The sequence below is a fragment of the Equus asinus genome, chromosome 20 (genome assembly GCF_041296235.1).
Source record: "Equus asinus isolate D_3611 breed Donkey chromosome 20, EquAss-T2T_v2, whole genome shotgun sequence".
NCBI lineage: Eukaryota > Metazoa > Chordata > Mammalia > Perissodactyla > Equidae > Equus > Equus asinus.
In genome coordinates this window covers 24,069,480-24,357,837 of record NC_091809.1, presented here as the reverse complement: position 1 = coordinate 24,357,837, position 288,358 = coordinate 24,069,480, and the positions used below count along the sequence as shown (strand labels likewise).

General features: G+C 42.2%; 5 protein-coding genes and 1 pseudogene across 15 annotated transcripts; 5 read left to right on the top strand and 1 right to left on the bottom strand.

The window, feature by feature from the left end:
* Positions 1-3,457: 3,457 nt before the first annotated feature.
* LOC106829560 (zinc finger protein 442-like) lies at positions 3,458-42,887 on the top strand. Of its 8 annotated transcripts, XM_070492123.1 has the most exons (7): positions 3,458-3,631; positions 8,869-8,912; positions 12,437-12,474; positions 36,518-36,582; positions 38,230-38,356; positions 38,562-38,622; positions 39,018-42,886. In XM_070492123.1, the coding sequence occupies exons 1-6, from the start codon at positions 3,602-3,604 to the stop codon at positions 38,606-38,608; spliced, it is 351 nt and encodes a 116-aa protein (XP_070348224.1). In that variant the 5' UTR covers positions 3,458-3,601; the 3' UTR covers positions 38,609-38,622; positions 39,018-42,886. The 8 variants fall into 8 exon arrangements, 2 of the variants coding, with proteins under 2 accessions (XP_070348224.1, XP_070348225.1); XM_070492124.1 differs by lacking the exon at positions 38,562-38,622 and having other exon boundaries at positions 39,018-42,887; XR_011496185.1 differs by lacking the exon at positions 12,437-12,474 and having other exon boundaries at positions 3,460-3,631.
* Positions 42,888-71,858: 28,971 nt separating this feature from the next.
* On the bottom strand, positions 71,859-106,504 carry LOC106829569 (zinc finger protein 709-like). Its single transcript, XM_044751815.2, has 4 exons — positions 106,378-106,504; positions 79,657-79,783; positions 79,392-79,452; positions 71,859-78,998 (listed from the first exon to the last, which is right to left on the bottom strand). Exons 1-4 carry the CDS (start codon positions 106,378-106,380, stop codon positions 77,603-77,605), a joined length of 1,587 nt encoding a protein of 528 aa, XP_044607750.1. The 5' UTR covers positions 106,381-106,504; the 3' UTR covers positions 71,859-77,602.
* A 12,619-nt stretch (positions 106,505-119,123) lies between these two features.
* Positions 119,124-227,122, top strand: LOC106846417 (zinc finger protein 709-like). Of its 3 annotated transcripts, XR_011496172.1 has the most exons (5): positions 166,181-166,353; positions 214,931-215,057; positions 215,263-215,323; positions 215,711-217,778; positions 218,690-227,122. XR_011496172.1 is itself a non-coding variant. In XM_070492105.1 (4 exons), exons 1-4 carry the CDS (start codon positions 119,432-119,434, stop codon positions 217,524-217,526), a joined length of 2,007 nt encoding a protein of 668 aa, XP_070348206.1. In that variant the 5' UTR covers positions 119,124-119,431; the 3' UTR covers positions 217,527-227,106. The 3 variants fall into 3 exon arrangements, 2 of the variants coding, with proteins under 2 accessions (XP_070348206.1, XP_044607742.2); XM_070492105.1 differs by lacking the exon at positions 166,181-166,353 and adding an exon at positions 119,124-119,434 and having other exon boundaries at positions 215,711-227,106; XM_044751807.2 differs by having other exon boundaries at positions 215,711-227,095.
* LOC106829553 (zinc finger protein 709-like) lies at positions 138,605-142,533 on the top strand (annotated as a pseudogene).
* Positions 227,123-234,635: 7,513 nt separating the features above from the next.
* Positions 234,636-260,820, top strand: LOC106828662 (zinc finger protein 709-like). 2 transcript variants are annotated; one of them, XR_011496167.1, is made up of 5 exons: positions 234,636-234,787; positions 247,371-247,497; positions 247,703-247,763; positions 248,155-249,801; positions 251,964-260,820. XR_011496167.1 is itself a non-coding variant. In XM_070492099.1 (4 exons), exons 1-4 carry the CDS (start codon positions 234,785-234,787, stop codon positions 249,605-249,607), a joined length of 1,644 nt encoding a protein of 547 aa, XP_070348200.1. In that variant the 5' UTR covers positions 234,636-234,784; the 3' UTR covers positions 249,608-251,957. The 2 variants fall into 2 exon arrangements, 1 of the variants encoding a protein (XP_070348200.1); XM_070492099.1 differs by lacking the exon at positions 251,964-260,820 and having other exon boundaries at positions 248,155-251,957.
* An 8,787-nt stretch (positions 260,821-269,607) lies between these two features.
* On the top strand, positions 269,608-285,687 carry LOC106846403 (zinc finger protein 709-like). Its single transcript, XM_044753402.2, has 4 exons — positions 269,608-269,770; positions 281,312-281,438; positions 281,643-281,703; positions 282,094-285,687. The coding sequence occupies exons 1-4, from the start codon at positions 269,768-269,770 to the stop codon at positions 283,907-283,909; spliced, it is 2,007 nt and encodes a 668-aa protein (XP_044609337.2). The 5' UTR covers positions 269,608-269,767; the 3' UTR covers positions 283,910-285,687.
* The last annotated feature ends 2,671 nt before the right edge of the window (positions 285,688-288,358 follow it).

Sequence of the window (288,358 nt, the reverse complement as noted above, 5' to 3'; positions counted from 1 at the left end):
CTCACCACTCCAAGTTAACCCTGTACTGGAATTCTTAGCTAATGCAACTAGACACACAAAAATAAGAGATACACAGACTGGGAAGCAAGAGATACAAATGTCTTTGTGGCATATAAAAATGTTCTCTGTGGAGAAAATATTGAAGAATTCCAAATGGGAAAGAAAACCCGTTGGACTAATAAGAGAGTAGAGGATGTTTGAAGCATAAAAAGTTAATATACAAAAGTCAATTGTTTCCTATAGAGCCACACAAATATAGTGAACTCATCTTTGACAAAGGAGCAAAGGCAATTCAATGGGGGAAATATAGTTTTTCAACAAATAATGCCAGAAAAACTGGACATCCACATGCCAACAACAAAAAAAAGAATCTAGATACAGACTTCATACTTTCCATAAAAAATTAACTCTAAGTGAATCATAGATCTTAGTGTAAAATGTAAGACTGCAACACTCCTAAAAAATAACACAGGAGAAAAAAATACTAATATTGTATTCTGTGTATATACCACATTTTGTTGATCCAGTCTTCTGTTGATGGACACTTGGGTTGCTTCCACCTTTTGGCTCCTGTGAATACCACTTCTGTGAACACAGGTGTACAACTGTCTGTTTGAGTCCATTTTTTTTTTAAGATTTTATTTTTTTCCTTTTTCTCCCCAAAGCCGTCCAGTATGTAGTTGTATATTCTTTGTTGTGGGTCCTTCTAGTTGTGGCATGTGGGACGCCGCCTCAGCGTGGTTTGATGAACAGTGCCATGTCCGCACCCAGGATTTGAACCAACGAAACACTGGGCCGCCTGCAGCGGAGCGCGCAAACTTAACCACTTGGCCATGGGGCCAGCCCCCTGTTTGAGTCCATTTTTTAACTTTTTTGGGGTAAATATTCAGAAATGGAACTGTTGGATCATGTGGTAGCATTCTCTGTAATTTTTGAAAAATCACGATATTGCTTTCCACAATGGAGACATGGTTTTACATTCCCATCAGAAGTGCACAAGGGTTCCAATGGGTGTTTTCATTATCTTGATGGTGTCCTCTGAAGCACAAAAGTGATTACTTTCAATGAAGTTCAAATTATCTGGGTTTTTTTTTCTACTGGTTTTGCTTTTGGTATCATATTTAATAATTCTTTGCCAAATCCAAGGTCATATTTTCTCCTATGTTTTTTCTAAAAGTATAGTTTTACCTCAGATTTAGGTCTTCAATTCATTTTGGTAAATTATTTTATGTGGCATAATGTAAGGGTCCAACTTCCCTCTTCTGTGTGTTGCTGTTCAGTTGTCCCAGTACTAATTTTTTTTTTTTTGAGGAAGCTTAGCGCTGAGCTAACATCCACCACCAATCCTCTTCTTTTTCGCTGAGGAAGATTGGCCCTGAGCCAACATCTGTGCCCATCTTCCTCTATTTTATATGTGGGACACCTGCCACAGCATGGGTTGATAAGCTCTGTATAGGTCCATGACCAGGATTCGAACTGGTGAACCCTAGGCTGCTAAAGTGGAGCACATGAAGTTAACCACTATGCCACTGGGCAAGCACTGTCCCAGCACTAATTTTTTTTTTGGGGGGGAAGATTAGCCCTGAGCTAACTACTGCCAGTCCTCCTCTTTTTCGCTGAGGAAGCCTGGCCCTGAGCTAACATCCGTGCACATCTTCCTCTACTTTATATGTGGGACGCCTACCACAGCATGGTGTGCCAAGCAGTGCCATGTCTGCACCTGATCTGAACCAGTGAACCCTGGGCCACCAAGAAGCGGAGTGTGCAAACTTAACCACTGCGCCACAAGGACGGCCCTCCCAGTACTAATTTTTGAAAGGAATATTCTTTCTTCATTCTTGGTACCTTTTTAAAAACTCAGTCGACCTTAGATGAATGGGTTTATATCTGGCATCTCAATCAAATCCACTGGTCTGTGTGTCTGTCCTTGTGTCATTACCACATACCTTGATTACCATGCTGACTAGTCAGGTTGGAAATCAGAAAATTTTAATCCTATTAATTTGTTTTACTTTTGAAGATTGGTTTGGCTGTCCTGGTTCCCCTGCAATTCCATGTAATTTATGAAAAAACTTGCTAATTTCTACTGTCAACTTAAAAAGCAAATTTGCCTGTTATTTTATCTCAAAATGAGTTTGTTCAAGAATAGCCAAGAGCCAGTCCTGATGACCTAATGGTTAAAGTTCAGTGTGCTTGACTTCGGTGGCCCAGGTATGGTTCCTAGGGGTAGAACCAAATCACTTGTCTGTCAGTAGCCATGCTGTGGTGGTGGCTTACATAGGAGAACTAGAAGAAGTTACAACTATCATACATAATCATGGGGAAAAGGAGAAGAAAAAAGAGGAAGATTGGCAACAGCTGTTAGCTCAAGATGACTCTAAAAAAAAAAAAAATCCATCCTTTAAAAATAAAGAATAGCCCAAAGAATTGCAATTTGGGATGGCATGCTATGGCAAACCATGGGCAAATCCAGAAAACTAAGAAAAGGAGCTGCTTTTATAGAGAACAATGGGGTGTAGGGATTGGTGTTCTAAATGAAAATCTATCGGGGGTGTTACGGCACATTGGGTTGTTATTCTCCCCCAGGATAGAAATGAAGAGAGACAACAAACGGGAGTAGAATAGTAAAAGTCTATTAGCTTATGCACAGGAGAGGCACAAGTGAGCTGGCGCAGAAAGGAAAGGGGCAGGTGACTGGCTTGTTAGGGAGCGGGATTATGGGGTTTTTATTAGGCAAAGGCTGGGGAGGAGGGCCATGTCACAGCATATAGAGGTGGGATTGTGCTTGTGCTTACACTGTTGTTCAACATACCACTTCATGTGACACATGCATCATTAGCATGCTAACTCTCCACCCTTGGGTGTGATTTTTACAATGCTAGTGGGGCTAGGGTCACCTTCAGTGCACTCCTGGGTGCTAGGGCACATGTGTAAGCCCAGGAAAGCGCAGAGGCTGGGGAATGTGGATCTTGGTCGTCTCTATCTGATTTTCCTAGCTTACTGATTGGTTAGGGCCAATCTTGTTAGGGCTTTATCTTGTTAGGCCCAGGGCCTTGCAGATGGCCCTGTGTCTTTAGGATGGTTCCTGTCTCACTTGCACCCAGATAGGGCTGTGGGTTCCAACTTCGCACCAGAGCTAAGGGCTTGGGAGGCCATAGGGTTCATTAAAGTATGCTATCAGTGGAGGTGGGGAAGCGCTGGGTGGGAGATCAACACTGTCAACACAGATCAAAGAGAAGCCAGGCTAATTACTACATGTGGCGAGGTGACTTTTAAGTCTGTGTTTGCAAAGAAGGGTCACAGTTCCTCGAGTGGCATCATAGCACCGCGTTTCAATGAAAAAGTCCCCGGAGAGGACAACGTCCAACTCCAACCCAACTCAGACGTGTTATCTCCATCCCGCTGTCACTCAGGACGGGCAGTTCGAACTGTCCAATCAGAGTCGGCTCCGGGGCAGGTGGGCGGGCAGACGCTCCGCAACCACCTCCAACTTTCTGTCGCTCCACACTCCTTCCGATCACGGGACGCTTGCCCTTGAAGGCCCCACATTGTTCTGCCGCTGAGTCTGTCGCCCTGTGACCTGATCCGAAGCGTAGGAAGGATGCTGGGGGACTCAGGGAACTCAGCAATGGTGAGAGTTAGGCCCAAGGGATCCAGAGACGGGGAGAAGGGGCTGGTGGGAAGCGGCGGGGCGGGCCCGGCCTCCCGCGGTCCCCTCCGGGGTCTGCGGCCCAGAGTCCGCGGTGGCGCCGCTCGGCCCTCAGGCCCCTCCGGCCGCAGCGTGGGGGCGGGGCCGGCAGCCTGGCCCCGGGCGTCCTGTGGTCCCTGCGCGCGGCGACTGGGGCCGGAGAGTCTCTGGGCCGCTGTGCGCCCGCAGCCCCGCGTGTCCCAGACGGTGCGGGGCCCGCGGGAGGGTCCGCAGGACAGTCGGGCCTCCGGCTCCGGGGTCCGTGCGCGGAGGGACTGTGGTCTGTAGGTCCCCAGGGCCTCCTTCTCCTCAGAGGGGACTTATTTTCTCCCGAGTTTTCTGAATGTTTGGGGAGCAGGGTCTCAAATCCACGACCCTGGCCCCCCAGCTCTTCCAGGACCGACAATAAATCCCTAAATTTCCAGATCCCTCTTCACGTTCCCGAACGCCAACTTCCCGTCTCCGATTCCCAGCATCATTATCAACTACAAACAGACCCAATAATTTAATCATCGTTTTTCTATAGGCAATGAGTGGCCTTTTTAGAAGAGTTTCTTTCTTGTTTGTGGATGTTTTACTTGAGAGAAAGCGCATCCCCCTGGAGGCGCGTGGTGCGAGCTCCTCCCGCCTCTCCTCCAGGCTGCGTACTGGGCGCGGACGCGCAGCTGGCAGTCCTTTGCTGCAGGTTCCTCTTGAGACTTTCCTGGGCGATCTGTCCTGTCAGCACTGCCCCTCCCTGGGGTTGTCACCTTGGAAAGATAGATTCACTTAAATTTAGTCTCAGTTTTTCAATGAATAAAAATTTGTGTAATCAATACTGCTTGAAAGAGAATATAAAATATCTCCAAAGAGGAAAGGAAGACGTGAATTTAAGAAAAAATAAAATACTCCAGTTTTACATTGCTTGATTTACAAATCGTTTTCCTTTTTTCCTCTGTTGAGAATGATAGTAACATTCTCATATCTGTTATTTTGGGTGAGTTCAAATGGATTTCTGGGACTTAGACTTGCAGACCTGAAGTGTTCATTCAGGATTAATACTTTAAATTTTCTGATCATGGAAATAATACTATATTAGCATCTTTTTTTTTTCCAGAATGTAATGCATTCTTATGAAATTTCTTGTTGAGCCGGCAAATTGCCATACAATTTTCTTCCCTCGTCTTTCTTCCACATCAAGACTGGTTTGAGTGTGTTGGCTGGATTGTTCAAACACTGGGTTTGTGTATTTAAAATATCAGTGATGGTCCAAAAAACTCCAGTGGGGGCAGAGGCCTGAGGGCAGTGAGTCTAAGCTAAGGCCCCCTTGAGCCTGCAGAGGGAAGGCCTTGAAGGCCCAGTTGTCCTTCCTGGGGAGCCTCCCCCTGCAGGTGTCTTACTGCTCACATCCCCATGGAAGGAGTCGTTATCCTGAGAGGAGCTGCAGAGCCCTGGAAAGCTGGGGGTGCACGTGCTCATGGGGTGGGGAGTGACGCCCTTTCTGAGGTTGTCGCTGTGGATTCCTTGGGCCTGTTTCTAGACATAATTGGAGTTTTGCATCCACAGTGTAGGTGCACTCAGAGTAATTTGTTTACACTGAGAAAGTCTGTGAGAGTCAGGACCTCTGTGTCCTGGATTAGGGCCCATTAATCTTGGGTCCATCTGGGTCAGAACCTTAAACTGGATCCAGCTGAGTTTCCTCACTGTGAGAATGGGAGCCTGAGCCTTATAACGTGCTGCTTATTCCTGAAAATACCCCAGTGTGAGATAGAGGGGAAGGACAAACTAGGATGCTGCAGATTGTTTTAGTTAGAAAGAGATTTAAAAATTTTCATTTTGAATGGTGTACACTTTTGTAACTGATAGTGTAAATGAATTAAATCTTAGAATGGTTTCCTATGTGCGAAAGTTAAAATTAAGTAAAAGATTGTTAAATAGTAAAATATAGTATAAATTTCTGTTTACTTGAAGTAAATCTGTAAGATAACAAAGTCTAACTTAAGACTCAGTGGGGCATATCCTGGTCCCCTCCAGCGCTGTTACTCCAGCCACCCTCGAATACAGTTTTGATCGTTTTTGAGCCTCCTGTTAGTGTTTGTTTATATAAGTCAATTGAGAATGCATATTTTTCTTACCCACTTTGTCCTTGTAGTGAGAAGTCAGACTCCACTTTTGGGTGACTGCTCACAGCTTAAGCCCCACCCACCCTCCTCCCCTCATGCCCCCACCTGGACAAGCTGAGGAGGAAGCCTGGGTATTCTCTCCTCTAGAGCAGGCAGGAGATTCCCACCACCCCAGCCCCTGCCTGTGTGCAGAGCTCTTGCCCCAGCCCCACCCCCAGGCCCAGTGAAGCCCCAGGCCAGGCTCCATTCCTTGCTTTCTGAGCCCTGTCAGAGCTGCTTGAGAGGCCGGCCCTGCCCTCCCCTCAGACCTCTATTATGTGAGTCCTAAGCCTTTTCCTCCCCTCTGTGTTTGTGTGCGCGCCACCCTGGCATCAGTGTCAACAGGGGAACCAGCCCTCTGCAGGGGACCTTAACAGTTGGCGCCCTGAGCAGCATGTCCAGACGTGACCCCACCCGTGGGTCTGTCTTCTCTTGCTCTGCCTTGCTCCCCTGCTCTGCTGCCTGGTGGCGGCATGCGCTGTGGGCTGCTGCTCACTGGGGAGCTCGTGCTGTGAGCTGTGCTGCCCCGTGTTGCGTTGTTGACCCACCAACCTCATTTCTAGGTTCAGCTGAGCAGGTTAGCAGTTTGAAGAATTTATAGGCATCTGGGAGCAGGACTGTGGGATTGGGGCCTTCTGAAATGAGTCCTGGGTCAGTGTCTTTGTCAGGATTTATCTGTGTTAGAGTAAAGCTGTGACAGAGACTGGGTGGGCTCTGACATACTCCAGGGATGGGGGTAGACAGGAAATATACCCTGTGGAACTGGTGGGTCCATCAGATGGTCACTCTTGAAAGAGCAGTCATTTAAAAGAAAAAGAGAAGTGAGGGGAAAGGCAGACAGTAGGTGGCAGGCTGAGTCCACGCCGCTAATACCAGAAGGCTCCCCAGGCCCCTTCAGTACCTCTGCTGCTGCTGCCCCTGCCTCTACTGCCACAAAGACCCTGACCTTCAGGGTTGCAGGGGACAACACCATGGCACCCCTCTGGCACAAGGGATTAGTGAAAACTTGGCTTGAGACCAGGATTTAAAACTTATAAAGAAACCAGTTGTCATGGGGGAGGCTCCTAACCCTGAAGGCACTGTTTTGAGGGTCTTGGGTGGAAAAAAATTATAAATAGCAGAGTAGAGAGGCACTCCCTCCCCTGAAGTGTATCCCATGATGAAGAAAACAAAACAGGAAAGATCAGGAGGAAGGAAACAGTAGATAAAGCACTGATACAAAGGTACCACTTGGAAACCACTTGGAAAACCCGCTTGGAAATCCAGAATATACTTAAAGAATTTATGTAACAAACAGTTAAAGGTACACCACTTGGCTTATGGGCCCCTACCCCATAGGGTCTGAATTACTTTTGCTCTCTGATGTAATGCACCAATTCAGAAACCTTCAAGCAGTTAATCAGTACTAGGTGTCAAGTTACAGTTATACCTGGGATCCCACTAAATTTAAGGAAGGTGCCCCTGATGATACTTCAAAATGGTTTACATCAACCTTGAGGCTGTGGTTTCACCACGGAGCCCTCTATACTCAGTCTCCGACATGGAAATTACTCACTACAACCAATCAGCAATTGATAGGTATCCTGCTCTCACAGGTTTGACTAAGTCTGTTCTGTGCAGTCCTGTGTCCACAGCCTCTCAGCTGCACTTGGCCTTCCTCTCTGAGGGGACGTGATGCCCCTTTACTGGGTTATCCTCATGGATCTTCCACAGCTGTCCCCTCCCACAGTCATTGCAGGTGGGGTCTGAACTGCATCCCTGTTCCTCCAAGACCACAGGTACGATGTTATATTAATGACATCCTTTGAGGACATTCAGGACATACAAATATTGAAAAACAGCTCACAAAAAGTGATGGGACATTGCCATACATATAATGTGAAGCCCTCACAACTTTGTGAAATTACTGGAAATTATTTGATAATCGGAGACCCACTGCTTCCCTGACACCGTGAGGAATTAGATATTGTTCCTCTCAGCACCCACCACATCTGCTAGGTTTTCTTGATGTTTGGGAGGCAATATATTCCTTGTTTACAAGTTTAATGGAGCCCAATTGTGCTGCTACTTGCAACTTGGCCAACTTGAGTGGGAACACCTACCATGATTGTCTGGAGATTGTCTTCAAATTGTCATACAGCCAACAGTCCTGTTAGTGCTGTCAGAGACTCCTTCACTATAGAGGCCTCACTGGTTTTCTGTCATGTCTCCTGGGGTACCCATGATGGCTTGTCATGCAAGAGCCTACCGTAGACCGTGCACTATAAGCTGTTTGAGCTACAATTCCTCCTATTTCTGTGGTTATCCTGAAAGTAGGTGGCCCTGAGCATGGGGCCACCTATCCTGCAGTCCATTTTTATTTAGGACCTGGAAACAGCACCCCGTGAGCTCAGCATGGCTACCAAGAGCCCCTGGAGACTTGGAGTCAAACCTGGGCTCTCAGGGATATCCTACCTGCAGGATGGGGTGGCCTTCCATGTCCTCAGTTTCCTGCCAGGTGCCATGGTGTTGAAGGAGGTCACCCCTTTCCCAGACCCCCAGGCTCCCTGGGGAGCTCCTTAGGATTCTCTGAGTGAAAAGCAATAAGAGTTCATAGACTTTAGGGATGACATCACCACATTCGTACATGGTGGAGCTCGGGCAGGGTTGTTGCTTTTTATGTCTTAATTGTGACATCTCTGATGAAGGACTGGACCTGAGGGTCATCACACTGACCATCCATCAAGTGGTCCTCTTATCACTGACCAACAGTTGCCTCCAGCTGCAGACATTAGACTACAGGTGATTCTCTGAGAGTTGCCCCTTTGTGGTAAAAGACTCCGGGAATCTCTTGCCTCATAGTTACCTCCAATACAAATCAAAGTAACACTTGTCTCCACATATACGAAGGCCACACACAAAGCCTTGGAGGGCAATCTTTAACCATGTCAGAGTTCCAGACACTACTGATAGTAACAAAGGAATTTATTTCACTTCTAAGAATATACAATGCTGTGCTCTTAACAACACGTTTGATGGAAATTTCTCCTCTCTTCCAAGTCTCAGGATGCAGGCCTCATAGAGCACCATCATGGATTATTGAAGTAAGTTCAAATTAGTGGCATGAAAAATGGTCTGTTTATGTCATCAGCCAGTCTTTATGGGTGAAAATTAATGCATCTGTCCTTATCTTTTTTTCTATTAGAATTTCCCTTTTTTTAAGAACAGTTTTAAGTTTACAGAAAACTTGATCAGAAAGTACAGAGATTCCCACATAACATCTGTCTCCACTCAGTTTGCCCTATATTTTATATTTGTATTACTGTAATAGATTTGTTACATTTGAAGAGCCAATTTCATGCATGAAAGTTCATAGTTTACATTAGCGTTGACTGTGTTTGGTTAATATCAAATGACATGTCTCCATCATTTCTGTATCATATGGAACACTTGCACTGTCCTAAAAATCTCCTGTGCTCCATCTATTCATTCATCCCTCCCTCCCACCCCAAATCCCTGGTAACCAGTGATCTTTCAGTGTCTTACATTTGATCTTTTCTAGAATGTCACATGCTTGGAATCATAGAGTATGTAGCCTTGTCATATTGGCTTCTTTCACTTAGCAATATGATTTTAAAGTTTTTCCATGTCTTTTTGGCTTGATAACCTCATTTCTATTGATCACTAAAAAATATTTTATCATATGGATGTACCAGCAATTGTTTGTTTATTCACCAATTGAAATTATCTTGCTTACATCTCAGTCTTGACAATTATGCATAAAGCTCCTATAAACATTGCTCTGCAGGGTTTTTGTGAACATCTGTTTTCAACTCATTTGGGTAAATTTGAAAAACTGTGATTGCTGCATTGTGTCATATGAGTAGGCTTAGTTTTAAGAAACTGCCTTTCTTCCAAAGTGGGAATATCATTCCTTCCAACCAGCAGTGAATGTGAGGGTTCCTGTTGCTCTCCATCTTCACCATTATCCGGTGTTGTCAGTGCTTTTAATTTCAACCTTTGTAATAGGTGTCCGGTGATATCCCGTTCTTTTTGCAATTTCCTAGTGACATATAATTTTGAGCATCTTTTCATGTGCTTAGTTACCATCTGTCAATCATTGTTGAAGTGTGTGTTCAGTTCTTTTGCCTATTTTTAACTGAGTTGAGTGTCTTCCATTTGTTGAGTTCTAAGAGTTCTTTGGGTGTTTTGGGCACCAGTCCTTTATCAGATCAGTGATTTTCAAAGATTTTCTGCCAGTTTGTGGTTTGTGTTTTCACTCTTAACACTGTGCTTCACTGAGCAGAAGTTTTTAATTTTAATGAAGTCAAACTTATTTTTTTCTATTTTGGATCTTACTTTTAGTATTGTATATAAAAATTAATGACCAAACCCAAGGTCACCTAGATTTTCTCCTGTTTTATATCAGTGTTTTAGTCTTACATTTTACACTAAAGATCTATGGTTTATTTTGAACTGAGTTTTGTAAAGTGTAAAATCTGTGTCTAGAGTCTTTTTTTTTTTTTCATGTTTTTGCTGATTTTTTCTGGTATTTGTTGAAAAGACTGTTTTCCCATTGAATTGCCTTTGGTCCTTTGTCAAAGATGAGTTCACTATATGTGCGTGTATCTGTAGTAAACAATCGACTTTTGTATACTAACATTTTATCTTTCAGCCTTTCTCTACTCTCATCTTAGTTCAAGGGGTTTCTTTGGTATTGGAGATTCTCTGAGATTTTCTCCATAGACAATCTTGTGCCACAAGGACAGTTTAATTTCCTGCTTCCCAATCTATCACCAAGAATTTCATTACAGGGTTGACTAGCGGTAGTAAGAGGGGCATCCTTGCCTTCTTCCAGATGTTACTGGAAGCATCTAGTTCCTTCAGTGTAGTCCACTAATACTGAACAAGAGTCTAGTTGATGTAGGGGTAGGTGTGGGCAGAGGGGAAACATTCTTTAGTGCAGTGATTGGGTCTGAATCTTTTAGTGAGCCTGTGTCCCTGGGCTTGATCTTCTGTGGTATCATAAGGGAGATATTTGGTCTTTGTCCTCAGTTCCTAGCAAAAACCTCTTGATACTCTTGAAATTACTTGAGTGATAAGGGTGATAGAGTGTCTTTTGTTTTAATGAGGCAACTCTTGGCCAGCTCCTAGGTGGCTTGAGGATGGGGTTTGGACACCAGAAACACCAAAGCCTTGATTAGAGGCTTGAAACATTCAGTGCCAGCTCCAAGCCCCTGTGGAGAGGAGAGGGGCTGGAGACTGAGTTAATCACCAATGGCCAGTGATTGAATAAATTGTGCCCATGTAATGAAACCTCCATCAGAACCCTTACAGAACTGAGAGGGTTTCTGGGTTGGTGAACACATCAGGTGCTGGGAGGATGGAGTGTCCAGAGAGGATGTGGAATCTCTGCCGCCGCCTCCACCTCCACTCCCCTCACCCATACCACCACCTTCCTTTGCTCTATGCATCTCTGCCTTTTTATTTCTTCCTGAGTTGTGTCCTTTATCCTAAACAATAATATTATGGAAAGCATTTTGCTGAGGTCTCAGAATCATTTCAGTAAATTAATAAATGTAGTGAGGTATTGAGAGAATCTATGAATTTGTAAATGGCCAAGTAGAAGGGGCAGTTTGTGGGACTGAGCTCGTAACCTGTGGAGTCTGATGTGACCTCTGGGCAGGTAGGTAGAGTTAGAATTGAATCAAACTGTTGGACATCTCTTTGGTGATGTGGAGTTGCAGAAGTGACATTGGAATAGACACCAAATATTTAGTGTCGGGGGGTGTATAAAATCCTATCATCCTCACAATTGCCCCACCTTTGAGAGCAGAAAAGGCTAGAAGTGGTTCAAGTTGCCTATTTCACTGCCCTCTTGTCAGTTAGGCTTTGGGAAAATCCCAGTCAGTTATGCTTTTGTGAAATAGGTTGTTTTTGGACACTTCTTGTTAAGAAAAATTTACTATTTTGGGCATTTTTAAAAATTACTATCTTTTTGTCTCTCTTGCCAGTTGTGGAGACAATGCTTTACCCTATGACCTCAGTTCTCTGATGGAAGAGTTGTTGATTTCAAGTTTCTTGGCTTTTATTTTTCAGAACTTGAATCCAGCTTCTGAGCTCCTTGTATAACAGTCCAGAGACCAGCAGTCTCTGGCTCCTTTTTTTTTTTTCAATTTTATTGAGAAAAATTGGCCTACATGACTGAATAAATTCAAGGATACAACATGATAGTTTGATTTGCACATATTGTGGAATGATTACCAAAGAGCTCAGTTAACATCCATCTTCTGATATAGATAGAATAAAAAGGAAAGAAAGAAGAAAAGAAGAAAAAAGAATTTTCTCTCTATGTGATTAGAACTCTTAGGATTTACTCTCTTAATAGCTTTCCTAATATCACACTGCAGTCTTCGCTATAATCATGTTGTACATTACATCCCTAGCAAGTATTTATCTTATAACTGGACGTTTGTACCATCTGACCACATTCCTCCAGTTGCCCCTACCCCACTTTAACTCTGGTAACAAGAAGTCTGAGTTCTTTTTCTATGAGTTTTTTTTTTAGGTTATACATATAAGTGACATCCTAAAGTATTTGTCTTTATGTCTGACTTATTTCACTTAGCATAATACCATCAAGTTTCATCCGTGTTTTCACAAAAGGTAAGATTTCCTTGTTTTTTATGGTTAAATAATGCTCCATTGTGTATATATATATATATATGTATATATATGCCACAACTTCTATGTCCATTCGTCCATAGGTGGATGTCTATCTTCTCTGTGGTATGTAGGAGCCTCAGTGAGTGAGGATGTCATCATTGATCATTGTTTTCCTGCCATTTAATACATTTTTAAGCACTGTTGGAGGAGCTGCTTGGGTGTGGGTGTAAAACATGGACAGCAATACCGAAAGTCTGGCATTCTTAGGGTCAACAGCAGTGGTTCCCCGTAGAGATAAAGGCATAGACAGAGTTCATCTTCATGTTAGCCATGGCCAAACTTTTTACCACATGTGCTATTTGAGCACGATCCAGATACACGATTATCTGAAACTCGAGACTTCCATTGCTTTGGACCATGGGTATTTGTTGTATTTATGCTCCTGTTTAACATCAGTTGAAAGGATTTGAAATTGCCTTTTGATTGAGCATATCATTGTACCTGCTATTCAGACTGACTGGCACAATTCGTTGCCCATGAAACCTTCGAGTTTCTCCCAGTTTGAGGAAGGGTTCTGGTCATCTGCACAGTTGTAGCCCATCATGGGTTTTCCTATGAATAGAAAGATACCTGTGCAAGTTCAGCATGATTTCCTGGTTAAAACACTAAAAAGAGCTGTGAATGTTTAGAGGGTAATTAATCCAAGCAATGCCTGAGGTGAGCTGTGGACAGACACAGTATCATTTTGAGTAATATCCCATGTGATAGGAAAGGAGGTAAATTTGACATCCTCTAACTGGGAACTTTTCTCTGTCTTTTTGGAAGAGGAGTAGCTGGGAGGTTTTGTTTCCATGAACAAAACCCCCAAAGCCCGTTTTTACTGTTTTCTAGGATCATTTCCATATGTTGACATTTCCAAGAGATGTTATGTAAGACGGGGTAAAACCTGACAGCTTTTTTTTCATTAAGCAACAATGGAAATCCAAACTTGTTCCCTTTTTATTCAGTGCTAATTTATGTTTTCTTAGCAGTGTAGCGGTTAGGTGAGTTTGTAATTATTAGTATCTCATGTGATCCCCTGCCCCCATCCCTCCTCCCATGATGCAAATATAGAAAGTTAAGCACAGGCTCTTAGCCAAATTCACAGAGCTCATAACAGTGGAAACTCTTAGTTTTTTGTTTGTTTGTTTTGTGTTTTTTCTGAGGAATATTGGTCCTGAGCTAACAGCCATGCCAGTCTTCCTCTGCTTTGTGTATGGGATGCCACCAGAGCATGACTTGATGAGCAGTGTGTAGGTTCACGCCCAGGACCCAAACCTGTGAACCCCAGCTTGCTGAAGTGGAACATGCAAACTTAACCACTGTGCGACTGGGCTGGCCCCAGAAACTCTTAGTTTTCAAGGCATAATGGGCAGTGTCAAAAATTTTAAACTCAGAACACTGCAAGGTTTGTATAATTATGAACTTTTACCAATATGGCGTCAAAGCTTCCAAACAGGACTTATAAGGCAACGTGGTGTTTTACTTGTATGACATTCTGGAAAAGGCAAAGGTATAGGAACCTAAAACAGATCAGTTCTTAAGAGTGGGAGGGTTCAGTACAAATGTCCACCATGAGAGTGTTCCTTTGGGGTGATGGATTTTTTTCCATCCTGATGGTGGTGTAACTATACATTTGTGAAAACTCAGCTATTCTTAAAATAGTATGTGAATAAACTAAAAACAATTAACAGAAAACAACAAAAATGTGCTCACATGCTAGGAGAATGTGAAACTCTCCTGAACTTTGCTACGTGTGCCACACTTCCTTCCACCACCTTGGGTTCCTTCTTAGGAAGAAGTGCAAGGACTGGGAAGAAGGACATAGGCCACTATAGACTGTTCCTGGTACCCAGTCTGAATAGAAAACTCCTTCTGGGACTACACCTGCCCTCATGTCATTCACATAACTGCAGAGAAAGTGATGTGGCTCCCAGCATCCATCTTTGAGTTGACAGCAGGTTTCCTGGGTCATATCCTGGGAATGTGGTGGTCTGAAACATAAAGGTGCATGTAACACCTCTCCAGGAACGTCCTCATCTAACCCTTGGGCATCAATATCACATCTTCCCAGAGCAGGTCTTGAGGCCATTTGGAGCTCTTAAGTTTCCCATCTCAAGCCTACTCTGTGCCTCCTTGCTAGGAAACATGTTTAAATGCAACACTTGTCCCCTGTGGAAATTTGCTGCTATATTGATCTTAAAATAAAAAAAGTCAGTAAAATGAGTTTATTTGGGAATAGCAGAGGAATTACAATGCAGGACATGGAAACTATGGTGAACCATAGACAGGTGGGGAGAACAGAACAGAAGGACTTGCTTTTATAGTGGAAAGGAGAAAACGGAGGGGCTGTGTCAACAGAAGTCTATTGAAGGAGGAGAGTTCAGGATGGTGACTTTTGGTGAATGTGGTGGTTTCTTATTGGCTGAATATGGTGGTTTCTCATTGGCTGGGCTGTTGCTGGGCAAGGAGAAATTCTTCTTCCCTCCTGCTGGGATCTGTAGAATAAGCTTCCTCCTGTTGCAAAATGGGAGGGACACTTCTTCCTGTTTGGGGTGTGCAAGGTAGGCTGAATAGTAGTGTGTGAGAGCTCCCCCTTCAGGGCTTCCTGACTCCATTTTAAATGAGATTTCCTGTATTTTCACATTTGCAGCCCCAGGTGACTGTGAGGTGAGGCAGTGGCAGAACCCAGACCCCATGTCATGAGGCACAGGCCACTGAAACACAGTACTCCCCGCTGTTGCATAAATATCAGCTCTGTACCAACAGGCACAGTTTGACAATAGTTGCAATATCACCAATAATGTCAAGAAGAGATGTCCTGCCTTGTCCTAGCTCTGGGAGTCCCTCAGGTGCCTGGCTGTACCTAAATCACTCTCCTCAGATCTCTGGCATGTTCCACCCTATGGTTTCAGTGGCTCATGCACTGACCACCCCAGCTCCCTCACCTCAGAACCCGCCTCCAGAGTGAATTTGGAGCCCATCCACCAAGGCCTGTGCTTGCTTTTTCTGGATCAGGACTCACCCTGTAGAGTTCCAGCCCTTAGACCTGCATGAAACAGTGGTTTCAGCCAGACCCTCCATTGTCACAGTGTCCCCTCCCTTCACAAGGCTCCCAGAATGCAACGGGTACCAAGCCAAAGGATGTAGTGAGAAAAGCGGGGATTTCCACCTTCCTGAAGTGCGCAGGCGCAGGAGGTGATGCGCGCCTCCTTTGTCAGAGGCAGCGCCGAATGTTTCTAGAAGGGAAGAAGCAGAAATGAGGCAAGCCATCTCACAACATGCTCTCGCAACAACTTGCAGTGCTTTCCTGGGTCCCCAAGTGATTCTCTGTGGCTGGGAGACCTGGGGGCTGAGGTCCCGAGGCCTCCACCCATCATTGAAGCCTCCAGGGAGGGCAGTGATCACGGCCTCAGTGAGGATGGCCCACGGGGCTGACATGCACGAGGTCTGCATGCAGGTGAGACCTCAGGGGGTGATGGATCCCAGACTGGGGAGACCCCAGCCGGGGACATGGCAGCTGGGTGAGGACACACAGACCTTTGTTGTCAGCCCTGAGCTTCCAATGGGAAAGCAAAATGAGGAAGGGGCACGTGGTGAGGGGCGTGTTTCTGGAAGTGATCATAGCAACGTGAGGGGCTGGAACACGGTGATCACTGCAGCCATCGTGGGCCCCGACTCTCCCTCTTCGGGGCCTGGGCGGTGTGTCTCTGGGCTGTTATCTCTGAGGGTCTGTGACTTTGGGTGTCTGTGTGTGGATGTGAGCACATGTGTGTCCAGTGAGAAAGCGTGTGTGATTTTGTCTGTCTGTCTGTCTGGGGGGCTATATATTTATGTCCTTAAAATCTGGAATGCTGTTATGTCATTTGGTGCCTAACTGCCCTGCTAGCACGTCCCTCACTCTGTTGAATTGAGCTGACGTGAGCAGACGAATCCTTGTCTTCTTTCTGATTGTATTAGTCATGTGTTTTGTTTTCTGTCTCTTCAAATGTTTTGACATCTTGGGGGGCCTCTCAGACATAGGGAGACCCTGCCCCTCCCAGGGGCACCTCATTCCACGTTGGCGATGGACAGCTTATGTGGAGCAGGCCTCTCATGTGCATCCTGTCTGATCCAGTGCCCTGTCCCTACAGACCTCCTTATCTGCCTCTCAAACGCCAGACGGTATTCCCTGCTCTAAACCCACCCCAGGGCCAGGAACCAGATGACAGGACCGTCCCTAGGCCCCAGAGGCTGCTGGGATTGTTCAAAGCAGCCAGTCCTGAGCTGCTCACTCTGCCCTGACTCACATTTCCTGTGGGACCCAAATGAAGGCTGTGGCCTAGGTTTTGCGTCCCACTCCTGATTCTGCCTCCTGAGCAACCCTGATGCAGCCCCTGTGACCCTGCCTGGCATGGTGTGCGCCTTGGGAAATGTAAGTGAAAAACTTCTTTCAGTGACATTGGCCTGTCCATGTTGTCACTTAGTCACCTCTGTAAATTAAAATCTCAAGGGTACAAATTGGACTCTGGTCCTGAGGAGAAAGTGTTCAGTGAAGATGGTGGAGCCACCGTGGGAGGACGGAGTGAGGTCTGTGGGAATGTGAGTCCACAGCACAGCTGATGTTTCCCAAGGGGCCTGCAGCAGGGGACATGGGTGCTGAGTGAGGAGATGCTCACCTTTGGTCCCCTCACTGAGCTCACAAAAGAAAAGCAAAGTGACAAAGGGACAGTTCATGATGGGGTTTCTGGATGCATTTATAGCAGTGAGAGGGGCTGGCACGTCATGACTCCAGCCATTTTGGGCCCTGACTGCCATCCAGTCTCCCATTTTGTGATTTTCGTAGAGATGTCCTGTTTGTACTGTGTGGTGTCAGGAAGGGTGAAATCCCTTCCCCATCTGGAAGGGCTGAGACCCCCTCTTTGGGGATTGGTTTGGGAGCCAGGAGACACCCCTCTACCAGGAGGGGTGGGAGTGAGAACAACGCATTTTGTGAAGATCTGGGCCTGTGATGAGGCTTGTATAAGGCTTCCATGTGAGTGTGCGTCTGAGCCCCGAATGGAAGAACATTGGTGTGAGCCGTTCTGGTAGGTGCTTTGGTGAACAAAGCAGAACAAATGTCAGTTTGCTTTTTCTGCTTTTTGGGGTAAAGAAAGGAAATTATATAAATAAAATTATACCATGTGTCTGATGATTGGCCCTAAAGAGTAAAGAAAAGCACTGAGGAGTGCAGAGGGCCTGGGCTTGTGTCTGTGGTAACATCTGTGTGTCTCTGAGCCATTAACTCTTAGGGTTTGAGAGTTTGTGTGTCTGTGCCTGTGTTTGTCCTCCTATGTGTGCCATGCCAAAGTCTGTGTGATTTTGCTTGTCTGTCTATGGAGCTTTGTGTGTCTGTCCTTTGAATTCTGGAGTGGTTGATTTTTCCCATGTTCTTGCCTAACTGCCCTGGTAGCGCCTTTCTCACCACGGTGGGTGGAGCTGGTGAGAGCAGACATCTGTGTCTTCTCTCTGATCTGAGAGAGAAAGCCTGCAGTCCTTCACCATCAAGAGTGACGTCAGCTGTGGGTTCTTCACTGATGCTTTATTTCAGGGTGAGGGAGTTTCTCCTAGTTTCTTGAGTGTTTTCCTTGTGAAGGGGTCTTGAACTTGGTCTAATGCTTGTTTGTATCTACTGAGATGATCCTGTAGTTTTTGACACTTATTCTATTAATGGTTCCTTATGTTTATTCATTTTTAGATGAAAAGCAACATTTCTTTCCTGTGTTAAGTCCCATGTGGTCCTCTTGTTTAGGTTATTTTTTATTTTGCTGAATTCCCTGTACAAGTATTTTGTGGAGGCTTTTTTCATCTATGTTAAAAATAGATATGGACAGCCCCAATGGCTGAGTGGTTAAAGTTCTGAACGCTCCACTTTGGTGGCTCAGGGTTCAAAGGTTTGGATCTCAGGTGTGGACCTACTTCATTCATCAGCTCTGCTGTGGAGGCATCCCATGTACTCAGTGGAGGAGGATTGGCAACAGATTTTAGCTTAGGACAAATCTTCCTCACCAAAAGAAGATATTTGTGTACTGTATTATAATGGAGTATACAGTTTAAAATTATCTAATACTGCATATAGTGTGTATCTTTGTGTGTATGTGTGTATACATATGGAGAGAGAATGTAGAATACAGTATATATATATTTATATATGGTATACGTGGTATATTACCTGTATATAGAATGGGTAGTATATAGTATAATATACATAATTAGTATATATTATATATAAGTAGAAGATATTATATGCAATTAACATGTATAATTAGTTTTGTAGTTTACAGTATAGTTATATTTTACAGAATAGTATTACAATCTTATCAGTCTGTAGCATAGTGGGTCTCATTACCGTATCTGTCCACAGAATTATCCAAATAAGCCATTCCCATCCTCCCTTGGGAACATAGGGGCCCCTTACTGTCCTGATACCCCAAAGCCCGCCTCCCCAGCCCCTGTTTGTTTTCTCTGCTTCTGAGTGCGGCTGAGGTGTCAGTGTGTGTCTCGGAAACTGTAACTAGTTTATCAGCCTGAGGGTTGAGGTGAGGCTCTGCGGTTTGATGTCAGTACATGTAGAGACGTGTGTGACCTTATGTAGTTGAGTGACTGTGAGCAAGATTCTCCCAGAGTGCTTTCTCCCAAAGGGTGACCTTGGATAAGGAGCTGATGTTGTTGCCAGGCAGCTCGACCCTTGGCACTGGGCTAGAAGTCTGTAAAACTGTGAGGATGGGGTGGACCGTTGGCCAGGGCATCCTCTAGTATGACTGCCTGGAGTTTGACTGACCCTGCTGACCACTGGGTCCCATTGTAGGGGAGGAGGACATTTCCTCTCCCCAAATGTGGGTTCGTCTGGCTGGAGAACGAATTAAATTCACATGAGACAGAATAGCAAGAGAAAATTAAACAAAGCTTTATGAGGAACCATGGCCCGGGGCCTTTCTTCCCGAAGGAAGAAAGGGCACCGAAGACGTGGGGTGCACACAGTTGTTATATACCCCCCAAACAGGGTGTTTCACATGTTATTGAAATGTCCCTTTTACAACAGTCATGAGGCCGCTCTGTCAGCACAGCACTTGATGGAGGCAGATAGGTCTGCTGTCTCAGAGGGCGTAGCCGGAGGCAAGTCGGTTGTCTGGAGCTGGGGGGTCACAGGTGAGCTCAGCAATTAGTTCCTAGCCTAAAGAAAGATGCTTAATCCTTAAAGGAGACGCCAACGTTGGGAGGGGGAGGGAAGTCAGTTACAGGAGGTTACCAGAGAAGCACAATAAAATGCAGATTTAAGTCCTTGCCTTTGGTATTGATTAAGAGTTTTTAGAGAGAAGGTCATCGCCTTTCTTCCTGGTACAGAGAGGGAGGCACCTTTACAGATATTTACCTTACAAATGTAAATGTGTCCTAACGAAGGGCAAGTTCCATTCCTCCTTCCCTGTCCCAGTTTATCAAAAGCAATCAGCCTCAAATAATCCTGATGCCAAAGAGACATATCTTGGGGTGGCCAATTCCAGGTCCCCACACATCTTTGATCAGGGATGGCCTGGTTAGGGACAGCAGCAGCAGCCCTCCAGTGTGCTCCATCACACATGCTGGTGGCACACCACCATTGATGTGACATAGGTGCAGGATTTATTTTACATGAACAAGAAGTCAAAGCATATTTCACAGTGTAAACCTCTTGATCTTTGCCTATGAGGGGAAAAACAGTATATGCTTTAAATTGCTTCTTTGTACATGAATGCTGAAAAGACTGACAAAAAATGAATTACACTGTTATCTGCATGAGCATGGGGAATCTAGATGCCAATGCTAGGATTCATGCTAGGAGCAGCCTTCAGACATGCTTTTAAATCTCAGGCTGAGTTTTTGAAACTTGATATTCACAATAAACAATTCATGATAAACAACGGAAAAAATGTGAATGAACCGTATTTTATTTATTTTTAAAGATTTTATTTTTCCCTTTTTCTCCCCAAAGCATAGTTTTAGTTGTGGGTCCTTCTGGTTGTGGCATGTGGGATGCCACCTCAGCATGGCTTGATGAGCGGTGCCATGTCCGCACCCAGGATCTGAACCGGCATCCCATGGCCATGGGGCCAGCCCCAACCATATATATTTTTTTTAATTTTTTTTTTCCTTTGTCTCCCCAAAGCCCCCTGGTACGTAGTTGTATATTCTTCGTTGTGGGTCCTTCTAGTTGTGGCATGTGGGACGCTGCCTCAGCGTGGTTTGATGAGCAGTGCCATGTCCACGCCCAGGATTTGAACCAATGAAACACTGGGCTGCCTGCAGCGGAGCGCACGAACTTAACCACTCGGCCACAGGGCCAGCCCCCCAACCATATTTTTAATAGTGTTGAATAACAAAAATTCAACCAAGTAAATTTAAAGATCTAATTGGCTTTATTGAGCAATTCTTCCATTGGAAAGCGTCCCTTCTAATAAGTAGAGAGGAGCTCCATGTGACTCCAGAAAGGGAAAAGTTTTAATGGCAGGACAAGGAAGTCATACGTAGGAAAAAGGATTATTTTATGCAAGGTTCGCTCCCTCTGGGGACACAAGGATCTTATTAGGTGGATGACCTCATCTTCCTTTGGGGGATGGAGAGGCCCGTGTGGCAGATTGCCTCATTGGTGCTGAACAGAGAATCCTAGACTGATGGGTTAGACTACATTCCTGGGGAAGGCTGAAGCTGCCCATAGGTTAGGTATCAAGCCCTTTGTTTGGTGATGTAGGCCTAGCAAAAGTGACTCAATTTGGGAGCTGTGGTTTTCTTTCTCACAACTTCCCCCCTTTTATTTTATTTTTTTAGAAAGGATGTAGCTGTTTGTTTTCTTCCTTGTTTTTTTTTGTGAGGAATATTGGCCCTGAGCTAACATGTGTTGCCAATCTTCCTCTTTTTGATGAGGAGTATTGTCACTGAGCTCACATCTGTGCCAATCTTCCTCTGTTTTATGTGGGATGCCACCACAGCATGGCTTGATGAGTGGTGCTGGGTCTGTGCCTGGGATCTGAACGTGCCAAGCCTGGGCTGCCAGACCCGAGCACGTGAACTTAACCACTATGCCCCTGGGCCAGCCTCTACAGTTTCTCCTTTTTGATGAGAATCTTGGCTTAACTGAGAGATGTGATTGACATTTCAGGCATTAGTGCCACTCTCAGCTACCACTGTGAAATCCTCTCAGATTTTGTTGTTCCTTTGGGTGGCATCCAGAGATCATGACATTTTTCCTTAACCCCTGTGACATTCACAGGTCAAGGCTTCAGGTTTACAGTCTTTAAGTCGGTCATCTCTTCCTTCCTGTCTGAGGTTCCAGTCTTAGGGAGATCATTTGATTGGTAGTTAATGGCTGCAAACCTGCATTTAAAGCTTTTGAGAGAACACAGTGCACCAGGGAGTTTATTTTGATTATAATAAACAGGATAGTTCTGAATATCTGGGGTGCACTTTGGAGCCATTGTCCCCAAGACCCAAACCAATCAAATCAAATTAGTGAAAGAAATACCACATTGAAGGAGTCACCTTCAAAAAAAGACAGGTGGCTTGCTCTGTGATATTCCGTAATTGAGTTTCAGCTTCCCCAGGAGTGTTCATTCAGGAGCAGCAGGTGGTGGTGGCCACAGCACAGACACCTCCCTGCTCAGCTAAGAGAGAATCAAGGGCTGTCCTGGTGCCAAGGACAACTGTGGCCAGAGAGTCTAAGGATCTTTGTTGGGCAGCTCTTGTCTTAGCAATGGGTTTGCAATGTCTTCAAGAGCTAAGGAGAGGTTTTCAGATTATATTCTCGTTTACCTTTACTCCTAACCAGGTTAGTGTGGCCCTGTCAAAGGAAGTGAATCCTGAGTCCTGAATGCCTCCTGGTAGGTCCTTTCGAACTCAGTGATGTAAATTCAGGAGAGTCAACCAGTGAGATGTCTGAGTTCACCTGTGAAAAGTTAGGGGAACAGTCAGATAACCTCAGAGGTCTTGCCCAGTTATGCTGCAGCCGTCCGGGCATTCATAGGCCCAAGGAGAAAGATAACCACTACAGACAAAGATAAATCCTGTAAGGGCAGATACCACTCTCACTAAGGTGGCCTTGCTAGTGGATTCATTCACAGGGATTGTTGCATTTGCCATTCAAGCCAGGCATCAGATTTTCTACTAGCCTGAAATAAAAAGTTGGTGTAAATTCCAGAGATGACCCTTCTTAGCAATGGCCTGGGACATACAGATGATGGTGTTACCTTTCCAGGCCCATGCCAGACTAAAGGAAAGGGAAAGGGGCCGGCCCGGTGGCGCAGCAGTTAAATTCGCACGTTCCACTTCTCAGCGGCCCAGGGTTCGCTGGTTCGGCTGGTTCAGATCCCAGGTGCGGACATGGCACCACTTGACAGGCCTTACTGTGGTAGGTGTCCCATATATAAAGTAGAGGAAGGCGGGCACGGATGTTAGCTCAGGGCCAGGCTTACTCAGCAAAAAGAGGAGGATTGGCAGTAGTTAGCTCAGGGCTAATCTTCCTCAAAAAAAAGGAAAGGGAGAAAGAAGGAAGGGTTTTGTGTTTAGCTAAAGTAGGAAATCTTGATCTGACATCTTAGGGTGAAGCAGTCTACATCTGTCAGCTGTTTCTCTCCCTTGTCAATCTTACGTGGAGGTCTCCGACATCTGCACAGGCCCAGATGTCAGGAGGAGCCTTCTTCAGCTGTGAGGGGTATATCTAAGGTTCAAGTCCCTGAAGTTTGGCTGTCATCTGTGTAGTGAGGAGGACCTGATGGAGTATCTTCCAAGGAGATTTCAGAGCAATTCGTATTCTTATCAGTTCATTTTTACAGTCTTAAAGTCATCAGAAAGTTACACTTGTCGAAGAGTTCTTTCTTTGAATCTCCTTGAAGATAAAGCACTTTTTCAGGAACACTTGTGAAAACATCAGTGTAAAACAATAACTGTAAGTGACAAAAGACTTAAAAATGCCCATGGTTAAAGATCTGATGAGAGTTCCTTATAATTGACAAGGAAAATTTGTTATTTTGGTAACATATAACATTTTAAGATAATAACTGGAACTTTGTTGACATTGTCCCAGAACAGATCAGATTTCCAGGAATTACACACAACTTCTGGAACACTTAGAACAGATACCTACACAGACACAACATAAAGGTTTAGTGTTACCTCCTATTTGACGATGCCTCCCACGTACTTTGACATATGAAATAAGCCTAATTAGTTTAACATCTCCCTTTCTATAAGGAGAGAGAACAAATACTTTGAAATATTCCAGGGGCCTTCTGGAAAAGTCAGAGTTAATTCAAAGTCAAAAAGGCTTCATTTAGAATTGGATTTTTGGGAAATTTGTCAGAAATATCAAAAGGTTTTAGATACTTGCCTAAGTAGGATCACAGATCATTATGAAACGAAGTATTTAATTATCTATTTGACCAACGTGACATGAAAGATTTCAAAGGCAAATACAGAAGTTTACATACTTGTGAGCAAAATGTAGCTCTTTTAATATCCAGTACTGGGTTTAAGTAAACAAAGACCTGATGAAGACCACATGGAACACAGGTGATTGTTTTGACAATATGCAAGATTTGTTTTTCTTCTAGGTAGGCAGTTTAATTAGTAAGGAAAGCAACAAACCTTTTCTAATTTCTGATTATCAAGATGAGACCAACAGTTCAAGAAAACATTGTCCTTTTAACGGCGAGAAAACCAAATACTAATTTTGCAGCATCTTACTTTTGATATTAAAACTCAGCTACTTAATTAAATTTATTCCAATCTTAGCCAACCCTGACCACACAAAAAATTCCTTTTCCTTGTTATTTTTAGTAGTTTTAATTAGATATATTAGAACTTTTAGCCCTTAGAAATTTTTAATTTCTAGTGAAGACTAAGAAGCAAGCAATTATGAACTATCTTTTACATTAGCATTCTGTGGCTTAGCAGACTTGTAAATACTTTTTATAATATCTAGAAACATGTGCTTCCTCAGTAGACTTTTCAGCATGGCACAAGACGTGTGTTCTGACAGACCCAAATATCTTTAATTCGTCTGTAGAAGGAAGCAAAAAGTGGATAAATCTATATTCAGTAATTAATATTTCAGTATTTTTCTTATTTGGAAATGATCTGGATATTCAGTGAATTTAACTGAACTCCTCATTTAACTGAACTCAGCAAAACTTTAAGGTTATAGGCTACCAAAATGATTTCAGGAGACTATTAAAAAAGTACACTTGGGACATTTTATCTTACATCTCTTTAATTTGCCTGTTATTAACAACTGTGTTTGGATGACCCAGAAAACTTCATTAGACATTAGAAAAAGACATCATCCTAAACTAATTCTTCTTGCTGACAAATTTCGTGAGAGATAACATGACGTCATTTGATTAATAAACTCAGGTGGAAGAATAGTTGGATGTTTGCATTATATTCAGTGTTGCTAACTCTAAAGACTTGTCTATTTTAATTAAATCAACTAACTGAAAACCAGTTTTAATACTGAGTATTTTCCCAGATCATGTGAACCTGAAAAACATTTGGGTTAGTTTATATTATATTTTTGAGAATTTTGTGAATACTAAGCTCTTTGTTTAAGTCAGTTAAGTAGAACTACTTACAAATTAACTTTGCTGATACCACCCACGGGTGGAAAAATACCACATATCTACAAAACATACCAACAAAGATAAACAGAGACCTTACAGTTCTCATTTTAAAATTTTACCCTTGAGACTGGTGTGATAATTTAAAATTCACTGGTTATTAAGAAGTTGGGTCTAAGTTGTTCTCCTGGTAGATGGAATAGGTTCAGATTCCCTGCTCAGATGGCTAAAGCCTTTCACTAATATCTGTGGAGAAACACTAAAAAGATTTTATTTGTCCAAGTTTCAAATGAGCTTTCCCCCTTTCATTTTTCTTCTGGTAAGAATGACCTCCCTGAGTTCATACTTTCACATTTACGTCTCAGAGGCATGGGGAACGGATGCCAGTTTGTCCAAGAAGGACTTTGATCTCCTAAGGCCAATCATTTATAAGCCTTGAGTTGGAAAGGAGAGGTTTTGGGATTGCTAAAGGAATTTGACTGCCTCTAGAGCTGCATTTCTAGTTCTGTAAGGATTGGGGAGGCCAGGACACTTGCTCTCTGTTCCTCAAAGAATTGGGTTGTAGCCTGGATGCTAAAGGACTGACACTCATCCACCAATGTTGGAATGTTTTTCTCTCCTCTGGGTACATTTAGCTTAGGGGAGAAGGAAAAAAAAAATTCAATCAGGCTCTGCATATCAGCTTGCAGTTTGGCCACATTTCTGGTTATAAAGTTATTAAGTCCATTAGAATATCTTGCCAGGTTTCATTCAGGACAAGCAGCAACAAGCAGTGAATACTTCTGGCAATACTGAAAAAGCTCAAACTCAAGAAGTGTCCCCAAGGACCATGCAAAGACATTATCTTCAAAAGATCTAGACTCACTCCCAAAGATAGCCCCAAGAAAGAAGTGACAACTTGGTGTCTCCAGCAGGCAGAAACCCAAACCAGGTTTTAGGACATAAAACAAGAACAGCAAGAAGGCACTACCTGTTCTTGTGAGAGAAAGGATCAATAACCAGTTGGTTTGGATGTGGAAAGGAAGGGACTGTGAAATCTTATTTCCCTCTCTTGACTGGGCCCTGCAGACAGTGGTCCAGGAGAGCTGGCTCTGTAAGAATTCTCACCCAAAGCCGGCTGTTGCCAATTCTCCCAGGATCCCAGCTGCAGGCTCCAAGTAGGGTTTAGAGTAGAGTATGTAGGTCTGGTATTTACCAAAATTTGGGAAATTTTCCCACTAATTTTAATTGTAGTTTCTATTGGCTGTTTAAGGGAATTCCATAGTCATTTGCTAAAAATCCCTCAGAGTCCCATCAACATTAAAAAGGGCCCATAGGGGCCGGCCCCATGGCTGAGTGGTTAAGTTCGCGCGCTCCGCTGCAGGTGGCCCAGTGTTTTGTCGGTTTGGATCCTGGGTGCGGACATGGCACTGCTCACCGAGCCACGCTGAGGCGGCATCCCACATGCCACAACTAGAAGGACCCACAACTGAGAATATACAACTACGTACCAGGGGGCTTTGGGGAGAAAAAGGAAAAAAAATACATTAAAAAAAAATAAGAAAAGGGCCTGTGTGGGGGCCTTCCTTTGACGGTAGATATGGGGGTGTCTGTCAGGCCATTAACTTGGTGAACTTTAGTTTATGGTCATGTAGTCTTGTTTTAGGTACATCTTATATCTTTAATTTTTCATTAAGTTTTTGCAATGAAACATTCAGTGATCTATTTTTGGAACTTTGAAGCTTTGTTTTTAAGTGCATTTCTTAAATGATCTTGTCTAATGGAACATTCCTCATAGTAGCCATTGTTATTTCCTGAGAGCTGACAGCAGTTTGATGGGACCCTTAGCTGTAAATGGAGCATCACCCACGTTTCTGTACAGCCTGATCTAGCTGCACATGGGGTGCAACCCACACTTCTACCCAGCCTTGTGTTGGGGCCCCCAACCTAATGGTTACCAAACCGAGCTCTCAGGACACGTCCTATCTTATTATGACTTTGCCATTTTTGTGGAGATTTATAGGTCTGACCATAGTTCTTAGATATAAACTAAGCAGGTGTGCCCGAAGGTGGCGCACTTAACTCTCGATTTTAAGGATTCTATTTCTTTCAGCTAAGCCCTCGGGCCTCTCAGAGACAACCAAATGCTCAAAAGGGATGTGCCGCTGGGTTGGAGATTGTGTGATGTTTCACAATGACCTCATTACGTGGAAATCTTCTTGAGGTTTTTGGTGACTTAGTTTCAATCTAACCCTTCCTTGACCGACTTATCCTGACATGGGAGCCTTTGACTTTTGTGGGCAGCCCTCTAACAGCCTTCAAATGCCCCACCCATGCTGACCAATTGTTTTGGCTTTTTGGTCTCTGAGATTCTCTTTAATACTAGCCTTTATTTACATAAAAGAAGACAAACAAACGTGTACCGTAACACACCAGCAGTAACCAAAATATATTACTGTGGATTGGCCCAGAAAAAGGCCCAATGTGCACCATTCATTCCCAACATGGCTCCTGGGACTAGGGGATGTATTGAACCAATGGACCTCAACACATAGGGACTGTGGACTGATGCCGAACAGAAGAGAAGCTGTAGCTGCCACTGGCAGTTGCCAACATGGAATCTGGGGAAGGATTCCCAACAAGTGGGAATTGCAGACTAAACTGCCAGCAGTTCCCAATATGAAATCTAGGGGCAGAACCAAGAGCTGGGGCTTCCAGTGAAACAAGGAATTGTGGTCTGAACTATCAGCAGTTCCCAATGTGCAACTAGTGATTCCAGAAAAATGGAGAATAGACTGGAAAGCCAATGAGATTGGAAGCTTTAAGCAGACAGTGGAGTTCAGAACCAAGAGGGAACTTATCCATGGCCCTAAGCAGTGGTGAGACAGAGTACTCACAAGGGGTTTATGGGTCCCACTCTTATGTTTATCGTTGTCCCAAATGCTGTCAGAAGTTTGCTTTGGATCCTGTTGCTGCCATCAAACCTGTGAAATAACAAGAAATTCAGCCGAGTAAATTTTAAAGATCTAATTGGCTTTGTTGAGTGATTCATGAATCAGGCAGCATGCCATCTAGCAAGTAGAGAGGAGCTCCAGGGGTACAGAAAGGGAAAGTTATTAAAGGCAGCTCAAGGAAGTCATAAACAGAAAAGAGGGATTATTTTAGACAAGGTTACCTCCCTTTGGGAACAAAAACTTCTTATTAGGTAGATTGTTTAACCTTCCTTTGGGGGATGGAGAGGGTCCATGTGGCAGATTACCTCAGGGAAGGGCTCCGGGGGACCCAGGAGACCTAGAAATGGTGAGTGTGCTCCCCCAGGATGAGGAGACAGGGAGGAGGGTCTGGTTGAAGTCGACAGGGGTGGGACCCAGTCTCCCCATGGTCAACTCCAGAGTCTGCAGACCTGAGACAACAGGTGGGGCCACTCAGACATTAGTCCCCTCCAGCCCACAGCATGGGGGTGGGGCAGCCAGGATTCTGGTTGTCCGTCCATCACTGTGCGCATTGACATCAGCCCTGGAGCCACTCTGCACCTGCAGCCCAGCCTCTGCCCAGATTGGTCACCATGGGGAGGGTCATCAGGGACAATCATGACTCGGTTTCCAGGGTTGTGTGTAGGAAGTGCTGTACTCTGTGGGGTCCCCAGGGCCTCCTTTCTGCCTAGGGGGCACCCGTTTTCTCCTGAGTTTTCCAAGTGTTTGGGGAGCAGCGTCTCAAATCCATGACCCTATCCCTCTAGCCTAGCTGTTCCTAGGACTGCCAGGAAGTCTCTACATTTTCAGGTCCCTCCCAGCGTTCCCAAAGCCAGTTCCCCTCCTGATTCACAGCATCATTATCAGCTATTTGTCCTCTCTGGTGCATTTCAACAAACCCAATATTTTAACAGTTTGACTTTATTCCCCAGAGCCAAGGATGGCTCTTTTTAAAGGATTTTATTTGTGTGTGGATGTTTTACATGAAAGGAAAGCAGAGAAAAAACACATGCAACTACATTGCAGGAAATCCTTGTGCTTCTTTCCCCAGGATCTTTCTGGGCACATACTATGGGAAGTCATATTGGCGGAGGTTCCTCTGGAGAAACATTCCTGCGTGATCTGCCCTATTGGCACTATCCCTCCCTAGGTTTGTGACCTAGAAAAAGTTTATTCCCTTAAGTCTCCATTTTTCATTAAGAGTGAATGTATTTAGTCAGTTGAGCTTGGAAGATGCTATAAATAGTTCCAAACCAGCAACAAAGGTGAATTTCAGAAAAAAATATAATATTCCTGTGTTACATTCTATTTGTTAATACTTGTTTCCCTCTTTCTGACCCTGAGTGTGTGTAGTAAGTTTCTGAGGTCTGTTCCTTACTTTTGGGTGCTTTCAAAGGAAATTCCAGGGCTGAGACACACAAACCATGAGTGTTCAGATGTGTTTTCTTGCCGTGGAAATAATGTCACCACAGGACCAGGAACAGAATTTCTCAGCCCAAAATAGCATAAGGATGATTTTGAGGTGATGATATTTGAAAAACAGCAGACACAGGTAAAGCTCTGGAAAACCTAGAAGAAGTTACCCTTTTGTAAGGGAAATTTACATTCTAAGAGAAACGTCCCTTTGTAAGGGTGCCTCCCTCTCTGTGCCAGGAAGGGCAGGATGACTCTAGATCTCTAGAAACTCTATCAGTGGAGAAGGCAATGAGTTAAATCTGCAGGACAACTTGACCCTTGTTTACATGCTTTTCCTGCTGGCCTCCCGTCGCTAACCCCATCTTAACAGCAGGACGTTAAAGCTCTTTGTCACAGGAGGCGGCCGGCCAGGAGCCTGTGCGGAAGAGAAAGTTTTGATCTGCCAGTCAGACCTCACCCTGCCACGTGTTTGCATCCCAGCCGGCCCTCCCTGCTCCCTTAAGCCTCAGCCCATGCTCTGGATGAAGGAGAAGGTGTTGTCCTCCTGTCCTCCTATCTCCTTGCCAATCGATGGCACAATCAACTGTTTCTTCTTTCAAAGACTGATGTGCCATGGTATCAGCTTTTGCGCACATCAGATGGCGACCCCTTGCTCAGTAATGCTAATAATTTACTGACTTTTTCCCTGAAAGTAATAGATATTTGGGGGTTTCTAGTTGAACTATTAAAAGTACTTTATCATTTTCTTCCCTGTTTTCCATGGAAAAGCAAAGTTTAAGTGACTTTGTTAGATTATTCAAACACTGGGTTTATGTCGCTTAAAATGACAGATTCCAAAGCAGCTCCAGTGTTGAGCAGAGCAACACAGTCAGAGACCCAAGCTAAGGCCCCCCTGGGCCTGCAGAGGGAAGGTCTTGAAGGCCCAGTTGTCCTTCCTGGGGAGCCACCCCCTGCAGGTGTCCTACTGCTCACACCCCCATGGAAGGAGCCTTTGTCCTGAGAGGAGCTGCAGAGCCCTGGAAAGCTAGGGATGGACGTGCTCATGGGGTGAGGAGTGATGCCCTTTCTGAGGTTGTGGTTGTGGTTCTTAGGCCTGGACATTTTAGACATTGTTTGAGTTTTGCACCCACACTGTAGGTGCACTGAGAGTGTAATCTGTGCACAGTGAGAAAGTCTGAAGATCAGGTGTTCCGTCCGTGGACAAAGGGTTCATGAATTTGGAGTTCATGTGGGTCAGAAGCTTAAACTGAATCTGACTGAGAGTTTCCTCCCATGTGAGAATGGGAGCCTGGGGGAGGCAGTGCTTCCATGCTCACAGGAGAGGGAGGGTGTGTGGGGCTCCCAGAGTGCATTTCTGTGGCTGCTCTGGGGTCCCCACCCTCCTTCACCAGGGACTGACCCACTCCAGGGGTTACATCTCAACCAGGAGAGTCTAGACCCCAAGTTTGGGAATATGGTCAACTTTCTGAATGTGAGTTTTCCTTCTGAACGATAGGCAAGCAGGCTGCTTCTATGAGCTGATTTGAATAAATATTCTGTCCTTGGATTCCTTTATGAATTAAAGATTGCTGCCCTTTGATTCTAGTTTCCATTAGCACTTGGGGTTTTAAAATGTAAGTTGAGGGCCTGGCCTGGTGGTGCAGCCGTTAAGTGTGCACGTTCCGCTTCTCGGCGGCCCGGGGTTCACCGGTTTGGATCCCGGGTGCGGACATGGCACTGCTTGGCAAGCCATGCTGTGGCAGGCATCCCACATGTAAAGCAGAGGAAGATGGGCACGGATGTTAGCTCAGGGCCAGCCTTCCTCAGCAAAAAGAGGAGGATTGGCAGCAGTTAGCTCAGGGCTAATCTTCCTCTAAAAAAATAAAAGTTAAAAAAATAATAAAATAAAATAAAGTTGATTGAGAGATATGATGTAAGACAAGAAAATTGTTGAACCTAATAGAAGTTTGGGTCCATTTAGGCAAGAGAGCCTCATGATGTGAGACGGGTGTACCTAAGTTGTCATGTGCGTTTTCCAATTTTAGGTCAGTTTTTGTGTCCATGTTCCTACAAAGCTTTGACATTTAAAAGGCTATATTATTCCTAAGGCAAACGAATTCCTATTTTAATGGATGCGAGGAAGAAGCACTTGAATTTCTATTTTCAGTGATATGAGGAACCAGGTCAAAGCTTATGTAAATCCTGGGAGTTCCTAGTTTATCACAGGGCTTAATTGCAAACGCCTTATGCATTACAATCTGCTACTCCTTCCTAAAAATATTCCCAGTGTGACTATAGTGGAGGGACAGGCTATAATGCCCCTTGTCCTTTTTGCTAGAAAAACATTGGTAAATTTTGTATCGTCTGCTGTTTTATATCCATTAGTGTTTAAAGGATTATATCGGAGTGGTTTCCTATGTAGAGATGTTAAAATTAAGTTAATTTTATAAAGCAGAAGTTAGTTAAAAATAAAGACCAAGCATAAGAAAATATAGTGTATATGAATTTCTCTTATTTTAAATAGATAGTGCATGCAAAGGTCTAAAAATTTCCTAACAGAGGAAACTCACTTAAGGAGACTCCCCGCCTGCTCGTCCTGCCCCGCTCCTCTGCTCTGACTCCAGCCTCCCTCACATGACCAGTGTTGCTCACTGCTTCACCATCCTGTTAGTGCTTCTTTATGTAAAAACAAGCCAGTGTGAATGCCTATTTTCTTCCCTGTTTGTTCTTGTAATGAGTGGCCAGGGTCCACATATTTGCTGTTTGACTTCTGAACACTTAAGCCTCGCCCTCCCTTTTCCCCTGGGCCTTCTTACCTGGACAGGCTGATGAGAAAGCCTGGAGGCTCCTGCACTGTGGGCTGCTGCATGCTGGGCAGCTCCTCCTGTGCGCCGTGCTGCCCTGTGTTGCACTGTTGACCCCACCAAGCCTGGGTTGTAATTGCAGAGGACTCTGAGTTCACAGTTTTGATAATTCTTTGTCCTTGGGAAGCAGGAGTGTGATAATGGCACCATCCTTATTGTAGGCCATGTGCTATGTCTGGGGCAGAATCTGGGTGTTTACAGTGATGGTGAAACTGAGGCTGGGGTTGCCTTGACATTAGGGGATGTGTAGGGTTATGAGGATGATTATGTTCTGTGAATGAGGTAAACCCATTAGATAGCCACTCCTTAAAGAGCAATTATTTCAGAGAGAAAGAAGAGACAGGAAAAAGCAGCCAGTAGGTGTTGAGATTCCATAGGGCTCACCAGGACCCTTAAGTCACTTTGCTGCTGCTGCCACCCCTGCATGCGTTGCAACAAAGATCCTGACCCTCTGGGTTGTAGTGGACAACACCACAGTCTGAGTTTGGACCATTAAAGGGATTATTTCAAACCAGACTTAAGCCCAGGTCCGTTAAACTCTAGAAAGCAACCAGTTGTCATGGAGGCCTCTGACCCTGATGGCAGTGATGTGAGGCTCCCAGAGGAGGACCTTAAGTTGTCCATAGGCTTCTGATGCAAGAAACTGCCCCATGTCCCACATTGTCTGCCATTAGAGCTGCTGTCATCCTCTCATACTGAGATCTGTTAAAAATAGAGGCTCTGAGAAGCGCTCAGCATGTGACCCTCGACAAGGCACCTGTTATGCCTTTGGTGCTGGAAACAGTCCCCTGCCAGCTCAGCCTGGCTACTGACACCTACGTGTGATGTGAAGGAGCCCAGCCCTGGCCGTGCAGCGTATGCCACCTGCTGAGGGGCATCGCCTTTCTTCAGTTCATTGAACAATGCTAGGGTGGTGGAGGAGGCCACCCCTCTCCCAGACACCTTGGTTCCCTGGGTAGTTCCTGGGGATTAATTGAACGCACAGCACTGGGGAGTGCATAGACTTTGATGACAATACACATTTGTACATGATGGAGCTCAGTGGAGAGTTGCTGCTCTTCATTCCTTAATTGGGACATCCCTGATGAAGAACCAAACTTGTGTCACCAGAGGCAACCAAAGAGCAGGCAGTCATCGTACTACTGGCAAAAAGTTGGGATCATCTGCGTATGTTCACAAACACTTGGATGATTGTCTAGGAGATGACCCTTTATGGTAAGGGAACTCTGGGAATCTCTTGACTCAGAGATAATGAAAAGAGAAATCAACATAACCCTTGTGTGTACATTACTAGGTCTACAATACAAGAACCCACTAGGATACTTGTTATCCACCTTGGAGTTCTGCCTCTACTGGTAGTGACCATGGCGCTTTTCAGAGGATACAGTGCTCTGCTCTCCTACAAGGAATTTGATGGAAGTTTCACCTCCCTTATGGGTCTCAGGCTCATAGAGCACCTTTCTGTCCTATTGAAATCAGTTGAATGAAAAATGTCTTGTTTCACTCATCAGGGGTGAATTAGAAAGAGTCTGTCTTCATCTTGTTTTTGAAAGACTCCAGTTTTTTTTAGAACAGTTTGTTTACAGAAAAAGTGATCAAAATTCACAGTTTCCACGTAACCCTTTTCTCTGCTCCTGCAGTTTGCACTGTTTTTTCACTTTCTGTATTACTGTGTGTTACAATTTCTGACCCATATTGATGCATTGCCATGCACAGTGTATATTAGCATTAACTCTTTATGCTATTCAATGTATGAGTTTTGATAAATGTGTAATGACAGATCTATCATTTCTGTATCATGGAGTGTAGTTTCACTTGCCTGAAAATCCTCAGTGCCCAGTCTACTTACTGATTCATCTCTCCTTCCATCCCCCAAGCTCTTCCCAACCAGTAGAGAGCTACTGGCTCATGCTTTTGTCTTTTCCAGAATGTCATGTAGTTGGAATCATACACTACATGCACTACATAGTCTTGCCACGTTGGCTTCTTTACTTGACAATAGGCTTTTAAGGTTCCTCCATGTGTTTTCATGGCTTGATACCTCATTTATTTTTATCACTGCACAGCATTTCATTGTACGGATGCACCAATGATTATTTTTGTGTATTTGACTCTTGAAGGACATCTTGCTTAAAACTCTCTCTTGCCAATTACAAATTAGGTGCCTGTAAACATTCCTGTGTAGGTTTTGTGTGGACATAAGGTTCCAACTCATTTGGAAAAAATCCCCGAGAGCCTTATTTTGGTATCTTACTCTAGGTAGCAACAGTGTATTTTGTTTTTAAAGAAACTTCCTGTCTTCTGCTGTACGTGGACCAAATTCCGTGTCCACCAGCAAAGAGTGAGGATACCTGGAGCTTTGCATCTTTACCGGTATTTGATGCTCTGAGGGTTTTGCACTTCACCCATTTAATAAGTGTTGAATGATACCTCATTGTTGTCCTGTTTGTAATTTCCTAATGACATTTGATGTGAAGCATGTTTTTATATTGCTCTTTTGCTGTCTATATATCTTCTTCAGTGAGCTGTCTGTTAGATCTTTTGCCCGATTTTCTAATTGGGTTGTTATTCTTTGGCTGTTGAGTTTTAAGAGTTCTTTGGATATTTCTGATACCATTCATTTATCTGATGAGCGTTTTACAAAGAATATCTCTTACTCTGTAAATTATGTTTTTATTCTCTTAACGCTGTCTTTCTGAGAGCAGGAGGTTTTAATTTTAATGAAGTAAAATTTTTGTTTTGGTTTTTTTTTTTGGTAGACCCTGGGTTTCGGTTTTGTATCTACAAATTCATCTTGCAACCTGAAGTCATCTAGATTTTCTCTGTTATCTTCTAGGAGTTTATTCCTTTGGCATTTTCCATTTAGATCTGTGACATGTTTTGACTTAGTTTTTGTGAAAGGTGTATGGCCTATGTCTACACGCATTGTGTGTGTGTTTGCATGTGGATATCCATTTTCCCACTTCTTTTTTTTTTTTTTTTTTTAAGATTTTATTTTTTCCTTTTTCTCCCCAAAGCCCCCCGGTACATAGTTGTGTATTCTTCACTGTGGGTTCCTCTAGTTGTGGCATGTGGGACGCTGCCTCAGCGTGGTCTGACGAGCAGTGCCATGTCCGCGCCCAGGATTCGAACCGACAAAACACTGGGCCGCCTGCAGCGGAGCGCGCGAACTTAACCACTCGGCCACGGGGCCAGCCCCCATTTTCCCACTTCTATTTGTTTAAAAAATTTCTTTTTAATCTGCTTTGCTTTTCCTTCTTTATCAAAGATCACTTGAGTATATTTGTGTGGGTCTGTAAGGAAAGCATTGACTCACATATCCTTCAGCCTTGCTGTACTTTTTTATTAATTCTAGGAGTTGTTTCTCTTGTTGTGAATTCTTTTAGATGTTTCACCAAGACAATCATCCCATATGGAAAAAAATGATATGAATTTAGCAACGGATTCATAAAGGTCTTCCATCTCAAGAAGTGGAAGTTCTGCTCTATTACTAGTTTGTCATAAATGAATGTTGGATTTTATCAAATCCTTTTTGATTTTCATTTCCCCCTCCTTTCCTTTTTTGTAGTAGTAATATCTGTCCTCCCTCTTTTCTTTGTTATCTTGACTAGATGTTTATCAGTTTTATTAGTCTTGTCTAAGAACCAGGTTTATTTGTTTTAATTTGCTCCATTGATTTCCCACAATGACATTGATTCCTTTTTAATTTTGGTTATTTCATTTATTGTGCTTACTTTGGACTTTGCTTGCTCTTTCTTGTATTGCTTCTTAAGGTAGATGCTTATATCAATGACTGTAGATCTCTGGTTTTTCCAGTATATTTGTTCACTGGCATAAATTTCCCTCTAGGCACTGCTTTTCCTGCATCCAAGCATCTTTTGTATGTTGTAATTTCATTTCATTTCATTAAGTTCAAAATAAGTTTTCAATTTTCTTGAGACTTCTTTCATCTTACATATTACTTAGAAATGTATTGTTGAATCTCCACATACTTGCGGGTTTCCAACTATCTTGTTATTGACCTCCATATGAATGCCTAGGTGGCGTGAGAGCATATTTTCTATGATTTCTGTTCTTTGAAATTTGTTAAGATGTCCCTTTTTTCCCCAGAGGTTGTTGAATTCTCCAGCTGTTGAACTAGATTCATCTATTTCTGCTTGCATTCTGTCAGCTCCTGTCTTATGTATTTTAGCCCTCTGTCATACACATACACATGAAGGATGGCTGTGCCTGCTTGGAGAACAGACTTCTTCATCAGTATGTAATACCCCTTGTATCTCTGCATTGTCTATAATTCATATACCTATGCCAGCTCTCTTTTGACCTGTGTTGGCATGAGATATTTCTCTCCATCCCTTTACACTACGTCAGTCTGTGTCTTTATATTGAAAATGGGTGTCTTGTAGACAGTATATAATTGTTTGTTTTTTAAAATCTGATATTATGATATCCTTCAATTTTATTGAGAACATTGTTGATTAAAGTTTTTTTGTGTTTTTTTTTTTTGAGGAAGATTAGCCCTGAGCTAACATCCATGCCTATCTTCCTCTACTTTATATGTGGGATGCGTACCACAGCATGGCTTGCCAAACAGTGCCATGTCCGCACCTAGGATCTGAACTGGCGAACCCCGGGCAGCTGAAGCGGAATGTGCAAACTTAACCGCTGCACCACCAGGCCAGCCCCTAAAGTGGTTTTTGATACAGCTGGATTAATATTTAGCACCTCTGTTACTGTTTTTTAATCACTCTTGTTTTTTTTTTTTGTCTTCCACATTTTTCCCATATTCTCTGCCTGAAATAGAGCATTTTATCTGATTCTTTTGTTTCCCTTCTCTTAGCATATCAATTACACATTTTTTAAAAAGCTCTTTTAGTGGTTGCCTTTGAGGTTTCAGTACACATTTGTAACTAACCCACATTTTCTGCCAGATAACTTTATACAACTTCATTGTATGCAAGTACTTCATAACAAACTGTTCACAATTTCCCCTTCCCTGTTCCTTGTGACATTGCTGTCATTTATTTCACTTGTCTTAAGCTTCTGATTACCAAATAAATTTTTGCTAAAATTATTTTAAACAAAGTTATCTGTTCTATTAATTATAAATATATAAAAAATATTTTACCTTCATTTTTTCTTTTTTAATCCTCTACATTTATCATTTACATTCTTTCTGATAAATTTTTGAACATTTCATTCAAAGTGGGTGCACTCATGACAAATTTGCTCAAATTTTGTCTCAGAAAGTCTTAATTTTTACCTTACTTTTGATGGATAATTTTGCTTGACAGAGAATGTATTCAGAAATGTCTTCTTTGTCATTTTCAATATATGCTCTGTCTTTTATTTCTCTGTGGTTTGAATGTGATATTCTTTGGTGTGCCCTTGAGTTTATCATGTTTACTGTTCTCTGAGTTTCTGGAATGTGCAGTTTGCTGGCTATGATTAACTTTAGGCTATTTTGTTGATTATTACTTCTTGTTTCCTCCCTTACTTTCTGTCTTTGTTTTCCTTCAGATATTTCCGTTATGTGTATTTTAATCCTTGTTAAAAGAGTGTTGTCCTAGGCTTCACAGATATTGTTTTCTTTCTTTTTTGTTTCATAATTTTAATATTTTTTTCATTGCATGGCATCTCTGTCATTTTCAAACATGCTTCCGACCCTCCCATTACAGAGAAATATGAAATGTGATCACAGTAAAAATGTGTAAATAATTTCCAAGTGTTCATGATGCTGTTAAATTGATGAGGAAGTGTGTACAGAAAAACAGTTTTCGATGATCACATCATGGAATGTTTGGAGATGACAGAGTCACACATAACCTTCCTAGAATTGGCGTATAGCTCCCCAGTACTTTCAGTCTTATGCATCCTGCTCTACACACATTTGTGATGTTTTAGGACTCAGTGGTCATTGAGGACGTGGCTGTGAACTTCACCCCAGAGGAGTGGCCTTTACTGGATCCTTCACAGAAGAAACTCTACAGAGATGTGATGTGGGAAACCTTCTGGAACTTGGTCTCAGTAGGTAAGAATGCAGACATTCCTTCACTGCATCAATGAGAGAAAAAGTCTTTCCTATCCATCATCATTGTTCCAAGATGTAGAATGTGGAAAGGGAAGATATAGATAAATAAACTAGAAATGGTCATAGCTCATCATGGTCTTCAAATCTAAAGTTTTTTCTACAATGTCCAATAAGTTGGAATCAACTTTCTGGGTCTGCATTTCAGGAAAAACGTGGGAAGATCATGATGTTGAAGATCAGTACAGTAACTAAGTGAGAAAACAAAGGTGAGTCACACTCAGAATAGAAAGCAGTGTCTCACGTGAGAATCCTCGTATGTTATGAAATTTTACAAAGAAGCAAACAAAACAAATAAGCTGTGCTTCAATTTTAGCTATTCTTAGAAAATTTTCACCAAATATACTTTCTAAAATGTGATCTAGAGGTTCAACTTTTGCAGAATAATTCACTTGGAAACAGTTTTAATAAACCCTGGATGTGAATATCACTGGATAATAGCAAGTGTGAGATCCTCTTGTAGAGCATTCAGTATATTCAATTTCCGAGAATTCAGACAAGACAGACAGAAAACCTTAACTTTTCCTGCAAATTATAATAAATATAACAAATATAACATCGTTAATAAAGGAATCATTAATAATGTGCTTCTCATTTTTTACAGAAAGTGTATGATACTGAAACTCTGTGAAAATGAAGAGGGCAGTCAATGTGGAGAAAACCTCAGCAATATTCCAAATCTTGATCTGAAGAAGAAAACTACTGTAGCGATACCGTATAAATATAGTCCATGTGGAAAAGTCTTCATGCATCATTCATCCATGAAATGCTGCATTAGCTGTCTTACTGAATGCAAACCATATGACTATCAAGAATATGGAGAAAAGCCATATAAATGTAAGGAATGTGGGAAAGCTTTCACTTTTCCCAGTGTTCTTCAAAGGCATGAAAGAACTCATACTGGAGAGAAACCCTATGAATGTGAAGAATGTGGGAAAGCCTTTACTGCTTGCATCAACCTTCGATCACACATGATCTTTCACACTGAAGATGGAGCTTATAAATGTAAGGAATGTAAGAAAGTATTTGTTTCTCCTAGTGCATTCCAAATACATGAAAGGAGTCACACTGGAGAGAAACCCTATGAATGTAAAAATTGTGGTCAAGCATTCAGACATCCCAGAACTCTTCGAATGCGTGAAAGACAACTCAGTGGAAAGAAACCCTATAACTGCAAGGAATGTGGGAAAAGCTTTATTGCTCTCAGAAACCTTCGAGTACACATGATCACTCACACTGGAGATAGACATTATAAATGTAGGGAATGTGGAAAAGTTTTCATTCATCCCAGTTCATTTCAGATACATGAAAGCAGCCACACTGGAGAGAAACCCTATGGATGTAGAGAATGTGGGAAAGCCTTCCCTTTGCACACTAAGTTAAAAAAACACAAAAGAATTCACACAAAAGGGACACCCTTTGGATGTGAGGAATGTGATAATGCTTTTATTTCTCTTCGAGTTTTCCAAATACATGAAAGGATTCAAACTAGAGAGAAACTCTATGAATGTATAAAATGCAGTAAAGTATTCTGTTTTCCCAGTTCTCTTTGAGGGCATGAAAGACCTCATACTGGAGAGAAACCCTATGAATGTAAGGAATGTGGGAAAGCCTTTATATCTCCCTCAAGGCTTCGATCACACATGATTTTTCACACTGGAGATGGACCTTATAAATATAAGAAATGTGAGAAACTATTCATTTCTTTCAGTGTATTTCAAGTACATGAAAGGAGTCACACTGGAGACAAACCCTATGAATGTAAAGAATTCAGTAAAGCATTCACTTCTTCCACTGCTCTTCGAAAACATGAAAGAACTCATACTAGAGAGAAACGCTATGAATGTAAAAAGTGCAGTAAAGCATTCACTACTTCCAGTTATCTTCGAAGTCATGAAAGAATTCATACTGGAGAGAAACCCTATGAATGCAAAAAATGCAGTAAAGCATTCACTTCTTCCAGTTATCTTCGAAGTCATGAAAGAACTCATACTAGAGAGAAACCCTATGAATGTAAAAAGTGCAGTAAAGCATTCACTACTTCCGATGCTCTTTGAAGTCATGAAAGAACTCATACTGGAGAGAAACCCTATGAATGTAAAAAATGCAGTAAAGCATTCACTTGTTCCAGTTATCTTCGAAAATATGAACAAACTCACACTGGAGAGAAACCCTATGAATGTAAGGATTGTGGGAAAGCCTTTACAGATCCCTCAAGCCTTTGATCACACAGCATGATTCACACAGGAGCTAGTCCTCATAAATATAAGGAATGTGAGGAAGCATTCATGTATCCCAGATTACTTCAAAGACATGAAAGAAGTCACCCTAGAGAGAAAACCTATGCATGTAAAGAACATGGGAAAGCCTTCAGTTCGCATCAAAGCTTCTAAATACATAAAAGAAATCATACTGGATAGAAACCATATGAATGTGCAAAATGTAGTGAAGCATTTGGTTTTCCCAGTTCTCTTTGAAGATATGAAAGAACTCATGCTGGAGAGAAACCTATGAATGATAGGAAAGTGGGAAAACCTTTATTTTTCATGCAAACTTTTGAGGATGTGGGAGAATGCACGCTAGAGGAAACAACATATGTAATGAATGTGGGAAAGCCTTTTGTCATCCCAGTTCTTAGTGAAGGCATAAAGAGTCAGTTGATTAAAATGTCTTGAATGGGGGCCGGTCTGGTGGCACAGCGGTTAAGTTCGCATGTTCCACTTCTTGGTGGCCCGGGGTTCGCCAGTTTGGATCCCAGGTGTGGACATGGCACCACTTGGCACACCGTGCTGTGGTAGGCGTCCCACATAGAAAGTAGAGGAAGATGGGCACGGATGTCAGCTCAGGGCCAGGCTTCCTCAGCAAAAAGAGGAGGACTGGCAGTAGTTACCTCAGGGCTAATCTTCCTCAAAAAAAAAAAAAAAAAGCACTGAATGTAAACAATATGGGAAAGTCTTCAAATGTCTTACACCATTATATGTGAAATTCTCACCAAAAAGAAATATAAATATAAGTCATATGAGAAAGCTTCATGGAAATTAATTTGTGTAGGCTGTTCTAGAAAACATGACAGAGTTGTTATGAAGTTTGTAAATATATTGTGTTTACCAAGCATCTTTCTTAAAGTGCAACATTTGATTGTGGATTTCTATTAAGAACTTTCAGAAATGAATATTGACGTGAGATAATTCTGCAAGTCATCCTTCACCAACAGTATATAAGATTACTAAGTATTGGTTTTTCCTTAAATCAACTAATAATATTTTCTCTTCAACTTTTTTATAAATATTCGTTTTTCTGTATTTAGAGGCCATTCAAAAATGACAGTTTGTTGGCATTTTCTTACTGTCCTTGTATTGCAGTTCCTGGATATGCCTAATCCATTGTGTATATTGTTTAATAAAGAGCAAAATTAATTACCAGTCTTCCTTGTTTTAATGTTAACTTATGTATTGCAGGAGTGTCGTTCAAATGGGCACCACAAGAGGGTTCTTTTTGATGATGGCACATTTTCCATTTTTTGGTGGCAGGATTACTATACATTTGTGAAAATTCAGAAGTATACATAATTTTATGTATTTATATAGTTAATAGAAAATGAATAATGGAATCACTTTCATATGTTAGGAGAATGTTAAACTCTTCTGACCCTTGATTCTTATGCATTCAGCACTTCTTTCTAGCCTGCAGCATCCTTCTTGGGAAGATTGCAGGACTGAGAAGAAGGACTCAGTCCTCAACAGGCCTTTCTTGCAACCCTGTCTTAACTGGATGAAACACACCGTAGGGCTGCACCTGCCCTCAGCTCATTCTCAGAACAGGAGTGAAGTGAGAGGGCTCCCAGACTCTGTCCTTGAGTTTAAATCAGGTTCCTGGACAGGTCTGTAGAAATACTGTGGTTCTGAAACAAAAAGGCGTCTCTCAAGTGAGATCTGTCTGGGGACATCCTCATTCGTGTGCCTCAGCATCAGTTCTTTCCCTTATTATCCATAGAGCATTTCCAGCTCTTCATTTCCCTCCTCAAGCCTACTTGTGCCTGAGTATCTGGAGACATCTTCAGAAATCCATGCAGATCCCACTTTGGAAAATTCCCCTGAGACAATGCCAGGGGCCTGTGGGCTGAGAGGGTCACAGAAACAGTGATAGAACCCATGTCATGGGCACATTCTATGAACAACAGCTGTTCCAGATTTATCAGCTCTGCTTATTTGTTCAGCTACTTAAAAGTGACTGACTTTGAATGAGGAAACGAATGGCTCTAGAATTTCTCAGATTAAGTCCCTCCACTCGAGTCTCCATCCCATGCCCCTCTCCCATAGAGGTTGTAGCAGCCTCCCAGTATGCGTCCAAGAGTCTCCAGACCTCCCACAGTGGACATCAATTGCCCAAGGCATTCTACCAGAAACTTCCCATCCAGTGCTGCACACAATTAGAGAAGCCACTAATGGAGTCTTTTTGTAAATGGATGCTGTCCCAGGCCCTGAGCGGATGATCCTCCACAGCCAGCTTCCCTTTTTTTTTTTTTTCTTTTTTTTTAAAGATTTTATTTTTTTCCTTTTTCTCCCCAAAGCCCCCTCGTACATAGTTGTATATTCTTTGTTGTGGGTCCTTCCAGTTGTGGCATGTGGGACGCTGCCACAGCGTGGTTTGATGAGCAGTGCCATGTCCGCGCCCAGGATTCGAACCAATGAAACACTGGGCCGCCTGCAGCGGAGCGCACGAACCTAACCACTCTGCAACGGGGCCAGCCCCCAGCTTCCCTTTTTGCCTTGGGTCGTGAATGCAGGACCCCTCAAGTTAGGTAACCAGAGGCCTCGTCATTGAAGAGATGGGTACTTACAGCATAGAGCCAAAAATGGCGCTTCTGGCATATCACCCTACGGGAGGGAGTGTGTTCCCCTCTTCTCTGATTGATGTAGTACATTCTGGAGGAGGGCCCCTCCTTTTTAGACACATTGGCCACTTTGGCAGTGACTTAGGAGCACGTGAATGACCCGGGAGTTCTTATACTTTATGCACAGTGTGCTCCACCGCACCTGATGGGGTCTACTATGGAGCTGTGGATCAGAGCAAACAGGCCCTCCCTGATCACAGACTGGATCGGATGGATTAGTCAAAGGCCAGGTAATTGTGCCAGCTATAGAGAATCCCCTGGCCAAGAATCAGACTCATCTGCACAATTTTATAGATTCTTTGCCCACTGCCACTGATCTAGCTGTCTCATCCCACCAGTAGCAACACCTCCTTACCCAAGGTCACGTCCTGTGCCATCAAGAACTCTGGGATAGCTTGCCTCACATACCCAAGTACAAATCAAATCCTTGCTCTGCACACGTTACACCTCAGTCTGCAGGGGCTTATTTCATTGCTCAGGGTGATAAATTCACTCAGATTTCTGAGACACATACTGCCATCTCAGACCTAATGGCATTAATCTTGGCCCAGGGGCCCCTGTAACACAAAATCTTTAAGAGGCCTCTAACCTAAAGATATAGGCAAAATTTGAAGGACTCCCCCTCCTACTATGGAGAACTTAGTCAGTGACCAATGCACTTGGTGTGAAAAAAACGTGTCACGGGTAATATAATCCATGCGTGTTAAGTTCAGGTGGAGGAGGGGTCCCTATAGCTGATGGCAGATGGACTTCGTCGGGCTGCGCACCCCCTCTGCTGGGCTGCTTGCTACGCTCAGACTATGGTAGGACCTTTTATAGACAAATTACTCCTGTAATTTCTGAAGCCAGAATCAAGGACTCACCAAGACACTGGAAATTATTGATATTACCAACTAATGTCTCAAAATATAAAACGATGGGCTCTTGAGAAAGGCATTCAATGGATCTTGTACCTCTCACGACCCAGGCTGCAGCGCTCTTAGGATGGCTGAGGCTTACTTAGACAAACCTTGCTCTCTTCTAAATAGATGTTCCTGCTGTTGGAGTTACATTCAATCCCCAGACTGTGGGGCTTATGACTTTGTTCTGATCATCAGAGTTACTGGCTCCTTGTGAGTAGAGCCTTTCTATACTAGACATGAATGTCAGAACGGTCACTCCTACAGGTCTTTGGTTTACTGTAATCGTGCCCCCTGGCCACCACTCTCATATCCCACTCCTGGGTCTTCCTCCTACATCGCCTGTAGTCTGTGCCCTGTGTGTTAGTATTTCATTTTAGGCACCTGCCTTCAAAACCCCTTCCCTCCATTCAGCACAAATGTGCTGTTTTCCTACCATTACCATGCTCCTTGTCATGGGAGTCACTGGTACTGACCTCGGCACACGTGATGTCACTCAACAAACACATCCTAAATGCCAATCAAGAACTGTCCAGAACACTGAAAATACTTGCAACAGACACAGCTAGTGTTTGAGATGTTTTCCCTGAAGGAAAACCCCCTGGCAGCCATGTAGCTGATGACTACTTGGGTTTGGACTATTTATTAACCAGCCAGGGAGAGCTCTGTTCCCTAAAAGTGCTGCTTGCTGCATGTGGGCAGGCTGCACGGGCAGGGGACCATCAAGAACACAACAAATTAACGCTACTAGAATATTTGAAGAGTTTTGGAGCCACACTGACACACTTTCCGGGATCTCTCCAACAGCCTTGGATAACTGGATTCAAATAGTTTCTGAGGCTTTGTGATCCTAATTCTAATTTCTTGTGCTTTCACATGACTTTTCAATTAATATTCCAGTTCATGTAATGAGATAGGTCATTCAGTCAGTAAGCCTCAGGAATGAACTTTAATAAAGACACCGACCTCATTTTTACCATTTGAGTGTTCATCAGCTTTAGGTACCTGCTCACCCTGTCTGGCCCACAGTGTGACAATGGGTAAATAAGTCAGTGTGGTTGACACATGCCCCTTTTCTTTTGGTGCCAATGGTTAGGAGGGTCAAATTTTGAAAGCCTGCAGCCTCTACCCCCACACACATTAAAAGTTCTGGCCATTCTCCCTTGCACAAGCCAACGCAACCTGCTTAGCCTTGCCCTGCTCTCCTGAGAAAGTACCTGTGAGTATTAAACATGTTTCTATTAACTTGATGCCTCTGGCAACATAGTCTTTGCATCCAATCCTATTTTAGGTAAGGTGTTAATCCTGCCCCCAAAAGGGCAATGATAAAACAGAAGTAACCAATGGAAAGTGTCTTTTGGGTGACAGGTATTCAGGGTAGGGAATTTCTTTTTTTAATTTTATTTTTCCTTTTTCCTCCCCAAAGCCTCCCAGCACATAGTTGTGTATTTTCAGTTGTGGCTCCTCCTAGTTGTGGCATGTGGGACGCTGCCTCAGCATGGCCTGATGGGCAGTGCCACGTCCGTGCCCAGGATCCGAACCGGTGAAACCCTGGGCCGCTGAAGTAGAGCAGGTGAACTTAACCACTGGGCCACGAGGCCGGCCCCAGGTTAGGGAATTTAGGGAATTTTTATGACATGAGGAAATGAACTCCGAATACAGAGAGATTCCAGTATGATAATGTTTGTAGATGCATTAGTCACAAGAGAAAAACTAGACCACCTACGTGGCTCTAGTAGAATCAACAAATGAAAATAGAATAGTGTCACAAGGGAAAATACAGCAATGGAAGTGAATGGATGGTTTCTGTTCTGATATGTAAAGAGCTCTGAGTGATCATCTGATCTTCACAACAAGAAAAAAACAGAACAGCCTGAAAAGCAACACCTCTTCTTAGAACCAAGAGAGATTTGAGATTCAGGGCAAACCAACGCTCCCCAAATGCGAGACCAGCAAATACAGAGTATTACCACTAACCTGCACAAAAACCACAGGAGCCAGCAACCTCTAGGAACACATCGACTGTTCTGGATGAATTTCCTGGAGACCCAGCTTAGACTAGCTTGAGATTCAAAAGTTTTAGGGACTCCATGTGCTGGCCCCGTGGTCAAGTGGTTAAGTTCGCGTGCTCCGCTGCAGGCGGCCCAGTGTTTCGTTGGTTCGAATCCTGGGCGCGGACATGGCACTGCTCATCAAACCACGCTGAGGCGGCGTCCCACATGCCACAACTAGAGGGACCCACAGCGGAGAATATGCAACTATGTACCGGGGGGCTTTGGGGAGAAAAAGGAAAAAAAATAAAGTCTTTAAAAAAAAAGTTTTAGGGACTCCAGTCTTAGGGAACCCCCCAAATGTATGTCGTTTTCCACCAGAGCCCAAGGAAGTTCTTATTGTGAAAACTGGAAAAAATGGTCTTATGCTTCATGCAGGAAATGGTGAGAAAACATTTTTATGTAACACACAACATTCTGTGCTCTGTAACTTAGGCCATCCCTCAGATCTAATTTGACAAAACCTTATCTGATTGGGGAAAGAGCAGTCAGACAACTCCCAGGCCCTTCAGGATTTCTGTCTGACAAAAGGGGAGGAATAAATGCTAAGAATTTGTTCTCAAGTTCATAGCTCAGGGATTCTGTCCCATAAAAACTTTACAGGTTTAGTCATAGCAAGAAGACCATTTTCCCATCCTAATACCTTCCCACATATCAACAGGGCTCCAGTATAAAAACTGGGTTAAAACAGGATTGCAAGACACAGACTACTTAAGATTGACTTTCTAGGGAAACCCAAAGACGCCAGGAAGAAAAATACAGGGACACTTGTATGCAGCATATGGGGTCATAAGAGAGAAGTTTATAGCAATAAACATCTGTATTAAAAAAAGATACCAAGTTAACAAGGGAACTAGAAAAAGAACAACAAACTAAACCCAAAGCCCAAAATGATGCACTGAAAACTACAAAACATGGTCAAAAGAAATTAGGAAATGTATAAATAAATGGGAAAATATCCTAGTTTCATGATTTTCAGGACTTAACATTGTTGAGCTGGCACGGCTGCACACAGTCATCTGGAGATTCCAGGCAATCCTATCATAATCTCAGCTGTACACTTCGTAGAAACTTGCGACCTGTTTCATAAATTCTATGGAATTGCAAGGGAACCAGAATAGCCAAACCAATCTGGAAAAAGAAACACAAAGTAACAGGACTACCATTTCTGGGTTTCAAAACAAAAGTAATCCAGATAGTGTGGTACTGACACAGGGATAGACATAGAAATTTGTGGAAGATTGAGATTTGAGAAGTAAACCCCCACATTTATGGTCAACAGTTCTTTGACAAAAGTACCAAAAGTGAGGAAAGAATATTCTTTTCATAAATTAGTGATGGGCCAACTGGACAGCCATAGGCAAAAGAAGGAGATTATATCCTTAAAACACACAACATACAATGACTTACCAAAGAATTAAAGATGAGAGTAAAAGTATAACAAAAGTATATAAAACATAGAAAAAACTCCTGACATTGGATTTGGCAAAAATATGTCAGATATGACACCAAGAGCAATAATGGGAAAATAAGAGGGAATTAGGACTTGTGTAGTATGGATTAGTACTGTGGTACTAATCTTATGGGACCACTGTGGTGTAAGCCAGTCGTTGACCTAAGCTTCATTATGTGGGGCATGACTGTGCATAGATTATATCTCAATAAAGCTGTTCATTTATGTAAATAAATGCATTAAGAGCTTTGCAATGCAGAAAGAGTTTCACAATGCACTCTCTTAGGCTTCTTAGAATTTCCAGGTTAATTAACACATCCATCACCTGACATACTTACTTTGTGTGTCTGTGATGAAAATGCTTCATCCACTGTCCTAGTTTACACATATCAAGTCATCAGGTTGAAATGTTTAAATATAGACACTATTATTAGTCAATTGTATGTCAGTAAAGCTGGGGGGAAAAGTTTCTAGGTGCATACCATATTTACATAACAATTTAGTTTTCTTATATCAGTGACATTAGGAATCAATTGCCTTAGGGATATTATAGGCATTTACATTTCGAACTTCTCTAGGGACAAAGGCAAAAAGTGATCGAAAATAAATGTCCTTCCAGTGTAAAACATAAACTCGAGAATTTAATGAACACATCTCACAGCTTGTGGTCGGTCTGAAAAGAGTCCCTGCGCCCAGCTAGGGCTGCCAGGTTCCTACTTCCCACCGGAGCCACGGGTCCTGGGATTCTTTATGTTAAGAACCAAACGAGTAGCGGTAGGGTGGGGAAGGGTGGAAGGCTGAACGCTGGGAAGGAGAAAAAGTCAAAATGGAGCCACATTCTTTATTACAGATGGTGAGGTCACATTTAAGTGTCTGCGTTTCTAAACAAGGGTTAGGGTTCCATGAGTGGCATCGCAGTCTCTTACCCCATGCCCCTGAGCCCTACAGGGGCTTGTTCCCGTGTGCCCTGGCCTGGGCCACCTTCTTGTCTGTACTTGCTCCTTCTTGAAACTGAATCAGGAATTCCCCGTCACACCTGTTACCACGCATTCATAAAGAGGTGGGGTAAACAACAGGGTCAGACCCAGGCCTGGAAAAAATTCTCTTTAAATGTAAATAATTCAGGTGGTGACAGGTCAGGACCCACTGGCTGAAGCTGGTTCAGCTGAGCCAGGCGTCTTCCTGCTCACTGCCACTCAGGGTTGAGGGGGCGTGGCATGTAGAAACTGTCCAATCAGGGGAGCCACTGGGACAGGTGGGTGGGGCGATGCACAAGCATGGAAGTCCCTTTTCTCAGGCCTCACTGGGAATTGTAGGTCATCTGCCCTAAATGGTCCCTGGTGGCTCTGCCACAGCTTCTGTCACCCTGTGATCTCCACTGGTCATGGGAGTCATAGGAAGGTGTTTAAAGGATTAAGTCTTGGAGTGGTTTCCTATGTAGAAAAGTAAAATTTAATTTTAAGAAGCAAAAGTTAAGTAAAAATAATGATTAAGCCTAGGAAAATATGTGTGTATAAATTTCTCTCCTTATGTTAAATGAATAATGCATGTGAAGGTTAAAACAATTCCTAAGAGAGGAAATTCACTTAAAGAGACTCCCATCCTGCAAGTCCTGCCCCACTCCTCTGCTCTGACTCCAACCTCCCTCTCATGACCAGTTTTGATCACTGCTTCACCATCCTGTTGGTGTTTTTTTACGTAAAAACACGCCCGTGCAAATGCCTATTTTTCTTACCCTTCTTTGTTCTTGTAATGTCTTAGGGATCTACATATTTAACTATGGAAAACTGAAGCCTCCCCCTCCCTTTTCCCCTGGGCCTTCTTACCTGGACAGGGTGATGAGAAAGCCTGGAGGCTCCTGCACTGTGGGCTGCTGCTTGCTGGGCAGCTCCTCCTGTGTGCCGTGCTGCCCTGTGTTGCACTGTTGACCCCACCAAGCCTGGGTTCTGTGTACAGAGGACTCTGAGTTGGCAGTTTCCATAATTCCTTGTCCTTTGGGAGCAGGAGGATGAGAATGGGCCGTCATTACAGTGGTTCTGGGTCAGTGTCTTTGGTGGAAACTGTGTGTTTAGAATGAAAGTGTGACTGAGGCTGTGTTTGTCCTCATATTTGGGGTGTGTCTTGGGGGTTAGCGGAATAACTGCCTTGTGAATGAGTTGAGCCCATCAGATGGTCACTCCTTAAAGAGTAGTTATTGCAGAGGAAAGAGAAGAGACAGGGAAAGGCAGCCAGTAGACGGAGTGTGGTGTCCACACTCCTAACACCAGAGGGCTCACCAGGCCCCTTCAGTGCCTCTGCTGCTGCCCCTGCCTCTACTGCCACAAAGACCCTGACCTTTGGCAGCATAGGGGACAACAGTTATGGCACCTGTGTGACACAGCCAAGGGATTAAGCAAACTGGATTTAAGCCTGCAGTCTTTAAACTTTATGAACCAACTGGTTGTTGTGCTGGAGGATCATAACTCTGACGGCACTGATGTGAGGCCCTCTGGAAGAACAATGTATAAATACCAGGGTACAGAGGACACCTCATGCCCCAAAGTATATCCAGTGACCTGAAATACAGAACAGGGAAGAACAGCAGAGAGGGAGCAAGAGGAAAAAGGTACTGAAAGCAGGTCCACAATGTGACCCAAATGGAAATCCAAAATACACTAAAAGAATTTTCACAACAACAATGATAAAAGAGTGCTCCTTGGCTTTTGAGCCTCCAAAACATAGGTTTTGAATCATGTTCCCATCTCCTGTGATGCAATAATTCACAACACTTCACGCAGTTACTCAATGCTGGGTCTCAAATTACAGTTACACCTGGCTGGGGTCTCAGTAAATTTAAGCAAAGGACCCGTGATCTCAGGGAAGTTACTGAGTATAACGCAGAGGCCAGATTGCTATACTTCACCTTAACCAGCAGAACTCTTTGCCAGGCCTCCCAGCCAGGACCCATTGTCCCAAAATATCCCACCGTGAGCAGGAAAGCTCTGAATCCATAATTCATAAATTAAAATTCAGTTAAATCAAGTCTTCACTCCTTCCAAACTGGCTTCCCAAAATGGGGCTCCATGGTCCCTACCCCTTAGTTCAATTAGCTAACATGGCCCAGTGCGAACCGAACAGAGCCTTCAAGGACTGAACACTGTTGTAAGAAACCTGCTTAGGGAGAAGTGATTATCCCCAGGGTTTCTAATTTGAGCAGCTGAATTTGGCCTGTTCTTAAATCTGAACTGCATCTACCTTGTGCCAGGGTCCCAGGTATGACATTACATTAATGACATTCTCCTTTGTGGACACTCATTTCATGTTCAGGACATATATTGAATAAAGGGGCTCACAAACTGTGATGGGCCATTGCCCTACACACTGTATGCGGTCCTGACACCTTGGTTGCATTTAGGGAAAATGCAAATCAAAACTACACTAAGATATCACCTTACACTTGTGAGAATGGCTATAATCACCAACACAAAAAATAAAAAATGTTGGAGAGGGTGTGGAGAAAAGAGAAGCCTCATACACTGCTGGCAGGAGTGCAAATTGGTGCAGCCACTGTGGAAAACAGTATGGAGATTTCTCAAAAAACTGAAAATAGAACTACCATATGAGCCAGCTATCCCACTACTGGCTATTTATGCAAAGAACCTGAAATCAACAATTCAAAGAGACATGTGCACCCCTATGTTCACTGCAGCATTATTCACAATAGCCAAGATGTGGAAGCAACCTAGTGCCCATCAACTGATGATTGGGTAAAGAAGATATGGTGTATACATATGGAATGGAATACTACTCAGCCATAAAAAATGACAGACTCATCCCATTTGCAGCAACATGGATGGACCTTGAGGGTATTATTTTAAGTGAAATAAGCCAGAGAAAGACAGACACTGTGTGATTTCACTCATATGTGGAAGATAAACACATGGACAAAGAGAACTATTTAGTGGTTACCAGGGTGAAGGGGGTGGGGGGAGGGCACAAAGGGTGAGGGGGTGCACCTATATGGTGACTGATAAATAATATACCACCGAAATTTCACTATGTTGTAAACTATCATAACCTCAATTAAAAAAATAAAACCTGACAGTACAAGTGCTGCGGGCGATGAGGAGCAAGTGGAACTCGCACCCTGCTGGGGGAGCGCAAAACGGCCGAGCTTCTCTGGAAAACAGTTGGGCCATTTCTTCTAAGTTAAACACACACCTACCATATTACCCAGCAGTCCCACTCCTAAGACTTTATTCACCCCAGCAAAATGAAAACTTATGTTCACAAAAAAGCCTAAAAGTGAAGGTTTACAGCAATTTCATTCACAGTTGCCCCAAACCGGAAACAATCCCCACATCCTTCAGTTGATGACTAACAAAGGAAGTGTGGTTCAGCCACACTCCATGGAATACTGGTCAGCGATGGAGAGGAATGCAGACGAATCTCAAGATGCTAAGTGAAGGAAGCCAGACCCGGAAGCCTCCATACTGTACAATTCCATTTCTCTGACATCCTGGAAAAGGCAAACCCATAGGGAGGAGACCAGCTTAGTGGGGGCGAGGGGTCAGGGGTGGGGGAGGGTGCACCTACAAAGGGGAAGCCCAGGGCTCTGGAGAGGGGAGAATGGTCTGTACCTGGCTCATGGTGGAGGTAACACAACTGCATGCATTTGTCAAAACTCAAAGAACTGTACCCCAAAAAGTGTGAATTTTATTGTATATAAATTTAACATTTTTAAATTAAAAAAATTATTTAGTAAAGAGAAGGCCATGACCTTCCTGACATCATTGTTTATTTCAGTTATCCATAAGCTTTTCATTACCAAATACATTGTTGCTACTATTTTTAAAAAAGTGTCTTGAGTTATATTAATAAGAAATATCAAAGATAATTTACTTTCATTTGTTCCTTTTCTGATCCTCCACCTTTATCATTTACATTCTTTCTGATGAATTTTTGAACATTTTATTAACAGTACATGTACGAAAGACAAACTCCCTCTGTTTTTGTCTCAGAAATTTCTTATTTTTTCTTTACTTTCGAAGGATAATTTTGCTCGACAGAATTCTAGGAGAGTGGTTTTTTAATTTTAAAGGTTTAAATATTTTACTCCACTCTGTTTTTGGTTCTATGGTTTCTGAAAAGAAGTCTGATTGAATCTAATCTTTGTTTTTCTATAACTGAGATCTGCTTTCTCCTCTGGCATCTTTCAATGTATTTACTTTGTCTTTGATCTTTGTCTAAATGAATACAGTGTACTTGGGTGTGCATTTTTAGTGTTTTTTATGTTTAGTGTTTTCTAGCTTCCTAGATCTACAATTGTCGTCTATTATTAATTTTAGGAAATTTCAGTGATTGTAACTTATTTCTTCTGTTTCTTTCTGTCATTCTTTTCCTTTAGGTATTCCCATTTTGTGTATTTTATTTTGTTTTATTTATTTAATTGAGGTCATATTAGCTTATAACTGTGTAAATTTCAGGTATACATTATTATATATCAGTTTCTGTATAGACTGCATCATGTTCACCATCAGTGGTCTACTTTTTATCTATCACCATACATATGTGCCCTTTGCCCCTTTCACCCTCCTCTCACCCCCTTTCCTTCTGGTAACCATTAATCTGTTCTCTTTATCCATGTGTTTATCTTCCATATATGAGTGAAATCAGATGTTTGTCCTACTCTGCCTGGTTTATTTCACTCAGCATAATACTCTCAAGGTTCGTCTATGTTGTGGGAAGTGGCATGATTTTGTCTTTTTTTATAGCTGAGTAGTATTCTGTTGTGTATATATATATATACCTCATTTTCCTTATCCATTAATCCATTGATGAGCACTTGTGTTGATTCCACATCTTGGTGATTGTGAGTAATGCTGCAATGAAGACAGGGATGCATAAATCTCTTTGAATTGTTGATTTCAAGTTCTTTGGGTAAATACCCAGTAGTGGGTTGGCTCGATCATATGGTATTTCTATTTTTAATTGTTGGGAAATCTCCATAATGTTTTCCATAGCACCTGCACCAATTGCAATCCCACCAGCAGTGTATAGAGTTTCCCTTTCTTCCACATCCTCTCCAACATTTGTTATTTCCTGTCTTGTAAATTTTAGCCATTCTAATAAGTGTAAGGTAAAATCTCATTGTAAGTTTGATTTGCATTTCCCTAATAATTAGTGACGTTGAACATCTTTTATGTGCCTGTTGGCCATCTGTATATCTTCTTTTGTAAAACTGTCTATTCAGGTGCCAGCCCCGTGGCCAAGTGGTTAAGTTCACGCGCTCTGCTTTGGTGGCCCAGAGTTTCACTGGTTCCGATCCTGGGCACGGACACGGCACCACTCGTCAGGCCATGGTGAGGCAGCATCCCACATGCCACAACTAGAAGGGCCCACAACTAAAATACACAACTATCTACTGGGGGGGGGGGGTTGGGGAGAAAAAGCAGAAAAAAAAATGTCTATTCATATCACCTGCCCATTTTTTGATCTGTTGTGTTTTTGTTGTTGAGTTGTATGAGTTCTTTATATATTTTGGAATTTAAACCCTTGGTGAATATATGATTTGCAAATATTTTCTCCTTTTTGGTGGGTTGTCTCTTTGTTTTGTTCATGATTTCCTTTGGTCTGCAGAAGGTTTTTAATCTGATGTAGTCCCATTTATTTATCTTTTCTTTTGTTTCCCTTGCCTAGTAGACGTGGTATTCAAAAAGATGCTGCTAAGACTGATGTCCAAGAGTGTCCTGCCTATATTTTCTTCTAGGAGTTTTATGGTTTCACATCTTACTTTCAAGTCTTTAATCTATTTTGAGTTGATTTTTGTGGATGGTGTGAGATAATGGTCTCCTTTCATTCTTTTGCATGAGGCTGTCCAGTTTTCCCAACACCATTTATTGAAGAGACTTTCCTTTCTCCATTGCATGTCTTTGTCTCCTTTGTAGAAGATTAGCTGTCCACAGATGTGTAGTTTATTTCTGGGCTCTCAATTCTGTTCCACTGATCTGGGTGTCTGGTTTTCTGCCAGTGCCATGCTGTTTTGATTACTATAGCTTTGTAGTATATTTTGAAGTCTGGATTCTGATACCTCCAGCTTTGTTCTTTTTCTCAGGATTGCTTTGGCTTTTCGGGATATTTTGTTGTTCCATACAAATTTTAGGATTCTTTGTTCTATTTCCATGGAGAACGTCATTGGGATTCTGGCTGAGATTTCACTGAATCCATAGATTGCTTTAGGTAATATGAACATTTTAACTGTTTATTCTTTGACTCCATTAGCATGGAATATCTTTTCATTTCTTTATGTCTTCATATTTTTCCTTATAACAATATAATAGTATCATAGTTTTCAGTGTATAGGTCTTTTACCTCCTTGGCTTAATTTATTCCTAGATATTTTATTCCTTTTTTTTTTGCAATGGTAACTGAGATTGTGTTCTTGACTTATCTTTCTGCTAGCTCAATATTAGTGTAAAGAAATGCAACTGATTTTTGTATGTTGATTCTGTACCCTACAACTTTCCTGTCGTTCTTCATTTTTTCTAATAGTTTTCTGGTGGATTCATTAGGGTTTTCTATATATAGAATCACGTCATCTACCAATAGTGACAGTTTCACTTATTTCTTTCCAATATGAATCCCTTTAATTTCTTCTAATTTCCTAATTGCTCTGGCCAAAACTTCCAGTACTATGTTGAATAAGAGTGGTGGGAGTGGATACCCTTGTCTTGTTCCTGTACTCAGAGGGATGGCTTTCAGTTTTTCCCCATTGAGTATGATGTTGGCTGTGGGTTTGTCATATATGGCCTCTACCATGTTGAGGCACTTTCCTTCTTTACCCATTTTGTTGAGAATTTTTATCATAAATGGATGTTTTATCTTCTCAAATGTTTTCTCTGTGTCTATTAAGATGACCATGTGATTTTTATTCCTCATTTTTTAAATGTGGTGTATCATACTGATTGATTTGCAGATGTTGAACCTTCCCTACATCCTGGAATAAATACCACGTGATTATGGTGTATGATCCTTTTATTGTATTGTTGTATTCAATTTGCTAATAGTTTGTTGAGGATTTTTGCATCTATGTTCATCAGGAACATCGGCCTATAGTTTTCCTGTTTTGTGTTGTCCTTGTCTAGTTTTGGTGTCAGGGTAATGTTGGCCTTGTAGAATGAGGTAGGCAGCATCCCATTTTCTTTAATATTTTGGAGTAGTTTGAGAAGGATGGGTATTAAATCTTCTTTGAATATTTTGTAGAATTCACCAGACAAGCCATCTGGTCCTGGACTTTTGCTTTTTGGGAGGTTTTTGATTACTGTTTTAATCTCTTTACTTGTGATTGGTCTATTCACATTCTCTATTTCTTCTTGATTCAGTTTTGGGAGGTTTTATGATTCTAAGAATTCAGACATTTCTTCTAGGTTATCCAATTTGTTGGCATATAGCTTCTCACGGTATTCTCTTATAGTCCTTTGTATTTCTCTGGTATCCATTGTACTTTCTCCTCTTTCATTTCTAATTTTATTTATTTGAGTCTTCTCTCTTTTTTCCTAGTCTGGCTAAAGGTTTGTCAATTTTGTTTATCTTAAGAAATAACCAGCTCTTAGTTTTGTTGCTCCTTTCTACTGTTTTTTTAAGTCTCTATTTCATTTGTTTCTGCTCAAATTTTTATTTCCATTTTTCTACAGACTTTGGGCTTTGTTCTTTTTCTAGTTCTTTTAGGTGTAGTTTAAGGTTACTTATTTGAGTTTTTCTTGTATGTTGAGGTAGGCCGGAATTGCTATAAATTTCTCTCTTAGTACCACTTTTGTTGCATTCCATAAGAGTTGGCATGTTATGTTTTCATTTTCATTTGTTGCTCGATATTTTTTCATTTCTCCTTTGACTTCTTCATTGATCCAATGGTTGTTTAGTAGCATGTTGTTTAGCTTCACATGTTTGTGACTATCCCAGCTTTTTTCTTATAGCTGATTTCTAGTTTCATGGCATTGTGGTTAGAAAAGATGTTTGATATCATTTCCTTCTTCTTAAATTTATTGAGGCTTGCCTTGTTTCCCAACATATGCTTTATCTTTGAGAACCTTCCATGTGCACTTGAGAAGAATGTGCATTCTGCTATTTTTGGATGGAGTGTTCTATATATATATCTATTAAGCCCATCTGTCTAGTTTTTCATTTAATTCCAATATTTCCTTGTTGACTTTCTGTCTGAATGATCTATCCATTGATGTAAGTGGGGTGTTGAGGTCCCCTACTATTATTGTGTTACCATCAGTTTCTCCCTTTAGGTCTGTAAGTAGTTGCTTTATGTACTTTGGTGCTCTTGTGTTGGTGCATATATGTTAATAGGTGTTATGTCTTCTTGGTGGAATGTCCCTTTTATCATTATATGATGCCCATCTTTGTCTCCATTATCTTTTTATCCTGAAGTCTGCTTTGTCTGATATAAGTATGGCTACATCCACTTTCTTTTGCTTGCCATTTTCTTGGAGTATCACCTTCCATCCTTTCACTTTGAGCCTCTGTTTGTCTTTAGAGCTGAGATGTGTTTCCTGGAGGCAGCATATTGTTGAGTTTTGTTTTTTAATCCATCTAGCCACTCTGTGTCTTTTGATTGGTGAATTCACTTCATTTACATTTAGAGTGATTATTGATATATGAGGTCCTAATAGTGACACATCATCTCTTGTTTTCTAGTTTCTCTGTATTTTCATTGCTCCTTTTCCCTTGTATTTCTAACTGCCATTTCCATTTGGTGATTTTCCGTGATGGTTTTCTCAATTTTCTCTGTATTTATAATTTGTGACTCTGCTCTGATTTTTTGTATTGTGGTTACCATGAGGTTTGTATGAAAGATCTCATAAATGAGATAGTCCATTTTCTGATAGCCTCTTATCCATTAGCCTAAGCAGGTTCCATCCTTCTCCTCTTCCCTTTCTATGTTTTTGTTATCACAAATTATTCTTCTTTGCATTGTCAGTTTGTGACTAAATTGAAGTGTTTATAGTTATTTTTGTTGCTTTCTTTATCTTTTATGTTTTAATTGTTTGCTAACCTATTCTGATAGAGAGCTGCAATTGTCTGATTTTGTCTGTCTACATATGTCCTTGCTCAAAGCTTGGTAAACTATTGCCTTTTTGTTTCAGGTAGGAAGGCTCCTTTCATCATTTCTTGTAAGGCAGGGCTAGTGGTGACGAGCTCTGTCAGCTTTTGTTTGTCTGGGAAAGCTTTTATTTCTCTGTCATTTCTGAAGGATAATTTTGCTGGGTAGAGTATTCTTGGATGATAGTTTTTGTCTTTCAGTAATTTGAATATATCATTCCATTCTCTCCTAGCCTGTAACTTCTCTGATGAGAAGTCTGCTGAAAACCTCATGGGGTTCCTTCGCAGGTTATTTTCTTTTCTCTAAACTGCCCTTAACATTTTTTCTTTATCATTGAGTTTTGACAGTTTTAATATTATATGCCTTAGAGTAAGTCTTTTTGTATTGATGTAATTAGAAGTTCTGTTAGCTTCATGTACTTGGATGTTGAGTTCCTTCCCTAAGTTTGGGAAGTTCTCGGCTATTATTTCCTTTTTTAAAATTAATTAAATAATTTAATTTTGAGGAAGATTAGCCCTTAGCTAACATCTGCCGCCAATCCTCCTCTTTTTGCTGAGGGAAACTGGTCCTGAGCTAACGTCTGTGCCCGTCTTCCTCTACTTTTTATATGTGGGACGCCTGCCACAGCATGGCTTGACAAGTGGTCTATAGGTCCGCACCCAGGATCGAAACGGATGAACCCTGGGCCACCAAAGTGGACCGTGTGAACTTGGCCACTGTGCTGTTGGGCCAGCCCCTCAGCTATTATTTCTGTGAACAAGCTCTCTGCTCCTTTCTCCCACTCCTTTCCCCCTGGGATGCCTATAATCCTTATATTGATTTTCCTTATTGTTTGATATTTCTTGAAGAATTTCTTCATTTCTTTAAAACCTTAGTTCTCTCTCCTCCACCTGAAGCATTTCTAGGTTTCTATCCTTGAGGTCACTTCCTCTCCTCCATAAGTTCTAGTCTATTTTTTGTGCTTTCTCCATTATTTTTTATCTCACTAATTGTATTCTTCATATTCAGAATTTCTGTCTTGTTTCTTTAGAGCTTCAATCTCTGGTAAACTGTTCCTTCTCTTCATTAATTTTATGAACTGTCTTCCTGAGTTTTCTTGTAACTCACTGAGTTTCTTTGTGATAGCTATTTTTATTTCTCTGTCAGTTAGATTATAGTCTTCTGTGACTTCTGGTTTGGTTTCTGGAAAATTGTCCTTTCCCTTCTATTCTGCATCGTTACTGTAGTTCTTCATGGTGTTTGATGAACTGGCCCTCTTTTGGCACATCTGTGGTAGTAATCACCTTTTCTTATTTGGGTACCACTTTGGTTACTTTGGTCCCATGTTCCTCCACTGGCTCTCTGTGGGCTCAGGTGCTGCTGGCCTGAGCACCATCTGTGCTGCTATTCCTGGATTGTCTGGGGATCTAGGGACTTGTATACAGCACCTGCTGCTGGTGCAGCTGGTGTTGGTGTTGCCACCACTGGGGGCTGGGCCACTTGTTCTGCTGTGGTTCCTTTTGCTTCTGGTCACAGATTCTGTCTGCCACCATTGTGGGGAGCAGAAGCTGTTTCTCCTGTTCTTACCCCATCTGGTCACAGCTGTGCCACTTGGCTGCTCTGTGTTCATGCCGGCTGGGCCACCATGCTCAGTGAGGGGTCATGCTCATGCAGGTGTGGCCATCACTCTTATGGGGCACTTTTGCTTGCTTGTGTTGTGCCACTGCCCAGTGGGGCAACTTCACAAAGGCCAGGCTGCCATGCTTTCTGGTCAGGTTGCACTCACATAGTTTGTGCTGCCACCACTTGGTGGGGAGCATTCATGTGGGTGGGCCTGCCACCACTCCACAAGCATTCACACATGGGCTGGGCTGCCCCTGCTTCCACTCACAGTTGTACGGGCCTCTATGTGAGGATCTGCATCCTGGATCACTGCCACTGGGGAGGAGGAGGGGACTGCTCCCTTATTTCCACTGCTTCCTGGGCATCCACTCTACCCACCTTCAAATGTATAGCTGCCTGGATCTCTCAGGCATCCTGTTGTGCTGTGTAGGGATTCCAGTGTTGGTGAATGGATGTCTGTTTGGTTGTAACTTAGAAGGGAGAGACAAGAGGAATGACTCACTCTGCCATGATGCTGATGTCACTCCCATTATACATATTTTAAGACTTCTGTTAGAGAAGGTTGTTCTAGGCTTCATGGATATTGTGTTCTGTCTTTTTTTCTTCTCTTTTTCTTTGCATTAGACTCTGGTGAAATAGATGTTTTTGAGTACAGGCCTTGTTAAGAACAGATTATCTCGGGCATATTTCAAAATGCTTTCTTTCTTCTCTCTTTCCCAATTTTAGAGACACTCATTTGCCCTGTGACCTCCAGGCTCTCATGGATTCAAGAAGAGTTGTTTATTTCAAGTTTCTTTTCTTTTCTTCTTGTGAGATCAAGAATGACAGCTTCTAAGTTCCTTAAGTTCTGGATCAGAAGTTGGCAGTGCATCATCCCTTGTGGTGGTTGGGAAAGACTTCCTCTTTTTGTTGCTGAAGAAGATTCACCCTGGGCTAACATCTGCTGCCAATCTTCCTCTTTTTGTATGTGGGGCACCACCACAGCATGGCCACTGACAAACCAGTGGTGTAGGTCCATGCCCAGGAACTGAACCTGGGCCACTGAAGTGAAGCACACCAAACTTAACAACTAGGCAAATGAGGCCAGCCCAGGAAAGACTTCCTCTTGAAGTTGGGGAATGGATATTTTATGTTATTTTTCAGGAAAGCACTGTTGACTTCTTTACGTAATCTACAATCATGGCCAAATTCACCATCAAACCTATGTGGACTTCGTTGAACTCCCTTGCAATCTGCAGCTCTTAGCCTGTTCCTCAAAGATAGCAGTGCCCAGGTACACTGTTAGGATTTGACCAGAAAGAGGTCTTATGGCACACTATCTCGCTGCCTATTCTAAAATTTGGCTGGAAGCAGTCCTGAGGCACACAAGTATAGGGATTTTTTAGACTTAAGTTGTCATGCCTTCTTCCTCTGTCTGAGCTCTAAGTTCCAAATAACTTTCTAGCCCCATCAAACCATAGAGAGAGAGAAAGGAAAAGCAGAGTCTGTGATAAATATTACACAAGTTAAAAGCAATGCTTCCCCACAAGATTATTTACATTCAGTCAGCTGCATCTCATTACTAATAATGGCCTGAAATACTTTTGGAGAATATAGCCAGGGGGGCTTTGGTAAAAGCTTAATTTTTACAAGCCACCTGGACTCTCATGTTCAGCGATGGGAATAGAAGAATTAGCTTCCGGTTCTTCATTAGGTTTTTATTCACTGCAACCTCATGCACATTTGACCCCAACACATGGAGTGATGATGTAACTGGTGGGTAATAAGGAAGAAGATATAAGAACTTTTCTCATGAGGAGTCAGTCTTAAAATGATATTTGGTTGATGTGTACAGCATTTCTGTCGTTTCCTGAAATGTTCTGGACCCTGACATTAGAGAGAAATAAGATGTAATGTGATCACAGTAAAAATGGTTAATAATTTCCATGTGATCATAATACTTTTAAACTTATGAGGATGTGTGGATAGAGAGTTCAAGTCAGAGGACATTCACAAATGGGGAGAAAAAGATAAAAATCAATTAGGAGTACATTTGTGTCTGTATTGAACATACAGCCTAGACTGTAGGCTGACTTTTTCTGGAAAGAAGCAGAGAATTAGACTGCTTGGAGGAGACCTGAAAAGCTCAGAACAAATATCAAATAGCAAGCTCAGAAATTATTTCTAAAAATGACAAATTTTCACTGAATTAAATGGTAGAGAATGTTACACTCCCAGGATGTTGGTGATGTCAATTAATAAAAGGCATGAACTGCAAGAGAAGCAAGAAGTTTATTTGGGGTCCTGGGAAATGTAATTCAGGAGGCACAGATTTGAGTAGAAAATTTGCTCTGAAGTGGACAGAGGAAGTGTCAGGGGTTTATAAAGTCAAAACTGCAAGCTTCCATAAGTTGTCTTGAACAATTCATGATCAGTTCTGGCAAGGAGCAAGCTGACATGCCAGTAGGTGATTGATTCTGAAGTTGTTCCTAAGCAGTTTGTTCATTTCTGAAAGAGGAATTGTTCCAGGATATGGTTTCTGTGGTCAGGTGAAGTTCAAAATTCAGTCCACACCTGCCTGTGGATGTGCATAAGCCTCACTTCCTTAATGGCCTCCCAGCTCCATTTTAGAAGTCTTGACATATGTCACACTATTTTGGTATCTTCATCTACAGGGAAAACAATAGAGCAATCAGCCAACAATTAATGGAGTTTAACCACTGGGTGTGGTCCATGAAAGAGGAAGACAGCCCTGCAAATACCATTGTCTGATGACAGTGGGCTCACCCAGAGCTGTGCCCCACCTTGGGAGATTTACCACAGGTTTCACTCTGTATGGGGGAAATAGGCCTCACTAAAACAATCCAGCAAGTTACTGAACAAATTACAATAAAAACTTCTTGAATAAAGGGGACCAATACCTAGAGTTACTACAATATATTACCTATAATGTCCAGTTTGTAACAGAATTATGAGTTATGCAAAGATACAGAAAAGTAGCAACCATACACGGGGAAAAAAACAGCAATTGAAAAAATGACCCAACTCTTACAGGAAACCCCAGTAAAATTAACAGGTGACATCTCAGCAGAAAAATGGAAGGTCAGAAAGGAAAAAGCAGGTAACGTATTCAAAGTGCACAAAGGAAAAGCCTGTCAACCAGCAATCCTATATTCATAAAAATTACATTATTAAAACTGAAGGTGAAATGAAGACTTTTCCTGGAGAAACAAAACTGAGATAATATATCGATAGGCAACTGCCATGCAAGAATGACTGCAGCAGTTCTACAGGCCTAAAGCACGTGACCCAGGGTGGTAATTCATGTTAATACAGAGAAACTAAACACCAGAATAAGTTATTCTGTAATTAAGAAAGACACAATGAATACACATTTTCTCCTTTCTTCTCTTATCTGACATCAGACGAATTGTATAAAATACTATATGTAAAGTGCTGTTGGGACTATAATATATAGAAATGTAATGCATGTATAACATGTTTGCCATTAAATGCACAAAAGTCATAGAGGGAGCAAAGCTGTATGGGCCAAGGAAATGACTGCAAATGGTAAAGACATTAGTGTAACAAGATATTATTGGTTATGCTATTAATAGACATAATCTGCCTAACAATACGACAAAAATGGCAAAAAGGAATAGAGGTATATCAGTAATGTTTCCATGTATTGCTGGAATTGAGCTAGGATAAATTCAAAGCTCATTCTTATTAAGAAGTATATGTTAAACAGTTGACTAGCCCCTAAAAAAAATTCAAAAATGTAGTGAAAAAGTCATTTAAAAATTAAAATGCTACATTAGAAAATATTCACTTACTGCAATAGAAACCTTGATAGGAGGAGTAGAGAACCTGAAAAGAGTATGAGAATTGTAGAAAACAAAAAGTAAAACGGCAGGTGTTATTGTAACTATGTCAGTTATACTAAATGTGAATGGATTACATTATCCAAAAGGAGGAAGAGATTTCCACCTCAGATTTAAAACATAAACCATGATCTAAATAGATGCTGTGTACAAAAGGCGCACTTAGTTTCAAAGATACAGGTAGATTGAAAGTAAAGGCACAGGAAATATACATCTGTAAACAGCCCCCACAAGATAGCTGGAGAGATGATACAAATGTCTGGCCAAATAGACTTTAAAACAAAAAATATCACTAGAGATATTGAGGGACATTATGTTATGCTGAAAGGATTAGGTTAAAGTCTATGGCCTGCATCTCAAATAGAACATAGAAAAAGATTTATAGCCATCAATGCCTATACTAACAAAGAAGAGAGATCTCAAATCAATAACCTAACCTTTCACCTTAACAAATTTGCAAAGATGGGGTACCAAACCGAAGCAAGGAGAAAAGGAAATAATAAAAATTAGAGCATAAATTAATTAAATGAAGAAGAGAAAAAACACAGAGATAATTAATGAAATCAAAAGCGGATTCTATGATAAGATTAACAAATTGACAAATCTTGAGCTGCAGAAAATTGGGGAAGATTGAAATTAATATAATAAGGAAGAAAGGGTATTACTACTGACATTGTGGAAATAAAAAAGATTTGAAAGGAATTCAATGAACAATTGTATGGCAATTGAACTGGATAAACTCCTTGAAAGAAAAAATTACTGAAACTCTCTCAAGAGTAAATGGAAAATCTGAATAGCACTAAAATAAGTGAAGTGGTTGAATTAGCAAATAAAGAAGAAAAAATACTCTTTAAGCCAGGGCCCAGATGGCTTCAACTCAGAATTCTCCAAAACACTCAGAAAAGGTTTATTATGGATTCTTTACAAACTCTTAAAAAATAGATTAGAGACAACACTTCACACTCATTTTGTGAAGCCAGTAGTACTCTGATACCAAAACCAAGAAGTGTATTGCAGAAAAAACTACATCCTTATTTGTTTTGTGAACATGGATCAAAAAACTTCAACAAATGCTAGGAAGCCTAAACCAGCAACATACAAAAAGAATTATATACAATGAGCAAGTGGATTTATTCCAGGGATGAAAGGTCAGGTTAACATCTCAAAATCTGTTAACATAAAGAAGGATGTCAATAGAGTAAAAAGCAAAAATGGCAAGTTCACTGCAATAGTCTCAAGGAAAATAACTGAAAAAATCAATACCCTTTCATGTGTAAAACACTCAGCAGACCATGAATACAAGAAAATTTTCTTACTTCATAGTGAACATCTATGGAAAACCCATAGCTATTATTATGTTTAACAATGAAAGGCTGGGATGCTTTCCCCCGATAATAAGGAGCAGAAGAAGGACGGCTGCTCTTGCCACTTTTATCCTGGAATGTACTGGAGATGCTATCCAGATCCATTAGGCAAGAAAAGGAAATAAAATGCATGCAGATTGGTTTAGAAGAGGTGACAGTCTCTCTACCTCCAGATGTGCTATCTTGTGTAAGGCTTCAGAATATGTAACTCCAAGATATGGCACACTGGGCTATTGATTATTTTGAATTAAAGATCCTTGAGAAATGGCCATCACGGGAAGGACACTCTGAGCCTCCTTCGCCCCCCTGAAAGCATGAGATGAATCTCTCATGTGAAAGGCACCCTCTTTGAACCAGGAGGGTATAAGGCAACCTTATCATCAGAGACATGAAGTTTAGGGCTGAGAAGGCTGTATAAACAAACCTTGGGGGTTTTTTTACCGCTTACTATAACTAGCTCAAACCCCTCTGACTAGTTAATTTTTGCCAAATATATTGTTTCTATGTCTAAAAGGTATAAAAGCTTCCTGATTTGGTCACTTATTTGAGTCTTTTTTTTTAATGAATTTTCCATATGTAGGAAATTATTTTGTTTATTCCTGTTAATCTGTCTTACATCAATTTAATTATTAGACTACCTAAGGAACCTAGAAGGGAAGAAGGTAAAATTATTCCATCCCTATGGTTGCATACAGAGAACTCTGAGTCCACAATAAAACTATTAGAACTTCTAATCGAGTTCTCCAATGTTGTAGGATACAAAAGCAAAATATAAGAAAACAATTGTATTTTTATACACTTGCAATGAACAATGGTGATGATGAAATTAAGAAAACAAATGCATGTATAATAGCATCAAAAGTAATAAGATACTTAGGAATAAATTTAACAAAAAAGTACAAAATATATACTATGAAAACTATAATCACGATTGACAGAAATTAATAAAAGTATCAATAAGTTGGAAACTATCCCAATTTCATGGATCAGAAGACTTAACATTGTTTAAATAGCGCTGTTTTCCAAAATGAAGAGTCAACACGATACTTATAATCCCAACTGATGGTTTATAGAAACTGTCAAGTTGGTTGATAAATTTATGTAGAATTGCAGGGAGTCAGAATAGCCAAGCCATACTTGAAAAAGAAAAACAAATTTGTGGACTTACATTTCCTGATTTCAAAACGTTGTAGTAAGCAATGGTCATCTAGATAGTGTGGTACTGGGGCCGGCCCCGTGGCCGAGTGGTTAAGTTCGCGCGCTCTGCTTCGGCGGCCCAGGGTTTCCCTGTTTCGGATCCTGGGTGCGAACATGTCACTGCTCATCAGGCCACGCTGAGGCGGCATTCCACATAGCACAACCAGAGGCACTCACAACTAGAATCTACAACTATGTACTGGGGGGCTTTGGGGAGAAGAATAAAAAAAAAAGATTAGCAACAGTTGTTAGCTCAGGTATCAACCTTTAAAAGAAAAAAGTGTGGTACTGACACAAGGATAGACATACACATCTGTGGAATAAATTAAGATTTAAGAAATACACCCACACATCTATGGTCAACTTATTTTTGAAAAAAGTGCTAAGAATGGGGAAAGAGTATTTTCATAAATTGGTGCTGGGCGAAGTGGATGGCCATATGAAAGGAAAGAGACGTACACTTATATCACACCACATGAAATAATTTACCAAGAAGAATCAAAGACTCAAACCTAAGAGTAAAACTATCACGTTCAAATAAATCATAGGAAAAAGTTGACACTGGATTTGGCAAAGAATTGTTAGTTATGATATGAAGTACAAAAATGGAGGGAAATGGTAATTTGGACTTTATCAAATTAATGACGTCTGTGCTTCAAAGGACATCATCAAGACAGTGAAAATACCCTTTGGAAACCTTGTTCACTATTGCTGGGAATATAAAATCATGTTGCAGGCATGAAAAACAACATAGGAGTCCCTTGAAAAATTAAGAGCTGAGTTATCATCCGATCTCGCAATTCTACTTATGGGTAAGTACCCAAAAGAGTTAAAAGCAGGGACTCAAACAGATTTATGTCCACTCATGTTCATATGAGCATTAGTTACAATAGCCAAAAGGTAAAAGTAACCCAAGAGTCCATCAATGGATGAATGGATAAAAAAACTGGTACATACATGCACATATGTGGGCAGCTAATGTTCAACAAAGGTGCTAAGAACATACAAGGGAGGTAAGACAGTCTCTTCAATAAATGGTATTGGGAAAACTGAACAGCCACATGAGAAAGAATGAAAGTAGACCATTATCTCACGCATACACAAAAATAAACTCAAAATGGATCAAAGACTTGAAGATAAGTCCTGAAACCACAAAAATCCTGGAAGGTAATATAGGTAGTAAACTCTGATGTCGGACTTAAAAGGATCTTTTCAAATACCATGTCCTCTCAGACAAGGGAAACAAAAGAAAAAATAAACAAGTGGGAGTTCATCAGACCAAAGAGCATCTGCAAGGCCAAAGAAACTAGGATCAAAACAAAGAGACAACCCACCAATAGGGAGAAAATTTTTGCAAATCATATATCCGAGAAGGGGTTAATCTCCATAATATATAAGGAACTCACACAACCAAACAACAAAAAAACAAACAGCCCAATCAAAACATGGGCAGAGGATATGAACAGACATTTTTCGAAAGAAGATATACAGATGGCCAATAAACATATGAAACGATGTCCAACATCACTAATCATCAGGGAGATGTGAATCAAAACTACACTAAGATACCACCTTACGCCTGTTAAAATGGCTGTAATCACTAAGACTAAAACCAACAAATGTTGGAGAGGTTGTGGAGAGAAGGGAACCCTCATCCACTGCTGGTGGGAGTGCAAACTGGTGCAGCCACTATGGAAAACAGTATGGAGATTCCTCAAAAAACTAAAAATAGAGCTACCATATGACCCAGCTATCCCACTACTGGGTATCTACCCAAACGACTTGAAACCAACAATCCAAAGTAACATATGCACCCCTATGTTCATTGCAACACTATTCACAACTGATGACTGGATAAAGAAGATGTGTATATATATATATATATATATATACACACACACACACACATCCAATGGAATACTACTCAGCCAGAAAAAAAAGACAAATTCATCCCATTTGCAACAACATGCAAAGACCTGGAGGTGGGTCAAAGACCAGCTGTGGGTGGGGGGTCTGGGGTTATGAGCCTACCACTGCTTGTGCACAATTCTCTGTGGCCGGGGGTGTCACAGCAGCAGGGGAATCAAAATTACATGCACCACCTCCAGTGCTGCTACCTGGTTCTGTGGGGGTGTTGATACCACCACTGCCTGGGGGTCTGGGATCATGGGCCCTGCGTCTCCCACTGTGCCCAGGGGGCTGAGGTTGTGGGCACCACCTCTGCTGTTACCCCAGTTCTGCCTCCTCTGTGTGTTCCAATCAAACCAGCTTCAAATGTACAGATGTGTGGACCTCTCCAGCATCCTGGTTGTTAAGCAGAGGAAAGTCTGTTGAGTTACAAATGTCTTACTAGTTATAGATTGAAAGGGAGAGACAAAGGGAGCATCTCACGGTGCCATAATGCTGCCATCACACTTTGTTTCTTTAAGGACGTGGCTCATGTGATTAAGGAGATGGGATAAGTTAGAAATCTGCAATCAAGATGGGCAGGTTGGAAACCCTAGGAAAGAACTGTAGTCCAAGTCAAAGACACTCTAGTGGCAGAATCCTTCTTGTTCAGGGAAGGTCAGTTTTTGTTCTAAGAACAATTGATTGGAAGAGGTGCATCCACATTATGGAGCTTAATCTCGTTTACTTAACCTCCACTCATTGAAACGGTAATCTCATGAGAAAGTTACCAGAAATACCCAGTAGGATGTTTGACTAAATATTTGGGTACTGTGGCCAAGTTGAAACAGAGATATTGGCTTGTAGTTTTCTCCTTTTCGCATGTTTTTGTCTGTCTTTGGCATCAGGGAGATGCTGGCCTCAAAAAATGAGTATGTAAGCATTCCTTCTAGTTTTTGGAAGAGGTTAAGAAGGATTGGTATTAATTCTTTGGATTCATTATTGGTCTGTTCAGACTATTTTTCAATTCTTCCTTGGGGGGTTGTATGTTTCTAGGAATTTATCCAATTTCTTCTAGGTCATCAAATTTGTTCACATATACATGTTCATAATAGTCCCTTTTGATTCTTTTCAGTTTTGAGGCATCTGTTTTAATATGTCCTCTTTCACTTCTGACTTTATATACTTGATATATACAGAGAGATTCTTCTCTCTGCTTTTCATAGTCAGTTAAGGGCTTGTTAATGGTGTTTTTCATTTCAAAACACTGATAGTTTTTAAATTCTTCTGTTTTCCTATATTCTATTTCTGCTCTCACCTTTATTATTTCCTAACTTTGCTAATTTAAGGTATAGTTTGTTGTTCTTTTTCTAGGTTCTTGAGGTATAATATTAGGTTATTTTGCTACCTTTCTTCCTTAATATGCGTCTATTGCTATAAACTTCCACTTTACTACTACTTATGCTGCGTCCCACCAGTTTTCCTGAGTTGTTTTCATTTTTGCCTCAAGATATTTTTTAAATTCCGTTTTGACTTTCTCTGACGCAGTGGTTGTCCAGGAGTGTTTTAATTTCCACGTATTTGTCAATATTCACAATGCGATTAGAGGTAAATAGTCCTTTGGTGCGAGGCTGTATGATTTCTTGACTAGGCCGTAGACCATTAATGTTTCCTTGGCTGTACATGTCAGGGGCTTCCATATCCTCTAGTGTCCTTGTGTTTTTCTTCCCTAGTGTGTTTGGGAATCCCTAGAAACTCAGTCTTCTGTAGAGTCTGTGTCTTACAGCTCCATTTTAATCCACGGTTTTTATACTAGATCCCTGATGATAAGGTGGGAAGGTATCAGGTGGAAAATACGCTCTTATGTTATGATGAAACCTGTAATCTCTTGGCGGGACAGAATCCCCGCCCCAGGAGCTTCAGAACAGGTTCTCAGCATTTACTCCTCCCCTTTGTCAGAGAGGAAACCCGAGGAGTCTGGAGTTGTCTGACTGCCCTTTCTCCCAGTCAGAGAGAGTCTGTCAAATGAGTTTGCTTTGAGGGATGGCCTAAGTCTCAGAGAACACAGTGCTTTGTGTGTATAATGTTCCCCCATTTTCTGCAAGGAGAATGAGACTTTCTTTTCCAGTCTCCACAGTGAGAACCTCCCTGGGCTCCTTAGGAAAAATTCATGAAATTGGGGAGTTTTCTAAGACTGGAGTCCTCACAGGTTTTAACTCTCAAGCTAGTCCACTCTTGGGCAAATCCATCTCTAATAGTTCGTGTGTTCCTAGAGGTGGCTGGCTCCAGTCATTTCTCCTCTGTAAGTGGTAATTCTCTACATGCACCTGTGTCTCATTTTGGGGCACTGGTTACCATGCAGTCGCAAATCACTGATGGATCTAAGAAGGTGTGTTGCTTTTCAGGTGGTTCAATTGTTTTCTTGTTGCAAAGATGTGAACAATCACTCCAACTCACTACATATTGAAACAGAAACCATCATTCACTCTGTCGCTCTGCATTTTCCCTTGTGAGTAGCCCATTTTCAATTATTGATTGTCCTGCTGGAGCTCATGCGTGTAGTTTCAAAGTTTTTCAGTTTTTTTCTCTTTTTTTCTTTCTCTTCTTCTTCTCCTCTTTAAAGCCCCCCAGTACATAGTTGTATATTCTAGTTGTAGGTCCTTCTGGCTGTGCTATGTGGGATGCTGCCTCAGCATGGCTTCATGAGCAGTGCTAGGTCCACGCCCAGGATCTGAACCAGGAAACCCTGGGCTGCCGAAGGGGAGCACAGGAATTTAATCACTGCCACGTGGCTGGCCTACCTTTTCATTTCTAACCAGTGCATCTGAAAATATTATCATACAGGGTCTCTGCACTTGGATTTCTTATCCTCACCTTCTAAACATTCCCTACACCAACATCCTGTGCTTCACCTGAAAGCCATTTTCTGGGGGTTGCCTTGTGTTTTATCAATGCCCTTGTGGGGGCAGGATTAATACCCGACCTTAATGAGACCAGACAGCAAGACTGTGTTGCCACATGCATCTTGTTAATGAAATGTTTATTACTCAGGGTTACTTTCTAAGGAGAGTAGGGCAAGGGGAAGCTGGCTCAGGTGGCTTCTGCAAAGGTCCATGGGTTTGCTGTTTAAGGTGTGCAGGCATAGAGGCTGCAGGTTTTAATGGTCTGAGCCTCCTGTCTGCAGACACAGAAAGAAAAGGGCCCCCTGTCAACCTTCAAAACTTGTTTACCATTGTGGGCCAGACAGGGTGAGCGGGAACCTACAGCTGATGGAGAGTCAAATATCAAATACAAGGTCAGTGTCTTTAATAGGGTTCACTCCTGAGGTCAGTTGACTGAATGATGCCATTACTTATTTAAATAATTTTGATTTGAATATTAATTAAAAAGCGATGTGAAAACCAAAAGCAACATATTGTATTGAAGATGGCAAAGCCTCAAAAAAACCCATTTGAATCTAGTTATCCAAAAGTTTTGGAGATACCTAGAAAAATGTCAGTATGGTTCCATAACTCTGTACAAATACTTATGTGATATTACTGTTTATTGTAATTTTTACCTCATTTGTTCATATTGGTGGCACCTTCCCAAAATAGCCTACCCACAGCCAACAAGCTGCCCTTTCTCCTGTCTCTTCTCTTTCTCTCTGAAATAACTGCTCTTTAAGGAGTGACCGTCTGAAGCGCTGACCTCAGGCACAGGGTATAATCATGCTTTTGCCCCCTCCAGACTCCCCCCTAATGTTGGGACAAACCCAGCCTCAGTCACAGCTTCACTCTAGACACAGATAGATTCCAGCCAAGACATCGACCCAGGACCCCTGTGATGAGGGCCCATTCTCATCCTCCTGCTCCCAAAGGACAAGGAGTTACAGAAACTGCCAACTCACAGACCTCTGTACACAGAACCCAGGCTTGGTGGGGTCAACAGTGTAACACAGGGCAGCACAGTGCCCAGGAGGAGCTGCCCAGCAAACAGCAGCCCACAGTGCAGGAGCCTCCAGGCTTTCTCATCAGCCTGTCCAGGTCAGAAGGCCCAGGGGAAAGGGAGGGCGAGGCTTAAGTTGTCAGAGGTCAAACATCAAATATGTGTACCCTGGCCACTCATTACAAGAACAAACAAGTGACAAAATAAGGATTCACATTGGCTTGTTTTTTGTTGTTTGTTTGGGTTTTTTTTTTTTTTTTTTTGAGGAAGATTAGCCCTGAGCTAACATCCATGCCCATCTTCCTCTACTTTATACGTGGGATGCCTACCACAGCATGGCTTGCCAAGCAGTGCCATGTCCGCACCTGGGATCCGAACTGGCGAACCCAGGGCTGCCGAAGCAGAATGTTCGCAATTAACCGCTGCACCAGTGGGCCAGCCCCTACACTGCCTTGATTTTATGTAAAGAAACACTAACAGGATGATGAAGCAGTGATCAACACTGGTCATGTGAGGGAGGCTGGAGTCAGAGCAGAGGAGCGGGGCAGGACGTGCAGGCAGGGGGTCTCCTTAAGTGAGTTTCTTCTCAATGGAATGTTTAGCCCTTCCAATGGACTGTTTACATTAAATAAAAACAGAAATTTTTAAGTACAATATTTTCCTATGCTTAATAATTATTAACTTTTGGTTTATTCACTAATATGTGTACACTATGGTCAAGCCAAGTTGCCACGGGGATATTGGCTTGTGGTTTTCCTCTCTTCTTCGTCTGGCTTTGACATGAGGGACATGCTGGCCCCAGAAAATGAGTTTGGCAGTGTTTGTTCTATTTCAACTGTTTGGACGAGTTTAAGAGGGGTTGGTGTTACTTCCTTGAATTTGTTCTTATTTGGTGTTGGTTCATCCAGGCTTCCTAATGTTTAATTCTTTCTTGGTAGGTTGCATGTTTTTATGAATATATCCATTTCTTCTAAGTTATACAATTTGCATCTAAATATTCATCATGGCCCCTTTTGATCTTTTGGAGACATCTGCTGTACTCTGTCCTCCTTCATTTCTGATTTTATGTACTTGAGTCTTCTCTCTTCATTGTTGGTCTAAGAGTTTCTTGATTTTATTTTTTTTTAAATGGAAACTATTGTTTTTCTATTCCCTATTTCTGCTTTAATATTTATTATTCCTTAACTTTAGCTAACTTTGGGTTTACTTTGTTGTTCCTTTTCTGCTTCCTTCAGGTGTAAGTTTTTGTTGTTGATATCTTGTTTACATAATACGTGTTTTTCATTATGAACTTCCCTTTTACTACTCTTTATACTTCATCCCACAAGTTTCTTAAGTCTTTTCATTTTTTTCTTGTGATTTTGTATGTGTGTGTGTGTGAGGAAGACTGGCCCTGAGCTAACATCTGTGCCAACCTTCCTCTAGTAGGTGTGACACCTCCACAGCATGGCTTGGTGACCAGTGTGTAGGTCCACACCTGGGATCCAAACCCACAAACCTTGGGCTGCTGAAGCAGAGTGTGTGAACTTAACCACTGTGCCACCAGGCTGGTCCTTGAGTTGTTTGTTTGTTTTTGAGGAAGATTAGCCCTGAGCTAACATCTGCTGCCAATCCTCCTGTTTTGCTGAGGAAGACTGGCCCTGAACTCACATCCATGCCCATCTTCCTCTACTCTATATATGGGATACCTGCCACAGCATGGCAAGCCAAGCGGTGCCATATCTGCACCCAGGATCCGAACCAGCGAACCCCGGGCCACTGAAGCAGAACGTGTGCACTTAACTGCTGTGCCACCAGGCAGGCCCGTGAGATATTTTTTACATTTCCTTTTCCTTGTTTGGCAGCACATATGCTGAATTACCTTTTGATTTTTGTCTTTGAGTCAGTGGTTTGTCCGAGTGTATTATTTAATTTCCACATATTTTCACAATAAGATTTGAGATAAACAGGCCTTTAGTGTGTTATGATTTCTTGAACAGGAGTCAGACTATGTTTAGTGTTTGCTGCAGGTGGAGGGGTCAGGGGCTTCATGGTCTGCAGTGTCCTTGCACTTATCTCCCTGGTGTGTTTGGGTTTCCCTAGAAACTCATTCTTAAATAGAATCTGTGTCTTGCAGCTCTGTTTTCATCCAGTGTTTGTATCCTGAAGCCCTGCTGATATGGTGTCAGGTATTTGGAATGGAAAATGTCCTCATCTGTTACGATGAAACCTGCAATGTTTTGATAGTAAAGAATCCCTGGACCGTGAACTTCAGAACAGGATCCTAGCACTTATATTTCCTCCACTTGTGTCAGAGAGGAACCTGAAGTGACTGCAGGTGTCTGTTTGCACTTTGCCCAATCAGAGAAGACTTTGCACATTAGTTTTCTTTGAGGAATGGTCTATGTTACAGACAAAATGCTTGTTGTGTATATGAGAATGTCTCCCCCCATTTCCTGCATGAAGCAAGAGGCATTTTTTTTCTGATCTTCACTATGAGGACCAGGTCAGGTCTGCTGAAGGAAACATGAATTTTGCGAGCCCATATGACTGCCCCAACCCAGAGTTTTTAACTCTGAAGATAATCCATACTATGTCTCCAACAATCCATCCACTACAGTTTACATGGTCCTAGATATTTGCTGACTCCAGACCTTTCTCCTCCCAGTACACAGTAATTCTCTACGTTTGCCTCTCTCTCATTTGGGGGCACTGTTTGCCAGGTAACCATGTAACCTCCAATCTCTCACAGATCTGAGGGGCTCCTTTTCAGAGTGTCTAGTGTTGTTCTTGTGAAGGTGAGATGATCGCTCAGCGCTATTTACATATCAGAACAGAAACTATCCATTCACATCTGTTGCCCTGTATTTTCCCTTGTGAGACGATATCATTTTCACTTATCGATGCTACTGCTAGAGCCATGGGGGTGGTTTGTTTTTCTTTGGTGACCAGTGCATCTAAATCATTATCACACAGGGATCTCTGCATTTGGATTTCTTTTGCTCATCTTATAAAAATTTCCTACCCTGAAAACCTGTGCCTCACGCAAGACTTTCAATGGGCTACATTCTGTTGTATCATTGTTCTTTTGGGGGCAGGATTGACACCTGACCTAAAATGGGATTGGATGCAAGGCTGATGCTGCCACAGGCATCAAGTGAATAGAAATGTTTACTACTCACAGGTAGGTTCCAAGGAGTGTAGGGCAAAGGTAAGCAGGCTCAGGTGGTTGATGAAAAGGACAATGGGTTGGCCCTTTAAGGAGTGTGGGGTAGAGGCTGCAGGTTTTAATGTCTGACCCTCCTACCCACTGACACAAAGAAAAGGGGCGTGTGATCCTTCCTGACCTGTTTACCATTGATGACCAGGCAGAGTGAGCAGGAATCTAAAGCTGATTGAGAGTCAAATATCAAAGATGACGTCGGTGTCATTATTGAAGTTCACTCCTGTTGTTCATTAACTGAGTAATGACACATCTCATTTAAATGAATTTGATTAACTAAAAATCCATGTGAATAAAACAAGGCACACAACTAAGATGACAAAGCCTCAAAACCACATTTGAATCCAATCATTCTGAAGTGTTGGAGAGAAAGGAAAATGTGTCAGTGTGGTTCCACAACTCTGGTCAAATATTTAATTAATGCTAGCATTTATTTTAATTTGTCTCATTTGTTGTGTCCTTGGAGACACCCTGCCAGTGCAGCCTGCCCACATGCAGCGAGCAGCCCTTTTAGGGAACAGAGCTCTCCCTGGCTGGTTAATAAATAGTCCAAACCCCAAGGAGTCAGCAGCTAACATGGCTGCCAGGGGGTTTTCCTTCAGGGAAACATCTCAAACACTAGCTGTCCGCTACAGGTATTCTGAGTGTTTGGGACATTTCTTGATTGGCATTAAGGATGTGTTTGTTGAATGACATCATGTGTGCCCAGGTAGCAGTGACTCCCAAGACAATGAGCACATTTGTGCAAATGGTAGGAACACAGCGTATTTGTGTTCAATGGGCTCGAGGACACAGGGTCCACAGACCACAGGTGACATTAGGAGGAACACCCAGGAGTGGGATCTAAGAGTGGTGGCCAGGGGGCATTATTACAGTAGACCAAAGACCTGCAGGAGTGCCCATTCTGACAGGAATGTCTGGTATAGAAAGGCTCTACTTAGAGGTGCCAGTGAGCCTGATGATCAGGACAAAGTACTAGGCCCCAAAGACTGGGCATGAATCTAACTGATGACTCAAACAGCAGAAGGCCTATTTGCAAGAAAGCAAGGCTTGTCTCAGTGAGCCATTAGCCAGCCTATGAGGGGGTAGCCCAGAGTTGTAAGAGAGGTACAAGGTCCACTGAAAACCTTCTTTAAAAGCCCAGTTTTTTGTATTTTGATAAATGATTTGATATTGTCAATAATTTCTAGAGTATCTTGGTGAACCCTTGCATTTTGGTTTTAGGAGGTGATGTATGATAGCATAATAAATTTTTCTATATATTTCTACCATGGATTGAGCATAACAAGTGCCCCAGAAAAGGCGGAGAGGGGCCCTACAATGTCTATTCACCCTAGCTGTAAGGAGCCTTCATCAGCCTGGAGGTGATGTCCAGTGACTTTTTTTTTTCATATTACCTGCTTTGATCAGTCACTAAGGTATCCATGGCAGAGGAGGGAAGTCTCTTGAATTGTGCCTAAACCTTTAGGTTAGAACTGTTGCCAATCTTTTTTTTTTCCTGCTTTTTCTCCCCAAATCCCCCCAGTACATAGTTGTATATTTTAGTTGTGGGTCCTTCTAGTTGTGGCATGTGGGATCCCACCTCAGCATGGCTTGATGAGCGGTGCCATGTCGCCATCCAGGATGAAACTGACGAAACCCTGGGCCGCCAGAGCAGATGACGCAAACTCAACCACTTGGCCACAGGGCTGGCCCCAGCAACGGATTCTTAAAGATCCAGTTCATATTACCCTTACTGACATAAAGCAACTTGAGGGTGATATGTCCAGTTCTAGATCTGTTTGCCCCATCACAAGTCTCTACTTAATTCTTAATTAATTAATTAATTAATACTTAATTCAAAGTCTATTGACCAAATACAAATCAGACGGAAGGAAAAAGAGCAAAGGCCCAAATGGGAAAATAAGAATTCGCAGTACACTATACACTCTGATTATCTTGCCACACATAAAAACTTATCCCAACAGTTTAATAGAATAGGAACTGCAAATAGGCTCCTATACCCGCCACCTCAGAAAAGGAGCTTTCTCTAAGAAATGTATAATACGTACAACAGATGAGGCATATCCTGGAACTGCAATATAAAGTCAGTAAAAAAGTCCCAAAGACTACAATGTGTCATTTTTCAATGGCCCCTTAACACAATTAAAACATTTTAAAACAATTAAAGAGAAGACATTAACTGATTTAAGAAAAAAAGAAGCACCTATTAATGTTTACATAGTATTGATGAAGGATGACTTGCACAACTATCTCACCTCAATATTCATTTCTGAAAGTTATTAACAGAAATCCAAAATCCAATGTGGCACTTTAAGAGGCTTGGTAAACAATATAATTACAACTTTTATAACAACTCTTCCATGTTGAAAGTTTTCTAAAACTCTACATAAAATTAATTTCTATCAAGCTTTCTCATGACTTACATTTACATTTCTTTTTGGTGGGAGTTTCACAGAGAAGGATGTAAGCCAATTGAAGTCCTTCCCATGCTGTTTACATTCAAGAGATTATCATCAAGTGAGTCCTTTCACACCTTCAGAAAAAACTGGGATGACAAAAGGCTTTCCCACATTCTCTACATTTACATGGTTTTTCCTCTAGTGTGCATTCTTGTAGATCCTCAAAAGTTTGCATGAGAATTAAAGGCTTTCCCATTTTACTGACATTCATGGGATTTCTCTCCAGTGTGACTTCTTTCATGTTCTGGAAGTGAACTGAGAAAACTAAATGTTTTATTACCTTTTTAAATTCATAGGGTTTCTATCTATTATGATTTCTTTCATGTTTTTGAAGAGAACTGGAAGACATGAATGCTTTACTGCACTTTTTACATTCATGAGGTTTCTCTGCAGTATGAGTTCTTTCATGTGCTTGAACATTACTGGGAAAACGGAAAGCTTTACCACAAAATTTACACTCATAGGGTTTCTCTCCAGTATGTGTTCTCTCATGTTTTTGAAGAGCACCGGAAGAAGTGAATGCTTTACTGCATTCTTTACATTCATAGGGTTTCTCTCCAGTGTGACTTCTTTCATGTACACGAAGAGAACTGGAACAAGTGAATGCTTTACTGCATTTTTTACATTCATAGGGTTTCTCTCCAGTGTGAATTCTTTCATGGACTCGAAGAGAACTGGAAGAGGTAAAAGCTTTACTGCATTTTTTGCATTCATAGGGTTTCTCTCCAGTATGAGTTCTTTCATGTTTTCGAAGAGAACTATTACAACTGAACGCTTTACTGCATTCTTTACATTCATAGGATTTCTCTCCAGTGTGACTCCTTTCATGTATCTGAAGAGAGCTGGAAGAAGTAAAGGCTTTACTGCATTTTTTACATTCATATGGTTTCTCCCCAGTATGAATTCTTTTATGTTGTTGAAGTAAACTGGGAGAAATGAATGCTTTACTGCAATTTTTACATTCATAAGGTTTCTCTGTAGTATGAATTCTCTCATGTTTTCGAAGAGAAGTATTACAACGGAAGGCTTTACTGCATTCTTTACACTCATAGGGTTTCTGTCCAGTATGAATTCTTTCATGTACTTTAAAACTTTGGAGTAAACTGAAGGCTTTACCACATATTTTACATTCATAAGGTTTCTCTCCAGTATGAGTTCTTTCATGTAATTGGACATTACTGGGAAACCTGAAGGCTTTACCACATATTTTACATTCAAAGGGTTTCTTTCCAGTATGAATTCTGTCATGTTTTTGAAGAGAACTATTACAACTGAAGGTTTTGTTGCATTCTTTACATTCATAGGGTTTCTCTCCAGTGTGACCCCTTTCATGTATTTGAAGAGAACTGGAATAAGTGAATGCTTTACTGCATTTTTTACATTCATAGGGTTTTTCTCCAGTATGAGTTCTTTCATGTATTTGAAGAAAACTGGGAAATCTGAAGGCTTTCCCACATTCCTTACATTTATAGGGCTTCTCTCCATAGTTTTGATAGTCATGTGGTTTCTGTTCAGTGTGACATCTAACATGCCTATTAAGGGATGAATGATGCATGAAGACTTTTCCACATGCACTGCATCCCCATGGTTTAGCTCCTATAGGTTGCTTGTTCAGATTTAGATTTGGAATAAGGCTGAAGTTTTCTCCACATTGACTACCCTCTTCACTTTCACAGAGTCTCACCACCATATGACTTCTGTAAAAAAACGAGAAGCATATTTTTAATGATTTCTTCATTAATGGCTTTATATTTGTTACATTTATTATTATTTACAGGAAAAATTTAGGTTTTCTACGTTTGCTGAATACTCAGAAATTGAACATACTGAATGCTCTGCAAGAGGACTTCACTTTTGTCATTATCTAAACAATGATATTCCTATCTAGGATTTGTTAATTTATTTCCAAGTGAACTATTTTGCAAAAACTGCACCTCTACATAACAGTTCTAACAGTATATTTTGTGAAAAATTTCTAGAGAATAGCTAAATTTGAAGCAAGGATTAGTTTTCTTTGCTTCTTCTCAAAATTTCATAAAATACCAGAATTCTCATGTGAGACAATGTTTTCTAATGTGACTGTGACTCACCTTTGCTTTCTCCCCTGGTCTTTGTACTGATCTTCAATATCATGATCTTCCCATGTTTTTCCTGAAATGCAGACCCAGAGAGTTGATTTCAAAGCATTAGATATTATAGAAAAAGCTTCATATTCCAAGTCCATAATGGGCTATGACCATTTCTAGTTTATTAACCAGTGTCTCCGTTTCCACATTCTACATCTTGGAACAATATTAATGGGAAAGAAACATTTGTTCTCTAATTGATGAAGTGAAAGAATGTCCTCATTCTTACCTATTGAGGCCAGGTTCCTGAAGATTTCCCACATCACTTCTCTGTAGAGTTTCTTCTGTGAAGGATCCAGTAAGGCCCACTCCTCAGGGGTAAAGTTCACAGCCACGTCCTCAATGTCCAGTGAGTCCTAAGACATCACATATATGGTTAGAGTAGGATGCATATGTGTAACAGCACTGAGGACCTCTATTCCATTTGTAGGAAGGTTACATATGATTCTATCATCTCGAAACATTAAATCTATGTTATGATCATCAAAAACTCACTGTTTTTCTGAACACATATTATCAATTTAACAGTATCATGAACACATGGAAATTATTTACACATCTTAATGTGATCACAAAACACTGCGTTTTTCTCTATTTACATGGTCCAGAGCATGTTTAGCAACTGAAGAAAGTGTATGCAAATGAAACAGTTATTATCCTTTTAAGACTGATGGTTCCTTGTAAGAAAAATTCTTTCATCTTATTTCTTATTACCCACTTAGTTACAGCATTCCATGAGGCAGAGAGTCAAATCTGTATGAAGTCACAATGGATAAAAACATAGTGAAGAACTGGAGGCTCTGTTGTCTAGTCCCATCACCAAAGAGAGAGTCCAGGAGGAGATCTCGTCAAGATGGCGGTGTAGGCAGGCTCTGAACTCACCTCCTCCCATGAACACAACCAGGTTACAAGTATTTTTGGAAAAGTTACCCTAAAGAGAAAACTGAAAACTGGATAAAAAGAACCCCCACCACAAGGGACAGTCCTGACTGTGACGGAAGAGGCAGAAATTCCTTCTGGAGAGATAAAAGCCACCTTCGCGAGTGGTGGAGCCTCACAGCCAGCTGGGCAGGAGCCACCCTAACGTACGCAGCCATCCCTGGAGAAGTGAGGACCTGAGCGGGGGCATGTTACTGCTATAAGCACCCTTCAGATTCAGCACAACTGAGACGAGTGTCCTACTGTCTGGCTTCGCTGGCTATTAACTGCAATGGAGAATACCCCCAGAAAAGCTATCTGATGAAAGCCAAAAAAACCAGCTCTTAAAAGAGCCCATGCACAAATTACCCATCTCAGAGAGCAACCTAAAATCACCAGGAAGAAAGCTATAGTCCTTTGGTGAAAACAGACTCACCTGGTAGGCTCTGGGTGCATCTCGGTGAGAGGTGAGACCTCTCTGGAGACTGAGACATTGGTGGCGGCCATTGTTATGACCTAGTTCAGGCATGCTGACACAGACGCTGGCAGAGGCCATTGAAGCTCTTCCCTAGGCCTGTTAGCCCAGGGGTCTGCCGCACCCACTACAGCGCAGATTTAATCAAGTTCAGCCAGGGCAGGCAGCCCACCCTAGGGACCAGCCCCACCCAACAACAAGCCCTTAGGCTACTTGTCAGCCTGCATAGACTGGGTGTCTACAGGCAGGCAAGTCTGTCCACTTCTGTGGAGCAGGGCCTGTGTGAGGACCAGGTGAACTGTGGGGGGCATTCGTGGAGAGGTGGGGGCCTCTACAGTGAGCCGACTGGATATGCTCCAGGGGGTCAGGAAGTGTGCATGGGCCAGGACTGTGTTGACAGTGTGTGTAGACCTGTGAGGGGTGGGGCTTATCAGTGGCAGAATACCTGTGCTTCACAAACAGGCACAAAAACTATCAGCCCAACCTACCAAAGCCTGAAACAATTGGGTGCTCCCATGCCTGGGGCCAGCCCTAGTCAGCTGCAATCCTAAGAGAGCTGACAACAGCCTTGCAGGCCTAAGGTCTACAGCAACTGTAAGCCCCTGAGCCTAGCAACTAGCTACACTGGGTACCTATCCAATTAACAGGAAAACTGCAAGAGAAGTGTGCTATTAGACCTTGTAGTCAACAGTGCTGGGGTTCCCCAAACCTAATTTACAAACAGCCAGACAAAGAGGGAAAGCCTAGACTCCCTGGGTACCTGCAGTAAGAGCAACCCTGCCACAGCAGAAGGACACAAGTAGCCCACACAGGGGTCACTCTTGAATCATTTGGACTGGTGACGAGACGGAAGCACACTTCTGGGCCTCAAAAAGCATCCCTTACCTAAGGCCACTTCTCCAAGAGCAGGAGACATAGCTGACTCACCTAATACATAGATATAAGCACAGAGAAAGAGGCATAGTGAGGAGGCAAAGGAAGACATGCCAAGCAAGGGAACAGGACAAAACTCCAGAAAAAGAACTAAATGAAACAGAAATAAGCAATTTACCTGAAAAAGAGTTCAAACAAAAACTCATAAGGATGCTCACTGATGTTGGGAGAAGGCTGGATGAACACAGTGAGAACATCAACAAAGAACTGGAAAATATAAAAAAGAACCAATTAGAAATGAAGAATACTGGAAATGAAAAATTGACTAGAGGGACTCAATAGCAGTGTAGATGATACAGAAGAATGGATCAGCGAGCTGGATGAAAGACTAGAGGAAATCACCCAAGTTGAAGGATAAAAGAAAAAGAAAAAAGAATTAGAAAGAAGGAGCACAGTCTAATGGAACTCTGGGACAATACCAAGTGCACTAACATTCATATTATAGGTGTCCCAAAAGGAGAGGAGAGAGACAAAGGAGCAGAGAATCTATTTCAAGAAATAATGGCTGAAAATATTCCTAACCTAAGGAAGAAAACAGACACCCAGTACATGAAGCACAGGGAGCACCAAACAAGATAAGCCCAAAGACACCCACACCAAGACATATTATAATTAAAATGTCCAAAATTAAAGATAAAGAGAGAATCCTAAAAGCAGCAAAAGAAAGGCAACAAGTGATAGGAAAGCACATGAGGCTATTGGTGGACTTCTCAGCTGAAACCCTGCAGGCTAGAAGAGAGTGGCATGACATATTTAAAGTTTTGAAAGCAGAGTCCAGGAGCTGGTAAAAATCAAACTTTTAACAAAGCCCAGCTGGCCACATTGTCCTCCAGGCCATCATTACAAGTAATCAGATGCAGCTGGCTGAATGTAAATATTCCTGTGGGGAAGCATTGCTTTTAACCTGTGTAATGTTTATTATAGAGTCAGTTCTTCCTTTTTATATATGATTTGATGGGGATAAAAATTCATTCGGAATTTAGCACTCAGACATAAGGAAGGAGGCATGACAACTCAGACCATAAAATCCCTATATTCATGTGCCTCAGGGCTACTTCCCACCAATTTTTACAACACACCGCGAGATAATAATGTACCATAAGAGCTCTTCCAGGTCAAACACTAAAAGTGTAGCCTAGGCCTAGCTGGCCTCAAGGGGCAGGGTAAGAGCTGCAGAATGCAGGGAGTTCACAATGGTCTGATGGTAAATTTGCCCATGACTATAACATATGTGAAGGATTTAACAGTGCTTTCCACCAAAAGAACAAGAAATGTCCATTCTCCAACTTTAAGATGAGTTTTTCCTGACCAGATACTGTAAATGATGCCCTGCCAACTCATAATCCTGCACTTAAGGAACTTAGAAGTTATCATTCTTGATATAAAAGGATGAAAATGAACAAATCTAAAATCAAAAACTCTTAGATCCATGAGATCCTTGAGGTCATATGGTAAGCCAGTGTCTCCATAATGGAAAGAAGAAAAAAAAAGTGGCATTGTGAAATAAGCCCCAGAGATTCTGTAGTTATCAAGGCCTCTGCTAAACAGAAAATCTGTTTCACCAGAGTCTCATGCAAAGACAAGAAGAACAAAAAAGAGAAAACCCAATATCCATGAAGCCTAGGACCACCCTCTTAAACGGAAGGTTTAAAAAGATATGTTGGAAATACCTGAAGGAAATGGAAGACAGAGAGAAACAGAAGAAACAAGTGAAGTAATAATCACCAAAATATCCTAAAGTTAATGATAAGCAGCAAACTCTATATCCAGGAAGCTCAGAGAACACGAAACATGATAAATTACAAAAGTGCACACCAAAGCATGTTACATTCAAACTAGAGAAAAATGAAGGACAGAAAATGTACTGAGAAATGCCAGAGAAGAAACACCCCTCAGGTATAAAGAAAAAAGGATTTAAATTAAATTGGACTTCTCTTCAAAGACCAGGCAAGAGAGAACAGAGTAAAATATTTCAAGGTTTTTGTTTATTTGTTTATTGAGGAAGATTAGCCCTGAGCTAACATCTGCTGCCAATCCTTCCTCTTTTTGCTGAGGAACACTGGCCCTGAGTTAACTACTGCCAGTCTTCCTCTTTTTGCTGAGGAAGACTGGCCCTGAGCTAACATCCATGCCCATCTTCCTCTACTTTATACGTGGGATGCCTACCACAGCATGGCTTGCCAAGCAGTGCCATGTCCGCACCCGGGATCCGAACTAGTGAACCCCGGGCCGCCAAAGTGGAATGTACGCACTTGACCGCTGTGCCACTGAGCCGGCCCCTCAAGTTTTAAAAATAAAAAAACACTCTCCTCTAGAATTCTCTGTCAAGCAAAATCATCCTTCATAAAGAAAAGAAAAATAAGGGTATTCTGAGACAAAAATTGAGGAAATTTGTCATGACAACAGCTACCTTTAAAGAAATGTCAAAAAAAAAAATCAGAAATAACAAATGATAAAGGTAAGTGATTAGAAAAATGAAGGTAAAATATTTTTTATATTCCTTATAATTAACATAACAGATGTTACTTTGTTTAAAATAATATTAACCACCATGTATTTGGTAATGAGAGGCTTATGGACAAGTGAAATAATGAGAGTAATATGACAAGAGACAGGGAAGGCAAAATTGGGAATGCTGTGTTAAGAGCTACATGCACTACATGAAGTGGTATAGTGTTACTAGGCAAAGGAGGTGAGTTAGATGTAAATGTATGCTACAAACTCAAGGGCAACCACAAAATGTTTTTTAAAAAGATGTGGGGGGCAGGCCCAGTGGCAAATCAGTTAAGTTCGTGTGCTCCAGTTTGGTGGCCTGGGATTCTCCAGTTTGGATCCCAGGCGCAGACCTACGCACTCCTTATCAAGCCATGCTGTGGCAGGCGTCTCACATATAAACTAGAGGAAGATGGGCACAGAAGATGGGCTCAGGGCCAGTCTTCCTCAGCAAAAAGAGGAAGATTTGCAGCAGATGTTAGCTCAGGGCTAATCTTTCTCAAAACAAACAAACAAACAAAATATATATATATACCCCAGACTTTCTTATCAGCCTGACAGATAAGAAGGTCTAGGGGAAAAGGGAGCATGAGGATTAAGTTTTCAGAAGCCAAACATCAAATACATGGACCCTGGCCACTCAATACAAGAACAAACATGGGTAAGAATAACAGGCATTCACACTGGCTTGTTTTTACATACAGAAGAATTAACAGGATGGTGAAGCCGTGATCAAAATTGGTCATGGAAGGGAGGATGGAGTCAGAGCAGAGGAGCGGGGCAGGACATGCAGGCGGGGAGTCTCCTTCAGTCAGTTTCCTCTCAGGAATTTTTTAACCTTCCCGCACATTTATTTAAAATAAGGAGACAAACTTATATACACATATTTTCCAATGGTTGATTGTTTTTAATTCAATTTGCTTTTAAAAATTAATTTAATTTTAACATTTCCACATATGAAACCACAGCAAGATTTACTCCTTTATACACTAATGGATATAAAACTGCAGATAATAAAAATTTAGACATCCTTTTCTAACAGAAAGGAAAAGGAGCATTATAGAATGTCCCTCCACTATATTCACACTGGGGATATTTTCAGGAAGGAGTAGCATATTATAACACATAAGGGGTTTGCAAATTAAGCCCTCTGATAAACTAGGAATTCCAAGGATTCACATAAGCTTTGATGTGTTTCCTCATATCAATGAAAATAGAAATTCAAGTGCTTTTTCTTCACATCCATTAAAACAGGAATTCATTTGCCTTAGGAATTGTATAGCCTTTTAAATGTCAAATTTCTCAAGGAAATAGACACACAAAATCTGATGTAAAATAGGAAAATGTGCACAGAACTAGGAACTTAAATACACCCATCTCACATCTTGAGGTTCTCTTGTCTAAATGGAACAAAATATTCTATTTGGTTCCCCCAATTTTCTTGTCTTACTCATATAATATCACTCAATCAATGTATGTTTTAAAACCCAAAGTGCTAATGGAAACTAGAATCAAAGGGCTGCAATCTTCAATGGATAAAGGAATCCGAGGACAGAAACATGAATGTTGGAATCCGCTCATAGAAGCAGCCTGCTTGCCCAGAGTTCAGAATGAATGCCTACACTCAGAAAGTTGACCATATTCCCAAATTTAGGGTCTAGACACTCCCAAATGAGATGTCACCCATCACCCCTAGACTGGGTGAGTCCCTGGTGAAGGAGGGTGGGGACCCCAGAGCAGCCACAGGAATGAACTCTGGGAGCCCCACACACACTCCCTCTCCTGTGAGCATGGAGGCACTGCCTCCCCCAGGCTCCCACTCTCACATGTGAGGAAACTCTCAGCTGGATTCAGTTTAAGCTTCTGACCCCATGAACTCCAAATTCATGAACCCTTTGTCCACAGAACACAACACCTGATCTTCACAGACTTCCCCACTGTGCACAGATTACACTCTCAGTGCACCTACAGTGTGGGGGCAAAACTCAAACAATGTCTAAAATGTCCAGGCCTAAGAACCACAACCACAGCCTCAGAAAGGGCGTCACTCCCCACCCCATGAGCACGTGCACCCCCAGCTGTCCAGGGCTCTGCAGCTCCTCTCAGGATAAAGGCTCCTTCCATGTGGGTATGAGCAGTAGGACACCTGCAGGGGGAGGACCCCCAGGAAGGACAACTGGGCCTTCAAGGCCTTCCCTCTGCAGGCCCAAGGGGGCCTTAGCTTGGGTCTTGGACTGGGGGCCTCTGCTCCCCACAGGAGATGCTTTGGAACATCTCTGTTATTTATTTAATTTTTTATTTTTTGAGGAAGATTAGCCCTGAGCCAACATCTGCTGCCAATCCTCCTCTTTTTGCTGAGGAAGCCTGGCCCTGAGCTAACATCCATGCCCATCTTCCTCTACTTTATATGTGGGGCGCCTACCACAGCATGGCGTTCCAAGCGGTGCCATGTCCACACCCGGGATCCGAACCGGCGAACCCTGGGCCACCGAAGCGGAATGTGCACACTTAATCGCTGCACCACCGGGCGGCCCTCATGGTTATTTTAAATGACACAAACCCAGCATTTGAATAACCCAACAAAATCACTTAAACCCAGTCCTTCCAGGGAAAATAAAGAAAATTATAAGGTACTTTTACTAGTTTGAGAAGAAAATCCAAAATATCTATTCCTTTCACAAAAAAAAAATCAGCTTATTATTACTCTTACTGAGCAAGGTCATGCCAACTGATACGCACAGAAGCTGATACCAAGAAGAAACAGTTAACTGTGCAATTGTTTGGGAAGGAGACAGAAGGAAAGGCTCTCAACTCCGTCTCCCTCATCCAAAGCATGGGGTGAGGTTGAAGGCAGCAGGGAGGGCCAGCTGGGATGTAAAAGCTCTGGCAGGACGAGTTTTAATTGGCAGATCAAAACATTTTCTTCTGCACAGGCTCCTGGCTGGCTGGCCTCCCCTGAAAAATAGCTTTAACATCCTGTTGTTAAGATGTGGTTAGTGATGGGAGATTACCAGGAAAAGACAGTAAATAAGAGTAAAGTTGTCATGTAGATTTAACTCACTGCATCTCTCTTGATGAGTTTCTAGAGATTTAGAGTCATCCTGCCCTTCCTGGCACAGAGATGTAGGCACCCTTACAAATGAACATTTCTCATATATGTAAATTTCCCTTACAAAAGGGTAACTTCTACTAGGTTTTCAGAGCTTTTCCTTTGTCTGCTATTTTTTAATCATCATCAGTTCAAAATAGCCCTTATACCAGAAACATATATTTTGGGCTGGCAAATTCTGTTCCTGGTCCTGTGATTACATTATTTCCATGGCAAGAAATCACACTTGACACTTGTGGTCTGCATGTCTAAGGCCTGGAATTTCATTTGGAAACATCCAAAAGTAAAGAAAAGACCTGAGAAACTTACGACACACATTCAGGAGAAGAAATAGTGAAACAATTATTCTTAACAAGTGGAATGTAACATAGGAATATTATTATTATTATTTTGAAATTCACCAATTTGTTGCCTGTTTGGAAATATTTTATATTGTCTTCCAAGGTGCATTGATAAGTACATTTACCTTCATGAAAAATGGAGACTTAAATAAGTGAATGAATCTTTTCTAGGGCACAAAACCAGGGAGGGGCAGTGTCGACAGGCCAGATTACACAAGAAATTTTCTCATGAAGAACCTCCACCGAAAGGACTTCCCATAGGATGTCTGGACCCAGAAAGCTCCTGAAGGGAGAGGCACAAGGATTTCCTGCAATGTAGTTCCAGGTGGGTATTCTCTGCTTTCCCCTTATGTAAAATATCCACACACAAATAAGATCTTTAAAATACTGCATCTGTTGGAAATGCACCAGGGAGGAGGAGGAGGTGATAAAGATGCTGTGAATCGGAGAGGGGAAGTTGGCTTTGGGAATGCGAGGAGGGATCTGAAAATTCAGAGACTTATTGTCAATCCTAGGAAGAACGAGCCTTGGGGGCACAGCATGGTGGATTTGAGACCCTGCTCCCCAAACATTTGGAAAACTCAGGAAAAATCCAGTGCCCCCTAGGGAGAAAAGGAGGCACTGAGGACCCCAGAGACCACAGCATCTCGCATGCATGAACTCAGGAGACAGGGTCACCAATGTCCCTGACGACCCTCTCCACAGTCACCATACAATCTGGGAAGATGTGTGGCTGTGGGTTCAGAGCTGCCCAGAGAGGCTCCAGGGATGAAGTCACTGTGCTAAGTGACCAACAGGATGCCCAGGGTCCCGACTGCCTGCTCAGGCCCCTCACTGCCAGCCAGAGGGGACAGAGGTCCAAGCAGCGCCAGTGGTGGCCTCAGAACTGCAGACTCCGAAGTTGACCATGGGGAGGCCAGGTCCTAACACTGCCGATTCTGACCAGCCCCTCCTCCCTATCCCCTCGCCCCAGGGCAGCACACTCAGCATTTCTAGGTGTCCTGGTTCTCCCCGAGTCCTTCCTAGAACACCCATTACCAGTGCAGATCACAGTGTGACAGAGGCTGTGGCAGAGCCACCAGGGACTGTTAATGGAGGCAACAATCCACCCTGAGCATGTCAGGAGCAAGAAGGGAGGTCCAGGTAGGTGCAGTGTATCATCCCACCCACCTGCCCCAGCAGCTCCCCTAATTGGACAGTCCAGAAGGCCCGCCCACTCATACCTGAGTGACAGTGTGCAGGTAGGGGAGTTGCTTGGCTCAGCTAAACCAGCCTAGGCTGGTGGCTGGAATGAATTACCTGGCACATTTGCATTTACACAGAACTTTTTCCTGGCCTGGGGCTGCCCCTGTTTTCACCCAGCTCTTTTTGAGCACGTGGGCACCCTCGTGCACTGGGAACTCCTGAGTGAGTTTCAAATGGAGCAAGTACAGACCATGAATGTGGGTGACCCAGGCCAGGCCACACTGAAACAAGAGGGTCTTATGTCCTCTAGATGTCAAAGGCTTGTCCTAAGACTGCGAGGCCAATCATGGAACTGTGACCCTTGCTTAGAAATGCAGACACTTGAATGTGACCTCACCATCTGTAATAAAGAGTCAGGCTCCATTTTAATCTGTGATCCTTGCTAGCGATGAGCCTTCCACCCATCCCTCCCCACCCCACTCATTTGGTCCTTAAAGAATCGGAGAACAATTGGCCCTCATGGGAAGTCTGAATCCCACAGCCCTAGCCAGGGCCCAGGGACTCTTCTCAGTCTGACCACAGGGTGTGGCATGTGCTCATTAAAGTCCCAGGTGTACATTTTACACTGGAAGGAAATTTATTTTGGATCAATTTTTGACCATCTCCCTAGAGACCTTTCAAATGTTAACCACTATAACATCTGAATCTAAGGCAATTGATTGCTATTTTCACTGATACAACAACAACCATAAATCATTATGTAAATATGGATAGACCTGGAAAATCTTCCTCATACCCCTAGCTTATAGAGGTATAACTGACTAAAAAATTGTCTATATTTAAAGATTACAATGTGACCATTTGAAATACATATACAATTTGTATACTTGAAATTTACTAAGACAGTGTATTAAGCATTCTCACCACACACACACAAAGTAACTAAGTACCTAGGAGTGGAATGGATAGGTCATACGGTCATTTTAGGTTTTACATTTGAGGAACTCCCACACCTTTTTCCATAGTAACTACACCATTTTATATTTTCACCACCAATGTATGAGAGTTCAAATTTCTAAATATATCCTCAACACCTGATACTACGTCACTTCATGACTCTGGCCATCCTAGTGGCTGTGAAGTGGTCTCTCCCTGGGGTTTGATTTGCATTTCCTTGATGACTAACAATGTTCAGAGTCTTTTCATATGCTCTTAACCATTTCTCTGTCTTCCTTGGAAAAGAGTGTGTATTCTGAGCCTTTGCCATATTTAAATTCAGTTGTTTGACTTTTTACAATTAAGTTTTCAGAGGTTTTTAGATACGTCTGATGCAAGTTCCTTATCAGAATTACGATTTGTAAAATTTTCTTTCATTCTGTTGGTGGTGTTTTCATGCTCTTGAATTAAAAATTTTAGTATGTACCAAATTTTTTTGATCCATTCATCTGTTGATAGGCACTTGGGTGACTTCCACCTTTTGGCTATTGTGAATAATGCTAATATAAACATGAGTGGACATATATCTAAGTCCCTACTTTCAATTCTAATTCAATTTTGAAAAGTAAAATTGCTAGTTCAGATAGTAACTCAGATTGTAATTTTTGAAAAGTTCCCATCATGTATTTCATACCATCAACATAATTTTATATTCCCAGTGACAGTGCACAAGGGCTCCAAAGGGTGTTTTCACTCTCTTGATAGTGTCCTTTGAAGCACAAAAGTCATTAATTTGATGAAGTCCAAATTACCTAATTTTTTTCCATTTTTGTTATTGGTGCATTATCTAACAATTCTTCGTCAAATGCAAGATTAGGAGGGTTTTCCTGTGTTTTATCTAACTGTGTTATAGTTTAATTTTACACTTAGGTCTTTATCCCTCCTGGTAAATTATTGTATGTGGTGTCATGTAAGGATAAAACCCTCCTGTCTTCTGCATATGTCTATCCACTTGGCCTAGCACAAATTTATGAAAAGAATATTCTTGACTCATACTTGGCACTTTTTTCAAATATCAGTTGACCACGAAAGTATGGGTTAAGTTCTCAAATCTCAATCTGTTCCACAGATCTGTATGTCCATCCTTGTGTTAGTACCACACACTCTTGATTACAATTGCATATTACAAAGTTTGAAATCCGGGAATTTTAGTCCTGCCATTTTGTTTTTCTTTTTACAGATTCCTCTGGCTATTCTGGTTCCTGTGCAGTTCCACATGATTTTAGGAAAGAGCTTCCCAATTTGTGTAAAGGAATAAGCTGGGATCATGCCAGGTAAGTGCTGAATCTCAGATCATTTGGGGAATAGGGCCATTTCAGCAAAGTCAAGTCTTCTGATTTGTGAAACTGGGATGTTTTTCCATTTATTTTTACATTTTTAATTTCTTTGGGCCATTTTTTGCAGTTTTCTGAGTATTCATTTTGTACTTCTTTTGCTAAATTTATCCCTAAGTATTTTATTCCTTTTGATTTCTCTGTCAAGGCATTTCTTAATTTCATTATCAGATTGTTCATTGCAAGTGTATAGAAATACAATTACTTTTTATGTTTGATCTTGTATCCTACCTTATCAGTTCTAATAATTTATTTAGCAGATTCCTTAGAGTTTTGTAAAAACAAGATATCTCATCTGGAAGTAGAGATAGTTTTACATCTTTCTAACCAATCTTTATGCATTTTATTTCCTTTTCTCACACAATGGCTCTAGCTAAAATCACCAGTATATTCTAGAATAGAAGTGGCAAAAGCAGACATCCTTCCCTAGTTCCTTAACTTCAGGGGGAAGCATCCCGTCCTTTACAATTAAATATAGCATTAGCTGTGGGTTTTCCATAGATGCTCTTTATGATGTTAGGAAATTTCCTTCTATTCCTGGTAATCTGAGTGCTTTAATCATGAAAGGGTACTGGATTTTGTCAGTTACATCCCCTGAGTCTATTCTGCCATTTTTGCTTATAATCTATTGATATCCTTTATTACATAAATGGATTTTGACTTTTTTTTTTTTTTGAGGAAGATTAGCCCTGAGCTAACATCTGTGCCCATCTTCCTCTATTTTATATGTGGGACGCCTGTCACAGCTCAGCTTGTCAAGCAGTGCCATGTCCGCACCCGGGATCCGAACCGGCCAAAGTGGAATGTGTGCACTTAACTGCTGCGCCACCAGGCTGGCCCCGCACCTGATCTTAACAGAGTGAACGGTTCTCAGCCCATCCCGTGTGACAGAGGGGTGACCCCTGACTCACAAACCAATCTCCACAGGAGGGTCCACCTGTCCCTCCTGATGGTGAAGGACCTTCACACTTCCTGGGCCCACACAGTACAGTAAGGTCACCTCTGTAAGAGTCACAGCTCAGGAGCTTCAGCAGGGGAGAGTCAGTGCCCACGATGGCTGCAGGGATCACCATGTTCCAGCCCCTCACACTGCTAGGATCACTTCCAGAAACGCGCCCCTCACCATGTGCCCCTTCCTCACTTCGCTCTCCCATTGAAGCTCAGTGGGCACAACAAAGGTCTGTGCGTCCTCCCCCAGCCGCCGTGTCCTCTGCTGTGGTCTCTGTGGTCTGGGATCCATCACACCTGAGGTCTCGCCTGCGTGCAGACCTCATGCAGGTCAGCCCCATGGGCCATCCTCACCAAGGCCTTGATCACTGCCCTCCCTGGAATATTCACTGGTGGGGGAAGGAGATCTTACCACATCAGACCCCAGGTCTCCCAGCCACAGAGACAGGAAAGCACTGGAAGTTGTTGCAAGAGCAGGAAGGGATGTAACTTGACCCATTTCTGCCTTTTCCCTAAAAGAAACAGTGGGCCTGGCCTCTGACAAAGGAGGGGGCTTGCAACCTCCTGCACCTGCGCACTTCAGGAAAGTCAGAAATCCCCACCATTTCCCCACTTCCTTTGGCGTGATGCCCTGTGAAGGGAGAAGGCACTGTGACTGTGGAGGGTCTGGCTGAGACTGACATTTCCCACAGGCCTCAGGGCTGGAAATCTGAAGGGTGATTCCTGTTCCAGAAAAAGTAAGCACCAGCCTTGGTGGGTGGGCCCCAACTCACTCTGGAGGCAGGTTCTGAGGTGAGGGAGCCACACATGGTCAGCACATGAGCCACTGAAACCACATGGTGGAATGTGCCAGAGATCTCAGGGAGTGATTTAGGTACAGCCAGGTGCATGAGGGACTCCCAGAGCTTGGACAAGGGCAGGCATCCCTTTCTGACATTATTGGTGGTATTGAGACTATTGTGAAACTGTGCTTGTTTGTGCACAAGTGGTATTTATATGACAGTGGGGAGTATTGTGTTCTGGGGCCTGCACCTCATGACACGAGTTCTGGGTTCTGCCACTGCCTAACCTCACAGTCACCTGGGGTTGCAAATGTGAAAACAAATACAGGAAATCTCATTTAAAGTGGAGTCTTCCTTCTCAAACAGGAAGAAGTGTCCTTCCCATTCCCCAATAGAAGGAAGCTACCTGCCAGACCCCAGCAGGAGGAAGAATTTCTCCTTGCCTAGCAACAGCCCAGCCAATGAGAAACCACCACACTCAGCCACTGTCATCACCCGGAACTCTCATTCTCCTTCAATGGACTTCTGTTCCAAACAGCCCCTCCCAGCTTCTAGCTTCTTCCTTTCCTTTATAAAAGCAAATCTGTCTGTTCTGTTCTCCCTACCTGCCTATGGTTCATCATAGTTTGCATGTCCTGAATGTACTACCTTTGCTATTCCCAAAGAAACTCATTTTACTGGTAAAAAAAAAAAAAAAAAAGTGGCTCTTTTAAATTTTTTTTTTCCCAAAGATTTTATTTTTTTCTCCCCAAAGACCCCCGGTAGGTAGTTGTATATTCTTCGTTGTGGGTCGTTCTAGTTGTGGCATGTGGGATGCTGCATTAGCATGGTTTGACAAGCAGTGCCATGTCCGCGCCCAGGATTCGAACCAATGAAACACTGGGCCGCCTGCAGCGGAGCGCGCAAACTTAATCACTCGGCCACGGGGCCAGGCCCCGGCTCTTTTAATTTTAAGGTCAACACAACAGAGAAAATTTCCAGAGTGGGACAAGTGTTGCATTTAAACATGCTTCCCAGCAAGGAGGCACAGAATAAGCTTGAAATGGGAAACAATAGCTGGAATTGGCCTCAAGACCTGCTCTGGGGAGACAATGTTGCTGTCCAAGGATTAAATGAGGATGTTCTCAGAGAGATACCACTTGTGGGGATGTGTTAGATGCACCTTTATGTTTCAGACCACCGCATTCCCAGGATATGACCTGAGAAAGCTTGTGCCAACTTCAAGATGGATGCCAGAAGCCCTGTCACTTTCTCACCAGTTACGTGACTGACATGAAAGCAGGTGTAGCCCCAGAGGGAGTTTTCTAATTCAGACTGGGTACCAGGAACAGTCTATAGTGGCCTATGTCCTTCTTCCCCAGTCCTTCTACTTCCTAAGAAGGAACCCAAGGTGGTAGAAGGAGGTGTTGCACGTGTACCAATCAAAGTTCAGGAGAGTTTAACATTCTCCTAGCATGTGAACACATTTTTGTTGTTTTCTATTGTTTTTAGCATATTCACATACTATTTTTAGAGTAGTTGTGAGTTTTCATAAATGTATAGTAATACCACCATCAGGATGGAGAACATTCATCTCATGGTGTCCATTTGGACTGAACCCTCCCACCCTTAAAAACTGATCTGTTTCATGGGGCCGGCCCCATGGCCGAGAGGTTAAGCTCGCACCCTCTGCTTCGGCAGCCCAGGGTTTCACTAGTTCGGATCCTGGGTGTGGACGTGGCACTGCTCATCAAGACATGCTGAGGCGGCATCCCACATGCCACAACTAGAAGGACCCACAACTAAAATATACAACTGTGTACCGGGGGGCTTTGGGGAGAAAAAGGAAAAATAAAATCTTTAAGAAAAAAAAAACAAAAAAAACCCCCTGATCTCTTTCACGTTCTTACACCTTTGCCTTTTTCCAGAATGTCATATAAGTGGAACACCATGTTGTCTTATGGGTCTCCTTTGGAAACTCTGATTTTGTAAAAGCGTATAACTATATAAACTTTGCAGTTTTCTTGTGAGTTTATAATTTTTGACATTGCCCATTATGTCTTTAAGAGATTCTTCTGTTATGAGCTGTGTAAATTTGGGTAAGACCTCGTGGTTAACTTTCTTCATTTGCATCATGGGAGGAAGAATGGGGGCAGGGGATCAAATGAGATACTAATAAGTATAAAATCACATAATCTCTACAGTCCTAGGAAAACAAATTAGCACTATAAAAAAGGAAACTAGTTTAGATTTCCATTGTTTTTTAGTGAAACAAAAGCTGTCAAGTTTTATTCCATCTTCCATAACGTCTCCTGGAAATGTAAACATATGGAAATGATCCCTGAATACAGTAAAAATAGGCTTTGCGGGCTTTGTACATCATTGAAACAAAAACCTCCTACCTACTCCTCTTATAAAAAGGCATAGAAAATTTCCCAGGTGGAGGATGTCAAATATACCTCCTATGCCAACACACAGAATGTTACTCAAAATGAATGATACTCTGTGTGTCTACAGGTCACTTCAGTTATTACTCGGATCATTACCATCTAAACATTCATCACTCTTTTTAGTGTTTTAACAAGGGTTTAACATTAAACTTGCAAAGATAGCACTATACTCATAGGAAAACCCATGATGGGCTACACCTGTGCAGATGATCAGACACACCCCACCCCCCTGAGAACCCCTTCCACAAACTGCGACAAAATCAAAGTTTTCATGGGATAGAAATTATGGCACTTGGTCTGAATAGCTGCTAAATGACATGATGAATCTAAAGGCAATTTCAATGGATAAATTCTTGGACTCCTACAATCTCCCAAAGCTTAGTCAAGAAGCAGCAGACAATTTGAACAGACCAATCACAAGGAAAGAGACTGAAACAGCAATCAAAAACATCCCAAAGAATAAAACCCCAGGACCAGATGGCTTTCCTGGGGAATTCTACCAAACTTTCAGAGAGGATTTAATACCTCTCCTTTCCAAGCTATTCAAAAAAATCAGGGAGGATGGAACACTTCCTAACACATTCTACGAAGCCAACATCATGCTAATACCAAAGCCTGACAAGGACAGCACAAAAAAAGAGAACTACAGGCCAATATCGCTGATGAACAAAGATGCAAAAATTCTCAACAAAATTTTGGCAACCTGAATTCAGCAATTCATCAAAAGGATCATACATCATGATCAAGTGGGATTCACACCAGGGACACAGGGATGGTTCAACATCCGCAAATCAATCAACGTGATACACCACATCAACAGACTGAGGAATAAAAACCACATGATCATCTCAACAGATGCAGAGAAAGCATTTGACAAGATCCAACAGCCATTTATGATAAAAACTCTGAACAAAATGGGCATAGAAGGAAACTACCTCAACATAATAAAGGCCATATATGACAAACCCACAGCCAACATCCTACTCAATGGGCAAAAACTGAGTGCCATGCCCCGAAAACAGGAATGAAACAAGGATGCCCTCTATCACCACTCTTATTTAACATAGTACTGGAGGTTTTGGCCAGAGCAATTAGGCAAGAAAAAGGAATAAAAGGAATCCAAATAGGGAGGGAAGAAGTGAAACTCTCGCTGTTTGCAGACGACATGATCTTATATATAGAAAACCCCAAAGAATCAATTGGAAAACTTTTAGAAGTAATCAACAACTATAGCAAAGTTGCAGGGTATAAAGTCAATTTACATAAATCAGTAGCATTTCTTTGCTCTAATAACGAACTAACAGAAAAAGAACTCAAGAACATAGTACCATTCACAATCGCAACAAAAAGAATAAAATACCTCGGGGTGAATTTAAGTAAGGAAGTGAAAGACCTATACAACGAAAATTACAAGGCTTTTCTGAAAGAAATGGATGACGACATAAAGAGATGAAAAGACATTCCATGTACATGGATTGGAAGAATAAACATAGTTAAAATGTCCATTCTACCTAAAGCAATCTACAGATTCAATGCCATCCCAATCAGAATCCCAATGACATTCTTTACAGAAATAGAACAAAGAATCCTAAAATTCATATGGGGCAAGAGAAGACCCCAAATTGCTAAAGCAATCCTGAGAAAAAAGAACAAAGCTGGAGGCATCACAATCCCTGACTTCAAAACATACTACAAAGCTACAGTAATCAAAACAGCATGGTACTGGTACAAAAACAGGTGCACAGATCAATGGAACAGAATTGAAAGCCCAGAAATAAAATCACATATCTATGGACAGCTAATCTTCGACAAAGAAGCTGAGGGCATACAATGGAGAAAAGAAAGTCTTTTCAACAAATGGTGCTGGGAAAACTGGAAAGCCACATGTAAAAGAATGAAAATTGACCATTCTTTTTTCACCATTCACCAAAATAAACTCAAAATGGATCAAAAACCTAAAGCTGAGACCTGAAACCATAAGGCTACTAGAAGAAAATGTAGGCAGTACACTCTTTGACATCAGTATTAAAAGGATCTTTTCGGACACCATGCCTTCTCAGACCAGGGAAACAACAGAAAGAATAAACAAATGGGACTACATCAGACTAAAGAGCTTCTTGAAGGCAAAGGAAAACAGGATTGAAACAAAAAAACAACCCACTAACTGGGAAAAAATATTTGCAAGTCATATATCTGACAAAGGCTTAATATCCATAATATATAAAGAACTCTCACAACTCAACAACAAAACATCAAACAACCCAATCCAAAAATGGGTTGGAGACATGAACAGACATTTCTCCAAAGAAGATATACGGATGGCCAATAGGCACATGAAAAGATGCTCATCATCGCTGATCAGGGAAATGCAAATCAAAACTACACTAAGATATCACCTTACACCCATTAGAATGACAAAAATATCTAAAACTAATAGCAACAAATGTTGGAGAGGTTGCGGAGAAAAAGGAACCCTCATACACTGCTGGTGGGAATGCAAACTGGTGCAGCCACTATGGAAAACAGTATGGAGATTCCTCAAAAAATTAAAAATAGAACTACCATACGATCCAGCCATCCCACTACTGGGTATTTATCCAAAGAGCTTGAAGTCAGCAATCCCAAAAGTCCTATGTACCACAATGTTTATTGCAGCACTGTTTACAATAGCCAAGACGTGGAAGCAACCTAAGTGTCCAGCAACAGACGAATGGATAAAGAAGATGTGGTACATATATACAATGGAATACTACTCAGCTGCGAAACAAAACAAAATCATTCCATTTGCAATAACATGGATGGACCCTGAGAGAATTATGATAAGTGAAATAAGCCAGCGAGAGAAAGATAATCTGTGTATGACTCCACTCATATGAGGAATTTAAAATTATGGACTAAGAACAGTTTAGTGGATACTAGGGGAAAGGTGGGGTGGGGGGTGGGCACAAAGGGTGAAGTGGTGCTCCTACAACATGACTGACAAACATTAATGTACAATTGAAATTTCACAAGATTGTAACCTATCAATAACTCAATAAAAAAAAAAGACACTTTATCACCTTATAGCTTAAGTAATTCCAAAGGATTCAAGAGGATTTTGCTAAGAACTAAGAACAAAGATCAAATATCTTTCTTCTTATATCACAGAAGGTCAACCCCAGAGACACAGGCTCACTGAAAGATTGAGACCAAATCACTGGACCGGAGGATGCTTCCCCTCTGCCCACACCTCCCTCTACATCAGCTGGGCTCTTGTTTAATAGTAGTGGACTACAGCGAAAGAACTACACGCTTTCCAGTAACATCAGGAGGAAGGCAAGGATGTCCCCTCTAACCACTGCTTACCAACTTTGTACTGGAATTCTTAGTTAATGAAATTAGACATGAAAAGGAAATAAGATACATAGATTGGGAAGCAGAAAATAAAACTGTCCATGTGGCACAAGATTTCCTATGAAGAAAATCTCGAAGAATTCTCAATAACAAAGAAACCCCTTGAACTAAGAAGAGAGTAGAGGAAGGTTGAAAGATAAAATGTTAATATACAAAAGTCTATTGTTTCCTATAGATCCACACAAAGATGAAGTGAACTCATGTTTTACAAAGGACCAAAGACAATTCAATGGGAAAACAGCCTTTTCAACAAATGTGACAAAAACTGGCCATCCACATGCCAAAGAAAAGAATCTAGACACATACTTTTCACAAAAATTAATTTAAAATGAATCATAGATCTTAGTATAAAATGTAAAACAACACTCCTAAAAGATAACATAGGAGAAAATCTAGGTGACTTTAGGTTTGGTGATTAATTTTTAGATACACCACCAAAAGCAAGATGCAAGATAGAAAAAAAAATTAGTTTGACTTCATTAAAATGGAAACCTTCTGATTAGTAAAACAGTGAGAATGAAAACACAAGTCATAGACTGGGAGATAACCTATGGAAATCATTTATCTGATAAATGACTGGTACCCAACATCCAAAGAACTCCTAAAACTCAACAAAAGACAAACCACCCAGTAAAAAATGGGCAAAAAATCTGAACACACACTTCAACAATGACTTAGATGGTAAATAAACACATGAAAACATGCTCAAAATCATATGTCACTAGGAAATTACAAATAAAAGAAGAATGAGACATCTCCAGACACTTATTACAATGGCTGAAATTAAATACACTGAGAACACCAAAAGATGATGAAGATGGAGGGCAACAGGAACACTCATGCATTGCTGGTGGGAATGGAGAAGGGTATGCCTAATTTGGAAGAGAGGAAGTTTCTTGAAACAAAGCCTACTCTTACCAAACAATAACGCAATCACACTTCTTCAAATTTACCCAAATGAACTGAAAACTGATGTTCACAACAAACTCTGCATGTGAATGTTTATAGAAACTTTATGCATAATTGTTAAGACCTTGATGTAAGCAAGATAATTTCAATAGGTGAAAGGATAAACAATCATGGGTCCATCCATAGGATAAAAATTCTTCAGTGATGAATAGAAATGAGGTTGTCAAGCCAAAAAGACATGGAGAAACTTTAAAGTCATATTGCTAATTGAAAGAAGCCAATATGACAAGGCTACACACTGTATGATTCCAAGCATATGACAATCTGGAAAAGACAGAAGTACAAGACACTGGAAGATCACTGGTTTCTAGGGATTTGGGGTGGGAGGGAGGGATGAATGAATAGGCGGCACACAGGAGAATTTTAGAACAGTGCAAGTGTTCCATATGATACAGAAATGATGGAGACATGTCATTTTACATAAGCAAAACCCCAGAGAACGTATAAGAGAGAGTCTACGCTAAAGTAAACTATGGACTTTTGTGCATCAAACTGGCTCATCAAAAGTAACAAATGTATGACAGTTATACAAGATAGAAAATATAGGGCAAACTGTGTGGAAGCAGAGGGATTATGCGGGAAATCTCTGTACTTTCTGATCAAGTTTTCTGTAAACCTAAAGCTGATCCCAAAATAAAGTCAACTAGGACAAAAAGATAAAGACAGATACATTACTATTCACCCCTGATAACTGGCAGATGACAGAAACAGTTCATGTTTCATCCCATTAATTTGATCTTATTTCAATAAGCCATTATGGTGCTCTATGAGCCCTGCACCCTGAGAAATTGGAAGAGAGAAGAAGTTTCCACTGAATGCCTTGTTAAGAGCCCAGCACTGTATATTCTGAGAAGTGAAATGAGTGCCTTTGTTACTATCAGTAGTGTCTGGAACTCCCACGAGGATAAGGAGTGTCCCGGTGAGGCTTTGTGTGTGGCCTTCATATGTGTAGAGACAAGTGTTATTCGGGTTTCTATTGTAGGTAACTGTGAGGCAAGAGATCCCAGGAATTCTTTTACTACAAAGGGGCAAATCTCAGCGAATCTTACATAGTCTGTAATGTCTGCAGCCGGAGCCAACTGTTGGTGAGCACTAAGAGGACTGTCTGTTTAATGGTCGGTGTGATGACCTTTGGGTCCAATCCCTCATCAGAGATATTCCAAGTAAGACATGAAAAGCAACTCTACCTGAACTCCACTATGTACGAATGAGGTGAGGTGTCCCTAAAGTCCGTGCATTCTCATTGCTTTTAACTCAGGGAGTCATAAGGAGCTCCCCAGGGAGTCTGGGGGTCTGAGAGGGGTGACCTCACTCAACACCATGGTACCTGGCAAGGGACCGAGGAGAAGGAAGGCCACCCCCTCCTGCAGGTAGGATATCCCACAGGTCCCAGGTTTGGCTCCATCATGTCTCCAGGGGGTCTCAGTAGCCATGCTGAGCTCTTGGAGAGCTGTATCCACATCCCAAGGCAAACTGGACTGCTGGATAGATGGCCCGATGCTCAGGGCCGTCTGCTTTCAGACAGACTCATAAGTAGAGGTCATTGCAGCTCTAATGACACGTGTGGGGCCCAGGGCAGGTTCTTGGACAACTTAACGCTCTCGTGGGTACCCCAGGAGGCAGAACAGGAGGTCACTGAGGCCCCTATAGTAAAAGAAACTCTGAGGACACATAGGAGTGTTAGTTGTATGACAATTTGAAGAGAGTCTCCAGACATTTGTGGTAGGGGTGCCCACTCAAGGTGCAAATTTGCAAGGAACAGCACAAATAGGCTCAAGTAAAATTTGTAAACAGGGAATACACTGCCTCCCAAACATCAAGAGATACTAGTAGATGCTGTGAGTGCTGAACAATAGGTATTTCTTCATAGTGTCACAGAAGCAGCGGGTCTCAGATTATCGAATAATTTTCAGAAATTTAACAAAGTTGTCAGGACCTCACATTCTACGTGTGGCAATGTCCCACCTACTTTTTATGGGCTCTTTTCTTCAATATTTCTAAGTCCTGAATGTCCTCAGAGGATGTGTCAGTAATGTAACATCGTCCCCGTGTTCTTGGTGGAACCAAGATGCAGTTCAGACCCTGCCTGCAATGACTGTGGGAGGGCACAGCTGTGGAAGATCCATGAGGATAACCCAGTAAAGGGGCATCATGTCCCTTCAGAGGGAAGGCCAAGTGCAGCTGAGAGGCTGTGGACACAGGACTGGACAGAACAGACTTGGCCACATCTGTGACAGCAGGGTATTGATCAATTGCTGATCGGTTGTAGTGAGGAATATGTAGCCCCCATACTGTTGGGGACTGGGTATAGAGGTCTGTGTGGTGCAAACACAGCTGCAAGGTTGAGGTGAACCACTGAGGTGTCAATCATTCTTTCCAGGTTTAATTAAGACAAACTGGGCTGTTAAAAGGAACAATGGGAATAATCAACCTGTCACTAACTAGGTTTTCTAAATAGATTTCAATCCTTCAAGACCCTGTGTAATTTACATTGGGACATAGTAACTACTTGATTTGCGGGGTAAGGTCCCTGGGGTCCCAGTTTGTCAAGCAAATTTGTAAGTGGCAAAGACTACATTTAAGTTTAACTCTTGCTCGCTGGATCAGAGCTTCCCAGCTCACTATGGGATATTTTAGGACAATGGGTGTTATGACCATGGAGAACTTAGGCAAGACCATAGTTCTGATGGCTGAAGATGAAACATTTGTCCTATTTGTCCTCTATGTTATATTCATTAACACCCCTAAGTCATCAGGGGCACTTCTGGTAAATTTAATGGGATCCCAGGTATAACTGTAATTTGACACCTAGGATTGATTAACTGAAGGTTTCCGAATTAGTGCATTACATCAGAGAGCAAAATTAATTCAAAACTATGTTGTAGAGGCCCAAAGCCAAGCAGTGTACCTTGATTTGTTCTGTTATATAAATTCTTTTTGCATATTTTGGATTTCCAATTGGTTCAAACTGGACCTTTGAGTATTTTTTCTGTTGTTCCCCCACCTTGTACTTGACTGTTTTGGGTTTTTTTGGTCATCTGTTATACTTCAGGGGAAAAGGCATCCTCTCTACCCTGGTATTTATATATTTTTGCTTCTCAAGAGCCTCAAAAAGTGCCATCAAGCTTGGGAGCCTCCCCGATGACAACTGGGTGCTTTAGTGAGTTTAAGGTCCCTGGACTTAAGTCAGGTTTTAAATAATCCCTTTGCTGTGCCACAGGGGTGCCACGGGTGTTGTCCCCTATAACCCCGAGGGTCAGGATCTTTGTCTTAGTAGGGGCAGGGGCAGGAGCAGCAGCAGAGGTTCTTAAGGGTCCTGGTGAGCCCTCTGGTATAAGGGTGTGAACTCCACCCTCCATGTATTGGCTGCCCTTCCCCCTCTTTGTCTTTTTAGATGACAGCTGTTTCAGGAGTGACCACGATGGGCCCTCCTCTTGCAGTGGGTATAGTCCCCCTGTGCTGCCCCCATTCCTGGAGCATTTCAGGGCCAAAGTAGCCTCTGTAACAGCTTCACTCTAACACACAGATAAATCCCACCAAAGACATTGAAACAGGACCACTTTAAGGAGACCCCAATCCCATAATCCTAGACTCAAATGCCTATAAATTCTTGAAATTGCCAACTCTGGGTGTTTGAACCTAGAACTGAGGCTTTGTGAGTCAACAATGCAACACGGGGCAGCACAGCTCACAGCACGAGCTCCCCAGCAGGCAGCAGCCCACAGCGCATGCCACCACCAGGCAGCAGAGCAGGAGAGGAAGTCAGAGCAAGAGAAGACAGACCCAAGGGTGGGGTCACGTCTGGACAGGCTGCTCAGGGTGCCAACTGTTATGGTCACCTGCAGAGGGGTGGTTCCCTTGTTGGGACTGATGCCAGGGTAGCACAAACACACCTGCATGCACCCACACACACACACACAGGGTAGGAAAAGGCTTAGGACTCACATCATAGAGGTCCAAGGGGAGGGCAGGGCCGGCCTCTCAAGCAGCTCTGACAGGGCTCACGTCCTCTCTTTCAATCAACTTACAGTCTCAGGGCCCAAGTGCTAAGGGAAACTAGAGCCAAAGGGCTGCACTAGTCCACCGATAAAGGAATCCAAAGGAAAGAAACACAAACACTGGAATCAACTCAGATGAGCAGCCTGCTTCCCACAGGACAGAAGGAAAGCCACAGTCAGAAGGTCCCATGTTCCTGACTCTCCTGGTGGAGACAGAGCTCTGGAGGAGGTCAGTCCCTGGAGACGGGGGGGGGGGGGGGGGGGGGCACCTGAGCAGCCACAGGAAGGAGCTCTGGGAGCCTCACACATCCTCCTCTCCCCAGGGAGCAATGCACGTGCTCCCTCTCTCAGGCTCCATTCTCACAGTGAGGAAACTCAGCTGGATCCAGTTTAAGGTTCTGACCCAAATGGACCTCCAGATTAATGGGCCCTAATCCAGGACACAGAGCTCCTGACTCTCACAGACTTTCTCAGTGTAAACAAATTACTCTCTGAGTGCACCTACACCGTGGATGCAAAACTCCAATTATGTCTAGGAACAGGCCCAAGGAACCACAGTTACAACCTCAGAAAGGGCGTCACTCCCCACCCCATGAGCACGTGCACCCCCAGCTTTCCAGGGCTCTGCAGCTCCTCTGAGGACAAAGGCTCCTTCCATGGGAGTGTGAGCAGTAGGACACCTGCAGGGGGAGGCTCCCCAGGAAGAACAACTGGGCCTGCAAGGCCTTCCCTCGGCAGGCCCAAGGGGGCCTCAGCTTAGACTCACTGCCCTCATGCCCCTGCCCCCCTGGACTTTTTTTGGACCACCACTGATATCTTAAATGACACAAACTCAGTGTTTAAACAATCCAGCTCAAACACTCCAACCATTCTTTATATGAAATGAAGGAAGAACATTGTATGGCATTTGCTGGCTCAACAAGAAACCTCACATTAAAAAGTAAAAAAGATATTAATTATTTCCATGACAAGAAATCATTTTATAAACTGTAAATACTTGAGCACTTCAGGTCTGCCAGTCTAAGCCCTGGAAATCCATTTGAACTCACCCAAAATAAACGAACAGACCTCAGATTTTTTTTTTTTTTTTTTTGAGGAGGATCAGCCCAGAGCTAACATCTGCCGCCAATCCTACTCTTCTTGCTGAGGAAGACTGGCCCTGAGCTAACACCCATGCCCATCTTCCTCCACTTTATATGTGGGACGCCTACCACAACATGGTGTGCCAAGCGGTGCTGTGGCCGCACATGGCATCCGAACCTACGAACCCCGGGCCTCCCAGAAGCAGAATGTGCGCACTTAACTGCTGCGCCACCGGCCGGCCCCAGATCTCAGAATATTACTAACATGCTCTTGGAGGAAAAAAGATAATTTTTAAATCATGCAATGAACTACTGGAATGTTTTTTTCCTGAAATTCACCTCTTTCTTTCCTGTTTGAAAAAATGTTATACTGTCTTTCAAGCTGTATTGATGAAATAAACTTTTATTCACTGAAAACCTGAGACAAGAGAAAGAGAATCTATCTTTTCAAGCTGACAAACCCAGGGAGGGGCAGCGCTGACTGGACAGATCACGGGGAAAGTTTGCCCAGAGGAACCTCCAACCAAAGGATTTAGGATTGAACGTCTGCGCCCAGGACACAGCCTGGGAGGAGAGGCCGAAGGAGTTCACACAACGCGCTTCCAGGCGGGGATTCGCTACTTTCTCTCAAGTAAAACATCCACAAACAAGAAACAAACCCTTTTAAAAGGGCCGCCCATTGATTGTGGGAAAATGATAAACAAAATATTGGGTCAGGGAGCCGGCCCAGGCCGAGTGGTTGAGTTCGCGCGCTCCGATTCGGCGGCTCAGGGTTTCGCTGGTTTGGATCCTGGGCGCCAACATGGCACCACTCATCAGGCCACGCTGAGGCAGCATCCCACATGCCACAACTAGAAAGATCCACAACTAGAATATACAACTATGTACTTTGGGGAGAAAAAGCAGGGGGGAAAAATAAAAGAAGAAGATTGGCAACGGTTGTTAGCTTAGGTGCCAAACTTTAAAAAAAATATATATATATTCTTATATACATATACATATATCGGGTCTGTTCGTAGTTGATGACGACGCTGTGACTCGGAGACGGGAAGTTGGCGTTCGGGAACGTGAAGAGGGATCTGGAAATTTAGGGATTTATTGTCGGTCCTGGAAGAGCTGGGGGCACAGGCTCGTGGATTTGAGACGCTGCTCCCCAAACATTCAGAAAACTCGGGAGGAAACGGGTCCCCTCCGAGGAGAAAGGAGGCCCTGGGGACCCACAGACCGCAGCCCCTCCGCGCACGGACCCCGGAGCCCGAGCCCCGACCGTCCTGCGGACCCTCCCGCGGGGCCCAGCACCGTCTGGGACACGCGGGGCTGCGGGCGCACAGCGGCCCAGAGACGCTCCGGCCCCAGTCGCCGCGCGCAGGGACCACAGGACGCCCGGGGCCCGGCTGCCGGCCCCCACGCTGCGGCCGGAGGGGCCTGACGGCCGAGCGGCGCCACCGCGGACTCGGGGCCGCAGACCCCGGAGGGGACCGCGGGAGGCCGGGCCCGCCCCGCCGCTTCCCACCAGCCCCTCGTGGCCCAAACCGTGTCTCCGAACCCCCGGCCAGAACTCTCACCATTGCTGAGTTTCCTGGGTCCCAGGCGTCCTTCCTATGACTTGGTACAGGTCACCGCGTGACAGAGCTGGCAGCAGAGCAACGCGGTGACTTTAACAGCAGACGACCTGTGACCGGAAGGACTGTGGAGCGATAGGAAGTCGGGGGTGGTTGCCCAGTGTCGCCCCGCCCATCTGTCCAGGAGCCGACCCTGATTGGACAGTTAGAAAGCCCCACCCCCCAGTCCTGAGTGACAGCAGGATGGAGATTATCTGTCTGAGCCAACGCGGCATGGAAATTGTCGTCTCCCGGGACTATTTCATTGAAATGCGATGCTACGAGGCCACTCGGGGAACTGTGACCTTTCTTTGCAAACACACTTAAAATCACCTCCCCATATGTCATAATTAGTCTGTCTCCACTCTGATGTGTGATCTTCCACCCGGCGCTTCCCCACCTCCGCTGATATATTTTAAAGAATCCTATGGCCTCCTAAGCCCTTAGCCCTGGTGGGAAGTTGGAGCCCGCGTCCCCAGCTGGGCGCAAGGTCTCTTCCCAGTCTAACCACAAAGTATGAGATGTGTTCATTCAGTTCTCAGGTGTACGTTTTACCCTGGAGGGAAATTTATTTTAGATCATTTTTTTAATGTATCCTGAGAGAAGTTTGAAATGTAAAAGTCTATGATATCCCTAAGGAAATTCGGTTCCTATTTGGACTGATATAACAAAAAAACCAAGAAAAGCCTATGTAAATGTGGGATGTACTGGAAAGTATTCACATGCTGAAGAGATCGGAATGCAAAACTTTTGCATTGCAAAACTCAATGCATTTATCCAGTTATTTGAACAGTTGTGGGTTTTTTCAGAAACAATACACATACAATACAGTAGAGCCCTCTAATGTTAACAACTCACTGTCTTCAGTATATTCACAGATACTGTGCAATCATCACTGCAGTCAATTTCAGAATATTTCCATCACCTGAGAAGAAACTCCTATACCCTTAACCTCTCACTGCCCTATCTTCCCACCTAGCTTCTTCAAGTGCCAGACCTAGACAGCCACTAATCTATTGTCTGTCTATAAATTTCCATATTTGTTGACTTTCATATGAATGAAGTTGTATAATATGCGGTGTTTGTGTTTGACTTCATTCATGTGGTATAATTTGTTCAGGGAATTCCATGTTGTAGCATGTATGAATACTTCATTTTTTAAAATTGAGATATAATTGACAATCAACATTATATTCATTTCAGGTGTACCACAATAAGTCTACTCAACAGCCATCACCACACAGAGTTATATATATTTTTTCTTGTGTTGAGAACTTTTAAAATCTACTCTCAGCGAATTTTAAATATACAATTCAGTATTATCAATTATAGTCACCATGCTGTACATTACATCCCCATGACTTATTTATGTTATAACTCGAAGTGTGTACCTTTTGATTACCTTCTATATTTATTCCATCAAAGTTACATCTTATCCACATTAAGTGTATAGTTCATAGTTTGAAGTACACTGACATTGTGAAACCAATCTCCAGAACTCTTTTCATCTTGCAAAACTGCAACTCTCTGTGTATCAAACAGCAATGCCCACTTGCCCTTGACCCCCAGGCCCTGACAACCACTGTCCTGCTGTCTCTATGAATTTGACCACTCTAGATACCTCATATTAGTGGAATCATACAGATTTTGTCCTTTTTTTGACTTCCTTGTTTCATTTAGCATAATGTCCTCAAGGTTCACTCATGTTGTAGCATGTGTCAGAATTTCATGTCTTTTTTAAAGCTGAACACTATTCTGTTCTATGTGTAGACCACATTTTGTTGATCCATTCATCCGTTGATGGACACTTGGGTTGCTTCCACTTTTTGGCTCCTGTGAATAATGCTACTGTGAACACAGGTGTGCATATATCTGTTTGAGTCCGTGTTTTGAATTCTTCTGGATATATACTCAGAAATGAAAATGCTTGATCCTCTGGTAAGCCTTGCTGTAATATTTTTAAAAAGTCCCATACTGTTTTCCACAGTGGTGCCATGATTTTGCTTTCCCACCAGAAGTGCACCCGGGTTCCCATGAGTGTTTTCACTTTCTTGATGGTGTACTTTGAAGCAAAAACGTGATTACTTTTGACAGAGTTCAAATTATCCATATGTGTTTACTTTTGGTGTTATAATTCTTTGCCAAATCCAAATTTTCCTCTTTGTTTTTTCTAAGAGTATTATTGTTTTACCTCTAGTTTAGGTCTTTGATCCATTTTGGTAAATTATTGTGTGTGGTGTAATGTAAGGGTCCAACTTCATTCCTCTGCATGTTTTATCCAGTTGTCCAGCACTAATTTTTTTAAAGAATATTCTTTCCTCATTCTTGGACCTTTTTTGACAATCAGTTGACCATAGATGAATAGGTTTATACCTGCAGTCTCAGTCAAATCCATGGATCTCTGTCTGTCCTTGTGTCATTACCACATTACCTGGATTACCATGCTGAGAAGTCAGATTTTAAATCAGGAAATGTCAGTCTTGTCACTTTCTCTTATGTTTTCAAGATTGGTTTAGTGATTCTGGTTTGCCTGCAATTCCATATAATTTATCAAAAGCTCGCCAGTTTCTATAACGACGTCAGCTAAGATTCTGATAGGGATTGTGTTGGAAATCCAGGTCATTCTAAGAAGCACTGTCATCTCAACAGTGTTAAATCTAAGGATCCATGAACATGGGCTATTTTCCCTTTCATTTATTTATTTATTTAGTTAGTTATTTTTAGGGTTCACTATTTTTTTTCTTGCCTCCATTGGTTAGGGAGTAATAAAGAACAAGGGGAAAGACAGCATCGCTCCAAGGTCTTTGCTCATTTTATTAAAGATTTGCAACATCTGAATATCCAAACCCCTCCCAACCTCACTTGATTCTTTTTAACTTCCAAAATTCAAATCAAATCTTTGACAATAAAAAAAGTTTATTGGTTATTATTATGAGAAATTAGTTTCAGAGAAAATGTGGCTAGAAGAGGATGTTTCTCCACCTACCCTCAGAATGCTTGCAGCTCTGTGGTTGATATCCCTTTGCATGTGTGTATGTTCACTAATGATCATCCAATAGCAGTGGTACATGGTTTGTAAATTTACAATATATGAAAGTATATAATAATTTTTCTGTCACTATGTGATTACCATAATTATGCATTTTTGATACAGCTCCCTTCTTTTTCATTTTACCTTTTGACCCCCTCCACCCATTTCTGCAATCTCCCCCACCCCATGCCTTTGGCAACCACCACTCTGTTATCTGTAACCATGAACTTGGTGTTTTTGTTTATTTGTTTGTTTGTTTTAGATTCCACATATAAGAGAGATCATACAATTATTGTCTTTCACTATCTGATATATTTCACTTAGCATAATGCATCGAGATCCATCCATGTTGTCACAAATGGCAAGATATCATTCTTTTTTATGGCTGAATAATTTCCATTGTCCATTTATACCACAATTTCTTTATCCATTTATTTACTGGTGGACACTTAGGTTGTTTCCACATCTTGGGCTATTGTAAATAATGGTCCAGTGAACATGGGGGCGCATATATCATTTTGAGTTAGCATTTTTCCTTTCTTTGGATAAGTCCCAAGAAGTGGAATTGCTGAATCACATGGTAGGTCTATTTTAATTTTTAATTTTTTTTTTGAGGAAGATTAGCCCTGAGCTAACTACTGCCAATCCTCCTCTTTTTGCTGAGGAAGACTGGCTCTGAGCTAACATCCATGCCCATCTTCCTCTATACATGGGACACCTACCACAGCATGGCTTTTGCCAAGCGGTGCCATGTCAGCACCCGGGATCCTAACCGGCAAACCGCAGGCCACCGAGCAGCAGAACGTGCAAACTTAACCGCTGCACCACCAGGCTGGCCCCTATTTTAATTTTTTGATGAACCTCCATACTGTTTTCCGTAGTGGTGACACCACTTTACATTCCACCAACAGTAAACAAGGGTTCCCTTTTCTTCACATCCTCACCAACATTAGTAATTTCACATTTATAGATCTTTATGAATTCTTTAATGGTGTTTTGCAGTTTTGGGAGTATTTTCTTTTCTTTCTTTTTTTTTTTTTCCTGAGGAAGATCAACCCTGAGCTAACATCTGTTGCCAATCCTCCTCTTTTTGCTGAGGAAGACTGGCCCTGAGCTAACATCTGTGCCCATCTTCCTCTACCTTATATGTGGGATGCCTACCACAGCATGGCTTGCCAAACAGTGCCCTGTCCGCACCCAGATCCAAACTGGCGAACTCTGGGCCACCAAAGCAGAAAGTGCCCACTTAACCACTGCACCACTGGGGTAGCCTCTGGAGTATTTTCTACTTTTATTAAATTTATTCCCCTTTTATTCCTTTCGATGCTACTGTAAGTAGATTTCTTTTGTTAATTTCATTGTCAGATTGTTCATTGCAGTGTATAAAATGAAATTTATTTTTATATACTTATCTTGTATCATAAAAATTTGCTGTACTTGATTATCAGTTCTAAGAGGTTTTCAGTGGATTCCTTAAAGTTAAGTCATATACAAGTGAAGATAATTTTACATATTCCTACCCAGCGGGGATGCATTTTATTTCCTTTTCTTTCAATACTATTCTGGCTAAAATATCCAATACATTGTCAAATAGATGTGGCAAGAACAGATATTCTTGTGTTGTTCCTCATTTTGGGGAGAATATCCCCAAAATATCCAGCCTTTCACCTTTACATATAACATTAGCTGTGGGCCTCCTATACTTGCTCATTATCAGGTTCAGGAAATTTCCTTCAAATCCTGGTTTGCTGAGTGTTTCTACCATGAATGGATGTTGGATTTTGTCAAATATTTCCTTTGTGTCTCTTGAGAAGATCAAGTCATCTTTCTTTTCACTCTATTAACATGATGTCCTACATTAATGGGTTTTGAGAGGTTAACCCAGCCCTGCATCCCTGGAATTAATCCCACCTGGTCATGATGTATAAATCTTTTAGGTTGTTGCTGGATTAGGCGCTAGTATTAACTGAGGATTTTTTGGATCCATATTCACAAAGGAAATAGGTCTGCAGAGTTTTTTGGTGATACTTTCGTCTGATTTTGGTATCAGGATAATACTGGCTTCACACATGAGTTTGAAGTGTTGTGTTGATTCTGTTTTAGGGGATTTCATGAAGAATCACTATTAAAGCTTAACTGTGGGGGCCCGCCCCATGGCCGAGTGGTTGGGTTTCTGCAGCGGCCCAGGTTTCGCCAGTTCGGATCCTGGGCACGGACATGGCACCGCTCATCAGGCCACGCTGAGGTGGCATCCCACAGGGCACAACCAGAGGCACTCACAACTGAAATGTGCAACTGTGTACTGGAGGGATTTGGAGAGAAAAAGCAGGGGAAAAAAAAAAAGAAGATTGGCAACAGTTGTTAGCTCAGGTGTCAATCTTTAAAAAAAAACAAACCTTAATTGTATGTTTTGGAGAATTCTGCTGTGAATCCCTCTGGGTCTAGGCTTTGCTCTATGGGTAGCTTTTTTTTTGAGATTTTATTTTTCCTTTTTCTCCCCAAAGCCCCCCGGTACATAGTTGTATATTTTAGTTGTGGGTCCTTCTAGTTGTGGCATGTGGGATGCCCCCTCAGCATGGCTTGATGAACCGTGCCATGTCCACACCCAGGATCCAAACCAGCGAAACCCCTGGCTGCTGAGGCTAAGCGCATGAACTTAACCACTCGGCCCCCAGGCCAGCCCCTATGGGTAGCTTTGTTTACTAATTCAACCACTTTCATTTATAATTCTAATCTGATTGTTTCTTCTTGAGTCACTTTTGGTAGTTTTTGTAGTTCTAGAAATTTGTCCATTTCATCTGTTATCTAACATGTTTGCATGCAGTTGTTCATTGAATTTCTTTATAATCCTTTTTATTTCTATAATATCAGTAGTAAGAAAATCCCCTCTCTCATTCTGATTCCAGAGATTTGAGTTGATTCTTTTTCTTCAAGTCAATGTAACTAAATTGTCTATTAGCTCTCTATTGTTAATCTTGTTGATCCTTTCATAGAACCCATATTTGGTTTCATTGATTTTCTTTGTGGGTTTCCTATTCTCTATTTTCTTAATTTCTGCTCTGATTTTTATTATTTCCTTTTCTCCTTACTGTTGGTTTGGTTTCTCATCATTTTGAATGTGTTAGATAAGAGGTTAAGTTATTGATTGAGATCTTTTTCTTTGTTAGTTTATTGCATTTGTGGGTATAATTTTTATCTATTTAGTGTTTTTGATCTTGCCCGTAAACTTTGGAATATTGGGCCCTCCTTTTCATTCATTAAAAATGTTTTCTAATTTCCTTATTGATTTCTTTCCCCCATTGGTTATTTCAGAGTGTCTTGTCTTGGGCAAAATGTGAGTTTGCCCAAATTTTCCCAAGATAGTCATTTCTAATTTCATCTCATTGTGGTCAGAGATCTTGATTTTATTTCAAATTTTTTAATTCCTAGCATTTTAAATTTATGAGGTGTTTTTTACGGAGGGGGTATGATCTACCCTGGAGAAAGGTTCATGTGTGGCTGAGAAGAATATGTATTCTGTTGTATAAGAAGTTGCATACTAGATGCCAGACGCCTTGTTCATATGCCCCCAAATGATTCCACATTTGGAAAACAGCTGTAATTGACATCCCAACCTCTTTAAGATTATGATATTCTAAATCCACTCTGCTTAGTTGTTTTTTTTTTTTAAGTAGACTATTTTCTCTCTTTTTTTGAGATTTTTTTTTCTTTTTCCCCCCAAAGCCCCCTGGTACATAGTTGTATATTTTTAGTTGTGGGTCCTTCTAGTTGTGGCATGTGGAACGCCACCCCAGCATGGCTTGATGAGCGGTGCCATGTCTGCGCCCAGGATTCCAACCGGCAAAACCCTGGGCCACCGAAGCTGAGTGCTCAAACTTAACCCACTTGGCCATGGGGCCGGCCCCAACTCTGCTTAGTTTTTTAACAAATAAACATGCAAATTAAAGAAGGTGATAAAAATGCCCCCATATATCTAAGGTCTTTGGTGATAGAACTTATCTCTGCAGTTCCTCCGTGGCTAGGGTGTTACTTCTGGGTTACTATCTTTGTTGGGGAACAGATCAAGAAGTACCCACTTGGCCTTTCCCACAAGAATATGCCTCACTAAAAGGGTTAGGAAAGCAACATATGCATCTTGCACATTAATAAGTACACCTATTTTCATTATGTATCTTGGGTGTAATGAGCTAATCTATTTTCATAACTTTGGCACTTACAATTGATTATTTTTGTAAGACTTGTGCATGGACTTTGAACATTTTATTGGAAAATTCATATTTTGTTTTTGATTATTGAGAGCTATTTAAACTATTAGTGATATTATCTTTTTCTCTATATTATTATTGAAAACATTTTCCCTGGCAGTGTTTCTGTATCTTTTATTATTATCAATGATATCTTTACATTTTTTAGCTTATCAAATTGATTTAACTCCTCTTTACATTTTTCTTGGGATGTCATGACTTCCACTGTCTAAGTATACAGAAATACTTTCTGATGTTTACTGTCAGTATTTTCATTTTATCTTTTAAAATGAGTAACTCTTTGTAGAGAATTTATTTGGATGTAGCAGATAGGAAAGTTATAGACTGCCACAATTCATCATCTATCTTGTTCCATCCTTGTGTCTGTTTATAGACCATCAAAGATTCATCTGGGGCCAGCCCAGTGGCCCAGCGGTTAAGTATGCCTGTTCCGCTTTAGCGGCCCGGGGTTTGCCTGTTCGGATCGGGGGTGCGGACATGGCACCGCTTGGCACGTCATGCTGTAGTAGGCATCCCACATATAAAGTAGAGGAAGATGGGCACGGATGTTAGCTCAGGGCCAGTCCTTCTCAGAAAAAAGAGGAGGATTGGCAGCAGTTAACTCAGGGCTAATCTTCCTCAAAAAAAAAAAAAAAAAATTCACCTGACTAGTCCATGGCTTCTCAACATTGACACTACTGACATTTATGACAAGATAATAGTCTTTGTCGAGGGTACTAATTTGTGCATCAGAGGATCCTTTGATGTCTGTAGCAATGGTTCCCACCTCCTGCAGTAATCACAGTCAAAAATGCCTCCAGATGTTGCCAAATGTTCCCTGAGAGGCAAAATCACCCCTATGACAAACAACTGGTCAGTTCTTATGGCAGTAGCAGACCCTTAAATTATCAGTCCTCCTTGCTTTTTGTAATTGGTGCATCTGGTGAAACTTGTTCTTCTTCATCATTTATTTGCAATCATTTCCTGAATACCCTTTGGACCTATTTTCAGAGGTATACTTTAGAATTGCTGTATTAAGAGGCAGAAAGAAAGATCCTCATGCAAATTTAGGGGAAATGTCTTCAAATATGTGGCTGTGTGTAGAGAGAGCTGCACCTTTGCTGCAGGAGTCCTTCACGCACCAAGGTTAATTATATATCTGTGGTGTTGATGCCTCTGTCACCTCATCAGGAGTCACTCACACTTGTCTGCATATTAATCTCAACATGGCATTAGGCCTAAATCTCCAAACTTATTATATATTTTGCAGAATGTGATTTTAATTCAATAATATGTGTTCTTATGTGCAATGTATGTATTTAAACAATGTTCAGAAAATTAACCCCTTATCAGTTGCAGTAATTTTCCAATTATTTTAAGTTGTCAAATCAACAATGCTATCATCTCTAACAACAATATTGCTTCCACCATCTTATTCATCAGATTGATTATTGTGTTTTCTGACATGAGATTATAGATGAAAGCACGATAAACACTTGGAGTGAAAAAAACATCTTTGGTTGTTGTTTAGATTGGTTCCTCCTTTCAGTGGGTTGCATCTCACACATGAGTTTCTCTTCATGCTCTGCTCCCAAATGTCCTCTATGAGTACTGGGCTTGCCTGGCAGTCATTGTGCCTGACAGTAACCACAGGACTTTAGCACCAAGAAATGAATAAAAATACAGTGGCACCCTCTGCAGATTTCAACCAACAGCAAGGGCAATCTATTCCATAGTGGGATTCCATAAGGCTAGTGGGGAAGAAGAAAGTTGTTTCTGATTCTCACAGAGGGCCCATCCTAGTTAATGAATCATTTTCCTAATTTCATAATAAGAGGTGAACTGTGCTCCGTGGCATAGCTTGGTCTGAGTCAGGCAGCCTGGTGATGAATCGAGCCCCTTCCTGACTGCCTGTGTAAAGTCACAGCCATCACTCAGCTCCCCTAAGTCTCAGTTTCCTCTCTTATCACATAGGATCATGCTAGCGCTTCCCTGTTAGAAATCTCTGGAGATGAAAAGGAAAGAGCCAGTCCACCTGTGGTGCTGAGCGCAGTGCCTTACGCTCAGTAAGCCTTCCTACAGTGCCTTTATTATTAGTGTCAGCATGCCTGTTACTATTTTCGCTGTCATTGTCATTATCATCTTTATAATGACTTAGAAAGCAGAATTCTCTCTGTGGAATCTACAACATTTTACACTGCAGATGACCCAATGATTCCTTGACATGTAAGGTTGCAACTGGCCTGTAAGATTACGGAGAACTAAAGCTTTTAATAAAGTTCTGTGATGACTATTTTGATTTCTTCTATGAGTGCTTACTTTCCCATACTTTGAAATCTTCACTAAATACATCCTGTGATAATTAGTTTTTGGTGATTCATGCCTTCCCCACTAGACAGAACAATTTATCCTTCCTCCCACCACTACCTCAAACTCCACGTCATAGTTCAGTCAGACCATGGAGAAAAAATAGTTTTAAAAGTGTAAACATTCATCTTCATGCTGTGCCATTTAGAGGTACTTCATTCTTCCCAGCATAAGAAGGATCAGTTGCTCTCTCATTTTCATTCAGAAATAAGAGCATGTTAGTTCACAACCTCGAGAGTTTGGGTGGCATCTGAAACTGGCTCCTGTCCACGGAGGGCAAGGAGAGACTGAGCAACGAGGCAGATCACTCCAGATGGGGAGGTGGCAGTTTTAATAAGCAAGGAACTTACATATGAGGCTTGTCTTAGGCGAAGCAAAATGAGTAGATCTCCACACCCACCTGCCAAAAACTTAAAATTTTATATAGAGACTTTAACGGGGTTCAGCAATGGGTACAGTCCAGATGGTCTCAGCAACACATTATTCTCTCTAGGCTGCATCCTTGAAATGGCTCTTAGTTTGGGAACAGTGGGCAGAATGTTTATTCCAAGGACAGGGGAGTGGGTAAGGAGGCTCCAATTGCCTGTCTAGCTGGAGGGTCAACCAGTGGTCATGTTCTCACAATAACCTCCTCCAACAGAGCAGCTTCTTTTATCTTGAGTAACTCATTCCAGTAGGGCCATTTTTCAAAGTCATAGAAAAAATCTCTCTCTCCATACCTACAAATAACTCCCTGTGCTTCTTAAGCGGAGCATTTGTTTGGTTAGAAGACCAACTTGTAGGGTATTCTTGAGTCCTCATGGGCTTCCCTAAGTGCAGGTGGATGCACCAACCCTCTAAGTATATTCTGGCCCACATGTTTGCCATGATGGAGATTAACAGGAACCACGTGCTATTACTAAATTCAACCTTAAGCTATCACGTCTATGGTGCTGACCACAGTGACTAAAGGACCTTTGAGAGCACCATAATCTGACCTCAAGAATGAGTGAGACTGTCCCTAATGTTACCTGCAAGAATTAGAACAATTCATCAATTCGTCAAAGCAGGCAGCACACCCCCAGTTTCTGACCAGATGAGGCCACTACTGGAACTGTACAATTCCCACAGGTGGAAATGAAAGTAGGGTGAGGAAGGGCCGTGATGAAATGTACTTTTCTCAGAAGCATGTTTCTGAGAGTGTGTAAGAGTGGAGCCAGACTTATGCATCTGCCCAGGTGAGTGCACATTCTTAGGATGGTGTGTCCTTTATTGGCAGTGAACATGAGGAGTTAGGACACAAAATAAAAAAAACAGAGGCATTCCTGACTTAGGAAATCAGAGTGACTTCCAAGAAAACCGCTTCTAGACTATTATTTTCCAGATAGTTCTTAATGGGCAGATGAAAAACAGATAATGAAATGGAAATATCTTCTGCATCTCTCAATGCTTGATGCTGAATATCCACAGAACTTTTCTTCCTACATTGGACGGGTGACTGATCGATGGCGCTACTGCCCAGCAGTGTTCCCCCTTGTATGATGAGCACTACTTGCAAAGTGGGCCCTTCTTTTCTATTTCATTGAGATCACTTATGGTTCTTTGGTTCTGCCCCTCAGTTTCCATCTGTCTGATGGCCTCCAAGGATCCTTCTGTCCCTGGGCATGGTGGAGTCATTGCTGAAGTTCAGGTGAGCTTGGGTGTGGTATTTTGACTCAAATGATAGCAAAGGCAAGCATTTCCTTAGGGAATTGGGAGAAAGTTGTCAGAATCGGTATCTGTGCAGATTATATGGAGAAGATGCCTGTCATGGACTGATTCCAAAGTTCTCTGTTGGAATGAATGTTACTGTCTAGTGTCTTAGACTCACCCATCAGTGAGAAGATTATTGAGATAAAACCCAATTTTCTGATGTCTCATTCCAGACAGATTAAATAGTGTAACCACAGGTAAGGTGTGGGTCATGGCCACAGAGACTGATTTCACCACCAGTGAAAAAGTATCCCTTCTTATGTTTTCCATGGGATACAATTTTTTTTACGTCAGAAACGTTTTCTGAATACATTCTGAATACTCAGAAGTCACTCCTTCTGAAATGATGGTTTTTACTCCCAATACTTTCCTTCTGAATCTGACTGACCTGTCAGAAAGATGCATCCCTGATGTTGTAACCTAACTCAGTGGGTTACTTCTTGGTGATTGTGGAACCAAAAAGCACAACCAAGGCCAAAGTAGGTGAATAAAGGTTCACTTACACAAGCAATGTAGAACACCAGGCATCTCGCCCAAAGCAGCGCCTCCCCAAACCAGGGTTTGGGGATCCTTTCATTGTTAGATCATAGTACAGTTCATGAATATTCAGTTAAGGAAAAGGTGGGAGATAATGGTTTATTGCCTAACAGTCATGTTCCTTTAAGGCTCATGGGTAGCGTCTACACATGCTACTACATACATCTCATGATCTAGAAATGGCTGCTTGGTCCCTCCCAGAGGAGGAGAATTTAAAATGCTAATGAGATTTTAATAGGCATATTCAGTTTAGTTCACTTAAGAACGGTTTGAGGCGGCTGCAAGTGGCACCAGCTAGCTTGCTTGTGGGAATTTTCTGTGGTTAGGCTCTTCCAGAAACTTTCCCTCTGCAGACGCTCAACAGATAATGTTAGTTTTTATCAGATATTTGATACCTCTTTCTTTGCCCAGTTCCCTAGTCACAGTATCTGTGCCTGTCTACATATCTGGCAAAAATTTGTCAGACTCCAGTTGTCAACAAACATCAAAATACAAATCTAAGTATTGCATATGGTGAGGTGACTTTCAGTTGTGTGTTATAAAAAAGGACCACAAATCCAGGAGTACCCTCCCAGCGCTCCATTTCAACGCAAATGTCCGTGCAGATGACGAGTTCTGACCGGCATTCTGCTCAGACACCTAAACTCAGGCGGCTGTCACTCGGACACAAGGTGTGGGGGGGGGGGGGGAGTCTTTGCAACTGTCCAATCAGAGGCGGAAGCGGGGCTGGTGGGTGGGGCGAAGGGCCCCAAGCCGCCGGAAGTTGTTCCTGCTCCAGCGGCGCTGGGGACCGCGTCTCCCCGCCGTTAAAGGTTCCGCGTGACTCTGCCGCCTCTTCTGTCCAGTTATGACGTGTAGCGACCTCGGGAGTCAAAGGAAAGACACTGGGGGACCCAGGAGACCTAGAAATGGTGAGGTTTTGGGTCTGGAGTCAAGATGAGGGGGAGGAGTGTCTGACCCATCGAGACTTTCCTTCTTCATTCGTGCTCGGGATCCATTGCTGCCTGCTGTTAACGGTCCCTGGTGACTCTGCTTCAGCCTCTGTCGCTGTGACCTGCACTGACCGTGGGGGTCATAGGAAGGATTCAGGGGTCCGGGAGCCCTAGAAATGGTGAGTGTGCGACCTCGGGGTGAGGACGCAGGAGGAGGGGCTGGTGGGAAGCGGCGGGGCGGGCCCGGCCTCCCGCGGTCCCCTCCGGGGTCTGCGGCCCCGAGTCCGCGGTGGCGCCGCTCGGCCCTCAGGCTCCTCCGGCCGCAGCGTGGGGGCGGGGCCGGCAGCCGGGCCCCGGGCGTCCTGTGGTCCCTGCGCGCGGCGGCTTGGGCCGGAGCGTCTCTGGCCACCTCTGCGCTCGCAGCTCCGCGTCTCCCCACATGGTGCGGTTGTTGAAAGCCATCAATAAATTGTAAGGATTTTCTGAATAGCTACCCAATTGTGTCTTTAGTTGAGCCATGTTGGACGTTGAAAATGGCACATGGACTCCAATGATCCCCATTTCCCCATTTGCTACCTCTCGAGGGGGAAATATCCGGGATTATAAGAGGGCCCACTGCTCGTATGATCTGCGGGACTTGAGCAGATTGAGGACTCAATTTTAGGTTCCTCCTGGTGGGGACGGGTGTTCTGGTCTTTGAGTCCTCCGGAGAGATTAATTCAGCACGAGCTGCAGGGGCCTTAGGAAGAGGTCTAACAAGGCAGTCGTCATCTAATATATCAGGGGTAGGTTTTTGTACTTTAGTGGGGGAAGCTAGACACATGCAACAACCCGCTCTGAGTTCAGGATCTTGATATAGGGCCATGAATGCTTGAATATAAAGGATTTCGGACCATTTTCCCAGGTCGTGGCAAAATAAGTCTAGTTGAAAAATAATATTAAAATTTACGGTGCCATTCATGGGCCATTTTTCCTCATTCAGAGTATATTGAGGTCAAATAGTATTACAGTAAAAGATGCCTCTTTTTCTTTAGATCTTGTAGATCTGTAGATCTTTTGCCCAGTTATTTAAAAGGCAACCCAAAGGTAAGTCCTTACGAATGGAATTAGAAGCTCCCATGGTCCTAAGAAGCAAAAAAACAAAAGAAGAGAGATAAAAGAAAAGGGGCCATTACCTTGAAAATCCCCCGACCCTAGGGCAGCGTCCTGCCCTTTGGCCTGTGGGGTTCCTATAGCAAGGGGTGATGGGGGCGTCTCCCGGCATTGCATCCCTTGGATATCATTCCTATTATGCGTGGCAGTACTAGGTGCCTGGTGAGTGGTCCCAGAGACAAAATAATAGAGAAAAACAGAGGAGAATTTTATGCTGGTCTGGGGGACATTCTACCCAATTGCATCCTGGAGCCATTCTCCCAAGAAGGGGTTCCCATACTCAACCAAAGGTTAGAGTTTGGTACTTTGCTTGAACTGGAGTCCCAGTTGGGACTTTCCCTTGGTTCAGAGTGTGGTCAGGAGCCATCGGGAGGTATACCAATCCAGCTAGGAAAAGAAACCTGCCAGGAGTCTTGGAGGTTGGCGACTGTGCTAATGACTTAAGTGGTTGACTCGTGCCCATGTAAAACTTATATATTAGAGATAGGATTAGGAAGGAATAGGGTTAATTCATTCTTCATCACCGTTAGGCTTGAGGTACTGGTTCTCTTCGGGCTGAATGCCATAGTTTGCCCCATAGAGTAGCCACAGGAGCAAACTTGGATTCATACAGCTGTCCGAGAAGGTTCCCGATGAATAAGTGAATTTAGATCCATCCTTGAAAGAGAGGAAGGCACAAGGAAGAAAAGTGCACTTACCAGAACTTCAGCTCACAAGCCAGTGAAGCAAGATCCCTGTACGGGGCACCAGAAGAAATGATGGGGCTCAGTGAGCCGAGGAGTCGAAAGAGATTTCTTGGATTCTCAAGGTCTGGTAGTAGTGCTCCTTTATTCAGAGACTAGCATGGGGACAGGACCCATGAACAGTAAGAGCTGCCATGGGTTGAGGGTAGGGCTAAATTTATAAGGCATAGATATGTGAGTTATTTCTTTGCAAAACAAAGGAAAGATCATGTAGTAAAGTCATTAAAATGGAGGTGGGGTCTGGTTATCGAGTGGTCGTATAACTTTGGATACGAATCAGGTCAAGACCTCCTATACTTCCTGGAGGATGATATGGATCAGTATGTAGGCCAGAATGCCTTGGGCTTCTCTCCCTGGGGTAGTCTTGATCCACATCATAACCACCTGGAACTATGTTGCGTGAACTCCTCCTGCCTCTACTCCCAGGGTCTTTCTGGGCACAGACATCCTAGGGGAAGTCCTCTGGGTAGAGGTTTCACTTGAGAAACTTTTCAGGATGATCTGCCCTGTTAGCACTGTCCCTACCTGAATTAGTCACCTTTAAAATATTCATTCACTTTATTTCACTCTCAGTTTTTCAATGAATAAAAATTTATTTATTCAGTACAAATTGAAAGACAACATAAAATATTTTGAAAGAGACAAGAAAGGGGTGAATTTCAGAAAAAATGAAATATTCCAGTTTTACATTGCACGTACTAAATTCTTTCCTTTTTTCCTCTCCCGTCGTGGGTAGTAATATTCTGAGGTCTGTTCTTTCATTTTGAGTAAGTACAAATAGATTTCCAGGGCTTAGACTTGCAGACCTGAAGTGTTCAAGTAGGATTAATAGTTTGTGAGAAAATTACGTGTCGTGGAAATAATACTATATTAACATCTTTTTTTCCTCCAGAATGCAACACATTCTTGTGGCCACGTTTCTTGTTGAGTCAGCAAAATGCCGTACAGTTTTCTTCCCTCATTTCCACATAAACACTGGTTGGAGTGTTTTAACTGGATTATTTAAACACTGGGTTTTTGTCGTTTAAAATATCAGTGGTGGTCCAAAAACCTCCAGTCGGGGCAGAGGACTGAGGGCGGAAAGTCTAAGCTAAGGCCCCCTTGAACCTGCAGAGGGAAGGCCTTGCAGGCCCAGTTGTTCTTCCTGGGAAGCCTCCCCCTGCAGGTGTCCTACTGCTCACACCCCCATGGAAGGAGCCTTTGTCCTCAGAGGAGCTGCAGAGCCCTGGCAAGCTGAGGGTGCACGTGCTCATGGGGTGGGGAGTGATGCCCTTTCTGAGGTGGTAGCTGTGGTTCCTTGGGCCTGTTTCTAGACGTATTTGGAGTTTTGCATCCACAGTGTAGGTGCACTCAGAGTAATTTGTTTACACTGAGAAAGTCTGTGAGAGTCAGGAGCTCTGTGTTCTGGATGAGGGCCCATTAATCTGGGGTCCATTTGGGTCAGAACCTTAAACTGGATCCAGCTGAGTTTCCTCACTGTGAGAATGGAGCCTGAGAGAGGGAGCATGTGCAACAATTGTTCCCAGGGAGAGGAGGATGTGTGGGGCTCCCAGAGCTCCTTCTTGTGGCTGCTCAGGTGCCCTCCCCTCCTTCTCCATGGACCGACCCCCTCCAGGGTTCTGTCTCCACCAGGAGAGTCAGGAACACAGAACTTCTGACCGTGGCTTTCCTTCTGTACTGTGGGAAGCAGGCTGCTCATCTGAGCTGATTCCAGTGTTTGTGTTTCTTTCCTTTGGATTCCTTTATCGATGGACTAGGGCAACCTTTTGGCTCTCGTTTCCCTTGGCACTCGGGCCCTGAGACTGTAAGTTGATTAAACGATGGGATGTGAGGAAAGTAAGAAATTTAAGAAATTTTTTGATCAGTTTTCTTTTGTGTGTGTCTGCCAGACACGGTCCTGCAACCACTGCAGCCCAGTGACACAGTCGGGGCACACGAAGCATGGGAGTTGCAAAGCAACCCCTGCAGGAACAGCCGAGGGTCCTCCTTGCTCAAACTGCTGTTACTAGTTGCTGTATTGGCTCTCTTCATGACGCTTGTGCTTACCCAGGGGAATCTGCTGGGAAAGATAAATCCCACTGTAATATACAAGAAAGACCCTCTTCTGACTAACACTCCTTCAACATCCCCAGGGCCCTGCCACAGAAAGAGGGTCATTCAGCTGGGATATCGGGGAAGACCCTTCCCAAACAAATATGGGCCTATCCCCTTGGCTTCCCCTATAGTCATTACAGGCAGAGAAATACCCCGGGCCATTAAGGTAGAAGGACGCTGATGGTAGCCCCCTCCCAGGGAACAGGGCTATGCAGAGGTTACCTCCCACACCTACGCCACCTACATCCACTCTATGGAACAATGGCTGTTCGAAATAAATAGGAAATATAGATGGGACTATTATGACACGTGGGGGCGCTGGAAAGAAATAGATGAAAAGAGGGTTAAAGGGTCAAATGTCTCAGTGTGGGAGTTATATAAGAGGATGTGGGGACCTGTATGTGCCTGGTCTAAATGTACCTTGGCTTACCTTTGCCCCAAGGCTTGTTCCGTCCTCCAGCATAACCCAAGTCTCGCCCCCTGCAAAGAATACTGTAGAGATCTATAAATATTAACTGCACTTACCCAGAAAATGAAAACAACAGCTCTTTCCCAGGACTGAATAAGGGAAGTAACATTTAGAAACTGCTGATGACGCAGATAAATTAAGGAAGTAAAATGATATCATGGGGAAAAATCAAGCTACTTCAGGGGAGAAAATAGATGTACCCCAGACGCTTATGTAATCCTCAAAATATATATATAAATGCACGCTTGACAATAAAGACTTCAGACTTGCTTCCACCAACTTGGCGTGCGGTCTCAATCTCTTCGCCGACGCCGTTCATCCCTCAGGAACCTGGACTCTGTTGGAGCTGGACTCCGGCACATGTCTCTAGAGAACAGATTAATTTAAAAGAGTAAAGCAATTAAATTCTATTTTAATAGGTGTGAGGAAAACTTCTGAAAGCCTCTGTATATCTTTGAAAACCCAATACAGTTAAAGATTTAAACTCAAACTTTGATTGCATTGTAGTATGCCGCTTATTACTGAAAATGCCCCCAGTGAGAGATGTACGGGAAGGACAAACTAGGATGCTGCAGGTCCTTTTAGTTAGAAAAAGACTTGAAAAATTTATTTTCTATGATTTACACTTTTGTAACAGTTACAAAATCTAGATGATCTAGATCTACAAAATCATTAAATCCTAGATCAGTTTCCTATTACGAGAATTAAAATTAAAGAATATAAACTTCTCTGTTTTTTAAAAATAATTCTGTAAGACAGCAAAGTCTAGCTTAAGAAGATTCACTGGCAACATATGCTGGTCCCCTCCTGTACTTTTGCTAAAGTAAAACCCAGATACAAGCTTTGATCATTTTTGAGCCTCCTATTAGTGTTTCTTTATCTAAATAAATCAACAATGCATATTTTTCTTACCTGCTTTGTCGTTATAATGAACAGTCAGACTCCACATTTTTGGGTGACTGCTCACAGGTTAAGCCTCACCCACCCACTTCCCCTTGTGCCCCCACCTGGACAAGCTGAGGAGGAAGCCTGGGTGCTCTCTCCTCTAGAGCAGGCAGGAGATTCCACCACCCCAGCCCCTGCCTGTGTGCAGAGCTCTTGCCCCGGGCCCACCCCCAGGCCCACTGAAGCCCCAGGCTAGGCTCCATTCCTTGCTTTCTGAGCCCTGTCAGAGCTGCTTGAGAGGCTGGCCCTGCCCTCCCCTCAGACATTATTATATGAGTCCTAAGCCTTTTCCTACCCTGTGTGTGTATGTCTGTGTGTGCCACCCTGGCATCAGTCTCGACAAGGGAACCACCCCTCTGAAGGGACCATAACAGTTGGCGCCCTGAGCAGCATGTCCAGACATGACCCCACCCGTGGGTCTGCTCTTGCTGTGACTTGCTCCCCTGCTCTGCTGCCTGGTGGCGGCATGCACTGTGGGCTGCTGCTTGCTGGGGAGCTCGTGCTGAGAGCTGTGCTGCCCTGTGTCACACTGTTGACCTTACCAAGCCCCAGTTCTAGGTTCAGCTGACCAGAGTGGGCAGTTTGAAAAATTTATAGGTATTTGGGAGCAGTACTGTGAATTTGGGGCCTCCTTAAATGAATGCTGGGTCAGTGTTTTTGGTGGGATTTATCTGTGTGTTAGACTTAACCTGTGACAAGCTGTGTTGGCCTGGCATAATCCAGGGATGAGGGTGGTAGACAGGGACTATAAGCTTTGCAGGAGGTGGGTCCATCAGATGGTCACTGCTGAAAAAGCAGTCATTTAAAAGAAAGACAAGCTGTAGGTGGTGAGCTGAGCCCACACTCCTGATAACAGCGGGCTTCCCATCACCCTTCAGTACCTCTGCTGCTGCCCCTGCCTCTACTGCCATGAAGGTCCTGGCCTTCAGGGTTGTAGGGGACAACACCCATTGCACCCCTGTGGCACAATGTATTAGTTCAAACTTGACTTAAGCCCAGGGTTTAAACCCTATAAAGCAGTGTCATGGGTAGGCCCCTAACCCTGATGGCACTGTTTTGAGTCTCTTGAGTGGAAAAAAATTTATAAATACCGGGATAGAGAGGAATCCCCTCCCCTGAAGTGTATCCCATGAGGAAGAAAATGAAACAGGAAAGATAGGAGAAAGGAAACAATAGATACATTACTGAAGTAAAGGTCCGTAATTTGGGCCAGTTGGAAATGTTTTATCCTATGGATGTACCCATGATTGTTTATCCTTTCACCGATTGAAATTATCTTGGTTACATCTAGGTCTTGACAATAATGCATAAAGCTCCTGTAAACATTCATGTGCAGGGGTGTTTGTGAATATCTGTTTTCAGCTCATTTGGGTAAGTTCAAAGAACGTGATGGCTGTATCGTATGGTAAGAGTAGGCTTAGCTTAAGAAACTGTCTTTTTTCCAGAGTAGGCATTCCATTCTCCGTTCCCACCAGCAGTGAGTGAGGGTTCCTGGTGCTCTCCATCTTCATCACCTTTCGCTGTTCTCACTGTTTTAATTTCAGCCATTCTAATAAGTGTCTGGTGATATCTCATTCTTTTATTTATAATTTCCTAGTGATAATATGATTTTGAGCATCTTTTCATGTGCTTATTTACCATCTGTATGTCATTGTTGAAGTGTGTCTTCAGATCTTTTGCCCATTTTTAACTGGGTTGATTGTCTTCTTTTTGTTGAGATTCTGGAGTTTTTTGGACTTTTTGGTTACCAGTTCTTTATCAGATAAGTGATTTCCAAAGCTTATCTGTCAGTCTGTTACTTGTGTTTTGACCACTTAACACTGTGTTTCACTGAGCAGAGGTTTTCCATTTTAATGAAGTCAAACTTATTTTTTTCTATCTTGAATCTTGCTTTTGGTGTATCTGAGAACTAATGACCAAACCCAAGATCGTGTAGATTTTCCACTATATTTTAGCACTGTTGTGGTTTTACATTTAATATTAAGATCTATAGTTAATTTTGGTGAAATTTATCAAATCTATGTCTAGATTCTCTTGTTGCTGGCCAGTGGATGGCCAGATTTTCTGGCAGAATTTGTTAAAAAGACTACATTTTCCTTGATTTGTCTTAGGTCTGTTGTCAAAGATGTTCATTATAACTGTGTCGACCTATAGGAAACAACTGACTTTTGTCTGTTAACAACTACTTTGTCTATTCAACTGTCCTCTACACTCTTCTTAGTTCAAGGGGTTTCTATGTTATTAGGGATTCTCTGAGATTTTCTCCCTTGACAATCTTGTGCCACAAAGGTAGTTTAATTTCCTGCCTCCTGATTTGTGTACCTTTTATTTACTTTTCATGTTTAATTGCATTAGCTAAGAATTCTGGTACAAGGTTTGCTAGGAGTAGTGAGAGGGGACAGCCTTGCCTTGCTCCTGATCTTACTGGAAAACATCTAATTTTTTCAGTGTAGTCCACTAATATTAAACAAGAGCCCAGTTGATGTAGAGGTAGGTGAGGGCAGAGGGGAAGCATTCTGCAGTCCATTGATTTGATGTCAGTCTTTTAGTGAGCCTGTGTCTCTGGGCTTGGACTTCTATGGTATAAGAAGAAAGATATTGGATCTAGCAAAACCTCTTGAAACCCTCAGAATTACTTGAGTGATAAGGGTGATAGAGTCTTTGTTGTTTTAATGAGGGAACTCTTGGCCAGCTCCTAGATGGCTTCAGGATGGGGGTTGGACACTGGAAACCCCAGGCCTTGATTAGAGGCTTGGAACTTACAGTCCCAGCTCTGAGCCTCTGTAGAGGAGAGGGGCTGGAGCCTGAGTTAACCACCAATGGCCATTCATTTAAGAAATTGTGCTCATGTAATGAAACTTCCATCAGAACCCTTGAAGACAGAATTCAGAGGGTTTCTGGGGTGGTGAACACATCCAGCTGCTGGGAGGGTGGAGTGTCCACACAGGATGGGGAATCTCTGTAGCCCTCTCCACCTCCACTCCCCTCACCCATACCACTGCCCTACTTTGTCCTATGCATCTCTGCCTTTGTCTGTTCTTGAGTTGTATGCTTTATAGTAAACCAATAATAGTAATTAAAGCAGTTTGCTGAGATCTCAGAATCATTTCAGTAAATTACCAAATGTAATAAGGTGTGGAGGGAATCTGTGAATTTGTAGACAGCTGAGTAGAAATGCTGGCAGCCTGGGCACCCCTTTTGTGGTTGACATCTAAAGAAGGGGCAGTTTGTGGGACTGAGCTCTTATCCTGTGGAGTCTGACGTGAACTCTTGGTACATAGTATTAGAATTAAATTGAACTGATGGATGCCTCTTTGGTGATGTAGAGTTGGAGAAGTGGCATTGGAACAGAGACCAAATAATGTTAGGAGGTGAAAAAAATTCTATCACCCTCACACGTGCGCCACCTTTGAGAGCAGAAAAGGCTAGAAGAGACTCAAGTTGGCTCTTTCCCTCCCCAAAGGTCAGTTAGACTCTGGAGGAAAATCCCAGTCAGTTATGCTCTTGTGAAATAGATTACTTTTAGGGCATGCTTGTGAAGAACAGAGTATTTGGGGTATATTTTTAAATGGCTACATTTTCTCTAATTGTGGAGAAAATGGTTTACCCTGTGACCTCAATTCTCTGATGGAAGTGTTGTTGATTTCAAGTTTTTTGGCTTTTTCCTTCTGAGGACTGGAATCCAGCTTTTGAGCTCCTTGTACGAGAGACCAGGACTAGAAGTCTCTGACTCCTTTTCCCCCCAGTTTTATTGAGAAAAAATTGACATACATGGCTATAAATTTAAGGTGTCCAGCATGATGGTTTGATTTACACGCATAGTGAAATGCTTACCACAGTAGATCAGCTAACATGCATCTTATCATATAGACACAATAAAAAGAGGAAAGAAGAAAAGAATAATCTCTCTGTGATGAGAACTCATAGGATTTTCTTTAACAGCTTTCCTATATATCACACAGCAGTGTTAGCTATAATCATGTCATACATTACATCTCTAGTAGTTATTTATCTTATAACTGGAAGTTTATACCTTTTGATCACCTTCCTCCAATTGCCTGCCCCCTCCTACCTCTGGTAATCAACAGTCTGATCTTTTTTGCTTTTGTTTTTTCTAGATTCCAGATATAAGTGAGATCACCAAGTATTTGTCTTTGTCTAACTTATTTCAATCTGCATAGTGCCTCTTAAGTTTCATCCATGTTTTCACAAATGGTAGGAATTCCTTGTTTTTTATGGCTGAATAATACTCCATTGTCTATATATTTATATATACCAAAACTCTGCATCCATTCATCCATTGATGGATGTATATCTTCTCTATGGTAGGTAGGGGCCTCACTGAGTGAGGATGTCATCATTGATCATTGTTTTCCCACCATCTAATTTGTCTTAAACACTGTTGGAGGAACTGCTCGGGTGTGGATATAAACGATGGATAGCAATACCTAGAGTCTTGCATTCTTGCGATTGACAGAAATGGTTCCCTATAAAGATAAAGGCATAGTCATGTTTCAACTTCATTTTAGCCATGGTTAAACCTTTTACTGCATGTGCTATTTCATCATGATCCAGAGACATGGGTATCTGGAACTCAAAACTTCCATTGCTTTGGATAATGGGTAGTTGTGTTATTTGTGTTTCTGATTAATATGAGTTGAAAGGACTTGAAATTGCTTTTTAATACAGCATATCATTTTGCTGCTATTCAGACTGAGTGAACAGTTTGTACCCCATGAAATCTTAGAGTTTCTCCCAGTTCTAGGAAGGAGTCTGGTCATTTGCACAACTGTAGCCCATCATGGGTTTTCCTATGAGTAGAATGACACCTGTGCAAGTTCAATGTGATTTTCTGATTAAAATGTTAAAAAGAGCTATGAATATTTAGCGGGTAATAATCCAAGGAATAATTAAGGTGACCTATAGACAGAGGCACAGTATTGTTTTGAGTAATATCCTGTGTGGTGGCAAAGGAGGTAAATTTGACATCCTCTAACTGGGAAAATTTCTGTGCCTTTTTATAAGAGAAGTAGCTGGGAAGTTTTTGTTTCAATGATGTGCAAAGCCAACAAAGACCATTTTTATTGTTTTCAGGGATCATTTCCATATGTTTACATTACCAGGACATGTTACGGAAGAAGGCATAAAACTTCAAATAGCTTTTGTTTCATTAAGTAACAATGGAAATCGAAACTTGTTCCCTTTTTTTCAGTGCTAATTTATGGTTTCTTAGCAGTGGAGAAATTATGTGATTCTATAATTATTAGTGTATCATTTGATCCCCTTCCCCATTCTTCCTCCCATTATACAAATGAAGAAAGTTAAGCATAAATTCTTACCCAAATTCACATAGCTTATAACAGTGAAATCTCTTATTTTTGAGGGCATAATGGGCGGTATAAAAAATTTCAACCTCACAAGAATGCTGCAATGTTTGTGTAATTAGGCTCTTTAACAAGTATTTGGAAACAAAGTTTCCAAACAGGACTCATAAGACAACATGGTGTTCCACTCATATGACATTCTGGAAAAGGCAATAGTGTGGGAACCTAAAACAGTTCAGTTCTTAAGGCTGGGAGGGTGCAGTACAAATGGGCACCATGAGAGTGTTCCTTTGGGGTGATGGAGTGTTCTCCATCCTGATGGTGGTATGACTACACGTTTCTGAAAACGCACAACTACTCTTAAAGTAGTATGTGTATATGCTAAAAACAATTAATAGAAAACAACAAAAATGTTTCACACGCTAGGAGAAAGTTAAACTCTCTTAAACTTTGATTGTGTTGTGTACCACACTTCCTTCCACCACCTTGGGTTCTTTAGAAAAATGTGGAAGGACTGGGGAAGAAGGACTTAGGCCATGATAGACTTGTCCTGGTACCCAGTCTGAATTAGAAAACTCCCTCTAGGGTTCCACCTGCCCTTATCTCATTCACATAACTGGTGAGAAACTGATAGAGCTCCAGGCCTCCATCTTTGAGTTGACAGCAGGTTTCCTGGGTCATACCCTGGGAATGCGATGGTCTGGAACATAAAGCTGCACCTGACACATCTCCACAGTGGGCTCCGCCTGGGAACATCCTAATCTAATCCTTGGACATCAACATCATGTCTTCCCAGAGCAGGTCTTGAGGCCATTTCCAGCCCTAAAGTTTCCCATTTCAAGATTGCTTGGGGCTGTCCCCATTGCCAAGTGGTTAAGTTCGCGTGCTCCACTTCAGTGGCCTGGGATTTCGCTGATTAGGATCCTGGGCGCAGACATGGCACTGCTCATCAAGCTGTGCTCAGGCGGTGTCCCACATAGCACAACCAGAAAGACCCACAACTAGAATATACAACTATGTACTTGGTGGGGCTTTGGGGAGAAGAAAAAGAAAGATTGACAACAGATGTTAGCTCAGGTGCCAGTCTTAAAAAAACAAAAAAGTTGCTCTGTGCCTCCTTGATGGGAAAAATGGTTAAGTGCAACACATGTCCAACCACAAATTTTCTGTTGTGTTGACCTTAAAATCAAAAGAGCCACTTATTTTACCAGTAAAACAGGTTTATTCAGGAATAGCAGAGGAAGTACAATTCAGGACATGCAAACTATGGTGAAACATAGGCAGATAGAGAGAACAGAACAGATAGGCTTGCTTTTATAGAGGACAGGAGGAAGCTGGAAGCTGGCAGGGGCTGTTTGGGACAGAAGTCCATTGAACGAGAATGAGAGATCAGGGTGGTAACATGGCTGAGTGTGGTGATTTCTCATTGGCTGGGCTGTTGCTGGGCAAGGAGAAATTCTTCCTTCCTCCTGCTGGGGTCTGTAAAGTAAGCATCTTCTGTTGGGGAACAGGAGGGACACATTTTCCTATTTAGCGTCTGCAAGATGTGGTGAGTAGTAGTGTGTGAGAGCTACCCCTTCAGGGCTTCTGGACTCCATTTTAAATGAGATTTCCTATATTTTCACATTTGCAGCCTCAGTTGACTGTGAGGTGAGGCAGTGGTAGAACCCAGAATTCATGTCATGATGCACAGGCCCCTGGAACACAGTACTGTCACATAAATGTCACTCCTGCACCAACAGGCAATAGTCTCAATACCACCAATCATGTCAAAAAGAATTGCCCTGCTTTGTCCTAGCTCTGGAAGTTCCTCAGGCACCCAGCTGTACCTAAATCACCGTCCCTGAGATCTTGGACACATTCCATCCTGCCATTTCAGTGGCTCATGCACTGACCACAGCCAGCTCCCTCACCTCAGAACCCACCTCCACAGTGAGTTTGGAACCCTCCCACCAACGCCAGTGCTTACTTTTTCTGGAACAGGAATCACCCTGCATAGTTCTAGTCCCTGAGGCCTGTGGGAAATGGTGATCTCAGGCAGACCCTCTGCAGTCATGGGCTCCCTCCCTTTAAGTAGTTCCCAGAATGCAACGGGTACCATGCCAAAGGAAGTGGCAGAAATGGCAGGGGTTTCCACCTTTCCTGGAGTGCACAGGTGCGGGAATTGGTGCCCCTTTTCTTTGTTGGAGGTCACACCTACTGTTTCTTGAATGGAAAGGCAGAAATAAGCCAAGCCACATCCCAGTGTGCCCTTGTGACAACTTCCAGTGCTTTCCTGGGTCCCCAAGGTGATGTCTTTGTCATTGGAGACCTGGGGGCAGAGGTCAAAGGCCTCCTCCCCCCATAAGCAAATGTTCCAGGGAGGGCAGTGATCAAGACCTTGGTGAGGATGGCCCATGGGGCTGACCCATGTGAGGTCTGTGCACAGGTGAGACTTCAGGCAGTGATGGATCCCAGACAGTGAAGACCACAGCAACGGAGATGGTGACTGGGTGAGGACTCACAGACCTTTGTTGTCCGCACTGAGCTTCCAATGGGAAAGCAAAGTGAGGAAGGGGCAGGTGGTGAGGGGCGTGTTTCTGGGAGTGATCCTAGCAGCCTGAGGGGCTGGGACACGGTGATCACTGCAGTCATCGTGGGCCCTGACTCTCCCTCTTCAGGCCCTGGGCTGTGGGTCTCTGGGCCATTATCTCTGAGAGTTGGTCAGGTTTCAGCCAGGATAAGCAGGACAAGCAGTGAATACTTCTGGCAACAGTAAACAACCTCCTGGACTCAAGGTGTCCCCAAGGAGGGAGCAAAAAGATACTATCTTGATAAGGTCTAGAGTCACTCCCAAAGATAGCCACAGGAAAGAACCAATAACTTGCATGTCTCCAGCAGGCAGAAAGCCAAGCCAGGTGTTCAGGACATAAAACAAGAGAAGTAAGAAGGCAATAGCTGTCTTTGGGAGAGAGGAGATCAATAACCAATTGTTTTGGATTTCAAAAGGAAGGGACAGTGTTAATTTTTTCCCTCTCTTGACTGGGCCCCACAACCACTATCCAGGAGAGCACGCTCTGGTGAGAATTCTCACCCAAAGCCGGCTTTTGCCAGTTCTCCCAGGATTCCATCTGCAGGCTCCAAGTGGGGTTTAACGTAGACGGCATAGCTCTCCTATTTACCAGAATTTCCCAAAGTTTTTCCTTAATTGCAATTATAGTTTCTATTGGCTGTTTAAGGGAATAATGTAGTAATTTGCTAGAAAATCCCTGAGTCCCCTCAGCATTTGGAAGGGCCTATGTGGAGGCCTTCCTTTGAAGGTAGAGATGGTGGTGTCTGTCAGAACTTTTGTTTATTGTCTTTGTTTTAGGTATGTCAATCTTTAATTTTTCATTAGATTTTTGAAATGAAACTTTCAACAATCCGTTTTTGTAACTGAGTCTTGTTTTAAATGCCTTTCTTAAATGATCTTATCTAATTGGGACAGTCCTTATAATAACCATTGTTATTTCCTGAGAGCTGACAGCAGTTTGGTGGGACCCTTAGCTGTAAATGGAGCATCACCCACGTTTCTGTCCAGCCTGATCTAGCTGCACATGGGGTGCAACTCACACTTCTACCCAGCCTTGTGTTGGGGCCGCAACCTGAAGGCTACCAAGTCCAGCTCTCAGGACACAAAAGATCTTATTAAGATTTGGCCATTTTTGTTGATATTCAAGCTTCCAGGACCACAGTTCTTAGATATAAAATAAGCAGGTGTCTCTGAAGGTGGCACACTTAGCTCTTAGATTTGATGGATTCTGTTTCTTCTAGCTAAGTCTTCAGGCTTCTTGGAGACAAAATCAGAAAAGAGATGTGCCTCTGGGGTGGAGAATATGTGATGTTTCAAAGTGCACATCATTGCATGGAAATTTGCTTGAGGTTGGTGGGTGACCTAGTGTCAGTCTGACCCATTCCATGACCAACTTACCCTAACATGGGAGCCTTTGCTTTAGGTGGCAAGCACTCTAACAGCCCTTAAATGCCCTACCCATGCCTACTAATTTGTGGCCTTTCTGTCCCTGAGATCCTCTTTAGCCATAATGTTTATTTACATAAAAGAAGAAAAACAAACTCATGCACCTGAACATACCAGCAGTAAACAAAATATGTTACTGCCGAATGGCCAAGAAAAATGCCCAGTGCACACCATCAGTTTCCAACATGGAACCTGGGACTAGGAGATGGAGTGAACCAATGGACCTCAACACACAGGGACTGTGGACTGATGCCAAACAGATGGAAACTGGGGCTGCCACCGGCAGTTCCCAACATGGATTCCAAACAAATGAGGGTTGCAGGCTGAACTGCCAGCGGGGTGCCACATGGAATCTAGGGACAGAGTCCAGTGTGGGGCTTCCAGTGAAGTGGGGCCTTGTGGTCTTAACCACCAGCAGTTCCCAGTGTGGCACTAGTGATTCCAGAAAAATGGGGAACTGACTGGAAATGCGATGAGATTGGGAGCTTTAGGCAAAGACAGTGGAGCTCAGAGCGAAAGAGAACTTATCCACAGCCCTTGGAAGGCTCAGGAAAGACAGAACTAAAAAGGGGTTATGGGTACCACTCCTGTGTTGATCATTGTCCCAAGTGCTGTCAGAAGTTTGCTTCAGATCCTGATCCTGCCATCAAATCTGTTAAATAAAAATTCAGCTGAGTAAATTTAAAGATCTATTTGGCTTTATTGAGCAATACAGGAATCAGGCAGCATCCCATCTAGTAAGTAGAGAGGAGCTCCAAGGGTACAGAAAGGGAAAGGTTTTAAAGGCAGGACAAGGAAGTCATGAAGAGAAAAAAAGGATTCGTTCAGATGAAGGTTATCTCCCTTTGTGGGAAAAAAGGTCTGATTAGGTGGATGACCTCATCTTCCTTTAGGGGATGGAGAGGCCCATGTGGCACATTACCTCATTGGTCCTGACCAGCAAATCCCAGAATGATGTATGTTCTTGGGGAAGAGTGAAGCTGCAGTTAGGTTAGATATTAACCCCAGGCTTGGTGTTGTGGGAATAACAAAAGTGACTCCATTTTGGGCTTGTGGTTTTCTTTTTAACAATCGTTTATAATCAAATGACTAATATATTTTTAACAGGAAGCCAGAGCTCTATGTGTTGTCTAAGTAATTTTTTTAAGTGTGCGATAAATTTTAACAAACCATAAAAAGTTAATTTTCTCAATTCTGTGTCTCTACAAAATGAGAAGTGATATTACAGCCTGTAGTGCCATTGTGTATCAAGCTGGAGAGAGTTTACTGAAAGGGGCAATGTATTAAATGCACTGGTGTGATATATTAATATGAGGAGATCCTCTGACCCGCTCCCCAGTGAAACTGATGAAAATTGTTTTAAAACAATCATTTAAAGCCTCTGGAAATTGTCCTAACGGCAAATGGCAAATGAGGAACATCTATTCAAGAAAATAAGTTTTTTGTGAGAAGGAAAGAGTGTGCAGAATTTGAACCATGTCCACTCCTTACCAACTTTCAGCTCAGGAAGTGAGCTCTCCTCTCTAGAGTACTGTACCCAGAACCAGAAGACATGACTCTCTCCCCCTCAGCTTCCAGAACAAGGGCTTCTTCCCATAATGAGCAGGACTTCAACATTACCCATCCTGCCCTCAGCTGCCTGTTGTTGAATTTAATCCCCTCATTGGTTCGCATGAAAACTGGGGACCCTCTTCTTGCACCCAGCCCCTTCTCATGGTGCGGAGGCTCTGCTGTGCTCATGCTGTGCTGAGAATGCTGGGCGCTGATCACTCTTGCCCAGCTCATGAGGTGGCTGTAACATGGGACAATCAAGAGAATCTCTAGCTGCTGTCTCTCCACTGCACTGATGTTTCAATCCCTAAATTGGGATTGTCATTCAGAGTGAGTCTTGCTGTTGTCCCCATCACAGCTCCAGAGTCCTGGAACAGAGATTTTGCCTGAACACTGCAGAGGAGCCGGCCATAAAACACAAAGCTCTTAATTCCTTCCCAAAGAAGTTAACTTGACCCCAGCAAAAGATCATGAAAAATTCAAGTCAAATGATACTCTCAGAAATGTGGAGAATGAGGTGAAAGGCAATTAGTAGATTTGTGTATGTAGTGAAGATACTGCTTAGAGTGTAGGCTGACTAGTTTCTGGAAAGAACCAGATAATTCGAGTGCTGAGAGGATACTACCAAGGGTCAGAACAAATATCAAACAGTGACCTGAGAAAATATTTCTACAAAGGAGCCAGAATTTCACATTGGTGAAAACAGTAGAGCAATCAGCCAGCAGTTAATCTAGTTTAACCATGGGCTGTGTCGGTGATGGAGGAAGAGAGCCTTACCAGTCCCACTGTCTCCTGATGGTAGATGCACCCAAAAGCCATGCTGGATTCTAGGAGATGCATTAGAGGTTTCTCTCTGTGTGGAGGATACAGACTTAACTAGAATAATCCACCCAGTTACTGAACAAAGCTAATAACAATAAAAAGTGCAAGTAGGAAGGAGACCAGAAGCCAGAGTTGCTAAAACATATTACCTAAAATGAGTGGTTTGCATCAAAAATATGAGACATGCAAAGATACAGGAATGTAGTAACTATACACTGGGGGAAAAACAGCAATTGAAAAATTAGCCAACTCTTACAGGAAACCCCAGTAAAATGAACAAATGTTGTCTCAGCAGAGAAAAGGGAGGTCAGAAGGCAACAGATAACATAGTCAAAGTGTACAAAGAAAATACCCATCAACCAAGAATCCTACATTTGTTATATTATTTATAAGAAATATAAGTGATATTTTACCTTGATTTTTTTCTTTTTCTAAACCTCTACCTTTATCATTTATGTTCTTATTGATAAATTTTCAAACATTCAAAGTAGGTGTACTCATGAAAAATTTCTTCGATTTAAATCTCAGAAAATCCTTATTTCTCCTTTATTCTTGAAGAATTTTTCTTGACAGAGAATTCTAGGGGACTTTTGTTTTCAAAATTTTACATATTTCACTCTATTCTCTTCCTGCCTGCATGGTTTTTGAAAAGTCCAGTTTAATTCAAATCTTTGTTTCTTTATACCTAAGATGTGTTTCTTCTCTGTCATTTCTCAATACATTCTCTGTCTGATTTTTCTCCAGTTTGAATATGATGTTCTGGGGTGTGCACTATTGCAGTTTATCATGGTTAGTGTTCTCTGAGATTTCTGGATGTGCTGTTTGCTATCATTAATTTTAGGATATTTTGGTGATTATTACTTCCGTTGTTTCTTCTGTTTCTCTCTTTTCTTTCAGGTAGTCCCATTGTGTAAACCTTTTCTGAAAGAGGGTTGTCCTAGGCTTCACGGGTATTGTGTTTGTCTGTTTTGTTCTTTTTGGCTTTGCATTGGGCTCTGGTGAAGTAGACTTTTTGTTACTACAGGCTGTGTTAAGAACAGAATATCTGGTTATACTTCAAAATGCCATCTGTTGTATCTTTTTCCTAATTTGGGGGGACACTGGTTTGCCCTACGACCTCAAGGCTCTCCTGGCTCTAAGAAGAGTTGTTCAGTTCAAGTTTGTTCATTTTCTTGTGAGGTCAAGAATGACAGCTTCTAAGCTCCTTAAGTGTGGGATCAGAAGTTGGCAGGGCCTCATCGAGAGTGGCAGACACTTCCTGATGAAGTTGAAGAGTGGAGATTTTATGATCTTTGTAGGAAATCATTCACATGTTTGATAATCACTGGCAAATTGACTATCAAACCATTGTGAACTTCAGTGAACTCATTAAGCAATCCGTAGCTCTTAACCTGCCCCTCAAGCCAGCAAGGCTCAAGGTGCACTGTTAGTGTTTCTCTAGAAAGAGCTGTTCTGCACATTCTCATCTCTTTGTAGGTTCTAAAAATTGGCAGGAAGTGGCCTTGAGGCACATGAGTATAGGAATTTTATGGTATAATTTGTCATGTCTTCTTCCTTGTGTCTGAGCTCTAAGTTCCAAATAACTTTCTGGCCCCATCAAACTATATAGAGAAAGAAAGGAAGAACTGAGTGAGTCTATGAGAAATATTACACAAGTTGAAAGCAATGCTTCCTCACAAGAATATTTACATTCAACCAGCTGCACCTGCTTACTTGTAATGATGGCCTGGAGTAATTTAGGACAATGTGGGCAACTGGGTTTCATTAAAAGTTTGATATCTACAGGCCTCCTGGACACTCTTTTTGGTGATGAGAGTAGATAAAAAAGCTTCCAGTTCTTCACTATGTTTTTATCCATTGAAACCTCATGCAGGTTTGTCCCTCTACCTCATGGAGTGCTGTAACTGGTGGGTAATAAGGAAGGAGATGAAAGAGTTTTTCTCACAAGGAATCGGCCTCAAAATTATAATATTTGTTTCATTTTTGTCTTTCCTTGTATCCTCTGTATCCTGCCACTACAGAGAAATATGATGTAATGTGATCACAGTAAAAATGTGTAAATAATTTCCATGTGTTTGGAATTCTGTTAAATTCATGAAGAAATGTGTACAGAAAATGAATGAGTTTTTGATGATGGCAGCATAGAATAAATGTCTGGAGACGACAGAATCATACACAACCTTCGTGCTTATGGAGTATAGATCCCCAGTGCTATCAGCCTTATGCATCCTGCCCTACACATATTTGTGGTGTTTTAGGACTCAGTGGCCATTGAGGACGTGGCTGTGACTTCATTCTGGAGGAGTGGGCTTTACTGGATCCTTCACAGAAGAAACTCTACAGAGATGTGATGTGGGAAACCTTTAGGATCCTGGCCTCAGTAGGTAAGAATGAGGACATTCCAGCATTTCACCAATGAGAGAACAAGTGTTTCTGGCCCATCTGGTCCAAGATGTAGAATGTGGAAGTGGGGGATATTGGTAAATAAACTAGATGTGGTCATAGCTCATTGTGGACTTAAGTCTAAAATTTCTTCTATAATTTCTAATACTTTGGAATCATCTTTCTGGGTCTTCATTTTAGGAAAAATATGGGAAGATCATGATATTGAAGATCAGTACAAAGACCAGGAGAGAAAACAGCGGTGAGTCACACAATGGAAAGCACAATAGAAAGCACTGTGCAATGTGAGAATTCTGGTATGTTATGAAATTTTAAAAAGATGGAAAGGAGACAAATAACCCTTGCTTCAAATTTAGCTATTCTTAGAAAATTTTTATCAAATATGTGTTCTGAAATGTGATGTAGAGGATCAGTTATTGCAAAATATTTCACTTGGAAACAATAAACTCTATAGAGGCATATCACTGCTTTGGTAATATGAAAGCCTCTTGTAGAGCATTCATTATTCAATTTCTGAGAATAGAGACAAGACAGAAAACCTAAACTTTTCCTATGAATCGTAATAAATATAACAAATGTAAAATCTAAGTTATGAATTAAATTTAAGAATTATTAATGTGCTTCTTATTTCTTACAGAAATCATATGGTAGAGAGACTCTGTGGAAGTGAAGAGGGTAGTCAGTGTGGAGAAAACATCAACTTTATTCCAAATCTCAATCTAAACAAGAAAACCGCAGGAGCTAAACCATGGGAATGCAGTGCATGTGGAAGAGTCTTCATGCATCATTCATCCCTTAAAATGCACGTTAGATGTCACACTGAACACAAACAACATGACTATAAAAAATGTGGAGAGAAGCGATGTAAATGTATGGAATGTAGTAAAGCCTTCACATTTCTCAGTTCTCTTCGAAGGCATGAAATAGCTCAGACTGGAGAGAAGCCCTATGAATGTAAGAAATGCAGTAAAGCATTCGCTTCTTCCAGTTCTCTTCAAGATCATGAAAGTACTCATACTGGAGAGAAATCCTATGAATGTAAAAAATGCAGTAAAGCATTCGCTTGTTCCAGTTATCTTCAAAAAACATGAAAGACATCACACTGGAGAGAAACCCTATGAATGTAAAAAATGCAGTAAAGCATTCAGTATTTCCGCTTACCTTCGAATTCATGAAAGAATTCATACTGGAGAGAAAACCTATGAGTGTAAGAAATGTAGTAAAGCATTCTCTTCTTCTAGGTCTCTTCAAGTACATGAAAGAGCTCATACTGGACAGAAACCCTATGAATATAAAAAATGTAGTGAAGCATTCGCTTCTTCCACTTCTCTTCAAAGACATGAAGACATCACACTGGGGAGAAACCTTATGAATGTAAAAAATGCAGTGCAGCATTCACTTATTCCACTTCTCTTCGGCTACATGAAAGAACTCATACTGGAGAGAAACTCTGTAAGTGTAAAAAATGCAGTAAAGCATTCACTTGTTTCAGTTATCTTCAAAAACATGAAAGAACTCATACTGGAGAGAAACTCTACAAATGTAAAAAATGCAATAAAGCATTCACTACTTCCAGTTATCTTCAAATACATGAAAGAATTCACACTGGAGAGAAACCCTATGAATGTAAGAAATGTAGTAAAGCATTCACTTCTTCCACTTCTTTTCGAAGACATGAAAGAAATCACACTGGGGAGAAATCTTATGAATTCAAAAAATCTGGTACAGCATTCGCTTCTTCCAGTTCTCTTTGAAAACATGGAAGAAGTCACACTGGAAAGAAAGCCTATGAATGTCAGGAAAGTGGGAAAGCCTTTATTTCTCATGCAAACTTTTGAGGATATGCACGAATGCACACTAGAGGAAAAAGCATGTAAATGTAAGGAATGTAGGAGAGACTTGTCATCCCAGTTCTTTCTGAAGGCATGAAAGGACTCACGTGATAAAAACCTCTTGAATGTACACAGGGTTGGAAAGACTTCAGTTGGCCCATATTCTTCTCTGTGAAACTCCCACCAAAAAGAAATATGAATGTAACTCATATGAGAAAGCTTGACGGAAATTACTTTGTGTATAATGTTCTAGAAAACTTTCAACATGAAAGAGTTGTTATAAATATGTTGTGTTTACCAGGCCTCTTAAAGTGCAACATTGGATTGTGGGTTTTTGTTAATTACTTTCAGAAATGAATACTGAGGTGAGAGTTCTGCAAGTGACCCTTCATCAATACTACGTAAGATTAATAGGTAGTGCTTTTTCCTAAAGTCAGTTAATAATATTTTCTCTGTAATTTTTTTTTTTTTTTTTTGAGGAAGATTAGCCCTGAGCTAACTGCTGCCAATCCTCCTCTTTTTGCTGAGGAGGCCCTGAGCTAACATCCGTGCCCATCTTCCTCTACTTTATACATGGGATGCCTACCACAGCATGACGTGCCAAGTAGTGCCATGTCTGCACCCGGGATCCGAACCAGCGAACCCTGGGCTGCCAGAAGCGGAACATGCACCCTTAACCGCTGCACCGCTGGGCCGGCCCCTGTGATTTTTTTTATAATGTCTCAATTGTTCTGTGTGAAGTGGCCATTGAAAAATGACAGTTTGTACTTTTTGAGATTTTCTTACTGGCCTTGTATTGCAGTTCCTGGATATGCCCAGTCCCTTGTACATTTGGCTACTTTCTTAGAGAAAGCTCCTTTGATGTGGTGGTGGGTATAGGAGCCTATTTTTATTTTACACACTATTGAACACTTGGAATAGAATTTATTTATGGCAAGTTTGTCAAAGAGTATACTTTGCTGTGAATTTTTTTTTTTCACATTTGGGCCTTTGCTCTTCCTTGTGACTGGTATTTGGTGAATAGACTTTGAATTAAGTAGAGGCCTGTGATAAGGCAACAAATTCTAGAGCTGGACATATCACCCCTTTATTGTCTCATGTCAGTGGTTAATATTAAGACCTAGATATTTAAGAATCCATGCCCTTTGTACTTTCATGTTGGAATTCACCAACTGTGTCACTTGCGTGAGATTTCAAAGGCAGAAGCAAACAAGGCCTTAATCAGATACTGGAGCCACCACACAGGGAGAGAGATAGTTCCATTGGAGCTTTGAGGACATCTTCCTCAATCCCATTTTCTGGATTCTTTGCTTTTCTGTGGAAGAGTATCTTGAAAACCACCACTAACTGATTTCCATTTTCTTAGGGGTGTATTTTCCACTGGTGTTTTCACAAATTTCTCATCAAAGATGCAATTAAAGTTAGGCTTTTTCTACAAGGCCTCTTGTGCCCACCAGGAAGCTTACTGAGAGTTTGTGATTTTGAGTATTCTGTGATTCCCCTCTTCTCTAGATGATGTCTGTAGAAGGTCTAATTTGTATACGAAATACCTTATGCTGTTAATACTGCTAATGAGTATTTTTTCCTGATTTACCATGACATCTACAATGGGGCAGTCAAAAGAAGTACTTGGGAGTTTGTTTCTCTGCTGCCTTGTGCAGCGGCTGCCTTGACCCAGTTCTTCCATGTGAGAACAGTCACCTTTCTCACGTCAGGAAGACTGTGTGTGTTTCCTTTTACTTGTAGCTGACCATATTCCCTCAATATGTTTTCAATAGTGTTTGATTGTATGTCATTAAAACTATGTACATTTCCGTGTGAAATGAACATTTCTGTAGTTTCACTGATGTATTTTGTCAACTGTTTTCTAAACCATTCTGTACTAATAAACATTGTGGTTTTATTTTCTCAGATTATATTAAAATTCATTTTAATTATTGGTTTTCAGATATACTTTGCAATTTTATTCATTTAATCATTATACATTATGAGGTAATTTTCAAATGTACATACAAATTCAGGTATGTTTTCCTCAGGCAAACTTTAATTTTTAGTCTTTTATAGTTAATATTTTTGTCATGAAACTAATTTGTAATTTATTCTGAACCCCTAACTTAAAAATCATGGTTTTTTCAGTGCTCTCTTGCCAGTGACCTGCATGGTTGCACCTGTAGTCAAAGAGAGGGATGTAACAAATTCTAATAAAAATGATCACAAAGCATAAAGGACTGAGGTATGACAGTAACAGGGTGCTCAAAAGGACTTCTAAAAGAGTTTCGACAAGTGGTTGTTGATTTGATTCCTATTCAAGGAGGAAGGTCCTTTTCTGTCTGACAGCTGTGAGGAGGTAAACTTAATTCTAACTTTGTAAGCATTTTGTCCTTGATAAAATATAATCATTGTTTTCTAGAAGGCAAAACCAATGTCGTGAAGCTGAAGTTAATTTTTAAGAAGTTCCAGTCATTTTAGTAAGAAGAAGGAAAACAATCATTTTTATGAGTTTGACTTTTATCCCTTATCATTTTTACCTCTATGGTGACAAAATACTGTTTTGTTTTGGAAACTGTACTTTTAATGAACCAGCTGTCGGACACTTTTCAGCAGGGTAAGACTTGGCCTTGCAGTGGATGCAGCCAGCTCCCGGTCCTCTGGAACAGCTTTGCTAGGTTTGCTTTTCCTACTTACAGTCAAAACACTGATGTATTTCCTATGGTGAATTAGACACTGTTTACTATGAAGTACCTCATTGAAATACATCAATTCACTTCTTAGCATCCTACATAATATTTTCAATATCTCCTTTATGACTCAATGGAGGGCTTTGAGTTTAGGTAAATTGTGAGACCACACAAACCTAGCAAGGGAGAGAGAGGACCACTGTGCCAGTCAAGCCTTTCTTTCTCAGACACTATGCTCTTGATGCTAGTGTTTCAGCATCCCTCACCTGCCATGCACTTGAGAGTCAGTGTACCCAATGTAGCAGAAATAAGGCATGGTAGGATTTGGATATAGTGCCTGAAACAAACAAGTTCTTGCAGTCCTGGTGCTTATGTATTTGTGGGAAATGAGAGATGATTACAACTAGTAAAGCTTTGTTTATGAGATGGAGACAAGGGCTTTGAAGGAAAGTGAAAAGAGCATTGAGCTAGTAGAGAGCTAGTAATGTCCTCCTTGAAGGTGCACACATCTATGAGGGCAGGAGAGAGTGAGGATGTCGTCGTCGTTTAGAGGTGATCCTCTCAGGAATAATTGAGGTGAGCTGCAGGGATAGTATTTTGAGTAATATCCTAATTGAGTATAAAAGGAGAAAAGGAAAATTTTCCACATCTTTCATCAGGAGTGGCTGGAAGTCTCTCGTGTCAGTGATCCACAAAGCCCTGGAACCCACTGAGCTGATCACAAGTTTCCTTTCCCTGTGCTCAGGTGTCCAGCACATGCTGTGGAAAAGTGGGAAACAGCAGTAACAGCTGCAAGGTTTAAAACAGCAAAGGAAATGGAATGTTTTCCATTTTTCTTGAGTGTTAATTTATGTATTGGAGGGGTTTTGTTCAAACGGGCACCACAGGAGTGGTCTTTTCGAGTGATGGTATGGTTTCCATCTTTTGATGGCAGTATTTCTATACATTTGAGAAAACTTATGAGTGCACTTAAAATATTTTATATATGTTTATATATGTGTTGTATATACAGTTAATAGGAAAATAACTCATATGCTAGAAAAATGTTAAGCTCTCTTGAACCTTGATTTTTACGTGTTCAGCTCTTCTTTCCACCATTTTGAGGTTTTTCTTAGGCAGCATGAAGGACTGAGCAAGAAGATTCAGTCCCCAACAGGCCTTTGTTGCAGCCCTGCCTTAATTGAGAAAACCCCTAGGGTTGCACCTGCCCTCAGCTCATACTCATAACTAGGAGTGAAGTGAGAGGGCTCCCAGAGTCTGTCCTTGATTTTAAATCAGGTTCATGGACAGATCTTTGGAAATACTGTGGTTCTAAAACATAAAAGTGTGTCCCCATTGGGATCTGCCTGGGGACATCCTCATTCATGTGCATCCCCATCAGTTCTTCTCATTGCCATCCATAGACCATTTCCAGCTGTTCATTGCCCAACTCGCGACTACTCTGTTCCTGCTTACTTGGAAACGTTCAGAAATCTATGCGTGTCCCACTCTTGAAAATTTCCCTGAGGCAGCATGGGGGTGCTGCAAGCTGAGAGGGTGGCAGAAGCAGTGTAGATCCGTGTCATGGGCACATTCTGTTAGCCACAGTGACCACAAACATCCCATATTTATCAGATCTGCTTGCTTACTTATTGATACAACACTTAGAAATTGACTGAATTTAATAGGGAAATAAAGGGCTCTAGTAAAGTCAGTAAATGAAAAACGCTCTAAGTCTAGGCCCAGTTGGCTTCAACTCGGAATTTTCCAAAATACTCAAAGAAGGTGTATTACAGATTCTTCACTTGCTCTTCTAAATAATAGAATGGAGAAAACACGTCACACTCATTTTGTGAAGCCAGTACTACTGTGATACCAAAACAAGTGTATTGCCAAAAAACCAGACCCTTATTTATTTTGTGAATATGAATGCAAAAGATCACCACAAATACTAGCAAGCCCAATCCAGCAACATATAAAAAGAATTATATGCCATGACCAAGTGGGTTTCTTCTGAGGATGAAAGATTGGGTTAAAATTTCAAAATCCATTAATGTAATGAAAGATATTAATAGAGTAAAAATAAAAAATGGTGGGGCCGGCCCCGTGGCCGAGTGGTTAAGTTCGTGCGCTCCACTGCAGGCGGCCCAGTGTTTCGTCAGTTTGAGTCCTGGGCACGGACATGGCACCACTCCTCCAGCCACGCTGAGGTGGCGTCCCACATGCCACAACTAGAAGGACCCACGACTAAGAATATACAGCTATGTACTGGGGGGCTTTGGGGAGAAAAAGGAAAAAAATAAAATCTTTAAAAAAGAAATAAAAAATGGCAAGATCATTTCAATAGACTCAATGAAAATAATTGACAAAACCAGTACCCTTTCATGATTAAAACACTCAGCATACGAAGAACAGAAGGAAATTTTCTTACTTCATAATGAGCATGTGTGGAAAACCCACAGATAATGTTATATTTAATGGTGAAAGATGAAAACTTTCTCCTAAATACAAGGAACCAAAGAGAAGTGTCTGCTCTTGCCACTTCCATTCTAGAATGTACTAGAGATTTTATCCAGAAAAGGCAAGAAAAGGAAATAAAATGCATGCAGATGGGTTGGGAAGATACAAAACTCCATGTCCAAATAGGTATCCTGTGTAGGGATTTAGAATATGGCACATCAAAATATGGCACATTAGCATATTGATTATTTTGAGTTAAAGGTACTGGAGAAACAGCCATTGCAAGAAAGACACTCTGGTCCTCTTTGTCTCCCTAAGGCAGGAGATGAGTTTTCCATGTGAACAGTACCCTCCTTGAACCACGAGGGCAGAAGGCAACCTTATCAGAGACAGGGAATTTAGGGCTGAGAAGGCTGTATAAACAAACGTTGGTTTTTCTTCACCATTTCCTACCCCTAGCGCAAACCCCTCAGCCTTGTCAGTTCTTCCATAATTTACTGTGCCTTTATCTGAAAGGCATAAAAGCTTTCTGCTCTGATTGCTTCTTTAGGTCTCATCTTTTTAAGTGACTCCCATACGTACGTGATTAAATTTGTTTTCCCTCTGTTACTCTGCCCCACATCACTTATTAGACCAGCCAAAGAACCTAGAAGGGAAGAAGGGGAAAGTTTTCTGCCCCTAGACTTGCATATAGAAAATTATGAAAAGTCCACCAAAAAGCTATTAGAACTGATAATTGAAGTCTGCAATGTTGTAGAATACAAGATCAAAATACAAAAATGAATTGTATTTCTATATACTTGTAATTAACAATCAGATAATGAAATTAAGAAAATAAATGCATTTGGAGTAGCATCCAAAAAATAAGATACTTAGGAATAAATTTAACAAAGAAAGTACAAAATGAGTACTATGTAACCTACAAACATTAGCAAAAGAAATCAATAAATGTATAAATAAATTGGAAAACATCCTGATTTCATGGGTCAGAATACTTACTGTTGAAATGGCACAGCTTCCCAAAATAATCTGAAGAGTCAACACCATACTTATCATAATCCCAGATGATTTCTTTATCAAAATTGGGAAGTTGATTTTATGTGATATTGCAGGGAATCTGAATAGCCAAACCATTTTTTAAAAGAAAAGCAAATTGTTTGGACTAACATTTCCTGATTTCAAAACTTTGTACTAAGCAACAGACATCAAGATCATGTGGTATTGACACAAGTTTAGACACAAATATCTGTGGCGTAAATTGAGATTAAAAAAAAACCCACACAGCTACGGTCACCTGATTTTGTAAAAAAGTGCCAAGAATGGGGACAGAATATTCATTTCATAAACTGGTGCTGGGCCATGTGGATAGCCATATGAAAAGAAAGTACTTGTACACTTATATCATACCATGTATGATCATTTACCAAGAAGAATAAAAGACCTTAATGTAAGAGTAAAACTATAACACTCTTAGATAAAACATAGGGAAAACTTCCTGACCTTGAATTTGGCAAAGAACTGTTAGAGATAAGATTAAGAGGAAAAAAGGTAATTTAATCACTTTTGTGCCTCAAATGATACCATTAAGAAGGTGAAAACAGGGGCCAGCCCCATGGCATAGTGGTTAGGTTCTGCACATTCTGCTTCTGTGGCCCAGGTTCACAGATTCAGATTCCTGGTGTGGACCTACATCTCTCATCAGCCACATTGTGGTGGTGACCCACATACAAATAGAAGAAGATTGGCACAGATAGTAGCTCAGGGCTAATCTTTCTCAAGCAAAAAAATAAATAAATAAAATAAAGAGGAATGGCAACAGATGTTAGCTCAGAGCGAGTCTTCCTCAAAAAAAAGTAAGTGAAAACACCCTTTGGAACACTTGTGCACTGTTGCTGGAAATATAAAATCATGTTCAGTTTCTAAAAAACAAGGTGGCAGTTCCTCAAAAAAGTACAAATTGAGTTACCATCTGATCAACCAGTTCTATTTCTGGGTAAGTAGCCAAAAGATTTGAAAGCAGAGACTCAAACACATCGATGTCCGCTCGTGTTCATATTAGCATTATCTACAATAGCCAAAAAATTAGAAGTGTCCTTCGGTAGTTGAATGGATCAAAATTCTGCTGGTGGCTTTGAATATCTCCACCATCTAGATGGTGCCCATGATTTTCCCTAAAGACTAATGCCTAGTCACCATGTGGTCAGTTTTGAAGAGAAAAACAACTATTTTTAGTTACCGCCTAGGAATTTCAGAGTCTGACAACCCTGCTCACACCGAAAATCTGGATGTCGAGTATATGTAATGGCCAGTGCCTAAAGGTCAGGGTATTGGTGACCATTTGGACAGGGTTGGTGACTTTTAAGCATTTATGCAATTGATCCCATTTTAGAGGGTTAGAATTCCCTAGCTAGTATCCATACCTGGTGGCATCTGCATACTTGTATTAAAAATATGTAAATATCTGTTATAACCTAATAATAAACAGTCAAATAACTCAATTTAAAAGTGGCAAAGAATGTGCATACATATTTTTCTAAGAAAGGTAGACGAATGGCCGAGAGCATATGAAAAAATGCTGGACATCATTAGTCATCAAGGAAATGAAAATTAAGACCTCAATGAGATACTAATTCATAATCACTAGGATGGCTAGAATCCAAAAATGAGATAATATCAAATCTTGTCAAAGGTCCATGGAGAATTTCAACCCTCACACATGGGGGTATGAATATAAAATGGTGCAGCCACTCTGGAAAACAGTCTTGGAGCGCCTCAAAAATTAAACCTAGAATCACCATATGATTCATCAATTGCTTTCCTAAGTATGTGCCCCCAAAAAATGAAAACATGTGTTGGAACAAAATTTGTACATGAATTTTATGGTAATATTGTTTCTAGTAGCCAACAGGTGGAAACAGTCCAAATATCCGTGAATGGATGCATGGATAAACAAGTTTTATCCATCCACTGGAATATTATTTGGCCATGATAATGAATGACATAGTGATACATGGTCCAACATGGATGTACATTGAAAACATTGTGCTATGTTACTGAAGCCAGTCCCAAAGTCAATGTCAGTACACACATTTAATTATTCCATTCCTAGAAAAGACCCAAATAGGGAGATCCATAGAGACAGAAAGTAGATGAGTGGTTGTCTAGGGCTGGGAATTGTAGAAGGAAGAGGAGAAGATTGGGAATGATAGCTAAAGGGCAGAAGAGTTTCTTTTTGAGGTGACAAAAATGTTCAAAAATTGACTGTGGTGAGCCAGCCCTGATGGCCTAGTGCTTGCAGTTTGGCACAGTCTGCTTTGGTGACCTGGGTTCGGTTCCTGGGTGTGGAAGCGCACCCCTCGTCTGTAAGTAGCCATGCTATAGTGGTGGCTCACGTAGAAGAACTAGAAGGGCTTACAACTAGAATATACAAGAATGTACTGGGGCTTTGGGGATAAAAAAAGAAGAAGACTGGCAACAGATCTTAGCTCAAGGTTAGTCTTTCCCAGGAAAAAAAAATTGTGCTGATTTCACATTTCTAGAAATACACTGAAAGCCATTAAAATGTACAGTTTAATGAGGTGCACTGTACAGTATTTGAATTATATCTCAATAAAGCTATTCAAATAAAAACTGGCTCAAAAGTTTTTCAATGCAAGATTTTCAATCCAGGCTCTTAAGCATATCAGTTTCCAAGTTAATCAACACATCCTTCCCCTCACTGTGTTATAGTGTGTGTGTGTGTGTATGTGTGTGTGTGTGTGTGTGTGGTGAGAATGCTTAAGATCTACTCTCTTATCAAATTGCAATTATACAATATACATATAACAAATGATCATGTTGTAATTTTAAAATAAATTTTGTCACTTCAGTGAAGCTGGGGGAAAAGTGGTTGCCAAATGCATCCCAAATTTACACAATGATTTATTTTCCTTATATCCATGAAAATAGGAATTCAATTACCTTAGGGATATGATCACATCCCTGTAGAGTTTCATCTGGGATGGATCCAGAAGAGCCCACTCCTCCATGGTGAAGGTCACAGTCCCATCTTCACGGGCCACAGAGTCCTAAAACATGACACATATGTATACAGGAGGATGGGTAAGATGGACAAGCACTGGGGATTTATATCCACTTCATAAGGAGTTCACATATGACTCTGTGGTCTCCCAACGTTTATTCCATGAGTTGGTCATCAGAAGTATTACTCTCTGGCCACACTCACTTCCTGATAAATTTAACAGCATCATGAAAACGTGGAATGTACTGGTGCATTTTCACTGTGATCACTTCAAGTCTTCATTGCTTTCTACTGTCAGCGTACAGAACACCTCAGAGAAATGCTATATAAATGAATGAAATGTTTCTATTTTAAGCACATCAATTCTTTGTGGGAAAATTCCTCATCTTCTTCTTAATACCACCATGTGATGCAGCACCCCATGAAGCACAGCCTCATAGCTGCATGAAGTTTACCAAAACTTCCAGTGAAGAAGTGAAAGCTCTTTATTGTGTTCCCATCACCAAACATGATGGGCCTAGAGGCCTGTGGAATCCAACTTGTAAGAAGATCCAGCTGGCCATGTTGTCCTGAAGTCCTCCAGGCCACGTCAGATCCAGCTGGCTGAATGATTTTTTTTTTTTTTTTGTAAAATTGGTCTGAGGTTTCGCCCCACCATCAGGATTCATTTTTGTGTGTGAACCAATCTTGTTTTATTTTTATTTTTTTATCAAGTCCATAATAGTTTACATCATTGTGTAATTTCAATTGTACATTATTTCTTGTCTGTCACCATATAAGTGCTCCATTTCACCCCCTGTGCCCACTCCCCACCCCCCTTCCCCTGTTAACCACTGAACTATTTTCTTTCTCCATGTGCTTCATTATATTATATGAGTGAAGTCATCTGGTGTTTGTCTTTCTCAGTCTGTTTATTTTGCTTAGCATAATTCCTTCCAGGTCCATCCATGCTGTTGCAAAGGGGATGATTTTGTCTTTTTTATGGCTGAGTAGTATTCCATTGTGTATATATATATATATATATATATATCACATCTTCTCCATCCAATCATCAGTTGATGGGCACTTGGATTGTTTCCATGTCTTGTCTATTGTGAATAGTGCTGCAATGAACATAGGGGTGCATATGTTACTTTGGATTGTTGATTTCAAGCTTGGGTAGATACCCAGTAGTGGGATAGCTGGGTCATATGGTAGTTCTGTTTTTAATTTTGGGGGAATCTCCATACTGTTTTCCATAGTGGCTGCACCAGTTTGCATTCCCACCAGCAATGTATGAGGGTTCCCTTCTCTGCACACCCTCTCCAACATTTGTTATTTTTAGTCTTAATGATTATAGCCATCTTAACAGGTGTAAGGTGGTATCTCAGTGTAGTTTTTTTTTTTAGTTTTTACTGAGTTAATGATAGGTTACAATCTTGTGAAATTTCAGTTGTACATTATTGTTTGTCAGTCGTGTTGTAAGTGCACCCCTTCACCCTTTGTACCCACCCCCATCTTACCTTTCTCCCAGTAGCCATAATCTGTTCTCTTTGTCTGCATTTTTAAATTTTTCATATGAGTGAAGTCATGCAGAGATTGTCCTTCTCTATCTGGCTTATTTCGCTTAACATAATTCCCTCAAGGTCCATCCATGTTGTTGCAAATGGGACGATTTCGTTCTTTTTTACGGCTGAGTAGTATTCCATTGTGTATATATACCACATCTTCTTTATCCAATCATCTGTTGATGGGCACTTAGGTTGCTTCCATGTCTTGGCTATTGTAAATAATGCTCCCGTGAACACTGGGGTGCATGGGACTTTTGGGATTGCTGACTTCAGGCTCTTTGGATAGATACCCAGTAGTGGGATGGCTGGATCGTATGGTAGTTCTATTTTTAATTTTTTGAGGAATCTCCATACTGTTTTCCATAGTGGCTGCACCAGTTTGCATTCCCACCAGCAGTGTATGAGGGTTCTTTTTTCTCCACAACCTCTCCAACATTTGTTACTATTTTAGTTATTTTTGTCATTCTAATGGGTGTAACGTGATATCTAGTGTAGTTTTGATTTGTGTTTCCCTGATGATTATGGATGTTGAACATCTTTTGATGTGTTTATTGGCCATCTGTATATCTTCTTTGGAAAAATATCTGTTCATATCCTCTGCTTATTTTCTTGATTGTGCTGTTTGTTTTCTTCTTATTCAGTTGTGTGAGTTCCTTATATGTTGTGGAGATTAACCGCTTGTCAGATATATGATTTGCAAATGTTTCCTCCCAACTGGTGTGTTGTCTTTTTGTTTTGTTTTGTTTTGAGGAAGATTAGCCCTGAGCTAACATCTGATGTCAATCCTCCTCTTTTTGCTGAGGAAGACTGGCCCTGAGCTAACATCTGTGCCCATCTTCCTCTACTTTATATGTGGGATGCCTGCCACAGCATGGCTTGACAAGCAGTGCATAGGTCCACACCTGGGATCCGAACGAGCAGCCCCTGGGCTGCTGAAGCGGAATGTGCGAACTTAACTGCTGTGCCACCGGGCCAGGCCCTGTCTTTGTTTTGATTCTAGTTTCTTTTGCCTTTCAGAAGCTCTTTAGTCTGGTGAAGTCCCACTTGTTAATTTTTTTTGTTGTTTCCCTTGTCTGAGAAGACATGGTATTCGAAAAGATCCTTTTAAGTTTGAGATCAAAGAGTATACTACCCATGCTATCTTTCAGGAGTTTTATTGTTTCAGGACTTCAAGTCTTTGATACATTTTGAGTTTATTTTTGTGTATGAGGTCATGGTTTACTTTCATTCTTTTGCATGAGGCTGTCCAGTTTTCCCAACGCCATTTATTGAAGAGACTATCTTTTCACCATTGTATGCTCTTGGCACCGTTGTTGAAGATTAGCTGTCCGTAGATGTGCGGTTTTACTTCTGGGCTTTCAATTCTGTTCCATTGATCTGTGTGCCTGTTTTTGTACCAGTACCATGCTGTTTTGATTGCTATAGCTTGTAATACATTTTGAAGTCAGGGATTGTGATGCCACCAGCTTTGTTCTTGTTTTCCAGGATTGCTTTGGCTATTCCGGGTCTTTTCTTGCCTAATATGAATTTTAAGATTCTTTGTTCTATTGCTGTGAAGAATGTCATTGGGATTCTGATTGGGATTGCATTGAATCTGTAGATTGCTTTAGGTAGTATGGACATTTTAACTTTTTTTTTTTTTTTTACATTTTAACTATGTTTATTCTTCCGATCCATGTGCATGGAATCTCTCCATTTCTTTATGTCATTATCTATTTCTATCAGTAATGTCTTGTTGTTTTCCTTGTATAGGTCTTTCACCTGCTTGGTTAAATTTATTCCAAAATATTTTATTCTTTTTGTTGCAATTGTAAATGGGATTGTATTCTTGAGTTCTTGTTCTGTTAGTTCATTATTAGAGTATAGAAATGCTACTGATTTTTTTAAGTTGACTTTGTACCCTGAAACTTTGCTGTAGTTGTTAATTATTTCTAATAGTTTTCCAATGGATTCTTTAGGGTTTTCTGTAGATAAAATTATGTCATCTGCAAACAGCGAGAGTTTCACTTCTTCATTGCCTATTTGGATTCCTTTTATTTCGTTTTCTTGCCTAATTGTTCTGGCCAAAACCTCTAGTACTATGTTGAATACGATTGGTGAGAGTGGGCAACTTTTGCTTGTACCTGTTCTCAGAGGGATGATGCTCAGTTTTTCCCCATTGAATATAATGTTGGCTGTGGGTTTGTCGTATATGACCTTTACCTTGTTGAGCCACTCTCCTTCTATACCCATTTTATTAAGAGTTTTTTATCATAAATGGATGTTTGATTTTGTCAAATGTTTTCTCTGCATCTGTTAAGATGATCATGTGATTTTTTCCCCTCCTTTTGTTAATGTGGTGTATCATATTGATTGATTTGAAGATGTTGAACCATCCCTGTGTCCCTGATATGAATCCCACTTGATCATGGTGTATGATCTTATTAAAGATTTTAATTTTCCTTTTTCTCCCCAAAGCCCCCTGGTACACAGTTGTATATTTTTAGTTGTGAGTCCTTCTAGTTGTGACATGTGGGATGCCGCCTCAGCATGGATTGATGAGCAGTGCCATGTCCGTGCCCAGGACCTGAACCCACGAAACCTGGGCCGCCGAAGCAGAGCACATGAACTTAACCACTTGGCCACGGGGCTGGCCTCTGATCTTTTTAATGTATTGCTGTATTTGATTTGCCAATATTTTGTTGAGGATTTTTGCATCTATGTTCATCAGCGATATTGGCCTATAATTTTCCTTCTTTGTGTTGTCTTTGTCTGGCTTTGGTATCAGAGTGATGTTGGCCTTGTAGGATGCATTAGGAATAATTCCATCTCCCTCAATTTTTTGGAATAGTTTGAGAAGAATAGGTAATAAATCTTCATTGAATGTTTGGTAGAATTCTCCAGAGAAGCCATCTGGTCCTGGACTTTTATTTTTGGGGAGGTTTTTGGTTACTATTTCAATCTCTTTCCTTGTGATTGGTCTATTCAAATTCTTTATTTCTTCTTGATTCAGTTTTGGGAGGTTGTAAGAATATGAGAATGTATCCATTTCTTCTAGGGTGTCCAGTTTGTTGGCATATAGTTTTTCACAATATTGTCTTATAATCTTTTGTATTTCTGTGGTATCCATTGTAGTTTCTCCTCTTTCATTTCTAATTTTATTTATTTGAGCCTTCTCTCTTTTTTTCTTAGTGAGTCTGGCAAAGAGTTTGTCAATTTTATCTTCTCAATGAACCAGTGCTTGGTTTTACTGATCCTTTCTACAGTCTTTTTTGTTTCAATTTCATTTATTTCTTCTCTAATTTTTATTATTTCCCTCCTTCTGCTGTGTCTGGGCTTTGTTTGTCTTCTTTTTTTAATTCTGTTAGTTATAGTTTTAGATTTTTTAAAGATTTTTATTGTTTGTTAACATGGGCCTGTATTGCTATAAATTGCCATCTTAGGACTGCTTTTGCTGCATCCCATATGAGTTGGTATGGTGTATTTTCCTTCTCATTAGTCTCCAAATATTTTTCATTTCTCCCTTTACTTCTTCAACGACCCATTGGTTGTTCAGTAGCATGTTGTTTAGTCTCCACATTTTTGTTCCCTTCCCAGCTGTTTTCTTGTAGTTGATTTCTAGTTTCCTAGCGTTATGGTCAGAAAAGATAGTAGGTATGATTTCAGTCTTCTCCAATTCATTGAGGTTTGCCTTGTTTCTCGATATATGGTCTATCCTTGAGAATGTTCCTTGTGTGCTTGAGAAGAATGTGTATCCTCCTGTTTTGGGGTGGAGTGCTCTCTATAAATCTATTAAGTTCATCTGGTCTAGTGTTTCATTTAAATCCACTAACTCCTTGTTGACTTTGTGTCTGGATGATCTACCCATTGATGTAAGTGGGGTGTCGAGGTCCCCTACTATTATTGTGTCATTGGTAATATCTCCTTTTAGGTTCATTAATAGTTGCTTTATGTACTCTCGTGCTCCTGTGTTGGGTGCATATATGTTTATAAGCATTATGTCTCCTTGGTGGAGCATCCCTTTTATCATTATTTACTGCCCCTCTATGTCTCTCTTTACCTGTTTTATCCTGAAGTCTACTTTGTCTGATATAAGTATTGGCAACACCTACTTTCTTTTGTTTGCCATTAGCTTGGAGTATCATCTTCCATCCCTTCACTCTGAGCCTGTGGTTGTCTTTAGAGCTGAGATGTGTTTCCTGGAGGCAGTATTTTGTTGGTTATTGTTTTAATCCATCCTGCCACTCTGTGTCTTTTGACTGGATAAGTCAATCCATTTACATTTAGAGTTGATTATTAATATATGAGGGCTTAATACTGCCATCTTATCACACATTTTCTGGTTCTTCTGCATTTCCTTTGTTTCTCATCCTGTGTATTTCTGACTACCAATTTGATTGCTAGTTTTCTGTGTTGGTTTTCTTCATTTTCTCCTTGTTTATCATATACGTCTCTGTTCTAATTATTTGTTTAATGGGTACCTTTAGGTTTGCACAAAGCATCTCATAGATGAGATAGTCCACTTTTCCTTAGACTTTACTGATTCTATTCCTTTCTTCTTCCCCTTCTAAGTTATTTTTGTCATATCTTATTCCATCTTGTGTTGTGAGTTAGTGATTAATAATGAAATAATTTTTGTTTTGGTGTTTTCCTTCTCTTTATCCTTGATGTAAAAGTAAAGTATTTGCCAACCTGATCTGATAGAGAGCTGCCATTTTCTGATTATTGCCTACCTATTCATCTCCTTGCTCAGGGCTTTGTAGCCCCTTTCCTGTTTTGTTTGTTTTCCTTTCAGGTGTGAGGGCCTTCCTGAGGATTTCTTGTAGGGGATTCTTGTGGCAATGAACTCCCTTAGCTTTTGTTTATTTGGGAAAGTTTTTTTGTCTCCATCATATCTAAAGGAGATTTTCACTGGATAGAGTATTCTTGGCTGGAAGTTTTTATCTTTCAGAATTTTGAATATATCATTCCAGAGATTGAATATATCTCTCCTAGCCTGTAAGGTTTCCGCTGAGAAATCCGCTGAAAGCCTGATAGGGGTTCCTTTGTTATTTTATTCTGCCTTGCTGCCCTTAATATTTTTTCTTTGTCATTGACTTTTGCCCACTTTACTACTATATGCTTTGCAGTAGGTCATTCTACATTAACATAGTTGGGACTTCTGGTAGCGTCTTTCACATGAATTTCCATCTGCTTCCCCAGGCTTGGGAAATTCTGCACTATTATTTCTTTGAACAAGCTTTCTGCTCCCCTCTCCTTCTCTTCACCCTCTGGAATACCTATAATCCTTATGTTGCATTTCCTAATTGAGTCAGATGTTTCTCTGAGAGCTTCTACATTTCTTTTTAGTCTTAGTTCTCTCTTCTCCTCCCTCTGAAGCATTTCTATAGTGTTGTCTTCTATATTGCTAATTCAGTCCTCCATAATGTCAGCTCTGTTGTTTACGGAGTCTAGATTTTTCTTTATCTCAACTATTGTGTTTTTCTTCTCCAACAGTTCTGATTGGATTTTCTTTATAGTTTCAACCTCTTTTGTGAAGAAGCTCCTGAATTTGTTAATTAGTATCTCTCTGTTTCTTATAACTCATTGCGTTTCTTCTGATAGCTATTTTAAATTCTTTGTCATTTAGTCTATGGATTTCTGTGTCTTCAGGGTTGGTTTCTGGGTACTTGTCATTTTCCTTGTGGGCTGGAGACTTAATATGCTTTCTCATGCTGCTTGATGGTGTGGATTTTTGCCTCCACATGGTGTTATTATCTGGTCGCCACTGTCATGTGCCTCCACTGGGTGAGGATCAGGTGCTGTCTATTCTGGGCCCAGCATGATTAGGAGCTCCCCAGCTCCAGCCACTGACTGCTTTTCTCATTGTGTGATGCTCTGGATGATGGCAGATCTAGAGCACTAGGCAGGGGGAGGGGTGCTCTCTTTCATCTGTGCTTCCCTTGGCCTCCACTTCTCACTCTGTGTGATCAGGACTGGAGTACCAGGAGGGAAAAGGGGTACTTTCTTACATCTGCATGCCTCCCCCAACCACTGCCTCTCTCTCTGCATGGTGCTCTGGGCACTCTTGGGGCTCTGCCAGCCACCGCTTCTCTCTCTGTGCCTCACTCCAGGTGACTGTGGGGCTAGAGCACTGGGTGGGGACAGGGCACCTCTCCTCAGCTGCGCACCTCCCCCAGCCATGGCCCCTCTCTCTCCATGCTGTGCTCTGGGCAACCGTGGTGCTGGAGTGCCAGGCAAGGATGGGGCACCTCTCCTCAGCTGCACACTTCCCCCAGCTGTGGCCCCTCTCTCAAAGTGCCATGCTCTGGGTGCCCATGGGCCTGGAGCATCAGGAGGGATGGGGCACCTCTCCTCTGCTGCTCACGTTCCCCATCTGTGGCCCCTCTATCTCTGCAGAGCTCCTGCCAATCAGTTTCCACTTCCTCCAGAGGATCCAGCCCCACCCCCACCCTCAGACGTATGGCTGTGTGCACCTCTCATACATATTTTGTGTTGCATATATGTCCTCTGTTGGTGTATAAATTTCCTTGTGGTTGTATTTTAGATGGGAGAGTCCAAGGGAAGAACTCACTCTGCCATGATGCTGATGTCACTCCCAGACTTTCTTATCACCATGTACAGATGTGGGGTACAAGGGAATGAAGGAGGGATGAAAGTTTAAATCTGTCAGCAGACAAACATCAAAAGGAGGAGTCAGAGACTTTTGGTCTCTGGTCTGGCTTGTAAGGAGCTTAGAAACCAGCTTCCAGTCCTCAGAAGAATACAGCTGAAGAACTTAAAATCAACACTTCCATCAGAGAAATGATGTCATGGAATAGACTGCTATTCCCCAAATTAGAGAGAGAGTCTAAAAGTAGCTATTTTAAAATATGCCCAGAATATTCTTTTCTTAACAAGGCATGTCCTCAAAACAATCTATTTCACAAGAGGATAACTCACTGGTATTTTCCCAGAAGCTAACTGACCTGAGGGGAGGGAAAGAGGCAACTTGAGTCTCTTCTAGCCTTTTCTGTTCTCACAGGTGGGGCGCTTTTGAGGATGATAGGATATTTTTTTCCCCTCCAGACACCAACTATGTGGTGTCTGTTCCAACGCCACTTCTCCAACTCTACATCACCAAATAGATTTAAATAGAACTGTTAAACATCTAACACTAACTACTGAGAGTTTGCGTCAGACTCCACAGGTTAAGAGCTCAGTCCCACACACTGACTGTATGTCAGATGCCATCCACAAATGGAGTGCCTAGGCTACTGAAATTTCTACTCAGCCATCTACAAATTCATAGATTCCTTTGACATCCTGTCAGGTTTGGTAATTTAAGGACAATTCTGAGAACTTAACAAAGCACTTTACATACTATTATTGTTTTATATAAAGGATACACCTCAGAAACAGACAAAAGGTAGAGATGCATAGGGCACAGTAGGGTTCTGGTATGGGTGAGGGGAGTGGAGGTGGAGGGGGCTGCAGAGATTCCACATCCTCTCTGGACACTCCACCTTCCCAGCACCTGCATGTGTTGACCAATGCAGAAACTCTCTGAATTCTGTCTGTAAGGGTCCTGATGGAGGTTTCATTACATGGGCTCAATTTATTAAATCACTGGCCGTTGGTCAACTCAGTCTCCAGCCCCTCTCCTCTCTGCAGAAGCTGGGAGGTGGGGCTGTCTGTTCCAAGTCTCTAATCAAGGCTTGGTTTTTCTGGTGTCCATCCCCTATCCTGAAGTCTTCTAGGAGTTACCCCAGAGTTGCCTCATTAAAACAAAACACACTGTGTCACCCTTATCACCCAAGTAATTCCAAGGGCTTCAAGAGAATTTTGCTAGGAAATGAGGACGAAGATCAAATATCTTTCTTATTATATCACAGAAATTCAAGCCTAGGGACACAGGCTCTCTAAAAGATTGAGACCCAATCACTGGACTGGAGAATGATTCCCCTCTGCCCACACCTACCTCTACATCAACTGGGCTCTTGTTTAATATTAGCGGACTACACTGAAGGAACTAGATGCTTTCCAGTAACATCAGGAAGAAGGCAAGGATGTTCCCTCTCACTACTCCTAGTCAACTCGTACTGGAATTCTTCTCTAACGCAGTTAGACACAAAGAAGAAATAAGAAATATACAGACTGGGAAGCAAGAAGTACAAATGTCTTTTTGGCAAATGACAAGATTGTCTATGGAGAAAATCTCTAAGAATCCCAAATAATAAAGAAAAACCCTTGAACTAATGAAAGAGTAGAGGAAAGTTGAAGGATAAAAGGTTAATATGCAAAAGTCAATTGTTTCCTATAGATCCCCACAAATATAGCGAACTCATCTTTGACAAAGGAGCAAGAGCGATGCAAAGGGGAAGCATCCTCTTATCAAAAAATAAAGCCAGAAAAACTGGACATCCACATTCCACAAAGAATAGAATCTAGACACAGCCTTTATACTTTTCACAAAAATTAACTCAAAATGGATCATAGGACCTAGTGTAAAATGTAAAACTCCAACACTCCTAAAAGGTAACACAGGAGACATAATAATAATATTCTGTTCTATGTGTGTACCACATCTTGTTGATCCATTCATCTATTGATGTAAACTTGGGTTCCTTCCACCTTTTGGCTACTGTGAATAATGCTTCAAGAACACAAGTATAGGGGCTGGCCCCGTGGCCGAGTGGTTAAGTTTGCGCGCTCTGCTGCAGGCGGCCCAGTGTTTCGTTGGTTCGAATCCTGGGCGCGGACATGGCACTGCTCATCAAACCACGCTGAGGCAGCGTCCCACATGCCACAACTAAAAGGACCCACAATGAAGAATATACAACTATGTACCGGGGGGCTTTGGGGAGAAAAAGGAAAAAATAAAATCTTTAAAAAAAAAAAGAACACAAGTGTACAAATATCTATTTGAATCTTTGTTTTGAATTCTTTGGGGCATATGCTCAGAAATAGAATTGCTGGATCATGTGGTAACACTCTCTGTAATTTTTGAAAAACTGCCATACTGTTATCTACAATGGTGACATGATTTTACATTCCCACCAGAGGAGCACAGGGGTCCCATGGGTGTTTTCACTATCTTGATGGTGTCCTTTGAAACACAAAAGTAATTAATTGCAGTGAAGTTCCAATTATGTGTTTGGTTTTTTTTTCTGTTTTACATGTTTCGCTTTTGGTGTCATATCTAATAATTCTTTGCTAAATCCAAGGTCATATTTTCCCCAGTGTTTTTTCTAAGAGTACTATGATTTTACTTCAGATTTAGGTCTTTGATTCATTTTGGTAAATTATTCTATGTGGTGTAATGTAGGGGTCTAACTTCATTCTTCTGCATGTTACTATCCAGTTGTCCCAGCACCAATTTTTTTTTTTTTGGTTTAAACATCTTTTTTTTTTTTTATTAATGTTATGATAGATTACAACCTTGTGAGATTTCAGTTGTACATTATTGTTATTCATGTTGTGGGTACACCTCTTCCCCCTTTGCCAGCACCAATTTTTGAAAAGAATATTCTTTCCTCATTGTTGATACCTTTTTTCCAAATCACTTGATCATAGATAAGTGGGTTTATATCTAGAATCTCAATTGAGTCCATTGATCTGTGTGTCTGTCCTTGAGGCATTACCACATACCTTGATTACTATGCTGAGTGGTCAGACTTGAAATCACAAAAAGGTTAATCTTACCACTTTGTTTTACTTTTGAAAATTGGTTTGGCTATTCAGGTTCCCCTGCAATTCCATATAATTTATGAAACAACTTGCCAATTTCTATTGTCAACTTAAAAACCAAAGTTTCCTGTGATTTTTATCTCAAAATGAGTTTATTCAAGAATAACAAATAGAATTGCTATTTGAGATGTGCCTGGTACGGCAAAGCAGTGGCAAATCCAGCAAACAAACAAAAGGAGCTGCTTTTATAGAGAAAAAGGGGGAGTAGGGGGGGTGCTGTTTTAAATTAAAATCCATGGTGGGGAGTAACAGCTCAGGGCAGGAATGGATCCTCATTGACTGAGGTGCAGCATTTGTCATTGGCTGGGCCTTGGCAACGTAAGAAGAGAAATCTTCCTTTGGTTTAAAGTAGTTTTACTTCCTGTCAAAGATGAAAGCCATGCTCTCTTCCTGTTTGGTGCAACTGAGGATGTGTGGTAGGGCATGAGAGCTCCCCATACAGGATTTGCCAACTCCAGTATAGTTAAGGTTTCTTTGATTAATATCTGCAGTTATAAAGAAGTCAGTTGAGATTCTGATAGGGATTTTGTTGAAAATCTAGATCGTTCTGGGAAGTATTGCCATCTCAACTGTGTTAAATCTAAGGATCCATGAGTATGGGCTTTTCCCCGTTTATTTATTTATTTATTTGTAGGGTTCACTCTTTTTTTCCTTGCCTCTATTGGATAGGGAGTAATAAAGAGCAAGGAAAAAGTTGGCATCACTCCAAGATCTTTGCTCTTCTTTATTAATGATTGGTAATGTCTAAATATGAAAGTCCCCTCCCAACCTCACTCCATTCCTTTTAATTTCCCAAAACGTAAATCAAATTTTTGCCAATAATATAAGTTTAATGGTCATTATTACAAGAAATTAGTTTCAGAGAAAGTGTGACTACAAGAGAGTTTTTCTCCACACACCCTCAGGATGCTTGCAGCTCTGTAACTGATGTCATTTGCATGAGTGTCCATTCATTAATGACCATCCAATAGCAATGGGGCATAGTTTCTAAGTTTTAAATATATAAAATCATATAGTCATTTTTCTATCACTATATCATTATCATAAATATACATATTTTGGTACAACTCACTTTCTTTTGTTGTTTTTTTTTTCATTTTACCTTCGACTGCCTTCACCCATGTCTCTCTCTCCCCTCTCCCCACCTCTGGCAACCACCAGTCTGTTCTCTGTATCAATGGGATTAGCGTTTTGGGTTGTTTTTTGTTTGTTTTTATTTTAGATTCTCTATATATGAGAGCTCACACAATATTTGTCTCTCTGTCTGACTTATTTCAGTTAGCGTAAGGCCGTCAAAGTCCATCCATATTGTCACAAATGGCAAGATTTCATTCCTTTTTATGGCTGAATAATATTCCACTGTACATGTATACCACAGTTTCTTTATCCATTTATTTATTGACGGACACTTAGGTTGTTTCCATATCTGTAAATAAGGTTGCAGTGAACATGTGGGTACATATATCTTTTTGAGTGAGTATTTTAGTTTTCTTTGGATAAATAACCAGAAGTGGAATTGCTGAATCATATGGTGGGTCTATTTCAAGTTTTTGTGGAACCTCCATACTGTTTTCCACAGTGGCTGCACCACTTTACATTCCCACCAACAGTCCACAGGGTTCCCTTTTCTTCACATCCTCACCAACATTTGTTAATTCACACTTGTAGATCTTTTTTTTTTTTTTTGATGTTTTGCAGTTTTCAGAGTACTACTTACTTTATTAAATTTTTTCCATTTTATTATTTTGATGCTATTATAAATAGATTTCTTTTGTTAATTTCATTGTCAGATTGTTCATTGCAGTGTATAAAATACAATTTATTTTTATATACTGACCTTGTTTCATACAAATTTGCTGTACTCCATTATCGGTTCTAATAGATTTTTCAGTGGGTTCCTTAGAGTTTTCTATTTACAAGACAAGACACATGCAGGTGAAGATAGTTTTACATCTTCCCACCCAGTCTGGATGCTTTTTATTTCCTTTTCTTGCAAAACTGTTCTGGCTAAAATTGCCAGTACGTTGTCAAATAGAAGTGGAAGGGCAGACGTTCTTGTTTTGTTCCTCATTTTGGGGAGAAAATATTCAGCCTTTCACCATTAAATATAATATTAGCTGTGGGTATCCCATACTTGCTCATCATCAGGGTCAGGAAATTTCCTTCAAATTCTAGTTTCCTGAATGTTTCTATTGTGAAAGGATGTTGGCTTTTGTCAAGTACTTACTGAGTCTATTGAGACAATCAGTCCATTTTTGCTTTTCACTCTATTAAGATGATGTGTTAGGTTAATGGATTTTGAGAGGTTAACCAGACCCTGAATCCCTGGAATTTATCCCACTTGTTCATGGTGTATAAATCTTTTAAGTTGTTGCTGGAGTAGGTACTAGTATTAGTTGAGGTTTTTCTGGATCCATATTCACAAGGAAAATAGGCCTGTAGTTTTTTTGTGATACTTTTGTCTGATTTTGGTATCGTGATAACACTGGCCCCAAAATGAGTTGGAAGTGTTGTGTTGATTCTGTTTTGGGGGAGACTTTGTGAAGAGTCCCTGTTAAGTCTTGATTGGATGTTTTGGAGGATTCTGCTGTGACACCCTCTGGGCCTGGGCTTTTCTTTATGGGTAGTTTTTTGCTTACTAATTCAACCACTTGTTCTAATTCTAATCAGATTTCCTTTTTGAGTCACTTTTGGTAGCTTGTGTATTTCTAGGAATTTATCCATTTCATCTAAGTTATCTAATTTGCTTGCATACGATTGTTAATTCCTTTATAATCCTTTTCATTTCTGTAATCTCAGTAACGATATTCCCTCTCTCATTCTGCTTCTAGGAATTTGAATCTTCTCTCTTTTTCTCTATGTCAACCCAGCTAAATTGTCTACTAGTTCTCTGTTGTCAATTCTGTTGATCTTTTCCTAAAACCCACATTTGGTTTCATTGATTTTCTTTATGGGTTTTCTATTCTCTATTTTTTAAATTTCTGCTCTAATTTTTATTTACTTTTCTCAATACATTTGGTTTGGTTTCTCATCCTTTTGAATGTGTTAGGTAAAATGTTAGGTTACTGATTTGAGGTCTTTGTTAGTTTAGGTATTTATAGGTATACTTTTTATCTATATAGTGTTTTCAATGTAGCCCATAAAATTTCTTATATTGTATCATTTTGTTATTCATTAAAAATGTTTTCTTGGGGCTGGCCCCGTGGCCGAGTGGTTAAGTTGGCGCCCTCCGCTGCATGTGGCCCAGTGTTTCGTTGGTTCGAATCCTAGGCGCGGACATGGCACTGCTCATCAAACCACGCTGAGACAGCGTCCCACATGCCACAACTAGAAGGACCCACAACGAAGAATATACAACTATGTATGGGGGGGCTTTGGGGAGAAAAAGGAAAAAATAAAATGTTTTCTAATTTCCTCATTGAGTTCTTTGACCCACTGGTTATTTAGGAATGTCTTGTTTAATTCCCTCATATTTGCATGTTTCCCCAAATTTTCTGAAGATATTGATTCCTATTTTCATTCCATTGTGGTCAGAGATCTTAGTTTGTATTTTAAATTTTAAATTTCCTAGTATTTAAAATTTATTAGGTATTTTTTAATGGTGAGGATTGATCTATGCTAGGCAAAGGGCCATGTGTGGTTGAGAAAAATATGTATTGTGTTGTGTAAGAAGGTTTAAGAAGTTGCACACCAGATGCCACAGACCCTGTTCACATGCCCCAGTAATGATTCCAAATTTGGAAAACAGGTATAATTAACAGCCCAAGCTCTTTAACTTTATGTTATCCTAAACTCACTCTCCATAGTTTTGTAACAGCAAACATGCAAATTAAAGAAGGTGGTAAAAAATGCCCCCGTATATCTTAGGTTTTTGATGATAGAACTTATCTCTTCCATTCCTCCACAGATAAGGTGTTAATTCTGGGTTCCCATCTTTGTTGGGGAACAAATCAAAAAGCACCTACTTGGCCTTTCCCATCAGAATATGCCTCACTAAAAGGGCTGGTAAATCAGCACGTGTATTTTGCACATAAATAAGTACAACTATTTTGATTCTATATCTTGGGCCTAATGAGCTAACCTATTTTTATAACTTTATTAAGCATTTATAAGTTATAATTTTATAAGGTTTGTGTGTGGCCTTTGAATATCTTTATTGTATATTTATATTTTGTTTTTGATTATTAAGACCTATTTAAACTGTTAATGATATGATCTTTCTCTCTCTGTTATTATTGAAAACTTTTTCCCAGGTGGTGTTTCTATGTCTTTTATTATTATCAGTGATATATTTACATTTTTTAGTTTATCAAATCTATTCAAATTTCATTCACATTTTTCTTGGAATGTCATGACTTCTACTGCCTAAGTATACAGAAATACTTTCTAATGGTTTTTCAATATTTGCATTTTATATTTTTTACTCTTTAACTCGGTACCCCATATACAATTCTTTTGGATGAAGGAGACAGGAAGTTATAGACTGCTACAATTCATCATCTGTTTTGTTACATCCTTGTGTCTGTTTATTGTTAGCTCATAGTACAGTTCATGAATATTCAGTTAAGGGTGGGGCACGAGATCAGTGTTTACCGTCTAACAGTCATGTTCCTTTAAGGCTCATGGGTAGCAGGTACCGATGCTACTACATACATCGTATGATCCAGAAATGGCTGCTTGGTCCCTCCCAGAGGAGGAGAATTTAAAATGTTAATGAGATTATAATGGGGAAAGTTCACTTCAGACCAGATTGCTAGATCTGGCTCCAGCTAGCTTGCTTGTGAGAACTTTCTGTGTTTAGGCTCTTCCCGACACTTTACATCTGCAAACACTTCAACAGATAATGTTAGTTTTTATCAGATGCTCTGTACCCCTTTCTTTTCCTAGTTCCCTTGTCACAGTGTCTGTGTACCTATTTGGCAAAACTACATCAGACTCCAGTTGTCAACAAAGATCAAAACGGAGAGACTGATTACTGCATACGGGGAGGTGACTTTCAGTTGTGTGTTTTTGTAAAGAAGGATCACAGCACGAGGATTCCCCTCCCAGCACTACCTTTCAACGCAAACGTCCCTGCAGAGGACGAATTCTGTCTGGCATTCTGCTCAGACACCTAAACTCAGGGGGCTGTCACTCAGACACAAGGGGGCGAGTCTTGCGAACTGTCCAATCAGAGGCGGCTCTGGGGCAGGTGGGTGGGGCGAAGCGCCAACCCCCGGAAGTTGCTGCTGCTCCAGCCGCGCTGTGGATCGTGTCTCCTCGCCATTAAAGGCTCTACGTGGCTGTGTCGCCACTTCTCTCGCCTTGTGACCTGTACCGACCTCGGGAGTCTTAGGAAGGTAGCCAGGGGACCCAGGAGACCTAGAAATGGTGAGTGTGCGGCCCCGGGGTGAGGAAGCGGGGGGAGGGGCTGGTCGGAAGCGGCGGGGCGGGCCCGGCCTCTCGCAGTCCCCTCCCGGGTCTGCGGCCCCGAGTCCGCGGTGGCGCCGCTTGGCCCTCAGGCCCCTCCAGCCGCAGCGTGCGGGCGGGGCCGGCAGCTGGGCCCCGGGCGTCCTGTGGTCCCTGCGCGCGGCGACTTGGGCCGGAGCGTCTCTGGGCCGCTGTGCGGCCGCAGCCCCGCGTGTCCCAGACGGTGCGGGGCCTGCGGGAGGGTCCTCAGGACAATCGGGCCTCGGTCTCCGGGGTCCGTGCGCGAGAGGAGCTGTGGCGTCCCTAGTCCCTCTTTTCTTACCAGATGGCACCCGTTTTCTCCTGAATTTTCCATATATTTGGGGAGCGGAGTCTCAAATCCAGGACCCTGTCCCCCGAGTCTCGATCTTCCTAGTACTGACAATAAATCCCTGAATTTCCAGTCTCTCCCCGAATTCCCAAATGCCAACTTCCTGCCCGCGACTCACAGCATTATTATCAACTATTTGGCCTCCTTGTTGGATTTGAAGCAGATTCAGTGTTTTAATTGTTTTCTCACCGTTAATGGAGGGCTGTTTTTAAAAGATTTGTTTTGTGTGTGTGGATATTTTCCATGAGTGAAAAGCAGCCTATAACCACCTGGAACTACGTTGTATGAAATCCTCCTGCGTCTCCCCAGGATCTTTCTGGGCGCAGACAGCCTGTGGGAAATCCTCTGGGTACAGGTTCCTCATGAGAAACTTTCCTGGATGATCTGTTCTGTCAGCACTGTCCCTACCTGAGTTAGTCACCTTTAAAATATTCGTTCACTTTATTATAGTCTCAATTTCTCAATGAATAAAAATGTATTTAACCAACAGGACTTGAAACACAATGTAAAATATCTCCAAAGAGTCAATAAAGGTGAATTTCAGGAGAAATAAAATATTCTGGTTTTACGTTGGAAGTGCTAAACTTTCTTTCACCTTTTTTCTCCCATCGTGGATTGTAATATTCTTAAGTCTGTTCTTTTATTTTGGGTGAGTTCAAATGGATTTCCATGGCTTAGACTTGCAGACCTGCAGTGTTCAAGTAGGATTAATAGTTTATAAAAAAATTTCCTCTCTTGGAAATAATACGATATTATCATTCTTTTTCCAGAACGTGATATATTCTTGTGGGGTTTCTTGTTGATTTAGCAAATTGCTGTACCATTTTCTTCCCTCATTTCCACATAAAGACTGGTTTGAGTGTTTTCACTGGCTTGTTCAAACACTGGGTTTGTGTATTTAAAATATCAGTGATGGTCCAAAAAGTCTCCAGTGGGGACAGAGGCCTGAGGGCAGTGAGTCTAAGCTAAGGCCTCCTTGGACCTGCAGAGGGAAGGCCTTGCAGGCCCAGTTGTCCTTCCTGGGGAACCTCCCCCTGCAGGTGTCCTACTGCTGACACCCCCATGGAAGGAGCCTTTATCCTGAGAGCCCTGGAAAGCTGGGGGTGCACGTGCTCATGGGGTGGGGAGTGATGCCCTTTCTGAGGTTGTAGCTGTGGTTCCCTTGGGCCTGTTTCTAGACATAATTGGAGTTTTGCATGCACAGTGTGGGTGCACTCAGAGAGTAACTTGTTTACGTTGAGAAAGTCTGTGAGAGTCAGGAGCTCTGTGTCCTGGATGAGGGCCCATTAATCTGGGGTCCATTTGGGTCAGAACCTTAAACTGAATGCAGCTGAGTTTCCTGACTGTGAGAATGGAGCCTGAGAGAGTGAGCATGTGCACTGTTCCCTGGGGGGAGGAGGGTGTGTGGGGCTCCCAGAGCTCCTTCCTGTGGCTGCTCAGGTGCCCTCCCCTCCTTCTCCAGGGACTGACCCCCTCCAGGGCTCTGTCTCCACCAGGAGAGTCAGGAATGTGGAACCTTCTGACCGTGGCTTTCCTTCTGTCCTGTCGGGGGCAGGCTGCTCATCTGAGCTGATTCCACTGTTTGTGTTTCTTTCCTTTGGATTCCTTTATCGATGGACTAGTGCAGCCCTTTGGCTCTAGTTTCCCTTAGCACTTGGGCCCTGAGACTGTAAGTTGATGGAGAGATAGGATGTGAGGAAAGCAAGAAAATCGTTTCATTTTTGTGTCAGTTTTTCTATGTGCGTGTCTCTAGAGAACATAGAAAGTAAAGAGCTAAAGCAATTGAGATTCTATTTTAATTGGTGTGAGGAAAACTTCTGAAAGCTTCTGTAAACCTTTGAAAATCCAATACAGTTAAGGGTTTAGACTCAAACCCTGATTGCATTTTAGTGTATAATATACTATACTCCTGAAAGTACCCCACTGTCAGCTAAAGGGGGAGGAGAAACTAGGATGCAGCATGTCCTTGTAGTTAGAAAGAGATTTGAAAATTTTGTTTTGTATGGTTTACACTTTTGTAACTGTTAGTTTTTAAAGGAATTAAATCTTAGAATGGTGTCCTATGTACAAGAGTTAAAATTAAAGAATATAAATTTCTTTGTTTATTTGAAATAAATCTATAAGACGGCAAAGTGCCAACCTATCCTGGTCCTTTCCAGCACTGCTTCTCAAGTCACCCCGAATACATAATTTTGATTGTTTTTGAGCCTCTGTTAATGTTTCTTTATATAAATCAATTGAGAATGCATATGTTTCTTACCTACTTTGTCGTTGTAGTAAGCAGTCAGATTTGACATTTTTGGGTGACTTCTCACAGCTTAAGCCTCAGCCACCCTGTTCCTCTTGTGCCCCCACCTGGACAAGCTGAGGAGGAAGCCTGCGTGCTCTCTCCTCTCGAGCAGGCAGGAGATTCCCACCACCCCAGCCCCTGTCTGTGTGCAGAGCTCTTGCCCCGGCCCCACCCCCAGGCCCACTGAAGCCCCAGGCCAGGCTCCATTCCTTGCTTTCTGAGCCCTGTCAGAGCTGCTTGAGAGGCCGGCCCTGCCCTCCCTTCAGACCTCTATGATGTGAGTCCTAAGCCTTGTCCTACCCTGTGTGTGTGTGTTTTGTGCCACCCTGGCATCAGTCTCAACAAGTGAACCACCCCTCTGCAGGGACCATAACAGTTGGCGCCCTGAGCAGCATGTCCAGACATGACCCCACCCGTGGGTCTGTCTTCTGCTCTGACTTGCTCCCCTGCTCTGCTGCCTGGTGGCACATGCACTGTGGGCTGCTGCTTGCTGGGGAGTTGGTGCTGTGAGCTGTGCTGCCCCGTGTTGCATTGTTGACCCGCCAACCTCAGTTCTAGGTTCAGCTGACCAGAGTGGGCAGTTTCAAGAATTTATAGGCATTTCAGAGGAGGATTATGGGATTGAGGCCTCCTTAAATGAGTCCTGGGTCAATGTCTCTGCTAGGATTTATCTGTGTGTTAGAGTGAAGCTGTGACAGGAGCTAGGTTGGCCTGACATACCTCCGAGATGGTGGTGCCACAGGGGGGGACTATACCCTTTGCCAGAGGTGGGTCCATCACTCCTGAAAAGAGCTGTCATTTGAAAGAAAAAGGAGAGGGGGAGAGACAGGCAGTAGGTGGCAGGTTGAGTCCACACTCCTAACACCAGAGGGCTCCCCAGGCCCCTTCAGTACCTCTGCTGCTGCTGCCGCTGCCTCTGCTGCCACAAAGACCCTGACCTTCAGGGTTATAGGGAATAACACCCATGGGACCCCTGTGGCACAAGGGATTAGTTCAAACCTGACTTAAGCTCAGATTTTAACCCTATAAAGCAACCAGTTGTCATGGGGAGGCTTCTAACCCCGATGGTACTGCCTTGAGGCTCTTGGGTGGAAACAAATTATCAATAGCAGGGTAGAGAAGGCACTCCCTCCCCTGAAGTGTATTCTGTGAGGAAGAAAACAAAACAGGAAAGATCAGGAGGAAGCAAACAGTAGATAAAATCCTGAAACAAGGTCCACACTTTGACCCAATTGGAAATCGAGAATATACTAAGAGAGTTTACACAGCAAAACAAGCGGAGGTGCGCTGCTTGGCTTATGGGCCTGTACAACATAGGTTCTGAATTAATTTTGCTCTCTGATGCAGTGCACTAATTCAGAAACCTTCAAGCAGTTAGTCAATACTAGGTGTCAAGTTACACTTATACCTGGGATCCCAGTAAATTTAAGGAAGGTGCCCCTGATGATCTTAGGGGTGTTAATGAATATAATATGGAGGACAAGTAGGACAAATGTTTCATCTTTAGTCATCAGAACTATGGTCTTGCCTAAGTTCTCCGTGGTTATAATACCCATTGTCCTAAAATATCCCATAGTGAGCTGGGAAGCTCTGATCCAATGAGCAAGAATTAAAATTGAATGTAGTCTTTTCTACTTACAAATTGGCTTGATGGAGCTGGCCTGGTGGCACAGCGGTTAAGTTCGCACATTCTGCTTCTGTAGCCCAGGGTTTGCTGGTTCGGATCCTGGGTGCACACATGTCACCGCTTGGCAAGCCATGCTGTGGTAGGCATCCCACGTATAAAGTAGAGGAAGATGGGCACGGATGTTAGCTCAGGGCCAGTCTTCCTCAGAAAAAAGAGGAGGATTTGCAGCAGATGTTAGCTCAGGGCTAATTTCCTCAAAAAAAAATTGACTTGACAAGTTGGGACTCCAGTGACCTTACTCCACAAATCAAGTAGTGAATATGGCCCAGTGTAAATTATCCAGGGCTTTGAAGGATTGAAAGCTGTATAGAAAATCTAGTTAATAAAGGGTTGATTATTCCCAGTGCTTTTTTTTTTTCTTTTTGAGAAAGATTAGCCCTGAGCTAACATCTGCTGCCAATCCTCCTCTTTTTGTTGAGGAAGCCTGGCCCTGAGCTAACATCCGTGCCCATCTTCCTTTACTTTATATGTGGGACGCCTACCACAGCATGGCTTTTGCCAAGCGGTGCCATGTCCGCACCAAGGATCCGAACCGGCAAACCCCGGGCTGCCAAGAAGTGGAATGTGTGACCTTAACCGCTGCGAAACCGGGCCGGCGCCCCCCCAGTGCTTCTTTTAACAGCCTAATTTGTCCTGTTATTAAACTTGGAAACAGTGGATGACACCTCAGAGTGGTTTACCTCAACTTCAGACTGCTGTTGCACAGCACAGACCTCTATACCACCTCCCCACATTATGGGAATTACTGACCACAACCAACCAGCAATTGATAAGTATCCTGCTCTCACAGTTTTGGCTAACCTTGTTCTGTCCAGTCCTGTGTCCACAGCCTCTCAGCTGCACTTGGCCTTCCCCTCTGAAGGGACAGGATGCCCCTTTACTGGGTTATCCTCATGGATCTTCCACAGCTGTGCCCTCCTGTAGTCGTTGCGGGCGGGGTCTGAACTGGTTTCTCCAAGAAGTCAGGTTTGACATTACCTTGATGACATCTCCTCTGAGGACATTCAGAACATACAAATATTGAAAAAAGCTCACTAAAAGTGGATGCGACATTGCCAAGCATATAATATGAGGCCCTGACAACTTTGTTAAATTTCTGGAAATTATTTGATAGTCTGAGACCCGCTCCTTCTCTGGCACCATGAAGAGATAGCTGTTATTTCCCTCAGCACCCACTACATCTACTAGGTTCTCTTGATGTTTGGGAGGCAGTATGTTCCTTGTTTACAAGTTTCCCTTGACCCCATTTGTGCTGTTACCTGCAAGTTTGCCACTTTGAATGGGCATCCCCAGTTCAAAAGTCTGGAGACTCTTCAAATTGTCGTACAACCCACACTCCTTTAGTGGCATCAGAGACTCCTTCACTACAGAGGCCTCAGTGACCTTCTGTCATCCTCCTGGGGTACCCATGGTGGTCTTAAGTTGCCCACAGGCTTCTGATGCAAGAACCTGCCCTAGGCCCCACACTATATGCCATTAGAGCTGCAGTGACCTCTTCTTACAAGACTGTTCTGACAGTAGATGGCCCTGAACATGGGACCTTCTATCAGGCAAGTCCATTTCGACTTGGGACCTGGGAAGGGCACTCCAAGAGCTCAGCATGACTCCTGAGACCCCCTGGGGACGTGATGGAGCCAAACCTGAGCCCTCTGGGATATCCTGCCTGCAGGAGGGGTGGTTGACCCTGTCCTCAGTCTCTTGCCAGGTGCCATGATGTTGAAGGAGGTCACCCCTTTCCCAGATCCTCAGGCTCCCTGGAGACATCGTTAGGATTCCCTGACAGAAAAGCAATGGGAGTTCGTAGACTTTAGGGATGACATTGCCACATTTGTACATGATGGAGCTCAGGCAGAGTTTCTGCTTTTTATATCTAAAATGGGACATCTCTGATGAAGGACTGGACTCAGGTGTCATTACATCAATCAGTCATCTTAACACCAACCAAAAACCGGCTCCAGCTGCAGACATCACAGACTTTGTGGTAAAAGAACTCCAGGGGTCTCTTGCCTCACAGTTACCCACAATAGAAATCAAAGGAACACTTGTCTCTACACGTACGCAGGCCACACGCAAAACTTCACCAGGACACTTTTTGTCCATGTGGCAATTCAGACACTCATTTCACTTCTCAGAATACACATCGCTGCGCTCTAAACAGGGCATTCAGTGGAAGTTTCTCCTCTCTTCCAAGTCACAGGGTGCAGGCCTCAAAGAACAGCATTATGGCTTATTGAAATAAGGTCAAATTAAGAGAATGAAAGATGGTCTGTTTCTGTCATCAGTTAGTCAACAGGGGTGAATATTAATGCACCTCTCTTTACCTTTGTCTGACCTAGTAGACTTTACTTTTTTTTAAGAGCTGCTTTAGGTTTACAGAAAACTTGTTTGAAAAGTACAGAGATTGCCCACATAATGCCTCTGCCTCCACACAGTTTGCCCTGTATTTTATATCTCATATTACTGTGGTACATTTGTTACATTTGATGAGCCAATTTGATGCGTGAAAGCTCATAGTTTACACTAGTGTTGACAGTTATACAATCTCTGGGCTTTGGCTAACGTCAAATGACTCGTCTCCATCATTTCTGTATCATTTGGAATTCTTGCACTGTCCTAAAAATCTCCTGTGCTCCCCTTATTCATTCATCCCTTCCTTCCACACCCAACTCCCTGGCAACCAATGAGCTTTCATTGTCATGTACTTGCATTTTTTTCCAGGATGTCATATGCTGGGAATAATACAGTGTGTAGCCTTGTCATATTGGCTTCTTTCCCTTAGCAATATGATTGCAAAGTTTCTCCACGTCTTGTTCACTTAGTAACCTCATTTCTATTTATCGCCGAAGAATGCTTCATCCTGTTGATGTACCAGTGGTTTATCCATTCACCTGTTGAAATTGTCTTGGTTGCATCTTGACCATTATGCATAAAGCTCATATCAACTTTCAAGTGTAGGAATTTTGTGAAGATGAGTTTTCAACTCGTTTGGGTAAGTGTGAAGAGCGTGTTTGCTGCATCATATGTGTAGGCTTAGTTTTAAGAAGTTGCCTTTCTTCTGAAGTGGGCATACCAATTTCCATTGCCACCAGCAGTGAATGAGGGTTCCTGTTCCTTGCCATCTTCACCATCATTTGGTGTTCTCAGTGTTTTAAATTTCAGCTGTTGTAATAGTGTCTGCTGACATTTCGTTCTTCTTGTAGTCGCAAATTCGTAGTGACATATGATTTTGACCATGTTTTCATGTGGTAATTTACCATCTGCATGTCATTGCTGAAGTGATTGTTCAAATCTTTTTCTCATTTTTCACTGGCTTGTTTGTCTTCTTTTTGTTTTGGGTACCAGTCCTTTATCAGATAAGTGATTTTCAAAGATTTTCTGACAGTTTGTCACTTCTGCTTTTCTTCTCAACACTATGTTTCACAAAGTGGAAGCTTTTCATTTCAATGAAGTCAAACTTATTTTTTTCTGTCTTGGATCTTATTTTTGGCGTTGTATCTAAAAATTAATCTCGAAACTCAAGGTCATCTAGATTTTCTCTTGTTTTATCTTTTAGGAGTTTTGTAGTTTTACATTTTATACTAGGATCTGTGATTCATTTTGAATTAATTTTTCTGAAAAATGTGAAGTCTGTCTAGAATCTTTTTCTTGCATGTGGAAGGCTAATTTTTCTGGCAGTATTTGTTGAAAAGACTATGTTTTCCCATTGAATTGTCTTTGGTCCTTTGTCAAACGTGTTAACCATATTTGTATGGCTCTATACAGTCTATATTAACGTTTTATCTTTCAACCTCCTCTACAGTTTTCTTAGTTCAAGGGGTTTTCTTTGTTATTGAGGATTCTCTGAGATTTTCTCCGTAGACCATCCTGTGCCACAAGAACAGTTTTATTTCCTACTTCCTGTCTATGTACCTTTTATTTCCTTTTCCTGTCTAATTGCATTAACTAAGAATTCCAGTCCTAGTTTGACTGGGAGTGGTGAGAGGAGACATCCTTGCCTTCTTTTTGATGTTATCAGAAAACATCTAGTTCTTTCAGTGTAGTCCACTATTATTAAATGAGAGCCTAGTAAATGTAGAGATGGGTGTGGGCAGCGGGGAAGCATTCTCTATTCTGATGTTTTGGTCTCAATATTTAGTGAGCCTGTGTCCCTGGTGTTGACCTTCTGTTATACAGAATGAAAGATATTTGGTATACATCATCAGTTCCTAGCAAAAACCTCTTGAAGCCCTTGGAATTCCTTGCATGATAAGAGTGATAGTCCTCCTAGACGGCTTAAGGTTGGGGGTTGGATGCCAGAAACACCAAGCCTTGATTAGAACCTTGGAATTTTCAGCCCCAGCTCACAGCATGTGTGGAGAGGAGAGGGGCTGGAGACTGAGTGCATGATTTAATAAATTGTGCCCATGTAATGAAACCTCTATTGGAACCCTTACAGACAGAATTCAGAGAGTTTCTGGGTTGGTGAACACATGCAGGTGCTGGGAGGGTGGAGTGTCCAGAGAGGACCTGGAATCTCTGCAGCCCCCTCCACTCCCCTCACCCATACCACTGCCCTACTTTGCCCTATGCAACTCTGCCTTTTGTCTATTCCTGAGTTGTATCTTTTATAGTAAACCAATAATAATGAAGCACTTGGCTGAAGTCTCAAAATCATATAAGTAAATTACGAAATGTAATCAGATGTTGAGACAATCTATGAATTTGAAGATTTATGAGTAAAACTGTTGGCAGCCCAGGCACCCCATTTTTGGTTGACATCTGAAGAAAGGGCAGTTTGTGGGACTGAACTTTTAACCTGTGGAGTCTGACGTGCACTCTGGGTGGTAAGTGTTAGGATTGAATTGAACTGATGGATGCCTCTTTGGTGATGTAGAGTTGGAGAAGTGTCATTGGAACAGACACCAAATACTTGGTGTCAGGAGGGGGAAAATCCTATCATTCTCACAAGTCCCCCACCTTTGAGAGCAGAAAAGGCTGGAAGAGACTCTAGTTGGCTCTTTCTCTCCCCCGCGTCAGTTAGGCTCTGGGAAAATCCCAGCCCTGTGAAATAGACTGCTTTTAGGGCATGCCTTGTTAAAAACAGTATATTTGGGGTTTGTTTGTAAATGGCTAATTCTTTGTCTCTGTTTCTAATATAGAGACAGTGGTTTACCCTGTGACCTCACTTCTCTGACGGAAGAGTTGTTGATTACAAGTTTCTTGGCTTTTTTATTCTGAGGACTCGAATCTGGCTTCTGAACTCTGTGTATTACAGACCAGAGACCATGATTCTCTGACTCCTTTTTTGCCAGTTTCATTGAGAAAAAATTGATACACATGACCGTATAAATTTAAGGTGTGAAACATGATGGTTTGATTTATACATATTGTGAAATGATTACCACAGTACGTCAGCTAACATCCTTCTTCTTGTTTAGGTACAAAAAAGAAAGAAAGAAGAAAAGAATAATCTCTGTGATAAAAAATCTTAAGATTTACTCTCTTAACAGCTTTCCTATGTATCATTCAGGAGTGTTAGCTATAGTTATCATGTCGTACATTACATCCCTAGTACTTATTTATTATATAACTGGAAGTTTGTACCTTTTGACCACCTTCCTCCAGTTGCCTCCCCTCCACCTCTGATAATCAAAGGCTGATCTCTTTTGTGTGGGTTTACTTTTGTTTTTTATAGATTCCACTTAAAAGTGAGATCATAAAGTATTTGTCTTTCTCTGTTTCACTTAGCATAGTGCCTTCAAGTTTCATCTATGTTTTCACAAATGGTAGAATTCCTTGTTTTTTGTGGCTAAATAGTACTCCACATCTGTGCATATATACCACACTTCTGTATCCATTCATCCACTAATGAATGTGTATCTTCTCCATGGCAGGTAGAGGCCTCAGTGAATGAGGATGCCCTCATCGATCATTGTCTTCCCACCATCTACTACATCTTAAACACTGTTGGAGGAACTGCTTGGGTGTGGATGTAAACAATGGACAGCAATACTGAAAGTCCTGCATTCCCCTAGGAATGCAATGGTTCCCCATAAAGATAAAGGCATAGACAGGGTTCATCTTCATTTTAGCCAGGGTTAAACATTTTGCTGCATGTGCTATTTGACCACGATCCAGATACATGGCTGTTTGGAACTCTAGAATTCCATTGCTTTGGGCCACGGGTGTTTATGATATTTATGTTTCTGTTTAGCATCACTTGAAAGGATTTGAAATTATCTTTTGGTTCAGCATATCATTTTGCTGCTATTCAGACTGAGTGACACAATTTGTACACTATGAAACCTTCAGGTTTCTCTCAGTTTGAGGAAGGGTTCAGGTCATCTGCACAGTTGTAGCCTGTCATGGGTTTTCCTAGGAGTAGAGTGATATCTGAGCAAGTTCAGTGTGATTTCCTGGTTAAAATGTTTAAAAAAGCTATGAATGTTTAGAAGGTAATGATCCAAGCAATGGCTGAGGTGAGCTGTAGACAGACACACAGAATCATTTTGAGTAATATCCTGTGTGGTGGCAAAGGAAGTAAATTTAACATTCTCAACCTGGAAAATTTTCTATGCCTTTTTATAAGAGGTGCAGCAGGGGCCGGCCGCATGGCAAGTCGTTGAGCTTGCGCAGTCCGCTTTGGCACCCCGGGGTTTCACTGGTTCGGATCCTGGGCGTGGACATGGCACTGCTCCTCAGGCCATGCTGAGGTGGTATCCCACATGCCACAACTAGAAGGACCCACAACTAAAAATATACAGCTATGTGCTGGGGGAACTTGGGGAGAAAAATCAGGAAAAAAAAGATTGGCAACAGTTGTTAACTCAGGTGCCAATCTTTAAAAAAAAGAAGAAAGGAGCAGCAGGGAGATATTTTTCAATGATGCACAAAGCCCATTTTTATAGTTTTTAGGGATCATTTCCATATGTTTACATTTCCAGGAGGTGTTATGGAAGATGGGGTAAAACTTGACCGCTTTTTTTCATTAAACAACAACAGAAACCAAACTTGTTCCCCTTTTTTTTCAGTGCACATTTGTTTCCCTAGCAGTATAGAGATTATGTGATTTTGTGATTATTAGTATCTCATTTTGAACCCCTGTCCCCGTCCTTCCTCCCATAATACAGATGAAGAAAGTTAAGCACAGGGTCTTAACCAAATTCACACAGCTTATAACAGAGCAATCCCTTTGTTTTGAAGGCATAATGGGCAATGCCAAAAATTTTAAACTCACAAGAAACACTGCAAAGTTTGTATAATTATGCACTTATACAAAAGTGGCATCAGAATTTCCAAACAGGACCCATAAGGCAACATGGTGTTCCACTTCAGTGACATTCTGGAAAAGACAAATGTATAGGAAAATAAAACAGATCAATTCTTAAGGGCGGGAGGGTTCAGTACAAATGTCCATCATGAGAGTGTGCCTTTGGGGTGATGGAGTGTTCTCTGTCCTGATGATAGTGTTAACTATACATTTGTGAAAACTCATAGCTACTCTTAAACTAGTATGTGTATATACAAAAAACAATTAATAGAAAACAACACAGAGATGTTCACATGCTAGGAGAATGTGAAACTCTCCTGAACTTTGCTACATGTGCAACACTTCCTTCCACCTCCTTGGGTTCCTTCTGAGGAAGAAGTGGAAGGACTGGGGAAGAAGGACATCGGCCACTATAGACTGTTCCTGGCACCCAGTCTGAATTAGAAAATTCCCTCTAGGGCTACACCTGCCCTCATGTCATTCACATAACTGGTGAGAAAGTGATAGGGCTCCCGGCCTCCATCTTTGAGTTGACACCAGGTTTCTTGGGTCATATCCTGGGAATGCGGTGGTCTGAGTCATAAAGGTGCATCTGATACATCTCCACGTGGGATCTGCCTGGGCGCATCCTAATCTAACCCTTGGGCATCAACATCCTGTCTTCCCAGAGCTGGTCTTGAGGCCATTTCCAGCTCTTAAGTTTCCCATTTCAAGACTTCTGTGTAGCTTTTTGCTGGGAAACATTTTAAATGCAACACCTGTTGCACTCTGGGTATTTACTCTGTTGTGTTGACCTTAAAAAACAAGAGTTATCTTACTAGTCAAATGAGTTTATTCAGGAATAACAGAGGAAGTACAATTTAGTATATGCAAATAATGGGGAACCACAGGCAAGTAGGGAGAACAGAACAAACAGGCTTGCTTTTATTATTTTTTATTTATTTATTTTTTTATTGAGTTAATGATAGGTTACAATCTTGTGAAATTTCAGTTGTACATTAATGTTTGTCATTCGTGTTGTAGGTGCACCACTTCACCCTTTGTGCCCACCCCCCACCCCACCTTTCCCCTGGTATCCACTAAACTGTTCTCTTAGTCCACATTTTTAAATTCCTCATATGAGTGGAGTCATACACAGATTATCCTTCTCTAGCTGGCTTATTTCACTTATCATAATTCCCTCAAGGTCCATCCATGTTATTGCAAATGGAATGATTTTGTTCTGTTTCGCAGCTGAGTAGTATTCCATTGTATATATGTACCACAACTTCTTTATCCATTCATCTGTTGACGGGCACTTAGGTTGCTTCCATGTCTTGGCTATTGTAAATAATGCTGCAGTGAACGTTGGGGTACATAGGACTTTTGGGATTGCTGACTTCAAGCTCTTTGGATAGATACCCAGTAGCGGGATGGCTGGATCGTATGGTAGTTCTATTTTTAATTTTTTGAGGCATCTCCATACTGTTTTCCATAGTGGCAGCACCAGTTTGCATTCCCACCAGCAGTGTATGAGGGTTCAGTTTTCTCCACAACCTCTCCAATATTTGTTACTATTAGTTTTAGATATTTTTGTCATTCTAACGGGTGTAAGGTGATATCTTAGTGTAGTTTTGATTTGCATTTCCCTGATGATCAGCTATGATGAGCATCTTTTCATGTGCCTATTGGCCATCTAGACGGGCTTGCTTTTAAAGAGGAAAGGAGCATGCTGGAAGGGGCTCCTTGGAACAGAAGTCCATTGAAGGAGAGTGAGAGTTCAGGGTAATGACAGTGGCTGAGTGTGGTGGTTTCTCATTGGCTGGGCTGTTGCTGGGCAAGGAGAAATTCTTCCTTCCTCCTCCTAGGGTCTGTGAAGTAAGCTGCTTCCTGTTGGGGAATGGGAGGGACACTTTTTCCTGTTTGGAGTCTGCAAGTTATGGGGAGGAGTAGTGCATGAGAGCTCCCCCTTCAGGGCTCCCTGACTCCATTTTACATGAGATTGCCTGTATTTGTTTTCACATTTGCAGCCCCAGGTGACTGCGAGGTGAGGACAATGGCAGAACCCAGAATTCATGTTATGAGGCACAGGCCCCTGGAACACAATACTCCCCACTGTCACATAGCCATCCCTTCTGCACCAACAAGCACAGTTTCACAATAGTCTCAATACCACCAATAGTGTCACAAAGAGTTGCCCTCCCTTGTCCTAGCTCTGGGAGTCCCTCAGGTACCTGACTGTACCTAAATCACTGTCCCTGAGATCTCTGGCACATTCCACCCTGTGGTTTCAGTGGCTCCTGCACTGACCATGCCCAGCTCCCTCACCTTAGAACCCCACTCCAGAGTGAGTTTGGAGCCCACCCACCAAGGCCAGTGCTTACTTTTTCTATATCAGGACTCACCCAGCAGACTTCCAGCTCTAAGCCCTGTGGGAAATGGTGATCTCAGCACACCATCTGCAGTTGTGGGGCCCCATCCCTAATTATCACTCCTAGAATGCGGCAGGCCCCATGCCAAAGGAAGTGGCTGAAAATGGCAGGGAATTCCTCCTTTCCTGACCCACACAGGCAGAGGTGGTGCCTTCCCTTTGTAGGAGGCTAGGCCCACCATTTCTTGAAGGGAAGAGGGAGAAACTAGCCAAGCCACGTCCCAACCTGGTCTTGGAAGAATTTCCAGTGCTTTCCTGGGTCTTCAAGGTGATGTCTCCATGGCTGGGAGAATTGGGATCTGAGGTCCCAGAGCCTCCATCCCCCCAACGAGTGAACATTCCAAGGAGTGGAAGTGATCAAAACCTCAGTGAGGATGGGCAATGGGGCTGACTTGTGCCACGTCTGCACACAGGTGAGACCTCAGGGGGTAATGGATCCCAGACTGTGGGGGACACGGTGGCCAGGTGAGGATGCACAGAGCTTTGTTGTCTGCACTGAGCTTCCACTGGGAAAGCAAAGTGAGGAAGGGGCACATGGTGAGGGGCGCGTTTCTGGAAGTGATCATAGCAGCAAGAGGGGCTGGGACACGGTGATCACTGCAGCCATCGTGGGCCCTGACTCTCCCTCTTCAGGGCCTGGGCTGTGTCTCTGGAACATTATCTCTGAGGCTTTGTGACTTCAAGTGTCAGTGTGTGGGTGTGTACACATGGGTGTCCAGTGAGAAAACCTGTGTGATTTTGTCTGTCTGGGGGGCTGTGTGTGTATGTCCTTAAAATCTGGAATGCTGTTATGTCATTTGGTGCCTAACTGCCCTGGTAGCACCTCCTCACCGTGTTGAATTGAACTGACACGAGCAGACAAATCCTTGTCTCCTTTCTGATTGTATTCATCGTGTGTTTTATTATCAGTTTCTTAAGATGTTTTGACATCTCCGGGGGCCTCTCAGACATAGGGAGACCATGCCCCTCCCAGGGGCACCTCATTCCACGTTGGTGGTGGACAGCTTGTCTGGAGCAGGCCTCTAATGTGCATACTGCCCCATCCAGTGCCCTGTCCCTACAGACCTCCTTATCTGCCTCTCACACGCCAGACAGTATTCCCTGCCCTAAACCCACCCGGGGCCAGGAACCAGATGACTGAGGACCGTCCCTAGGCCCCAAAGGCTGCTGGGATTGTTCAAAGCAGCCAGTCCTGAGCTGCTCACTCTGCCCTGACTCACGTTTCCTGTGGGACCCAAATGAAGGCTGTGGCCCAGGTTTGTGTCCCCCTCCTGATTCTGCCTCCTGAGCAGCCCTGATGCAGCCCCTGTGACCCTGCCTACCATGGTGTGCACTAATCTTGGGAAATGTAAGTGAAAAACTTCTTTCAGTGACATTAGCCTGTCCATGTTGTTTTAGTCATCTCCATAAATTAAAATCTCAAGGGTACAAAGCAGACAGTGACCCTAAGGAGAAAGTGTTCAGTGAAGATGGTGGCGCCACCGTGGGAGGACGGAGTGAGGTCTGTGGGAATGTGAGTCCACAGCACAGCTGATTTTCCCAAGGAGCCTGCAGCAGGGGACATGGGGGCTGAGCGAGGAGATGCTCACCTTTGGTCCCCTCACTGAGCTCACAATAGGAAGGCAAAGTGACAAAGGAATAATTCATGGTGAAGAAGTTTCTAGAAGCATTTATAGCAGTGAGAGTGGCTGAAAAATCATGACTCCAGCCACTTTGGGCCCTGACTCTGCCATCCAGTCTCCCATTTTGTGTTTTTTGTAGGGATGTCCTGTTTGTACTGTGTGGTGTCAGGAAGGGTGAAATCCCTTCCCCATCTGGAGGGGCTGAGACCCCCTCTTTGGGGTTTGGTTTGGGAGCCAGGAGACACCCCTCTACCAGGTGGGATGGAAGTGAGAACAACACACTTTGTGAAGACCTGGGCCTGTGATGAGGTTTGAGTAAGGTTTCCTTATGAGTGTGTGTGTGTCTGTCTCTCTATGAGCCCTGATATGCAAGATGTACTGGAGTGACAGGCCTTCTGGTAGTTGCTTTGCTCAACAAAGCAGAGCAAGTACCTCAGTTTGCTTTAATGCTGACATTTTATGAGATAAAAAAGAAGATATAAATTAAATTATACCATGTGTCTGGTGATTAGCCCTAAAGAGTGAAGAAAATTGGGGAGGAGTGCTGAAGGCCTGGGCTCTGTGTGTCTGTGAGCCATTACCTCTGAGGGTTTGTGAGTTTGTGTGTCTGTGTCTGTCCTCCTATATGTACCATGACAAAGTCTGTGTAGTTTTGCATATTTGTCTGTGGAGCTTTGTGTGTCTGTCCTTTGAATTCTGGAGTGGTTGATTTTTCCCATGTTCTTGCCTAACTGCCCTGGTAGCACCTTTCTTACCCCGATGGGTAGAACTGGTGAGAGCAGACATCTCTGTCTTCTCTCTGATCTGAGAGAGCAAGCCCGCAGTCCTTCACCATCAAGAGTGACGTCAGCTGTGGGTTCTTCACTGATGCTTTATTTCAGGTTGAGGCAGTTGACTGAGTCATCACAGATTACTGAGTGTTTTCCATGTGAAGGGCTGTTGAGCTTGGTCTAATGCTTGTTTGTATCTATTGAGATGATCCTGTAATTTTTGAGGTTGATTCTATTAATGATTTTCAGATGTGAAACCAACATTTCTCTCCTGGGTTAAATGCCACATGGTCATGGTGTTTAGGTCATTTTACATATTGCTGGATTCACTGTACTAGTATTTTTTGGAGGCTTTTATAAAAAAGTCATTTGATTACTGTATTATAGTGTAGTATATAATATAAAATTAATGCTGCATATAGTGTGTATATGTGTATATATATATATTGAGGAGAATGTAGAATACAGTTTATATGTTTATATATGGTATATTTAGTCTATTACCTGTATAGTATAAGTAGCATGTAGTTTAGTATTATACATAATTAGTTTATATAATATATAAGTAGAATAGATTATATAATTAACACATGTATAATTTTGTATTGGACAGTATAGTGTTATACTTTTAATGAATAGTATTACTGTCTTATCAGTCTCTAGCATAGTGGGTATCATTACCATGTCTGTCCACAGAATTATTCAAATGAGTTGCTCCCATCCTACCGTGGGAACGTAGGGGCCCCTCAGTGTCTTGATACCCCAAAGCCTGCCTCCCCCACCCCGTTTGTTTTCTCTGCTTCTGAGTGCAGCTGAGGTGTCAGTATGGGTTTCAGAAATTGTAACTAATTTATCAGCCTGAGGGTTGAAGTGAAGCTCTGCAGTTTGATGTTTAATACGTGCAGAGACATGTGTGAGCTTCTTATGTATTTGAGTATTTATAAGCAAGATTCCCCCAGAGTGATTTCTCCCAGAAGGGTGATTAGGATAAGGAGTTGATCTTGTTCTTGTAGCCAGGCAGCTCAACCATTGGCAATTAGCTAAAAGTCTATAAAAATGTGAAAATGAAGTCGACTGTCGACCAGGGAGTTTGACTTATCCTGCTGACCGCTGGGTCCCATCTTTGATCTGGGATGGCCTGGTTAGGGACAGCAGCAGTAGCTCTCCAGTGCTCTCCATCACATGTGCTCGTGGCACACCACCATTGATATGACATAGGTGCAGGATTTATTTTTCATGAACAAGAAAGCAAAGCACATTTCACAATTTAAACCACATGATCTTTTTATATCAAAGGGAAGAAAAATTATGTACTTTAAATTAGAAATCCTGAAAAGACTTACAAGAAGTGAATTACATTGTTATCTCCATGAGCACGTGGAATCTAGATGTCAATGCTAGAATTCATGCTAGGAGCAGCCTTCAGGCACACTTTTAAATCTCAGGCTGAGTTTTTGAGTCTTGGTATTCATGATAAACAAATTTGTAGGAAGGGGTGGGCGGAGCAAAATGGCGGGGTGAGCTGACCCGGGATTCTCTCCCCTCCAAAATACAACAAAAGATTGGAAGAACTGAATTTCAGAGAATAAACATAATGCCAGCTCATTAGAGACCTACAATACCAAGAAGGCGGAGATCATAACCTTGCTTACACCTTCGGAGGCGCCAGAACGGTAGGAGAGAACATCGCTCCCTCCCCTAGAGTCTGCGATCACTGCGGCGCGGGTCGGGAAGGAGCGGGGGAGGGGCCGCGCGAGCGGGGGATCATCCAGGACTCCTGCCGCTGATTCAGTGGAGACCCGCTGACGGGGGGGGAAAGCTTCCGTCCGTGGGGACCCTATAAATCAAGGGCCTTGGGAGACCAGAGAACAGAACTGATCTGAACCCAGACCGGCGCCTTTGAGTAACAGCCCCTCCCCCCTAACAAAGCCATTGGGCGCAGCCATCTTGCCCCGGAGGTGGAGAGCTAACACGCCGCTCTCGACCCCCATCTAGTGGCGACACGCTGTAACTGCAACTGAATTCTACCACCATGAGAAAAAACCGCTCCTCTACCATCCAGCAATTTATAAAAGCCCCAGACCAGAAGGAAAACAATAAAAACACAGAATTAAGTCCTGAGGACTTGAAATTAGGTAAACTAAGTGATAATGAATTCAGAGCAGCTATAATAAAAAAACTCAATGAGGTAGAGAGAAAGATAGAGAAACAAGCCGAGTTCTGGAGTTACTTCACAAAAGAGATTGAAATCATAAAGAAGAATCAAACAGAATTACTTGAGATGAAAAACACAATGGACCAGATAAAACAGAATATGGATTCCCTGAATGCCCGTGTAGACAACCTAGAGGAGCAAATCAGCATAATCAAGGACAGACAGGCCGAATGGCGCCAGACAAAGAAAGAGAACTAAGAATTAAAAAAAATGAGGAAAATCTCCGAGAGATAATGGATTCAATGAGGAGTAAGAACATAAGGATCATAGGAATTCCCGAGAATATGGAAAAGGAAAATGGAGCAGAAAGTGTGCTTAACGAAATTATTGAAGAGAACTTCCCAAATCTAGGGATCAACGGAGAAATGTGTGTAGAGGAGGGTTTTAGATCTCCTAGATTTGTCAATGTAAAAAGACCCACTGCAAGGCACATAATAGTAAAGTTGGCACATAGGAATGATAAGGAAAGAATACTCAGGGAAGTAAGAAAAAAAAAGAGAATAACCTATACAGGAGCCCCTATCAGACTGTCAGCGGATTTCTCTACAGAAACCCTACAAGCTAGGAGAGAATGGAGTGATATATTCAAAGCTTTAAAGGATAAAAACCTTCAGCCAAGAATACTCTATCCAGCAAGAATTTCCTTCACATATGAGGGAGATATTAAATCTTTTCCAGACAAACAAAAGTTAAGGGAATTTGTAACTAAAAGCCCTCCATTACAAGAAATTCTCAAGAAGGCTCTCATACTTGAAAAAAGAAAAAGGGAGAAAGGGGACACAATCCACAGACTAGTGAGACCGATGGATAGAACCAGAACAGGATAGCAAATATTCAACTATAGCATTAGGGTAAAAATAAGGAAACTACCAAAACAAGGACGATCTTAGCACTCTAACTACAAATTAGTAACAGGAGTTGGAATAAAAAATGAAAATAATTATTTAGGAGGGGAAGAGCAAAGGGTCTAAATCAGTATTGGTTGAGTAAGAGACCACCAGAGAATAGACTATATTATACACGAGATTCTAAATACAAACTTCAAGGTAGACACTAAAGTAAAGTACAGAACAGAGTCACAAATCATAAATAAGGAAAAATCTAAGAAACCCAGCATAAGAAATTGCAGTATTAAATGGGTAGTCTAAAGCACACAGGAAAAGAAACAGGAAAACAAGATAATGAGCGACAGATTGACAGCATTAAGTCCACATGCATCAATGATCACTCTCAATGTGAACAGATTGAACTCTCCAATAAAAAGACACAGAGTGGCAAAATGGATTAAAGAACAAGATCCAACAATTTGTTGCCTCCAGGAAACACACCTCAGCCCCAAGGACAAACACAGACTCAGGGTGAAGGGGTGGAGGACAATACTTCAAGCAAATAGCAAGGAAAAAGAGGCAGGTGTTGCAATTCTCATATCAGACCAAGTGGATTTCAAAATAAGACAGGTAAAGAGAGACACAGAGGGACAATATATAATGATCAAAGGGACACTTCATCAAGAAGAAATAACGCTTATAAATATCTATGCACCCAACACAGGAGCACCAAGATTCATAAAGCAACTATTAACAGACCTAAAGGAAGATGTTAAAAACAACACAATAATAGTAGGGGACCTCAACACTCCACTCACATCAATGGACAGATCATCCAGACAGAAAATCAACAAGGAAATAGTGGAGCTGAATGAAAAACTAAAACAATTGGACTTAATAGACATATATAGATCACTCCACCCTGAATGAGCTGAATACACATTCTTCTCAAGTGCCCATGGAACATTCTCTAGGATAGACCATATGTTGGGAAACAAGACAAGCCTCTACAAATTTAAAAAAATTGAAATAATAACAAGCATCTTCTCAGATCATAGTGCTATAAGGCTAGAAATTAATTACAAGAAAAAAGCTGAGAAAGGCACAAAGCTGTGGAGACTAAACAACACACTACTGAACAAGCAATGGATCCTTGAAGAAATTAAAGAAGAAATAAAAAAATACCTGGAAACAAACGAAAATGATAGCATGCCATACCAACTCATATGGGATACAGCAAAAGCTGTATTAAGAGGAAAATTCATCGCAATACAGGCTCATCTTAACAAACAAGAAAAATCCCAAATAAGCAACCTTAAAGCACACCTAACTGAACTAGAGAAAAAAGAACAAATGAAGCCCAAAGTCAGCAGAAGGAGAGAAATAATAAAAATCAGAGCAGAAATAAATACTATTGAAACGAAAAAGGCAGTAGAAAGGATCAATGAGACAAAGAGCTGGTTTTTTGAGAAGATAAATAAAATTGACAAACCACTAGCCAGACTTACAAAGAAAAAAAGGGAGAAAGCTCAAATAAGCAAAATCAGAAATGAGCGAGGAGAAATAACAACAGACTCTGCAGAAATACAACAGATTATAAGAGAATACTACAAAAAACTATATGCCAACAGAATGGATAACCTAGAGGAAATGGATAAATTCCTGGACTCCTACAATCTCCCAAAGCTCACTCAAGAAGAGGCAGACAATTTGAACAGACCAATCACAAGGAAAGAGATTGAAACAGCAATCAAAAACATCCCAAAGAATAAAACCCCAGGACCAGATGGCTTTCCTGGGGAATTCTACCAAACTTTCAGAGAGGATTTAATACCTATCCTTTTCAAGCTATCCCCAAAAATTAGGGAAGATGGAACACTTCCTAACACATTCTATGAGGCCAACATCACGCTGACACCAAAACCTGACAAGGACACCACGAAAAAAGAGAACTACAGGTCAATATCACTGATGAACATAGATGCAAAAATTCTAAACAAAATTTCGGCAACCAGAATTCAGCAATTCATCAAAAGAATCATACATCAGGATCAGGTGGGATTCATACCAGGGACACAGGGATGCTTCAACATCCGCAAATCAACGTGATACACCACATCAACAAACTGAGCAATAAAAACCACATGATCATCTCAATAGATGCAGAGAAGGCATTTGACAAGATCCAACAGCCATTTATGATAAAAACTCTGAACAAAATGGGCATAGAAGGAAACTACCTCAACATAATAAAGGCCATATATACAAACCCATAGCCAACATCATACTCAATGGGCAAAAACTGAACCCCATCCCCCTGAAAACAGGAACAAGACAAGGATGCCCTCCATCACCACTCTTATTTAACATAGTACTGGAGGTCCTGGCCAGAGCAATCAGGCAAGAAAAAGGAATAAAAGGAATCCAAATAGGGAGGGAAGAAGTGAAACTCTCGCTGTTTGCAGACGACATGATCTTATATATAGAAAACCCCAAAGAATCCATTGGAAAACTGTTAGAAGTAATCAACAACTACAGCAAAGTTGCAGGGTATAAAATCAATTTGCATAAATCAGCATTTCCATACTCCCCTAATGAACCCACAGAAAAAGAACTCAAGAATACAATACTATTGACAATCGCAACAAAAAGAATAAAATACCTTGGGGTAAATTTAACTAAGGAAGTGAAGGACTTATATAATGAAAATTACAAGGCCTTTCTGAGAGAATTGGATGACAACATAAGGAGATGGAAAGACATTCCATGTACATGGATTGGGAGAATAAACATAGTTAAAATGTCCATTCTACCTAAAGCAATCTACAGATTCAACGCCATCCCGATCAGAATCCCAATGACATTCTTTACAGAATTAGAACAAAGAATCCTAAAATTCATATGGGGCAACAAAAGACCCCGAATTGCTAAAGCAATCCTGAGAAAAAAGAACAAAACGGGAGGCATCACAATCCCTGACTTCAAAACATACTACAAAGCTACAGTAATCAAAACAGCATGGTACTGGTACAAAAACAGGTGCACAGATCAATGGAACAAAATTGAAAGCCCAGACATAAAACCACACATCTATGGACAGCTTATCTTTGACAAAGGAGCTGAGGGCATACAATGGAGAAAAGAATGTCTTTTCAACAAATGGTGCTGGGAAAACTGGAAAGCCACATGTAAAAGAATGAAAATTGACCATTCTTTTTCACCATTCACCAAAATAAACTCAAAATGGATTAAAGACCTAAAGGTGAGACCTGAAACCATAAGGCTTCTGGAAGAAAACGTAGGCAGTACACTCTTTGACATCAGTATTAAAAGGATCTTCTCGGACACCATGCCTTCTCAGAGAAGGGAAACAATAGAAAGAATAAACAAATGGGACTTCATCAGATTAAAGAGCTTTTTCAAGGCAAATGAAAACAGGATTGAAACAAAAAAAACAACCCACTAACTGGGAAAGAATATTTGCAAGTCATATATCCGACAAAGGCTTAATATCCTTAATATATAAAGAACTCTTGCAACTCAATCACAAAACATCAAACAACCCAATCCAAAAATGGGCTGGAGACATGAACAGACATTTCTCCAAAGAAGATATACTGATGGCCAACAGGCACAGGAAAATATGCTCATCATAGCTGATCATCAGGGAAATGCAAATCAAAACTACACTAAGATGTCACCTTACACCCGTCAGAATGACAAAAATACCTAAAACTAATAGCAACAAATGTTGGAGAGGTTGCGGAGAAAAAGGAAACGTGATACACTGCTGATGGGAATGCAAACTGGTGCAGCCACTATGGAAAACAGTATGGAGATTCCTCAAAAAACTGAAAATAGAACTACCATATGATCCAGCCATCCCACTACTGGGTATTTATCCAAAGAGCCTGAAGTCAGCAATCCCAAAAGTCCTGTGCACCCCAATGTTTATTGCAGCATTATTTACAATAGCCAAGATGTGGAAGCAACCTAAGTGCCCATCAACAGACGAATGGATAAAGAAGATGTGGTACATATATACAATGGAATACTACTCAGCTGCAAAACAGAACAAAATCATTCCATTTGCAATAACATGGATGGACCTTGAGAGAATTATGTTAAGTGAAATAAGCCAGCAAGAGAAAGATAATCTGTGTATGACTCCACTCATATGAGGAATTTAAAACTGTGGACCAAGAACAGTTTAGTGGATACCAGGGGAAAGGTGGGGTGGGGGGTGGGCACAAAGGGTGAAGTGGTTCACCTACAACATGACTGACAAATATTAATGTACAATTGAAATTTCACAAGATTGTAACCTATCAATAACTCAATTAAGAAAAAAAAAAAAAAGCTTGGGGAGGAGTCCCATGCTCCACTTCTGGTTCCATCTCATTAGTCAGAACTCCCGCATGGTCATAGCAAACTGTGAAAAAGGTGGGGAAATGTTTTTTCTATCAGGTAGCAGTGCCCAGCTGAAACTTGGACTCTCTTCCAAAGGGAAATGACGAAGATGCTAGGCAACCGACGGATCCCCCATAGGACCCATCCAACAGAGTCAGGAAGGGACGTTCCAGGATGGCCACTGCCAGGGGCTGTAGGAAGAGCCAGACCGTGTCAGAGGAGGAAGGAACCCTTTGAGAGAAAGATTTTTTGGGGAAAAATGAGGACCCCATGCTTTAGAAGATATGATCAAGAGGGCAGGAGAGCTTGAGAATCTGATAAGCATGTTTCTTATTTTTTATAAATGAGCAAAAAGAATGGCAATTACAAGTTCCAGGAGAAACAAAAGCTGTACAACAAAATCATGTTGAAATAGGAAACAAAATAAAACAACGCTGTGAGAAAATAGAATTCATTGAATAGTTTTAATAAAGTATATTTTCTTTTAAGTGGGCAGGGAGTCAGATAGCGACTATGTAAAGAAAGAGATATAATCCTAGCATACTCCTTGAACCAATGGGAGAGAAATATTTACATAGGTATTAACATAAAAATTGTACATGTTTTTTTTTTTTTTTAGTAATGTTATGATAGATTACAACCTTGTGAGATTTCAGTTGTACATTTTTGTTAGTGATGTTGTGGGTACACCACTTCCCCCTCTGTGCCCTCCCCCCAACCCCCCTTTTGCCTGGTAACCACCGATCAGATCTCCTTATCAATATACTAACTTCCACCTATGAGTGGAGTCATATAGAGTTCGTCTTTCTCTGACTGGCTTATTTCGCTTAACATAATACCCTCGAGGTCCATCCACGTTGTTGTGAATGGGCCAATGTTGTCCTTTTTTATGGCTGAGTAGTATTCCATTGTGTATATATACCACATCTTCTTTATCCCATCATCAGTTTCTGGGCATGTAGGCTGGTTCCACGTCTTGGCTATTGTAAATAATGCTGCGATGAACATAGGGGTGCAACAGACTCTTGAGATTTCTGATGTCAGGTTCTTAGGATAGATACCCAGTAATGGGATGGCTGGGTCATAGGGTATTTCTATTGTTAACTTTTTGAGAAATCTCCATACTGTTTTCCATAGTGGCTGTACCAGTTTGCATTCCCACCAACAGTGTATGAGGGTTCCTTTTTCTCCACATCCTCTCCAACATTTGTCACTCTTGGTTTTGGATGTTTTTGCCAGTCTAACGGGTGTAAGGTGATATCTTAGTGTAGTTTTGATGTGCATTTCCCTGATGATTAGCGATGATGAACATCTTTTCATGTGTCTATTGGCCATATTCATATCTTCTTTTGAGAAATGTCTGTTAATGTCCTCTGCCCATTTTTTGATCAGGTTGTTTGTTTTTTTGTTGCTAATCAGTGTGAGTTCTTTGTATATTATGGAGATTAACCCTTTGTCAGATAAGTGGCTTGTAAATATTTTTTCCCAATTAGTGAGCTGTTTTTTTGTTTCAATCCTGTTTTCCCTTGCTTTGAAGAAGCTCTTTAGTCTGATGAAGTCCCATTTGTTTATTCTTTCTATTGTTTCCCTCAACTGAGGAGTTACAGTGTCCGAAAAGATTCTTTTGAAACTGATGTCAAAGAGTGTACTGCCTATATTCTCTTCCAAATACTTATTGTCTCAGGCCTAATCTTTAGGTCTTTGATCCATTTTGAGTTTATTTTGGTGTGTGGTGAAAAAGAATGGTCAATTTTCAATCTTTTGCATGTGGCTGTCCAGTTTTCCCAGCACCATTTGTTGAAGAGACTTTCTTTTCTCCATTGTAGGCCCTCTGCTCCTTTGTCGAAGATTAGCTGTCCATAGATGTGTGGTTTTATCTCTGGGCTTTCAATTCTGTTCCATTGATCTGTGGACCTGTTTGTGTACCAGTACCATGCTGTTTTGATCACTGTAGCTTTGTAGTATGTTTTGAAATCGGGGATTGTGATTCCGCCGGCTTTGTTTTTGCTCAGGATTGCTTTAGCAATTCGGGGTCTTTTGTTGCCCCATATGAATTTTAGGATTGTTTGTTCAATTTCTGTGAAGAATGTTCTTGGGATTCTGATTGGGATAGCATGGAATCTGTATATTGCTTTAGGTAGTATGGACATTTTAACTATGTTTATTCTTCCAATCCATGTGCAAGGAATGTCTTTCCATCTCTTTATGTCATCGTCAATTTCTTTCAAGAAAGTCTTGTAGTTTTCATTGTATAGATCCTTCACTTCCTTGGTTAAGTTTATCCCAAGGTATTTTATTCTTTTCGTTGTGATTGTGAATGGGATTGAGTTCTTGAGTTCTTTTTCTGTTAGTTCATTGTTAGTGTATAGAAATGCTACTGATTTATGCACGTTAATTTTATACCCTGCTACTTTGCTGTAGTTGTTGATTATTTCTAATAGTTTTTCTATGGATTCTTTGGGGTTTTCTATATATAAGATCATGTCGTCTGCAAACAATGAGAGTTTTACTTCTTCGTTACCTATTTGGATTCCTTTTATTTCTTTTTCCTGCTGAATTGCTCTGGCCAGCACCTCCAGTACTATGTTGAATAGGAGTGGTGAAAGTGGGCACCCTTGTCTTGTTCCTGTCCTCAGAGGGATGGCTTTCAGTTTTTGTCCATTGAATATGATGTTGGCTGTGGGTCTATCATATATGGCCTTTATTATGTTGAGGTTCTTTCCTTCTATACCCATTTTACTGAGGGTTTTTATCATAAATGGGTGTTGGATCTTGTCGAATGCTTTCTCTGCATCTATTGAGATGATCATGTGGTTTTTGTTTTTCATTTTGTTGATGTAGTGTATCACGTTGATTGACTTGCAGATGTTGAACCATCCCTGTGTCCCTGGTATAAATCCCACTTGATCATGGTGTATAATCTTTTTGATGTATTGCTGTATTCGGTTTGCCAAAATTTTGTTGAGGATTTTTGCATCTATGTTCATCAATGATATCGGCCTGTAGTTCTCCTTCTTTGTGTTGTCCTTGTCAGGTTTGGGGATCAGAGTGATGTTGGCTTCATAGAATGTGTTAGGGAGTTCTCCATCTTTCTCAATTTTCTGGAACAGTTTGAGGAGAATAGGTATTAAGTCTTCTTTGAATGTTTGGTAGAATTTTCCAGAGAAGCCGTCTGGTCCTGGACTCTTATTTTTGGGGAGGTTTTTGATGACCGTTTCTATTTCCTTACTTGTGATTGGCCTATTCAGATTCTCCATTTCTTCCTGATTCAGTTTGGGGAGATTGTAGGAGTCTAGGAATTTGTCCATTTCTTCCAGGTTGTTCAATTTGTTGGCATATAGTTTTTCATAGTATTCTCTTATGATCTCTTGTATTTCATTGGTATCTGTTGTGATTTCTTCTCTGTCATTCCTAATTTTATTAATTTGCGATTTCTCTCTTCTTTTCTTGGTGAGTCTGGCTAGGGGTTTGTCAATTTTGTTAATTCTTTCGAAGAACCAACTCTTTGTTTCATTGATCCTTTCTATTGTCTTTTTTGTTTCAATATCGTTTATTTCTGCTGTTATTTTTATTATTTCCCTCCTTCTACTGACTCTGGGCTTTGTTTGTTCTTTTTCTAGTTCTGTTAGGTGTCGTTTGAGGTTGCTTATGTGAGCTTTTTCTTGTTTAGTGAGGTGAGCCTGTATTGCGATGAATTTCCCTCTTAGGACTGCTTTTGCTGCATCCCAAATGATTTGGTATGTCGTGTTCTCATTTTCATTAGTCTCCAGATAAAATTTGATTTCTTCTTTAATTTCTTCAATGATCCATTGTTTGTTGAGAAGTGTGTTGTTTAGTCTCCACATTTTTGCACCTTTCTCTGTTTTTTTCTTGTAGTTGATTTCTAGTTTAATAGCATTATGATCAGAAAAGATGCTTGATATTATTTCAACTCTCTTGTATTTATTGATGTTTGCTTTGTTTCCCAAAATATGGTCAATCCTTGATAATGTTCCATGTGCACTTGAGAAGAATGTGTAACCTGCTGTTTTTGGATGAAGTGTTCTATATATATCTATTAAGTCCATCTGGTCTAATTTTTCATTTAATTCTATTATTTCCTTGTTGATTTTCTGTCTGGATGTTCTGTCCATTGGTGTTAATGGTGTGTTGAGGTCCCCTACTATTATTGTATTGTTGTTGATGTCTTCTTTTAGTTCTATTAAGAGTTGCTTTACAAATTTTGGTGCTCCTGTGTTGGGTGCGTATATATTTATAAGTGTTATGTCTTCTTGGTGGAGAGTCCCTTTTATCATTATATACTGTTCCTCTTTATATTTCTTTATCTGTTTTGCTTTGAAATCTACCTTGTCTGATATTAGTATAGCGACATCTGCTCTCTTTTGTTCATTATTAGCTTGGAGTATTGTTCTCCATCCCTTCACTCTGAGTGTGTGTTTGTCTTTGGGGCTGAGGTGTGTTTCCTAGAGGCAGCATATTGTTGGATCTTGTTCTTTGATCCATCCTGCCACTCTGTGTCTTTTGATTGGGGAGTTCAATCCATTTACATTTAGAGTGATTATTGAGATGTGGGGGCCTACCACTACCATTTTGTGTCTTGTTTTCTGGTTTTCTTCAGTTTCCTTTGTTTCTCGTCCCATGGTTTAATCTGTTCTGATGAAGAGCTGCTACTCTCTGTTGTTGTCCTTCTACTTATCTCCTCTGCTCTTGGTTTTGTAGCCCCTTTCCTTTTTTGATTTTTCAGAAATGAGGGTTTTCCTGAGGATTTCCTGAAGAGGAGGTTTTGTGGCAATGAACTCCCTTAATTTTTGTTTATCTGGGAAAGTTTTTATTTCTCCATCGTATTTGAAGGATATTTTCTCTGGGTAGAGAATTCTCAGCTGTAGATTTTTGTCCTTCAGATTTTTGAATATATCATTCCACTCTCTTCTAGCCTGTAAAGTTTCTGCTGAGAAATCTGCTGATAGCCTGATGGGGGTTCCTTTGTAGGTTAGTTTCTTTTGCCTGGCTGTCCTTAGTATTTTCTCCTTGTCATTGACTTTTGCTACCTTCACTACTATATGCCGTGGAGTTGGTCTTCTTGCATTGATAAAGTTTGGAGATCTATTGGCTTCTGTCACCTGAAGATCCATCTCTCTCACCAGATTTGGGAAGTTCTCAGCCATTATTTCTTTGAATAGGCTTTGTGCCTCTTTCTCCTCTTCTCCCTCTGGTATACCTATAATCCTTACGTTGCATCTCCTAATTTGTGTCTGATAATTCTCGGAGAGTTTCTTCATTTCTCTTTAGTCTTGCTTCTCTCTCCTCCTCTGCCTGCAGCAATTCTATATTGCCATCTTCCAAATTGCTAATTGTTTCCTCCATATTATCGGCCCTACTGTTCAGAGCATCTAGATTTTTCTTAATCTTCTCTATTGTGTTCTTCATTTCCAATATTTCTGTTTGGTTCTTCTTTATCGTATCAAACTCTTTTGTGACATAGCTCCTGAACTCGTTGAGTTGTCAGTCAGAATTCTCTCTTAACTCATTGAGTATTTTAATGATGGCTATTTTGAAGTCATCATTTAGGTTATATATCTCATTTTCTTTAGGATTGTTTTCTGTGTATTTGTTACTTTCTTTCTGTTCTGGAGATTTAATGTATTTTTTCATATTGCTTGATGTTGATTTGTGCCTCTGCATGGAGATAGAGTTTAGTTGCTCCTTTCACTTGTTTCAGCTGCTGCGGTGGGGGAGCAGCTGTTTATACTGCACCAACCAGGAACCCTGTCCGCAGTTGCTAACTGGGCCTGGGCCCCTCCTTGTAGTCACAGTGGTCCTTTGGATTCCCTCCTCTGCCGTGGGGGCCGTCACAGGGGGGCTTCAGGCTGCTGGTGCCTACTGTTGCAGCCCACCTAGATGTGCTCTCTCCTTGGGGTCTGCAACGGTGTTATGGGCTTTTCCAGTGGCCTAGGGTGGGATCACTTATATTTGTCGCTCCGTTGCTGTCGGCACCCACAAAATCTCACTTGTCCTCTATGGGTCGCAGGAGAGCTATTGGCATCTTCTACAGTCTGTGGTTAGTTCACCTAGCTATGCTGCTTTTGCCCTGGGGTCTTCCAGCCTTGTGGCTGCCGGCTGGGTGCTTTCTACTGGTGCTGTGCAGAGGCTTTCCCTAAGGCTGCTGTGAGCCTGTAGGGTTTTCCCCTAGGCTACGGAGCTGGGTCTTTGGAACTGCCCCCAACCCCAGTCCTCTCCGAGATCTCCAGCAATCCCTAGTCCCACGGGGCGGGCAACGGCAGCTGGGGGTCGCCCCGCTCTCTGGGCTTCTCTCCGGGACTCTCCCGGAGTTGAGTGCTGGGCGTGGGCCCTCTGCTAATGGCAGACAGAGAGTTTTGTCTGCTGCCCGGGCAGAATTGTGTAACTTCCCCTCCGGGGCGTGGAGTCGGCCTTTGGAGCTTCACCCAGTCCCAGTCTGCTCGGAGATCTCCGGCAATCCCTAGCCCCACCGTGCTGGCAGTGGCAGCCGGGAGACCTTCATACCCTCAGCGACTCTCTCTGGGACCCTCTAGGCGCCGCGAACACCAGGCGGGGTCTCCCGGCCAATGGCGGGGAGAGACTCTCCCCGCGGGCCCAGGTGTGCAACTCCAAAGTTTCCCTCTGCGTTTAGGAGTAATTGCGGGGGGTTTAGGTAGGGTTCTGGTCACCTGTTTCCACCGTCGCTCCTCTGTTGTGTGCTCGCTCCTGCCCTAGATGTGTGTAGATCTTCTGGGGGCGTCCGTTGGGAGAAAGCCGCTTGCGGGTACTAGGCTGCTCGGTCGGGGTCAGAGAGTTTTCACCTATTTCCACATCCTCCCGGAGGAAAGTCCGTCCGCCTTCGGATGTATAGTCGCGTGGGTATCTCAGACGTCCTGAGATGCTGTCTGGATATCCTTTGTTAAGTGAGAAGTGTCCAAATAATTGTAGACTCGAAGAGGGAGAGACAAAGAGGACTACTCACGGCGCCATCTTGGATGCTCTGTACATGTTAGTTTTTAATGTCTAGCATGAGGCTTCAGACACGATATGGACCAGTTGTAGCTGGAATACAAAACAAATGTTAACATTATAATGTCAAAGTGTAACTGAAAGATGGTGGAACGTGGGAGCCGGAGGAGGAACATAAAGAAAAGGGGAGGAGAAAAAAAAAATTTGTAGGAACCATATTTTGTTTTTAATAACAAAATTTAACAGTAAATTTTAAAGATCTAATTTTCTTTGTTGACCAACTCATCAGTTGGGCAACATCTCATCCACTAACTACAGAGGAGCTCCGAAGGTCTGTGGAAAGGGAAATGTTTGAAAGGCAGGACAAGGAAGTCATAAATATAAAAAAGGATTATTTTAGGCAAGGTTACCTTGCTTTGGGGATGTGCAGGTCTTATTAAGTGGATTACCTCATCTTCTTTTGGGGACAGAGAGGGCCCATGTGGCAGATTACCTCATTGGTGCTGACCAGAAAATCCTAGACTGACCAGTTAGACTGCATTGCTGTGGAAGGCTGAATCTCCAGTTTGCTTAGGTATTAAGCCCTTGTTTGTTGATGTGAGTCTAGCAAAAGTGACTCTATTTTGGGCCTGTGGTTTCCTTTTTGACAACTGCCTCCTTTTTTTACCAGACTTTCAGATTAACTGAGAGATGTGATCAACATTTAAGGCATTAGCACCACCCAGCTACTGCTGTGAAATTCTGTTTTTGTTGTTCCTTTGGATGATATCCAAAGGTCGTGACGTTTTTGCATAACCCCTGTGACATTCAAAGGTCAAGGCTTTGGGTTCACAATCTTTAAGTCCATCATCTCTTCATTCCTTTTCTGAGGTTCCAGTCCTAGGGAGATCACTTGCTTAGTGGTTAGCAGCTGCAAACATGCATTTAAAGCTTTTGAGACAGTATAATGTGCTGGGGAGTTTATTATGAGTATAATCAGGATAGTTCTCAATATCTGGAGTGCATATTTGAGCCATCGTCCCCAAGAACTAAACCAATCAAAATCGAATGAGTCAAAGAAAAACCTCATTAAAGGAGTCACCTTTTTACAAAAGCAAAGTGGCTTTCTCAGTGATATTATGTAATTGAGTTTCATCTTCCCCAGAATTTTAAATTCAAGTGAAGCTGGCAGTGTTGGCCACAGCACAGACACCTCCCTGCTCAGCTAAAAGAGAATCAAGGGCTGTCCTATTACCAAGAACAACTGTGACCAGAGAGTCTAAGGATCTTTGTTGGGCAGCTCTTGTCTTAGCAATGGGTTTTGCAATGTCTTCAGGAGCTAAGGAGAGGTTTTCAGATTATTTTCTCATTTACCTTTACTCCTAACTGGTTAGTATACTGGAAGTCTGGCCCAGTCGAAGTGAATCCTGAGTCTTGAATGCCTCCTCATAGGTCCTTTCTAACACAACAGTGTAAATTTGGTGGATGGGACTTACCAATAAGATGTCTTAGTTCACTTGTGAAAAGTTAGGGGCACAGTTAAATAACATAGGAGGCATTGCCCAGTTAAGTGCAGCCATCCAGACATTCATAGGTCTGAGGAGAATAATAACCACTACAAAGATAAATCCTGTAAGGGCACAAAGCACTCTCACTGAGGTGGCCTTGCTAGTGGATTCATTAACAGGGATTATTACATAAATAACTCTCTGTAAATGACAAAAGATTTAAAAATGCCCATGGTTAAAGATCTGATGAGAGTTCATTATAATGGAATTGACAAGGAAAATAGGTATTTTTGTAACATAGAACATTTTAAGGTGATAACTGGAATTTTGATTGATAGTGCTATATCAGCACATATCAGATTTCCAGGAAACTTACACAATTTCTGGAAAATTTAGAATATACGCCCGTAAAGACACAACATAAAGAAGGCTTATTATTCTTATCTGACAACGATTCCCATGTAATTGACATACCAAATAAACCTAATTAGTTTAACATCTCCCTTTTTATGAGGAGAGAGAATAAATCCTTTGACATATTCCAGCAAACCTCTGGAAAAACTTACAGTTATTTCAAAGTCAAAGAAACTTCGGTTACAATTCAATTTTTGTGAAGTTTGTAAAAAATATCAAAAAGTTTTAGATACTTGTCTAAATAGGTTCAGAGATCGTTGTGAAACCATACTTATCTATTTGACTAAAGTGACAATAAAAGATTTAAAAGGCAAATCCAGAAGTTTACATAATTGTGATCAAATTTAGCTCTTTTAATGTCAAGAGGACTGGGTTTAAGTAATGCAAGACTTGATGAAGACCACATGGGACATAGGTGATTATTTTGACAAGACACAAGGTCTTTGTTTTTTCTCTAGGCAGGTTACTTAAAAAGATAAAGAAACAAACATATTATTCCATTTCTTTATGTCGTCATTGATTGCTTTCTGTAATGTCTTATAGTTTTCATTGTGTAAGTCTTTCTGCTCCTTGATTAAATTTATTCCTAGATATTTTATTTTTGTTACAGTTGTAAATGGGATTGTATTCTTGAGTTCTCTTTTTGCTAGTTCATTATTAGAGTGTAGAAATGCAACTGATTTTTGTGAGTTGATTTTGTACCGTGCAAATTTGCTATAGTTCTTGATTATTTCTAGTAGTTTTCTGATGGATTCTTTCGGGTTTTCTGTATATAAAATCATGTCATCTGCAAACAGGAAGAGTTTCATTTCTTCCTTGCCAATTTTGATACCTTTTATTTCTTTTTCTTGTCCAATTGCTCTGGCAAAAACCTCCAGTACTGTCTTAATAAGAGTGGTGAGAGTGGGCACCCTTGTCTTATTCCTATTCTCAGAGGGACAGCTTTCAGTTTTTCCCTGTTGAGTATGATGTTGGCTTTGGGCTTGTTATATATGGCCTTTATTATTTTGAGGTACTTTCTGTCTTTTTTTTTTTTAAAGATTGGCACCTGGGCTAACAACTGTTGCCAATCTTTTTTTTTTTCTTCCTGCTTTACCTTCCCCAACCCCCCCGTACACAGTTCTATATCTTAGTTGCAGGTCCTTCTAGTTGTGGAACGTGGGACACCTCCTCAACGTGGCCTGATGAGCAGTGCCATGTCCACGCCCAGGATCCAAACCCTGGGCTGCCGCAGCAGAACGCACGAACTTAACCACTCGGCCATGGAGCCGGCCCCCTGTTTTTTTTTTTAAAGACTTTTTTAATGTTTTCCTTTTTCTCCCCAAAGCCCCCCGGTACATAGTTGTATGTTTGTAGTTGTGGGTCCTTCTGGTTGTGGCATGTGGGACACCACCTCAGTGTGGCTTGATGATCGGTAGGTACCATGTCTGTGCCCAGGATTCGAACCGACGAAACACTGGGCTGCCTGCAATGGAGCACATGAACTTAACCACTCAGCCATGGGGCCGGCCCCTGAGGTACTTTCCTTCTATGCCCATTTTATACAGAGTTTTTATCGTAAATGGATGTTGGATCTTGCCAAATGCTTTCTCAGTGTCTATTGAGATGATCATGTGGTTTTTATTCCTTGTTTTCTTAATATAGTGTATCACATTGATTGATTTGCAGGTGTTGAACCATCCCTGGTGTAAATCCCACTTGATTGTGTATGATCCTTTTGATGTATTGCTGTATTTGGTTTGCCAGTATTTGGTTGAGGATTTTTGCATCTGTGTTGGTCAGTCATATTGGCTTGTAATTTTCCTTCTTGTGTTGTCCTTGTCTGGCTTTGGATCAGGGTGATGTTGGCCTCAAAAAATGTGTTGGGAAGTATTCCATCTTCTTTAATTTTTTGGAATAGCTTGAGAAGGATAGGTACTAAATCGCCTTTGAATGTTTGGTAGAATTCTCTAGAGGAGCCGTCTAGTTCTGGACTTTTATTTTGGGGGAGGTTTTTGATTACTGTTTCAATCTCTTTCCTTGTGATTGGTCTATTTAGATTGTCTATTTATTCTTGATTCAGTTTTGGCAGGTTGTATGAGTCTAAGAATTTATCCATTTCTTCTAGGTTATCCAATTTGTTGGCATATAGTCTTTCATAGTATTCTTTTACAATCCTTTGTATTTCTGTGGTATCCATTGTAATTTCTTCTCTTTCATTTTTAATTTTATTTATTCAACGCTTCTCTCTTTTTTTCTTTGGCTAAGGGTTTGTCAATTTTGTTTATCTTCTCAAAGAACCAGATCTTGGCTTCATTGATCCTTTCTGCTGTTTTTTTTTTTCTTTTTTTGAGAAAGATTAGCCCTGAGCTAACATCTGCCATTCCTCCTCTTTTTGCTGAGGAAGGCTGGCCCTGAGCTAACAACCGTATCCATCTTTCTCTACTTTTATATGTGGGATGCCTACCACAGCATGGCTTGCCATGTCCGCACCCAGGATCTGAATTGGTGAACCCCAGGCTGCCAAAGCGAAATGTGTGCACTTAACTGCTGTGCCACTGGTTCGGCCCCTCTGCTGTTTTTTTGTGTGTGTATATTTCATTTATTTCTGCTCTAATTTTTATTATTTCCCTCTTTCTGCTAACTTTGGGCTTTGTTCTTCTTTTTCTAGTTCTGTTAGGTGTAGTTTAAGATTACTTATTTGAGATTTTGCTTGTTTCTTGAGGTGGTCCTGTATTGCTATGAATTTCCCTTTTAGAACCACTTTTGCTGCATCTCAAGAGTTAGCATGTTGTGTTTTCATTTTCATTTGTGTCCAGGTATTTTTGAATTTCTCTTTGGTTTCTTCATTGGTCCAATGGTTATTCAGTAGCATGTTGTTTAGTCTGCACCTTTTTATTACTTTTTCAGCTTTTTTCTTGTAGTTAATTTCTAGTTTCTTAGCATTGTGGTCAGAAAAGATGCTTGATATGATTTCAGTTATCTTCAGTTTACTGAGACTTGCCTTTTTTCCAACACGTGGTCTATCTTTGAGAATCTTCCATGTGTACTTGAGAAAAATGTGTATTCTGCTGGTTTGGGATGGAATGCTCTCTTTATATCTAAGTCCACCTGATCACGTATTTCATTTAAATCCACTATTTCCTTATTGATTTTCTGTCTGGATGATCTATCCATCGATGTAAGTTTTGTGTTGAGGTCCCCTACTATTAAAGTGTTGCCGTTAATTTCTCCCTTTAGGTCTGTTAATAGTTGCTTTATGTACTTTGGTGCTCCTGTGTTAGGTGCCTATATGTTCGTAAGTGTCATGTCCTCTTGGTGGAAAGTCTCTTTTATCATTATATACTTCCCCTGTTTGTCTCTCATTGTCTTTTATCATCTTGAAGTCAGCTTTGTCTGATGTAAGTATGGCCACATCTTCTTTCTTTTGCTTGCCATTTGTTTGGTGTATCATCTTCCATCCCTTCACTCCGAGACTGTGTTTGCACTTAAAGCCGAGATGTGTGTCCTGGAGGCAGCATATTGTTGGGTCTTGCATTTTAATCCATCCAGCCACTCTGTGTTTTTTGATTGGAGAATTCAGTCCATTTACATTTAGAATTGAGTTTTGATATGTGAGGGCTTAATACTGCTACTTTATTTCTTGTTTTCTGGTTGTCATATATTTCCATTATTTCTCTTCCCTTCTCTTTCTGACTGCTATTTCAGTTTTATTGTTTTCTGTGGTGGTTTTCTCTTTATTTGTGAGTTGTGGCTCTGCTCTCGTTTTTTGTTTATTGGACACTATGAGGTTTGTATGAAGTATCTCACAGATGAGATAATCCATTATTTGATTTCCTCTTATTTACATTAACCTTCACAGGTTCCATCCCTGTCTTCTTCCCTTTCTGAGTTATTATCGTCACAAATTTTTCTGTTTTGTGTTGTGAGTTTGTGACTAAGTTGAAGTGTTTATAGTTATTTTTGATGCTTTCCTTCCCTGTATCTTTTACGTTATAATTAAGTGTTTGAACCTGTTCTGGAAGAAAGCTGCAGTTTTCTGATTTTGTCTATCTCCTTCCTCAAAGCTTTGCAGCCCTTTGCCTTTTTGTTTCAGGTATGAGGGCTTCCTTCATCATTTCTTGTAAGGGACATCTAGTGGCCATGAACTCCTCAGCTTTTGTTTATCTGGGAAATCTTTTATTTCTCTATTGTATCTGAAGGATAGTTTCACTGGATAGAGTATTCTTGGCTGAAAGTTTTCATCTTTTGGTATTCTGAATACATCATCCCATTCTCCTCTAGCCTGTAAGCTTTCTGCCAAGAAATTTGCTGTAAGCTTGATAGCAGTTCTTTGTAGATTTTCTGCCTTGCTGCCCTTAATATTCCTTCTTTCTCATTGATTTTTGCTAGTTTTATTATTATATGCCTTGGAGAAGGTCTTTTTGCATTGATGTAAGCAGGAGTTCTGTTGGCTTCATGTATCTGTAAGTCCATTTCTCTCCCCAGTTTGGGGAGTTCTCAGCTATTATTTCCTTGAACAAGCTGTCTGCTTATTCCCTCTTTTCTCCCTCTGGAATACATATAATCATTATGTTTCTTTTCTAATTGAGTTGGGTGTTTCTCAAAAAATCCCCCTTTTTTTTTTTTTTAAAGATTTTATTTTTTTCCTTTTTCTCCCCAAAGCCCTCCGGTACATAGTTGTATATTCTTAGTTGTGGGTCCTTCTAGTTGTGGCATGTGGGATGCCACCTCAGCGTGGTTTGATGAGCAGCGCCATGTCTGCGCCCAGGATTCGAACTGATGAAACACTGGGCCGCCTGCAGCAGAGCACGCGAACTTAACCACTAGGCTACGGGGCCAGCCCCGAATTCCTTCATTTTTAAAGTCTTAGTTCTCTCTCCTCCTCCACCTGAAGCATTTCTACATTTTTACCCTCTAAAGCACTAATTCTTTTCTCTTTAATATAAGCTCCATTTTTAAGGGTTTTAGGTAATTTTTTATCTCATTAATTGTGTTCTTCATGTCCAGAATTCTTTTTTATATTTTTAGTCTCTTTGGTGAAGTATTCCTTCTGCTAATTAATTTTATTTCTGAGTTCAGTGAACTGAAATGAGAAAACTCATTTGTGAGTTTTCTTGTAACTGGTTGAGTTTCTTCTTGACAGCTATTTTGAATTCTCTGTCATTTAGATTGTAAATTTCTCTGACTTCAGGGCTAGGTTCTGGAGACCTGTTACTTTCCTTCTGCTCTAAGTTGTTACTGTACTTTTTCATAATGTTTGATAAATTACATCTTTACTGATGCATTTGAGGTATTAATCAGATTGCAGATTCCACCTGCTGCTGCTGGGGGGAAGCAGTAGCTGTTTTGATCCCATCTCATCTGTTGAAAACTGCAGGTACAGTGGGTGCTTCCACAGGCCAGGATGGTGTTTGTACATGAGCCAGGCTGCCACTGCCTCCACTTAGAGTTGAGCCAGCTGCTGTGCTTGGTGGGTGGGGCTTCTTCTTGGTGTCCAAGATGGAGCCACTCCTAGGGCCTGCAGCAGACTGGTCAGCACTCCTGCAGCCTGGGAAAGAATTCACATGTACGTTCAGGGCTCCCACCACCTCTGCTTACAGTTGTGCTGAGGCACATTCTCACTGACTGGGCCATGGCAGCATGGTGGGTGGGTCCCCTAGCTGGGAGAGCATTCATGAACGTGCACAGGGCTGCTACCACCTCTTCTAACAGTCACAATGATGTGCATTCCCTCTGCTGGGGCTGCAGTGGCATGGTGGCTGCTCCTGCCAGCCAGGAAAGCATTTGTGAGCACCTGCAGGGCTCTTCTTATAGTCACACTGAGTCATGTTCCTACTGGTGGGGCCACTGCAGGGATAGCGTTCTTTGACAGTCTGACCTGTCCCTGCCTCCTCTTAGAGTGGCACTAGATGCTGTGAGAGGACTTGTGACCTGTCTCACTGCTGCTGGGGAGGGGTAGGGGAGCACTCACATATCTGCACTGCTTCCTGAGGATCCACCCCATCCGCCTTCAGATGTACAGCTGCGTGGGTCTCTCATGCATCCTTTTGTGCTCTGTAGGTATCCTCCATTGGTCAGTGAATGTCCATGTAGTCTTAATTCAGAGGGGCAGAGATAAAGGGAACAGCCCACTCCACCATGTTGCTGACATCACCTCAGTTTTTTTCTTATTTGGAAATGATCTGGGTATTCAACGAATTTAACTTAACTCATCATTTGACTTAATTCAGCAAAACTTTAAGGTTCCCAGCTACCAAAATATTTGGGGAGACAATTTAAAATGTTCACCTTTGAACTTTTTATCTTACTTACACCGGTGTAGTTTGCTTATTCTTAATAACTATGTTTAGATCACTCATAAAAAGTCATTAGACATTAGACGAAATCAACCATCATCCCAAACTAATTTTTCTTGCTGACAAATATAAGAGATAACATGAACTTATCTGATTGATAAACTGTGGTGGAATAAGAGTTGTAGGTCTGCATTATATTGAATGTTGATAACTCTAAAGACGTGTCTATTTTAGTTAAATCAACACATGTAAACTAGCTTTGATACTGAATATTTTCTCAGGTTATGTCAACTTGAAAAGCATTTGTGTTAGTTTCTAGTATATTTCTGAGAACTTTCTGAGTACTAAGCCTTGTTTGTTTAAGCCAATTACATAGAACTCTTACAAATTAATTTTAGTAACATTATCCACAGATTGAAAAACATCACTTATCTGCATCACATACAGATAAACACAGAGACCTTCTAGTTTTCATTTTAAAATTTTAGCCAAGAGACAGATATGATAATGTAAAACACACTAGTTATTAAGAAGTTGGATCTAAGTTGTTTTTCTGGTAAATGGAATAAGTTAAGTTGACCTGCTCAGATGGCTAAAGCCTTTCACTAATATCTGTGGAGAAACATGAAAAAGATTATTTTCCCAAGTTTCTAATGGCCTTTCCCACTTTCGTTTTTCTTCTGATAAAAAATCCCTCCCTGAAGTTCATACCTTAACATGTAGTTCTCAGAGGCACAGGGAAAGGATGCAAGTTTGTCCAAGAAGGACTTTGACTTACAAAGGCCAAGACTTTATAACTTTTTTGAGATGAATAGGGGAGGATTTGGGATTGGTAAAAGGAATTTTAACTACTCCCAGAACTGCTTTTTGAGTTTTGCAAGGATTTGTGAGAAAAGGACAGTCACACTCAATTCCTCAGAGAATTGGGTTGTAGCCTGGATGCTAAAGGACTGAGACACCCTACCACCAATCTTGGAAAGTGTTTCTTTCTCTCTGGGTACATTTAGCTTAGAAGAGAAGGAAAAAGGAATTTTTTAGGCTGTATAAATAAAAAGATATTTATTAGACTGTAAAAATCACCTTGCAATTTGGCCAGGTTTCTGGTTATAAAGTTATTAAATCCTTTGGAATATCTTGTCAGGGTTCAGCCAGGAGAAACAGTGAATCCTTCTGGCAATACTGAACAACCTCTTGGACTCAAGAGGCATCTCCAAGGAGGATGCAAAATATATTATCTTCACAAGATCTAGAGTCACTCCCACAGTTAGCCGAAAGAAAAAACTGCCAACTTGCATGTTCCAGGCAGGTAGAAAACCAAGCCATGATTTTGGGATCTAAAACAAGACAAGCAAGAAAGCAATAACTATGTTTAGGAAAGAAAGGATCGATAACCAGCTAGTTTGGACTTGGGAAGGAAAGGACAAGGTGAAGTTTTATTTCTCTCTCTGAACTGGGCACTGCAAATAGCCACGCAGGAGAGCTGGCTCTGTAAGTATTATCACCCACTGCTTGTACCTGTCAGTTCTTCAAGGGTCCTACTTGCAGCTTTCAAGTGGGGTTTAAAGTAGAGGATGTACCTCTGGTATTTAGCAGAATTTGGCAGGGCTTTTCACTAATTTCAATTGTATTTCTGTTGCTCTTTGAGGAAATAATGTAGTAGTTTTCCAGAAAATCCTTCAGAGTGTTTTCAACTTTGAGGGGGACCTGTGTGGGGCCTTCCTTTGAAGGTAGATATACAGGTGTCTGCAAGGTCATTAACTTGGTTAATTTTTGTTTATTGTCGTGTAGTCTTGTTTTAGATAGAGTTTATATTTAATTTGTCATTAACTTTTACAGTGAAACTTCAATGAAGGTACTTTTCAAATTTTGAAAATTTGTTTTTAAGTGCGTTTCTTAAATGACCTTATCTGACTTGAACATTCCTCATAGTAGCCATTGTTATTTCCCTGAGAGCTGACACCAGTTTGGTAGGACCCTTAGCTGCAAGTGGAGCTTCACCCACATTTCTGTCCAGCCTGATCTAGCTGCACATAAGGTGCAACTCACCCTTCTATCCAGCCTTGCTTTGGGGCCCCCAACATGATGGTTCTCAAGGCAAGCTCTCAGGACACAAAAATCTTAGTAAGATTTTGCCATTTTTGTAGAGATTTATAGCTCATGGGATCATAGTTCTTAGATATAAAACAAGCAAGTGTGTCCAAAGGTGGCACATTTAGCTATTTAGATTTTAAGGATTCTGTTTCTTTTAGCTAAGCCTTTGGGCCTCTTGGAGACAAACTAATTCTCAACAGGATGCACCACTGGACTGGACATTGTGTAACGTTTCACAGGGTACCTCATTGCATGGAAATTTCGTTGAGATTGATGGGTGACCTAGTGTCAATCTAACCCATTCTGTGACCAGCTTATCCTAACGTGAGAGCCTTTGAGTTAGGTAGTGAGCAGTCTAACAGCCTTTAAATTCCCCACCCATGCCTACCAGTTTTTTTAGCCTTTTGGTCTCTGAGATGCTCTTTAGCAATAGTCTTTATTTACATAAAACAAGAAAAACAAACATGTGCACCTTAACACACCAGCTGTAACCAAAAGATGCTACTGTGGTGTGGTCAAGAAAGTGCCCTATGCTTATGATCAGTTGCCAACATGGAATCTGGTAGTGGGGAATAGATTGAACCAGCAGACCTCAACAAAATGGACTGTGGACTGATGCCAAACAGATGGGAAACTGCAGCGGTCACCAGCAGTTTCCCATATTTTATCTGGGGACAAAACCAAGAACTGAGAATTCCAATCAAATCGGGAATTGAGGTCTAAACTATCAGTAGTTCCCAATGTGAAACTACCAATTCAGAACAAATGGAAAATTGACTGGAAGGTCAATTAGATTGGGAGGTTTGGGCAAGACAGTGGAGCTCAGAACCAAGAAAGAACTTATCCACAGCCTTCAAAAATGATGAGAAACGGGGCCAAGCCCGGTGGCGCAGTGGTTAAGTGCACACATTCCGTTTTGGCGGCCCGGGGTTTGCTGGTTCAGATCCCAGGTGTGGATATGGCACCACTTGGCAAGCCATGCTGTGGCAGGCATCCCACATATAAAGTAGAGGAAGATGGGCGTGGATGTTAGCTCAGGGCCAGTCTTCCTCAGCAAAAAGAGGAGGATTGGCATCAGATGTTAGCTCAGGGCTGATCTTCCTCAAAAAAAAAAAAAAAAAAAAAAGTGGTGAGAAAGAATTCAAAACGGGTTCACAGGTACCTCACCTGTGTTCCTCATTTTTCCCAAATGCTGTCAGAAGTTGGCTTTGCATCCCACTGCTGCCACCAAATCTATGAAATAGCAAAAGTTCAAGCAAGCAAATTTTAAAGATCTAACTGGCTTTATTGAGCTGTTCATCCATTGGAAAGCATCCCATCTAGCAAGTAGAGAGGAGCTCCACATGGCTACAAAAGGGGACAGGTTTTTAAAGGCAGGATGACGAAGTCATAAACAGAATAGAGGATTATTTTTGGCAAAGTTCCCACATAACCCTTCTCTCTGTATCCACAGAGTTTGTGCTCTTTTTCTCGTTTTGTACTAATGTGGTACATTCTTTACAATTTCCAAACCCATGTTGATGCGTTAGAGTGCAGAGTGTACATTAGCATTGACTCTTTATATTATATACTGTATGGGTTTTGGTAAATGTAAAATGACATGTGTTAATCATTTATGTATCATATAGTGTAGTTTCACTTCCCTAAAAATCCTCTGTGCTCCATCTCTTGATTCATCCGTCTCTCCAGCCCACAAATCCTTCACAACTAAAGATCTCTTTAGTGGCTCATGCTTTTGTCTTTTCCAAAAGGTCATATACTTGCATTCATACACTACATATCCTTGTCCCATTGCCTTCTTCAGTTAGCAGTATACTTCTAAGGTCCCTCCATGTGTTTTCATGGCTTAATACCTCATTTCTTTTTATCATTGAATAGTATTTTATAGTATGGATATACAATTCTTTGTTATTGTCTACTTGACTCTTGAAGGATTACTTGCTTAAAACTCTTAACTCTTGGGGCCACCCCTGTGACCGAGTGGTTGGGCTTGCATGCTCTGCTTTGGTGACTTGGGGTTTCACAGGTTTGAATCCTGGGCGCTGACATGGCACCACTCATCGGGCCATGCTGAGGCGGTGTCCCACATGCCACAACTGGAAGGACCCCCAACTAAAAATACACAACTGTGTACCCAGGGGGTTTTGGGGACAAAAAGGAAAAATAAAATCTGTTTTGAAAAAAATAAATAAAAAAACTCTAACTCTTGCCAATTATAAATAAAGTGCCTATAAACTTTCATGTATAGTTTTCTGTGAACATAGGGTTTCGATTCATTTGGGAAAATGCCAAGGTGTGATTGCCGGATCTTAGTCTATGTAGTAACATCATATTTTGTTTTTAAAGTAAGTTCCTGTCTTCCACTGTGGATGTACCAAATTCCATTTCCACCAGCAACAAATGGGGATTACCTGTAGCTTCGCATCTTTACCAATTTTTGGTGTTTTTTGTGTTTTGCATTTTAGCAATTTAATAAGTTTTGAATGATACCTTGTTGTTTTGTTTGCAATTTCCCAGTGACATTGATGTAGAACATGTTTTCATATTGCTTATTTCCGATCTATATATCTTCTTTAGTGAGTTGTCTGTACAGACCTTTTGCCCATTTTTACTTTTTGTGTGTGTGTGTGAGGAAGATTAGCCCTGAGCTAAAATCTGATGCCAATCCTCCTGTTTTTGCTGAGGAAGACTGGCCCTGAGCTAACATCCATGCCCATCTTCCTCTACTTTATACATGGGACGCCTACCACAGCCTGGCTTGCCAAGCGGTGCCATGTCTGCACCCAGGATCCAAACCCCAGGCTGCCGAAGCAGAACATGCGCACTGTACTGCTGCGCCACCAGGCCGGCCCCGTTGCCCATTTTTAAAATGAGTTGTCTGTCTTCTCACTGAGTTTTAACAGTTTTTTGGATATTTCAGATACCAATCATTTATCTAATTGTTTTACAAAAACTTTCTCGTATTCTGTGAATTTTAATTCATTTAAGACTTTCTCAGAGCAGTAGTTTTTCATTTTAATGAATTGTGTGTGTGGGTGGGTGTGTGTACCTTGCTTTTTGGTTTTGTATCTAAAAATTATTCATCTCAAAATCCAGGGTCATCTGGATTTTCTCCTATGTTATCTTCTAGGGATTTATTCCTTTGGAATTTTACATTTAGATCACTGGTGTGTTTTAACTTATTTCTGAAAGGTGTAAGGCCCGTGTCTACATTTGTTTTTGTGTGTTTGCATGTGGATATCCATTATCTCCACCAGTATTTATTTAAAACACTTTTATTTTCATTTGAATTGCCGTTCTTTCTTTGTCAAAGATCACTTGACTATATTTGTCCACTCACTCACGTGTTCACTCACGTGTTCAACCCTGCTGTAATCTCTTATTAGTTGCAGGAGTTATTTCTGTTGTGAATTTTTTCAGAGGTTTCACAGAGACAATCATTCCATATGGAACAAATGTTATAAATTTTGCTACAGGATTCACTCATAAAGATGTTCTTTCTTAAGAAGTGGAAGTTAAATAGATTTTTATCAAATCTTTTATTTCCATTTCCCCCTCCTTTCTTTCTGATATTAGTAATTTCTGTCTTCCCTCTTTTCTTTATCTTGACTAGAAGTTTATCAGTTTTATTAGTCTTGTCAAAGAACCAACATTTTTTGTTTTAATTTCCTTCATTGATTTCCACAATGACATTGATTTCTTTTCTAATTTTTATTTCTTTTATTGTCCTTACTTTGTGTTTAATTTGCTCTTCTTTCTATTGTTTCCTAAGATAGATGCTTTTATTGATTATAGATCTTTGGTTTTTTCAGTGTGTTTGTTAAATGGGATAAATTTCCCTGTAGGCACTGCTATTTTTGCATCCAATAACTTTTAGTATATTGTATTTTTCATTTTGTTCAAAATCATTCTTAGTTCTCTTGAGAATTCTTTCATCTTATGTATTATTTAGAAATGTGTTGTTGAATCTCCACATATTTGGGGTTTTTCCAAATATCTTGCTGTTATGCCTACATGATGTGAGAGCATACTTTGTATGATTCTGTTCTTTCAGATTTTTTAAGGAGTGCTTTGTGTCCCATAGTGTAGTTTGTCCTGGTGAATGTTCCATGTGAACTTGAGAAGAATGTATATTCTGCCATTGTTGTATAAAGTATTCCATAGGTTGCAGTGAAATTCAGTTGTTTCACAGTGATGTTCATTTCACCTCTGTCCTTGCTCATTTCCTGCCTACTGGAATTTATAATTTGTGATAATAGAGTGTTGAGTTCTACAGCTATAATACTGGATTAGTTTATTTTCTCGTTGCATTCTATCAGTTCTTGCCTCGTGTATTTTACCGCTGTTTTTATGCTGATACACGTGAAGGACTGCTTTGCCTTCTTGGACAATGGCACCCTTTAGCAGTATCTGATGCCTCTCTATATCTCTGAACTTTCTTTGGTTTGAAATCTGCATTGTTTATAGTTCATATACCGATTGCAGCTTTCTTCTGAGTTGTGTTTCCATGGAATATTTTTCTCCATCCCTTTACCCTTCATCTAAGTGTGTCTTTATAATTAAAGTTGGTTTCTTGTAGACAATATATAATTGTTTTTTTGAAATCTGATGTTAAAGTGTCTTTCTGTTGTATTGAGACCATTGATGATTAAAGTGATTATTGATAACAGTTGGATTAATATTTACCAGTCCTTTCGCCATTTTCTATTATTACCCTTGTTTGTTTATTTTTGTCTTCTGTCTTTTTTCCACCTTCTCTGGCTGAAATTGAGTATTGTGATTTTTTTCCTCCTCTCTTTGCATGTCAGTTACCTATTTCTTTAAAAACATTATTTAGTGGTTGCCCCTGAGTTTTCTTCATACACTTACAACTAACTCACCTCCTCTGTCAAGTAACACTGCACCCTCTCACTGGTGTGCAAGTACCCCCTAATACACGTTCCCAATTACCCCTTCCCTGTCCGTTATCACATTGCTATCATTTATTTTACTTGTCCACAAGGCCCTTATTACCAATACATTATTGTTGATATTGTTTTAAACAATGTGTCACCTGTTAAATTATTAAAAAAATTAAAGGTATTTTACCTTCATTTCTTCTTTTCCTAACTCTCTTCATCAGTTATATTCTTTCTCATAAATTTTTCAACATTTCATTCAAAGTAGACTTAGTCATGAGAAATTTTCTCAATTTTTGTCTCAGAAACTTATTTCTCCTTTATTTTTGAAGCACAATTTTGTTTGACAGAAATTTCTATGATAGTGTTTTTTTTATTTTCAGAACTTCAAATATTTCAGTTTACTATGTTTTTGCTTGCATGGTTTTTGAAAAGAAGTCCAGTTTAATTCAAATCTTTGTTTCTTTATACCTAAGATGTGTTTCTCCTCTGATTTCTCAATATATTCTGTCTCCGATTTTTCTCTACTTTGAAGAAGATATCCCTGAGTGTGCACTTTTGTAGTTTATTATCTTTAGTGTTTTTTTTTTAAAGATTTTATTTTTTTCCTTTTTCTCCCCAAAGCCCTCGGTACATAGTTTATATTCTTCGTTGTGGGTCCTTCTAATTGTGGCATGTGGGACGCTGCCTCAGTGTGGTTTGATGAGCAGTGCCGTGTCCGTGCCCAGGATTCAAACCAACGAAACACTGGGCCGCCTGCAGTGGAGCGCGCCAACTTAACCACTCGGCCACGGGGCCAGCCCCTTATCTTTAGTGTTATCTAAGATATTCCTGGATGTACAGTTTGCCAGTGATAATTAATTTTAGGATATTCTGGTGATTATAATTTCAGTTTCTTCTGTTTCTTCCTGTCTTTCTGTTCCTTCATGTTTTCCCATTATGTCCATTTTAAACCTTCTGTAACAGAGGATGTTCCTAGGCTGTGTGGATATTCTGTTGTCTTTTTTGTTCTTTCTGTCTTTGCATTAGACTCTGGGGAGATAGATTTTTTGTTCAGTACAGCCATTCTTAAGAATAGAATATTGGGGGCATATTTAAAAATGCCATATTTTTTTCTCTTTCCCAACATTGGTGACACAGGTTTGCTCTCTGACTTCAAGGCTCTCAGGAATTTAAGAAAAGAGTTGCTTACTTCAGGTTTGTTCATTTTTTTGTGAGATCACGAATCACAGTTTCTATGTCCAGTACATGTGGCATCAGAAGTTGGCAGGGCATGATCTAGCCTGATTGGTTATGAAACACTTCCTCTTGAGGTTGGAGAATGGAGGTTTTATGTTCTTTTGGAGGAAAGCACTGTTAAATCTTTCACAGATTTTATAATCATGGGCAAATTGCCCACCAAACCTTTGTAGACTTCAATGAACTCCCTTGCAATCTGCAGCTCTTAACCTGTTCCTCAAGGGCAGCAAAACTCAGGATACACTGCTAGCATTTCGCAAGAAAGAGCTCTTATGGCACATTATCATCTCACTGTTTCTTCTAAAAATTGGGAGGAAGTAGCTTTGAGGCACATGAGTATAGGGATTTTATGGTCTAAGTTGTCATAGCTTCTTCCTTGTGTCAGAGCTCTAAAGTTCCAAATAAATTTCTAGCCCCATCAAATCATACAGAGACAGAAAGGAAGAACTGAGTCTATGATAAATATTACAAAAGTTAAAAGCAATGGTTTCAGGAAGAGTATTTATATTCACCCAGCGACATCTCATTGCCTATCATGACCTGGACTACTTTAGGACAGTGGGATCTGTTGGGCTTTATTAAAGTTTGATTTCTACAGGTCTTTTGGACTCTCTGATGATGTGAGTAGAGAAAAACCTTCTAGTTCTTCACTACAATTTTATTCATTGAAACCTCATGCAGATTTGAACCTCTGCCTCATGGAGTGCTCTAACTGGTGTGTAATAGGGAAGAAGATGAAAGAACTTTTGCAATAAGGAATCATCAGTCATAAAATGAAAATATTTGGGGCTGGCCCCGTGGCCGAGTGGTTAAGTTGGCGCGCTCCGCTGCAGGCGGGCCAGTATTTCGTTGGTTCGAATCCTGGGCGCGGACATGGCACTGCTCATCAAACCATGCTGAGGCAGCATCCCACATGCCACAACTAGAAGGACCCACAATGAAGAACATACAACTATGTACCAGGGGTCTTTGGGGAGCAAAGGGAAAAAATAAAATCTTTTAAAAAAAAAAAAGAAAATATTTATTTCCTTTGTATAGCATTTATGTCCTTTTCCAACATGGTCTCGACCTTGCTGTTAGAAGTAGAATGTAATGTGACCACAGTAAAAATGTGTGAATAATTTCCATGTGTTCATAAAGCTGTTCAATTGATTAGGAAATATGTACAGAATAAGAGTGAGTTTTTGATGATCATGACATAGAATAACTGTTTAGAGATAACAGAACCACACATAAACTTCCCAACAATGGAGTAAAAGTCCCCAGTGCTGTCACTCTTATGCATCCTATTCTATGTATGTTTGTGATGTTTTAGGTCTCAGTGGCCATTGAGGATGTGGCTGTGAACTTCACCCCAGAAGAGTGGGCTTTACTGGATCCTTCACAGAAGAAACTCTACAGAGATGTGATGTGGGAAACCTTCAAGAACCTGGCCTCAATAGGTAATGATGAGGGCATTTTTTCACTTCATCAATTAGAGAACAAGTGTTTTTTGCCCGTCAACACTGTTCCAAGATGTACAATGTGGAAAGGAGGGGATGTTAGTAAACAAAGTAGAAATAACGATAGCTCATCATGGACTTAGAATCCAAAAGATGTCTATCATTTCTAACTCTTTGGAATAAACTTTCTGGGTCTGCATTTCAGGGAAAACATGGGAAGTTCATGACATTGAAGATTGGTTCAAAAACCATGGGAGAAAACAAAGGTGAGTCACACTCAAAATAGAAAGCAATCTCTTGTGAGAATCCTGTCATGTTATGAGATTTTAAACAGAAGCAAACAAAAAAAATAACCCTTGCTTCGAATTTAGCTATTAGAAAATTTTCACCAAATATTCTTTCTCAAATATGATGTAGAGGTTCACTTTTTGAAAAATAGTTCACTGGGGAATAGTATTAATAAACCCCATGTGCAAATATATCACTGCATAATAACAAGGGTGACGTCGTCTTGCAGAGGATTCCTTATGTTCAGTTTCTGAGAATCCACAGAAATCAGGAAACCTAAACTTTTCCTACGAATCATAATAAATACCATAAATATAAAATCATCAGTAAAAGATTATTAATACTGTGCTGCTTATTTTTTACAGAAATCATGTGATAGAGAGACTCTGTGAAAGTGAAGAGGGTAGTCAATGTAGAGAAAACTTCAGCCTTCTTCCAAATCTCAGTCGGAACAAGAAAACTGCAGGAGCTGAACCATGTGAATGCAGTGCATGTAGAAAAGTCTTTATGCATCATTCATGCCTTAACAGGCACATCAGATGTCACACTGAGCACAAACCATATGACTATCAAAAATATGGAGAGAAGGTGTATGAATGTCAGGAATGTGGGAAATCCTTCACGTTTTCCAGTTGTCTTCGACAACATGAAAGAACTTATACCGGAGTGAAAACCTATAAATGTAAAAAATGCAGTAAAGTGTTCACTTCTTCCATTTCTCTTCAAATACACAAAAAAGTTCATACTGGAGAGAAACCGCATGAGTGTAAGATATGTGGGAAAGTCTTTGTAAGTCCTTCAACCCTTCGATCACACATTATGTTTCACAATGGAGATCAACCATATACATGTCAGGTGTGTGGGAAAGCCTTCACTTTCCCACGTTTACTTCAATTACATGAAAAAATCCATACTAGAGAGAAATCCTTTGAATGTAAAACATGTGGCAAAACCTTCAGGTTTTCCAGTAGTTTTCAGGCACATGAAAGAACTCATACAGGAGAGAAACCCTATGAATGTAAAAAATGCAGTAAAGCAATTAGTTCTTCCAGTTCTCTTCAAGTACATGAAAGAACACATACTGGAGAGAAACCCTATGAATGTAAGATACATGGGAAAGTGTTTCTAAGTCCCTCAAGGCTTCAGTCACACACAGTGTTTCACAGTGGAGATCAACCATACCAATGTAAAGTATGTGGGAAAGCCTTCCCTTTTCCCAGTCGTCTTCAAAAACATGAAAGAACTCACACTGGAGAGAAGCCCTATGAATGTAAAATATGTGGTAAAGCCTTCAGGTTGTCCAGTAATGTTCAAGTACATGAAAAAATTCATACTGGAGAGAAACCCTATGGATGTAAGACATGTGGGAAAGTCTTTCTGCGTCCCTCAAGCCTTCAGTCGCACATGATGTTTCACAATGGAGATCAACCATATAAATGTAAGGTATGTGGGAAAGCCTTCCCTTTTCCCAGCCTTCTCCAAAAACATGAAAGAACTCATACTGGAGAGAAACCCTATGAATGTAAAAAATGCGATAAAACATTTAGTTCTTCCAGTTCTCTTCAAGTACATGAAAGAACACATACTGGAGAGAAACCCTATGAATGTAAGATATGTAGGAAAGTCTTTCTAAGTCCCTCAAGCCTTCGATCACACACGATGTTTCACAATGGAGATCGGCCATATAAATGTAAGGTTTGTGGGAAAGCTTTCCCTTTTCCCAGTGTTCTTCGAAAACATGAAAGAACTCATACTGGAGAGAAACCCTATGAATGTAAAATATGTGGTAGAGCCTTTAGGTTTTCCAGTAATGTTCAAGTTCACAATAGAACTCATACTGGAGAGAAACCTTATGAATGTAAGATATGTGGGAAAGTCTTTCTAAGTCTCTCAAGCCTTCGCTCACACATGATGTTTCACAATGAAGATCAACCATATAAGTGTAAGGTTTGTGGGAAAGCCTTCCCTTTTCCCAGTCTTCTTCAAAAACATGAAAGAACTCATACTGGAGAGAAACCCTATAAATGTAAAAAATGTAGTAAAGCATTTGCTTCTTCCAATTCTCTTCGAATACATGAAAGAACTCATACTGGAGAAAAACCTTATGAATGCAAGGAATGTGGGAAAGCTTTCATTTCTCGTAGATCACTTCAAAAACATGAAAGAAGTCACACTGGATAGAAACCCTTTGAATGTCAGGAAAGTGGGAAAGCCCTTATTTTTCATGAAAATTTTCAAGGATATGAGAGTATGCACACTAGAGGAAAAATGATGTAAATATAAAGGATGTAAGGAACCCTTTTGTCATCACACTTCTTTCTGAAGACATGAAAGGACTGACAATAAAAACCGCTTGAATGTAAACAGCATGAGAAAGAGTTCAGTTGGCCTACATACTTCTATGTGAAATTCCCACCAAAAAGAAATGTAAATGTAAGTAGTATGAGAAAGCTTGATGGAAATTTGTTTATAATGTTCTAGGGAAGTTTTAATGTGAAAGAGTTGTTATAAAAGTTGTAAATATATTGTTTACCACACATCTTTCTTAAAGCATAACATTGGATTGTAGATTTCTATTAATTCCTTTCAGAAATGAATATTGAGTGAGATAATTCTACAAGTTATCATCAGTAGTACAGAAACCTATGAGGTAGTTCTTTTTCCTTAAATCAGTTAATAGTATTTTCTCTTTATTTTTTTTATAATCTTTCAATTATCTATGTTAAGGGGCCTTTGAAAAATGACAGTTTGTATTTGTTGGGGTTTTCTTGCTGGCCTTGTATTGCAGTTCCATTGTATATATTGTACCTTTTTAGAGAAAGCTTTTTTTGGTGTAATGGGTATAGGAAGCTGTTTCCATTTTCCATACTGTTAAACTGTCAATAAATTTTTATGTATGGCAAGTTTACCAAGGAGCATACTTATTTGTGAATTATTATTTTCATATTTGAGCCTTTGCACTTTGTCCCTCCTTCTGACTGGTATTTGGTGAATAGACTTTGAATTAAGTAGAGGCCTGTGATAAGGCAACAAAATGCAGAGCTGGACATATCACCCTTGTATTATGTTATGTCAGTGAGGGTTACGTTAAGAACTGGAACTTCAGGAATCCACCCCGTTTAGGCTTCCATGTTGGAATTCTCCAATAGCCTCACTTGCATGAGATTTGCAAAGCAGAAGCAAACAAGACGTTAGGCAGGTTTTGGAGCCACCACACAGGGAGAGAGACAGCTACATAGGAGCTTTGAGGACACCATCTTCCTGACCATTTTCTAGATTCTTTGCCTTCTAGTCAAGTGATCTTGAAAACCACCACCAACTGTTTGATTTCCATTTTCTTACAGGTGTATTTTCCACTGGTGTTTTCACAAGCTTCACATCAAAGATCCATTACACTTAGGGTTTTTCTGTAAGGCCTCTTATGTCCACAGGAAAGTAATTCAGACTTTGGTGGTTGGGAGCATTCCCTGATTCCCTTCCTCTCTAGATGCTACCTAACATCTAATTTGTGTGCTAAGCATCTTATTCTGTTAATAGTGCTAATGAGCATGTTTTCCTGATTCATCATGATATCTACAATGAGTATAAAAGGAAGGACATGGTAGTTTGTTTCTGTGCTGCATTGTGCAGTGGCTGCCTTGACCCTATTTTTCCATGTGAGCAAAATCACCTTTCTCACGTTGGGAAGAGTATGTTTGTTTCCTGTTACATGTGGCTGAATGTATTTGCTCAATACGTTTTTAGTAATGTTTGATTTTGTTGTTAAAACTACGTGCATTTCCTTGAGAAATGTATACTTCTTTAGTTTTATTGATGTATTTCATCAACTGTTGTAATGCATCATATGCTAATAAGTATTATGAAGTATTTTTGTAGCTATAATTTTCTCAGTATGTATTAAAATCCATTTTAAATAGAGATTTTCAGATATACTTTGTGATTTTCTTCATTGAATCAGTATATATTGAGTCAATTTTATCATGTACATACACATTCGGGTATTTTTTCATCAGGCAAATTTTAATTTTTACTGTTTTTTTGATTCTATAGCTATAAGTTTACTCTGTAACTGTAAATCACAATTTTTGTCACCAAACTAATTTCTCATTCATTCTTAACTCCAAACTTAAAACTCATGGTTTTTTTAGTGCCTACTTGCCAGTCACCTGCGGGGTTGGAACTGTAGTGAAAGAGAGGGGTGTAGTGAATTCCAGTGAGAATGACAGTAGACCACAGAGGAATCTGTGAGTTGTAACACTATCAGGGTGCTCAAAGGGACTTCTTAGAAGATTTTGGCAGCTCTTTGTGGATTTGATTGCTGTTCAAGGAAGCAGGTCACTTTTCATATTGAATGCTGTGAAGAGATAAGTAATTCTAACTTTGGTAAACCTTTTTGGTCCTGGGTAAACCTAGTCATTGTTTTCTAGAAGGCTAAAAGAATGTGGTAGAGCTAAAGTTAATCAGTAAGAAGTTCTAGTCAGTCACTTTAGTATGAAAAAGTGAATATTAATGATTTTTATGATTTGGAATTTTATCTTTCACTATTTTTATTGATATGGTTACAAAATGCTTTTCATTTTGGTAACTCTGTAACTTTTGGTGAAGGAGGTATGTGACGTATTTCCTCTCAGTACGAGAAGACTTGGCCTTCCAGTGAATGCAGGCCTACTCCTGGTCCTCTGGAATAGCGTTTTCCTTTTCTATTTAATATCAAATCACTAATGCATTTTCTACAGTGTATTAGACCCTGTTTACCATGAATTTTTCATATGGTAGACCAAGGAGGTTTTCACTGTGGAGACTGGAAAAAATGTCTCATTATCCATGCTGGAAATGGAGGGGAACATTTTGATATACATACAATGCATCCTGTGCTCTGTAACTTAGGCCATCTCTCAAAGCAAACTAATTTACCAAAACCATCTCTGACTGGGGAAAGAGCAGTCAGACAACTCCCAGGCTCTTCAGGTTTCCTCTCTGACAAAAGGGGAAGAATGATTGTTAAGAACCTGGTCTGAGGTTCATAGTCCAAGGATTCTGTCCTACCAGTACATTACAGGATTAATCATACCATAAGGGAAAATTTTCCTACCCTAATGCCTTCCCAGCATATCAACAGTGATACAGTAGAAAAACAGTGGATTATAATGGGGTTGTAAGTCACAAACTCTACATAAGGTTGAGTTTCTAAAAGGAACCCTCATACACTCCTGGTGGGAATGCAAACTGGTGCAACCACTATGGAAAACAGTATGGCGATTTCTCAAAAAATTAAAAATAGAATAGGAAAATACCATATGACCCAGCCATCCCACTATTGGGTGTCTATCCAAAGAACTTGAAATCAGCAATTCCAAAAGACCCATGCACCCCTATGTTCATTGCAGCATTATTTACAATAGCCAAGACGTGGAAGCAACCTAAGTGCCCACCAACTGAGGGTTGGATAAAGAAAATATGGCATGTATATATGCAATGGAATACTACTCAGCCATAAAAAAGGATAAAATCGTCCCATTCACAACATGGATGGACCTTGAGAGTATTGTGTTAAGTGAAATAAGCCAGATAGAGAAGGACATCTCTGTGTGACTCCACTCATATGTGGAACTTAAACACGTAGACAAAGAAAACAGATTACTGGTTACAAGGAGAAAAGGGTGATGGGGGTGGGCACAAAGGGTGAAATCATGCACCTACAATATGACTGACAACAATGTACAACTGAAATTTCACAAGATTGTAAACTATCATAATATCAAAAGTTAAAAAAAAAAAAAAAAGATTGAGTTTCTAGGGATACCCAAACATGTAAGGGAAGAAAAATACAAGGACACTGGAAAATATCGAAGCCCCTGACACCTACAACTAAATCAAACATTAACAACCTAAGATGTATTCAGGAAATCATACAACCTCACACTGAAAGACTACTGACCTCTTATGTTACTGTGAAAATTCACAAATATGTGGAAATTAAACAGTCTTGGACAATCACTGGGTCAAAGAGGAAATCAAAGGGGATTTAAAAAAATAGCTCAAGACAAAAATGAAAACATCTCACATAAACTTGTGGGATGCAGCATAAGGAGTAGTAAAAGGGAAGTTTATACCAGTAAACAACTATATTAAGAAAGAAATATTTCAGTCTAACAAAGTTATACCTCAAGGAACTAGAAGAAGAACAACAAACTAAACCTTAAGTTAGCAGTTAGGAAACAATAAAGATTAGTGCAGAAATAAATAGAATATAGGAAAATAGAAAATTTTCAAAATTGTCAGTTTTTTGAAGTAATAAACACAAATGACAAACTCAACTATTAAAAGAAGAGTGAGGAATCAAGTACATAAAATTAGAAGTGAAAGATCACATTTTAAAATGGGTGCCTCAAAACTAATAAGAATCCAAAGGGACTGTTATGGAACAAATTGGATAGTCTAGAAGAAATGGATAAGTTCCTGGACACATATAACCTATCAAGGAAGAAATAAAAATAGCCTGAACAAACCATAAAAAATTCATGGAATCAATACTAATTTTTCTTAAACTCTTCCCAAAATTAGAAGGAATGGCTCCAAACTTATTTTTTGAGGCCAGTATCTCCCTGATACGAAAGACATCCCACGAAAAGAAAACTACAAGCCAGTATGTTTAAACTGTTTCAACTTTACTTGGCCATAGTGCCCAAATATTTAGTCAAACATTCTACTGGATCTTTATGTGCAGGGTATTTTTTATGAGATTACATTTCAGTGGGTGGAGATTAAGTGAGATTACTCTCCATAATGTGGATGCACCTGATGCAATCAATTGTAGTTCTTAAGAGAACAAAAATTGAGATTTCCTGAACAAGACCTACTCTGCTGCTAGACCGTCTTTTGACTTAATCTCGTTCTTTCCTAGGATTTCCAACCTGCCCATCTAGACTGCAGGCTTTCAACTTAGTCTCCGCAGGAGCCACTTCCTTAAAGAAAACAAGTGTGATACCAGCATTGTGGCAGCGTGAGCTGCTCCCTTTGTCTATCCCTTTCATTCTATAGCTGGTAAGACATCCATAACTCAAGAAAGGTTCCTCTGCTTAACACACCAGGACACTGGAGAGATCCTCACATCAGTACATTTGAAAGTGGGTTAATTAGAACACATAGAGGAGGCAGAACTCAGGTAACAGTCGAGATGGTGCCCCAGTGCCCTGAGCAGAGCATCTTAGCCCACATCCCAAGAAAACGTAGCAGTGGCAGAGGTAGGGCCCGTGATCCCAGCCCCTCGAGGCTGCATTAGTACCCATACCCCCAGAGAACCTAGTAAAAGAAGTGCAGGTTGCACTTCTGACTTTGACCCCCAAGCTGCTGCAGCACCCATGGCCACAGAGAATTGTGTAGTGGTGGGTGGCTGTGGGCCTGTGACCCCAGCCCCCCATGCACAGCCATGGTGCCTGGAACCTGAGAGCCCTTGATGCAGTGGAGGTGTCTTTGACCCTGGCTCCCATGCCACCCTTCCTCTCCCCACCAGCAGCAGTAGTGTCTGTGACCCAGGCACCCCTGGACACAGTGGAGCCATCTGCAGTTCCATGACCCAGGTTGTGATACCTGTGACTACAGTGACCTAGACAGCAACAAGGCACAAGCAAACTTGGAAGCACAAGCAGCTACAAGGGCACTGGAAACACCTCTGTCAGAGGCAGTAGAAGGTTGAAAGTGCTGGCTTGCACATACAGGCAGAGTTAGCTCAGGTAACAGGAACCAAAAATTTATGCTAGTTCGGATCCCGGGTGCAGATCTATGCACCGCTTATCAAGCCACACTGTGGCACAGGAAGATGGGCACAGGTGTTAGCTGGGGACAAGTCTACCTCAGCAAAAAGAGGAGGATTGGTTGGGGATGTTAGTTCAGGGCTAATCTTCCTCAAAAGAAAAAACAAAAGGTAAAGAGGAAAAGGATGGAACCTATACAGGCAAATGAAGTTAAGACTCTATCAGCAGAAAAAGGACTATTTTATCTATGAGATGTTTTATACAAATCTCATAGTAACCAAAAAACAAAAATCTAAAGCACAGAAACAAGACGTAAAAAAAGAGGAAGCTGTGAAAAACATAGAAGACCACCAAACTAAAATGGCAGAAACGCAAGGGGAAAGAAAGAATGGAGATAAGAGAGCAATTGGAAAACAAAAGATAAAATGGCACCAGTAAGTCCTCATAGATCAGTAATGACCCTAAATGTAAATGGATTGAAATTACCTATCAAAAGGCACACAGTAGCTCGATGGATTAAAAAACAAGACCCAAATGCATGCTGCCTCCAGGACACTCATCTGAGCTCTAAAGTCAAAGCAGCACAAAGTGAAGGGGTGGAAGATGATCCTCCAGGCAAATGGCAATGAAAAGAGAGGGGGTGTGGCCATACTTACATCAGACAAAATAGATTTCAAGACAAAAGTGCTAACAACAAAGATGGACGTTATATAATGATAAAGAGGATAACCCATCAGGAAGACATACCATTTATTAATATACATGCACACAAGATAGGAACACTAAAATATATGCAGCAACCATTACCAGACCTAAAGGGAGAAATTGACAGCAACGTGATAATAGTAGGAGATTTTAACACCCCACTTAGATCAATGGCTAGGTCAGCCAGGCAGAAAGGCAAGAAGGAAACAATGGCCTTAAGTGACACATAGGCCAGATAGACTTGATAGATATATACAGACCATTCCATCCAAAGGCAGCAGAATACCATCCTTCTCAAGTGCACATGGAACATTTGTGTTGGGACACAAAGCAAGTCTCAATAAATTTTAGAAGACGGAAATCATATCAAGAATCTGTTCTGACCACAATGGTGTGAAGCCAGAGGTCAACTACAGGAAGAAAGCTGGAGAAATCACAAATCTGTGGAGAGAAAACAACAGGCTGCTGAACAACTACTGAGTCAATGTCTTCAAAGAATTAGAACCAAAAATCCTAAAATTTGTATGGAACCACAAGACCCAGAATAGCCAAAACAATTCTGAGAAAAATGATTGACGTTGAAGTATCACACTCCCTTATCTCAAACTATTCTACAAAAGTGTAGTGACCAAAACAGCATGATATTGGCAGAAAAGCAGACACACAGATCAATGGAACAGTATTGACATCCCAGAAATGAACTAATGCAGCATATAGAAACAACTAATTTATGACAAGGGAGCCAGGAGCATGCAATGGAGAAAGGAAAGTCTCTTCAATAAATGGTGTGGGGAAAACTGGACAGCCACATGTAAAAGTTTAATAAGTAGATGACTATCTTCTACCATACACAAAAATTAACTCAAAATGGAATAAAGACTTGAAGATGAGACCTGAAATATAAAATACATAGAAGAAAACAGGTGGTAAGCTCCTTGACATTTGTCTTAGCAAAGTTTTTGGATTTGACACCAAAGGCAATGGAAACAAAAGCAAAAATAAACAAATGGGACTACATCAAACTAAAAAGTTTCTGCCCAGCAAAGGAAACTGCAAAAGGAAAGGCAACATACCAAATGGGAAAAGATATTTGCAAATTGTATATCCAATAAAGGGTTAATATGCAAACTATGTAGAATGTATACAACTCAACAACAAAAAACAAAAGTTATTAAAAAACGGGCAGAGGATCTTAATAGACATTTTTCCAGTAAAGACATGCAGATGGTCAACAGGCACAGGAAAAGATGTTCAACATCACTAATCACATGAAATGTAAATCTAAAGTACAACAAGATATCACGTCACACCTGTTAGAGTGACTATTAGAAGAAAGAAAAGAAAAAACTAGTGTTGGAGAGGATGCAGAGGGAAGGCTTCGCCACCAGACCGGCCTGAGTGATTCACTTTAAATGAGAAGTCATTTCTGTGTGTGTAATGTTCTAAATAGTAATTTTTAAGTAGTGTTCAATACTTCTTTGGAAATCATTAAAAATAAACTTTCTCAATTTTGTTCACGTATGAAGTGACATAAGAGGGGCCGGCCCGGTGGCGCAGTGGTTAAGTTTGCACGTTCCACTTCTCGGCAGCCCGGGGTTTGCCGGTTTGGATCCCGGGTGTGGACGTGGCAGCGCTTGCAATCCATGCTGTGGTAGACGTCCCACGTATAAAAAGTAGAGGAAGATGTGCATGGATGTTAGCTCACGGCCAGGCTTCCTCAGCAAAAAGAGGAGGATTGTCAGTAGTTAGTTCAGGGCTAATCTTCCTCAAAAATAAATAAATAAAATAAATTCATTGGCAGTGGCCCTAAAGGCAAATAGGAAATGCAGATCTAATCAAGATAATCTATGAAGATTTGTAAGAAATGTGAGAGTCTGTAGCATTTGAACCAAGAGCACTGCCTCCCTAGCTCCTCCCAGCTCACATTGGTGAGGACTCTACTCCAGAGTCCTGCTGTCTAGAACACGGGGCACCCTGTCACCCCAGCTCCCACTAGTAGGGCTTTCTTCCTTGGAAGAACAGGACTTCAAATTGTCAAACCCTGCCCCCAGCTGTCTGTTGCTGGGTATTAACAAGTCCTGGGGGAGTTTGCTTGAAAATCTGGGACACGATTGTTTGAGTCCCTCCACATGGACCTAAAGCAGTATCTTTGGAATGGTGCACAGACAGTACTGGGGCACCAGTCACCCTGTCGCAGCTCATGACTTGTCTGGATAATAATTCATTCATGTGGTGCCAGGAGACACAAGGAAGACGACCTCTGGCTGCTGTCTCTCCACACCCCTGAGCACTCAACTCCTGAAATGGGATTGCCACTCAGAAAGGACTTCCCGTTGTCCTCCAGACAACTCCAGGGTCCTGGCACAGAGATTTTTCCTTAATCTGGGTGTGAAGCAAGCCACAAAACACATAGGTCTTCATACCTTTCCAAAGAATTAAGGTGGCTGGCAAGAGATCATGAGAAGTGCAAGTCAAAGGACTCTCTCAAAGAAGTGGAGAATGAGGTGAAAGGGAATTAGCAGTAGATTTGAGTATTTCATAAAGCTACAGCTTAGACTGTGGGCTGACTAGTTTTCTGGAAAGAACCATGGAGTTAGACTGCTGAGAGGAGGCTTCTGAGGGTCAGAACAAATATCAGTGACTTCAGAAAGTGTTTCTACGTGGGAGTTAGACGCTCATTTATTGCTAGAGCAAATTATGCCCCCGGGACGTTGGTGAAAACAGTAAAACAATCAGCAGCAGTTAACTGAATGGAACCATCGAGTGTGGCCCCTAAAGGAGGAAGAGAGCCCTGGCAATACCACTGTCCCCCAGGACAGCAGTGGACTCACCCAGAGCGGGGCCCACCTGAGGAGCTGGGGAAGAGATTTCCCTCTGTATGGTGGGTGATGAGAGAAACAACTTTAGTTTTTCAGAGTTGCTGCCTCAGCGTGTTACAGTCTGATGCCCGTGCTCACACCCAGAATCTGGACATTTATATAAGGACCTGAGTTTAGGATTCCGCCGTAGGTTCCCGCTTTACTTTCCCAGGGCGCTTTTTCAGCTAAGCACTTAGAGTTCAGCCTGGAATAGTTAGTGACCTCTGCCCCAACCCCCTTATAAGTACCGGGTGCTTGCTCCCTGCTTTCTCTCTCCTGGTCGCTCATGACCAGGACAGAGGACGGCCCTTCCCCCGGCTCACTGCACCCTCAGCCCCCGCTTCTGTGACCTGTAATAAATCCTGTGACTCTGTTCCTCTGGGTGGGTGCATTGAAACGGCCCCTTCAATCAAAGTGACCCTGTGGGTTTCACTTCCCCACAGTGGGAGCTCGGATGCTGAGGGAGCTCCCTGCTGACCCTGTGTGGGTGGCCTGTGCCCCCTCCTTCATGGGGTATAATCTGCCTATCAATTCAATACACCAACTCTGGCTTCTGCACACCATTGGCCTTGGGGAAGGGGCTGTGGGCTGTTTGTATGCACTCGATGCCTCGGAGCTGTGAAGGGCTTACTAACCTCCTCTCCTGGACCGCTCAGTCTCTCTGGGAGGAACCACCGCTTGTTGGGGGTCTGCGGTGGGATTTCCACTTATGCATAAGCTGCTGCCGGGTGAAGCCTCGGATTCCCGCCCTACACTGTCAGTGCTGTAGGTCAGAGCGCCCTGCAGAGACCGGCCTGCAGGCCTCAGTCTGAGGTGGGTGTGTCTCCCAATCATCTCTGAGGGACCCCGCTGGGTGTCAGGGCTGGAGGTGGTAGGCTGTAATCACATTAGGAAAACCTGGTCTTGAACCCAGGAGAGCTGACTGGGAATGTAGGGCTCTGCCCCTTTCCCCAGGCAGGGACCAGGGGCCTGGGCCATCAGGTCCTGGGAGCTGAGGAGGGTCCCCCTAGATCAGTGCTGGGAGGGGAGGTGGCTGCTGGGCCCACGGTGTCAGTGGCAGGTATCGGGGTGTTCAGCTTGGCCAGTCAGCCCTATGCCGTGACAGAGGCAACTCTCCCAGGGGCATCAAGGGAGGCTGGCCGGGCAAACGCTGCTGAGGCAAGTGCTTCTTATGGTGCTGCCTTCCTTGCAACTGTCACAAATCATCCCTGACCCCAGGGGACATGGGGAGTTCCACCCCAAACATGGTGCAGCAGAATGAATTCTCCCGAAAAGCAGGCCCCTGAGCACATGGTACCAGGTTCTCCCAAGTCCCCAGAGGAGGTTGGAAAACTACCAGATGCTTGTAAGACCCCTGCTCCAATGGCCTGGGCTCCACTGAGCGCGGCAGTGCATCAACAGGCCAAATCGCCACTGCTGCGTTCTCGGGGCTCGGGAGCTTTCCTGAGCGCATCAGCTAACACTGCACTGGGAGAGGTGGGCTCCAGCCCCCGGGGAATGATGGGGACACACTAGAATGGGAGGCAGCAGCACGTGAGTCAGGGGAGAGGCAACATGCTCAGGTCTCCCCCGTCACTATCCAGCAGGAGTGAGAGACAGAGACATGTAACTGTAATAATTATCCTGAGAGAAGTGCAAGGTTTTTTAGAAAAAATTGCCCAAAGGGAGTGGGAGAGGGGCACATGTTGGCTCTTACAGGTCTTTGGACTCACTCCGAGCTGTTGCTCACTGAGACTGTCATGCCAGCTGGCTGGACTGGTCAAAGATCCCAGAATTCACAATTTGTTAAAAACAAAACAAAACAAAACAAAAACCTCAAGGTATTGAGGGCCCATTTTATTACAGATACCCTAGGGGACACCACGGACTTGTCACCACAGCAAGGACACTCCCAAGTGACATGAGCCACCAGGGCAGAAGCAGCAGATAAAAGAAAGGGGGAAATGGACTCTGCAGAAGAGACCCCCCAAGCTCTGGAGCCCAAAGGGATGAGTGGTGACGCCCTGCCTCTCCTGACTTGGACTTTTATGGCTTGGCACCAAGCCCAGCCTTCCATCACAGTTATCACAGCGAAGGCTCACTGTGCATGGAACACCCTGCGTGAAACGCACCTCCTGTTACATCAAATTGGATGGTTCAATGGTTGTATGGTTTTGTTGAGAGCCAGGCCCCCCAGAGCCCCTGACCATTTCCAAGCCAGAGGAGGCACCCTTGTGGCCAGCATCTCAGGAGTTCTTCTTAAAGGGGGGGTCTCCTATTCTTAAGGCCATGGTGTCACAATTCATAGAAATGTCAGCTACAGTGCAACAGGCAGTAGACTACATCGATGCTGTAGCTGGACAGGAACAAGAGAATTTTCCAGATCTTGTTTGCCAGTAAAAGTGAATGGGCCTCACTGCCCCTTCCCCCAGAGACACAACAGAGGGTGCCTAGGGAATATCGGGGCCTCCAGGCCTCTTATTGGTACAATAGAGGGGTGGCACTTTGTCCCATCTCTCTCCTTCATGAGATGACCACCAGGTCTCCTGCATTGGCAGCTCTGGAGATCAGGGGTCCCGAATGACCTAATTTCGGGACAGCCCGACCACAAGTTAGAAACATTTGCTCAGGCTCTGATGCCTCTTAAAGAGACTGCCGACCGCCCCAACGATGGATGCTGTCACCCCTTAGAATGCCCCAGCCGTGGCAGCAGGATCTGTGATCCATACCCTGATCTCTGAGAGTGGCAGCAATCGAGGCCCCTGTGCTAGGAACCTGGCCGTTCCCCAGAGAGTGTCTCTCCCCTGGGGGACAATCGCCCACACACTTCTTTAATTATCCTTTGGGACACACATAATAAACAACCTTGTACTGCTCTCATTGACCCTGGAGCCCCAATTACAGTGCTTCCTGGGAAGCACTCCAAACCAAAGCCAGGGGCGCCTTTAAATTACAAGGGGTAACAGGTGGGACAGGAGAAGGCGTTCAACTTCCATTGGATGTCGCTCTTGAAACAATGTGCATTAAAAATCTTTTAGTGGTGGTGACCCCTCTGGCCCTACCCTTTCCTGTTATAGTATGGACAACTCAAGGTGCCACCACACCATCTGGAACAAACCCATGTTCCTGGCCTTCCTGGTGGGAGCTGCCCATTGGGAGCCAGTAAAATTACCATTCCTGATTCAGGACAGCAAATACCCCCAGTATAATTTCCAATAGGCACTGAGGAACTACCACCCACAAGTCAAGATTTATGAAACACTAGATCTCCTTTCGATTCTCCCATTTGGCTGGCATAGAAGCCTGCTACTGTGGAGTGGGGCCTCACAGTCCACGATGGAAATTTAAATGCTCAGGTCCCCACTATTAAGGCTCCCATTCCCTACATTGTCCAATTAATAGAAGACATCCAAAGGACTCCAGGGGACTACTGTGCCATGATCAATCCAGCTAATGTGTTCTCTTCAGTATCGATCACCAAGGAGTCCCAGTCAAATTGTTTGCATATTTGAAGGGACCCAACATACCTTTACACGGCTGCCTATGGGTGATCTTAACAGCCAGGCTATTGCCCACAATCTTTGCTGGCAAAACCTGGATGCCCTTACAGTGTCCCCTCGCACTGTCAGACACTACGTTGATGGCATTCTAACTCGGGGCGCTTCAGAGGATGTGGTGCATGAGAGCCTAGCATAGCTGGTGACCCACCTACAATGTAGAGGATGAGCTATGGCCCCACATAAAATTCAAAGGCAGCCACAACTGTTAAATTTCTGGGAATTCATGGGTCCTCTAAAGGCTGGGCAATTTTACTTGCAAATGAACATCAATTCTTAACTATTCAGCCTCCCATCAAGCTACAAGCCCAACACATCTTAGGTCTCTTCACACCTCACTTAGCCATCACTCTCAGACTCATTCACACAGTCACACAGTCCCCCACAATTCATTAGGGAGAATCTCAACAGCAAGACTCACAGTTGTTGTAAAGGTCAGTTCATCAAGCTCTCCCCTTGCGTGCTGTTGGCTCCTCCTTCAGATTGAGGCCCTGGCCACCATGGACTATGCATCCTGGACCCTTGGACTAAACATGCCTCCTCCTGGTTGCCTATGGGCTTCTAGAACAGAGGGCTCCCTCCCCAGCTGCCTGCTATACCCCACTGGAACATCAAGTTCTGGCCACTTATTGGGCTTTGTTAGAAACAGAGGCCTTCACAGGACAGGAGCCTGGTCTCCTGCATGTGCACATTCCTGTCACATCATGGAAAAGGGATGCCTCCCAACAGTGGCTCGGCATGGCCACCAATGCCTCTTTGCTAAAATGGAAATGGTAGCTTCAGGAATGGGCTACACCTGACATTTCAGATCTTTCTAAATTACAGGAGAATGTGACTTCCCTGAGCCTCGCCCCGTGGACCTTGAGGAACTGGTGACAACACCCCCATTGCCTAAGCCTCTGGTGACCTGGGTGGACCCTAGGAAGAGTTGATGGAGCTTCTAAGAGAGTCCGTGTACTTCACAGACAGCAATGCCACCACTGGACATGGTGGAGCCTGATGGACAGCAGTAGTGTGCCTTCCTGCCAGTGGTGCCACTCATCAAAGATGGCAAGTCAGGGTTGGCTCAGCTTGCTGAGCTGGTGGCAGTACAAATGGCTGTGCAGAGTGCCATTGCCCATGACAAGCCTGTTGTCCACATTTTTACTGACTCATGGGCAAGCTAACAGGTTAATGGTTTGGTTGGGCTAATGCAAGTGGGACAATTTTCACATTCAAAGCTGTAGTATTTGGAGTGCACCAATTTGGAGGGACATTCTCCAGGCACCAGTCACTATTATGGTCACTCACATTTCAGAACATACAAATGCCGTCACATCAGAGTTACTTTTCAGAAACTCTGAAAAGTAGAATTTAGCCTTAGCAAGAGACATGTCCATTTGTAAAGGAAATCTCCATCTGTAAAGGTGTCTCCCTCTCTGTACCAGGAAGAAGGAGGGATGACCTTATGTCTAGAAACTCTTATCAGTGTAGAAGGCAAGGACTTACATCTGTATAATAACCTTACTCTTGTTTACTGTGTTTTCTGGGAACCTCCCATAACTGACTCTCCCCACCCCCAGCATCCTCCTTTGTCTTTAGCTGAGGAGGGTATTTAAGGTGAGAACCTCTGCCATTGTGGGGAGTTACTCAGCTTTTCTGGGTCTCTCCCATGTATACATATTATAAAGTTTTGTTTAATTTTCTCCTGTTATTCTGTCTCATGTGAATTTAATTTCTTATCTGTGCAGAAGGACCTAGAGTGGGTAGAGGAAATGTCTTCCTCCCCTACATATACATAAATTTGTTTATTTGAAATGAATCTGTAAGATAGCAAAGTCAAACTCTAGAAGACTCACTGCCAATTTGTCCTGGTCCCCTCCAGTGCTGTTACTCCAGCCACCCCCAAATACAGTTTTGATCATTTCTTGAGACTCCTGTTAGGCTTTCTTTATATAAATCAATGAGAATGGATATTTTTCTTACCCACTTTGCCCTTGTAATGATCAGTCAGAGTCCACATTTTGGATGACTGTTCACAGCTTAGGTCTCACCCACCCTGTTCCCCTTGTGCCCCGACCTGGACAAGCTGAGGAGCAAGCCTGGGTGCTCTCTCCTCTAGAGCGGGCAGGAGATTCCCACCACACCAGCCCCTGCCTGTGTGCAGAGCTCTTGCCCCGGCCCCACCCCCAGGCCCAGTGAAGCCCCAGGCCAGGCTCCATTCCTTGCTTTCTGAGCCCTGTCAGAGCTGCTTGAGAGGCTGGCCCTGCCCTCCCCTCAGACCTCTGTTATGTGAGTCCTAAGCCTTGTCCTACCCTGTGTGTGTGTGTGTGCCACTCTGGCATTAGTGTCAACAAAGGAACCACCCCTGTGCAAGTGACCATAACAGTTGGCACCCTGAGCAGCATGTCCAGACATGACCCCCACCCGTGGGTCTGTCTTCTCTTGCTCTGACTTGCTCCCCTGCTCTGCCACCTTGTGGTGACATGCACTATGGGCTGCTGCTCGCTGGGGAGTTCGTGCTGTGAGCTCAGTGGCCCCGTGGTGCATTCTTGAATCTACAGTTCTAAGCCACGGTTCTAGGCTCAGCTGACCAGTATTAACAGTCTTAAGAATTTGTAGGCATTTGGGAGCGGGACTGTGGGGTTGGGGCCCCCTTAAATGAGTCCTGGGTCAGTGTTTCTGGTGGGATTTATCTGTGTGTTAGACTGCAGCTGTGACAGAGGCTGGGTGGGCCCTGACATACTCCAGGGATGGGGATAGACAGGGACTATACCCCTGGGAAGAGGTGGGTCCATCAGATGGTCACTCTTGAAAGAGCTGTCATTTCAAAGAAAAAGAGAAGTGTGGCTGAAAGGCAGGCAGCAGGTGACAGGCTGAGTCCACACTCCAAACACCAGAGTGCTTACCAGGCCCCTTCAGTACCTCTGCTGCTGCCTCTGCCTCTACTGCCACAAAGACCCTGACCTTCAGGGTTGCAGAGGACAACAGCATGGCACCCTTGTGACACAAGTGATTAGTTCAAACCTGACTTATGCCCAGGGTTTAAACCTTATAAAGCAACCAGCTGTTATAGGAGAGGCTCCCAACCCTGGTGGCACTAGGTGTCATATTATAGTTGTATCTGGGAACCCACTAAATTTAAGGAAGTTGCCCCTGATGATCTTAGGGATGTTAATGAATATAATATAGAGGACAAATAGGACAAGTATTTCATCTTTAGCCATCAGAACTATGGTCTTACCTAAATTCTCCACGGTCATAATAGCTATTGTCCTAAAATATCACATAGTGAGCTTGGAAGCTCTGATCCAATGAGCAAGAGTTAAAATTAAATGAAGTCTCTGCCACTTACAAATTGGCTTGACAAATTGGGACCCCAGAGACCTTACCACCCAAAGAGAGTAGTTAACATGGCCCAATGTAAATTACCCAGGACCTTGAAGGGTTCAAAACTGTAGAGGAAGCCTAGTTAGTGAAGTGTTGATTATTCCCAGTGCTTTTAACAGCCCAATTTGTCCTATTAAACCTATTTGTCCTCCGGAGCTCCCAGACTTCATTCCTGTGGCTGCTCAGGTCCCCACCCTCCTTCACCAGGGACCGACCCCCTCCAGGGGTTACATCTCAACCAGGAGAGCCTAGACTGCAAGTTTGGGAATATGGTTAACTTTCTGAGTGTGGGTTTTCCTTTTGAACTGTAGGCAAGCAGGCAGCTTCTATGAGCTGATCTGCATATTTGTGTCTCCTCGGATCCGTTTATCACTTGAAGGTTGCAGCCTTCTAGATTCATTTGCTCTTGGAGTTTTAAAATCTAACTTGACGAAGAGTTATTATGTGAGTAAGGGAATAAAAATGTGGAACCAAATAGAATTTGTGTTCCATTTAGGCAAGAGAACCTCAAGATGTGAGATGGGCGTATTTAAGCTCTGTAAAGAGATAACTCACATACCTATGCCTTAAGTTTAGCTCCAACCCTCAACACACTGCAGCAGCTCTTCCTGCCCATGGGTCCTGTCACCAGGCAGCAGCTCTTTACTGCCTATGGGTCCTGTCCCCATGTTATTCCATACTATTCTCTAAATAAAAGAGCACTACTGCCAGACCTTGAGAGTCCAAGAAATCTTTCTTTTGATTCCTCTGCTCCCCGAGCCCGCATCAGTCTGTACTTGGCACCGTTTGAAACTCAGTCAGTACTTCCCAATGCACCCCGGCGCCGCGCAGGAGTTCACAAAGAGCTGGTTGTAAACAGAGGCAGCGCCAGGCCAGGAAAAAGTTCTGTTTAAATGCAAATATACCAAGCGAGTCCGGTTCCAGCCGCCAGCCTAGTTGAGTTCGCTGAGCGCTGCAGCCTCCCACCTGCTGTCACTCTGGCAGGAGGGGGGGGGGGGGGCGTTTAGGCCCGTCCAATCAGGGGAGCCGCTGGTGCAGGTGGGTGGGGCCATGCACTGCACTTCCTGTGAAGTCGGCTTCCGGCTGCTGCCCCGCTGCAGGTGAGCTGTTGTCTGCTGTAAGGGTCCTGGTGGCTCTGCCAGAACCTCTGTCACCCTGTGACCTGCACTGGCCGTGGGGGTCGTAGGAAGGACTCAGGGGACCCTGGAGCCCTAGAAATGGTGAGTGTGCGGCCCTGGGGTGAGGACGCGGGAGGAGGGGCTGGTGGGAAGCGGCGGGGCGGGCCCGGCCTCCCGCGGTCCCCTCCGGGGTCTGCGGCCCCGAGTCCGCGGTGGCGCCGCTCGGCCCTCAGGCCCCTCCTGCCTCAGCGTGGGGGCGGGGCCGGCAGCCGGGCCCCGGGCGTCCTGTGGTCCCTGCGCGCGGCGACTTGGGCCGGAGCGTCTCTGGGTCGCTGTGCGCCCGCAGCCCCGCGTGTCCCAGACGGTGTGGGGCCCGCGGGAGGGCCCGCAGGACAGCCAGGCTTCGGGTTCCGGGGTCCGTGCGCGGAGGGGCTGCGGTCTGTGGGTCCCCAGGGCCTCCTTTCTCCTCGGAAGGGACCCGTTTTCTCCTGAGTTTTCCAAATGTGTGGGGAGCAACGTCTCAATCCACAGTCCTTTCCCCACAGGCTGGCTCTTCCTGGGCCTGACAGTAAATCCGTAAATTTCCAGATGCCTCCCCGCACTCCCAAAGCCACTTCCCCTCTTTCATTCACAGGATCCTTATCAACACTTATGGAGGACTTCAAACATCCCCGATATGTTAACCGTTTATTATCCCCCAGAGCCATGGATGGCTCTATTTTTTTTTTTGTAAGATTTTATTTTTCCTTTTTCTACCCAAAGCTCCACCCCCCACATAGTTGTATATTTTAGTTGTGAGTCCTTGTAGTTGTGGCATGTGGGAGGCTGCCTCAGCATGGCCTGATGAGTGGTGCCATGTCTGCACCCAGGATTCAAACTCTCGAAACCCTGGGCCACTGAAGCGGAGCACGCGAATTTAACCACTGGGCCACCCGGGGGCCCAGGATGGCTCTATGTTAAAGATTAGATTTGTCTGTGTGATGCGGACTCTGGAAGCAGAGAAGTCGAAAGAAAGATTCCTTGGACTCTCAAGGTCTGGCAGTAGTGCTCCTTCATTCAGAGAACAGCGCGTGGACAGGACCCATGGGCAGGAAGAGCTGCAATGGATTGAGGGCAGGGCTAAACTTATAAGGCATAGGTATGTGAGTTATTTCTTTACAAGACAAAGGAAAGATCCTGTAAAAAAAATTGTGGGGATGGCCCATGGCGCAGCAGTTAAGTTCTCACGTTCTGCTTCGGGGGCCCGGGGTTTGCTTGTTTGGCTCCAGGTGCAGACATGGCGCCACTTGGCAAGCCATTCTGTGGCAGCATCCCACGTATAAATTAGAGGATGATGGGCACAGATGTTAGCTCAGGGCCAGTGTTCCTCAGCAAAAGAGAGGAGTATTGGCAGCAGATGTTAGCTCAGGGCTAATCTTCCAAAAAAAAAAAAGTCGTTAAAATGGCTGGTGCAGGTGTGTTTGGTTATTGGGTGGTCCTGTACCTTTAGATAAGAATCAGATCAGATCAAGTCAGGATGTCCTGTGCTTCCCGGAGGATGATACAGATTGCTATGCAGGGAAGGACGCCTTGGGCTTCTTTCCCTGGGGCAGCCTCCATCCTCATCATGTGGATATTTTACATGAGAGGAAAGCAGAGAATAATCATCTGGAACCTCATTGCAGGAAATCCTTGTGCCTCTCCCCAAGGATCCTCTGGGCCCAGACATCCTATGGGAAGTTCTTTGGGTGGAGGTTCCTGTTGAAAAAATGTCCTGGGTGATCGATCCCATTGGCATCCGCCCACCCCCCATTTGTGAATGAGAAAAAATTATTCACTTATTTAAGTCTCAGTTTTTCAATAAGGGTAAATACATTTACTGAACATACCTTGGAAGACACTATAAAATAGTTCCAAACAGGCAACAAAGAGGTGAATTTCAGGAAAAATATAATATTCGTTTGTTATATTCCATTTGTTAAGAATACTTGTTTCACTCTGTCTTCACCTGAGCATGTGTAGTAAGATTCTGAGATCTGTTCTTTACTTTTGGATGTTTTCAGATGAAATTCCAGGGCTTAGACATGCTGACCACAAGCGTTCAAGTGTGATGTCTTGTGACGGAAATAATGTCACCACAGGACCAGGAACAGAGTTGTCATCCCAAAGCGTGCGTCTTTGGCATAAGGGCTATTTTGAGCTGGTGATTATTAAAAAAACAGCAGACACAGGCAAATCTCAGAAACCTAGAAGTTACTCTTTTGTAAGGGAAATTTACATTCTAAGAGAAGCGTCCCTTTGTCAGGCTGCCTCCCTCTGTGTGCCAGGGAGGGCAGGATGACTCTAGATCTCTAGAAACTCATACCAGTGGAGAAGGCAATGAGTTGAATCTGCATGACAACTTCACCCTTGTTTATGGTGCGTTTCCTGCCAGGCTCCCATCGCTAACCCCATCTTAACAACAGGACCTTAAAGCTCTTTGTCACAGGAGGTGGCCAGCCAGGAGCCTGTGCGGAAGAGAAAGTTTTGATCTGCCAATCTGCCCTCACCCTGCCAGGTCTTTTCATCCCAGCCGGCCCTCCCTGCTCCCTTAAGCTTCAGCCCATGCTTTGGATGAGGGAGACGGAGTTGAGAGCCTGTCTTCCTGTATCCTTGCCAATCGATGGCACAGTCAAATGTTCCTTCTTTCAAAGCCTGGTGTGCCGTGGTCTCAGCTTCTGTGCGCATCAGGTGGCGACCCCTCGCTCAGCAACAGTAATAATCAACTGACATTATTTTGCTGAATGGAATAGATATTTGAGGTTTTATAGTTGAACTGGTAGAAATACCTTATACTTTTCTTCCCTATTTTCCATGGAAGGACTGGGTTTAAGTGATTTTGCTGGATTATTCAAACACTTGGCTTGTTTGATTTAAAATAACAATGATGTTCCAGAGCATCTCCAGTGGGGAGCAGAGGCCCTCAGTCCAAGACCCAAGCTAAGGCCCACTTGAGCCTGCAGAGGGAAGGGCTTGCAGGCCCAGTTGTCCTTCCTGGGGAGCCGCCCCCTGCAGGTGTCCTACTGCTCACACCACCATGGAAGGAGCCTTTATCCTGAGAGGAGCTGCAGAGCCCTGGACAGCTGGGGGCTCACGTGCTCATGGGATGGGGAGTGATACCCCGTCTGAGGTTGTGGTTGTGGTTCTTAGGCCTGGACATTTTAGACATCATTTGAGTTTTGCCCCCACACTGTAGGTGCACTGAGAGTGTAATCTGCACAGTGAGAAAGTCTGTGAAGATCAGGTGTTCCATCCTGTGGACAAAGGGTTCATGAATTTCGAGTTCATTTGCTTCAGAAGCTTAAACTGAATCCGGCTGAGAGTTTCCTCACATGTGAGAGTGGGAGCCTGGGGGAGGCAGTGCCTCCATTCTCACAGGAGAGGGAGGGTGCGTGGGGCTCCCAGAGTTCATTTCTGTGGCCACTCAGGTGTCCCCCCCGTCCTTCCCCAGGGACTGACCCTCTCCAGGGGTTCTGTCTCAGTGGGGAGAGTCTACACCTCCAGTCTGGGAATATGGTCCCTTTCTGAGTGTGGCTTTCCTTGTGAACTGCAGGCCAGCAGGCTGCTTCTATGAGCTGATTGGAATATTCCTGTTTCTGTCCTCGGATTCCTTGATCAGTTGAAGATTGCGATCCTCTGATTCTAGTTTCCATTTGCACTTGGCGTTTGGAAATGTAATGTCAGAGATACGATGTGAGCAAGGCAAGACAATTGTGGAAACAGTTTTCTTCCATTTAGACAAGAGAACCTGAAGAGGTGAGATGGGTGTATTTCAGTTCTCAGGTGTGTCGACGAAAATAACCAATCTATAAATGAAAATTTGGGTGAGTTTATCCTGAGCTGAAATCTGAGGATTATAACCCGGGAGAGCCTTTCCACAAAGGAACAGAGCACTCCAAAGAAGTGGGGGTACACAGGGTGGTTATATACCCTCAAAGAGGGTGTTTCACATGTGATTGAAATGTCCCTCCCACAATAGTCACAAGATTGCCCTTTCAGCACAGCGCTTGATGGACACAACAGGTAGTGGTCTGCTGTCTCCGAGTGGATAGCACGAGGCAAGTCTGTTGTCTTGAGCTGGGTGGTTACAGGCGGTGGGCATAGCAGGGAGCAAGTCTATTGTCTTGAGCTGGGCGGTCACAGGCTGGCACCACAAGCAATCAGTTCCTAGCCTAAGGAAAGATGCTTAATCCTTAAAGAAATGCCAATGTTGGGAGGGGAAGAGAAGTTGCACCTTTATCTCAAGGGCCTTTGTTCTTGCCATGGGGAATATCTAAAGCAGATATACAGTGCATGCTCAAGCCCTTTTGGAAAGATGAGGTCATCCCGAATTAGGTTTACCCAAAATGGCTTCCTCATATGCTCCAATATATCCTATTACTTGCCATTTTTATTTGTCAGGTGCATTTTCCAGGTTTACGTCAGTTTTGTGTGTCCATGTCCCTAGAGAACTTTGACATTTAAAAGGCTATACTATTCCTAAGGCAAATGAATTTTATTTTCTTATTGTTTGTGTGTGAGTGTGTGTGTGAGAGGAAGATTGTAGCTGAGCTACCGTCTGTGCCCATCTTCCTCCATTTTATGTGGGATGCTGCCACAGCCTGGCTTGATGAGGGGTGCTAGGTCCACACCTGAGATCCAAACATGCGAACCCCAGAGCACCGAAGCAGAGCAAAGTGAACTTAACCACTATGCCACCGGGCCAGCCCCTGAATTCTATTTTAATGGATGTGAGAAAAGGCACTTGAATTTCTCTTTTCATTGATATGAGGAATCAGGTCAGAGCTTGTGTAAATCTTTGGAATTCCTAGTTTATTTCAGGGTTTAATTGCAAACCCCTAAGGTAGTGTAATATGCTACTCCTTCCTAAAAATGTTCCCAGGGTAAATATAGTGGAGGCAGAAACAAAAATGCCCCTTGTCTTTTTTCTTAAAAGGAGATTGGTAAATTTTTTATGGTGTACAGTTTTATGTCCATTAGTGTTTAAAGGATTAAATCTTGGAGTGGTTTCCTATGTAGAAATGTTAAAACTAAAAGTTATTTAAAAGTAATGATGAAACATAGGAAAATATGGCATATATAGATGTCTCTCCTTATTTTAGTTAATTTTTGAGGAAGATTGGCCCTGAGCTAACATCTGTGCCCATCTTCCTCTATTTTATATGTGGGTCGCCTGCCACAGCATGGCTTGACAAGCAGTGCATAGGTCCATGACCAGGATCCAAACTGGCGAACCCCAGGCCGCCAAAGCAGAGCATGTGGACTCCACTGCTATGCCATTGGACCAGCCCCTGCCTCGCCTTATTTCAAGTGAATGATACATGGGAATGTTTTTTCTTTTTTTTGAGGAAGATTAGCCCTGAGCTACCTACTGCCAATCCTCCTCTTTTCACTGAGGAAGGCTGGTCCTGAGCTAACATCCTTGCCCATCTCCTTCCACTTTATATGTGGGACACCTACCACAGCATTCCATGCCAGGCGGTGCCATGTCTACACCCGGGTTGTGAAGCGGCGAACCCCAGGCCACTGTAGTGGAACGTGAGCACTTAAGCGCTGGGCCACCGGGCTGCTCCCTGCATGGGAATGTTTAAAAAATTTGTAAGAGAGGACAGTAACTTAAGACAACTTCCTGCCCACATGTCCTGCCCAACTCCCGCTCTTACTCCAGCCACTCTTAAATGACCACTTTTGCTCACTGCTTCATCCTGTTAGTGTTTCTTTATATAAAAACCAGCTAGTGTGAATGCCTATTTTTGTCCCTCAAGTTTGTTCCTCTAATGAGTGGTCAGGGTTTGATGCTGATGATGTTTGACAACTGAACACTTAAGCCTCGCCCTCCCTTTTCTCCTGGGCCTTCCTACCTGGACAGGCTGATGAGAAAGCCTGGAGGCTCCTGCACTGTGGGCTGCTGATTGCTGGGAAGCTCCTCCTGGGCTCTGTGCTGCCCTGTGTTGTACTGTTGACCCCACCAAGCCTGGGTTCTAACTGCAGAGGACACTGAGTTGGCAGTTTTGGAAATTCCTGTCCTCTGTGGGCAGGAGTCTGTGAATGTGGCCCTCCTTAATGTGATGTTCTGTCAGTGTCTTGGGTGGCGTCTGTCTGTGTGTTGAGAGTGAAGGTGAGAGTGAGGCTGGAGTGGCCTTGACATTAGGGGGAGTCTGCGGTTATGAGGATGATTATACCCTGTCACTGAGTTGAGCCCATCCTATGGTCACTCCTTCAAGAGCAATTATTTCATAGAGAAAGAAGGGCCAGGAAAGTGCAGCCAGTAGGAAGCAAGATTCCAGAGGGCTCCCCAGGGCCCCTAAGTCACTCTGCTGTTGCTCCCAGCCCTGTACCTGTTGCAACAAAGATCCCGACCCTCTGGGTTATAGTGGACCACACCACAGTCTGAGTTTGGCCCAGTGAAGAGATTAATTCAACCCAACTTAAGCCCAGGCATCTGAGACTCTATAAAGCAAGCAGTTCTCTTGCCCCTTTGTGGGAAAAGAATTCTGGCAATCTCTTGACTCAGAGATCCCCAAAATAGAAGTCAGAGCCACACTTGTATGTACACTAATAGGTCTGCAATAGCAGGACACTCGTCATCCACCTTGGGGTTCTGCCACTACTGATAGTGACCTTGGCACTTCTCAGAGGATCCAGTGCTGTGCTCCCCAACAAGGCATTCGATGGAAGTTTCCCCTCCCCTGTGGGTCTCAGGCTCCTAGAGCACAGACTGGCTTATTGAAATATGTTGAAGTTGTTGCACAACTAGATGGACCTATGACTAGAATATACAACCATGAATGGAGGGGCTTTTGGGAGAAGAAGAAGAAGAAAAGATTGGCAACAGATGTTAGCTCAGGGCCAATCTTGAAAACAACATGACTTGAAGTCAGTTGAATGAGAGATATCCTGTTTCAGTAAAAAAGGGGTGATTTGTAATGTCTGTCTTCATCCTTTTTTTAAAAGACTGCATTTTTTTAGAGCAGTTTTAGGTTTACAGAAAAATTGATGAGAATTTAGCATTTCCACATAACCCTTCTCTCTGCATCCGCACAGTTTTCACTTTTTCACATCGGGTATCACTGTGGTACATTTCTTAGAATTTCCAAGCCCATATGGACACATTACAGTGCACGGTGCACATTAGCATTGACTCTGTGTGTTACACACTCTGTGGGTTTTCGCAAATGTGTAATGACGTGGACGCATCCTTTCTGTATCATGGAGTGTAGTTTCGCTTCCCTGGAACTCGTCTCTTCTCCACCTATTGACTCATCCCTCCCTCCAACCCCCAAATCCTTCACCAGCAAAGATCTTTCTAGTGCCTCATACTTTTGTCTTTACCAGAATGTCATGTACTTCGAATCATACACTACATAGCCTTGTCACATTGGCTTCTTTACTTAATAATAGATTTTTAAGGTCCCTCCATGTGTTTCCATGGCTTGATACCTCATTTCTTTTTAGCATTGGATGATGTTTCATTGTTTGGATGCACCACTGATTGTTCAATACTTGAAGGACATCTTGTTGAAAATTCTAACTCTTGTCAATTATGAATAAAGTGCTTCTCAACATTCTTACGTAGGTTTTGTGCGAACATAAGGTTTCAGCTCATTTGGAAAAATACCACGGAGCGTGATTGCTGGCTCTTACTGTATGTAGTGACGGTGTATCTTATTCTGAAAGGAGGTTCCTGTCTTCCAGTGTGGGTGTTCCAAATCCCGTTTCCACCCGCGATGAACTAGGATCCCTGTGGCTTTGCATCTTCACTGATATTTGCTGTTCTGAATATTTTGACTTTTACCCATTTCATAAGTGCTTAGTGCTGCCCACTGTTGTTTTCTTTGCAGTTTCCTAATGACATTTGATGTGGAGCATGTTTCATATTGCTTATTTCCCATCTAGATCTCTCCTTCAGTGAGCTGTCTGCAGATCTTTTGCCCATTTTTTAATTGCATGTTTTTCCTCTTACTATTACAGTTTAAGAATTCTTTGCATATTTCAGATACCAATCATTTATCCAATAAATGTTTTACAGAGATTTTCTCTTACTCTGAATTGTGTTGATCTTGTCTTTACCCCATCTTTTTCAGAGGAGGAGTTTTTCATTTTACTTAAAATTGTAAAATTTTTGGTTTTTTCTTTTGTGGACCTTGCTTTTTGGTTTTCTATGTGAAAATTCAGCAACAAACACAAGGTCATCCAGATCTTCTTCTGTGTTATCTTGTAGGAGCTTATTCCTTTGGCATTTACATTTAGATCTGTGATGTGTTTTGACTTAATTTTCATGAAAAGTGTGAGGCCTGTGTCTACATTTGTTTTGTGTGTGTGTATTTGCACATAGATATCCACCAGTTCTCCCACTGTTGGTTTAAAATACTTGCTTTTTCAATTGAATCTCCTTTCCTTCTCTGTCAAAGATCAGTTGACTCTCTTCGTGTGGGTCTAGAAGGAAAGCAAACTTGCTGTACTCTCTTATTAATCCCAGGAGTCGTTTCTGTCATTGTGAGTTCTTCCAGTTGTTGCATAGAGACAGTCATATCATATGGAAGAAACATCATGAATTCAGCTACAGGATTTGTGAAGATGTTCTTTCTTAAGAAGTGGAAGTTCTCCTCTATTACTGGTTTATCATAAATAGATGTTGCATTTTCTCAAATCTTATTTTATGTTCATTTCCCCTCCTTTCCTTTCTGATATTACTAATTTCTGTCGTCCCTCTTCTCTTTGTTATCTTGAGTGCATATTTCTCAATTTTATTGGTCTTGTGAAACAAGTAGCTTTTTTCTTTTCATTTTCTCCATTGATTTCCCATAATGACATTCATTTCCTTTCTTATTTTATTATTTCTTTTATTGTGCTTGCTTTGGGTTTAACTTGCTCTTCTTTTTATTCTTAGCTAAGGTACGTGCTTGCATTAGTGATTAGAGAGCTTTGATTTTTCCAGTGTATTTGTTTGATGGCATGGATTTCCCCCTGGATGCTGCTTTCGCTACATCCAAGAACCTTTGCTATGTTGTGTTTTCATGTTTTTAATTCAAAATAATTTTTCCTTTTTCTTGAGACTTCTACTTTCATACTATGTATTATTTAGAAGTGTATTTTTGAAGCACCACACATTAGGGGGGTTTCAACTATTGCTGGTATTGCCTTCTAGAGGAATGCCTATGTGGTATGGGAGCCTATTTTGTATGATTTCTGTTCTTTCAAATTTGTTAAGGTGTGCTTTATGTCCCAAGGTGTGGTTTGTTTTGGTGAATGTTCCGTGTGAACCTGAGAAGAATGTATATTCTGCTGTTCTGTGAGTATTCCACAGATTACAGTGAAACCCAGCAGTTTCGCAGTGCTGTTCATTGCACCTCTGTCCTTCCTCACTTCCTGCCTACTGAAATGTCTAATTCCTGATGAGGGGGTGTTGACTTCTACAGCTGTGGTACTGGATTTGTCTATTTCTCCTGCATTCGGTCAGTTCCTCCCTGAGGTGTGTTGCCCCTCTGTTGTTAGGCAGGTACACATGCAGCGTTGCTGTGCCTTCTCAGAGAATAGGCCCCTTTATCCGTACCTACTGCCCCTCTATCTCTGCATCTTCCTCAGTTTGAAATCTGCATTGTCTATGATGTCTATTCCTCTGGCAGCTTCCTTTGGATTCGTGTTGGCATGGTCTGTTTTTCTCCATCCCTTTACCCTCCATCTCCCTCTGACTTTGTACTTAGAGTGGGTTTCTTGTAGACAGCATACAGTGGAATTTTTTGAACTCTATTACTGTGTCTTTCAGTTGTAATGAGACCATTGATGATTAAAGAGGTTAATGATTCAGTTGGATTAATATTTACCAAAATTTTAGTTTTTCCATTTTTACCCTTGTTTGTTTTTGTCTTCTACCTTTTTGCCACCTTCTCTCGTTAAAACTGAGCATTTCCCGTAATTCTTTTCCCCCCTCTCTTAGCATATCAGTTACACATTTTTTAAAAGACACATTTTTGTTGTTGCCCTTGAGATTTCAGCATACATTTACAACTAACCCACCCCTCTGCCAAGTGACACTGTGCCACTTCACTGTGTGCAAGTACCTCTTAACACACTGTCCCCAATTTTCCTTTCCCTGTGTCTTGTGACATTGCTGTCATTTATGTCTCTTGTCCATTAGCTTCTCATTACCAAATTCGTTCTTCCTGACAGTAGTTTAAATAAAGTGTTATCTGTTGTATTAATTATAAGAAACATAAAAGATATGTCCCCTCATCTTTTCTTCTTCTAATCCCCTACCTTTATCATTTACATTCTTTCTGATAAACTTTCCAACAATTTCGTTCTAAGTATGTGTACTTGGGACAAATTTCCTCAAATTTTGTCTCATAAAGTCCTTATTTCTTCTTTGTACTCAAGGATAATTTTGCTTGACCGAATTCTGGGAAAGTGAGTTTTATTTTCAACACTTTAATTCTTTCAGTCTCCTCTGCTCTTGTTGCATGGTTTTTGAGAAGTGGTCCAATTTAATTCAAATCTTTGTTTCTTTCTGTTGAAGGTGTGTTTCTTCTCTGGCACTTTTCAGCACATTGTCTGTGATGTTTCTCTAGTTTCAGTGTGATACCCTTGGGTGTGCACTTTTGTACTTTATCGTGTTTAGTGTTCTGTGAGCTTCCTGGATGGACAGTGTGCTGGCTATCATTAATTTTAGAGTAACTTGGTGATTATTACTTGACGTTTTCTTCTGTCTGTCTCTTTTCCTTCAGGTATTCCCATTATCTGTATTTTAAGCCTTCATTTACAGAGGCTTGTCCTAGGCTTTGTGGAAATTGTGTTCTGTCTTTTTTGTTATTTTTGCCCTTGCATTAGACTCTGGTGAAATAGTTTTTTTTTTTTTTTTTAGTACAGGCCTTATTAAGAACAGAATATGTGGGGCATATTTCAAAATGCCATCTTTTTTTTTTTATCTTTCCCAAGTTTGGAGACTCTGGTTTGTCCTGTGACCTCAAGGCTCTCCTGGATCTAAGAAGGGTTGTTCATTTCAAGTTTGTTCATTTTCTTCTTGTGAGAACAAGAATGACAGCTTCTAAGCTCCTTAGGTGCAGGATCAGAAGTTGGCAGGGCATCATCCAGAGTGGCTGCTCAGGAAACACTTCCTCTTGAAGTTTGACAAAGGAAATTTTATGTTCTTTGTGGGGGAAACCACTGTTAAATCCTTCGTGTATTTTATAATCATGGCAAATTTAACATCAAACCATTGTGGACTTCAAGGAGCTCCCTTGCAATCTGCAGCTCCTTTGTTTTTTTTTCTAAAGATTGGCAGCTGAGCTAACAATAGTTGCCAATCCACCTGTGGTTTTTTTTTTTTACTGCTTTTTCTCCCCAGATCCCCTAGTACATAGTTGTATATTGTAGTTGTGAGTGCCTCTGGTTGTGCTATGTGGGATGCCGCCTCAGCATGGCCTAACGAGCAGTGCCATGTCCGCACCCAGGATCCAAACCAGCGAAAACCTGGGTTTCCAAAGTGGAGTGGGCGAACTTCACTACTCGGCCACGGGGCCGGCCCCGATCTGCAGCTCTTAACCTACCCCTCAAGGGGAGCAAAGCTCTGGTACACTGTTAGCATTTGACCAGAAAGAGCTCTTGTGGCACATTATTATCTCACAATGTGTACTAAAATTGGTGAGAATTAGCTTTGAGGCCCATAATTATAGTGATCTTATGGTCTAAGTTTTCATGGCTTCCTCCTTGTGCCTGAGCTCTCAGTTCATAATAATTCCAGCCCCATCAAATCTTCCAGAGTGAGAAAGGTAGAACTGAGTCTATGATAGATATTACACAAGTGAAAAGCAGTGTTTCATCACGAGAATATTTACATTCAGCCAGCTGCATCTGCTTGCGTGTAATGGCCTGGAGTAGTTTAGGACAATGTGGGCAGCTGGGCTTGGTCAAAGTGTGATTTCACAGGCCTCCTGGACTCTCAGTTTGGTGTTTGGATCAGATTAAAAAGCTTCCAGTTCTTCACTATGTTTTGTTTTCCTTTTTTTTTTTTAGAGGCAGATTAGCCCTGAGCTAACTACTGCCAGTCCTCCTCTTTTTGCTGAGGAAGCCTGGCCCTGAGCTAACATCCGTGCCCATCTTCCTCTACTTTATATGTGGGATGCCTACCTCAGCTGTGCGTGTCAAGTGGTGCCATGTCTGCACCCGGGATCCGAACTGGTGAACCCCGGGCTGCAGAGAAGCAGAACGTATGAACTTAACTTGTGCACTACCGGGCTGCCCTGTTCGCTATGTTTTTATTCACTGAAACATCCCATAGATTTCACCCTCTGCCTCATGGAGTGCTGTAACCTGTGGGTAATATGGAAGAAGATGAAAGAACTTTTCTTACAAAGAATCATTGTTCCACAAATGATATTTGTTTCATTTGTATAGCATTTGAGTCATTTCCCAACATGTTCTGGAACTTGTTCTTAGAGAGAAATCGGATGGAATGTGATCACAGTGAAAATGTGTATTTCCGTGTGTTCACAATATTGTTAAATTGATGAGCATTGTGTACAGAAAAGAGGGAGCTTGTGATGATCACAACATAGAATAAATGTTTGGAGATAATAGAATCCCATCTAACCTTTCTAGAATTGCAGTGGAGATCCCCAGTGCTGTCAGGCTCATGTATGCTACTCTACACACATTTGTGGTGTTTTAGGACTCAGTGGCCATTGAGGACGTGGCTGTGAAGTTCACCCCAGAGGAGTGGGCTTTACTGGATCCTTCACAGAAGAAACTCTACAGAGATGTGATGTGGGAAACCTTCAGGCACCTGGCCTCAGTAGGTAAGAATGAGGACATTCCTTTACGTCATCAATGAGAGAACAAGTGGTTCTTGCCCGTCATCAGTATTCTCAGATGTAGAATGTGGAAAGAGGAGGTTGTTAGTAAATAAAGTAGAAATGGCCATAGATTATCATAGACTTAGAATCTAGAAATTTTTGTCTAATTCCTAATATTTGGAATAAACTTTGTGGGTCTGCATTTCAGGTATAACATGGGAAGATTGTGATCTTGAAGATCACTGCAAAGACCAGGGGAGAAAAGTAAGGTGAGTCACACAATAGGAAGCTCTGTCTCATGAGAATTCTTGTATGTTAAGAAATTGTTTTAAAATAGAACAAACAAAACAAATAGCCCTTGCTTCAAATTTAGTTATTCTTAGAAAATTTTCACCAAATATACTTTTTGAAATGTGATGTAGAGGTTCAATTTTTGCAAAATATTTCACTTAGAAATAGTATTAGTGAATGTTATCTATGAATATCACTGTTTGGAAAATAACAAGTGTGAAGTCCTGTTTCAGAAACTTCAGTATATTTAATTTCAGAGAATTCACAGAAGGAAGAAAACATAAACATTTCCTATCAATCATCATAAACACAAGAAGTATAAAATCATTAATAGAGAAATCATTAACAATATTCTTCTCATTTTTACAGAAAGCATAGGGTAGGGAGACTCTGTGAAAGTGAAGAGGGTAGTCAGTGTGGAGAAAACTTCAGCCTTCTTCCAAATCTCAGTCTGAAGAAGAAAACTACAGGAGCTAAACCATTTGGATGCAGTGCATGTGGAAGAGTCTTCACGCATCATTCATGCCTTACAACACACATCAGATGTCACACTGAACATAAAACGTGTGAGTATCAAACATTTGGGGAGAAGCCCTATAAATGTAAGAAATGTGGGAAAGCCTTCACTTATCTCACTTTACATCTACCATGTGAAAGAACTCATACTGGAGAGAAACCCTATGAATGTAAACAATGCAGTAAAGCATTCACTTGTTCCAGTTCTCTTCAAAGACATGAAAAGATTCATAGTGGAGACAAACGGTACGAATGTAACAAATGTGGTAAAGCATTTACTTGTTCCAGTCATCTTCAACTTCATGAAAGAATTCATACTGGAGACAAACCCTATGAATGTAAGAAGTGCAGTAAAGCATTCACTTCTTCTGGTTATCTTCGACTTCATGAAAGAACTCATAGTGGAGAGAAACCCTATGAATGTAAAAAATGCAATAAAGCATTCACTTGTTCCCCTTATCTTCAAAGACATGAAAGAATTCATACTGGAGAGAAACCGTATGAATGTAAGAAATGCAGTAAAGCATTCATTTCTTCCAGTTATCTTCGAAGACATAAAAGAATTCATACTGGAGAGAAACCCTATGAATGTAAAAAATGCAGTAAAGGATTCACTTCTTCCAGTTCTCTTCACAGACATGAAAGAATTCATACTGGAGAGAAACCTTATGAATGTAAAAAATGCAGTAAAGCATTCACTTCTTCCAGTTGTCTTCGAGTTCACGAAAGAGCTCATACTGGAGAGAAACCCTATGAATGTAAAACATGCAGTAAAGCATTCATTTCTTCCAGTTATCTTCGAGTTCATGAAAGAGCTCATACTGGAGAGAAACCCTATGAATGTAAAACATGCAGTAAAGCATTCACTTCTTCCAGTTATCTTCGAGTTCATGAACGAACTCATACTGGAGAGAAACCCTATGCATGTAAAACATGCAGTAAAGCATTCGCTTGTATCACTTATCTTCGAGTCCATGAAAGAAGTCACACTGGAGAAAAACCCTTTGAATGTAAAAACTGCAGTAAAGCATTCTCTTCTTCCAGTTCTCTTCAAAGACATGGAAGAACTCACACTGGAGAGAAACCCTTTGAATGTAAAATATGTCGTAAAGCCTTCAGGTCTACCAGTAATCTTTCAAAACATGAAAGAACGCACACAAGAGAGAAACCCTATGAATGTAAAAACTGCAGTAAAGCATTCACTTGTTCCAATTCTCTTCAAAAACATGAAAGAACTCACGCTGGAGAGAAGCCCTATGAATGTGAGGAACATGAGAAAGGCTTTAGTTCTCATGCAGACTTTTGAGGATATGCACGAACACACACTACAGTTAAAACCAGGTAGATATAAACAATTTGGGACTTTTCTCATCCCACTTCTTTCTTGAAGGCATTCAAGCACTCATTGGATAAAAACATCTTGAATGTTGAGAGCATGAGAAAGAGTTCAGTTGGCCTACACCCTTCTATGTGAAACTCCCACCAAAAAGAAATATAAACGTAAGTCCTATGAGAAAGCTTCATGGAAATTAATTTGTACATGAGGTTCTAGAAAACTTTGAACAGAAAAGAGTTGTTATCAAAGTGGTAAATATATTGTATTTGTCAAGCCTTTCTTAAAGTGCAACATTAGAGTGTTGATTTCTATTAATTACTTCAGAAATGAATATTAAGGTGAGATGATTCTGCTAGTCATCCTTCATAAATAGTAAATAAGATTCATAGGTAGTGCATTTCCCTGAAATCAGTTAATTTTTTATCTTTAGTTTTTTTAATTATGTTTTAATTGTTCTGTGTGAAGGGGGTATTGAAATATGACAGTTTGTATTTGTTGTGATTTTCTTCCTGGCGTTTTATTTACAGTTCCTGGATATGCCTCATCTATTGTACATATTGTACGTGTTTCAGAGAAAGCTCCTTTCTGGGGGTGGTGGGTGGAGGAGCCTGTTTTTATTTTCTGTACTCTTAAACAGTTGGGAAAAAATTTATGTTTGGCAAGTTTATCCCAGAGTGTACTTCCTGTGAATTCTTAGTTTCCTATTTGTGCCTTTGCTGTTTGTCCTTCCTTCTCACTGGTATTTGGTGAATAGACTTTGAATTAAGTAGAGGCCTGTGGCAGGGCAACAAATTCTAGAGCTGAGCACATCACCCCTATACTGCATTATGTCAGTGAGAGTAATCTGAAGAGCTAGATCTTTAAGAATCGGTCCCATTGCTGGTTCCTTGTTGAAATTTCCCAGTGGCCTCACTTGCATGAGATCTGGAAGGCAGAAGCACACAAGGCCTTAGGCCGATTTTTGAGCCATCACCGAGGGAGGGAGACAGTTGCATAGGAGCTTCAAGGACACCATCTTCCATCCCTTTTTCTGGATTCTTTGCCCTTCTTGTCAAGAGTATCTTGGAAACCACCAACAATTAGTTGATTTCCATTTTGTTAGAGATGCATTTTCCACCACTTTCACATCAAAGATCCATTCAAGGTAGGATCTTTCTGGAAGGCCTCTTGTGTCCACCAGGACACAATTCAGACCTTTGTGGTGGGAGTGTTCTCTGATTCCCCTTTTCTCTAGATGATAATTGAGTAAAGTCTAACATGTATAGGAAAGACCTTTGCTGTTCATAGTGCTAGTGAGCACATTTTCCTGCTTCACCATGGTATCTACAATGGGATGTAAAAATAAGAACCTGCGAGTTTGTTTCTCTGCTGCCTTGTGCAGCAGCTGCTTGACCCAGTTCTTCCATGTGAGAACAATCAGCTTTCTCTTGTTGGGAAGACAGTGTGTGTTTCTTGTTACTTGTAGATTGAATGTATTCCCCCAATGTGATATCAATGACCTGTGAGTGTATGTCAATAAAAGTATGTCCATCTGTTTGGGAAATGAACACTTCTGTAGTTGTTTCATTGATATATTTTATCAACTGTTTCAGTGCATCCTATGTTAATATTATTGTGGATTTCATTTTTGCAGGCTATGTTAATATCCATTTTTGATTATGGATTTTCAGATATACTTTGCAAGGTTCTTCATCTAATCATTATACGTTTTGAGTCAGTTTTATCATGTGTGGACCAATTCAGGTGTTTCTTCATCAGGCAAACTGTAGTTCTTATTCTTTTACACTTACAACTTTTGTCATGAAAGTAATTTCTCACTCATTTTTAACCCCAAAATTAACCACCATGTTTTCCTTCAGTACCCTCTTCTGGTGACCTGCAGGATTGCACCTGCAGTCAGAGATGGGTGTAAGGAATTCTAGTAAGAATGACCACAGACCTAAAGGACCTTGAGGTGTAACAGTAACGGTACTCAAAGGGTTTCTTACAAGATTTGGCCTGCGTTTGTGGATTTGACTGCTATTCAAGGAGGCAGATTATTTTCTGTATTCTATGATGTGAGGAGGTGTACTTAATTCTAACTGCTGTAAACTTTTTTTTTGTGAACTGAATCATTGTTTTCTAGAAGGCAAATGTAGTGAAGGTAAGTTAATTTTTAAGAAGTTCCAGTGAGTCATTTTAGTAAGAAGAAGGAAAAGAGTCATTTATGATTTGGACTTTTATCCTTTACCATTTTTACCTGTATGGTAACAAAATGCTGTTAGTTTTGTCTTGGAAACTGTGCACTTTTAATGACCAAGCTGTTGGACCCTTTTCTCTTCGACAGGGTAATACTTGGCCTTGCAGTGGATGCAGCCAGCTCCTGTCCTCTGGAACATCTTTGCCTTTCCTACTTACAGTCAAAACACCGATATATTTCCTATGGTGAATTAGGCACTGTTTACTGTGAAGTACCTCATTAAGTACCTTAAATACATAACTTCTCTTCTTAGCATCCTACATAATATTTTCAATATCTCCTTTAGACTCAGCTGAGGCCTTTGAGTTTAGGTAAATTGTGAGACAGTGCAGACCCAGCCAGGGAAATAGGACCACTGTGCCACTCTGATGCCTTTCCTTCTCTGAGACTGTGATCTTGCTGGTACCGTTTCAGCATCCCTCACAAGCCATGCAGCATGGAGTCAGTGTACACACTGTAGCAGAGCTGAGACAGTGGGATCTGGATACAGAGCATGAAACAGACAAGTCCTGGCAGTCCTGGTGCTTCCATGTTTGTGGAAAAGCAGAAGTGATGGACACAGTGAAGCTTTGTTTTATAGAATACAGATAAGTCCTTTGAAGAAAAGTAAAAAATAGCCTTGAGCTATTAGGCTGAGGTGTGTGTATATCTTTTCTATGAGGGTAGGAGTGAGCAAGGATGTCATTATTATTATTATCTGGGACTTGAGACTTCCTATTGATCTAAGCCACAGGTATTTGTATTGTCTTTTGTTTTTAATGTCATTTGAGAGGATTTTTATATTACCATTAAATATTTAACATGTTAGCATATTTGGCATTTTCATTATGCTGCTGTACAGACTGGAGTGTGCAACATACACCCCAGTAAACCATGGAGTTCCTCCCACTTAGAGAGACAGTTGCCTTCACCTGCACTGTTCTAGCTCATCCTGAGTGAGTTCTATGAGTAGAGTGACATCTCTGTGGGTCTGCTGTGATCTCCCCGTGGAAACAGCACAAAGAGCTCTGGCTGGTTAGAGGCAACCAGCCAAGGAATAATTGAGTGAGCTGCAGAGAGAAGGTATGATTTTTAGTAACATCGTAATTGAGTGTCAGAGGAGAAATTGGAAATTTTCAACATCTTTTAATCATAGGACTGGCTGGAAGTCTTTAATTTCAATGGTCCAGAAAGCCCTGGTGCTCAGGTAGCTGATCACAGGTTTCCTTTCTATATGCTTAGACGTCCAGCACATGGTGTGGAAAATTGGGGAAGAGCAATAACAGCTTCAGGGTTTAAAACAGCAAAGGAAACAGAATGTTTTCCCTTTTTTACTTTAAGTGTAAATTATGAATTGGGCTTCATTCAAATGGACACCACAGGATTGTTCTTTTGAGGTGATGGGATTTTTTTCACCTTTTGATGGCAGTCTTCCTAACATTTCTGAAAACTCATGAGAGCACTTAAGAATTTTACATATGTGTTTTATATACAATTATTAGAGTATGAATGATATAATTGCTTTCATATGCTAGAAGAATGTCAAGGTCTCCTGAAGCTGGATTTTTATGTGGTCAAACCTTTCCACCACTGTGGGATCCTTCCTAGGAAGATTGCAGGACTGAGATGAAGGACTCAGTCCTCAACGGGCCTTTCTTGCAACCCCGGCTTATTTGAGAAAACACCCCCTAGGGTTGCACCTGCCCTCAGCTCAGACTCTTAACTAAGAGTGAAGTGAGAGGGCTCCCAGACTCTGTCTTTGAGTTTAAATCAGGTTCGTGGACAGATCTTTGGAAATTCTGAGGTCAGAAACATAAACAAAGTATCCCAAGCAGAATCTACCTGGGGACATCCTCGTCCATGTGCATTAGCATCAGCTGTTTTCAGTGCCATCCATAGACCATCTCCAGGTCTTTATTTCCCAACTCAAGCCTACTCTGTGCCTGCATACTTGGAAAAATCTTTAGAAATCCACATATGTCTCACTGTACATTTTCTCTGAGGCAACAGGAGGGACTGAGCTGAGAGGGTGACAGAAGCAGTGTTAGAAACCATGTCATGGGCACATTCTGTTACCCACAGTGACAGAGCAATCTCAAATTTATCAGAGCTGCTTGCTGACTTATTCACACGACACTTAGAAATTGATGTACATTGAATTGGGAAACAAAAGGCTGTGGAATCTTTGAAATAACATTCCATTAGTGTCCCCCTCCCCACAGTCCTTCTCAAAGATGCCTTAGCAGCCTCTCATTGAGCATCCAAGCGTCTCTAAACCCCCATGGTGGACATATATTACCCAAGACATTCTTGTACCAGAACTATTCTCTTCACCGGGTGCTGCACACAATTAGAGAGGCTACTGCTGGCAACTGACAGAGTCTTTATGTAAATAGAGTCCCTTCCACGGCCTGAGTGGATGATCCTGCAAGCGAGCTTCCCATTTTGCCTTGGGTCCTGAATGCAGGAACCCCCAGGCTTTCTAATCAAAAGCCTCCTCATTGAAGAGATGGGTATTTACAGCATGGAGCCAACATTGCTCCTCTGGAATATCCAATGAACAGTCGGAAGTGCTTCGTTCTTCTCTGATGTAATCATTCTGAGGAGATCATTTCCAGTTTAGACACATTGGCCACTTGGAGAGTCACTTAGGAGCACATGGGTAACTAGGGTGTTCGTAAATTTTATGGACAGTGTGCACCGCCATACCCGACAGAGTGCACTGCAGAGATGCTGCCTTCTGTCGCCACATCAGACAGGCGATCCTCGATCAAAGAATGGACTGAAGCATCAGTGTGATCAGTCAAACAACAGTCAAGTTAGGAATAGAAACATTTTTAGCCCAGAATCCAACCTGTCTGTACATGTTTTACAGACCCTGAGCCATTACCCATGATCCAGCTGTGTGGTGCCATGAATACCACCAACCCCTTATCCAAGGTTGCCCTCTATGTCTTAAAGAATTCTGGGAATATCTTGCCTCTCAAATACCCAAATACAAATCTGGCCGCTCCTTACTCTGCCCATATTAGACCTCTTGCTGCAGAGGGTGATTTTTATTCCTCAGGGTGATAAATTGACGTGAATTTCTGAGACACATATCAACACCTCAGACCTGATGGTATTAACCTTGGCCTTACGGTCCAACATAATGTGAAACCACTTACAGACCTCTAACTTAAGAGTGTAGGCAAAATTGAAGTGATTTCCCTCCTCTGCCATGGTTAACCCAGTGATGGACCAGTGAACCTGATGTGAAAAAGCAAGTCACTGGTAATATCATCAATGGACACACCTGGTAGGATGAGGAAGGGATCCCCACAGCTGATGGCAAGTAGACTTGGTAGGTCCATTCCCCCATCCCCTGGGTTCCTTGCTGTGCTCAGACCATGGTAGAACTTGATATGGACAAATTACTCATGCCATCATACATTACCCTGCCGAAGCCAAAATGCAAGGAGCCACCAAGATGCTCTAAATTTATAGATATTACCAGCTCAATTCTGAAAAGAGGAAACTCTGGGCTCTCGAATAAGTTGTTCAGTGGACGTTTTACCACTTCAACCACCACAGGCTACCCCCCTCTTAGGATGGTCTCATGGCCTCCTCAGGCCAATTTGCTTTCTTCTCAGTGGGCCTTCCTGCTGTTGGAGGCATTGATTAGACTTAATCCCAGTCTTCGGGGCTCATTGCTTTGTTGTCATCGTCAGGTTCACTGGCTCCTTATAGATAGAGGCCTTTCCCTACTGGACATTCCTGTGAGAACGGTCACTCCTACAGGTCTCTGGTTTATTGTAACAGTGCACCCTGGCCACCACTGTCGTATCCCACTGCCAAGTCTTCCCCTCACATTGCCTGTGGTCTATGTGCCCTGCGTGTTGATACTTCATTTGGGGCACCTCCTTCAAAACCCCTGTGGCTCATCACATACAGATGTGCTGTTTCCCTACCATTTGCACTCACGTGCTCATTGTCATGGGAGTCACTGCTACTGACCTAGGCACAGATGACGTCATTCAACAAACATCCTTCCTGCCAATCAAGAAATGTCCAAAACACTCAAAATTCCTGTAGCAGATAGCTGGTGTTTGTGATGTTTCCCTGAAGGAAAACCTCTTGGCAGCTGTTGTAGCTGCTGACCAGTTGGCCTTAAAGTATTTATTATCCATCCAGGGAGAGCTCTCTTCCTCTAATAGGGCTGCCTGTGGTATGTGGGTAGGAAGGTGCCACCAATAACACAACAAGTGAGACAACAGATTAAAAGAATAATATCACTTAAATATTTGAACAGAGTTCTGGAACCACACTTACACGTTTCTGGATCCCTCCACATATTTGGATGACTTGATTCAAATAGTTTTTTGAGTCTTTGTCATCTTAAATATAATATGTTTGCACTTTTCCCATAGGTGTTTAATTACTATTAAAATCAAATTTATTTGACTAGTTGCATCATTCAGTCAACCAACCTCAGGAGTGAACACTATAAAGACACTGACTTGATTTTCCACATTTGACTCTAAATCGGCTGTAGACGCCTGCTCACCCTGTAGGATCACAATGGTAAACAAGTTATGATGGTTGACACGTGCCCCTTTGCTTTTTGTGCCTGCAGATGGGAGGCTCAGACCTGTAAATCCTGAAGCCTCTAAACCTACACATCCTAAATGGCCAGCCTGCGGTCCTTTGCACAAGGCACATGAAGAAGCTTTCCCTTGGCCTATTCTCTTTAGAAAGTATTTTGGAGAATAAACTTTTGTATTAACTTATTGCATGTAGCAACATAGTCCTGACGTCTGGTCTGAAGGTAGAGTATTAATCCTGCCCCCAAAATGGCAATGATGAAACAGAAGGTAACTCATGGAAAATGTCTTTCTCATAATGCACAGGAGCTCAGTGTAGGGAATTCTTAGAAGCAGTATAGGAAAATGAAGATAAGAAAGTATCAGCAGAAAAAGGACTATTTTATCTATGAGACGTTTTATACAAATCTCATGGTAACCACAAAACAAAGATTTAGAGCAGAGGAACCAAGCATTAAAAAAGAGGAAACTGAGAAAAACATTGGAAACCACAAAGTAAAATGGCAGACAGAAACACAAGGGAAAAGGAAAAATGGAGATATAGACCAATTAGAAAACAAAAGACAATAGCACCGGTAAGTCCTCCTAGATCAATAATCAGCCTAAATGTAAATGGATTGAAATCACCAGTGAAAAGGCCCAGAGTGGCTGCATGGAGTAAAAGACATGACCCGACTCTCTGCTGCCTCCAGGACACTCAGCTCAGCTCTAAAGACAAACACAGGCTCAAAGCGAAGGGGCAGAAGAGGAGCCTCCAGGCAAATGGCAGCCAAAAGAAAGGGGGTGTGGCCATGCTGACATCAGACAAATAGACTCCAACCCCAAAACAGTAACAACAGAGATGGACCTTATATACTGATAAAGGGGCTAAGCCATCAGGACGACCTAACAGTTAATAATCTATGGGCACCCAACACGGGAACACTCAAATATATACAGCACCCATTGGCAGACCTCAAGGGAGAGATTGACAGCAATGCGATAATAGTAGGGGATTTTAACTCCCCACATACATCAGTGGGTAGGTCACCGAGGCAGAAAGTCAACAAGGAAACATTGGCCTTAAATGAAACACAGTAACAGACAGACTTCCTAGATATATACAGACCATTCCATCCAAAGGCAGCAGAATACCATCCTCCTCAAGTGCACGTGGAACATTTGTGTTGGGACACACAGCAAGTCTCAATAAATTTAACAAGACTGAAATCACATCAAGAATCTGTTTTGACCACAATGGTGTGAAAGCAGAGGTCAACTACAGGAAGAAAGCTGGAGAAATCACAAATCTGTGGAGAGAAAACAACAGGCTGCTGAACAACTACTGAGTCAGTGTTGTCACAGATGAAATCTTGCCATTTGTGACACCGTGCATGGATCTTGAGGGTGTTATTCTCAGTGAAATAAGTCCGAAGGAGAAAGAAAAATGCCGGATGCTTTCCTCACGTGGAGTATATAACAAAAGCAAACTCAAGCCCTGTCACCCCAGCTGCCACTCCGAGAGCTTTCCTCCTGGGAAGAAGAGGACTTCAAATTGTGAAAGCCTGCCCCAGCGGTCTGTTGCTGAGGGTGAACAAGTGCAGGGCGAGTTGGCTTGAAAAGTTGGGACACCGTTGTTTCACTCCCTCCACATGGAACTCAGGCGACATCTGTGGAGCAGTGACCTGACAATCCTGGGGCACCGGTCACCCTGTCCCAGCTGCTGAGGTGGCTGGAACATAAGTCATCCATGAGGTGCCAGGAGACACAATGAAGATGACCTCTGGCTGCTGTCTCTCCCCTCCCCTGAGCACTCCTGAAGTGGGATTGTCACTCAGAAAGAGGCTTCCCGTTGTCCTCCAGACAACTCCAGGGTCCCGGCACAGAGACTTTTCCTGAGCGTGGGGGTGAAGCAAGCCATAAAACGCATAGCTCTTCATACCTTTCCAGAGAATTAAGGTGGCTGGCAGGAGATCATGGGAAGTGCAAGTCAAAGGACGCTCTCAAATAAGTGGAGAATGAGGTAAAAGGCAACTAGGAGTGGATTTGTGTATTTCATAAAGATACAGCTTAGACTGTGGGCTGACTGGTCTTCTGGTAAGAACCAGAGAATTAGACTGCTGGGAGGGGGCTTGCAAGGGTCGGAACAAATATGCAACAGTGACTTCAGGAAGTGTTTCTACAAAGGAGCAGGCTGTTATTGGACTAACTGGTAGAGCCAATGATGCCCCCAGGACACTGGTGAAAACAGGAGAGCAATCAGGCAGCGGTTAACTGAATGGAACCACCGCGTGTGGCCCCTAAAGGAGGAAGAGAGCCCTGGCAATACCACTGTCCCCCAGGACAGAAGTGGGCACACGCAGAGTGGGGTCCACCTGAGGAGCTGGGGAAGAGGTTTCGCTCTGTATGGTGGCTGGTGAGAAAAACAACTTGTGTTCTGAGTTCCTGCCTCAGCGTGTTACAGTCTGAGGCCCCTGCTCACACCCAGAATCTGGACGGTTAGAGAAGGATCTGAGGTTAGGATTCTGCCCTAAGTTCCCACTTTACTTTCCCAGGGCGCCTTTTAAACTGAGCACTTAGAGTTCAGCCCGGGAATAGTTAGTGCCCTCTGCCCCAGCGCCCTTCTAAGTACCGGGTGCTTGCTCCCTGCTCTCTGTCTACTGCTCGCTCCTGACCTGGACAGAGGACGGCCTTTCCCTAGCTCACTGCACCCTCAGCCCCTGCTTCTGTGACCTGTGAGTAATAAATCCTGTGACTCTGTTCCTTTGGGTGGGTGCGTTGAAACTGCTTCTTCAATCAAAATGAGCCTGTGGGTTTCACTTCCCCACAGTGGGAGCTCGGATGCTGAGGGAGCTCCCTGCTGACCCTGTGTGGGTGGCCTGTGCCCCCTCCTTCAGTGGGTCATAATCTACCTATGAATTCAATACACCAGCTCTGGCTTCTGCACATAATTGACCATGGGGATGGGGCTGTGGGCTGTTTGTACCCACTCGATGCCTTGGAGCTGTGAAGGGCTTACTAACCTCCTCTCCTGGACCGCTCAGTCTCTCTGGGAGGAACCACCGCTTGCTGGGGTCTGTGGTGGGATTTCCACTGCTGCATAAGCTGTTCCCGGGTGTTGCCTCGGATTCCCGCCCTACAGTGTCAGTGCTGTAGGTCAGACCGCCCTGCAGAGACCGGCCTGCAGGCCTCAAGGTGAGGTGGGTATGTCTCCCACTCATCTCTGAGAGACCCCGCTGGGTGTCAGGGCTTGAGGTGATGGGCTGTAATCACATTAGGAAGCCTTGGCCTTGAGCCCAGATGAGCTGACTGAGAAGGTATGACTCTGCCCCCTTGCCCCAGGTACGGAACAGGGGCCTGAGCCATCAGGTCCTGGGAGCCGAGGAGAGTCCCCTAGATCAGGGCCGGGAGGAGAGCCAGCTGCTGGGCCCGTAGTTTCAGTGATTGGCATCGGGGTGTTGAGCTTGGCCAGCCAGCCCTACCCCATGACAGAGGCAACTCTCTCAGGGGCATCATAGCAGGCTGGCGGAGCAAACGCTACCGAGGCAAATGCTTCTTATGGTGCTGCATTCCTTGTGGCTGTCACAAATCATCCCTGATCCCAGGGGATATCAGGAGTCCCACCCCTGAAATGGTGCAGCAGAATGAATTCTCCCTAAAAGCAGGCCCCTGAGCACATGGTACCAGGTTCTCCCAAGTCCCCAGAGGAGGTTGGGAAACTACCAGATGCTTGTAAGACCCCTGCTCCAATGGCCTGGCTGCACTGAGCGTGGCAGTGCATCAACAGGCCAAATCGCCATTACTGCGTTCTCGGGGCTAGGGAGCTTTCCTGAGTGCATCAGCTAACACTGCGCTGGGAGAGGTGGGCTCCAGCCCCCGGGGGATGACGGGGACACCCTAGAATGGGAGGCAGCAGCATGTGAGTCGGGAAGAGGCAACATGCTCAGGTCTTCCCCGTCACTATCCAGCAGGAGGGAGAGACAGAGACACGTAACTATAATAATTATCCTGAGAGAAGTGCAAGGTTTTTTAGAAAAAATTGTCCAAAGGGAGGGGGAGAAGGACACTTGTTGGCTCTTACAGGTCTTTGGACTCAGCTCCGAGCTGTTGCTCGCTGAGACCAAGTCATGCCAGCTGGCTGGACTGGTCAAAGATTCCAGCATTTACAATTGGTGTAAAAAAAAAAAAAAAAAACCTCAAGGTATTGAGGACCCATTTTACTACAGATACCCCAGGGGAGACCACGGACTTGTCACCACAGCTAGGACATTCCCAAATGACATGAGCCACAAGGTCAGAAGATGCAGACAAAAGAAGGGAGGAGATGGACTCTGCAGAAGAGACCCCGTCAAGCTGTGGAGCCCACAGGGATGAGGGGGAGACGCTCTGCCTCTCCTGACTTGAACTTTTATGGCTTGGCACCAAGCCCAGCCTTCCATCACAGTTATCACAGCAAACACTCACTGTGCATGGAACACCCGGCATGACACGCACCTCCTGTTACATCAAATTGGATGGTTCAATGGGTGTATCGTTTTGTTGTGAGCCACGCCCTCACAGAGCCCCTGACCATTTCCAAGCCAGAGGAGGCACCCTTGGGGCCAGCATCTCAGGAGTTCTTCTTAAAGGGGGGTCTCCTATTCTTAAGGCCATGCTGTCACAATTCATGGAAATGTCAGCTACAGTACAACAGGCAGTAGACTGCATCGATGCTGTAGCTGGACACAAAAAAGAGAATTTTCCAGATCTTGTTTGCCATTAAAGGTGAATGGGCCCCACTGCCCCCTCCCCCAGAAACACAACAGAGGGTCCATAGGGAATATGGGGGCTTACCACAGAGGCGTGGCACTTTGTCCCATCGCTCTCCTTCATGAGATGACCAGCAGGTCTCCCTGCACTGGCAGCTCTGGAGATCAGGGGTCCCGAATGACCTAATTTCGGGACAGCCCGACCAAAAGTTAGAAGCATTTCCTCAGACACTGCAGGCTCTGCAAGAGACTGCCGACCCCCCCATCCCTGACCCCAAGGTTAGATGCTGTCTCCTCACAGAATGCCCCAGCCGTGGCAGCAGGATCCGGGATCCGTCCCCTGATCTCTGGGAGTGGCAGCAATCGAGGCCCCTGTGCTAGGAACCTGGCTGTTCCCCAGGGAGTGTTTCTCCCCTGGGGGACAATCGCCCACACACTTCTTTAATTATGCTTTGGGACACACATACGAAACAACCTTTTACTGCTCTCATTGACCCTGGAGCCCCAGTTACAGTGCTTCCTGGGAACCCCTCCAAACCTAAGCCAGGGGCGCCCTTTAAATTACAAGGGGTAACAGGTGGGACAGGAGAAGGCTTTCAACTTCCTTTGGATGTCGCTCTGCAAACAATTTGCATTAAAAACCTTCAGGGATGGCCCAGTGGGACAGTGGTTAGTTTCGCACATTGTGCTTCAGTGGCCAAGGGTTCACCCGTTCGGATCCTGAGTGCAGACATGACACTTCTTGGCACGTCGTGCAGTGGTAGGCGTCCTACATATATTAAAAAAAAGTGAAGGAAGATGGGTACAGATGTTAGCTCAGGGCCAGTCTTCCTCAGCAAAAAGAGGAGGATTGGCAGCAGATGTCAGCTCAGGGCTAATCTTCCTCAAAAAAAAAAAAAGTTGGGGCCCAGCTCTGTGGCCGAATGGTTAAGTTTGCATGCTCCGCTGCGGTGGCCCAGGGTTTGGATCCTGGCCGTGGACATGGCACCTCTCGTCAGGCCACGTTGAGGTGACATCCCACATCCCACAACCAGAAGGACCTGCAACTAAGATATACAACTATGTACCGGGGATGGGGGCAGGGGTTGGGAAATAAAGCAGAAAAAAAAAAAAAAAGATTGGCAGCAGTTGTTAGCCCAGCTGCCAATATTTAGGAAAAAAACAAAGTCTTTTAGTGGTGGTGACCTCTCTGGCCCTACCCTTTCCTGTTATAGTATGGACGCCTCAAGGTGCCACCACACCATCTGGAACAAACCCACATTCCTGGCTTTCCTGGTGGGAGCTGCCCATTGGGAGCTAGTAAACTATCACTCCTGATTAAGGACAGTAAATACTTCCAGTATCATTTCCAATAGGGGACTGAGGAATTACCGCTCACAATTCAAGATTTATGAAACACTGCGTCTCCTTTCGATTCTCGCATTTGGCTGGCATAGAAGCCTGCTACTCTGGAGTGGTGCCTCACAGTCCACGATGGAAATTTAAATGCTCAGGTGCCCCCTATTAGGGCTCCCATTCCCTACATTGTCCAATTAATAGAAGACATGCAAAGGACTCCAGGGGACTACTGTGCCATGATCAATCTAGCTAATATGTTCTCTGCAGTATCAATCACCAAGGAGTCCCAGTCAAATTGTTTGCATATTTCAAGGGACCCAATAGGCTTTCACCAGGCTGCCTATGGGTGATCTTAACAGCCAGGCTATTGCCCACAATCTTTGCTGGCAAAACCTGGATGCCCTTACAGTGTCCCCTCTCACTGTCAGACACTACGTTGATGGCATTCTAACTCGGGGCGCTTCAGAGGATGTGGTGCATGAGAGCCTAGCATGGCTGGTGAACCACCTACAATGCAGAGGATGAGCTACGGCCCCACATAAAATCAAAGGCAGCCACAACTGTTAAATTTCTGGGAATTCATGGGTCCTCTAAAGGCTGGGAAATTTCACTTGCAAATGAACATTAATTCTTTTGGAGAAACACACACCTCACTTAGCCATCACTCTCAGACTCATTCACACAGTCACACAATCCCCCACAATTCATCAAGGAGAATCTCAATAGCAAGACTCACAGTTGGTGTAAAGGTCAGTTCATCAAGCTCTCCCCTTGCGTGCTGTTGGCTCCTCCTTCAGATTGAGGCCCTGGCCACCATGCACTATGTGTCCTGGACCCTTGGACTAAACATGCCTCTTTCTGGTTGCCTATGGGCTTCTAGAACAGAGGGCTGCCTCCCCCAGCTGCCTGCTATACCCCATTGGAACATCAAATTCTGCCCACTCATTGGGCTTTGTTAGAAACAGGCCTTCACAGGACAGGAGCCTGGTCTCCTGCATGCCCACATTCCTGTCACATCATGGAAAAGGGACGCATCCCAACAGTGGCTCAGCATGGCCACCAATGCCTCTTCTCTAAAATGGAAATGATGCCTTCAGGAATGGACTAAACCTGACATGGCAGATCTTTCTAAATTACAGGAGGATGTGACTTCCCTGAGCCTCACCCCGTGGACCTTGAGGAACTGGTGACAGCACCCCCATTGCCTAAGCCTCTGGTGACATGGGTGGACCCTGAGAAGAGCTGATGGAGCTCCTAAGAGAGTCCATGTACTTCACAGATAGCAATGCCACCACTGGACATGATGGAGCCTGATGGAGAGCAGTAGTGTGCCTTCCTGCCATTGGTGCCAGTCATCAAAGATGGCAAGTCAGGATTGGCTCAGCTTGCTGATCTGTTGGCAGTACAAATGGCTGTGCAGAGTGCCATTGCCCATGACAAGCCGCTTGTCCACATTTTTACTGACTCATGGGCAGTTGCTAACAGGTTAGTGGTTTGGTTGGGCCAATGGCAGTGGGAGAATGTTCACATTCAAGGCCGTAGCATTCGGAGAGCACCAATTTGGAGGGACAATCTCCAGGCACCGGTCACAATTATGGTCACTCACATTTCAGAACATACAAATGCTGTCACATCAGAGTTACTTTTCAGAAACTTAGAAAAGTAGAATTTAGCCTTTGTAAGAGACATGTCCATTTGTAAAGGAAATCTCCATCTGTAAAGGTGTCTCCCTCTCTGTACCAGGAAGAAGAGGGGATGACCTTCTCTCTAGAAACTCTTATCAGTGTAAAAGGCAAGGAGTTAAATCTGCATAACAACCTTACTCTTGTTTCCTGTGCTTTTCTGGGAACCTCCCATAACTGACTCTCCCCACCCCCAGCATCCTCCTTTGTCTTTAGCTGAGGAGGCTATTTAAGGTGAGAACCTCCACTATTTTGGGGAGTTACTCAGCTTTTCTGGGTCTCTCCCATGTATATATGTTATAATGGAAAGGGGTTTACTCAGTACAAAGACCTTCCCTATCAAACATGGCACAGAGACTTTGGCTCTTTTAAACCTTGTGCTTCTTCCAAAGCAAGTGGCTGTGGTCCATTGCCGGGGATATCAGAAGGATTTGTCTCTTGAGAGCATGGATAATAACTTTGCTGACCGGGAAGCTAAATGGGCTGCTAAACAAAGTAATCTTTTAAGCTTACTCCCCATTCCCCCTGCTTTGGGTCTTATTAGTGCTAATTATACAACTGAAGAAATAGCCCTGGCTCAAGAAAAGTGATATATCCAGGAAACAAAATAGTCTTGGCTAATTAATGACCAGGGAAAAATTTTCATACGTAAAAGCCTTCAATGGAAATTAGTTAGTGGAATTCCTCAGGCTACCCTTTTTGGCAAACAATCGTTGACTCAGCTACTTTGTAAATCCTTCAATGGCCATGTTTTCCATGCCACCATTAGACAGCTCTGATGCTCTTGTGCCACTTGTGCTCAAGTAAATTGAGAGGGGGCAGCTAAACCACCTCCTCTGTTAAGGCCTATACAATGACGGGTACCTATCCCGGGGAAGATTGGCAACTGGATTTTACCCAAATGCCTCCATGTAATGGCTATAAATACCTTTTGGTATCTGTCGATACCTTTACAGGCTGGATTGAGGCCTTCCCTTGTCAAAGTGAATGGTAAATCAAAGTAACAAAGGCCCTTTTAAGGAAGATTATCCCACAATTTCGCTTGCCCAAGACCTTACAGAGTGATAGCGGTCCCTCTTTCATGGCTTAAATAACACCACAGGTCTCTTCAGCTTTACAAATTAAATAATATTTGCATTCAGCTTGGCATACACAATCCTCTTGGAAAGCCGAGAAGGCAAACCATAGTCTAAAACGACATCCCTCCAAGTTAAGTCTCGAGACTAAGGAAACTTGGATTACACTCTTACCTATTGGCCTCCTACGGATGAGAACGGCCCCTAAGAACAGTTTAGGGTTAAGCCCTTATGAAAGCCTGTATGGAAGGCCCTTTCTATCCACCAATATAGTATTGGACTCTGATTACCACCAACTATGTTGATATTGCATTGAGGCTGGTCTAATATGAAAGGACCTAAACGGCTATGTTAATAATCGTTTACCTAACCCGGAAGCATTGTCTGACCATATACCTTGCCAGGTAAATCCTGGAGATATGGTATATTGAAAAGATTGGAAAACACATTATCATGGGTTAAGCCCAAAATGGAAAGGACTTTATCAAGTCATTCTAAGAACCCCCACAGCTGTAAAATTAAAAGATCATACTTCTTGGACACATATTTTCCAAATAAAACTTAGAACTTCTTTTCAGGACAAAGCTGATCCAGATCCTACTGTTCAACTGGACTACTCTTGTGAACAAACTGCTGATTTAAAACTACTTTTTAGAACAAAATGAACCCTATGTTCATTATTTTCTTCTTATCTCCGTCTGTAATGATGGACAATTCTTTTTTAAAATGGGCTCAACATTATGCTGAGCTCCGTAACCAAACCACATATTGGGTTTGTGGACTCTTGCCTCTGTCTAGTACTTCTGGTCTCCCCTGGTGGGTCTCTCCCCTCCAGGGTACTGATTGGCGTGCCATGCTTCTCTTCACTACACAATACATTTCTAGCTCTTCTCTTTTACAAGATTCATCTATTAGTAATCATCATGTCTCCTGTGGCCATCCCAGGTCTCTGACACCTGGGAGTTCCCTGGCCACAATCAAACCTTTTCCTTCAACACTACTGCCCAAATACTAACTAGATTTGCCTTGTCACAGGTGGATCATAAACAACAAGTTCCAAAGGTAAAGTCCCCAAACTATTGATACACACAGGATGGACTTTATCAAATTTGGGACAAATATATTTGGCTCACTCCTACTAGTGGTCAACTCAGTCAAAAGGCCACTCCATGCTGGGAACAAACCAATCACAACTGTGATACATGGCCTAATAGCACCTGACCTATGGGAAAAATTCCCCGTTATATGTGTTCTCATATCACAAAAAGTACTGATTGGTTTGGGACTGACTGGGATAGGCGGCCCAGCATACGTTGGTTAGCCCCTAATGGCACTCAGTGGTTATGTGGCTCCAACTTATGCTGCCACCTGGATGGACTGGATGATGCACTTTAGGCTTCACCTGGATGCAAGGTAGAACTACATTCACTATATCTCCTCCTGCTAAGCTACCCAACCTGCAACAGCGCTGGACCCGCTCTGTCTTCCACTGGTATGACCACCTTGCCTCAATTTTCCTTCCCCAATTAGGAATCAAAAGTGTCATCTGGCACATGGAAGCTGTAAACAAATTTACTATGAAGGCATTAAATGATACACGACATAGCCTTTCGCTGCTCAATTTAGAAGTATCCCAAATGCGTAAGGCAGTCCTCCAAAACCAAATGGCACTGGATGTCTTGACAGCAGCACAGGGGCATGCTTGTGCCATTATAAAAACGGACTGTTGTGTCTATATTTCTGACTACCATCAAAATATCTCTGGCTTCCTGTCTGATATGAGCCACCAAATTAAATCCATGTCTGACCCTACCCTATCTCTAAATGATTGGTTGAACTCCTGGTCAGGACCAGGTTTCGGGACTACTATCAAAACCTTATTCATTGGGTTAATCATATTGCTTGTCTTTCTTATTATAATTTGCTGTCTATTTCATTGCTTGTGTTCTGCATGTCAACAAAGTTTCACCTCCTGGACCACCTCTCGTCAAATGATTCTCTCGTCTCCAGAGGATCCATGTACCTTGTCAGCCTTGGACTCTGCGGGCACAACCTTCCAGTCCTCTGAACTTCCTACCTGTACCTATGGCCCCATTTAGGGACAGCTCTACGACCTTGCACAGCTGTTAGTAGTTACAGGAGACTGACCATTGTCCGTATCCCCAACAGATCAGGGCCAAATGGGTTCAGGGGGGCTTATGATGAGGATTATTTTAGGCTGGTAACTTTTTAAAAAACTGCAGGTGGGAAGGAGGCTCTGAGGAGTGGAATTTGCTTGCCCTTTGATGAGAGATATTTGCATTTGTGAAGGAAGTCTCCATCTGTGGGGGTGTCTCCCTCTCTGCACCAGGAGGAAGAGGGGATGACCTTATCTCTAGAAAATTTTAATGGGGACTGCAAAGACTTAAGTGGTGTTTATTGTGCTTGTCTGGTAACCCTATGTAGCTGACTCCCCCCCCAACCAACATCCTCCAGGAAGCACAGAACATCCTGACTTAATCCGATCTGATTGTTATCTAAAGTCACAGGACCACCCAATAACCAGAAACCACCTGCACTGACACCATTTTACTGACTTTTTTCACATATTCTTTCCTTTGTCTTGTAAAGAGATAACTCACAGGATGCGGGGTTGGTGAGCCGAGGAGTCAAAAGAAAGATTTCTTGGACCCTCAAGATCTGGCAGTAGTGCTCTTTTATTTAGAGAATAGTACACAATAGCATGGGGACAGGACGCATGGGCAGTCAGAGCTTCTGCTGCTGGCATGGGGACAGTGTCCATGGGCAGGCAGAGCTGCTGCTGCTGCTGCATGGGGACCAGACCCATGGGCAGTCAGAGCTCCTGCTGCTGCCCTGAGTTGAGGGTTAGCACTAATTTTATAAGGCATGGGTACATGACTTATTTTTACTGGAAAAAGAAAAGATGATGTAAAAAGTCATTAAATGATTTCAGTGCAGATGGGGTCTGGTTATTGTGCGGTCATATAACTTTTAGATACGAATCTGGCCATATAGATCGGCATGTAGGTGAGGATGCCCTGGGCTTCTCTCCCTGGGGCAGCCCTAATTCATACCATAAAAAAATCCACTGGGTCATATAGTAGGCCAGGTCACCTTGGGCTTGTGGGGACCTGGAAATGGCCACCCCAAGATATGTCTCTTTGGCATCAGGATTATTTGAGGCTGATTGCTTTTGATAAACTGGGACAGGGAAGAAGGCTCTGAGGAATGCAACTTACCCTTTGTTAGGACACGTTTACATTTGTAAGGTAAATCTCTATCTGTAAAGGTGCCTCCCTCTCTGTACCAGGAAGAAGAAAGGAGATGACCTTCTCTCTAAAAACTCTTAATCAATACCAAAGGCAAGGACTTAAAATCTGCATTTTATTGTGCTAGTCTGGTAACCTCCTGTAACTGACTTCCCTCCCCCTCCCAATTTTGGCATTTCTTTAAGGATTAAGCATCTTTCCTTAGGCTAGGAACTGATTGCTGCGCTCACCTGTGACCGCCCAGCTCCAGACAATCGACTTGCCTCCGGCTACGCCCTCCGAGACAGCAGACCACTACCTGCTGTGTCCATCAAACGCTGTGCTGACAGGGCAATCTTGTGACTATTGTGGGAGGGACATTTCAATCACATGTGAAACACCCTGTTTGGGGGTATATAACCACTATGTGCACCCCACTTCTTCAGTGCCCTTTCTTCCTTCGGGAAGAAAGGCCCCGGGCCATGGTTCCTCAAAAAGCTTTGTTTAATTTTCTCTTGCTATTCTGTCTCATGTGAATTTAATTCGTTCTCCAGCCAGACGAACCCCCATTTGCGAAGAGGAAATGTCTTCCTCCCCTACAGGCTTCTCTAGCTGGGGCAGCCTTAATCCACATCATCACATACCTATGCCTTAAGTTTAGCTCTAACCCTCAACACACTGCAGCAGCTCTTTGCTGCCCATGGGTCCTGTCCCCATGCTATTCCATACTATTCTCTGAATAAAAGAGCACTACTGCCAGACCTTGAGAGTCCAAGAAATCTTTCTTTGGACTCCTCTGCTCACTGAGCCCGCATCAGTCTGTACTTGCACCATTTGAAACTCAGTACTTCCCCGTGCTCACCAGCGCCCAAGACTTCACAAAGAGCTGGGTGGAAACAATAGAGGCAGCCCCAGGCCAGGAAAAAGTTCTGTTTAAATGCAAACGTGCCAGGCGAGTCTGGTTCCATCCCACAGCCTAGGCGGGTTTGGCTGAGCCCTGCAGCCTCCCACCTGCTGTCACTCTGGCATGAGGGGGCGGGGCGTTTGGGATCGTCCACTCAGGGGAGGCTCTGGCGCAGGTGGGTGGGGCCATGCACTGGACTTCCTGTGAAGGCGGCTTCTGGCTGCTGTCGTGCTGCACTTGAGGTGTTGTCTGCCTTAAGGGTCCTGGTGGCTCTGCTGCAGCCTCTGTCGCGCTGTGACCTGCACTGGCCGTGGGGGACGTAGGAAGGACTCAGGGGACCCAGGAGCACTAGAAATGGTGAGGGTGCGGCCCTGGGGTGAGGACACGGGAGGAGAGGCTTGTGGGAAGCGGCGGGGCGGGCCGGCCTCCCGCGGTCCCCTTCGGGCTTGGCGGCTCCGAGTCTGCGGTGGCGCCGCTCGGCCCTCAGGCCTCTCCGGCCGCAGCGTGGGGGCGGGGCGGGCAGCCGGGCCCGGGCTTCCTGTGGTCCCTGCGCGCGGCGATCTGGGCCGGAGCGTCTCTGGGCCGCTGTGCGCCCGCAGACCCGCGTGTCCCAGACCGTGGGGGGACCGCGGGAGGGTCCGCAGGACAGTCGGGTCTCGGTCTCCGGGGTCCCTGTGCGAAGGGGCTGCGGTCTGTGGGGTCCCCAGGGCCTCCTTTCTCCTCGGAGGGGACCCGTTTTCTCCATAGTTTTCCAAATGTTTGGGCAGCAGCGTCTCAAATCCACAGTCCTTTCCCCACAGGCTGGCACTTCTTGGGACTGACAGTAAATCCGTAAATTTTCAGATGCCTCCCCGCACTCCCAAAGCCACTTCCCCTCTTTCATTCACAGGATCCTCATCAACACTCCGTCCTCCATGGCACGTTTCAACCAGACCCGATATTTTAACCGTTTATCATGATCCCCCAGAGCCACGGATGGCTCTATTTTTTTTTTTGTATGATTTTATTTTTCCTTTTTCTCCCCACAGGGCCCACCCCCCACCCCAATAGTTGTATATTTTAGTTGTGGGTCCTTCTAGTTGTGGCATGTGGGATGCTGCCTCAGCATGGCCTGATGGCTGGTGCCATGGCCGCGCCCAGGATTGGAACCCACGAAACCCTGGGCCACCGAAGCAGAGCCTGTGAACTTAACCACTGACCACAGGCAGGCCCAGGATGGCTCTATTTTAAACATTATATTTGTGTGTGTGATGAGGACTCCGGGAGCAGAGAAGTCGAAAGAAAGATTTCTTGGACTCTCAAGGTCTGGCAGTAGTGCTCCTTCATTCAGAGAACGGTGTGGGGACAGGACCGTTTGGCAGGAAGAGTTGCAGTGGATTGAGGGCAGGGCTAAACTTATAAGGCATAGGTATGTGAGTTATTTGTCTACAAGACAAAGGAAAGATTGTGTAAAAAAGTTGTGGGGCCGCCCGGTGGCGCAGCGGTTGAGTTTGAACGTTCTGCTTTGGCGGCCCAGGGTTCCCCAACTGGGATCCGGTGCGGACATGGCACTGCTTGGCAAGCCATGCTGTGGCAGGCGTCCCACGTATAAAGTGGCGGAAGATGGGCACAGATGTTAGCCCAGGGCCAGTCTTCCTCAGCAAAAAGAGGAGGATTGGCAGCAGATGTTAGCTCAGGACTAATCTTCCAAAAAAAAAAAAGTCATTAAAATGGCGGGTGCAGTTGGGGTCTGGTTATTGGGTGGTCCTGTAACTTTAGAAAGAATCAGATCGGATCAGGTCAGGATGTCCTGTGCTTCCCGGAGGATGATGTAGATTGGTATGCAGGGCAGGATGCCTTGGGCTTCTTCCCCTGGGGCAGCCTCGATCCTCATCATGTGGATATTTTACATGAGAGGAAAGCAGAAAATAACCACCTGGAACCTCATTGCAGGAAATGCTTGTGTCTCTCCCCCAGGATCTTTCTGGGCTGAGACATCCTATGGGAAGTGCTGTGGGTGGAGGTTCCTGTTGAAAAAATGTCCTGGGTGATCTGTCCCATGGGCATACCCCCACCCCCCCGTTTGTGAATGAGAAAAAATTATTCACTTATTTAAGTCTTGGTTTTTCAATAAGGATAAATATATTTACTGAATAGACCTTGGAAGACACTATAAAATAGTTCCAAACAGGCAAGAAAGAGGTGAATTTCAGGAAAAATATAATATTCGTTTGTTACGTTCCATTTGTTAAGAATACTTGTTTCACTCTGTCTTCACCTGAGCATGTGTAGTAAGTTTCTGACGTCTGTTCCTACTTTTGAATGTTTTCAAATGAAATTCTAGGGCTTAAAAATGCTGACCACAAGCGTTGAAGTGTGCTGTCTTGTCACGGAAATAATGTCACCACAGGTCCTGGAACAGAGTTGTCATCCCAAAGCGTGCATCTTTGGCATAAGGGCTATTTTGAGCTGATGATTATTAAAAAATAGCAGACAGAGGCAAAGCTCTGAAAAGCTGGAAGTTACCCTTTTGTAAGGGAAATTTACACTTAAGAGAAACGTCCCTTTGTAAGGGTGCCTCCCTCTCTGTGCCAGGAAGGGCAGGATGACTCTAGATCTCTAGAAACTCTTTATCAGTGGAGAAGGCAAGGAGTTAAATCTGCAGGACAACTTGAACCTTGTTCACTGTGCTTTTCCTGCTGACCTCCCGTCACTAACCCCATCTTAACAGCAAGATGTTAAAGCTCTTTGTCACAGGAGGCGGCCAGCCAGGAGCCTGTGCGGAAGAGAAAGTTTTGATCTGCCAGTCAGACCTCACCCTGCCAGGTCTTTGCATCCCAGCCGGCCCTCCTTGCTCCCTTAAGCTTCAGCCCATGCTCTGGATGAGGGAGACGGAGTTGAGAGCCTGTCCTCCTGTCTCCTTGCCAATCGATGGCACCTTCAACTGTTTCTTCTTTCAAAAACTGGTGTGCTGTGGTCTCAGCTTCTGTGCGCATCAGGTGGTGAGCCCTCGCTGAGTAACAGTAGTAATTTACCTTTTTTCTTAAAGGAATAGACATTTGTGCTTTTCTAGTTGAAGTGGTAGAAATACCTTATACTTTTCTTCCCTACTTTCCATGGAAGGACTGCGTTTAAAAGCTTTAGCTGGATTATTGAAACACTGGATTTGTGTGATTTAAAATAGCAATGATGTTCCAAAGCATCTCCAGTGAGGAGCAGAGGCTCCGGGTCCAAGACCCAAGCTAAGGCCCCCTGGAAACTGCAGAGGGAAGGCCTTGCAGGCCCAGCTGTCCTTCCTGGGGAGTCTGCCCCTGCAGGTGTCCTCCTGCTCACACCCCCATGGAAGGAGCCTTTATCCTGAGAGGAGCTGCAGAGCCCTGGAAAGCTGGGGGTGCATGTGCTCATGGGGTGGGGAGTGATGCCCTTTTTGAGGTTATAACTGTGGTTCCTTGCCTGGACATTTTTAGATGTTACATTTGAGTTTTGCACCCACACTGTAGGTGCACTGAGAGTGTAATCTGTGCACAGTGAGGAAGTCTGTGAAGATCAGGTGTTGTGTCCTGTGGACAAAGGGTTCATGAATTTGGAGTTCATGTGGGTCAGAACCTTAGACTGAATCCTGCTGAGAGTTTCCTCACATGTGAGAGTGGGAACCTGGGGGAGGCAGTGCTTCCATGCTCACAGGAGAGGGAGGGTGTGTGGGGCTCCCAGAGTGCATTCCTGTGACTGCTCAGGGCTTCCCACCCTCTTTCACCAGGGACTCGCCCTCTCCCGGGGATCTGTCTCAACTGGGAGAGTCTATACCTCAAGTCTGGGAATATGGTCCCTTTCTGAGAGTGGGTTTTCCTTGTGAACTGCAGGCCAGCAGGCTGCTTCTGTGAGCTGATTGGAATATTCCTGTTTCTGTCCTCGGATTCCTTGATCAGTTGAAGGTTACAATCCTCTGATTCTAGTTTCCATTTGCACTTCGCATTTGGAAATGTAATGTCAGAGATATGATGTGAGCAAGGCAAGAAAATTGTGGAAACAAACAATTTTTTTCCATTTAGACAGGAGAACCTCAAGATGTGAGATGGGTGTATTTCAGTTCTCAGGTGCATTTTCCATGTTTAGGTCAGTTTTGTGTGTCCATGTCCCTAGAGAACTTTGACATTTAAAAGGCTATACTATTCCTAAGGCAAATGAATTTCATTTATTTTCTTATTGTTTGTGTGTGTGTGTGAGTGTGAGGAAGATTGTCGCTGAGGTAACATCTGTGCCCATCTTCCTCCATTTTATGTGGGATGCTGCCACAGCCTGGCTTGATGAGGGGTGCTGGGTCCACACCTGAGATCCAAACATGCGAACCCCAGGCCACTGAAGCAGAGCAAAGTGAACTTAACCACTATGCCACCGGGCCAGCCCTGAATTTTATTTTAATGGATGTGGGGAAAAGGCACTTGAATTTCTATTTTCACTGAGATGAGGAATCAGGTCAGAGCTTGTGTAAATCTTTGGAATTCCTAGTTTATTTCAGGGCTTAATTGCAAACCCATAAGATATTATAATATGGTACTCCTTCCTAAAAATATTCCCAGGGTAAATATAGTGGAGGGACAAACCAAAATGCCCCTTGTGTTTTTTGTTACAAAGAGATTGGTAAATTTTTATGGTTTATAGTTTTATATCCATTAGTGTTTAAAGGATTAAATCTTGGAATGGTTTCCTATGTAGAAATGTTAAAACTAAAAGTTATTTAAAAGTAATGATCAAACATAGGAAAATATGGCATATATAAATGTCTCTCCTTATTTTATTTTATTTTGTGTTTGAAGAAGATTGGCCCTGAGCTAACATCTGTGCCCATCTTCCTCTATTTTATATGTGGGACGCCTGCCACAGCATGGCTTGACAAGCGGTGCATAGGTCCATGACCAGGATCCAAATTGGTGAACCCCAGGCCGCCAAAGTGGAGCACGTGGACTCAACTGCTGTGCCACTGGTCCAGCCCCTGTCTCCCCTTATTTCAAGTGAATAATACATGGGAATGTTTTTTCTTTCTTTTGAGGAAGATTAGCCCTGAGGTAACTGCTGCCACTCCTCCTCTTTTTGCTGAGGAAGGCTGGCCCTGAACTAACATCCGTGCCCATCTACCTCCACTTTATATGTGGGACGCCTACCACAGCATGGCGTGCCAAGCGGTGCCATGTCTGCACCTGGGACCCGAAGTGGCGAACCCCGGGCCGCTGAGAAGTGGAACGTGAGCACTTAAGCGCTGGGCCACTGGGCTGGCTCCTGCATGGGAATGTTTAAAAAGTTTGTAAGAGAGGATAGTAACTTAAGACAAGTTCCTGCCCACGTACCCTGCCCCACTCCTGCTCTCCCTCCAGCTACTCTCGAATGACCAGTTTTGCTCACTGCTTCATCATCCTGTTAGTGTTTCTTTATATAAAAACAAGCTAGTGCGAATGCCTATTTTTGTCCTTCAAGTTTGTTCTTGTAATGAGTGGCCAGGGTTTGATGCTGATGCTGTTTCATGACTGAACACTTAAGCCTCGCCCTCCCTTTTCCCCTGAGCCTTTTTACCTGACAGGCTGATGAGAAAGCCTGGAGGCTCCTGCACTGTGCACTGCTGAATGCTGGGCAGCTCCTCCTGGGCGCTGTGCTGCCCTGTGTTGCCCTGTTGACCCCACCAAGCCCAGGTTCTAACTGCAGAGGACACTGAGTTGGCAGTTTTGGGAATTCCTGTGCTCTGAGAGCAGGAGTCTGGGAATCAGGCCCTCCTTAATGAGATCTTCTGTCAGTGTCTTGGGTGGCATCTGTCTGTGTGTTGAGAGTGAAGGAGAGAGTGAGGCTGGAGTCGCCTTGACACTAGGGGGAGTCTGCGGTTATGAGGATGATTATACCCTGTCACTGAGCTGAGCCCCTCCGATGGTCACTCCTTCAAGAGCAATTATTTCAGAGAGAAAGAAGAGACAGGAAAGTGCAGCCAGTAGGAAGCAAGATTCTAGAGGGCTCCCCAGGGCCCCTAAGTCACTCTGCTGCTGCTCCCAGCCCTGTACCTGTTGCCGCAAAGATCCCGACCCTCTTGGTTATAGTGGACCAACCACAGTCTGAGTTTGGCCCAGTGAAGAGATTAATTCAACCCAACTTAAGCCCAGGCACCTGAAACTCTATAAAGCAAGCAGTTGTCTTGCCCCTTTGTGGTAAAAGAATTCTGGCAATCTCTTGACTCAGAGATCCCCAAAATAGAAGTCAGAGTCACACTTGTATGTACACTAATAGGTCTACAATAGCAGGACACTTGTCATCTACCCTGGGGTTCTGACACTACTGATAGTGACCATGGCACTTCTCAGAGAAAACAGTGCTGTGTTCTCCAACAAGGCATTCGATGGAAGTTTCCCCTCCCCTGTGGGTCTCAGGCTCCTAGAGCACAGACTGGCTTATTGAAATATGTTGAAGTCGTAGCACAACTAGAAGGACCTACAACTACAATACACAACCATGTATTGGGGGCTTTGGGGAGAAGAAGAAGAGGAAGAAGAACAGATTGGCAACAGATGTTAGCTCAGGGCCAGCCTTGAAAAAAAATATAACTTGAAGTCAGTTGAATGAGAGATGTCCTGTTTCAGTAAAAAAGGGATGAATTGGATGGATTACAGTGCACGGCGCACATTAGCGTTGACTCTATGTGTTAAACACTGTGTCCGTTCTGGCAAATGTGTAATGACGTGGACCCATCATTTCTGTATCATGGAGTGTAGTTTCGCTTCCCTAAAACTCCTCTGTTCTCCACCTATTGACTCATCCCTCCCTCCAACCCCCAAATCCTTCACAAGTAAAGATTTTTCTAGTGCCTCATACTTTTGTCTTTTCCAGAGTGTGATACAATTGGAATCATACACTACATAGCCTTGTCACATTGGCTTCTTTACTTAATAATAGACTTTTAAAGTTTCTCCATGTATTTTCATGGCTTGATACCTCATTTCTTTTTATCATTGGATGATGTTTCATTGTTTGGATGCACCACTGATTGACTGTTTAATACTTGAAGGACATCTTGTTGAAAATCCTAACTCTTGCCAATTATGAATAAAGTGCTTCTAAACATTCTTATGTAGGTTTTGTGCGAACATAACGTTTCAGCTCATTTGGGAAAATACCACGGAGCATGATTGCTGGCGCTTACTCTATGTAGTGACAGTGTATCTCATTTTGAAAGGAGGTTCCTGTCTTCCAGTGTGGGTGTTCCAAATCCCATTTCCACCCGTGATGAACTAGGATTCCCTATGGCTTTGCATCTTCACTGATATTTGCTGTTCTGAATATTTTGACTTTTACCCATTTAATAAGTGTTTCGTGATCCCCGTTGTTGTTTTCTTTGCAATTTCCTAATGACATTTGATGTGGAGCATGTTTCATATTGCTTATTTCGCATCTAGATCTCTCCTTCAGTGAGCTGTCTGCAGATCTTTTGCCCATTTTTACTTCCATATTTTTCCTCTGACTATTATGGTTTAAGAATTCTTTGCATATTTCAGATACCAATCATTTATCCAATAAATGTTTTACAGAGATTTTCTCTTACTCTGAATTGGTGTTGATCTTCTCTTTACACCATCTTTTTCAGAGGAGGAGTTTTTCGTTTTACTTAAAACTAAAATTTTTGTTTTTTTCTCTTGTGGACCTTGCTTTTGGTTTTCTATGTGAAAATTCATCCACAAACACAGGGTCATCCAGCTTTTCTTCTGTGTTGTCTTGTAGGCATTTATTTTGGCAATTTACATTTAGGTCTGTGATGTGTTTTGACTTAATTTTCATGAAAACTGTAAGGCCTGTGACTACATTTGTTTTGTGAGTGTGTATTTGCATGTGGATATCCATTATTTCTCCCACTGTTGGTTTAAAACACTTGCTTTTTCATTTGAATCTCCTTTCCTTCTTTGTCAAAGCTCAGTTGACTCTGTTCATGTGGATCTAGAAGGAAAGCAAACTTGCTGTACTCTCTTATTAATCCCAGGAGTCGTTTCTGTCATTGTGAGTTCTTCCAGTTGTTGCATAGAGACAGTCATATCATATGGAACAAGCACCATGAATTCAGCTACAGGATTTGTGAAGATGTTCTTTCTCAAGAAGTGGAAGTTCCCCTCTATTTCTAGTTTATCATAAATGGATGTTGCATTTTCTCAAATCTTATTTTATATTCGTTTCTCCTTTCCTTTCTGATATTAGTATTTTCTGTCTTCCCTCAATCTCTTTGTTATCTTGACTAGATATTTATCGATTTTATTGATCTTGTGAAACAAGCAGCTTTTTTATTTTCATTTTCTCTATTGTTTTCCCACATTGATATTCATGTCCTTTCTTATTTTATTATTTGTTTTATTGTGCTTGCTTTGGGTTTAACTTGCTCTTCTTTTTATTCTTTGCTAAGGTACATGCTTGTGTTAGTGATCAGAGATCTTTGATTTTTCCAGTGTATTTGTTTGATGGCATAAATTTCCCCCTGGATACTGCTTTCACTACATCCAAGAACCTTTGCTATGCTGTGTATTCATGTTTTTAATTCAAAATGATGTTTCATTTTTCTTGAGACTTCCAGTTTGATACTATGTGTTATTTAGAACTGTATTTTTGAATCACCACACATTAGGGGGTTTTCAACTTTTGCTGGTATTGCCTTCTAGAGGAATGCCTACGTGATGTGAGAGCCTATTTTGTATGATTTCTGTTCTTTCAAATTTGTTAAGGTGTGCTTTATATCCCAGAATGTGGTTTGTTTTGGTGAATGTTCCATGTGAACCTGAGAAGAATGTATGTTCTGCTGTTCTGTGAAGTATTCCACAGATTACAATGAAACCCAGCAGTTTCACAGTGCTGTTCATTGCACATCTGTCCTTCCTCACTTCCTGCCTACTGAAATGTCTAATTCCGGATGAGGGGGTGTTGACTTCTACAGCTATGGTACTGGATCTGTCTCTTTCTCCTGCATTCCGTCAGTTCCTCCCTGAGGTGTGTTGCCCCTCTGTTGTTAGGCAGCTGCACATGCAGCGTTGCTGTGCCTTCTCAGAGAATAGGCCCCTTCATCCGTACATACTGCCCCTCTATCTCTGCATCTTCCTCAGTTTGAAATCTGCATTATCTATGATGTCTATTCCTCTGGCAGATTCCTTTGGATTCGTGCTGGCATGGTCTGTTTTTCTCCATCCCTTTACCCTTCATTTGTCTCTGACTTTATGCTTAGAGTGGGTTTCTTGTAGACAGCATACAGTGGTATTTTTTGAACTCTATTACTGTGTCTTTCAGTCGTAATGAGACCATTGATGATTAAAGTGGTTGTTGATTCAGTTGGATTCTTATTTAGCAAAACTTCTAGTTTTTCCATTTTTCTCCTTGTTTGTTTTTGTCTTCTACCTTTTTGCCACCTTCTCTGGCTAAAATTGAGCATTTACTGTAATTCTTTTTCTTCTCCTCTCTTAGCATATCAGTTACACATTTTTAAAAACACAGATTTTAGTGGTTGCCCTTGAATTTTCAGCATACACTTACAACTAACCCACCCCTCTGCCAAGTAACACTATGCCACTTCACTGTGTCCAAGTACCTCTTAACACACTGTCTCCATTTTTCCTATCTCTATGCCTTGTCACATTGCTGTCATTTATTTCACTTGTCCATAAGCTGCTCCTTACCAAATACATTCTTCCTGATACTGGTTTAAACAAAGTCTCATCTGTTGCGCTAATTATAAGAAACATGAAAGATATGTCCCCTCATTTTTTCTTTTTCTAATCCTCCACCTTTGTCATTTACATTGTTTCTGATAAACTTTCAAACAATTTCATTCAAAGTATGTGTACTTGGGACAAATTTCCTCAAATTTCGTCTCAGAAAGTCCTTATTTCTTCTTTGTGCTGAAGGATAATTTTGCTTGACCGAATTCTGGGAAAGTGGGTTTTATTTTCAACACTTTAAATCTTTCAGTCTCCTCTGCTCTTGTTGCATGGTTTTTGAGAAGTAGTCCAATTTAATTCAAATCTTTGTTTCTTTCTCTCAAAGGTGTGTTTCTTCTCTGGCATTTTTCAGTACATTCTCTGTCTGTGATGTTTCTCTCATTTCAGCGTGAGACCCTTGGTTGTGCACTATTGTCCTTTTCGTGTTTAGTGTTCTGTGAGCTTCCTGGATGGACAGTGTGCTGGCTGTCGTTAATTTTAGGGTATTTTGGTGATTATTACTTCGTTTTCTTCTGTGTCTCTTTTCCTTCAGGTAGTCCCGTTATCTGCATCTTAAGCCTTCATTTAAAGAGGCTTTCCTAGGCTTTGTGGAAATTGTGTTCTGTCTTTTTTGTTATTTTTGCCCTTGCATTAGACTCCAGTGAATTAGATTTTTTTTTTCCTTAGTACACGCCTTATTAAGAACAGAATATGTGGGGCATATTTCAAAATGCCATCTTTTTTTTTTTTGTCTTTCCCAAGTTTGGGGACACTGGTTTGTCCAATGACCTCAAGGCTCTCCTGCATCTAAGAAGGGTTGTTCATGTCAAGTTTGTTCATTTTCTTCTTGCGAGATCAAGAATGACAGCTTCTAAGCTACTTAGGTGCAGGATCAAAGTCTGGCAGGGCATCATCCAGAGTGGCTGGTCAGGAAACACTTCCTCTTGAAGCTGGAGAAAGGAAATTTTATGTTCTTTTGGAGGAAAGCACTTTTAAATCCTTCATGTATTTTATAGTCATGGGCAAATTTAACATCAAGCCATTGTGGTCTTCGAGGAGCTCCCTTGTAATATGCAGCGCTTCTTTCCTTTTTTTTTAAAGATTGGCACCTGAGCTAACAACTGTTGCCAATCTACTTGTGGGTTTTTTTCCTGCTTTTTCTCCCCCAATTCCCCTAGTACAGAGTTGTATATTGTAGTGATGAGTGCCTCTGGTTGTGCTATGTGGGACACCACCTCAGCATGGCCTAATGAGCATTGCCATGTCCGCACCTAGGATCCGAACCAGTGAAACCATGGGGCACCAAAGTGGAATCCACGAACTTAACTCAGCCACGGGGCTGTCCCCAATCTTCAGCTCTTAACCAACCCCTCAAGGGGAGCAAAGCTCAGGGTACACTGTTAGCATTTGACCAGAAAGAGCTCTTGTGGCACATTATTATCTCACAATGTGTGCTAAAATTGGTGAGAAGTAGCTTTGAGACCCATAATTATAGTGATCTTATGGTCTAAGTTTTCATGGCTTCTTCCTTGTGCCTGAGCTCTCAGTTCATAGTAATTCCAGCCCCATCAAATCTTCCAGAGTGAGAAAGGTAGAACTGAGTCTATGACAGATACTACACAAGTTAAAAGCACTGTTTCACCACAACAACATTTACATTCAGCCAGCTGCATCTGCTTGCGTGTAATGGCCTGGAGTAGTTTAGGACAATGTGGGCAGCTGGGCTTGGTCAAAGTGTGATTTCACAGGCCTCCTGGACTCTCAGTTTAGTGATGGGACCAGAACAAAAAGCTTCCTGTTGTTCACTATGTTTTTATTCACTGAAACATCCCATAGATTTCATCCTCTGCCTCATGGAGTGCTGTAACCAGTGGGTAATGTGGAAGAAGATGAAAGAACTTTTCTTACAAAGAATCGTTGGTCCACAAATGATATTTGTTTCATTTGTATAGCATTTCTGTCATTTCCCAACATATTCTGGAACTTGTTCTTAGAGAGATATAGGATGTAATGTGATCACAGTAAAAATGTGTAAATATTTCCATGTGTGCATAACATTGTTGCATTGATGAGCAACTGTGTACAGAAAAAAGGGAGTTTGTGATGATCACAACATAGAATAAATGTTTGGAGATAATAGAATCCCATGTGACCTTCCTAGAATTGGAGTCTCAATCCCCAGTGCTGTCAGGCTCATGTACACACATTTGTGGTGTTTCAGGACTCAGTGGCCATTGAGGACGTGACTGTGAACTTCACCCCAGAGGAGTGGGCTTTACTGGATCCTTCACAAAAGAAAGTCTACAGAGATGTGATGTGGGAAACCTTCAGGCACCTGGCCTCAGTAGGTAAGAACGAGGACATTCCTCACGTCATCAATGAAAGAACAAGTGGTTCTTGCCCATCATCAGTGTTCTAAGATGTGGAATGTGGAAAGGGGAGGTTGTTAGTAAATAAAGTAGAAATGGCCATATATTATCATATACTTTGAATCTAGAAATTTTTGTCTAATTTCTAATATTTGGAATAAACTTTGTGGGTCTGCATTTCAGGAATAACGTGGGAAGATTTTGATATTGAAGATCAGTACAAAGACCAGGGGAGAAAAGTAAGGTGAGTCACACAATAGAAAGCTGTCTCTCATGTGAGAATCCTTGTATGCTAAGAAATTGTTTAAAAAAAAAAACAAAACAAATAAGCCTTGCTTCAAATTTAGCTATTCTTAGAAAATCTTCACCAAATATACTTTCTGAAATGTGATGTAGAGGTTCACTTTTTGCAGAATATTTGACTTAGAAATAGTATTAGTGAACCTTATCTATGAATATCACTGTTTGGATAATAAGAAGGGTGAACTCCTCTTTCAGAAAATTCAATATATTTAATTTCAGAGAATTCACAGAAGGGAGAAAACATAAACATTTCCTATAGATCATAATAAACATAAGAAATATAAAATCATTAATAGAGAAATCATTAACAATATGCTTCTCATTTCTACAGAAAGCATATGGTAGGGAGACTCTGTGAAAGTGAAGACGGTAGTCAGTGTGGAGAAAACTTCAGCCTTCTTCCAAACCTCAGTCTGAACAAGAAAACTACAGTAGGAGCTAAACCGTGGGGATGCAGTGCATGTGGAAGAGTCTTCACGCATCATTCATCCCTTAAAACGCACATTAGGTGTCACAGTGAACGTAAAACATATGATTATCAAAAATATGGAGAGAACCCATATAAATGTAAGGAATGTGGGAAAGCCTTCACTTATCTCACTTTACTTCGAGTTCATGAAAGAACTCATACTGGAGAGAAACCCTATGAATGTAAAAAATGCAGTAAAGCATTCAGACGTTCCAGTCATCTTCGACTTCATGAAAGAACTCATACTGGAGAGAAACCCTATGAATGTAAAAAATGCAATAAAGCATTCACACGTTCCTGTTCTCTTCAAAGACATGAAAGACTTCATACTGGAGAGAAACCGTATGAATGTAAAAAATGCAGTAAAGCTTTCGCACGTTCCTGTCATCTTCGACTTCATGAAAGAACTCATACTGGAGAGAAACCCTATGAATGTAAAAAATGTAGTAAAGCGTTTACTACTTCCAGGTATCTTGGACTCCATGAAAAAACTCACACTGGAGAGAAACCCTATGAATGTAAGAAATGCAGTACAGCATTCACTTGTTCCAGTAATCTTCAAAATCATGAAAGAATTCATACTGGAGAGAAACCCTATGAATGTAAGAAATGCAGTAAAGCATTCACTTGTTCCAGTTCTCTTCAAGTTCATGAAAGAACTCATACTGGAGAGAAACCCTATGAATGTAAAAAATGCAGTAAAGCATTCGCTTCTTCCAGTTCTCTTCGACTTCATGAAACAACTCATACTGGAGAGAAACCCTATGAATGTAAAAAATGCAGTAAAGCATTCACACATTCCTGTTCTCTTCAAAGACATGAAAGACTTCATACTGGAGAGAAACCCTATGAATGTAAAAAATGCAGTAAAGCATTCGCTTCTTCCAGTTCTCTTCGACTTCATGAAAGAGCTCATACTGGAGAGAAACCCTATGAATGTAAAAAATGCAGTAAAGCATTCACTTGTTCCAGTTATCTTCGACTTCATGAAAGAATTCATACTGGAGAGAAACCCTATGAATGTAAAAAATGCAGTAAAGCATTCAAATATTCCAGTTCTCTTCGAGTCCATGCAAGAATTCACACTGGAGAAAAACCCTTTGAATGTAAAATATGTGGTAAAGCCTTCATTTCTACCAGTTCTCTTTCAAAACATGAAACAACGCACACAGGAGTGAAACCTTACAAATGTAAAAAATGCAGTAAAGCATTCGCTTCTTCCAGTTATCTTCAACTTCATGAAAGAGCTCATACTGGAGAGAAACCCTATGAATGTAAAAAATGCAGTAAAGCATTCACTTGTTCCAGTTATCTTCGACTTCATGAAAGAATTCATACTGGAGAGAAACCCTATGAATGTAAAAAATGCAGTAAAGCATTCAAATATTCCAGTTCTCTTCGAGTCCATGCAAGAATTCACACTGGAGAAAAACCCTTTGAATGTAAAATATGTGGTAAAGCCTTCATTTCTACCAGTTCTCTTTCAAAACATAAAACAACGCACACAGGAGTGAAACCTTACAAATGTAAAAAATGCAGTAAAGCATTCGCTTCTTCCAGTTATCTTCAACTTCATGAAAGAGCTCATACTGGAGAGAAACCCTATGAATGTGAAAAATGCAGTAAAGCATTCATTTGTTTCAGTTATCTTCAAAAACATGAAAGAAGTCACACTTGAGAGAAGCCCTATGAATGTAAAGAATGCAATAAAGCCTTCACTGCTTCCAAATATCTTCTAGTCAATTTAAGAAGTCACACTGGAGAGAAAGCCTATGAATGTCAGGAATGTGAGAAAGGCTTTAGTTCCAATGCAAACTTTTGAGTATATGCACAAATGCACACTAGAGGTAAAACCAGATAGATAGATATAAACAATTTGGGACTTTTGTCATCGCAGTTCTTTCTTGAAGGCATGAAAGGACTAACTGGATAAAAACGTCTTGAATGTTCACAGCATGAGAAAGACTTTAGTTGGCCTACACCCTTCTATGTGAAACTCCCACCAAAAAGAACTGTAAACGTAAGTCATATGAGAAAGCTTCATGGAAATTAATTTGTATATGAGGTTCTACAAAACTTTCAACAGGAAAGAGTCATTATCAAAGGGGTAAATATATTATATTTATCAAGCCTTTCTTAAAGTGGAAGATTAGACTGGATTTCTATAAATTACTTCAGAAATGAATATTGAGGTGAGGTCATTCTGCTTGTCATCCTTCATAAATAGTAAATAAGATTCATAGGTAGTGCATTTCCCTTAAGTCAGTTAATTTTTTATCTTTAGTTTTTTTAGTAATGTTTTAATTGTTCTGTGTTAAACGGATATTGAAAAATGACAGTTTGTATTTATTGTGATTTTCTTACTGGCCTTGTATTTATAGTTCCTGCATATGCCTCATCCATTGTACATATTGTACATGTTTCAGAGAAAGCTCCTTTTTGGGTTGGTGGGTGGAGGAGTCTGTTTTTATTTTCTGTACTATTAAACAGTTGGGAAAAAATTTATGTTGGGCAAGTTTATCCCAGAGTGTACTTCCTGTGAATTGTTATTTTCCTATTTGTGCCTTTGCTGTTTGTCCTTCCTTCTGACTGGTATTTGGTGAATAGACTTTGAATTAAGTAGAGGCCTGTGGCAGGGCAACAAAATCTAGAGCTTGACACATCACCCCTGTAGTGCATCATGTCAGTGAGGGTAATCTGAAGAGCTAGATCTTTAAGAATCCATCCCATTGCTGGTTCCTTGTTGGAATTCCCCAATGTCCTCACTTGCATGAAATTTGGAAGGCAGAAGCACACAAGGCCTTAGGCAGATTTTCGAGCCCCCACACAGGGTCGGGAGACAGTTGCATAGGAGCTTCAAGGACACCATCTTCCATCCCTTTTTCTGGATTCTTTGCCCTTCTTGTCAAGAGTATCTTGGAAACCACCAACAATTAGTTGATTTCCATTTTGTTAGAGATTCATTTTCCACCAGTTTCACATCAAAGATCCATTCGAGGGTAGGATCTTTGTGTAAGGCCTCTTGTGTCCACCAGGAAGCCAATTCAGACCTTTGTGGTGAGAGTGTTCTCTGATTCCCCTTTTCTCTAGATGATAATTGAGTAAAGTCTAACATGTATAGGAAAGACCTTTGCTGTTCATAGTGCTAGTGAGCACATTTTCCTGCTTCACCATGGCATCTACAATGGGATGTAAAAAGAAGAACCTGCGAGTTTGTTTCTCTGCTGCCTTGTGCAGCAGCTGCTTGACCCAGTTCTTCCATGTGAGAACAATCAGCTTTCTCTTGTTGGGAAGACAGTGTGTGTTTCTTGTTACTTGTAGATTGAATGTATTCCCCCAATGTGATATCAATGACCTGTGAGTGTATGTCAATAAAAGTATGTCCATCTGTTTGGGAAATGAACACTTCTGTAGTTGTTTCATTGATATAGTTTATAAACTGTTCCAGTGCATCCTATGTTAATATTATTGTGGATTTCATTTTTGCAGGCTATGTTAATATCCATTTTTGATTATGGATTTTCAGATATACTTTGCAAGGTTCTTCATCTAATCATTATACGTTTTGAGTCAGTTTTATCATGTGTGGACCAATTCAGGTGTTTCTTCATCAGGCAAACTGTAGTTCTTATTCTTTTACATTTACAACTTTTGTCATGAAAGTAATTTCTCACTCATTTTTAACCCCAAAATTAAGCACCATGTTTTTCTTCAGTACCCTCTTCCGGTGACCTGCAGGATTGCACCTGCAGTCAGAGAAGGGTGTAAGGAATTCTAGTAAGAGTGACCACAGACCTAAAGGACCTTGAGGTGTAACAGTAATGGTGCTAAAAGGACTTCTTACAAGATTTGGCCTGCATTTGTGGATTTGACTGCTATTCAAGGAGGCAGGTTATTTTCTGTATTCTATGATGTGAGGAGGTGTACTTAATTCTGACTTCCCTAAACTTTTTTTTTGTGAACCGAATCATTGTTTTCTAGAAGGCAAAAACAACGTAGTGAAGGTAGGTTAATTTTTAAGAAGTTCCAGCCAGTCGTTTTGGTAAGAGTGAGGAAAATGGCCATTTTTAGGATCTGGAGTTTTATCCTTTATCATTTTTACCTCTATGGTCACAAAATACTGTTAGTTTGTCGTGGAATCTGTACTTTTAATGAACATGCTGTCGGACCCTTTTCTCTTCAGCAGAGTAAGACTTGGCCTTGCAGTGGATACAGCCAGCTCCTGATCCTCTGGAACAGCTTTGCCTTTCCTACTTACAGTCAAAACACCGATGTATTTCCTATGGTGAATTGGACACTGTTTACTATGAAGTACCTCATTTACAATATCTCCTTTAGACTCAGTTGAGGCCTCTGAATTTAGGTAAATTGTGAGACAGTGAAACCCAGCCAGGGAAATAGGACGACTGTGCCACTCTGAAGCCTTTCCTTTTCCGAGACTGTGCTCTTGCTGGTACCGTGTCAGCGTCCCCCACAAGCCATGCAGTGTGGAGTCAGTGTACACACTGTAGCAGAGCTGTGAGACAGTAGGATCTGGATACAGAGCATCAAACAGACAAGTCTGGCAGTCCTGGTGCCCCCATGTTTGTGGAAAAGCAGAAGTGATGGACACAGTGAAGCTTTGTTTTATAGAATACAAATAAGTCCTTTGAAGAAAAGTAAAAAATGGCATTGAGCTAATAGGCTGAGGTGTTTTTATATCTTTTCTATGAGGGTAGGAGTGAGGAGGATGTCATTATTATTATTATCTGGGACTTGAGACTTCCTATTGACCTAAGCCACTGATATTTGTATTGCCTTTTGTTTTTAAGGTCATTTGAGAGGATTTTTATATTACCATCAAATACTTAAAATGTTAGCATATTTGGCATTTTCGTTTTGCTGCTCTACAGACTGGAGTGTGCAACATACACCCCAGTAAACCATGGAGTTCCCACTTAGAGAGACAGTTGCCTTCACCTGCCCTGTTCTAGCTCATCCTGAGTGAATTCTGAGTAGAGTGACATCTCTGTGAGTCTGCTGTGATCTCCCCGTGGAAACACCACAAAGAGTTCTGGCTGGTTAGAGGCAGCCATCCCAGGAATAATTGAGTGAGCTGGAGAGAGAGGGTATGATTTTTAGTAACATCGTAATTGAGTGTAAGAGGAGAAATGGGAAATTTTCAATATCTTTTCATCACAGGAGTGGCTGGAAGTCTTTAATTTCAATGGTCCAGAAAGCCCTGGTTCTCAGGTAGCTGATCACAGGTTACCTTTCTATATCCTTAGATGTCCAGCACATGGTGTGGAAAATTGGGGAGGAGCAATAACAGCTTCAAGGTTTAAAACAGCAAAGGGAACAGGATGTTTTCCCTTTTTCTTAAAGTGTAAATTATGAATTGGGCTTCATTCAAATGGACACCACAGGATTGTTCTTTTGAGGTGATGGGATTTTTTTCACCTTTTGATGGCAGTATTCCTAACATTTCTGAAAACTTATGAGGGCACTTAAATATTTTATATATGTGTTTTATATATAATTATTAGAAAATGAATAATATAATTGCTTTCATATGCTAGAAGACTGTCAAGGTCTCCTGAACCTGGATTTTTATGTGGTCAAACCTTTGCACCACTGTGGCATCCTTCCTAGGAAGATTGCAGGACTGAGATGAAGGACTCAGTCCTCAACGGGCCTTTCTTGCAACCCCGGCTTATTTGAGAAAACACCCCTTAGGGTTGCACCTGCCCTCAGCTCAGACTCTTAACTAAGAGTGAAGTGAGAGGGCTCCCAGACATTGTCTTTGAGTTTAAATCAGGTTCGTGGACAGATCTTTGGAAATTCTGAGGTCTGAAACATAAAGTATCCCAAGCAGAATCTGCCTGGGGACATCCTCGTCCATGTGCATTAGCATCAGCTGTTTTTGGTGCCATCCATAGACCATCGCCAGCTCTTCATTTCCCAACTCAAGCCTACTCTGTGCCTGCTGACTTGGAAAAATCTTTAGAAATCCACACGTCTCACTGTACATTTTCTCTGAGGCAACAGGAGGGGCCTGAGCTGAGAGGGTGACAGAAGCAGTGGTAGAAACCATGTCATGGGCACATTCTGTTACCCACAGTGACTCAGCCATCTCAAATTTATCAGA

Bases quoted from the DNA above. Each gene is read 5' to 3' on its own strand.
- LOC106846417 (XM_070492105.1), top strand. The intron at 215,058-215,262 runs GTAATGATGAGG...TCTGCATTTCAG, and splicing joins CAAGAACCTGGCCTCAATAG to GGAAAACATGGGAAGTTCAT. The intron at 215,324-215,710 runs GTGAGTCACACT...TATTTTTTACAG, and splicing joins AACCATGGGAGAAAACAAAG to AAATCATGTGATAGAGAGAC.
- LOC106828662 (XM_070492099.1), top strand. The intron at 247,498-247,702 runs GTAAGAATGAGG...TCTGCATTTCAG, and splicing joins CAGGCACCTGGCCTCAGTAG to GTATAACATGGGAAGATTGT. The intron at 247,764-248,154 runs GTGAGTCACACA...TCATTTTTACAG, and splicing joins GACCAGGGGAGAAAAGTAAG to AAAGCATAGGGTAGGGAGAC.
- LOC106829560 (XM_070492123.1), top strand. From the start codon at position 3,602: ATGCTGGGGGACTCAGGGAACTCAGCAATG. The intron at 12,475-36,517 runs GTAAGATTTCCT...TATGTATTTTAG, and splicing joins CATCCGTGTTTTCACAAAAG to CCCTCTGTCATACACATACA. The intron at 36,583-38,229 runs GTATGTAATACC...GTGATGTTTTAG, and splicing joins GAGAACAGACTTCTTCATCA to GACTCAGTGGTCATTGAGGA.
- LOC106846403 (XM_044753402.2), top strand. The intron at 281,439-281,642 runs GTAAGAACGAGG...TCTGCATTTCAG, and splicing joins CAGGCACCTGGCCTCAGTAG to GAATAACGTGGGAAGATTTT. The intron at 281,704-282,093 runs GTGAGTCACACA...TCATTTCTACAG, and splicing joins GACCAGGGGAGAAAAGTAAG to AAAGCATATGGTAGGGAGAC.
- LOC106829569 (XM_044751815.2), bottom strand. The intron at 79,453-79,656 runs GTAAGAATGAGG...TCTGCATTTCAG, and splicing joins CAGGAACCTGGCCTCAATAG to GAAAAACATGGGAAGATCAT. The intron at 78,999-79,391 runs GTGAGTCACAGT...GTTTTTTTACAG, and splicing joins GACCAGGGGAGAAAGCAAAG to AAGTCATATGGTGGTGAGAC.